This window comes from Cervus elaphus, chromosome 19 (genome assembly GCF_910594005.1).
Source record: "Cervus elaphus chromosome 19, mCerEla1.1, whole genome shotgun sequence".
Taxonomy (NCBI): Eukaryota; Metazoa; Chordata; class Mammalia; order Artiodactyla; family Cervidae; genus Cervus; species Cervus elaphus.
In genome coordinates, this window is record NC_057833.1 from 13,587,176 (window position 1) to 13,875,533 (window position 288,358).

Here is a 288,358-nt window from a genome sequence, read left to right on the forward strand (position 1 = left end):
TATACATAGGAAGCTAGAGGACTCAGCTGTGAAGTGGTAGATTCTACATAACGATGTGAAATGAGCGGATCACTGGAAGCAGGGGTTTCCTTGGTACAACTGTGACGTTTAGGCACAGATCTTTTCTGTTCTGCTAGGCTAAAAGCCCTCGCGCCCCATCTCAGGTCAAAGCATCTGTTTCATTTTGTTTTCAAATTCTCTCCCTTGCTCTGCTCCCTACACAAAGCAGGCTTTTGGCACAGTGTGGTCAGATGGGTAAATACAAGAATTAAATAATCCTATGGCACCGCATCAGATGCTCAGGTAATGTTTTAATGCATCCATGGTGATGGATGGTAGGGAACAAATGCTGGGACTCTTTTCAGAGGAAACTCCACTGCATGATATCCTCCAGCCCTGGAAGGAAGCAGTGGGTGTATCTTCTCGAGTCAGAGTTGGCAAGAGGCAAAGAGAGGAAGCTCCTGCCTGAGCTTGTCATAAGTGAGCCTGGGTGAGTCAGGGCCTATTGTGAACAACTAGCTCCTCGGTAAGGGGCTCTCTGGGGAAGAGAGCTTCAGCAGGCCACACATTCTGAATGGCTAAATAAGCATTCGCCTTATGGGAGGATGTCAACCAAAACTCCAGAAAAATGATCTTGCATAGGGAAAGCTTGTATCTGGAAAGGGACTTTGTGCTCCACTTGAGGGCAGAGTTTTGGCTATACAGGTGCATCCTTCTGCTTCTCAGCTGGATTAGAACATTCAAAGTATTAAAATTAGTAGGTCTGCCTAAGTTAAGCAGAATAAACAAACTCAGGACAAGGAGAAGCTCAAAGGGCTTCTTCTCACTAATTTTCTTTTGATTTTTAAAAAATATTTACTCACTTCTTTTTGGCTGCATCAGGTCTTGGTTGCAGCACGTGGGCTCTGCCCTGTGGCACATGGGCATAGTTGCCCTGCAGCGTGTGGGATTGTAGTTCCCTGACCAGGGATCGAACCCATGTCCCCTGCATTGGAAAGTGGATTCTTAACCACTGGGCCACCAGGGATGTCCCCTCACTAATTTTCAACATCATCAAAGTTAGATCTCAGAGCCTAAGTGTCTAGTTGTTGACATCTTGCAACTAATCGCAGATAAAAGAGCACCTTAATTGCTCTTCCACAAAACATGTTTCATTGGATTTAAGCAGCCCTGAACCGAAGAGAGAGCAGCCAGGTCAAGGGGAATGCTTCCTTTTACTGTCTAGAATTCAATCACAGGGTTGATGAAAACAGGTTGTAAACTGTATTTTTGCCATTATAAGGTGACTTTTTTTTTATGCTTTACAATTTAGTATTTCTTCAATCAGTATAGGTTGGATGTTTTATTTATACAGCTAGTATGTTTATTTTTCTCAGGAAAAAAAGAAAAAGCTGCCACTAAGCCAGTGGAATGTCAGGTTTGATGCTACCTTAGAATTAGAGAAAGAGGATGCTTCACTGTTTTTGTCTGAGAACTTTCAGCACAATGCCTTGTGCAAACCCTTGAGTCACGAGCCCCCTCCTAAACAGCTCCATCCTCCCTTGGGTCCTGGAGTAACCTAGAGATGCCTTGCACAAGGACATATTAGGACAGCATGGCCACTGCCACCCAGGAGCAGCTATATAATTTGCAGACCCAAATGCAAAATGAAAATACGGGGACTGTCATTCAGAAATTGTAAGATTTTCTACAGAGTGACGGCAGAACATTAAGCCAAGGGTGGGCCTTTCTGAGCCTAGCGCGCTATGCAATTTTCCTCATCTTATATACACAAAGCCAGCCCACTGCTGGCCAAAGGAGCAGGCCATGCTGAGCTTCAGATGCCATGAGTCCTCACGCTCCCCCAGAAGCTCCCCCCACCCCCCAACACTTCAAGCTTTCCACAATCTCATTCCCAGATCTCCATCCCACCACATCTTCTACCACAACCTATCAATTTGGTGTGTGCTTGCTGAGTCGCTTCAGTCATGTCCGACTGTTTGTGACCCTATGGATTTAGCCCGCCAGGCTCCTCTGTCCATGGGATTCTCCAGGCAAGAATACTGGAGTGGGTTGCCATTTCCTTCTCCAGGGAACTCTTCCCAACCCAGGAAAATCTCTTCCCAACCCAGGGATCAAACCCAAGTCTCCTGTGTCTCCTGCATTGCAGGCAGATTCTTTACCACTGAGCCATCAAGGAAGCCCCTTATCAATTCTACACATGCCCAGTTAACCCATTTTGTCCAGAGGAAGGGCGATAAGAGAGTTATGAGCAGTGTGAAGGCTCAGGAGACCTCCCAGCCTGGACTTGGACAGCATGGCCCCCACGCCAGGCAGTTTGGGCTTCTTCTCATTGACTTCCTTTCTGTCCCCCTTTTCCTCCTTCTTATTGTCCAGGTGTCTTCTGCTTTAGAGTTAGCATCCCTGCCCCACTCTCCCAGGCCCTTCTTTCTCTCCATCCCACATTCAAATAATTTTATTCCACAAACCACCACACAGCAGTAAACTCAATAAAGATTTTCAGCTTGATAATTGACCTATAGGTCAGAATTCTTCCTATGTGAGCCAGAGCACAGTCTGGTATGTTACCAAGTTATTAAGCCAAGTTCTGAGTCAGGCTTTGTTTATTTGCAGCGTGGTACTGATGCCTGAGCTTCCTTCCTCTAGCATTGGACTTGAATTTTCCTTCGAAATAATTACTGTTAAGTCATTGCCTGAACTCAAATTAATGAGTTCATAATCACATTTTTTTTTTTCTGGGATTGTGACTTAGAAATAGAAAACGTTTTCAAAACCCATGGCTTTTTAGGAAAGAGAGTGCTAAGAAACCAAGAGTCTGAAAAATGCAGAGAGCCAGTTTTGAGCTGATTCCATTTTCCCCAACAGGCTCCATTCACTCCCCTGGGAAGGGGTCACTGAGGGGGTGACAGGCAGTTCTACACCAAGAGAGAGCCCAGTACCAAGAAGGATGTGCAATCCTATCAACTAATTGGTTGGTTTCATGAAAACTGTTGAGAGCAATCATTTTTTTTTTGACAGCTCAAGTTTGACCAGGTACATTCCATAGTTGAAGATAATTGGAACTGCAAATGTCACTAAAATCTAATATCTTACAAGGACTCCAGAATTGAACTTTGAAAAATTATTAGTCATTGCAGAATTCTCTCATGATGCTGCCACGGCAAAATTTCGTTTTCTGAATCTACTTTGTTATATGCTGAGTGTGCAGGCATATCATTCCTTACAAGGTTCTGGAGATGATTAAATGGGCAAACATGTACAAAGTGCTTGGCACACCTCTTGGAACATAGTAAGCACTCAATAAATGTTAGCTGTTATTGTTATCGGCTCCTTTATTTCGAAACTGACATTAATTGCTGTGACAACCAAAGTACCTTGAATCATTCTGCTGCTCTGCAAGGCGGTCTCTTCACACAAATGCTGATGCTTACTTGTTAACTTAGTTTCTGGCTAAGCAAAGAGTCAGGTTTGCAGGTAGCTTTGGATTCAAAACCGAGGTTAACCAGTTATGCTATGAACAGTGATTCTTTACCATCTGAGCCACCAGGGAAGCCCCCGAACAGTGATTCTTATCCAAGGGCAATTTTACCCCCAGAGGAACACTTGGCAATGTCTGGAGACATTTTCTGTTGTCACAACCCAGGGAGGTACTATTGGCATGTAGCAGATAGAGGCCAAAATGAATGTGATAGTCATTTAATCGTGTCCAACTCTTTGTGATCCCATGGACTGTAGCCCACCAGGCTCCTCTCTCCATGGGATTCTCCAGGCAAGAATACTGGAGTGGGTTGCCATTCCCTTCTCCAGGTGATCATCCCAACCCAGGGATTGAACCCAGGTCTCCTGCATTGCAGATAGATTCTTTACCAACTGAGCCATCAAGGAAGCCCAATAGAGGCCAAGGATGCTTCTCAACAACCTGCAATGCACAGGACAGTCCCTCCTCTCTCAAGAAAAAATTATCTGGTCCCAAATTCCAGGAGTGTCACAGCTGAGGAGCTCTGCTCTGTGAGAGACCTAGGTGGGATGTTGAATCTCACCGGACCTCAGTTTTCTCATCTTCGGGAAGGAAAAGAAATAGCATCCTACTTGTAAGGTTGCGAAAGCAAAAGAAAAAAATTTAAATAGAAGTCCCTCAGTGGGATCCTGACATGTAGTCACTGACCTGTGCACCAGTGGTCATGGAAGTGGTGGTGGGTTCTGTCGGTTCCTATGCAACTGGAAAGTTCATTCCCATAAATACCTGGGGGGAGAGAGAGTGTCTCAGAAACCATTTAGGCTTTTTTATTACCAGGAGAAGGAAAATGTAACAAGAATATGCTCTTCTCCTTTTGTTTCTTCTTTGAGCTGTTTAGAAGTGTCTGTAACACTCCCTTGCACTACTGTTTCCATCCCTTCTCTCACACACACAAAGTCCAAGTTATGCAACCACAGTGGACTTGAAACAACTTTTCAGTTCTGCTAATTCACTCAGTTGTCACTGACACTGGGCTTCCCTGTTGGCTCAGTCAATAAAGACTCTGCCTGCAATGCAGGAGACCCAGGTTCCATTCCTGGGTCTGGAAGATCCTCTGGAGAAGGGAATGGCAACCCACTCTAGTATTCTTGCCTGGAGAATCCCATGGACAGAGGAGTCTGATGAGTTACAGTCCATGGGGTCGCAAAGTCTCCGCCAGCCATGTAACTGAGCCCCCATGAGTGATCTGCGTGATCCTGCCCCAACTCATGTCCCCTCAGCCCTGAACATGCTGTCTTCCTCCACCCTCACGATGAGCACACCTCCCTGTGACTTCGTTTTTTTTAAGATTTATTATTTTTGTCTGTACTGGGTCTTCATTGCTTGGCACAGGCTTTCTTGAGCTGAGCAGGGCCTACTCTGTGTTGCAGAGTGCAGGCTCTAGTATGCATGGGCCCAGCAGTTGTGGGACACTGGCTTATTTGCTCCAAGGCATGTGGAATCTTCCCAGATCAGGGATTGAACCCATGTTCCCTGCATTGGCAGGCAAATTCTTAAACACTCGACCACCAGGGAAGCCTGTTCCCTGTGACTTCTATCCTGCCATAGAGTATTTCCTAACTTGAGGGTGCAGATATCATGATTGCTTCCTCTTTTACTGACGAAATGTCTCTGAAGGACAGAGCTCAGACCTGTTTGGTGAGCATTCACCTGATTCTGGATCTCTTGTTAGTGATGTCAGGCAACTGTGGTTCCCTGCAGGGAAGACCTTCAGAAAATTCTCATGTGGGTAACTAACCAGGCCAAATGGGCAGGGTTTTCTTCAGGTAGGCAAATGATCCTCACTGGAAATCCTCCTGGGTCTCCTGAAGAAAGCAAGGTATATCATCAGAAGTGCATAAGCCAGTGGTAAGCCTTTATCAAAAGAGAATACTGAGGGGGGAAGTTATTTACCATCTAATCTGCTGCTTCCCAGGGCTTCCCAGTTGGTGCCAGTGGTAAAGAACTCGCCTGCCAGTCCAGGAGACATAAGAGATTTAGTTCGATCCCTGGATCGGGAAGATCCCCTGGAGAAGAGAATGACAACCCACTCCAGTATTCTTGCCTGGAGAATCCATGGACAGAGGAGCCTGGCAAGCTACAGTCCATAGGGTCAAAAAGAGTCGGACATGACTGAAGGGACTTAGCACCCACACACTTACTAGTTCCAACCAAGGAATGGCTTTAAGATAAGAGACACCAACCATGCTCAGGCCTTACTGAGCGTGTGCTCAGGAAAGGAGCATTGCCCGCTGTCAAGCACGCTCAGGACCGTCTGCTGGGCCCAGCAGGGGACAGTGAAGAAGCCGCGCCCCTGCTCCCTGGGCGCTAGTGCTGGGCTGACCCAGGGTCCTCCTCAAGTCCCTCCTACCCCGGGGCCTGGGGCTATGAAGTGTTTGCTGAATCCTCTCCAAGGAGCTGATCCAACCTTACCTGGAACATCCTCTTCACATATTTCTACCAAAACGCCTCTTGGGCCCTTCAAGGACCAAATCTGTCACCTCTGCCAAACCTGCCCTGGATCGTGAGTGTGCTTCACTCTCCCACAAAGTTTAACTCTCTTCATCAGCCCTTACCTTCATATACGTACTAAAGGTAACCTACAAGATTATGTAAAATTTGGCTTCTTTATGTCATAAGTTTGGCACAAGGAGTCACCATAGGCCCTTGATAAACTGGGACTGGAAGGGTGGGGAGGGGCCCTGAGCTAAGTCTCTGGCTGGCTGTGGGGGGCCCAGGAGGGCTAGCCCGGCTACAGATGGCGCCCAGAGAGGGCAGCTGGGCAGCCCAGGTAGAGCGCACACAGGCCTGCTTCCCACTGCCTGTTTTTGACATATCCAGCAGGTAAATGAGACATAACAGCTGGGGACCCAGGCCGCCTTTGAAAGTCAAGGCCAAACTTCTAGCAGCTGTCTTTGGAGAAGACCTGTCCACACAGGCAGGACCTGGTCTATTGTCCTTAGATATGGGGTCAGGATTCAAACCTCCAGAAAGAACTGGGAAAAGCTATCTCTAGAAAAGTTGATTTGAATCGAGACCAGGAGAAAGAGGAAGGAATGATGTACTCAAGCAAAATCAGGAAATGAGAACCTAGGGAAAAACTCAGTCTCAGAAGCTGTGGTGGTGGTGATTTAGTCGCTAAGCCATGTCCAACTCTTTGTGACCCTCGTGGAATATATCCTTCCAGGCTCCTCTGTCCATGGGATTCTCCAGGCAAGAATACTGGAGTGGGTTGCCATTTCCTTCTGCAGGGGATCTTCCCAATCCAGGAATTGAACCCAGGTCTCCTGCATTGCAGGCAGATTCTTTACCAACTGAGCTATGCGGGAAACCCAGGCAGGTTCCAATTAAGATATTCCACAGCAGTGCCTGGGCTCCCTGGAGCATGCCCAGGTCTCATTGGCAGTGATAACTCAGTAGGAAGTAGCAGCAGGGATCAAGGAGAGACCAGGACAAGCACACAGTGATAGCAGGGCTGTGGAGCTCAAGTCTAGAAGTGACATTTTTCCCAGCTGGAGGGAAGAAGGGGAGAGTGCTGATGCAACCCCAGATCAGACGAGGCGAGCCCAGAACAGAGCCCCCGTCAGAGACGTGGGTTCATGCTTTAGTGGATCTGTACTTCAGAGGACCTGGTTTCAGGGCTTTAAAAGGGCAGAGGTCAGGCTGGAGGATATAGCAGAGAGGCAACTGATTTGTACATCCTTAGATGTGCGGAGACAGAAATGTCGAACTTATTGTTTTGACATGCTTACACATCTCCTCTCCAAGACTGAAAGACTGTCAGGATTACAGGGCAGCATAGCTTCTCTGTGCTCTGAAAAACCCTATGTTTGTACCGGCTGGTGATAATGGTGGGGGAAATGGCATATATTAAATGGCGCAATCTGTAAGTTAAGAAGAAGCACAGCTACACATATATTCCAAAGCTTCCCTGAATTACTCGTCTATATGAAAGTAGCAATGGGTGACACCACCCCCAACTATGTATGACGAGTTTGTTAGCTTGAGGGCATGTTAGATCACAGACTTTATTCCTCACACTCTAAAAAAGTTACACAGAGTAAAAGGGACATAATGTGATCAGTGTGAAATCTTTGGGGACATCTCACCAAAGGCCAGGGAACTGCTCTGGAGCCTGCATCACCTTGGTCAGTACCATGGGTTTGGACAGCTCTGCTGAGAGCAGTTCAGGGATGCTGAAAGCCCTAAACAAATTCCCTTATGACCTAGTGCCAGCTTTACGTTCACAAAAGTCCTCCTCAGCACACTGAAGAGAAACCAGAAATCCCGCCTGCTTGGAAGTTTCAACTTATGCAGGACTTCCCTGGTGGTCCGGCGGTTGAGAATTTGCCTGCCAATGCAGGGAACACAAGTTCCTTCTCTGGTCTGGGAAGATCCCACATGCCATGGAGCAACTCAGCCTGTGCTCCACAGCTACAGAACCTGGGTGCCTAGAATCTGTGCTCCACACACAATAAAAAGCCCACGAACCACGATGAAAGAGTAGACCCTGCTCGCTGCAACTAGAGAAAGCCCGTGTGCAGCAGTGAAGACCCAACGCAGCCATAAATAAATTTTATAAAAAGAACTCATGCAAAGAGAAGTGAGGTCTGCCCTCTCTTGCCCATGAGGGAAATCTTGGAGTTGGGTCTGAGCACAGAAGGGTAACTTAATATTTACATATGAAATCTAAGTGTTTCTGTAGCTACAGAGGAGACCAAGCTCTCAAAGGCTTTACTCTTCACCATTCTTCCTCTCAAAAATAATCTTCCATAGAAACAGATATTAGTTTCTCCTATCTACATCAAAGTTCGAGAGAAGGCAATTACTCAGATTATGCTTTAGATAAACAGCTTTATTCTGTTCAGTTCTTCAAATAATCTTCTATTTAAATCATAGCTAATTACTATTTAGCAAATTAAACTCATTGAGTATTTCAGAAATGTTCTATTTCACTGTCAGAATGTATGCTTTAGAGATCCCCTATGGTGAGGAGCCTTCTTTTTTCATTATACAGAATATTATCTAGTTGGCCTGAATCCTTGACAAAGATTTTCTTTTCATATCCCTTAAAAAACAAACAATACAAATCATTTGTGAAACTTCAGCTCTTTAACTAAACATTTCTTTAGCACAAGAAATTTCTTAGGTAATGCAGAAAAACCTTGCCAGTATCTCTAGCTGTGGTTAGACCCTCAAACCACATGTCAAGAGGTTAGGAGTGAAGAAGAGATGTTTATGGGAAGGTGTGACCGGCTAGCTGGAATAAACTAGAATCAGGCATGGTGATTTAGTTGCTAAGTCATATCTGACTCTGCGATCCCATGGACAGTAGCCCACCAGGCTCCTTTGTCCATGGAATTTCCCAAGCAAGATCACTGCAGTGGGTTGCCATTTCCTTCCCCAGGGAGTCTTCCCAACCCAGGGATTGAACCTGCGGCTCCACCATTGCAGGCAGTCTTCTGCATTGCAGGTGGATTCTTTACCGACTGAGCCACCCACCAGAGCTGCTACTTGGGCTGTGTGCTCCATAATTGTTCAGCCATCCAGCCTCCCTCCAACCTGAAGGAACTCTTTTAACTGAAGATTATATAGAGTCAATAATATGGATTCCTTGAGAAGAACTAAATCCACATTACAGAATGAAATCTATTTATTAAAGAATTACTAAGTGTAATGCAAACAAGCTACGCACACAGTAGAAGCATCTACAGTGGGGTTATGCCTACCATGTCTGTTATGGTACCAAGAGCACTGGCCTTAGACCCACATGCTTCAGAGGATCCCTCTCTGGCCATCTTCTAACCACATTCCCAGCCACAGCTCCCACCTCCCATAACGAGAAGTTCATGGAACCAAAGGGCCTTTTCCACTTGGACCCCAAGTCCTCCCTTCTGTGCAGTGATTCAGGTTCTCAGGACCCTAGAATTTCCTGCTCAAGTGATTCCAAGTCTACATCCATGACCTACACAGACCTCTACTCCACGTCCTACCCCCATGGGCAGATTGAGTAACCAGTGTGTGTGCTCAGAGGCCCAAGGAGTGACCAGTGGAGGGGGGCTGTTGACTTGGAATGTGGACAAAATTTGGACATATAGTGCAGTAAGAGGGGAGGCTGAGAGAGGTATATATATATATATATATATACACACACACATAAGGCCCAGGGGAACTGGGCAGGGACAGAACTGAGTCAGGCTACAGGCTGAGAAACAGTGAGCCAGCCCTTTGTGTACTACAGAATCCTACACTTGAACCTAATCTTCCAGATAGTTACAAAGGTATATTTGTAAGATAGGAGGATGGAACATACTTATTTAACAGTTTATCAGCCTGACAACTTCTAAATATTTAGACATATGGTGAGTGGGCCTCCATCTGTACCCCTGCCCTGGGGCCCAGCAGTGTTGCAGAGTGGGAGTCCCTGGTGAAGTCTCCAGTGTTGGAAGGGATCCCCTTAGGTCTGCACAACCTGCTAATCTACTTCTTGATCACGTCTCAGTCCCTCAGTTATACTGGACACAGAGAATTCTCAGTATGTGCATCTGGGGTTGCTCAAAGTCCATCTTTGAAAGAAGGACCTTTGTCAGATATGTTCCTATAACTCTAGTTATTTCACAGACCTGTGAAAGCTCTAGGAGCAGGAACATCACCCAATAAATCGTATCTGCCTTTTATGTCTACTTCCACCTCTTTTGAACCCATAGCTTTTGTGCTCTCTCTAGCTATCCAACATCTCTGCTAGACAGCAGCATTCTCACCCAAATCTGCATCTCCATAAATTGTCCTATTCTCTACTTCACCCACAACTTTGTCATAAAGTCCCATTTCCTCATTGAAGATGATTTTATCCAAGTGAAAGAGAAAGGAGTCAGCAAACACTAATTCATACTACAGTGTGAATGATTGATAGTTTCCTTTTCACCATTTTTATTGCAATTGACTATCTAAAAAGACTCTAGTTGAACAAAGTAATTTCAGCTGTCAGCTCTTATACTTTAAGAACAACATAGATAAGAATGTTTGCTTTTTATTTGTGAAAATTTTTATCAGCAAAAATTTATTAATATTGACAAAATATATTTTAATTTTATAAATTATCTGTTTATGATTAAGACCAATACAGTAAAATATCCCATATAATAAATGTCCCAGTAAAAGAAAGTAAAGTAATTTAAACTTAATTAGTTATTGGATCAATGGCCCTGACTGGCAGAGGGGAAACTGACTTTCTCAGTAGTGAACATTGCCCAAAGGATTCTATTGATGAACTATTTCCTCTAAGCCCCAGTTTAATTCTCACAGAGTATGACTTCAGAATTCAGTAATTAAATTCAAATCATGCCTGGCTCTGCTCTTCACGTCTGCATCAAGGTGATTTCAACCCAAGAGAGTTCATTTTAAATTTAGAGAGGGCTTGTTGGCAAACATGTGTTATGAGGGAGGGAAATCCCTCTTATAGTTTTATAATATAATACCCTGTCAAGAGATTTTTTTTTTAAGTGGAATGAGGAAGAAAACACTTTTATTCTTCAAACCACAATCAGGAGAATACCCCAGATATGAAAATCAGAGCCTCTTGGCATCATGGTTTCTCCTTGGACTTGCAGAGGAAGTGATTTTTTCAGTTGGGATGTTTCTGTGAGAAAGTCTCCATCAGTCAGGAGCAGGGAGACAAATGGTTCAGCTAACCAGTTCTGAAACAAGATGGGCATCGGGAGAGCGTGTCCCTAAGGCAGACAAGGGAGTCATCATCTGCCTTATCTGAGTCACACGGGGAAGGGTGGTTCTTGGCAGTAAGCCATTTTCGGGAACACAGGAGTGGAGGGAGATCTCTTAACCGTCACTGTTTTCCAGGAGTGCAGGGCTCAGAAGTTCCACATTGTCCATCCCCTTGTAGAAGTGTGCACTTTCTTAATGCACAATGGTCTTGTTTCACACCAATCCCTCCCGACTTGCTGAGAGCAACAGTGCACTCGGCCTCACCCCTCACCTGCCTCGCTCTCCTTTCTCACACCAGGCTAACCTACTCAGCACCTCCGCCTGGAGCACTCCACCAGCAGCCTCTCTCACTCAGGTACTTGATTGAAATGCCATCTTTCCTCTGAGACCTTCCCTCTCACTTAGCCTGTCTCCCTTCTGCGCTTCATTTTTCTCCTTGTGGCATGCCTGGACTACTTCACTGATTTAACTGCTTTATTGTATGTCTTCCCATTAGATTATAAACTCCATGAGAATGGGGATGTTTTCACACTTAGTCTAAGCTTTGCCTCACCTCCTGTTATTAAAGCTGTTTGTTACAGTGATGAATATTCTTTTTTACACATGAACAGCATGACCTGGGAAGAATAGCATTCTGTTTCTCTTCTGAATGCTCAATCTAAAAATATGTATTTGAAAACTTTAAAAAGTTTTTTTTTTTTTTTTTGTAATTACAACTAAAGATCCTAAAGCCAATATACAACTACACATGTTCCAAATATCAGCTTTCAGAATTTTGGCCTTTTAACTCACATGTCTAATTGATCTGAAAGAACAGGGCAGAACACTGTGTACATTAAGAAATGGCCACTGATCCCTCACGGTCTCCTGATCTACAGGTGTGTGTTAACCATATGTCACACGGGGTCTGGGTTACTCTCTTCCTTGCAGCAAGCTGAATGAGAATTTTCTTCTTTATTTCCTATATATCATCGGTGGGAGAAGCAAGCATAACAGCATTTCCCCAAACTTCTTATAATCCTGCAGAAGTTTTGGGTTCCCAGAGAATGAGAAGGAGAAAAAAAATTCTAATGAAAAAAAAGGGGGAAATTGATTCTCAGGTGATGTTTCTTTATCTTACTTTTTATTGTAAAACTAACATCATCACAAGTAATAGAATATTCTTAAGTCTTTGGTGAGTCTATGTCCCTAATAAAGATTGATTTTATTACTTCATATTTTCTTCCAGTTCCTGATCACAAGCACATGTAATTTTTCATACAGTTGCAATCATAGTATAGATAAAACTTTATATCTTTAAGGTTTTCCCTGCTTAATGATAGTCTATAAAAGTTATCCACATTATCTTGGCATCTGCAAAATTATCATATTTTGGTGCCTGAAGAATATTTCATTAAGTCACTGACGTACCACTGTGTACTTGTTCAATGGACATTTCTCTTCTTTCTGGGTTACTTCTCTCTACTCTTCTTTTTGCTGGATGTGTTATCAGTTGGACTTTGAAAAACTCTTCCAGTTGAGTCACTTGATTTGTCATAACTTGACATTACCCAACTAGCCATGTTCCACAGAACTTCTGATGTGCTCCTAATAGGGGTTCTGTGTTGGGGCAGGGAAACGAGGTGGGGGGACTGTGAGAAGGGGAGTCTGTCCACAAATGTACTTAATAGATCTTGGAGTTTTACTATCACATTTATATATTAAAGGCTCTGAGAGGTCTTTCAAAAAAGGAACTTATTTGACTTTAATCTAGCTTTTCCAGACTTTGACCATCAAAAACTCTTCCTGGGATTTCCCTGTGGTCCAGTGGTTGAGAATCTGCTTGCCAGTGCTGAGGATGAAGGTTTGATCCCTGGGCAGGGAACTAAGATCCCACATGCTGGGAGCAGCTAAGCCTTCACGCTGCAACAGTTGAGCCCACACATGGCAACTAAGACCTAACACAGCCAAAAATACATAAATAAATATTTTTCAAAAAGAAAAAGAATTCTTGGAGCTCACAGAAACCATCCAAGGGAGCATTCAGCTTCCCTAGTATCTGGTGCAAAAGCGCTGCTCTAACTCTCTCCAACTGAAGTCTTGCTAGTTCAGGGACAAGTTCCTCATCTTTCCTGTTCAAAAGCATCTCTCCACTATCCATTGATTTCACAGCTAGACTTTCAGAGGAGCAAATGGAAGCCCATGTTGTTTTGAGTTAGCACAGGGGGTGCTCAGGAGCTAAGAGGTCTGAGTTCTGTTCCCAACCTTGCTCCTATCTTTCTCTGTGACTTTGGGCAAATCACCACCACCTCTGCCCCATTGCTACAACGATTATAGAATGAGGGTCTGGAGTAGATAGTTTCTGGAAGGGTAAGGCTGCACCCAGTCCATACAGTCTGTACACCTCCCTAGGGAAATAGTGGGAAGATTGGCTCAGTAGTAAAGAATCCACCTGCAATGCCGGAGCCACAGGAGACACGGGTTCAATCCCTGGGTCAGGAAGATCCTCTGGAGTAAGAAATGGCAACCCGCTCCTGAATTCTTGCCTGAAGAATCCCAAAGACAGAGGAGCCTGGCAGGAGACCATCCACAGGGTCGCACAGAGTCAGACATGACTGAAGCGACGGAGCACACAGGCTCAGCCAGTAGCCTGAAGCCTTCTCTGACTGTTGGCTGGAGCCTCCAGGAAGGGGATGTGGGGTTTCGCACAGAGATGCTTCCACAGGAGCCCACGCCCTCCAGCAGAGCAAACACATTATTCTCAATAGCTGGGGACATTCTCAATGGCCACCAGTGATCAAAATTTGCTCCTTTCTCTGTTCTTTCCTATTTGATTTCCTCTGTTGTCTTGCTGCAAGGAATCTTAAGTGACTTACTTCACTTCTCTCAACTGCAGTGACTTATACTTTCTGAGCCTCAGTTTCCTCATCTTTAAAGTAAAAATAATCCAACCTCTCAATGAGATAACATATGTAAGAGACCTAGTACGCAGTGAGCACTCAGTAAATATTAGTTTTCTCTCCTTCCTTTTTCTTTGCCATATTAAGTGACTGCATGCATGCGTTCCCAGTTGTGTCTGACTCTTTGTGACCCTATGGACTGTAGCCTGCCAGGCTCCTCTGTCCATGGGATTTTCCTGGCAAGAATACCTAAATGGGTTGCTATTTCCTACTCCAGGGGATCTTTCTGACCCAGGGGTGAAACCTGGGTCTCCTGCATGGGCAGGCAGATTCTTTTCCACTTAGCCACCTGGGAAACTACTGAGTTTCTAAAGAAGACACTGCTAAGGTTGAATAATTGCCAGGGTACTCAGTAGAGCATGAAATGGCTTCAGGAAAGACCTCAGCTCCAGCTCAGAAACATGAGAAAGTGGCTGGTGCACATCATCAGAATTCAGCTGCTTGGTTACTTCATGCCTATTTACATTAGGGTTATAGTGATGGCAATGAACTAATATATATATATATGTGTGTGTGTGTGTGTGTGTGTGTGTGTGTATACACACATATATATACATAAAGAGTTTAAATGAATTGTGGATGATAAGGTCAAACCAGTAGATGACTGGGGTACATACTAAATCTCTGGAAATCTAGATCTTCGAAGGAAGCTGTGTACTTCTTCTAGACAGCCTCAGAGGACGTGATCACAGAAATATGACTGAAACGGACTGACCATCTGGTGACCTAAACACACTAGACAAAGCAGGCATTCTGAACATGACCCTACTTGAGCTGGGGTCCCTTGGCAACTGGAGTTATTTCTACCAACACGTTCTTTATTAACTTCCCTTTGGGCTCAAATTTCACAACTGACATTCAAACCATTATTTTATTTGTGTATTCCACTGATGCCTTACTTTGCCAACAAAGGTCCGTCTAGTCAAAGCTGTGATTTTTCCAGTGGTCATGTATGGATGTGAGATCTGGACTATAAAGAAAGCTGAGTGCCAAAGAATTGATGCTTTTGAACTGTGGTGTTGGAGAAGACTCTTGAGAGTCCCTTGGACTATAAGGAGATCCAACCAGTCCATCCTAAAGGAAATCAGTCCTGAATATTCACTGGAAGTACTGATGCTGAAGCTGAAACTCCAATACTTTGGTCACCTGATGTGAAGACCTGACTCACTGGAAAAGACCCTGATGCTGGGAAAGATTGAAGACAGGAGGAGAAGGAGACAACAGATGATGAGATGGTTGGATGGCATCACCGACTCAATGGACATGAGTTTGAGCGAACTCTGGGAGTTGGCAAAGGACAGGGAGGCCTGGCGTGCTGCAGTCCATGGGGACGCAGAGTTGGACACAACTGAGTGACTGAACTGAACTGAACTGATGCCTTTAATTTAAGATGGTGCTAACTTAAGTCACTCCTTTCTCCTTATTCCTAATATACTTTTCAAAATTGAATTATAGTTGATTTATAATGTATTGGTTTCAGGTGTATAGCACAGTGATTCAGTTATATACATACACATATGTGTGTGTGTGTATATATATATGTATATATTCTTTTTCAGATTTTTTTCCATTATAAGTTATTGTAAGATATTGAATGTAGTTCCCTGTGCAGTGCAGTAGGCCCTTGTTGTTTATCTATTTTATATGTAATATTGAGTGCCTGTTAATCCCAAGCTCCTAATTTATCCCTACACCTCTCTTCCCCTTCGGCAATCTAAGTTTGTTTTCTGTGTCTGTGAGTCTATTTCCATTTTGTAAATACGTTCATTTGTATCATTTGTTTAGATTCCACATATATGGGATATGATATTTGTCTTTGACTTCACTTAGTTTGATAATCTCTAGGTCCCTAATATACTTTTTAAAATTAATTTTTCTTGGAATAAAGTTGATTTACAATGTGTGTCGGTTTTGGGTATACAGCAAAGTGAACCAGTTATACATATACATATATCCACTCTTGGGGATTCTTTTCCCATGTAGGTTATTCCCCATATAAGTCATTCATTTCCCATATAGATAATTACATTAAAGTTCCATGTGCTATACAGTAGGTTCTTATTAGTATCTATTTCATATGTAGTAACATGTTGTATGTGTCAATCCCAGTCTCTCACTTTATCCCTACCCCCTCTTCCCCCTTAGTAACCATAAGGTTTGTTTTCTGCATCTGTGACTCTCTTTCTGATATGTAAATAAGTCCATTTGTACCATTTTTTAGATTCTGCATATAAGCGATATAATATTTGTCTTTCTCTGTCTGATTTACTTCACTCAGCATGACAGTCTCTAGGCCCATATATATTGCTGCAAATGGCATCATTTCATTCTTTTTTATGACTCATTTCACATATAAGTGATACCATATGATATTTGTCTTTCTGACTTATTTCACTTACCATGATAATCTCTAGGTCCCTAATAAGATTTTAACTATAAAATAAACAAAGAGGAGGAAAGTAGAAGTGAGAAATATTCGGTTATAACTGTATTTCTCCAAATTTGATCTTGCATCAGAATTATCAAGAATGCTTGTTAAAATTCATATTTCTGAGCCCCATCTCAAACCTATTGATTCAGGATTTCTGGAAGTAGGAATTAGGATTTTGCATTTTAAAAAAGCTACCTAGGTATTCACATGAACACTGAAGTTCAGAGCCTCACAGCTCATACTTAGGTTACTGCAACTGTCTGTTAACTGTTGTCCTGCCCTTGTGTTTTCCTTCAATCATTTTTGGAATACTCCTAAAGATCTACATTTATGATAAATGTAGCATGGTTCCTTTGAATCACCTCATTATATTTAGATTTTCCCTGATGACGAAAGGCTTTCTTCCTGCCTTTTCAATGCCTTCCCACTGGCCTTGTCCCCAGCTCCTCCCCAGACCAAACTGTCCATTTGGGCTAAAATAAGCTGCCTTCAGACTACTCAAAGAAGCTCTCTCGCGGTTCCATTGAGAACTCTAGTGGCTGTCACTGGGGAAAACAGATTGGCTCTAGAGTTCTCCATCTCCATTCCAAGCAGAGCTTCACTTGTACTTCCTCATAAAATTTATCTGGGGATAAAACTCTTGTGGATAGAATAAAAACAACAGCAGCAGCAACACAGTCCTAGATTAAATCTCCTGCATCACTTTCCTATCTGCAAACGCTTCCACTTTCTTTGTGTGAAATCCCCGCCCGTCTCTCCCTCTTCGAGGTTTCCTTATCAACAGCCCATAGGCTGTCCATCAGATTTAAAAACCTTCCTTGAGAAGCAGCTGGGTCTCATCTAACCTTCCAACCTCAGGGTTGTTTGTATCATTCAGAGCTCAGATCAACTCACGACAAGTGGGTTTAACAATTTCTCATTGTTAAATTATACCTATCTCAGTTATTTCCTTCATACAACACACATCCCCCGCAGAGAAACTCTACGTTCTGCAATAGGAACCTGATCTTCTCCTAGTTTTATATCCTTTCAAATTTCATAGTAGAAATAATCGATTAACTCCATCATTGGAAACATGACCTAAAATTCACGACAAAGCTATTTCATGTCTTAATGTCAAAACTTCGGGTTTTTATTTTCTGGTTACTTGAAAATTAATTTTGAACAATAATTTGTCTGCTTCCTACTTATGTTCCAGATTGTGTTTAGAATCAGAGACCCAAAATTTAAGGGGAAAAATTGAAGGACAGTTATTTGCAATTCTTTAATTCTGTAATCAGCAGGTCACCATTCAATTTTTCTCATACTTTTTCCTTAAGAGGCACTATTACCCTTACCAAAAGAGCTTGTTTAAATTTCCAAAACTTACCCAATTTGCTTAATTTGCCAAAACTATAAAAAGCTTTTAAAAAGGGGAAGTTCTCCCAGTTCTCCTTATCCACTCCAGAGTCGAGAACAATTTTTTTCTTATCTCATCATAGATCTAGTGAGTATGAACTTCACACTCATATAACCCAAGCTTGACTTCTGATGTCCAGCAATGCTGAGCTAATTTATTCAGGCCAATTCTCCTATTGAAAATCACTAAAAGTACTGCATAAAATATGCTTTCATCTTCACTAAAAAGCATCAATAAGCCAAAACATTAGGAAGGCATTACCAGGCTCAGAATAGATGGCAACAAAGAAAAGTAGGCCAAGCACTTGAAGCTGCTTTTGTTCCAAGGGCATTTGCCTTTTTGGACTATGAAACTGAGCTGTGGCCTCAGTGGAATCCTGGGGTGAGAGGAATGGATATCAGATCCCAGGGCCCACCGAATGTGGAGAGTATAATAGGAGAACCCCATATTACAGTGAGACACAATGGGCTACCCCAGAGATCAGTTCATCCCCTCCCACCCCTATCAGAGAGCTATGAAAAGAGTTGTTTTAGCCCAGCACAGATCAGAGCAGGAAGAAAAGGAATCCCACCCAGACCCCAAAAGACTATAACCACAGTAATATTTGAAGCCTAAAATGTGCAGCCCCAAATTTGTATCACTGCCCAAAGTCTAGTTTAGAATGATACCAGACTGTCTACCCAAGCCCCCAAAAGAAGCAAATGCAAACCTCCTCTAGAGGAAGTGAGCGTCATGTTATCGAGCCTTTGAGAGTCCTCAACATACACTTGCTCAAGTGGTATGAACAGCAGAGAATCAAAGGTAACCAGCGCACAAAGAAAGAAGGCAGCAGGAGGAACAACTAGCAGGAAGAACATGGGACTTCCCTGGTGGAGCAATGGATAAGAATCTGCCTGCCAATGCAGGGGACATGGGTTTGATCCCTGATGGAGGAAGATCCCACATGCTGTGGAGCAACGAAGCCCGTGTGTCACAGCTACTGAGCCTGCAGTCTGGAGCCCATGAGCCACAACTACAGAGCCCCAGTGCTACAACTGCTGAGCCGACATGCCTGGAGCCTGTGCTCTGTGGCGGGAGAAGCCACCCGATGAGAAGCCCTCATACCGCAAATGAAAAGTAACCTCAGCTCACCAAAACTAGACAAAGCCTGCACACAGCAATGAAGACCCAGCACAGCCAAAAATAAATAAAAATAAAAACATAAAAGAAAAAGCAACTAGTAGGAAGAACAGACAGCAGAATCTGACACTCAGAAACTTTCAGATATTGGAATTACCATACTCAGGTTATTTTTAAAAAGTAAAAAATGCTTTGTTGTAGTTAAAGAAATTTTTAAAGCTTGAAAATATCTGAAAGAATCACGAATCTATGAAATGGTCAAAGGAGTTTTTTAAAAGGGTCAAATAGAATCTCTGGGGATTAAAAAATACAATAATTAATATAGAAAGATAAATGCCTTTTTCTCCATAATTGAACTTAACTCCTTTGCCTCTATTTCTGTTGATGTGAGAGTTTGAAATGTGTTGATTACATCTCCAGGTAATACATAGTCTCTTCCAGGTAAATATTCAGTCATCAGTACTCAGTAACTCAGAACTATGTAAGTTCCAGCGTTTTGCATATCCTGGGATGGTGGTTTGGTCTATGAGGTGTTGTATCTTATTCTGGATCCTAAGCCTGCTTTCTCCCTTTCTGAGGCATCCTTTGGCCTCTCTCCTCACTGTTGTTGTTGTTCAATTGCCCAGTCGTGTCCAACTCTTTGTGACCCCAAAGACAACAGCACGCTAGGCCTCCCTGGCCCTCACTATCTGCCAGAGTTTGCCCAAATTCTTGTCCATTGCATCATAGATGCCATCCAGTCATCTCATCCTCTGGTGCCCTCTTCTCCTTCTGCCCTCAGTCTTTCCCAGCATCAGGGACTTTTCCAATGAGTTGGCTGTTGGCATCAGGTGACCAAAATACCAGAGCTTCAGCTTCAGCAACAGTCCTTCCAATGAGTATTCAGAGTTGACTTCCCTTAAGATTGACTGGCTTGATCTCCTTGTTGTCCAAGGGACTCTCAGGGGTCTTTTCCAGCACCACTGTTCAAAGGCATTGATTCTTTTGCACTCTGCCTTCTTTATGGTCCAGCTCTCACAACTGGACGTGACTACTGGAAAACCATAGCCTTAACCATATGGACTTTTTTCAGCAAAGTAATGTCTCTGCTTTTCAACACACTATCTAGGTTTGTCATAACTTTCCTGACAAGAAGCAATCATCTTCTGATTTCATGACTGCAGTCACTATCCGCAGTGATTTTAGAACCCAATAAGAGGAAATCTGTCACTACTTCCACCTTTTCCCCTTCTATTGGCCATGAAGTAATGGGGCCAGATGCCACGATCTTATCTTCTTTTAATATTTAGTTTTAAGCCAGTTATTTCACTCTCCTCCTTTACCCTCATCAAGAGGCTCTTTAGTTCCTGTTCAGTTTCTGCCATTAGAGTGGTATCATACACATATCGGAGATTGTTGATGTTTCTCCCTCCTATCTTGATTCCAGTTTGTAACTCATCCAGCCCGGCATTTCCCATGACGTGCTCAGCATATAGGTTAAATAAACAGGGTGACAGCAGAGGGCCGGGTGGTACTCCTTTCTCAATCCTGAACCAATCAGTAGTTCTATACGGGGTTCTATCTGTTGCTTCTTGACCTGCATTCAGGTTTCTCAGGAGACAAGTAAGATGGTCTGGTATTCCCACCTCTTTAAGAGCTTTCCACAGTTTGTTATGATCCACACAGTCAAGGGCTTTAGTGTAGTTGATGAAACAGAGGTAGCTGTTTTTTTTTTTTTAATTCCCTTGCTTTCGCTATGATCCAGAGAATTTTGGAAATTTGATCTCTGGTTCCTCTGCCTTTTCTAAACCCAACTGGGACATCTAGAAGTTCTTGGTTTGCATAATGCTGAAACCTAGCATGCAAAATTTAAGCACGACCTTAGTAGCATGGGAGAATAGTGCAATTGTCCAATGGTTAGCACATTCTTTGGTACTACCCTTCTTGGGAATTGGGATGAGGATTGATCTTTTCTAGTCCTGTGGCCTATGTTTTGGTCTGTGAGGTAGTCTATCTTATTCTGGATTCTAACCCTGCTTTCTCCCCTCCTGAGGCATTCATTGGCCTCTCTCCTCACTGTTCACACTGTCAACGCACCCACACTCACTTCTGCACACTAGTCCTTCAGCTAACTCTTGTTCATCCTGACCATAAGTCCTAGCTTGTGCCTGTAGAAAACATGGAGAATTCCCAGCTGCTGGACCAGCTTCTAGGGCCATATGATCTGGGACAGCCTTGGGTCCTCTCTGCCTAAAACCTCACTTAGGGAGCTCTATTTTCCCAGACAGTAAGCCAGGCAAAAATCCCCTCTACAGTGAGATCCAAACTTTTCTGTCTATTTTGTCTTTCATGACCCCACTAGCCTCCCTACCCAGACTCAAACAGAACTGGAAAGGGAGCTCTAGTTTCTCCTCTCCCTCTCTGCAAAACTTCTCATCCATCCCAGAGTTGCTTTTGTCTCCTCTCATATTGCAGGAAAATACTCTGTGCTTATGTAAGAACTTTTTGTTTTGTGTTTATTTTATCAACTCTATGCTCTGAGACTTCCATGCTTTGTCTTGATAGTCAAAACTTTTGGAATGAAAAACACAAACAAATAATGACAATGGAAATGTTTCTCATATCAAGAATCTTGCTCTCAGAGTTGAAAGCTCTGGCTTTGAAGACTTATCTTTGAAAACTCAAAGCTAAGAGTATGACTCTGTTTTTACCAGCTTCTTTGTCTTCTCCCTTCTCTGAGATGTAGAATTTTTCTCAGGGTGAGGGTAAAAGGAAATGACTTAGAAGGAAACATATAGTCAGTAATATTTCAAAATATTTTTCTGCTGTATCAACAACTTTTCTTATCCAGTCTCTATAAAAAGGCAGTGTGTGTAACAATGAACTTGATATAACAAAATTGTGTGTGTTTAGTCGCTCAGTCATGTCTGACTCTTTGCAACCCCATGGACTGTATCCCTCCAGGCGCCTCCATCCATGGGATTTCCCAGGCAAGAATACTGGAGTGGGTTGCTATTTCCTTCTCTAGGGGATCTTCCCCACCCAGGAAATAAACCCGGGTCTCCCTCATTGCAAGCAGACTCTTTACCATCTGAGCCACCAGGAAAGGATAACAAAATTATCCTGGGACAAAAATGTGTGGACCATGGAGTTTTGTTATATAAGTGTTCAACCAGCCTATACGTTTCAAGAGCAGGTCATTGACAAGTTGTATTAATATACCATGCGTTTCTCACGTGTGTGTGTGTGTGTGTGTGTGTGTGTGTGTGTGTGTGTGCTAAGTCACTTCAGTTGTGTCCAACTCTGTGACCCTATGGACTGTAGCCTGCCAGGCTCCTCTGTCCATAACACAGGTCAAAAATGGTGTTATTGAGATAATTGAAGATTGGGGAAAAAATATATTTACTTTGGCTGGTAGCTATGAAGATAAAATCCATTTTCTTTTCTTCTTGGAAACGATTGGTTTATTTTATTTATTTATATTTGGCTGCGCTAAGTCTTCATTGCTTTGTGTGGGCTTTCTCTAGTTGCTGCGAGTGAGGGCTACTTTCATTACGGTACATGAGCTTCTCACTACGGCGGCTTTTCCTATTGTAGACAACAGGCTCTTGGTGCATGGGCTTAGTAGCTGTGTCGCAGGGGCTTATCTGCCCACAGAGTGTAAAATCTTCCCAGGCTATGGATTGAATCCATGTCCCTTGCATTGGCAGGTGGATTCTTAACTACTGCACCACCAGGGAAGTCCATCCATTTTCCTTTAATCTCAAAATTAAGAGGGATATACTGTTACCATGACTATGTCACCCCTAAATGTCAACAGGGAGGGTTTTGTTTTTAAATGAGAATGCATACCATAAATAGACAATTCAAAAATGACCCTACTCATCACCTAAAAATATCACAACATTTAATGTTATTCAAAATAATTTGGGTTTCATTGAAGCAGAAACTTTATTTTCACACAGATTCTAAGATCTTTCTTTCCTTTGAGGATAAAAATATATATAAAGAGAAAGTATGTGAAATCTGTATTTGGAAAGAAATACAGAGATGATTTTCCTGCCAGCAGTCTTGGATATGAACCAAGTAGATAAAGTCGTCAGAAAGGATTAATTGGGTCTCAACAAATGTAACTGAGCTGACACTTCTGGTATGCTGACTATTAAAGTTTTAATAGAGAACACAGTGCCTCTTTCAGCTAGGATTGAAATGTTCCCGAAGACCAAGTGGAAAACACATTAAGAATACACTGAAATGTCCATGATTTTGTTAGCCTATCTCTGATTGTGACTGTTGACATAGCCCACATCAGTCCTATGGAATCAGCGTCAGTTCTGTACACCTGCATTTAAGGGAAATAACAAAATCCTCCAATTTTCAGAGCTTTGGCTATAAGAAAAAAACTCACCTAGAGCTGAAATTTACAGAAACCAAACTACAGAATCTTCCCATTTTTAAGATTTCAGTTTAATAAGTTTTAGAGATTGTCTTCAAAAAGCACATCCATCCATCATTAAGTCGTTTACAGAGTGTTAGAGGTGAAGGGACGTGCGTGTGTCATGAAGATCAGCGCTCTGGTTTTCATGGCAACGAGAGCTGTGTCTCACTTGACTCCTCACTTTCTGCCTTTTTCAGCCTGTGCTAGTAAATTCAGGCCCGTAGTGAGTACAAATAGGTGAATGTGGGCAGGTGCACACACACACCTGTGTTTCAATAAGGTCTTTCCTGTAAAACCTAAGTTTTCCTTTTCATCATGTCATGATATATTTAACCTTTAAGGTTGAAATCAACAGAGTCTTTTGAAGGGCTTCCAGTTCCAAGGCATTCTAGTTAAACACTTTTGTAATGAGAACTGCATATTTTTTAATCCAAAAAAAGAAGGAATATAGTGTAAAAGTATAGCTGATTCACTTTGCTATACAGCAGAAAGTAATATAATATTATAAAACAACTATCCTCCAATTAAAAAATACATTAAAAATTTTTTTTAATTAAATGATCACATTTTTTAATAACCCAAGTCTGCGAAGTGTATGACTGAGCAAGAGACCTGTCACTGATTCAAGAAAGGAGTCTTCTTTTGAGCCCACTGCTAATTCCAGAGATGAGGCTGATAGAATAAGGGGATATTTCAGCTCAATTTTCCTTGAAACCAGGTATCTGGGGTTCACACAACAGCACTTCCGTCCCTTCCAACTGAGCTGTTCAATTGCTTTGTGATTCCTGATAGATTGGTTGATTGAGCTAGATGTATCTGTCACAGCAGGTCCCAAAGCTTGACTGATTGCTGTGTAGTGCAATTAACAGGCCACCAAGTTATTAGAAGACTTGTCCCCTCGGTAAAGTACACGCTCCATCCCAACAATTCTAGAACTTCTTGCTCCAGTATCCTGTGGCCTGAATTCCTCCTAAAGGAAACCACTGTTTGCACCTTTGATGTTCATTTATGAATACATCCAACAAATATTTGGAGAGTGCCTACCACATGAAAGGGGCTGTCCAGGGCACTATAGGCCCTGTGCCAAGACTGTCTTCAGTGCCTTGAATGGAGGTCTGAAAACAACCCACAGCAAAGTGAACAGTCTCAGAGAAAGGCTCACAGCTTAGGTCATTCTCAGCTACCAAACACTTACAGTGACTTCAACATAGCCACTGCCATGCTTTCCTCATCTGTTACAGGCTTTCACCTACATCCTCAGGTCCTGCCCTGCTACTGACCCTTCCTTCAGAGTCCCCACTCTTCCTTATTCCCCGGGTCCTTTCCTCTAGCCAAATAAATCACCACGTGATCCCCACTGTCACCTCAATATTACTCTGGCAGCTTCTCACACCCCTTCTCACATCTGTCAGGCCACTTCCCCCATATGTCGTTTTTGTTTTTCCTTCCTTTATTCCTCTTTTCACTGAGGATTTTGAAGTCTTCAAGAGACAAGGAAATCTAAGACATTGTGTGGTTTTTGTCTGAATAGTTGAGGACTTGATGGTGTTCAGGGAATTAGTCTGGGACTCAGAGTTGAGCCTCCTTGGCTACCTTCTATGGTATTGATATGAGAATCTAACCACTGTCTTGTTACATCTTTGACAAGTGTCTCCATATCCCATATAAGCCATTACCTTCTTTATATTCCCCTCCAACCAGTCTGAACTCTCAAAGAAGAGACACCATGCATAAATTCACCTGAACCAGAATCCTAGGAATAATCCAAGACCCTCCCTGCTCACTAACCCTTCCTTATCCCTCGATTGCCAAGTCCTGTCTCCATTGCCCCTGCCTTTGTTGTTGTTCAGTCGCCAAGTCTTGTCCAACTCTTCGTGACCCCATGGACTGCAGCAGCCAGGCTTCCTTGTCCTTCACCACCTCCCAGAGTTTGCCCAAGTTCATGTCCATTGAATCGGTGATAACATCCAACCATCTCATCCTCTGTCACCCTCTTCTCCTTCTGCCTCCAATCTTTCCCAGCATCAGGGTCTTATTTAGGTTTTTATCACCTCTGGCTTGAAGTGTTGCTCTAACCCCCGCACCAATTAGTCAAATCTAATCCACCAACACCACACACCATACCGAGTCCCCTACCTCCATCCATCAAATCCATCCCTCCAAATGCAACCATGGAGTTTTTTCCAAAATATATGTCATTTCTTGGCCTGAATCCCACAGCTTGCAGAATAACATTCAAACTCCTTGGTTTTATAACCCATAGTTTATGATCAGATCCTGCGTCCATTTGTATCTTCCTTTCCCAGCAACCTGTGCCCTTTTTTCCAACCGTGTAAAACAGTGAGTGGCTCCGTAGCCTACTCACACCTGCCTTGTTTCACATGTGCTGACTCCTCCTGGAACACCCTTCTTCTCAGCATAAGGGAGGAAAAATTAGTTTTCCCTCTATCCATCTAACTTCTCAACTGTAACAAAAGACAGACTAATAAAAGCAAACAGAAGTTTGTTAACATTTATATCTCACATATAGATGAGATATACCCAGGGAAAAATACATAACTCTGAAAGAGGTGGCTTTAGAATTCAAGCTTAAACACCATCTTAAACTTTTAAAAAATGGTGTGGGGGAGGCCAGTTATGGGCAGATAACCTTGAGCAGGAGGGTATTATGCAGATTGACCTTCTTCTAAATCGCCATTCATCTGGTGGTTTAGAGTCTTTTTTCTCTCCCTGGTAAGGAAAAGAAAGAAAGGGAGACACTAATACATGGAGATTTTCTTTATAAATATGAATTTCCCCTGTGTGTGCATGCTTAATCATGTCCGACTCTTTGTGACCCCACCAGGCTCCTCTGTCCATGGGTTTTCCAGGCAAGGATACTGGAGTGGGCTGCCATTTCCTCCTCCAGGGGATCTTCCCGACCCAAGAATCAAACTCACAGCTCCTGGGTCTCCTACATCGCAGGCAGATTCTTTTACCTGCTGAGCCATTGGGAAAGCCCAAACTTTCCTTCCAGAAGGGTAACTTCTCTGTTTTCAAAGTTTCTTCTCTGTCTGCTGTTTCTCAAAAAAATCAACTCAAAGTAACCCTTTGCCAAAGAGGCATACTTTGGGGTGGCAAAACTTGCCACCTTTCATCATGAAAGGCATATTAACTCTCACTGATCTTACTGGTCCTTCAAACTGAGTTTACCGTGTGTTGTGCACTGTGCTCAGAGCAGTATATGTGTTCATGAAACCCTAACCCCAATGTACGCGTCCTTCATTTGGGTTCTTTAGCATTCTCTGAATACCTCTATTAGGACTTCAATCATAGATAACATTTATTTTGTCGGTCTCATTCATTTACTCAACCAATATTTATTGACTATATTTCAGACAATAGTGGGCAGCTTAGACAAATTTTCTACTCTCCAGTTCTTACAGTCTAGGAAGGGAGAAATAACAAGAAAATGAGTAAGTGTCTCCATTGGAGAGAAAGTAGAAGGTTCAGTGGGTCATGGAGCTCTTAACACAAGCCAGAAGGTCAGGAAAGGTTTCTCTAGTGAGCCTTCCTTCAGTTGAGGCTGAGGCATGATCCAGAAAAAGAGTCAGTCCACAGAAGACCTAAAAATGTGAGCGCACAGGCCTTTGTAGTGAAAGGAGTTCACCACAAATGGAAACAGACTGGCAAGACAGCACATTGGAGAGATGGTAGAGGCTCCAGCTGGCAGAAGACTGCAGAAACCTTGTTTATGGAATTTGGGTTTTTACCCCCCAAACAATAGGAAGGCCATTGATCAGTTTAAGGAAAGAGTGACATGATCAGACTTGCCTTATAGAATGATCGTTGTGCAACATATGAGTGGACCGATTGGGAGGTCAGAAAGAGGTTAGATGTAGGAACACAAATGAGGACACTATTACTAATCCAAGTGAGAGATGATAGTAGGTGAAAGTAGACAGTACCAGTAGGGGTGAAGAAATGTAGACAAATTTTAAAACTGCTTATGAGGTAGAATTGACAGGATTCACTGACTTATTAGAAAAAAAGGCATGTGGGAGAGGCAGTCAGAGATAATCCTAAATTTCTAGATTAGGATCATAGGTATCATTCCAATAATTGGGAATGTTTGCATGGAGAGGCAGTTTTAAGAGAAAGAAAATAAGCTCAGTTTGGGACACATAGATTTTGAGGAAAATAAACAAGTAAAGTTGTCCAGTAGATATTTGAATATGCATGAACCTAAAACTCAGAGGAGAAGATGAAGACGTTTTGAAATAGAGATCTGAAAGTCACTAGCATATGGGTTGTGATCAATTAAAGCCAAAAGAATGAATATGATGCTATTATTTACTTCTGTATCACCAGGAGGTTAATACTGTGCCTAAAAGAGAGTAAGTACGCTGATCATTTTATTGAATGAGTGAAAGAGTGAGTGAGTGAATAAACAGTGTGCAATACAACCAAGTTTAATTGGCAGAACTGCTTGAATATAAAATACTGAAAGATAAAAATTATTATGGTATTAGTATGCACCAAAAAGTTTTTAGAAAAACAGTACTGGAATGGGTAATCTAAAAAGAGTTGGATATAGTAATAACTACTCTAAAGACAAACAGAATGCATTTCATTTGTACAAATTAAGGCACAGTTACAGTCCAAAAATTACCAAAGCAGATTGCAATTGCTATTTTATTATCATCATTTATAAGGTGCCTGTGATGGTGCAATTAAAATTTGATAATCATATTTGTCTATGCATAATAATTAGCAAGAGACAAAGAGACTGAAGGAATGGTTAAAGAGAAACGACAATGAACAACCTTTAAACCTCACGTCTGGCACCATCCAAGCCTACTTTCAGCAATGGCCTGTCATGGTGTCTTGTTTTCCATTTCCTACTTTCTAACCTCACAATTCTGTACTGCAAGGATACAACAAAACTCCTCTTGTGTATCATCATAGTAATTTTCTAATTATTTTTGGAAGGAACTCTTTGAGTCTTTTTGTTCTTTTACTGAACATAACATTTAAATGTAGGAACACGTACTCTGGAATCAAACCCTGTCTGCTGGTAAGGGGAACAGATATGGGCTCCATGACTAAAAGACTAGGTCCTCAATACTTTGTAAGCGTGTCTCTTTTTCTTCCTGTGGATTCTTCCATTTCATTGGGAAGCCTAGGAGGTACAGCTGAGAGATTTTTTATTTTCTATCTCTGTATCATAATCCCAGTTATTAGGCCAAGCCCAAAAGAGAAATCTCAAGTGCACCATTATCAAGTACACAGATAGTAGAGGAAACCATTCCAGCCAGAGGCAGACATGGATGCACATTTCAGCATGCCTGTTTGGTTGGCAGAGGAGCTCAGAGAAGGTTGTTCAACCTTTCTGGGTCTCATGGTCTCATACATAAAGTGAGGGATTGGATTTGCTTACTTTTAAGACCCCCTTCTATCTCTATCATTTTATTATTATACCCTGAGGAATATTTTATTACTTTAAACTACGTAGACTTTATTAAATTTGACTTGGCCTCGTTATTTTATTGTATCTGCTCTCTATTAAATACCATTTTTTGATATACTGACTATGTCTCCATGGCTGGTGAAAACTAAAGGGCTAGAGACGTAGGATGACCATGGGGACATGATAGCACTAACCCTAGTGCTTCCATTCTTTGGGTGTTCACTATGGGCCAGGCATTGGCCTAGGCATTTGCTCTCTCTCATTTACTCTTCATAGCAGTCCCATATAATAAATGTTAATATTCCCATTATATAGAAGATGAAACTTACACTTGAATATGTTGATAACAGGGCTTCCTTGGTAGCTCAGCTGGTAAAGAATCCACCTGCAACACCAGAGACCCCAGTTTGATTCCTGGGTCAGGAGGTTCCCCTGGAGAAGGCATAGGCGACCCACTCCAGTGTTCTGGGGCTTCCCTGGTGGCTCAGTTGGTAAAGAATCCACCTGCAAGTGGGACGACTGGGTTCGATCCCTGGGTTGGGAAGATCCCCTGGAAGGCATGGCAACCTACTCCAATATTCTTGCCTGGAGAATTCCCATGGACAGAGGAGCCTGGTGGGTTACAGTCTATGGGGTTGCAAAGAGTCTAACACGACTAAGCACAGAACATGTTGATAACTTGACATCTAGAAAGTTCTATAATTTGATTTCAGCCCCAGGTCTGCCTGCTTCCAGTGCCTGTGAGCTTAACCAGTACATTAGATCTGGATTTCTGGCTGGGTCCCACTCTGAGGGTTGGTGTGAACCCAGTAAAAGCAGGTAGCACTCAGGGAGAAAAGTTAAATGGAGCAATCAGGGGTGTTTATCACAAAAAATGCAGACTTGAGGGGTGAGCAAGGGAGTCAATTCAGTTACTCACTCGTGTCTGACTCATTGCAGCCCCATAGACTGCAGCACACCAGCCTTCCCTGTCCATCACCAACTCCCAGGGCTTACTCAAACTCATGTCCATAGAGTCAGTGATGCCATCCAACCATCTCATCTTCTGTTTTCCCCTTCTCCTCCTGCCTTCAATCTTTCCCAGCATCAGGGTCTTTTCCAATGAGTCAGTTCTTCACATCAGGTGGCCAAAGTATTGGAGTTTCAGCTTCAGCATCAGTACTTCCAGTGAATATTCAGGACTGATTTCCTTTAGGATGGACTGGTTGGATCTCCTTGCAGTCCGAGGGACTCTCAAGAGTCTTCTCCAACAGTTCAAAAGCATCAATTCTTCAGTGCTCAGCTTTCTTTATAGTCCAACTCTCACACCCATACATGACTACTGGAAAAACCATAGCTTTGACTAGTCGGATCTTTGTCAGCAAAGTAATGTCTGCTTTTTAATATGCCATCCAGGTTGGTCATAGCTTTTCTTCCAAGGAGCAAGCGTCTTTTTATTTCATGGCCGTAGTCACCATCTGCAGTGATTCTGGAGTCCAAAAAAATAAAGTATCTCACTGTTTCCATTGTTTCCCCATCTATTTGCCAGGAAGTGATGGGACCAGATGCCATATCTTAGTTTTCTGAATGTTGGGTTTTAAGCCAACTTTCTCACTCTCCTCTTTCACTTTCATCAAGTGGCTCTTTAGTTTTTCTTCGATTTCTGCCCTAACGGTGGTGTCATCTGCATATCTGAGAGTATTGATATTTCTCCCGGCAATCTTGACTCCAGCTTGTGCTTCACCCAACTCAGCATTTCACATGATGTACTCTGCATAGAAGTTAAATAAGCAGGGTGACAATATACAGCCTTGACTCCTTTCCCAATTTGGAACCAGTCTGTTTTTCCATGTCTGGCTCTAACTGTTGCTTCTTGACATGCATACAGATTTCTCAGGAGGCAGGTAGGGCGGTCTGATATTCAGGAAAACTGAAACTGTGCTGGAAGACTGTTCAAATGTGGCTGCATGATGTGTCACATCCATGGTGAGCAGCAAGAATGAACATAAGGGACTTTCCTGTTGGTACAGTGGATGAGAATCCACCTGCCAATACGGGGAGCACAGGTTCCATCCCTGGTCTGGGAAGATTCCACGTGCTGTGGAGCAACTAAGCCCGTTGCCACAACCACTGAAGGCCATCGACTAGAGCCTGTACTCCTCAACAAGAGAAGCCTCTACAATGAGAAGCCTGTGCACCGCAGCTAGAGAGAAGCCCCCACCAAAACTAGAGGAAGCCCGCACACAGCAACAAAGATCCAATGCAATCAAAAAAATTTTAAATAAAGATTTTTTTTAATGCTTTTTTAAAAAAGATTGGACACTGAACAGTGACATGGGTAGCCTGTAGAATCTTAGCAGCATTCCCTCTAAGTCTTCATCATTAAAGCTGGGTACAGCAGGACCACGTGGAAATTCTTAAAATGCTACCTAGTGGTGGCATAAGGAAATACGGTGAAAGTATCTATAAGACAATGGAAGGGGATCCCAGGAAACACATGGCAAGTTGCTTGTGCTCATGAGAAGCACATCAAAGAAGAAATGGAGACGATGCCCCAGGCAGAGATCTCACATGGCTGATGCTCACAACTAGGAGATACAGTAAATGTCCTTGAGGCTGGTGTTCTATATTGCCAGGTCATCTCAGTTCACATGGTGAAGGCCTCAGAGGCAACCACACCCACTCTTTAGAAAGGTTTGTTTCCCAGGTGGTGCAGTGGTAAAGAATCTGCCTGCCAATGAAGGAGACATTGGAGATGCAGGTTGGATCCCTGAGTCAGGAAGATCCCCTGGAGGAGGGCATGGCAACCCACTCCAATATTCTTGCCTGGAGAATCCCACTGACAGAAGAGCCTGGTGGGCTACATTCCATAGGGTCACAAAGAGTCAGATCCACCTGAAGCGACACAGCACACATGCACGCACAGGCAGTATTGGACCATATGGATGATGGATGGTATGTGATTAGAAAAACCTAGATTTTATGTAAGGCTGATTCCCACTGTTAGATGTTTGAGCAAAGCAATCTTTCCTCATCTTAAAATAAAGATAATTGTAGTTCCTATCTCATAGAGATACTATAAGAATTAAATATAATAACGTTAAGCACAAAGCTTGGCAGAGTAAACATTTGCTATATCCTTTTAGAATATACCCAAGACTTTGTAGAGTGGTCATGGCTATCTAGAGAGGAAAGTATCAATTTTTTCTCTTCTAGTTTAGACAGACTTTCAATGTCATTCAGCCCTAAAGTTTTCATCATTTTCATTGTGAGAATACATGTGTGTATCCTTTTCTAAATATTAACAAACTTTATTTCTTAGAAAACATTTAGGTTCATGGCAAAATTGAGTGGAGAGTAGAGTCTCCATGTATCCCCTGACCCTACACACATACAAAATCTCCCACTATCAACAGTGTCCTTTTTGAATGATGAATTATTTAGATCTGATTTTTAAATTTTCAAATAAATGGAAATTTTTAACTGATAAATTGATATTTAGTTGCACTATCATCAGAGAAAATGCTTTGTATGATCTTGACTTTGTAAGAATTTTATATTTAAACTTTCATTTTCCTATATAAACTAATATATGCTAAATATTTGAAAAGGAGGCACACTTTCTATATGCAAGAGTCTTCAAACTATTCCACATTTTCAATATGATCTATCATTCTTTAACATAAATTTTTAAATCCCTCATTACTAAAGTCATAGATTTCTCCATTTTTCTAATAATTTTTATTGTGTTTTAAAGGTAGTGTAGTGACCCTTTTAACCCTGATTGATCTTTTTTGCCTCCTATTCTATTTTCTTGTGTGAACTGTTTACATAAGGTAGCACAGGGCAAGGAGTAGTCAGGAGATGGGCCAGACTTCTGAAAGTGTAAGAATCAGAATGCAGAATGGCATAGTGGTTACTAGCATGTTCTTTTGATGAAGACTGATCTAGACCGAAGTCTAGGTTTATCATGTCTAAACTTCTGTTTACTCTGTACAACAGTGGCTAATGACAATAACAGTACCCACCCCAATCCAAATCCACACCTGGAGGTGCCTTATGCTCAAGGTCAGGGTGTTGCAAAATCCTGATAAATTCTCTAAAAGTCCCAGTTGGGAAATAAGTCAGTGTTGACCTGGATAATTCATGAGCTTAAGAGGGTTTGTTGTTGTTTAGTCACTAAGTCATGTCTGACTCACTCTTCTGTGATTCCATGGACTGTAGCCCTACCAGGCTCCTCTGTTCATGGAATTTTCCAGTTAAGAATACTGGAAAAAAAAAAAAAAGAATACTGGAGTGGTTTGCCTCCAAAGGATCTTCCCCATCCAAGGATCGAACCTGTGTGTCCTGCATTGGCAGACAGATTCTTTACCACTGAGCCACCAGGGAAGCCCAAACTTGGGAGGGCTTACCTACCCACTTGTAGCAATGGCAAGGGAGTTATAAAAAATCACAGCCGAAGTCACACCTGCACCTGGTCAGTTTCCTTGAGTCCTTGGTTCTTCACCTCAGTTTTCAGAGCACTAGAAGAGCTGAAGAAATCCCCTGAGTTCTTTTTCATTTTATCACGTTTTCACTTTGTGAGCAAATTCTGACTAAACCAAAGTAATTTGTTAATTCAGCCATAATATTCTTAATATCCCAACAAATTATAATAATCTAAATAATAATGGGATTTCAGCCAAGGCCTGTTCCTTTAATCTTCTTACACAAATTCTTTAAGTCCCTTTGTCTATCTTTTTCTCCAAAAGCATACATAAAGCCAAACCTAATCTTTTCTTGACAAAACATATCCATAGAAGTGAGCTTTGACGTCTGCAGATAGCTAAAAGGAATGGACATGGTTTATAATAGTTGTGAATGTTTAACTTTCCAAAGTGTCCACAAGATTTAATAGCTTTGTCCAGTTCTAAAAAAAAATAGCACCCTTCTTGAGCCCTCATTTACCTAGAGATCAATTCAGTTTATTAGCAAATATTTGTGCTCTGCTACGTGTCAGACACTAAACTCTAGGCTTTGGGAAAACCAAAACTGCTAAGACATGATCTGCGGTGAAGGGAATCCTAGTCTGTTTAGTAAACAAGCAAAGCAATGAATTAATACAGGTGTATATCAGAGTCTAAAAACAGGTAGCCTGAGGACAACTGACCCACATGCTATTTTTGTTTTTAATCCAGAGATTTCAAATCGAAATCTGAGTTTGGGGGTTCTCCAGAAATCTGAGTTTGGGGGTTCTCCAGTAGAGCTGACAAATGTGATAGACAGCATTTTGGACTCACTTTTCTGTGTGGCTGCTGTCAATACTAAGAAGCCCTGTTCTTGGAATAGAGACACAACTGTAGAGAATGAATGTGTGGAACCGATACAGTGGGAGGGATTGGTATGGACTGGTATGAACTGGGAAATTGGGATTGACATATATACACTTCCATGTTTAAGACAGATAGCTAGTGGCCACATGCTATATAGCACGGGGAGCTAGTTGATGACCTAGTTCAGTGGGATGGAGGGTGGGAGTGGAGAGAGGTCAAAGAGGGAGACGGACGATGTATGTATATGTATAGTTGATTCAGAGGAAATGAACACAACATTGTAAAGCAACTACACCCCAAGTCAAAAAACATTAATAAATACATAAAGCCCTGCTCTCTTTGGAAAGAACACGTACCTCTCAGGTGGCCAGAGTCCGCAGCCAGCCTGCCTCACACACCTGCCTGTCTGCTGGAGGAAGGGAAGCCTGTGACCGTTACCAAATAATCACAGACAAGGTGGTTTGCTTGAATACCAATGATCACTTTCACAGCACTTATAAGCGATACCTTGATACTTCTTTGTAGGAGTTTCCTGTGTGGCTCAGTAATAAAGAATCTGACTGCCAGTGCAGGAGACGCGGGTTTGATGCCTGGGTCAGGAAGATCCTCTGGAGAAGGAAATGGCAACCCACTCCAGTATTCTTGCCTTGGAAACCCCACAGACAGAGGAGCAAAAAAGTCGAACACAGCTTAGAGACTAAACAACAACGATATTTCTTTGTAGGTAAAGATATTAAATTATCTTAATAAACACAAAACCCAGCATCGCTAATAAAGCTGCTGGAATTCCACAGTCAGAAATGATCTTGAGGTTTCTTTGACTACGAGTTAAAAATGCTAAATATATAGAATTATCTACAGTGAATTGGACCAGATTACTCTGTAGAAGAGTAGTTTGGAAACTGATTTTGTTCACAATGGCAACCTACATGTTTATAATGTTTTTGAGATCTTTTCAACAAATAACATGTAAGTGTTCTACATGGATTAGGGCAAAACTATTTACTGGTAAGCAGAGAACATCTGTAAAGTAATTACCTGTGTAGTCATAGCCTAACTTTAAATGTGGGCAGAGCTCTCTACATCTGAGAGAGCCGGTCACTAACAGCAAGAAGCTAAGTTGAATTCTGGGGGAAAAAAATGCACTCTGAACATAAATTGCTCAGACTCCTCCTAACAGGAGAATTTAGAACCTGATGTTAATTTCTGATTAGTTCTTGAAATTTTCAGAAAATGAGTATAGCATTTGAAACTAAAAGTGCAATGGCATTCCTGCACTTAATTTTCTGAAGTTCAACTGCATAAACTTTATTATACATGATTTATACATTTTAAAACTTAAAAGCATTTTTTGCAGATCAATGAAAGGATTATTTTCCAAACCAAAGTATAGCCAAAGTTTGTGATGACAAGTAGACTTACCAAGCAGGCTTGTGAAGAAAGCCAGCCAACGATACAATTTTTCTTGCATTTCCATTTATAAAGATGGAAAGTTTTTCTTATATAATTGTCCGTATAGTTGACAAAGTATACACATTTATTCTGATTGCCATTCTCTGAGTGCAAAGGTGTTAAGGAGGAGCCATTTGTTTGGGACCTTGAGTTGAATTCATACCTCTGATCTTAATGCAGCCAATGATTAGAACCCAGTGTAGCACATTTCTGCCTGGACTGGAGAGGGAAAGGAGGATTATCCATAAAGAACCAAATGATTAAAGAACTTGAACAGCAGAATCAAGTAGAATTCCAGACTGCTTCTAGACTGAATGACTAAAAACCTCATTCCATTAACCATTTGCATGGAAGGAAACTTGATTTTCAAAATTTTTTCCCATAAATGTTCTCTTTCCACAGTCATTTCCCCCTTACCAACCTAAGAACACATAGTAGATACAAAGTTGACTACAATAAGTATCACAATAAGTGATGCTTGCCAACAGCCTGAAATGAATTTCACCCAAGATTTGTAGCTGACCTGGTGTAATAAAGTGAAACTGTTAGTCGCTCAGTTGTGTCCAACACTTTGCAGCCCTGTGGACTGCAGCCCGCCAGGCGCCTCGATCCATGGGATGCTCCAGGCAAGTGTCCTGGAGTGGGTTGCCATTCCCTTCTCCAGGGGACTTCCTGACCTAGGGATGGAACCCTGGTCTCCCGCATTGCAGGCAGATTCTTTACTGTCTGAATCACCAGAGAAGCCCTACCATAGAGATATGGGTGAATCATGTCTCAAAGGAACTGCAGGACTGAACTAGAGGACCCACAGCGGGACCTATCGCAGTATTTTACAAAAACAGGATCCTCAGGCAGTTTCACTATTGGTGCCAACCCCTGACACATCCCTGCTTTCCAGCGCCCTGAAACATTTTGAGGCACCAGCGTCTCCCAGTCTAATGCAGCTCACCCATACCAGCACACATTGGAATGGCATCCACTTACACAGTCAGGTTTTTATTTTTAAGAAAGAAGGAACACAGAAATTCCAAGCACTTGAGTTCTTTCTAGCACATTGAACTGTGTTTGGACAAAAGCCATTCTACTTGGTGTAAATCCAAGCAAACCATTCTCCAAACATAATTTTGCGGCTCTCTTCTCTGTGTTTTGTGCATTCTAAAATGTCCATCTTGGGACTTGCCTACTGGTCCAGTGGCTAAGATTCTGTGCTCCTAATGCAGGGGGCCCAACTTCTATCCCTGGTCAGGGAACTAGATCCCCATGCATAAAGAGTTCATATGCCTCAACTAAAATAGATCCCGCATGCTGCAGTGAAGATTGAAGATCCCACATGCCACAACTAAGACACAGTGCAACCAAATAAATAAATATTTTAAAAATAAATAAAGTCTCCGTCCCATATTTCTCACTTCTTAAGCTCCCACTCCTCTCTATAAGTAAAACCTAAGCTTCACCTCCTCTGCAAAGTCCTCCATGACTCCCTCTCCCAAGGCCTGCTTTGCATCAAATAACATTAAATAGAATGTAAAGTAATCATTGTTTTATCTGCCTATCTGTCCACTATACAGTGGGTGCAGGTGCCGTGCCTTTCCTAAATATTTAGTGCCAAAGGTTGACCTGGGGCTCAGGAAATGTGTTGGATGGATAACTGAATGAGTTAACATATGCATACTAAAAAATCTCACTAGATATTATTTCACCTGATTAGAGACTGTCTTCTTGGTTGCCAATTAGTATATTGATTCCTATGATTCCCAAACACCCCCTCTTTAAATCAGAAAAGTGGAAAAGCAAGCTTCCTATCACCTAGCAATAACTTAATAAATTTTTTTAAATGAATTAACGATTTTTTATGAGGCACTGTTGAGTTGACCAACAAGTTTTTTCCATAACGTAAGTGAGAAAAACCCGAATGAACATTTTGGCCAACCCAATATTTTTGTATTGAGCAATTCTATCAGAAATTAAAATGGAAATTTCCTTTACAGAAAATAATCTCTTTCTTTAACACCAAAAAGACCTCCATTTTAAAATATTTGAATCCTGTTCTTGAGGCCAAAAGAAACAGCACAAATACATATAGGGCTTCACAGCAATACAATTATAACAGGATAATATCTTTAAAAGTTAATTTTGTCCTTTTATTCTCCCACTTTCTTTTATTTGGCCACACTATCTCAAAGAGAGTAGAAAGATTAGATTGAGAATAAAAGAGAAGAACGGTACATGTTCAGCTTTGCAACTCTGAAGCAGGCTTTTGCAAATCAAAGGGACATCTCTTGAGAGCCCAGAGACCATGACAAAGAAACAGAGATTAGATGAAGGGCCAAGCCACCAGCCCCATCCCTCCCGAGGAGGACTAGCAGATAGAGAGATAGGACAACACTTGGGGTCAGGGAATGGAATCAAAAAGGACTTGGGGTCCCTGTGAGGTACCACAGGGAAGAGGCTTGGTGGACGTGAAGACAGGCAACATCAGAAGACTGCCCAGCAGTGCTGGGGCTCAGTACCAGGAGGGAAATAAGGGGCCCAATCACCACTTGAAAGAGCACTGCACTCAGGTGTAGGTGGAAGAGCTGCCTTGCGTCTCTATTCCTGCCCTGCAAATAGTTTTACCTCTACCATTTTCCTAAATTCCATATATATGCATTAGATATGATGTTTGTTTTTCTCTTTCTACTTATTTCACTCTGCAGGATAGGCTCTGGGTCCATCCATGTCACCACAAATGACCCAATTTCATTCCTTTTTGTGACCGAGTAATATTCCATTGCGTATTTATACCACATCTTCTGGTAAAGAATGAGCATGTGGACACAGGGGGGAAAGGGCAGGTGAGACCCACTGGGAGAGTCGCATTGACATATATACACTGCAGTGTGCAAGATAGCTAGCTAGTGGGAAGCTAGAAGGAGCTCACTCAGTGCTCTGACAACCTAGAGAGGTGGGATGGGGTGAAGGCGGGAGAGAGGTCCAAAAGAGGGGCGGTATAGGTATACTTATAGCTGATTCAATTCGTTGAACGTCAAAAACTAACACAACATTGTAAAGTAACTATACTCCAATAAAAAATAATTTTAAAGAAAAGAGCTGCTTTGCTAATCCTTCTATCAACAGGCATCTTCTCACTACCTGTGGATTGTCCAACCTAAGAACATTTACTTATACCTCAAGTCTTTTCTGAACTCCATCAATACTTCCCAATGTATTTTTTTTTTTTTTTTTTTTTTACTATCCAAGATACCTGTAAGCTTCATACCAGTCCCTTAGTAGAGGGAATGAGAATCTTTGGCCTCCAGTGATGCTGGGGAGTAAAGTGGCATGGAAGAGAAGGGCCCAGCACAGGTATTTGGGAAATGCTGGACGGTGATTAAATAATTACTTTCTTACGCATATTTTATTTTATTTATTTATTTTGTTTGGTAGCACCACAAGACTTGCAGGATCTTAGTTTCCCCACCAGGGATAGAACCCATATCCCCTGCATTGGAAGTACAGAGTCCTAACCACTAAACCACCAGGGAATTCCCTCTTACACCTGTTTTAAGTAGAAGTTGAAGATTTCTTCAAACTTCATATCAACCATAGAGGAGATAAAGTTAGAATCTTAGTATCAGTTCAGTCACTCAATCACGTACTACCCTTTGTGACCCCATGGACTGCAGCACTCCAGCCTTCCCTGTCCATCACCAACCCCCAGAGCTTGCTCAAACTCACGTCCATCGAGTTGGTGATGCCATCCAACCATCTCATCCTCTGTCATCTCCTTCTCCTCCTGCCTTCAATCTTTCCCAGCATCAGGGTCTGTTCCAATGAGTCTGTTCTTCACATCGGGTGGCCAAAGTATTGGAGCTTCAGCATCAGTCCTTCCAATGAATATTCAGGACTGGTTTCCTTTAGGATTGACTGGTTTGATCTTTTTGCAGTCCAAAAGACTCTTAAGAGTCTTCTCCAACACCACAGTTCAAAACATCTTAAATTAGAGTCTAATAAATGCGGTCAGAAAACATATAAAGTTCAGCTCTTTATCCTGAGTACTAAATATGATGTGCTTACATTCCATAGAATGTGGACAAAATGATTAGATGAGGATAGTCCCAGGCACAGTGGACATTGGCAGCTCAAAGACAAGACTGAGATGGGCTTTTCTGGGGGGTAGAAGGAAACACTGGAGTTCATTAGTCTGCTTCCCTGAACAATGGCACTAGCAGTCAGGGTGGTTCAAAAATGCTTCAAGGACAGTTGGTGGACCAGCTGGTTAGAATGATTCTACAGGACTTTTGACAGATGAATGTGGGTTAGTTAGAAGTTGTGGTGACTTCTGACTCAGAATCTGTAACTCTATGAAATAAAGTAAAAGAACCTATTAAACCAACCAATAAACATATATTGATCACTCACTATCTATCAAGAACTCTTTTCTAAATGCTGGAGATGTAATGGGGCAAAATGACCTCTCTCATGCAGCTGACAGTCTAGGAAAGAGAAAACAGACATTGACCAAATAATCACATGAACAAATATAAATTTCAGTGGTGACAGGTGCTGCAAATAAGAAATCCACAGCACTGTAAGAGCTTTCAAGAGGGCAGGAAGGTGAGGATGGCTCCCTGAGGATATGACTGTTAATCAAGGATGAGGAGGAGACATCCAGGAGAGGGGAGAAGGGTAGAACAAGCAAGGTCATTGGAAGGAGCAGCCCTGTCTTCCCATTTCCTGTTGGAAAACAGTATGACTCACTGAGAGACAAGATGCCCTAATTACTAAAAGATAGACTTGAATTCTATGTTGTGTGTCCTTGGGCAAGTTATTTAGGCTTTCTGCACCTAAGAGTTCTTACCTGTCCAATTAAGAAAATACCTATCTCACAGGATTGTTGACTAAGATAAACGAAACAACAAAAGTAAAATGCTTAATCCAAGCCTAATACATAGTGTTTATTAAACTTTGTCTATAATCAGTAAGTAAACCATAATATCACAATGACAATTTATTCATTAAAGGCAAAACCTTTTAAACTGCTAACTAGTAGCTTGGGGACACTATGTATTCCAGCATTGAGGCTGGGAGCACAAAACCATTAATGATCGGGAGTTAGAACCATGGTCCACAAACTTGTAATGAAAGAAATCCCACAATTCTTCTTTTTAATTTGAATCTAATTAAATCTTACTCTTACCCAGGTCAGGAATTTTTTTCCCCTAGATCAAAGAATTCAATCTCCTTTGTAATTGGATTCTGTTCCCCTCCCTAATCTTCAGTCCTTCAAGGTCATTAATGATAAGTTCATTGTCCAAGTACCTTCACCCTTGAAGGCAGGCACCTCGACTGGTCAAGGTCTCTGTCCATTTCCTCATCTGGGTGCTTGCTTCTCTCTGGTTCTCCCTCTTCTCCTTCCCCTCTTTTCCCATGCCTCAGGAGGGAGGGGTTGTGCACAAGGGGTAATTATTCTTAGATTTATCTTCTCCCATCCCCTCCATCTTCTGCCAGTGCCTCCAGTGACCCCAGTTGGAAACCGAAGAACAAGGGAGCCTGGGTGATGTAATCGTCAAAGGCTGGCCTTCTCGGGTACAGAGTAGGTTAGAAAAGGGCAGATGGGAGAGGGGAAAGGGTGATGTAGTGTAGAGCAGTTACCTTTGATGAACATTTATGCCCTCAAAAGAGATTAGCTCAGTATAAGATAGCATCACTGACTCAATGGACATGCATTTGAACAAACTCTAGGAGACAGTGAAGGACAGGATGTCTGATGTGCTGCAGTCCATGGGGTCACGAAGAGTCGGACTCAACTTAGTGACTGAACAACAATATATACCCAGTAGTGGGATGCTGGGTCATATGATAGCTCTATTTTTAGTTTCTTAAGGAGTCTGCACGCTATTCTCCATAGTGGCTGTATCCATTTACATTCTTTTTTTTTTAGCTAGTTTTATTTTATTTTAACCATTTATATTCTTATCAACAGTGCAAGAGGGTCCCCTTTTCTTCACACCTTCTCCAGCATTTATTGTTTGTAGATTTTTGGATGATGAACATTCTGACCAGTGTGAGGTGATACTTTATTGCAGTTTGACCTGGGTGGGTGGGATGGGGGGTGGAAGGGAGATCCAAGAGTGAGGGGATATATGTATCCATATATATATGGATATATCCCCATATATCCCCTGATTCACTTCATTGTATAGCAGAAACTAACACAATATTGTAAAGCAACTATATTCCAATTATTTTTAAAAGAGATTAGCTATTTTTGAACTGAAAACAGTGTACAAATGAAGAAAAGATTAGTAGTTGTTATGAGTGAGGTTGGAAGGGATGGGAGCATCTATAAAAGGACAACACCAGGGATTCTCATGGTGATGAAAATGTTCTGTATTTTGACTATATCAAATCCTAGAGGTGATATTGTACTGGAGTTTTGTACAATATTACCATTGGGGGAAACCAGGTAAAAGGCATAAGATCACTCACATTATTGTTAACAACAGCATGTGAATTATAATTATCTCAAAATAAAATGTTTAATTAAACAAGAAAAAAGCAGACTAGTTTAAGATAGATAAGATGCTAGATATTTTCTGGCCTTATCTCATCAAAAGAAGTGTAATTATTTCTTTCCCCCAAAGACTGCATCTTGTATTTAGTTTACACAGAAATATGTAGCTCCTGGGATTTTTATTCAGTAATAATAGCTGAACAAATTGCTTTTTGCTGAAAGGTGCCTAGGTATTCAGCTTGACCACATCTTTAGAATGTTTGTTAGATTGCAGACTCCCAAGCACACCTATGAATAGCCTTGATCCATTAAGTTTTTGGCAAAAATACATGCTTTAAGGACCTGAAGGCAGAGAGAACAGGGGCCTAGTAGACATATTACAATGAATAGAGCAGGGAAAGTGGAGGCAGTTTATTTAAATATTTATTCTCCATCATATTACAACAAGGATTTACATGGGTTTCAGAACTTCCCTGGTGGTCCAGTGGTTAGAATCCACCTGCCAATGCAGAGGACACAGGTTCAATCCCTGGTCCAGGAAGATCCCACATGTCACAGGGCAACTAGGCCCTTACACCACAACTACTGAGCCTGTGCTCTAAAGTCCAGGAGCCAAAACTACTGAGGCCCTCGCGCTCTGGAGGCCACGCACCGGAACGAGAAAGGCCACCGCAACAAGAAGCCTGAGCACCACAACTGGAGAGTAGCCTCTGCACAACAATGAAGACCCAACAGAGCCTAATATAAGTACATTAAAAAAAAATTTTTTTTAAAGGAATGCTTTAAAAAATTAAAAATACAATGGGTTTCAAACAGAATCAGTTCAGTTCAGTTCAGTCACTCAATAGTGTCCGACTCTTTGCAACCCCATGGACTGCAGCACGCCAGGCCTCCCTGTCCATCAGTAACTCCCAAAGTTTACACAAATTCATGTCCATTGAGTCAGTGATGCCATCCAACCATCTCATCCTCTGTCGTCCCCTTCTCCTCTCACTTTCAATCTTTCCCAGCATTGGGGTCTTTTCAAATGAGTCAGCTCCTCAGATCAGGTGGCCAAAGTATTGGAGTTTCAGCTTCAACATCAGTCCTTCCGATGAACACTCAGGACTGGTCTCCTTTAGGATGGACTGGTTGGATCTCCTTGCAGTCCAAGGGACTCTCAAGAGTCTTCTCCAACACCACAGTTCAAAAGCATCAATTCTTCGGCGCTCAGCTTTCTTTATAGTCCAACTCTCACATCCATTCGTGACTACTGGAAAAACCATAGCCTTGACTAGACAGACCTTTGTTGGTAAAGTAATGTCTCTGCTTTTTAATATGCTGTCTAGGTTGGTCATAGCTTTTCATCCAAAGAGTAAGCGTCTTTTAATTTCATGGCTGCAGTCACCATCTGCAGTGATTTTGGAGCCCAAAAAAATAAAGTCTCTCACTGTTGCCACTGTTTCCCCATCTATTTGCCATGAAGTGATGGGACCAGATGCCATGATCTTAGTTTTCTGAATGTTAAGCTTGAAGACAATGTTCTGACTCTCCTCTTTCACTTTCATCAAGAGGCTCTTTAGTTCTTCACTTTCTGCCATAAGGGTGGTGTCATCTGCATATCTGAGGTTATTAGTATTTCTCCCAGCAATCTTGATTCCAGCTTGTGCTTCCTCCAGCCCAGCATTTCTCATGATGTACTCTGCATAGAAGTTAAATAAGCAGTGTGACAATATACAGCCTTGACATACTCCTTTTCCTCACTGGAACCAGTCCGTTGTTCTGTGTCCAGTTCTAGCTGTTGCTTCCTGAGCTGCATACAGATTTCTTAGGAGGCAGGTCAGGTGGTCTGGTATTCCCATCTCTTTCAGAATTTTCCACAGTTTGTTATGATTCATACAGTCAAAGTCTTTGGCATAGTCAATAAAGCAGAAATAGATGTTTTTCTGGAACTCCCTTGCTTTTTCAATAATCCAACGGATGTTGGCAATTTGATCTCTGGTTCCTCTGCCTTTTCTAAAACCAGCTTGAACATCTGGAAATTCATGGTTCATGTACCACTGAAGCCTGGCCTGGAGAATTTTGAGCATTACTTTACTAGCGTGTGAGATGAGTGCAATTGTGCGGTAGTTTGAGCATTCTTTGGCATTGCCTTTCTTTGGGATTGGAATGAACACTGACCTTTTTCTGTCCTGTGGCCACTGCTGAGTTTTCCAAATTTGCTGTCATATTGAGTGCAGCACTTTCACAGAACCATCTCTTAGGATTTGAAATAGCTCAACTGGAATTCCATCACATCCACTAGTTTTGTTCATAGTAATGCTTCCTAAGGCCCACTTGACTTCACATACCAGGATGTCTGGCTCTAGGTGAGTGATCACACCATCGTAGTTATCTGGGTCATGAAGATCTTTTTTGTATAGTTCTTCTGTGTATTCTTGCCACCTCTTCTTAATATCTTCTGCTTCTGTTAGGTCCATACCATTTCTGTCCTTTGTTGTGCCCATCTTTGCATGAAATGTTCCTTGGTTATCTCTAATATTCTTGAAGAGATTTCTAGTCTTTCCCATTCTATTGTTTTCCTCTATTTCTTTGCACTGATCACTGAGGAAGGCTTTCTTATCTCTGCTTGCTATTCTTTGGAACTCTGTATTCAAATGGGTATATCTTTCCTTTTCTCCTTTGTTTTTCGCTTCTCTTCTTTTCACAGTTGTTTGTAAGGCCTCCTCAGACAGCAATCTGTCCTTTTTGCATTTATTTTTCTTGGGGATGGTCTCAATCCCTGTTTCCTGTACAATGTCACAAACCTTTGTCCATAGTTCATCAGGCTCTCTGTCTATCAGATCTAATCCCTTGAATCTGTTTCTCTCTACCACTGTATAATCGTAAGGGATTTGTATTCAAACAGAATACAGTTGGATTTTTCTTAACATGTGAAGAAAGCCAGATGAAGATAAAACCGGAGTAGTAACAATGAGACAGGGTCAGGGGTAGGGTTACTACACAGCATACGAGTGTGATTTCATGTACGCTCTGAGAAGCCACCCACTCAGGCGGCCTTTGGTCTTACCTTTCTGACAGCCAGTGCAAAGAGCGAAACCTGATCTATTACATGCTTGTAAGATAAAGTCGACTTGAAGGACACCTCTTTGCTGTGTTGTCATAGAGGTGACATTACAATTTATTCAACATTCTTAGGGTTAACAGTACAACCAGTTTCACAGTTCAATAAAAGCAATTCTCTCAGGGCCCTAAATGATGCTGTTTAGATGTACAGCATTCTGGTTCTGATTTGGGGGCATTTTGGAGTATATTCGAAATGAAAGAATTACGCCCTTTAAGAAATAAAGCGTAGTTTTCCGGCAAGCTTTAGGTAAAGATTAGTGAGGTGGCAAACTAGAATCCTGACAGGGTCCAGGAAGGTACAATAACTAAGAAAAATGAGACATCTGGTCACATGTGCTACAAATACAGTAAAAAAGACATTTTCTAAATGGCCTCCCATTGGGAGGTTCTCTAAGGCATGGTGGGATCTATGCAATCTACAGGCCACTGCTCATGGCCAGCCTTTTGTTACCATAACCAGAATCAGGGCTGGACGTGGTCAGAGCTCCTCGTATTCCTGTGTATTTGTCAGAGTTCTGTTCCAGGAAACAGAAACCACTCGAGCTATTTTAAGAACAAAGGGCAAAGGGCTTCAAACAGGGAATTAGGTGCTTAGAGAGTGTTCAAGCTGGGCCCCCAGGGCTGACCGCCAGAAGAACAATGAAGAACCCGCCCCCGAGGAGGCTGCCAACTCTGGCTCAGCTGGGAAGATGCGAATTCTGGATGTTTTCCCTGAACTGCTAGCTCTAGGAACAGCCTGGAGATTAGGTGGCTGTGAATGCTGTCACTGCCAGCTCCAGAGCCATACCTCACCTGTTAGGTCCCCGCAAAGCTGCTGACACGGGTGCTGTTACAGAAAAGCCCGAAGCATCCTTGATCGAGCCTGCCACCAGGGGCAACTGGCCTCTGCCTTTTCCATCTCCTCCGTGTGCATCTGATTGGTCTAAGCTAAACTCAGTCCCTTCCAACTTGGAAGTGTCATTTTTAGCTGCCCGGCCTCTGGGGTGGGGGGTGAGAGGGGTAGGGAAGAGGGGTGTGTGGAATGCATGCAGAGTAACTATTTTATCCCTCACATCTTATTTTGATGCAAAAATCACCTGAGCTTTTCAATGCTGGTGATTAAATCATTTTTAACGAACACCAACAGGCAGGCTGATAATGTGGGAGTTGATAAAATACATCTACGAACAGATTCAGCTTCATGACAAGCAACTGGATGGCAGTTTTTGGTCCACTTCAGTACATGGAAGAAGAGACCATTAAGCCCTCCCCTGTCGCCATAGGGGCTTCCCTGGGGGCTCAGACAGTAAAGAACCTCCTTGTAATGCAGGAGACTGGGGTTCGATCCCTGGGTCAGGAAGATCCCCTGGAGAAGGAAATGGCAGCCCACTCCAAGAATTCTCCATTCTTGCCTGGAGAATCCCATGGACAGAGGAAGTCCTGGCGGGCTACAGTCCATGGGGTCGCAAAGAGTCAGACACAACTGAGTGACTAACACTTCACTTCCTCCCCGTCAGTCCTTGTATGAATAACAATGTGTATAGTTGCTGTGCTGTATTCAAAGCAGTTAAAATGAGCTTACTGTTACAAATGTAGTAAATGCTTAAACAAACAATATTTCAACACACAGGTTCATATAGTAGAAGTTTGTTTTTCTCCTCTCACTTCCCACTGTCACTCCCCAGAGGGAATTTCAGATAACACTGTGAAATAAATCAGACTTCATCCTATTTGAAGTTGACTCTTCCAGAAGCACCTTTGTTTCAGATGATCTACCAAGAGAAAGCTAGAATCAAGTGTTTGAAGTGTTTGGACTCATGTGAGAGTCCAATTTAATTGTGCTGGTAAGTCTGCTGACTGAGAAATGGGCTTACTATCCACAGCAAAGAGCTCATATTCAGTCTGGGAACATATATAATTTCCTATAACATATTTTATAGCCAAGTGAACAAATATAATTTCCTATACCATACATGTTTTACAAGCTTTGTGGCAATCTCAGACTTTGTGGTTAATGGTCATATATATTTGACCATTAACCACAAAGTCTGAGATTGCCACAAAGCTTGTAAAACATGTACCGTATAGGAAATTGTATTTATTGTTAATATTTTTCCCTGATAGCTCAGTTGGTAAAGAATATGCCTGCGATGCAGGAGACCCCGGTTTGATTCCTGGGCAGGAAGACCCTCTGGAGAAGGGATAGGCTACCCACTCCAGTATTTTGGGACTTCCCTTGTGGCTCAGTTGGTAAAGAATCCACCTGCAATGCGTGAGACATGGTTCAGTCCCTGGGTTAAGAAGATCCCCTGGAGAAGGGAAAGGCTATCCACTCCAATATTCTGGCCTGAAGAATTCCATGGACTACACAGTCCATGGGGTCACAAAAAGTCGGATGTGACTGAGCGACTTTCACTTTCACTGCTAATATTTGAAAACCTTAGTGTGTCTTCTCAGTAAACATGAATTATCATTTATTATTTTCTGAAACACTGTAGGCAAATACTTAAATTTAAATAAGACCTTTGTTCTCCTAGGTTGTCTTCCAACAATAGTCCCTGTTTATTGTGCTCTTCTTTTCACCAGAAAGTAAATATTCTCTAACTTTCTCTTTTCTGTCTTATGGAAAAGAGTAATAAGCAACAGTTCTCAAAACATTTGGATCAACAGAACATTTCCTTCTCAAGGCATCTCATCAAGTCCACAGTGATCTGTCATTTTATTTACACTTAGTCAAGGTCAAGTCAGGGAACTAAGCTTCTGATTATTATATCCACAACTGTGTAACATATACACATAGACATTTGTAATAAACACATTTTGTGTAAAATGTGCATGTGCATATTTGTATCATATCATTTTTTTTAGCACTTTCACATATTATCTCATTCAGTTGTCACAAGAAGTATATAAGGAAAATGGATTTCCTATTATTGTCTCCAAGGAGGCTCAAGGAGGTTTAGTAGCTTCGTTAAGATAACTCAACTAGTGAGCAATCAGACTAGATCTGGGGCTTCTATTTCTGTGTCTGGTTCTCTTTTCCCTTTTACATGTCTTCATATGTAAAATCATACAGTATAACTGAAGGGTCTTAAGAGTTCACATCCATGCTCCTGGAGGAAAGTGGGGACCAGAAAGAGCAGTGGGGGTGGTCCTTTCAGTAGCATCTCTTCCTCTCACAGTTCCAGCCTTTAGGATCTGCTGTTGCTCATGAACAAAGCCTGTGTCTGTACAGTGAGCCAGCAATCAGGTACACGTTCTGCAGCTTCTCGTCTGAATCCTTGGCCTTAGCTCATCCAGAATTTAGATTCTAATTTGTTCCTTTTCAGTTCTCTTAAGAGATTGGAGAACTACCTCTAAAACTTAATGTCTTTCTTTTAAAATGCTTTTAAATGTTAACTAACTAATTTAGAAAAACCAGTTTCATAAAGATAAGAAATAATCACTGGGACATCTCTGGCAGTCCAGTGGTTAAGACTCTGTGCTTCCAATGCAGGGGGCACAGGTTCAATCCCTGGTCGGGCAACTAAGATCCCACATGCGTCAGGGTGTAGCCAAAAATTTTTTAAATAAAGATGAACTCTCTTTTAAAAAAGAAATAATCAGTCATCCCACCATCCAAATATTTCTACCATGGTAGTTTTGATATATATCATTTATGTCTTAGTTATTTCAGGTCACTCTAACAAAACACCATAGACTGACTTAAACAACAAATATTTGTTGATATTTCTCCCAGTTCTAGAGGCTGGGGAGTCCAAGACCCAGGTTCCATAGTGTCTGGTGAGAGCCCTCTTTCTGGTTTGCAAATAACTCCCTTCTTGTTGTATCCTCACATGATGAAGGAAGAGAAGACTCTAGTTTCTTCCTCTTCTTCTAAGAGAACTAATTCCATCTGGGGGCTCCACCCTCTTGACCTCATCTAAACCCAATTACCTGCCAAAGATCCCACTTCCAAATACCATCACATTGGGAGTTAGGGTTTCAATATTAGAATGAGGGGGAGGGCAGGGTAGGTGACACAGACATTCAGTGCCCTTAACATGAATTCAGCCAATGGTACTTTCTTTCTTTATAAATGTAAACATTTTAGAAAATAAGATGAGCCTGTTTATTCTCTTTGCAACATGTTCTTTCCTCTAGAAATAGAAATATATCAGAAATATATTTCTATGTCTTCTGGAATAGTCTTCTGTAAGAACAGTTTGGATGATCATCTCACTTCATGGTGTCACAGTTCACTTCATATCCTGGGCTGGGCTTTTAAGCGATTCCTCTTCTTCACCATTCTGGATAGGTTGTGCTGATTTCATTCCCTGTCTCTTATGGCGCATGGAGCACCTAGCCCTCACTCCACAAACAGCCCCTGGAAGAAGTAACTCCGTGTGTCCTATGGCACTTCTTTTCCCAGACAAATGATAGTTGATTGGATGAAGTCAGCCAATCAATCGGCACTCAGCAAGTAATCAGTCTAAATCAATCAAGAATTTTAACTAAGAGAACCAGAAAATGTAGAAGAGAATAGGCATTTCAAATGAAAGATACCTTGCAACCTAATACTTGTGACGAAAAGAACCTTGGCTAAAAAATCTGTGGTAAAGCTCAAGGCTGAATCTTTTTTCTTTTAACCTATTCATGATTATTTCTTAGAATAATGTTCAGAAATGGGATGCTAGCTCAACTTTATGTATTTTTTAAAAAGTTGTGACATGTATTGCCAAATTGCTCTCTAGACGTTATTCTCTTCCCAAACATCACTAAAGGTTAGTTTTTCCAATTGTATTTCCAAAATGGTATCTCATTGTTTTATGTTGCATATTTATGAATTCCAAGTGGGCTTTAATGTTTTCTGTGGGTATTAGGATTTTGTATTTCTTCTTTAGTGAATTGACATTTGTGATCATTTGCCCATTTTTTTCTGAAGTAATCATCATTTTCTTTTTGATTTAAAATAACTCTCTATATGTTACAGACTTTAATCTTCATCAGGATACTTTTCACTGTGAGCTAGTGGGAGTCAGAAGGAAGGGTAGAAAAGATAGACCAAGGATTTGGGTGAAGGTCAGCAGCCAAAAGAGGATCAGGTCAGGAGACACTCCACCCTTGACTCTTCTTCCTTTTTCCTAGATGTGTCTTAAATGTGAAATACAAGTGTCGCTGGACACTCATAGAGACTTTCGAAGGGGTATATAGACATAGAGATTTTTAAGGGAGTTAAGTTCTAGATGTTTACATTTTATATAACTTGTTCCTTAAATTGACTGCCTAAGAAATCCTTTCTTTCCTATTTCAATTCTCCTGTAGTGTTTCTCTCATTTTACAAAATCTCATTATGGTGATTTGTACTAAGACATGCATATAATTCAATTGGGAGACATGCTATAACTACCTCTACTTCCATCTACATGAACAAGATTTCTTGGTGTTTTTATTGAGATGCATTTTCAAAAATTAAAAATTATTTTTCTTAATAATGAACTATCAAAAGTTATAATATATCCATCTTGTTTTGATCAGTTATGGCATATGTTAATCAGGATAGTATAAGTTACCTTAGTAACCAATATACCTAAAACTTCAATGGCTTAACACACCAAAAGTGTATTGCTAATTTTTATATCACAATCCAGTTCAGACAAGGAGGCTCTTTGGGGATTCTCCTCCAAGGGGAGCCTAGATCATTATGCTTCCATCTCTCATCTTTGCCATCTCAGAGTTTTAGGATTCCAACAGGGAAACTGAAGGAGACAGAGAAAGGGAAAGAGAGAAAGAAATAGAGCTCAACTCACTGTTAACTAGAACAGGAAACAATACATCATTTCTGTTCACACTCCCAATGGGAAACTAAGAAATATAAACTTCCTGTACCTCCAAAAACAGAAAAGAGTGTGGTGAACACACATTGTCTCTGCTACAGGTATTTTCAGTAATGACTGTAATGATAACTCAATCCAGATGGTTTGTTTTAACAGACCTTGTGACTACAGATTTTTTTAAAAGCTTTAATTTTACTTTATTTTTATACAGAAGTATGGCGCTACAGTTGATAAAGAATACACCTGCCAATGCAGGAGACACAAGAGACGTGGGTTCAATCCCTGGGTCAGGAAGATCCCCTAGAGTAGGAAATGACAACCCATTCCAGTATTCTTGCCTGAAAAATCCCATGGAGAGAGAAGCCTGGCAGTCTAGAGTCCATGGGCTTACAAAGAATTGGACAAGACTGAGTACACACACACTGTCATGTGCATGAAATAGTTAAATAAATACTCTTAATCACAAAAATACATTTTATTAGGATAAAATTATGGAAATGAATAGAAATAAAAATAGAAGGAGAAAACAAAAAGATGTAAAATTGCAACTATTACTTAGTGGATGATAGTGGATATCAATTTGCTATAGTATTTACATTCTCTTGGATTTATTACAACAAGTTAAGTAAATATCACTTTAAACGGCTCCCTGGACAGCTCAGTGGTAAAGAACCTGCCCTCAGTGTCTCCGCAGGAGACACAGAAGATGCGGGTTCAATCCCAGGGTTGGAAAGATGCCCTGGAGGAGAAAATGGCAATCCACTCCAGTATTCTTGTCTGGAGAATCCCATAGACAGAGGAGCCTGGCAGGCTAGAGTCCATGGCATCGCAAAGAGTCAAACAGGACTGAGCGCGCGCACGCACACACGCGCGCACACACACACACACATATCACTTTGAAAAAGCCAGTATTGACACAGACCATAAATTATACCCTTTGCTACTATTCAAGGTTTTGATAAAATGTTTTACATTACAACATAAAACTGAAGCAGGGTGCATAGTTTTTCAAAATTTCTTTAGGAGATAGTGAACAAAAGCTTTGCAGCCCAGTATCCTATCCTATCTTTAAAGAAACACCCACCCAATTTGATTTTTTTCTTTAAAACTATCAAGAAAGAAAGAAAAATACACTGTTAATGGAACTGCTTCTGCCGTACTGGAAGTGCAGATGCCAAGGGTTGCAAACCATGGTAGTTTATGACATAAGCTTCCCAGAAAGTCTAAGGATAGAGAGTGCCAAGTAGGAAATGTATTTCTTGGCAGAGTTCATGTGTCAAGGTAGCAACCAGACCCACAGTGAGCCACGCCCTGCTTAGCTTTGCGGTCAAGCTACCTTAGGATTTCAATCTTCCCCCCTGAAATCGGTGAATTCTTATTGCCTTACTCATCAGCTGATCATATTGAACCACTCTCCCAGCTAAATAAACATCCTGCCACTTTCCAGAAGAATCTAAAGTAGCCTGTCTTTTTGACTGCCGTTTTAGACAGGGGCCTAGCTCTCCTTCCTAAAAAGGCCCATTGACCTTTATTGCAAGTGAAATAGCTTATGGGAACAGTAAATGGCTAACCTCACTGTCCCATAAAATAGAGCTTGCTATAGCCTCTCCTCGCTCAGTCCTGGCGAGAAGCCTGTAATAGCACTCCTCATAAAAGCCTCCGTGCCATTCCCCAGGTGCAACCCTTTACAGAAGTACAACTAGGGAGTTTCCAAAATGGCTTGAAGAGAAGGTCATCTAAGAATAATGCCAACTATATAGCAGATGTTTCTTGGCCAGAATTTGACTTTTTTTTTTTTTTTGCATTTACTCTTTTGTAACTAGTATAAATGACAGCTGGCAATATACCAGAAACATAGAAGAGGAAGCTTACATTAAAAGGCCATTGAGATCTTAACTCCCCGACCAGGGATCGAACCTGCACCTTCTGCATTTTAAGGTGAAGTCTTAACCACGGGGGAAAAAGCCAGGCAAGTCCCACAATACCTTTGGTAGGCTGAGGTCAGACCCAAGAATTTGCATTTCAAAGGCTTTTCCAAGAGATGCTGTTCTTGTTGACCCCAGCTGCACTTTGAGAATCATTGCTTTAAATTGTAGCATGACTAGAAGAAGCTGATGGAATTCCTTTAGAACAATCTGCTGGGAGTTGACAATGCCTTCTTTTTAAAATTAAACAAATGTTACATTTAAAAAAAAAGAAACAATACTGTAGCAAGTTTAATAAAGACTAAAAATGGTCCACATCAAAAAAAAAAATCTTAAAAAAAAGCCATTGAGAATGCCATCTGATTTGGAGATTAAAAAATAAATTCTACTCTCTGAACCAAAGAAGTTATAAAATAGAAATTTTTGTCACATTTCTAAAATAAATAAATGATTCTATAGTATTGATTGAGTACCAACCATTTGCAAGGTGGAGTGCTACAGGAACTAAGAAGAAAGATATCAGCTTCAAAGTCAAGAATTCAGAAAATCTTTTTCTAAGCAACACCGTTATCTCCTTCACATATCGTATTTTCATCAAGGAGTTTATCACTGCCTGACATTTTCTCCTTTATTTCTCTATTGGTCTCTCTCCCCCTGAGACTGTAAGCTTCATGACTGTTGAGACTTTGCCCATTCTGTCATAGCTGCATCCCCAGGGTTCAGCATTAAACCCAGGATGCTGTAGACTTACATCAAATTTTGTCAGAGTTTGAGTAGATTCCCACCTTCAGAAGGAGCATGGACTCACAAGGGGCTGAAATGTACACCCCAAATATCAATAATATTCATTTATATGTTCAGAAAAAAAAGAGCTCAAACAAACCATAAGGGACTTAGTGGGAACTTTCCTTTTTCACTTTTTACAATCAGCATCTACATATATTTTTAGAAAAACAAATATAAAACTGTAAAATAAATGTAAATTAAAAAAAAAAACATGTAACTTTGACATTCCTAAGAATAAGCTTCACCTTAAGCTTGAACATAAAGATAATGCATGAAAAATTATATTCTTTACTGATGCTTCTAACCATCATGTGCAAAGATGGATTAATACCTACTACTCAACCTGTTGTTTAGTTTATTTTGTTTGTTTGGGTTTTATTATACTTGCTTTTTCTTTTCCAAAAGGGGTAACATACTATTAATATTATGTAATATGTATTTAGCTGAAAAGAATATTAAATAAATTTGCTCAATCTACAGCTTTATGAAATTTTAGTTTACATTATTAACATTTTATTAGGAAAAAACCTTTACTTTCCTTTAGACAAGAAAATCCCATGGATGGAGGAGCCTGGTAGGCTGCAGTTCATGGGGTCGCTAAGAGTCAGACTGAACGACTTCACTGTCACTTTTCACTTTCACGCATTGGAGAAGGAAATGGCAACCCACTCCGTGTTCTTGCCTGGAGAATCCCAGGGACCGGGGAGCCTGGTGGGCTGCCGTCTATGGGGTTGCACAGAGTCGGACACGACTGAAGTGACTTAGCAGCAGCAGCAGCAGACATGTTATTAAGTTTATTAAATCTTTATTTACGCATTTATTTGGAATTTTGGAATCACATGGTCTCCTGTCCCTTTCCTTTTTTTTTTTTTTTTTAATATTTATTTATTTGGCTGCTTTGGGTCTTAGTTGTGGCATGTGCAATCTAGTACCCTAGCCAAGGATCAAACCCGGGCCACCTGCTTTGGGAGTCTTAGCCACTAGACCACCAGGGAAGTCCCTCCTCCCCCTTTCTTTTCCCTTCTCCCATGAGAGAATATCTCTGACGTAATTTTAGAAAGGGCTTGCCTGATAGCTTAGTTGGTAAAGAATCTGCCTGCAGTGCAGGAGACCCTTGGTTCGATTCCTGGGTCGGGAAGATCCCTGGAGAAGGGATAGGCTACCCACTCCAGTATTCTTGGGCTTCCCTCGTGACTCAGCTGGTAAAGAATCTGCCTGCAATGAAGGAGACCTTCGATCCCTAGGACCTTCTAGGGAAGATCCCTTGAAGAAGGGAAAGGTTACCCACTCCAGTACTCTGGCCTGAAGAATTTCATGGACTGTATAGTCCATTGGGTCACAACAAGTCAGACACGGGAGAGTTTCACTTTCAATTTTAGAAAAGAAAGTATGATTAATGGATCAAAACTATAAAAATATTAATGCCTCCTGAAGCAAGTTTTCAGTTTGTTTTTTAGACCTTAACTTGTTTGATTTTGCAGTACCTTATAAGGTATAAATATATTCATTTCATACAACCCTCAACGGCTTCAAGCAATACAAATAATGTCTTAATTGCTAGTTAATTTACTCCCATAGTTGCCCTCTTTAATCCTAGAATAAGCCCATCTTCTGAGACATATCTGTTTGTTTACTGATAAATATTATGATTTAAAATCCCTCACTGGAAGCCTTCCTACATAAGGAAAAATGTAAGTTAGACTTCTTTCCTGAAAAACACTATCACATAAAGCTTTATCCTTGTTGTCGTTTAGTTACTAGGCCGTGTCCAACTCTTTTGAGACCCCGTGAACTGTGGCCCGCCAGGTTCCTCTGTCCCTGGGATTCTCCAGGCAAGAATACTGAAGTGGGTTGCCATTTCCTTCTCCAGAGGATCTCCCCAACCAGGGATCAAACCCACGTCTCCTGCATTGGCAGGCAGATTCTTTACCATTGAGCCACCAGGGCAGGTCCACAACTCATAAGATATTAGGTGAAAATGGACACTGAAAAATATTTTGATGTACAGTCAATTCAAGGGTGACGGAACAGTAGTGTGGGGATGCGACATACAGGTCCCTTCCCCAAGTGTGGTGAATCACTCGGCTGGCAGAGAGCTCCCCTGGGATAACAATACCACCAAAAGAACCTCTTGACACTCACTAATCGAGGCTGATAGCATCATTTGAATAGGCTTAGAGCCAAAAGAATGCCAAGGTCAATGTATTTGTAACAAGTATTAATTCTTATCAATTTTAAAATGAAAACCATAAACAACATTTAAGACAGTTTTAGAGAAATCATATCATAGTCCAAAACTATTATGTAACTGTTTTCTGTTTTGCATAAGGCCTTCCATTTCTTATAGACAGTTAACAGTAGTTATAGGTATTTTATCTTCTGCTTCAGTTAACTTTATATCATAAGCATGTTTCCAAGTTTGTATAGAGCTTTCATAATTATTATTTTTAATGACTATGTGAAGGCCATTTGATTAATTTTATTACTCTGTCTATCCTCAATGCCTATTATGCTCAATGAGTCCTGATGAGAGCATAGGATGAGTGCGTGTGTTCTCTGTCACTTCAGTCGTGTCTGACTCTTTGTGATCCCATGGAGTGTAGCCCGCCAGGCTCCTCTGTCCGTGGGATTCTCCAGGCAAGAACACTGGAGTGGATTACCATGCCCTCCTTGGGCTTAGGATGATGCTACTCTACACGCTAGTGCCAAAACACCTCAATTCAGATGTCAGTTTATTAACCTCTGTGCCTTAGTTTTCTGGTCTGTAAAATGGGGTTGATGACAACTCCAACCACACGGGTCTGTCATGATTAAATGAATTAATTTTCTTAAAGTGCTTAGAACAGTGCCTGGTACATGGTAACCCATCAATAAATGTGAACTCTTATTATTGATGTATCAAGATAAATGACTTTGGAGCCTTCAGGTCATCTCTTGCTTTTGCTATTGCAGACAGCAATGTAATGAACATCCCTACTTATCAGATGTTTTGCTTCTGTGTAATTATTTCCTTAGATTAAATTTCTAAGAATAGATTGCTAGGTCAAAGAGTTTATCACAATGATTACTTTCAAAGAAATTCCTTTAACCTTTCCCCTTGAAGAAGATGTGATGGCATGGAAAACAAACACTAGTTGATATAAAAGGGATGATCAAGAAAAGGAATCATGGCTTTAGTTAACAACAATAATTTTAGTAAAAACACATTTTATTCATAAAACTAGGTAGACATTATACAAAACCCTGGGTCCTATTCAACTGATTTAATCCAACAAGTATTTCCCTGCCTGCTCTGTGCTTGTTCCATGCTAGGTATTAAGCAGAGTATGGGAGGATATGAAGTGACCTTTGTCCTTAAAGACTCAAAATCTATGTAAGAAAGTGAAATATGAAGGTAGTATGAGACTATAGAGTCAAGGGCCAAATTATATATATATATATATTTTTTTTTAATCCGAAATCTGTGATACAGATACCAAGTATTAGGCGTAGTCACCTGGCAATAAAGAAACAATATTCAGTTTCAGTGAAAAAAAAGTGTGTGTATTGGGGAGCTGGGGTATGTAAGATACAAGTGCACTTATACACAAAACGGAAGCAGACTCACAGACATAGAAAACAAATTTATGATTACCAAAGGGGAGCGGGGAGATAAATCAGGAGGATGAGATTAACATATACTCACTAATATATATAAAACCAACAAGGACTGTATAGCACAGCGAACTACGTCAGTATTTTGTAAAAACCTATAAGGAAAAAGAATATATATACACATACACATATATGAGCTTCCCAGGTGACCCAGACAGTAAAGAATCTGCTCCTTGCAATGCAAGAGACCCAGGTTCAATCCCTGGAAAAGGGCATGGCAACCCCCTCCAGTATTCTTGCCTGGAGAATTCCGTGGACAGAGAGGAGCCTGGTGGGCTGCAGTCCATGGGGTCACAAAGAGTCAGACATGACTGAGTGACTAACACACACACACATACATGCATATACATGTATCGTAGATGTTTTATACCTCAAACCAACATAATATTGTAAATCAACTATACTTCAATTAAAAATTAATAGTTAATTCATTAAATATATTAAGCAAAAAAGAAGGAAGAAGAGAAAAGTATGTGACCATCCAAGTGATAACTAAATTAAGCTCCCCTTTTTTCCTAAGAATCTAACATTTTACAATTTCTTCTAATACACCTCAAACATTTTCCGTACCAAACAGAACATGTTTGCTTTTCCAAAGACACATTCTTATCCCTGCTGGTTAAGATTAAAGTGCTCCTCAGACTTCAGCGGTGGGCTTCAGCCAAGGGGGCCTGAAAGGGATGCTCAGGAGTGGAGGTGTCCTTGGTCAAGATCTGTGTGTGTGTGTCTGTTTAGGAAGGGCTTCTGCCAGCTGAGCTGAAATAGCAAAATCATCTCCATTTCCCTCGTTTTGAGGGAAGCACTGCTAAAGCATCTTAAACGAGCAAAATCTCCAACCACAAGCCCCACTACTTTGCTGTACTCTTCTGAATGTTGAAGGAAGCAGGACCAACTGCCTCTTCTTTTTGAGATGAGCAAGATCATTGGTTTGTTTCCAGGAAGCCAAACCTGAAATAGGAGCAGAGCCCTTTCCTGCCACTGAGGCAGACTTCCCAGTCACTGTAAACCCTTTCTGTAGGGGGCAAGCCCCAGATAAAGGGTCTTCCAGTCTTTAAAATGGCCTGCCAAATACCATGCGTGTACGTTATCCAGCAGTTTTCAAGCTGCCTACTATGTGCAGATCCTCTTGAACTGACAGGCTCCAGATTTTCCCAGTCGGTTTAAGCCTCTGCAATGTCCAGAGAAGGAGCTGCTTTGCCCAAACAGGTCCCAAAGCAGACAAGTGAAACTGTCTTCCTTATATGGTGAAAAGCGCCCTGTCGCTTTAAGGCCAAGAGATTTGGCTGCAGATGGTCCCTGGGAAGTTTGCAGGCAGCCCCATCCTGTGTCTGCTCCTCTCCTTGCAGCTGTGCAGGTGAGTTTCCAAACCTTCTTTCCCCAATTTGCCCTCTACAGTCTCTCTTCTGGCCTAGCCAGTTGGTAAGGCCCTTACAGAGGGCTAGAGAAATTCAGGGTCAATAGAGATGGTGTTGTTTGAAGAAGTTTGAGCTGAAGGAAAAAAAAAAAATACCCAAGCTTACTAGGAAAATGTGCAGTAATGCAGCCAAGGAGGATGCTTTCAACTTCCAGTGGGGAGGCAGCATCAAGGTTACAGGAGGCCCTGAGGCTTTCCGGGACCAAGCAGGGGAGGAGAGACAGACTCTAGGTAAGACCCTGCAGGGGTGAGTTTGGACTTCTAAGCTATAGAACCTAGTCAGCTGCAAGTCTAAGCCAGACAGAGGTGAGAGGAAATAATACTTCTGCAAATGCTGAAGGCTTTACAGGAGATGGAGCTACAGGGTTGACTGTAGAAAGTGAACGTGAAATGTTTGCAGCGTCTGCTGGCATGGAAGGCTGCAGCCTTAACCCTTCGTTCAGCCTGGCTGATTAGCAAGTAGGATTTGACTGCACAGAAGGCGGGCGGGGGTGGGGATGTGTGTGGAGTATTGCAGTAGAGACTAAAACAAATGGGTAAGACTGTGATCTATGATCGTGGAACCGCATCTCCGGTATCCCCACAGTACCACCTGCAAAGAAAAGAGCTTTTCTAAGCTCAGAAATTCTGTGTCATCCACAGGCAAAGAGCTGCAAGAAGTCTCATTTAAGCTGCTTACTGCTCTGTCATTTACTAATTCAGTTTCCTGATTTCTTTTCTCCCATGGCCTGGAGCCCCCCAAGATATTAATTTGAAATTAATGAATAGAACTTTTTAACAGCTAGAGATGTGCTAGCAGAAGTGTGTCTGTGAGAGGCTGAGATGTATTTGGGGGTTGGGGTTGGGATTTTATGGATAGGGTGAAAAGAGACAGGATGGCATAAGAGGAGAACACTCGATGGTCATTTTACAATGTATGCAAAGTGCTTCAACTGAGCCCATTCGTCAGCTACAGCCAAAATAGAAGTCCACCCAGGAATTTAAAAAGAGTGATGCCAAATGATAGGATTGGGCTTGTCTTCCCTCCTGGTTGAGTCTGGGGCCATTCATCATTCAGAGGCCAGTGGTTTCTCTACAGTTGTTGTGTGGGGGAGTGAACCCAGAGGCTAGATTAAAATTCCTTACATACCCCATGCCTCTAAAAAATATTCATTCATCTGAGTAGTCACTGAAGAATTTGTTTTATTATTAACTAACAAGTGCTCTAGCTACTTGTTTTCTTAAGACAGAATGTTCATGAAAAAAAGGTTTGTTTTATCAACAGGGATTTGTTAGTGCAAGAGTTCCTCTTTTCTCACTTGTGATGGCTGGGCAAAGTGAGAATTATAGCTTGCTGAAATGCTGATGTTCTGAGCAGAAAGTTTAATTTTGAGTTCATAATTTGGAAGAGAGCAGGGAGTGTGAGTATAATTTTACTTCATTTGTTTCGAGTTAAATCCAGAAAGCAGTTCGAATATACTGCTTTCAAATATGAACACTGCCAAGAAAAACAAAATCTAATCCCCAAAGCTGGAAAATCTCTAAAAGTAACAGACTGTGATCTTTTATAAGCTAAATCAAAGTGTTAAAAGGAAAAAAGATGTGGCTTCCTGAACATCTCACATACTGACCCTCAATCACACATCAACTAGAGGACATCTCTTAAGTGATTTATTTTATCTGTGCCTCGGTTTCCTCACCATTAAACTGGGCATTTCTGTGAGGGACTTTCCAGTGAAATGGAAAGATCCATTGGAGCTGGAACTGAGCAGATCTGAGTTAAATTTTCCAGTCCCTTCATTTATTCCATAACCTTAAGCGAGTTACAAAGCCAGTCTGAACCTTGGTTTCCTTATTTGTAAAGAGAGTAAATAATTAACAACGTCATCAGAATTAGAGGAACCTACCAGGACAGAGGCTCAGACCTGCATGTCCTTGGACTTGAAGAGCAGGACATTGTGAAAAGAGAACAATCTAAACATGGGTAATGTTGAAAAAACAAGAAGATTTTTATTCAGAAGTGTGTCCAGTGCCATACCATGGAAAAGGCAGGCAGGCACAAGACTGAGCCAAGTCTCCATGGTCTTTCTGGGCAAAAGACAGGTCAAACCCCTGGATTTTCTTACACAGATTCCAACAGGAACAAAGGCATCTCCTGGGGAGAGGAGACACTGATGGGGTATATGGAGAATCCCAAGAAGTACATTCGTGGAACAAAAATGATCTTCACGGGCATTAAAAAGATGGCAGAAAGGGCAGACCTAATAACTTATCTCAGAAAAGCTACTAATGAGTAATAGTTGTGCATTGCCTTGTTTGTTACAAAACAGAAATGTCTCATGAGCTTTTTTATGTGTACCACATTTAAATAGACCTCATATAGCAGCGTTCCAATCATGAATAGCTGGTAGGATATTTATTTTGGATAGTCCTGATTTATATAGACTGACTCATGGTTAAATTAATACTGTCAGCTTTTTGAATTTTGATACTAATGTGAGTTCAGCAAGTACTCTCTCTGTTCTCCCCTTCTAAAGACATGACTGGACTTTAGTCATGTCTGGATGAGTAGTGTTCAGCTCTTCATAGAGATGGTGAATGCCATCTCAAAACCTATAGGAAACTGGTTTTACATTTAAATTTATATAACTGGTTACATTAATATATTTAAATATGGAGGATATCCCTTCACTGTGTCATAGAACAGCAAAATTCACCTGTGTTTCACATTGTATTCATTAGCCTGCTAAAGGCAAGGGCTGAAGATAAGCTGGTAATGTCCACTCTATCTTTTTGGTCTTAACTATTACCAATTTAATTAAAATCCCCTGTATCTAAAATGTTGCCTTTTATTCAATGAAAGGCATTTTAGTGCAGTTCATGTATAATAGCATATAAAGAATATTTAATTCTTTTCATATTTCATAGGTGATCTGTAAGGTCACATGGGCTTCCCAGGTGGCAGGTAAAGAACCCACCTGCCAATGCAGGAGGCATAAGAGATGTGGGTTCAATCTCTTAGTTTGGAATTTCCCCTGGAGGAGGGAATGGCAACATTCCAGTAATGTTTCTTGGAGAATCTCATGGACAGAGGAGGCTGGCAGGCTACAGTCCATAGGGTCGCAAGAGTCACACATGACTGAATCGACTTAGTACACACACAAGGTCACATGCTTTTAAAATTTAGCATCACAAGCTATAATGGCAAACTTTGCTTTAGAATTCTTTACTAAGTCAAACTCAAGTTATAATTCAGGATTGTCTTTTTAACTGCTATTCCAAAACACATATAACTGCAGAATTACCATATGTGATTGGCAATGGTGCTTTGGCCAACTTGTTAGAAACGTTAGAAGAGATATACAATCAACAAAAATTTATAAATTATGTGATCCTAAGGCTTCAGATAATTTAAAACAAAATCACAGATCATAAATAAATTAGAGGAATCTTGGAATCCAGTAGAGTCTCCATAAATATTATTTTTCATTATTTTCTCTATGACTTAGGAAACTATATTGTTCCTTGCAGAGGAGGAAATGAGTTTTGAGAGCAGAAACCAGCTCTGTAGCACAACTTTAGAATCTCTGTTACTTCACCCCCTTCTCCCCACCCTCCTTCAAGAAAGGATGCCCAAGTCCCTAGAAAATCCACTCCTAATTATTAACCAGGTTCATTGCTCAGAAGTTTTTCTCAAGTCAAACTCACTTCCACCTATTTTGTGTTCAGAGATATGAATATTTGGTTGTTTCCCTATGGTATAAAGATAGTCCACGGGCTTCCCAAGTGGCGCTAGTGGTAAAGAACCTGCCTGCCAACGCAGGCGACATAAGAGATGTGGGTTTGATCCCTGGGTCGGGAAGATCCCCTAGAGGAGGGCATGGCAATGCACTTCAGTATTCTTGCCTGGAGAATCCCATGGGCAGAGGAGCCTGCCAGGCTACAGTCCATAGGGTTGCAAACAGTTGAACATGACTGAAACGACTTAACCACACATGGACACACAGATAGTCCATGTGTGTGAAGAACAATGGCAACCACCTTAGAATCTCAATAAAGGTGGTCTATCCAAAAGCAAGTTTAAACAGCATTTTTAATGGATTTTTGTTGTTGTTGTTATTAGAAGCCATATCTTATAAGTGGTTCAGTAATAACCAATTACTAACTTTCAGTAAAATCTCCTAACACATTCCCACTGCTGTGTTTAAGAACATAGTTAGTGCCACTCTCAGAGTTTTAGTCATTCACTGCAGTCTGTTTTAAGATCAGGGTTACCATACCTGCAATGGGGCTGTGTGTAGGACACAATGTTAAACTGAAAACATTCCTTCCACCAGCTTAGAAAGGTGGTGATAAATAGCAGCAGCAGCAGAAACATTCCATTGGAAACACAAACCACAGCACATGCATTGGCTGGTAATTGACAGCTGCCATTTTTAACTCACATAAGGGTAGGTCACCCCTGTAGCCAGTCTTCTAGTGGTGGATTAACACCGCCTCTGTCAGGATACTGGTTTTGAGGATCTACCCTTGGCCACTTAAAGTAGCTGTGAGACTCTGGGCTAGTTCCTTTATGTATCTGAGCCTCAGGTCCCTGGTCTGCCTCATGGGAATGACAGCAATACTCATACACATGGTTGTGGGAAGAACAGGAAATTTGGAAGTGCAGATACTCAATAATTATGTTGGATCTGAATGCCTGACGTTTTCTAATAAGGTTCTTGTTCTTTAATAATAAGACATTGGCCATCAGTTCAGTTCAGTGTCCAACTCTTTGCAACCCCATGGACTGCAGCACGCCAGGTTTCCCTGTCCATCACCAACTCCCGGAGCTTATTCAAACTCATGTCCATTGAGTCGGCGATGCCATCCAACCGTCTCATCCTCTGTCATCCCCTTCTCCTCCCACCTTCAATCTTTCCCAGCATTACGGTCTTTTCAAATGAGCCAGTTCTTTGCATCGGGTGGCCAAAGTATTGGTGTTTCAGCTTCAACATCAGTCCTTCCAATGAATATTCAGGACCGATTTCCTTTAGGATGGACTGGTTGGATCTCCTTGCAGTCCAAGGGATTCTCAAGAGTCTTCTCCAACACCACAGTTCAAAAGCATAAGTTCTTTGGCGCTCACCTTTCTTTATAGTCCAACTCTCACATCCATGCATGACTACTGGAAAAACCATAGCTTTGACTAGATGGACATTTGTTGGCAAAGTAGTATCTCTGCTTTTTAGTATGCTGCCTAGGTTGGTCATAGCTTTTCTTCCAAGGAGCAAGTGTCTTTTCATTTCATGGCTGCAGTCACCATCTGCAGTGATTTTAGAGCCCCAAAAAATAGTCTCTCACTGTTTCCGTTGTTTCCCTATCTATTTGCCATAAGTGATGGGACCAGATGCCATGATCTTAGTTTTCTAAATGTTGAGTTTTAAGCCAGCTTTTTCACTCTCCTCTTTCACTTTCATCAAGAGGCTCTTTCATTCTTCTTTGCGTTCTGCCATAAGGGTGATGTTATTTGCATATCTGAGGTTATTGATATTTCTCCCAGCAATCTTGATTCCAGCTTGTGCTTCATCCAGCTCGGCATTTTGCATGATGTACTCTGCATATAAGTTAAATAAGCAGGGTGACAATATACAGCCTTGACGTACTCCTTTTCCTATTTGGAACCAGTCTGCTGTTCCATGCCCAGTTCTAACTGTTGCTTCCTGACCTGCATACAGATTTCTCAGGAGGCAGTCAGGTGGTCTGGTATTCTCATCTCTTTCAGAATTTTCCACAGTTTGCTGTGATTCACACAAAGGCTTTGGCATAGTCAATAAAGCAAAAGTAGATGTTTTCCTGGAATTCTTTTGCTTTTTCAATGATCCAACAGATGTTGGCAATTTGATCTCTGGTTCCTCGGCCTCTTCTAAATCCAGCTTGAACATCTGGAAGTTCATGATTCACGTACTAGAAGCCTAGCTTGGGGAATTTTGAGTATTGCTTTGCTAGCGTGTGAGATGAGTGCAATTGTGGTAGTATGAGCATTCTTTGGGATTGCCTTTCTTTGGGATTGGAATGAAAACTGACCTTTTCCAGTCCTGTGGCCACTGCTGAGTTTTCCAAATTTGCTGGCACATTGAGTGCAGCACTTTCACAGCATCATCTTTCAGGATTTGAAATAGCTCAACTGGAATTCCTTCACCTCCACTAGCTTTGTTTGTAGTGATGCTTCCTAAGGCCCACTTGACTTCACATTCCAGGATGTCTGGCTCTAGGTGAGTGATCACACCATCGTGGTTATCTGGGTCATGAAGATCTCTTTTGTATAGTTCTTCTGTGTATTGTTGCCACTGGCCATAGACCTTGTTTATACCCTTTAGACCAATATGCAAGTATGAGTAGTGTCCAAGAATGTGTAAATTGAACGTTAAATAAAAATTAAGGTTTCAGATTATTGGAACCAAAGAGAAGTCAGTGCTGAGGCCATCCTAGATTATGCTGCAGGGGTTAACTTTGGAAAACAGGTTTAAAATCTGCTGGATCACACAGGGCTTTGGATAGATTACATTCTCTGAAAGTATTTTATAACTTTGACCCCACTAGAGGTACTTCTGTGTCTGTATACTGGCAGAAAGAGTTGGAATGGGGGATGCAATGGTCTAGGTTGAGCAGGTGGAGCAGAGAAATCCCCTTGGAGTTGGATCTCTTGACACATCTTTGATGCCGCCTCCTTCCCGCTGCCCCCAGGCACCTTGAGCTTGTCAGATGCAATTCTGTCATGAAATTACCAAGCTGGGGGAGCCTGAGGAAGTGTCTAGATCAGCTGCTTGCCTTCAGTCAAAGCTGCACTTGAAACAACCAGGAACAAGGGCCACCTTCCTCTGCTCAGAGAAGAAGCCTTTCAGTTTCCAGTCTTTGGTCCCCCTGCATCTGGGCCGCATTTGGGAAACTATTCCTTTGCTTTGTACTACAAACCCATTCTCTCTTGGTGAGCTCCGAGTCCGTCCTTGGTTATAGCAAACTGCTATCCTGCCTGGGGAAGCGGCCGCTAGGGTGGGGCATGCTCATGGCCACATCTTCCTTGAGGGGAGGCACTTCCAGTTTCCTCTCTGATTAACCACCAGCTGAGCACACATGCTTCTTGTTTGACTCGATCACATCTATTCATCCTCTGCCTTCTGTCTCCCTATTGCAGTGCTTCCCAAACTAGAGCGAGCATGCATCAGCAAGGCTTGTTAATGCCGGGATCCATCCCGAGTTTCCGACCTGTAGATCTGAGCTGGGGCCTATGTACCATTTGTTTAGGAACCACTCATCTAGTCCAACACTCAGTCTCAATCTACTATTTCCAGTAACCTGCACCACCTTCTGCCTTCCAAGATAGTATCTCCTCTCTGTTCTTGGGGGTTAAACAAAGCCTTCTCCTCACCACAGTTCTACGCTACTATTTAGCAAATTCTAATTGTAACAAGCATGGTGATAAACACTCTACTGCCATTATTTGTAATTTTCCCCAACAACCCTACAAGTTTGGTATTATGAGGCCAACAGAAAAAGAGTGAGTAACCAAGGTCTCACACGTGACAGAGAGCAAATGTGGTATTCACACTCAGATTGATCTGGAAAGATTTACTCTTTCCAGTATTCCAGGGCTGGCAAATAGATGTTTAACATGTGTGTCAACTCTGGTTCAGTGCTAGTTGCTGCCAGAAGCCCTGGGTTGAGAGTCCCAGATGGAATGAGTGCTCAGCAAGAGGAGGTAATAAGATTGGTGAGCTGTACCTGCTGTGAGGCAGGAGTGGAGACAGAACCCATAGCCACGCGTTTGCTATGCCCCAGGTGATGCCCTGTTCGTGGATCAGTTTTGTCAGCTACTAGAATCAGATGAGAGATGGGTATTCAGACTTGTTTCCCAGAAAACAATAAAACACTTCCTTTTTCATCTCCTTCTCCAAAGGGTGAATCTAAATTTTTGAGGCTAGGTTTGAAAAGGTATAGTAGCTTGTAAAGTAAAATGAAATCCAGTCAATATACATATGGTAGTAGCCACCATGGACATTTAGCCTCAAAGTGGTGGAAACAAGAGAATTTATTCATTACGTATGTCTCTGTATGTTATAGGGGCTTCCTTAGTGGATCAGTGATAAAGAATCTGCCTGCCAATGCAGGAGACAAAGGTTCCATCCCTGGGTTGGGAAGATCCCCTGGAGAAGGAAATGGCAACTCACGCTAGTATCCTCCCCTGGGAAATCCCATGGACAGAGGAGCTAGGTGGGCTACAGTCAAGGGGTCACAGAAGAGTCCGACACGACTAAATGACTAAACAACACCAACAACTCTATGTTATATGTGTTTCGTTGTGACCTGTCTAATAGATCACCACATCCTGAATAATCCACTGTGACTTAATAAGGAGGCAATGGCATTTCTTGTTTTGTTCCTCCCTCCATCACTAATATTCAGTGTGAGATTTGTTATTTTTAGTGTCTTGGTACTTTATCTAAAAAATGAGTTTGATAGTGCTTTTCTGCTTCTTCCCAATATGTATTATGTATGTGGTTAAATGAAAAATAACCTTATGGCATCTATTATTCAACCAACAAATATTTATAAAAATTTATCCCCAGGCTCTAGGGGTATAGCAGCAAACAAAACAGACTGTTCTCATGGAACTTACATTCTAGAGAGGGGAGACAGACAATAAACAAGTAAACAAAGAAGAAAATTGTGTATCGTGGTAAGTATACATAGTGAGAGTGACTGTGTGTGTGTGTATTGCTTAGAAGAGGTGACCTAGGCATGATATTTCTGAGGAGGTGGCATTTAAGATAAGACTTGAATGTGGAAAAGGAGCCAAACATGGGTCGTCTGGGAGTGGAACAGTCCAGGCAGAGAAAAGAGCCCATGCAGAGATCCTGAGGCTGGAGGTAGGCAGGCGCCAGATCATGTAGCCTAGTGGGGATTTTCAGCTGGGGGTGATGCCACTCTCCTTCCCCTGCCTAGATGGTGTTTGAGGATGTGCAGCTGGTGATTTGGATGCAAAATACAGAGTTGAGGACAGAGCACTGTTGGCTTTTGTGGGCAGGACCAGGGATGCTAAACTTGCACTGCTGTGGATGGACGCACCCAAGAAGACCTCTCAGGCTCTTCCTGTTCTCCACATACTGTCTCTGTTGAGAAAGCCTGAGGAGTCTCTGGGGTAAGAAGCTTGAATTTTATCCTGTGTGCAGTGACAAGCTTATGGAGAACTGTAAGGTTTAAAAGATGATCTTTAAAAAATAATTTTGGTTGAGAGGCGAGTGAACTGTGAGGGTCAGAGGTGAAGCAGGTAGATTCAACAGGCAGCTATTTTAGTAATCCAGAATAGAGGCAATACAATGGTGGCCTGGGCAGGGGAGTCACAGTAATGGTTTTGAGAAGTATTGAGTTGACCAAAAGATTCATTCAGGTTTTTCAATAATATGTTATAGAAAAAGCCAAACGAACATTTTAGCTAAGCCAATATTTCTACCTTCAAGAAGACTGCTTAAGTAAGTAAATATAAAATGTTTTTCCCCATGACACCCCCATGTTATCTTTTTAAAAATTATTTATTTATTTATTTATGGCTGTGCTCAGTCTTTAAGCATATTTAAGCACATTAAAAAGCAGAGACATTCTTTGCCAACAAAGGTCTGTCTAGTCAAAGCTATGGTTTTTCCAGTGGTCATGTATGGATGTGAGAGCTGGACTATAAAGAAAGCTGAGCACTGAAGAGTTGGTGCTCTTGAACTGTGGTGTTGGAGAAGACTCTTGAGAGTCCGTTGGACTGCAAGGAGATCCAACCAGTCAATCCTGAAGGAAATCAGTACCGAATATTCATTGGAAGCACGAATGCTGAAGCTGAAACGCCAATACTTTGGCCACCTGATGCAAAGAAAAGACCGTATTGCTGGGAAAGGTTGAAGGTGGGAGGAGAAGGGGAGGACAGAGGATGAGATGGTTGGATGGCATCGCTGACACGATGGACAGGAGTTTGAGCAAGCTCCAGGAGTTGGTGATGGACAGGGACGGACAGGGAATCCTGGCGTGCTGCAGTCCATGGGGTTGCAAACAGTCAGACACGGCTGAGCGACTGAACTTAACTGTGCTGGTCTTTGTTGCTGCGCAGACTTTTCTCTAGTTGTGATGAAGAGGGGCTACTCTCTAGTTGCTGTCCACAGGCTTCTCGTGGCAGTGGCTTCTCTTGTTGTGGAGCACAGCCTCCAGGGCACATGGGCTTCAGCAGTTCAGGCTCCTGGGCTCTAGAGCACAAGCTCAATCCTGGCCCACAGGCTTAGTTGCTCCATAGCATGTGGGATCTTCCCGGATCAGGGATGGAACCCATGTCTCCGGCATCGTCAGGCAGATTCTTATCCACTGAGCCACCAGGGAAACCCTGATATCTTTTATTTCTCCTTTAAAGATTTTACAGTTTTGGAATCTGCTGGTTTCCTCTGTAGCCATTTAACAGAATCTTTGTGGCACCAAATTACAGACTTCGCTCTTTCAAATGCAAGTCCTTATCCTCTTGCTCTTTAACCTAGAAGATCTATGTGCATTTCAAATTGTTCATAGCTCAGGGAAGTAATCTATTTGATTTGGGCTTGTAAAAAGAAATAAAATTACATGTGCTTCTTGAATAACAGTATGTGATTTCTCTCTCTGAAGGGTCAATAGGAATTAGCCTACATACATCATTTTACACAACTGATGCCTAATCACATGAATAACCAAGTTCACGTTTTTTTCTGCCAGGAGAGGAACATTAAGTGAACATCACAACCTCTTGAAGAGATTCCAGGCATTTCAGTACTAATTTTACTCGGGCAGTAAAGTCTTGCAAATAGTTTTCAGGTGCATCAGCTACTCCCCAACAGAGGCAATTCAGCTTCCAGAATTCTAGAGAATTCCCCTCGCTGCTATCTTCTTTTTTCACCTCATGGCCATCTCTCCTTCCTGTCCCCTCATGGCACGTGCTCCCACACTGCCCCGCCCCCACAATGTCCCTGCAAACACAGAGATCCATAAAGCACAACACGGGAACCCGTTAGCTCACCTGCAGAAGCACACACTTCTCCAATAGCTGGGGGGAGCTGAAGGGCTGGAGGAGCAGAAGAGAAAGGCAGCTGGCTTCAGGCCATCTCGTACCAGTGAATGGTTCCACTGGGTATGAAAGTCAGGTGGTGGGTCTTCCCACCAGAATCTTGTGTCCTCAGAGCAGAAAGAGGTATCACCAAAGAAACACTTGGGACTGGAAGCAGACAGGTGAAACACCACACTGCAGGCTTCAGCTACCCAGGCTACCCGAAAGCCTCTTGCAAAACAAACCATCCACCTCACCCAATTTCTACTTCTCTCTCTCCCTGAATTAATAACTGTCCCCACCTGCCCCCACTGGCTCCTGAGAATGCTCCCGTTGGCACACCTAGAACGCTACTGCTTTTGTTTATTTCTTTATTTGTATCTCTTTCTCTATTAGCTCTTCAAACCCCCCACACTCAAAACCAATGTCAGGATTTTTCTTAGAAATTCCAGAGTTTAGCACTATACCTGACATTTACTTACTAGATGTTTTATAAATGTTTGTTGTTGAGTGAATGACTAGATAGGGTCTAAAAACAGAAGCCTGAGCCAATTCAAACCTCAAGAGCCAGCTTTTGCTAAAAGCCATATATTCTGCCCATAAGATCTTGGACTTCTTGGAATTAAAAAGAGAGAGAAGAGGGAATTTTAGATATTATAGCAATAATTTTCAGATATCACAGTTTCTAATACCCTATGTCTCCACTGAGATACACCAATTTCACAGGATTTTAGAAATACTAGAGTGTTACCTAGCCTTAATGGAATGTCTTATATTTGTAAAAACCTAGTATAAAATTGCTGAGTAGAAGTTTCCAGATCCCTTACTTCATGACTTCATGCCTCTTTAAGCTGTTCTTAGGGAGGCGGGGGAAAAAAAAAAAAAAAACCAATCAGAAAGTTTAAAACTGCCTGCATCTTGTCTTCATCAGCTTTGATCCTTTCACTTATTTAAAATTCATAATCACCCTGACCTCAATTAGAATTGCTAAAGAACATAGGAAAGGTCATATAGGATGAACCCCCTGGCCTGTTTAGCCAAGTCACTAAAAATGGTAAAACCTTGCTGATTGGTGCTGGGAGGAAGGAAGGGGGTTGGGGCTGCCAGCAGACGTGGTCCAGAGCCTGACAAACCCCCGTTGGTCTAGTTCCATGAGTTTGGATATGAGGGGACTGAGATTCGGTGCAAAGGCAAAACTTTTGGGCAGTGGCCAACTGTTTGATGAGCTTTAGTGTAATCAGGGAGGACCACGCACGGGTGATTCCAGCCTCAGGAAAGGAGTCAAAAGGAAAAGGGAAATGCAGTTCACTGTGCCACTTCCTTCCGCCAGTCCTGCTGCCTAACGGATGCTTCTGCAGGGCTGGGGCGGGAAGTCCCTGCCCCTGGAAATGTGGAATCGCCAAAGGCATTTCTGAGGGGTACTGAATGAGGGTTTCTTCCAAAATACTGTCCACAGGGAAGAATAAAGTACATCTCCAACTTCAGTGTAGTAATGCGCTACTTAAGGTTCATCCACCTACTTGTCTAAGCAACTTGAGTAGCCAATGTCATGAACTCAATTATATTTTTAGTTTTTCTGTCCTCTGTGGAAAGAATTGAGTCCGTTTGGCCTTCAGTAGTGCTGCCTGAAAGTGGGGAAGAGCCCACCATGAGACCATGATACAACCAGAGATATGATGACAGTAATAAGCCTTATTTGGAACCAAAAGGAACGGGGTTTTGGTAATGCTGGAGACCCAGGTTCAATCCCTGTGTCAGGAAGATGCCCTAGAGAAGGAAACGGCAACCCACTCTAGTACTCTTGCCTGGAAAATTCCATGGATGGAGGAACCTCATAGGCTAAATTTCATGGGGTTGCAAAGAGTTGGACACGACTGAGCGACTTCACTTTCCCTTTTTTGGTAAGCCCCTGGGGGTCTTATCTATGGGGTGCACAAAGAGAAGGCCCTGGGAGGTGAAAGACTGTGTATCACTGGCTGCTGGGGAGTTATATCAGGAGTGCACATTTGCTGTGACTCGGCAGGCTGTTATTCAGGGCATATGCTTGATGACATGAGAGGCTGGCATCAGTTTAAGCCCATACCCCCCACCCCCACCCCCACTCCGCCACACTCAGGCCTCTTAGCCAAAACATTGGATGCTGAGGCAGCAATACCTTGGAATAGTTTACTAAGCTCTGGATCATACCTTATTGTAAAATGTTAAGGAAGGGGTTAAGCTAACTTTTAGGATAATGTTGAGGAAAAGAAAGGAGAGACAGAGGGAGAAAAGTGATCAGGATGTGATACCCAGAGGGCCTCAAAGGTACTGGAAGGAGCTGACTTTAACTGGAGAGATGGGAAATGCTGGTGTTCATTTCATTATTCTTTAAACTCTACATAAATGCTTGTAGACCCTGATTTGTATTTATGATGTATTTTAAAATAAAAAAAAAATTAATTCCTGCCACAAAAATAAAGACTGAGAGTCTGAACGAAAGAAACTGATCAAGAACCAAAAAAGTTGCCAAAATAAGGTCACTGAGACCTTGAGTGAAAAGGTAAAATATTAACCAGAGAACTAATACTCTCTCTCTCTGCCTTCCCTGGTAAGACTTTTGCTGACTGGAAAAACCATCATGGGAGTGAAAAGCATTAGAATTTATCCATGAATTACATTTGAGAGAAAATACTTTTTCCTCTCCCTTCCCATGCCGCTCATCAGGGTAGGAGTGATTCAGAACACTTTCTTTCCCAAAGGTGAAAGGTTAGAAATAGTGCCCACACTCTAACCATTGGACAGAGTCCCACTTGATGTCAGAATGTGCTGTCTGTAGTCCTGGGCCTCCTGAGTGCCTCATCCTGCCCCTGGCCACTGCCTGTCCCTCTGTTCCTCTGTCCAAGTCTCTCCATGATGCCCTCTGCACCACCTCAATATTTCTTACGTAGCTTCAATCTTTACATGCCTCAGATAGCTCATTTTTTCCCTGAGCCCCCAGCTGAGCCAAGTTCCCAACATTTGGATCCTTTGATCCGTTAAAACCAGCCTCTTCCTCTAATTATTTTCTCTTCCACTCCTTTGAACCCCTTCCAGTTGCCTCTATTTCTCAAGAAGCCAGGTGTTTAATAAAGAATCTGGATGAGGTTCAGGCAGAATCAGGTACACGCAGCTTCTTGCCCTTGGGTCACTGGTTAACCTCCTCTAAGCAGCGAAGATGGTTTATTAAGGCCGGTAACATTCCAGAGATATGACAGTGTGGTGCACGAGGCAGGCGCTCAGTAATTATTGCATGAAGGAATTAATTGGGATCTCTTTTAAATGAGCTAGGCTGGATTCCAACTTACGCTTAATCTGTGTCCCTATCCCACCGTCAGCCCAGGTCTTTCTGCTTTTCCGGTTTAATAGCTTATTTCTTTGATGCTTTAGTTTACACATTTTCAAATCAATTTTCTTCTGTTTCCTGCTCATATATTTAACCTCATTAGTTTAATTCAGGTTGTAGGATTTTACTAGTAACTTTGCTTACTAGATTAGTATTATCTCTAAATTATTCTGTTTTACCCCTTTCTCTAAATAACTGATCATTGTGTTCATATTGTCTTATTATTAATTTTTCTTTACTAGAGAGTAGGCTTTGTTTCTGTATTTGTGAATTTTCAGCGTTTTTTAATTAGCCACAGCACAAAGTTCATCGTATCCTATGATTCTGACACAGGTTTGGGTTAAGGATACAGATCATTGTTTTAAAAAGGTATGATGTCTGGGATTTGCTTGAAAATAATCCAGTGGAAGGATTATAGAGGAAATATGATTACTGTGGGCTGATAATTGCTAGAGTCGGGTGATGGATACATGGGGTTCCTTGTGTTATTCAATTATGTAAACATTTGAAGTGTTTCCACAATAAAAACTTTTTAAAAAATCAGGAATATATAAATAAAATATACATGTATAAATAAAAGTTGATACAATGGGTGATCTTAGGATATACAGAGAGGGAACACCTCCCACATTCTCCAGCCTTCCCTGTCACCCTCGTCTCCTGGAGGTTCAGCCAGTCTTCGAGGTTCAGTGTGGAATTTAGCACTGGCTCCTGATCTTCCTTTCCTCACGAACTCTCCTCTCACCTGGGAGATTTCCTCCTGCCTGTGTGGGGCTCCTTCAGCACCTCACGTCCGCAGTGCTAATCATCTGCGCCCTCACACCCTTTCAGCAGCCCACAGTCCTATGTCCTGATCATACTTCAGTTTTTTACATGACACAGATCTCTGCGTGATGACTGTCTAGCACTCTGGCTGAGGCCTTCAGGTTATGTTTTAATACAGAATTTACTTTTCCTCAGCATCAGTCAACACATAACACGCACATATAATCCAGCCATTTCTGGCTTAAAATCCTTCAGATCTCTGTGTGAACTTCAAGTTCAAGTTCAGTATCCTTCACCTCCAGCTTGTGATTTCCTACCATTTCCAGCCTCTTTCTCTACCATCCTCTGATATTCACTTTCCCTTTTCCGCTTATATTAACTTCTCTCATTTGTGGGTGACAGATCATGCTTTCTTAGCAATCTGCTAAACTTTGACCACGCTGTTCCCTGAGATGGGGGTATCCTTCTGTCATTCGGCGTCTGGAGGATTTCAGCAAATTTCACTTACACCTCAAGACTCAATTCAAGCATCACTCCTTCTGGAAGACGTCCCTGGGCGGTCCACATTGAGTTAAATGCCCCGTTCCAATACTTTTTTCCATCGTACTCTTTGTCTACACCCACCCTAATACTTTGAAACCCAACTGTAATTATTGCTGTTCATTTCCTTTCTACGCTGTGAGCTGTTTGACCTCTTTCAACTCTTTCTTTCCAGAACCCAACACAGTGCCTGGCACATAGTAGATATTTCAATGAATGAACAGAGAAATGGAAAAATGAATGCTGTTGTCTCCTGAAGGTAGCACCTCTCTACTCAAGGGCCTTCTCCAGAGGTCTAGGTCCTGGACACCTCCTGCAGGCTTTCTGCCTCCTAACTGCCTTCTTCACCCTACCTGACCCACCTGGTTCTGGCTGTGACCCAACTGTCCCTGTCTCCGCTGAGTCCTTCCTACTTGGTGTTCCGTCAAGATGAGTGTTGCCCAAAGTATGATATACAGTAATTTTTAGGTGATACTCAGACAAATGTCTTTTGACAGTCTTGCATTTACATTCATATATATTTGGCAGAAGGGAATGAGTGCATATAACCTGTAATTTCACAGAGAATATTGCTTAGGATGAGACAAATGTAGCACTGTCATGGGAATCAAGCTTACCTAGACCTCATAAATCAGGGGTGCAGTGCTCAGGCATAATCATAAGTGTTCCAAGCCCTCAATAATGGAACCCTCGGCCGTGCCCATTAGAAGCATAGACAACCATGACTCACACCAAGAGGGAAGAACTCCCACATACTGAATGTTACAGGTACCTCTGTGCTTTATTAAGTGATATGTTGAAATATCACTTCCTAAAGTTACTGGGTATGTATATGTACACCTAAATATAACCGATAAAATAGTTGAATATTTTTAAGCTGTCTTAACCACATCCTTGGTCTTCCCAGGTGGTGCTAGTGGTAAAGAATCCACCTGCCAATGCAAAAGACGTAAGAGACACAGGTTCAATCCTTGAGTTGGGAAGATCCCCTGGAGAAGAGCATGGCAACCCACTCCAGTGTTCTTGCCTGGAGAATCCCATGGACGGAGAAACCTGGAAGGCTACAGTCCACAGGGTTACAAAGAGGCAGACACTACTGAAGCAACTTAGCACGCAAGCATGCACATAGCCATGTCCTAATGCAAGTTCACATTTTAGTGGGTTAATATAGAAACTAACAGGTTTGTCTCATTGATGTGGATCTCTATCTTTGTCTGAAATCCTAAATTTCTAGTTATTTTGCCAAAAGTTCCTTTATAATCAACAAGAAACTTATATTCAGCCATACATTTTATTTATTTATTTTTTAGCTGTGCTGGGTTTTAATTGTAGCACATGAGATCTTCAGTTTTCATCGTGGCATGCAGGGATCTTTAGTTGTGGCATGCAAACTCTTCATTGTGGCATGTGGGATCTAGTTCTCCAACCATGGATGGAACTCCAGGCCCCCTGCATTGGAAGTGCAGAGTTTTAGCCACTGGACCACCAGGGAAATCCCCTGCCATACAGTTTATAAGTCAGTTTGATTTATTCTGTTTTTCATTTGTCACTTTTACTTTTCATTTTTAAAAGTTCAATAACATTGTTTTTATAGAATTTACTATATTTCATCAAATCTATCACTGATAAGTAAAACACATCATTATCTTACGTGCTACTAAAATATGATGTTTCCAATTGTAATAGTAAGATGCCGTTAATTCTAAGATACATCTCAATTTCAGAGGTGTTAAAATTATTTTCAAGTTGATAAAATGTCGTATATGTATACTTCTATTTCAGCACATAATACTTATACTCCATTTATCATAGTAATATAAAGTTTCTCCTTTGAATGAATATAATTGAACAATTGATTCAGCATAAAATATTGTATAAGTAGGAGTAGAGGTGGTATGTGTGCATTCTGTCTTATTTTATTCTTTGCAACTCCATGGACTATAGCCTGCCAGGCTCCTCTGTCCGTGGGATTTTTCAGGCAAGAATACTGGAGCAGGTTGCCATTCCCTCTTTCAGGGGATTTTCCCAACCCAGGGATTGAACCTTCATCTCTTGCGTCTCCTGCATTGCAGGAGGATTCTTTACCTGCTGAATCATTGGGGAAGCCAGAGGTGGTATATAGTATGGCAGAATCCTGGAGGTGGTAGCCAAGTGCTCTGCCTTCAACGAGAGTCTAGACCCAGATTCTGTCACTTGTCCACCCCTGCCAGCTGAGACCAACCAGCCACCCTCTAGTCCTAGCCCCGTGCCCAGATCCACATGAGGGAGAGCCTGACTCTTCCACTGAGAGTGGGAGAGGAGTCTGAGCCCATACTCAGGAGTCTGAGATGCTCAGGTTGAGGAATGTGACTATCATTCATTGAAGTTATTTGATGAGAGTGAAAAGAAATTCCCAGGACTCATTATAGGCATTGGAATAACCTGGTGTGTGTGTATGTGTGTGTGTGTGTGTGTGTGTGTTAGTTTCTCAGTTGTGTCTGACTCTTTGCAACCACACGGACTGTAGCCTACCAGGCTCCTCTGTCTATGGAATTCTCCAGGCAAGAATACTGGCGTGAGTAGCCATTCCCTTCTCCAAGGGATCTTCCCAACCCAGGGATTGAACCTGGGTCTCCTGCATTGCAGGCAGATTCTTTACCATATGGGAATCCCAGGGAATCCCAGGAGCAATCTGGACTTGCCTCTATTTAAATAACAGCGTACTCAGAGGTTTCTCTTGTTTTCTTTTGAACCCAAGAAATAAGTGAGGAGGGGAAAAGAGCATTTGAGTCTCTGTTGATGAGCAATTTACCCACTGATAATGGCTGAAAAGTGAAAGTGAAAGTCACTCCGTTGTTGCCGACTCTTTGTGACCCCATGGACTATACATGGGATTCTCCAGGTCAGAATACTGGAGTGGGTAACCTTTCCCTTCTCCAGGGATCTTCCCAACCCAGGGATGGAACCAGGTCTCCCGCATTACAGGCGGATTGTTTACCAGCTGAGCCACAAGGGAAGCCCAAGAATATTGTAGTGGATAGCCTATCCCTTCTCCAGGGGATCTTCCCAACCCAGGAATCGAACCAGCGTCTCCTGCATTGCAGGCAGATTCTTTACCAACTGAGCTAATGGCTACCTGAGCACTAAACACTCAGTTTCAGTGATTATCAAACCAAAGAATGGTCGACTTTGTTCTTCATAATAGATCTGTCAGTTGAGAGTAACTATGAATAATTTGAAGCAAAATGTGTTTCATTGAGAAAGTAGAGAAGCAGCTGATTTCCTTCTTCCAGAATAAGAAAAGTGAAATCACTTTAGAGGGAAGAGTGAAAAACGGTTAAGTTTCTATTGGTGAAACTCTGTGCTTTCATATACCATCTCCCTGGATGTTGCAGGGGATTTGTGTTCCTCATGCTTCCAGCTCTCACCTTGCTCTGGATCCAGCCCTTGGATTGCAGTGCACATTTCCCTGGGAGCCATACACAGAACCCTTCCATTAATTCAGTGCTTATTCTTAAAGGTTATTGTCATCATTAACCAGATGCAATAGTGCAGGAGATCACAAGCCATATAGGCTCTATCGCTTGTCTGTTTTTGCAAACTTGATTTGGAAGGTTTTAATGTAGGTGTAATTGAGAAGATAAATTGAACACATATGCATATTCTAATAAAGGTATTCTTCCAAGTCAGCAAATAATCACATCATATTAAGGACCAAGGAAACTATTACAGTATAATAAAGTGGAAAAACCTTATAATAAAAGATTATTTATAGGCTATTGGTTATTAGTACAGTTTTTAAAATATAATCAATAACAATTAGCAAAATTGATAATATTGGAGATACAGCTGTTTCCACTCACTAGTACAAATAATATGAGCAGTAATTCTATTTAGTAATATCAATCGAAAGCTAAATCTCTCCCACGCTCTTTGTCTGTCCTTATGGGTATTTTTGTATATCGGATCATTACTGCACATTTTATAAGAACTATTTCCTGGTATTCATAAAAGTTATTGATGTCATACAGTAAATTTTGAAATTTATTCCTGGATTAGAATAAAATTATAAGAATAACCCAGTCCTGTCTCCTTTCTCCAAACAGATGTAGTGGTCAGAAAGCCAAATATATTAAGAAGCAGAATCATGGGATCTTGACGTCTTAGGTCAGGTTCCCTAGAAACAGAGTCTGAGACAGGATTTGCAAGCAGGTGATTTCAGCTCAGTTCAGTTCGGTTGCTCAGTCGTGTCCGACTCTTTGAGACCCCATGGACTGCAGAACGCCAGGCCTCCCTGTCCATCACCAACTCCCGGAGCTTGCTCAAACTCATGTCCATCGTGTCAGTGATGCCATCCAATCATCTCATCCTCTGTCGTCCCCTTCGCCTTCTGCCTTCCATCTTTCCCAGCATCAGGGTCTTTTCCAATGAGTCAGTTCTTTGCATCAGGTGGTTTATTAAGGGATAAGCCTATAAGAAAATGAGAGGAGCAGGATGGGGCAGGAGAAATGCCAAGTAGCATGTGGATCAGATGGTCTATCCCTGGCCTGAAGAAGGCAGAGGGATAAATTGCACCACAGAGGATAGCTGTGAGCCTTCATAAGCCAATATTCACAGCAGCTGGGGGGTGGGGGTGGGGGCCAGGATCACGGATCTGCATGGAGCATGAACAGCACTCTGTGTGCTATGCTTAGTCGCTCAGTTATGTTTGATTCTTTGTGACCCCATGGACTGCAGCCCACCAAGGCTCCTCTGTCCATGGGGATTCTCCAGGCAAGAATACTGGAGTGGGTTGCCCTGCCCTCCTCCAGGGGATGTTCCCAACCCAGGGATTGAACACAGGTCTCCTGCATTGCAGGCAGATTCTTTACCAGCTGAGCCACTAGAGAAGCTCAAATAATATAACCTGAGAATGAATATGTTGCAGATTCTAGGAATCAACCCGGGATCCAGGAATCAGCCCGGGGTCTCCTGCATTGCAGGCAGATTCTTTACCAGCTGAGCCACTAGAGAAGCTCAAATAATATAACCTGAGAATGAATATGTTGCAGATTCTAGGAATCAACCAGGGATCCAGGAATCAACCCGGGGTCTCCTGCATTGCAGGTGGATTCTTTACCAGCTGATCTACCAGGAAAGCGCCATCATTTGGTGACTGGAGGTGAAGCCCAGATGGGAGGGACAAGGATGGCTCCCAGGTTTATGTCTTGGACAAATGAAGAGATTCCTGGATATAACAGCAACACTCCCCTCGTGGCACCAAAAATTAAGATTATAGCATGATGAAAAGATTCATTTTAGAAGAAATTTTTCTTTAGCTTTTACTTTCTAGGTAAAACTACCAACTTCTTGATGTATTTGTATAGGTTCAGTTTTCCATTAAAAAAGATAAAGACTTTCCTTTTTAAAGTTTGCTCCAGGTGACTCCAGTGGTAAAGAATCTGCCTGCCAACGCAGGAGACGCAAGAGATGTAGGTTCAATCCCCGGGTAGGGAAGATCCCCTGGAGAAGGAAATGGCAACCCACTCCCGTATCCTTGCCTGGAGAATCCCACGGACAGTCCACGGGGTTGCAAAGAGTCAGACACGACTGAGCACACACACATCAGACACACTTGGATCTTTTCTGTTTATTCCGCTTCCTGTAGAAAATAGATCCCAACTGGTTCTAGGATCTTAATAATTGAACATTCAATCCCAATATTATGTCAGTTTTTAATGAGAAAGTAGTTATGTGTTGTTCTTTTTTTAATGTTTCGTTTTGTTTACATTTTTAAAATTTATTTATTTTTGCCTGCGCTGGTTGTGTTTTGTTGCCTGAAGGTGTCTCATCGCGGTGGTTTCTCTTGCTGCAGAACACTGGGCTCTAGGTGATGGGCTCAGCAGTTGTAACGTTCAGGCCCAGTTGTCCTTGGCGTGTGGAATCCTCCAGGACCAGGAATCAAACCTGTGTCCTGTACATTGGCAGGCAATTCCTAACCACTGGACCACCCGAGAAGTCCGTTATGTGCTGTTCTTAACGTATTCATCCTTTACTCCAGAGGTCATTAAACTATGGTGTGTGGGCCAGATCAAGCCTACAACCTGGTTTTGCATGGCCGGAAAGCTAGGAGTTTTTACATTTTTAGAGGGTTGCTTAGGAAAAAAAAAAATAAGTAACATTCAGTATGACTGTATGATTCACAGTCAGAAACATTTACTACTTAGCCATCTACTGTAAGAATTTGCCAGGCCCTGCTTCCATTCATTATGGTCTCAGACATTTGTTTCAGATGTGTGCTGATTCAATCTGTATTTTGAAAGAACATCTTATATTCAAAAATTTTATATTAATAAGCCAATTTTTTGTTGTTCAGTCACTAAGTCGTGTACGCCTCTTTACAACTCCACGGATTGCAGCACCCCAGGCCTCCCGTCCCTCACTATCTCCTGGAGTTTATTTACTTATTATTTATTAATTAGCTAAATTTATTTTTATTTGCTTATTATTTATTAAATAAGCAATTTATGAAACTATAAAATTATTTATTTTACATGAAGATTCATCACAGAATTTATATAAATAAATTCTACCTCATTGGAACAATCATTTTAATGGGATTCTTTAACAAATTTAGAGTCATTCAGTTTGAATAAAACAAATATGCATAATTTGTTTTCTAGTTTGAAAAAATGTTACAACCTATTCTGTGATGATTGTAAAGAAATTGAAAAATACAAATAGATGCAAATGTTAAAAAATCACCTGCAATTTTGCCTTCCAGAGTTAACCACCGTTAACATTTGGCTACATCTTTTTCTAGGTATATATCCATTTAATTTTTTAAAATGTGGATCACATTGTGTGTATAATAGTATACCCTTCTTTATTCATTTAATGTTATAATTTTCAGAAGCATCTTACTTGACTGCATTTATTCCACAGAATGAATATGTCACAATTTATTTAAACATCTTCCAATTTTTTGACATTTAGGTTGAAGCTAATTTTTCACTATTGTATATGCCACAATGAGCATCTTTATGTGTAAATCCAGATCCTCATTTCTGTGTCCTTAGGCTACATTTTTCAAAGAATAACTATTGTCTCCCCTCCCATTCCCTTCCTTGTCTTCCTTATAAACACGTTCTTGTTACCATAGATCTATAAATGATGGAGTTCCTCAGGGCTAGAGACTTGTCTCTTCTCACTCTCTCTGTTTGTCTCCAATGTCACATATACCAAACTTTCACATCTATATGCTGCAACTCCCATATTTACATCACCCCAGATCATTCTTCTAAGTTCCAGATCTACATATCCAAATACCTTCTTGTGATCTCCATTTGTATGTCTTATACCAACTCAAACAGAAAATGTCCAAAAAGGAGTCAATATTTTCCTTCTTTCTGCTCCCCTGCCCAAACTCCCTCCTCCTAACTTCCCACTTCAGTAAAGAGACATCACCTTTGCACTAAATTCCCTGTGATAAAAACCTGGAAACTGTCAGTGACATCTCTCTCTCCCTCACTACCTCCATCTATTCAGTCACCAGATCCAGTTGATTCTATCATGGAAATAAATGTTCAGTTATTTCTATTTCACCCTATCTCCCCAACTCTCACCTAAGCCACATCCATCTCTTTCCTGGACTGCTATATTTGTTTCCTAATGGGTCTCTCTGCATCCACTCTTGTCCTGCTCCATCCTGTCCCCATGCAATGCTTCACCATGGAGAAAGTGTCAAAAAAGTCTGTTTGTACAACCCCTAAGTAGCTGTTGGGATGAAGATCTTCATGGCAACCTTGCCTCCCCTTTCCACTTCATCTTGCCACTTCCTCTGAACTCTCCTGCTCCAACCCAGTAGTTGCCTTTCAGTTACTCAATTGTGGTGGGCTTCTTCCAGCCTCAAAACCTTGTCCAAGATGCCCCCTCTGCCTGTTAGATTCTTCTCTCCCTCTTCAGCTGACCACCCTGTTTCCTGACCCTCCCCCAACACACACACTATGTCCATGTGCTCTTGGCGTCATGGCCATTGACTTTGGGGGCACTTATTACAAACTGTAATCCAAATTGTTACATTTTTTCCCCTCTGTGATTTCTTTTTCTCTGCTACAGTGAAATTCCATTTTAGGGCAATTAGTAATTATTTCTTTTACGTCTATATCTCTCAGTGCCTGGCATGTAATAGGTGCTCAATAAACATTTGTTGATTAACAGATCATGGAGTATAAATATTGTAAAGACATTTAAAAGATATTATTATATAATATGCCAGCCGGTTTATAACACCACTAACCATATATGAGTGTTCCTTCTATCACACCCATCCTGACACTGACACTGTCATTCTAAATAATTTCGAAATATTTTTACAGGCAAAATTTTACCTCATTATGATTTAAATTGCCTTTCTTTGATTACTAGAGAAGTTGAACACTTTTCACAAATTGGTAGCCTCTCACATATTTTCTGTGATTTTAAAATTCATGTCGTAATGCTTTTACTGAACCATTTTTGTTGCACTATTTTGGAAATTTATTTAGACTAATAACCTATAAAACAGTGCCAGCCAACCTGCTTAACTTCATCTGAAGGTCTGGACAGATCTGGGAAATACTGCTCCACGAAGTTTACATTTAGTCATTGATGATTCCCCCTTAACTGGGATGATCATGTAATTTATCATGGAAACTGGGGCATTATTGAGAGTAAGGGAGGGTGCCATTAATAATTATGCGAAGACAGCAGGTATAAACCAGGACGGTCCTGTACAAGCTAAGATGTATGGCCTCTTTAACTCATTTCATATGGACTTAGAATTCTCCGGATGAGGTCTCAGAGCAGAGGTCCAAGTGGTGATCCAGGGATAAACCGAGGATGTATGCTCTGCTTGGTCGTTCAGTCATGTCCGACTCTTTGTGACCCCATGGACTGCGACTGGCCAGGCTCCTCTGTCCATGGGGATTCTTCAAGCAAGCATACTGGAGTGGGTTGCCATGCCTTCCTCCAGGGGATCTTCCCAACCCAGGGAACGAACCCAGGTCTCCTGCATTGCAGGCGGATTCCTTACCCACTGAGCTACCAGGGAAGCCCAAGCTGAGGATAAACCTGCTTTTTTGTCCTGAATTTTAATTCAGATGGCTCTGTGCTGCTCAGTGATTCAGTGGCTCAGCCTGTGACTTCCTGTTGCCCCTGCTGCCAGCCGCACTCATTCGCCTGACCCTTGGAGGCATCTGATGATTTCGTTCAAGTCTCCTTTCACGATGAGGCCAGTGGCCCAAAGAGCTGCAGGGACCACCTTGCCCCTAAATGTAGAGTTGAGCAGAGGCAGAGGCAGAGTCAAGTCTCTTGGAAGAGTTCTCTCCTATCTCACCTCACCACCTCCCTCTTCACTTTCCAATGCATTCCTCTTGCTCACATTACACTGACAATGGCAACAGCCACTTTCGAATTTTAGAATGCTTCCAATGTTATGTCAAGACGTGGCCGGAAGTTTTCACTTCCACGTATATACACACACACATATATATGGAAGTGCTGAGTCTGTGCTGAGTCTTTATTGCCATGTGGGGGATTTCTCTAGTTGCAGCGACTGGGGGCTACTCTCTAGTTGCAGGATGCGGGCTTCTCATTGTAGTGGCTTCTCTTGTTGCAGAGCACGGGCTCTACGGCGTGAAGGCTTCAGTAGTTGCAGCACATGGGCTCGGTAGATGAGGTTCCCGGGCTCCAGAGCATAGGCTCAATATTTGTGGCACACGGGCTTCCTCGCTCTGCGCATGCAGGATCTTCCCAGACCAGAAATTGAACCCATGTCTTCTGCTTTGGCAGGCAGATTCTTTACCACTGAGCCATCAGGGAAGCCTCAAGTATACACTTTCTGAGCACTTCATTCTGTATCAGGTGATGGGTAAGTGGGCTTCGGTGCCCATCACTTGTAATGCTTCCCTCAGCTCAAGCAGTGTGTCTACAAAATTTCCCAGCTTTTCCTAAACATCCTTTTATGTAATGTATACTCTTCAGTGGACTTCCCAGGTGGCAGGAGACTTAGAGACGTGGGTTCTATCCTGGGTCAGGAAGATCCCTGGAGGAGGGCATGGCAACCCACTCCAGTATTCTTGCCTGGAGAATCCCATGGACGGAGGAGCCTAGCGAGCTGCAGTCTATAAAGCCCACAAAGAATTGGACGTGATTGAAGCAACTTAGCATGTACGCATACCCTTCAATAAAGTTCAAAAAAGAAATGCAGAGTTGCTGACAGACTTGCATTTTCAAGAAGTGCTAGGAACTTTTGGAAAGTAGAACCTGATGACAGAAAATGTCTGGGGAAAGAAAGACTGGAGGGTTTCGCCGAGTTGAATTTTGTTTTCGTGTCATCCAGTCTGTGGTATGACTTGATTAGGAAAAGAATAGCAACCTTCCTCTTCTAATCGTGTCAACAGAGAAGGAATTTCCTACCAGTGGAATTCCCAACAGAGCCTATGTGTACTGTTGTGTACTGAACAACTCCAGAGGGCATCATTTACATTGTCATCTATGTGAAGGGAACCAAATGGCCCCGCCTGGAAGGCACCTGAGGTGGGGTTCACAATCCTCCTGGCACTGTTCAGGGCACAGTCTGTGTGGCCATATGCTGAGGTCCTGACTGACACATTCTACGTCAGTTTTCTCTGATAAAGATGCTGTCACTTTGCCACAGTTAGACTTGCTTTCTTCGCCAATGCCTGCAGATTTTTCTGGGTAATCTTCATCGCAAACACACGTTCACCTAGTTTCTGTAAGTGCTGTAGTATTTGTCAAGCCAAGTGTCCTGGTTTCAGGTTTAGAAAATAGGTCATTGGAGCTATCTTTTAAGGGCTGAGTTTTGCCTAGATTTTGCTATTTCATTTTTACTGAAGAAAGCACAGGAAATAAATGCAATCTCATGGTTTGCTAGAGAATCAAAATATTTCAGATAATTTTTTTTTAAAGTTGTGTTTTTTTTCATTAAAGCATAGCTCTATAAATGGAAGAAAAAAATTATGTTAGGTGTGTATAGGAACCATCTCCAAAATAGCTTCACATATAGACTAATAAGTTAAATCAATTCATTTGCCCTACAGAAATAAAAGAGACACACCATGTATTCAACCTACCTAAGGGAGATAGACCTTGGTTTTGAACTGCTGGAGGAACCAACATTGTATCTCTCAAGAAAGAAAGTGATAAAATGATGCAGAGACATTTCTAAAAGGTCCTTAAGCTAGAAGAAGCCTTTTAGTGCATTCACTTAATCAGTCAGTTAATTCTTACTATTTGCTTAACACTGGAAGCAGGCAGTCCAGCTCCTTCATGAGGAAGCTGAGGTCACAAAGGTGGTTAGAGACACTGTAGGAAAGAAAGCCCAGATGTTCTATACCCAGGACACTCCGCCCCACAGTGCTGTTAAATATTCCCATATAGTCACATTCAGGTGATGAAACAGGAGAGCATCTGTGTACTGCATGTGACTTGCATGTAAGTCGTGTAATAAAGATAAAATTCAAACCCCTTTGCCAGCCATATCTTTATTACTCTAAATGCCACAACTTAGAGAAGGTTCAGCATTAGGGCTAATAACTTCAGAATTAGTTTGGAAATTTTGCAAATAAATCTTTTCCCCACCTATTCTTACTCCTTATGATTTAAATATTTCAGTTGTGTCTTTTCACAAATGTTGCCTTTACAGATTAAAACCCTATAAATAGCACTGATCTCTAAGGAAGGTGATCTCATCCAAACCCTTTCAGTATTATTCCAGTTTCCTATCCATGTCAGAATGAAGACCTCAATCTTAGGGTGGCTGCCTTCTTAAAGGAGTTCATAATAATGTGAAATTCATTTTCTGAGATGTCTAGACTCTTCCTTTTAGACAATGAAGTGCCCCGACTTGCTGATTACTGCTGAACTTGTTGACAATTGAGGACGTTGACTGGAGCACGTATGTGCAGAGGGGAACAGCTGCTCTTGCCAGCTGCCTTGTCCTCTGTATAGACATAAACACTGCGCAAGGCGCCTCTGCAGGTCAGGAGAAGAGAACTCACGGAGGTGGCTGCAAGGAATCAGTTTTGCTTAGTCAATTCATCTATATGCATCTGGACCAAGGGATGCTGAGCTCTTGGCTCTGTGACTAAGGGCAAGGATTCTGAAGCCCAGCTACCTGGAATCAATTCCTGGCTCTGCCACCCAGCTTTCTAGCTTTTGACATTAGTTGCTTAACCTAACCGTCTTCAGCTTCCTTACCTATAGATGGAGATACTAGGTGTTGTATTTTTTTTTAATGGTTTTTGAGGATTAAATGTAATTATTAATAATTCCAGCAGCATACATCAATCAAGTTCCTATTCCATTCCAATTACCAGGAACAAGATAGAAATAGCCCCTCCCTTTATGGAATTTAGAGTCTTTTTTTCACACCCAAACTCTGATCCATTTGAGAGTTGTAAAGTCAATGGTGAAATGTGACCACATTTTGTTTTAAATGGATTAGGATAGGATTTTTACAAAACAAGAGTTTTAGGAAACTTTTTAGTATTTTTATATGTATGTATGGCCCAAGTCTTGATCTAAAATGGATTTTTTTAGTCTAGTAAAGATGATCAGCAATTAAACAGCAACTTGGGTATAGCTTATGTGATAAGTGAAGTGTCATGGGAACATGGCAAAGTCATATGATCCCCTTCCGATGGGTACACAGAATCAGAGAAACCTTCCAGGAAGAAGTGACATTGAAGCTGAGACTTAAAGGATGAGTAGAAATTAACCAAAGGAAGTTGGGGGAGGTTGGACAGAAAGCAGTTCCTTTAAGGGCCGTAAGGAGCCCTGGTTAATGAAGCCAGGAGAGAACTGCTCAGATCTGCATGGAATGGGGGGGTGGGGGTGGAGGTGGTGGTGGCATCTTCGTTGTGGCCGTGGGCTTAGTTTCCCCATGGCACGTATGATCTTAGTTCCCCTGACCAGGGATCAAACTTGAGTCCCTTGCATTGGAAGGCAGATTCATAACCACTGGGCCACCAGGAAAATCCCTCAGATTTGCATTTTAGGAAAGCACTCTGGCTGCCTGCACAGAATGGGCAGAGTTAGTAGGGACACTGTTTAGTAATTTCAGGACACAGTGGTCTAGACTAGGGTGGGAGCAGGGCACTGAGAGGGACAAAACCCTGAGGATTGATGGGGCTGAAAGCGCTGGTCTGGGATGACACCCACCTGACCCACATGTCTGACATCTAATTTACAGAGGCTGCAGGGGACAAATCTAAGTCTGTAAGCCCCAAGCCCCTGACTTGAGGAACTGTTCCTGTAAACAGGAAGACAGGGCCTTTCCATCATTTTGCAAATCATTTCTTCATCCCATTGGACATATCTGTAGACTTGCCGGGCCTAGCAGTTGGCAGGGTTTCATGTTCCAAAGTGGGACGGTTCTTGGCAGGAGATGGAAAGCTGGAAACAGAATGCAAACTGGGCGAGCCAGGCACCTTATATGAATAGAAAAGAGAAAAAAAAAGGGATGGTACTTACCCATCTGATCCAGAATATCTGGTCAGAAAATAATTTAAAAGGACAGATAATTCAAAGATGTTTCTATTTGGCTTTGAAATGCCGTGCATTTTTGGCAGGGATCTACCTTGCCAAATGTTTTGCTAAGGCATCATTTTGCATTCCCTGAACACAGACCATCTGGGCAGCAGGGGGCTGAGCCTGAACCCAGGAGGGAGTCTGGGGGGCTGGCTGAGGAGGTCCTGATGCTTGAAAATTGGACGGAGACCACAACTCTCCCGTATCGCCCCAGCTGATAAACATTTGTCTGTCTACCGGTGTCCCGCCACAGAGCACAAGCTTTTTCTGACCTTCACATGGTGACTTGAAAAGTAGCTCCCTAGTTTCCAGCACACAATGTGTTCTACTCCTATCTCTGGACACTCACAGGGCCTCCTCTGTTCCACAGGGGGGCAGCCCACAACCCAGGGCTCCGCAGCAACCTCAAAATCAAACCATATTTGGAGCAGGAAGCAGGCTGTTTACAGATGTTACCATAAAAGACATTTTAAGTTATATTCCGTCATCCTATTTTACAGAAGACCTGTAAACGGGACAGATCAGAAGGCCCCTTTCCTGTTATTCATAAATAAGATAGCTGCTTCCAGACACGTGAAAAGATTAGCTTATCTTCCCTGGCTCAAGCCTACCTAAGAGAGGAAAAGAGTCTCATTTCACAGAAATCACTTAAACAAAGGGTCTCTCCCATTTAGGACTTAGAAGAAATGTCAGGGTGGCAGCCACTCCCTACCAAAGAATTCCAAGCATTCCCCCTTTTCTCTGTCTGGAGGGTGCCAAGCCAGGGCAGTGGCTTGGTCCAGACTAGAATTCACAGGGAATAATTAGTAACAGGCCCAGATCTGGAAGTTCAAGGAAACTGGCTTTCCCCAATCTGTAGTAAAATTAAGCACTGATTTTTTTTTTCTTGTTCTTCGTTTTCTTAAAAATTTTTTTTCCCACTTTATTGAAGTACCAGTGACATACAAACTTACTAGATGTTTTAAGTGTCCATCATGGTGATTTCATATCTATAAATTAAATATATATATATGGGACCCTATATATGTATATGGGACCCCCCCCCACCCCTGCACCTAGTTACATCCCTCGCCTCGTGTATCTTTTTTTTTTTTTTGGCCTGTGGAAGAACACTTAAGTTCCAAGTACTGTTTTTCATAATCAGAAAAGAGGGCATTTCCTTCTTCCCCAGAGTTGGCTAACAGTTTGTTCACAAGAAACTCTCAATCCTTAAAAGATGTTCTGTGACCCAACTCCTTTTTCCAAGGGTCAGTTCTTTCATTTCATAAAACCTTGTTCCTAAAGAGGATGAGCTAACAAACTAAAGCCGTTGCAGTGTTTTGAAAAACCCAGCAGAGGTTTCTTTGACTCGGTTTTCCGAAAAAACTGAAGGAAGCCAAGCCAGGCGGCATGTGACCTCACACCTACCTCTTCCCCTCCTTTAACGTCTCCTAGATCGGAGGTGGCCAAGGGGGGACTTCGGAGGCATGCCCAAACCTTGAGAACAGATTCCCCACCTCCATGCCAGCTACTAGTCCCATCTGCACTCCTCTGTTCCTCATACACACACCTCTCACAGGTCATTCTCCGCGAGCAGCCAGGAAGGGAAAGAAAACGTGTGCTAAAGCAACAGGTTCCACCCACAGCCTGAACTTGGAAGGGGAGGCTGGAGCCCGGCGACTGGAGCTGGGCGGTGGAGGGAGAGGAAGCGGGGAGGAGGAAGGTGGAAGGGAAATGATGGTGCATGACCACGGAGCACACGTCACTCGGGCTCCCACATGGGATTGTGTATGTGCGCGTGTAGGGGGCGGGAGGTCCTGCAAGGGGTCACCCGGGGACTTCCGCGTGGGTTTAGGAGGCAGGGGCCTGCGCTTTGGGGTGCCGGGAGGTTTAGGCGGGGTAATGAACCCCGCAGAGAGGGCTTGAGGCGCGCGCAGAAATATGAGTGTGTCTGGGAGTTAAAATTCACCACTCTCCCCAGGGCGCCAGCCCTGCCAAGTGGCCATGTCTGCGTCCCTAAAGCCCCCGAGTCCCCTTCCTTCGGGCCTTTTCCCGGCCCCTCCAACCCCGTCCCCGCCCGGCCTCCCGCCCCAGCCTGCAGCCGAGAAAGCCGGGAGAGCGGACTCCGCCGCGCCCGGCAGCCTCTGGGCATGCTCGGTGGCGGGACCCGCTCCGCGCCGGCAGGGCGCGTCCTCCTTCCCCCAGGGCGGCGGCGGCGGCGCCTGCAGCTGCGGCCGCCGCGCCCCGGCCCCGCACACCTTTGGGGGCGGCGGGGGCCACCCTGCTCGGTGGGAGCCGAGAGCGCCCCCCACCCGGAACCTTCAAGCGAGCAGAGGCGGGGCTGGCTCGAGGGGCGCGGAGGCGGGAGTGAGACCTCCGAGCTGCCTGCCGTTCCTTAGAAAGTAAAGCTCAGCTCGCTAGCGGAGCCGGCCTCCCGGCCGCCGGCGGGGGCGGGGCGGGCCGGGTAGGGGGTGGTCTCGGCGCCTAGCGCGAGGTGCGAGTTTAGTAGCCGCCCACCCTCTTCTTGGTCCCCGCCCCCAGGGAATTAGAATTCGCTGGGAAAGTGTCTGGTTCTCGGAGAATCCCTGGAGCGGGGTGCGGGGGCGCACCCGGCACAAAATGGTTAAAAAAGTCCACGCGCGCCTAGGGGCCCCTCTTATGAAAAGTCTGCGCGCCAGCGCCTGGGCACCCCCTTTGCTGATTTGAGGGTCAGTTGCCCGGAGGAAATCCGCTCGTCGCAGGGGAAGGGATGCGATGAGGGAAGCCTCAAGCCGGTGCCGGCTCCCACCCCGACGCCTTCTCGGGGGCGCACCTCCAGCCTGGCGGGCGCGGGGCACTGCTGGGCCGGGGCGTTCGCGGCGGGCGGCGGGCGGCCGGAGCAGGCTCGGCCAGCGGCTCACTCTCTCTGCCTCCTCCCCCCAGGATTACCGAGAGGATGGGATGGATCTAGGCAGTGACGCCGGCAGCAGCAGCAGCAACAGCAGCCGCGCCAGTTCGCAGTCCAACTCCACCAAAGTGACCCCTTGCTCCGAGTGCAAATCCTCGTCGTCGCCGGGGGGCAGCCTGGACTTGGTGTCTGCCCTGGAGGACTATGAGGAGCCCTTCCCGGTCTACCAGAAGAAGGTGATTGATGAGTGGGCGCCGGAGGAGGACGGGGAGGAGAAGGAAGAGGAGGACGGGCGCCACGAGCGAGGGTGCAGGGATGACCGCTGTCCGGCCCGGGAGCCGGGGGACGTGAGCGCCGGGCCCCGCAGCGGCGGGGGCAGGAACGCCACCACCGCCATGCCGCCCCCGGTGCCCAACGGCAACCTCCACCCGCACGACCCCCAGGACCTCAGGCACAATGGCAACGTGGTGGTGGCCGGCCGGCCGAGCGGCTCCCGGGCCCCGCGCCGCGCGGTCCAGAAGCCCCAGCCTGCAGGGGGCCGGCGCGTCGGCCGGGGCCCGGCGGCCGGGGGCCTCTGCCTTCAGCCCACGGACAGCAGGACGTGCGTCCCAGAGGAGCCCCCGGCTCCCCCTATGGACTGGGAGGCGCTGGAGAAGCATCTGGCCGGGTTGCAGTTCCGGGAGCAGGAGGTGCGGAACCAAGGCCAGGCGAGGACCAACTCCACCTCCGTAAGTTGGCCGGGGTGCGTGCTCACGCGCGCACACACGTACCCACCCCGCGCACGGCCCGCACGCGCCCTCCCTGCGCTCGCGCCAGCCGCCGGCCCCATTCATTCTGCCGGGAGGGTGGGGGCCGGGCCGGGGAGGCTGCCTTCTGCTTCCCGGGGGTAGGGCTGCTCAGTCTCTGAGCTGTCTGGATTTGCAGGATGGGCGGAGAGGAGGGAGGGGCAGACAGAGGGCAGCGGAAAGTCGGGTTAGTGGAACTGGCGACTCATTTTAATGGAATTACTTATGGAGACGAGACTGTGAGTCACTTGCCTGAAAATAAATCCGGGGAGATTTTGGCACCGAAGCCGGTACCCTGCGGGTGATATTTCAAGTCGTAATACTTGTGGCTTTGTCAAGCGTGGTAGGTCTCCCTTCGCTGCCACTGATGTCTCGCCCATATATAGGCTGTCCCTGCGCAGAAGCATGCATTCGCCTGCCCACACCTCCGGTGAGGCAGCACGCGTTGTACCCTCTTGACGTGTGTGCGGATGCTCCTGAATTGGAATGGGCTGACCGCCCTCCTCAGACTTCTTTCCTTTCTGAAACCCGACTTATTGTTGACCTGCTAGGATAAGGGAGTGGTTCTTTCCTCTGTGGGCTGACTCACCCCACTGTCCAGTGAATCCCTCCTAGTTTTGATAAGAAGCCACTTGCAGTTCCTTCCCAGAGGCTGGTGCCTCGGTTCAGGAAACCCAGAGAGGAAAGGGTACTGGAGTGGGAAAGAGAGGGAGGGAAGGAGGGCTGCATCTATAATAAGAAGCTCTGGCAGGTTCACACTTGTCTCAACATCTCTTTTTGCCCCCAAGAGGAGAGCAGATAAATGACTTAAAAGAACAGCATTTTGAAAGTAGCTCCTCTATTTATCACTGTTTTGGGAGAAAGCAACAGTTGTAATTTGAAATCATTAATGACGATCGTGTATGGGGTTGAAGGGTACACAGCTTAAATGAGGGTCTCTCTGTGCGTGGCAGCTGTGTGGCGGCCTAGGAGAATGCTTGCTTGCAGGTGTAATTTTTGGCTTCCCGGCCCAGGGCTACTGGAAATTGGGTGCGTGCACTTCTGACTTCAGGGGTAAGGACGGTAACTGTGTTCCACAGAGAAATTGGCATGGTTTCTATGAGAGAGAGCCCTTGGCTGACAGAACCTATTGGTTAGTGTCCCTTGAGAAACTACCTATTAAATTAACACACTCGTTTTAATCCCAGCTGTTTACCATGGCCACTAGCAGACACGGAATCTTTCCATTAGAGCCAGTACTTGCTCTTGTATCTTGCAATTCAAAACATCCTTCTCCCACTTGGTGCTGAGAAAAAATACCTGATTAAGCTCCCTGGACTTAAACAGTGACTTGAAGATAAAGAAGTTTCCTTTACTATGGCCTGACATTTTTACATTCCAGGAAAATGTAATCATTGGGTTATACATGCAAAGTTAGGGTTTAATGATGACAATGAGCTTCATTATTTAGAATGTTCTTGAGCACCCATGTTGTTGTTGGTCAGTTACTAAGTTGTGTCTGACTCTGGGACCCCATGGACTGCAGCATGCCAGGCCTTCCTGTCCTTCACTATCTCCTGGAATTTGCTTAAACTTAAGTCCATCGAGTCGGTGATGCCATCCAACCATCTCATCCTCTGTCATCTCCTTCTCCTCCTGCCCTCAATCTTTCCCAGCCTCAGAATCTTTTCCAAGGAGTTAGCTTTTTGCATTAGATGACCAAAGTATTAGAGCTTCAACTTCAGCATCAGTCCTTCCAGTGAATATTCAGGGTTGATTTCCTTTAGGATTGACTGGTTTGATGTCCTTGCTATCCAAGGGACTCTTCTTGACTTCTGTGCTAAATTCAAAGTCTGATTCTCAGGGCTGCAGTGATACATCTGTCCACATAGGCCTGGAATTATGATGAGCAAGGTAGGGATACAGATTAGACTGACTTCCTTCTAGGAACTTAAAATCTAATGACTCACCTAACAGACTTGCTTCTACCAACACACACACACACACACACACACACACACACACACACACTCCTTTTTATCTATAGTGGAGACTGAATCTTTCCTTCTTGGGCCATCTTTGAAACCTGAGGTGTCTTGTCTTCTCCCCTAGTAAACAGTTTGCTTGTTTACTAGGAAGGGGGGGTTCCTCCCCCTTCCTTTTCTCACTGTCCTGAAGATGTCCCCACTGGGTATTTCTTTCCCAGAAATTTGGGTTCCATTGCTTTAAAGCAAGTATGTGTGCAGGGAAAACGGGAGGGGGAAATGGCCTTCGAGGTTGTTGAATATTGACTTTTTCCACAGTTTGGAAAAATTTGAACAAAATTGCTAGTCATTGTTGGGTTAGAATAGTGATTTTCAAACTAAGTTCTCCATGAAATCACCTTTTAAAAAAATAAAATTAAATAGAATGTACTACAATGGCCAATTTTCTAAAAAGTTTTATTTCAGTTGTATGTGGACACTGGGTCACAGTGTAATTAAGATTTCTCTCGCACTGTGGGTCACTGTCATAAAAGTATGGAAAACGCTGATTAAAATCCTGTTTACTCCTGCCTGGAATAGTGTGAGAATTTATAACCCTGAGGACAGAAGCTTGAGAGTCACAAAGGAGTTGGTGTGGAAGAAGTCTGTTTTGAAGGAACTGCTCAAATCAAGTGCTAGTTTTTGCACCTCCTTCAAAAGTTGTGTGTGGGTTTGACAGAAAACAATAAAATTCTGTAAAGCAATTATCCTTCGATAAAAACTAAATAAATAAAAAGTTGTGTGCGGGTTTCCCTGGTGGCTCTGGTGGAGAATCTGCCTGCCAATGCAGGAGACATGGGTTCGACACGGGTTCAATCCCTGTGTCTGGGAAGATCCCACATGCTCCAGAGCAGCTGAGCCCAAGCACTATAACTGTTGAGCCTGTGTGCTAGAGCCTGGGAATCTCAATTACTGAGCCCATGTGCTGCAACTGCTGAGGTCGGTGTACCCCAGAGCCTGTGCTTTGCAACAAGAGAAGCCACTGCAAGTGGTAAAGAACCTACCTGCCAATGCAAGAGATGTAAGAAATGAGAGTTCAATCCCTGGGTCGGGAAGATCCTCTGAAGGAGGACACGGTAACCTATTCCAGTATTCATGCCTGCAAAAATCCCATGGACAGAGGAGCCTGGTGGGCTGTGTCCGGGGGTTGCAAACAGCGGGACACTACTGAAGCGACTTAGCACGCAGGCACTGCAGTGAGAGGCCTGCACCCTGCAGCTGGAGAGTAGCCCCTGCTCTCCGCAAGTGGATCAAAGCCCGTGCAGCAGCGGAGACCCAGCGCTGCTGCTGCTGCTGCTAAGTCGAGTCAGTCGTGGCCGACCCTGTGCGACCCCAGAGACGGCAGCCCACCAGGCTTCCCTGTCCCTGGGATTCTCCAGGCAGGAGCACTGGAGCAGGTTGCCATTTCCTCCTCCAATGCATGAAAGTGAAAAGTGAAAGTGAAGTCGCTCAGTCGTGTCCGACTCTTAGCGACCCCATGGACTGCAGCCTACCAGGCTCCTCCGTCCATGGGATTTTCCAGGCAAGAGTACTGGAGTGGGGTGCCATTGCCTTCTCCAGACCCAGCACAACCGTAAATAATAAACCGTTTTTAAAAAGGGCTGTGTGCTAATATATTTAAGTGAAGTTAATATATAGTACTGAGAGGAAAGGTATAAAATGAAAAAGAAGGGCACCTCTTTTTCACGTGTAAGGAGACCCAAATAAGCTATTCCCGCCTCATGACTTTTGCCTGTGCTGTTAGCTCTGTGTGGAATCGAGTGACTGGTTCCTCGTCATCATCCCAGACTGTCCTCAACTCCCTTCCTCCGAGAGGCTGTCCCTGCGCCCCCTCCCAAGTGCAGAGTAAGGCACTCCACGCTCTACCCAGGCATGCCTTGTGTATTTTCTTAGTGCTTGTCACCGCCTGACGTGATCTTATTCAGTTCTTCATTTTTGGTCTTTTTAGAATTGAATTGGAGTACAGTGGGCTAGCCTGCATTGTTTTATTGCTATAACCTAGTATCTGTGATAGTTCTTGAATATTGAATGAATGACTGAAGTGTTTAGAAGACTCACATGCCCCAGACCTAAAAACCAGCCCCCTTATTGTACAGTTGAGAAAATTGAGGCCCAGAGAGGTTAAGTGATTTGCAGAAGACGCCAGTAAGAAAATCATGAAAGGGATTTTGTTCTTTCTTCTGATGCTAGATTGGGTTTTTTTCCTCTCGATGCTTAAAATTAATTGAAATAAAAGGAAAGAGCTTCCACCTTCCTGAAGTAACTTAAAGGGTGGACGGGTCCTCTCTTGTGTTTCCTTGTGTTAAGGACAAGTAAACTAGGAGATCATCAAAATCCCATGACTTTTGAGTCTCTTCTCACAGACAGGCTTTGGTTTGAATGGAATAATATTGAGTTCTGTCCATCAAAGCAGTGACAGCCTCCTCACCCTTGTTCATGCCCCTTTCTTCCTCTCACCTACAGCGACAGGCTCAAAACGAAGGACTGAGATCACAAAGGTATGTTGACGATCAGCTGTCTCTAATCTAGGGAAGATTTAGAGGCAAATTTAAAAACACAATGTTTGGGTAGGATGTCAAACCTAGGGCTGACCTTAACTTTGTGACAGTTTCCAGGAGCTAATCTCTTTTGCTGCCAGTGGAGGAGGAGGAGCGTGGATGCTCCTGGGAACTGTCTTTGGTGTCAGAGCAGGAGGGGCCTGGGGAGTCTTGAAGGAGCCTCTGGTGACCTGACTTCCTACTGTCGTCTCCGGGCTGCTCTGGCACAAACCTGCTTGGCCTCAGATGGCCCAGCCCCTCACCTTGATGTCAGAGCCTTGAGGGCAGCGAGGTCACTTTATTCCACTGCCTTATCCCTAGTAGCTCCCTTGGGCCCCAGAGATGCCTGGTGCTATGGAGGGGCTGGGTGGGGGGTGAGGTTCCATCCAACAATCAGAACTACTCCCCGAAGCCCCGCCTTCGGTTGGCCAGACCTCGCCCCCATCCCGTGTCTCTGTGTTTCTCACAGTCCTGCCCTGAGCCTGCAGCCATGTAAAGGCTCCTGGCAAACTCAAGCGCCGCACACAATCCAGGACTAGAGTACCGAGTCATGTGCGTCCTGCCCCGGTATGTTCATTGTGCTGTGCTGTGCTTAATCGCTCAGTCATGTTCAATTTTTGGTGACCCTATGGATTGTAGCCCGCCAGGCTCTGTCCATGGGGATTCTCCAGGCAAGCATACTGGAAAGGGTTGCCACGCCCTCCTTCAGTGGATCTTCCCAACCCAGGGATTGAACCCAGGTCTCCCGCATCGCAGGCAGATTCTTTACCATCTGAGCCACTGGGAAAGCCCATTGTCTTCCTGCCGACTCTATGGGAACTGGTATGGACAACTCTTAGGGAAACCTGAACTTCTCTTCCTGTTTCCCTCTTCTGAACACAGTCCCAAGTGCTTGGCTTTCCCTTTCTCCTGCTTCTCCAGGACCTTAATTTGTCACAGTATCATTCTTCTGTCTCCCCATCACCCCAAGTGGAGTTGGGGTGCCCACTGCCTCAACCTACTCCTCTTCCTAAATGGAGTATAACTTCACCCCTTTTTCTCAATGGTCTTTCTGTGAAATTTTCTCAGGCTTCGTAATACTTCATGTTGGGCCTGTTCTACCTCTGGAAAGTCACTCCTTTTTTCTCCCTTTGACTTCTCCTTTTGATTTTTTATTAAAAAAAGAAACAACTCCATTGAGGCAGAATTGACATACAATTAACTGTACATTTAAAGTATGCAGTCTGATGAGTGGTGACTTACGTGTACACCTGTGAAACCATGGCTAAAGTCGAGGTAATGAACCTATCTTTCACTCCCCAAAGTATACCCATGCTGCTTTGTGATCCCCCCATTCTGTCCCTTGGCAACCGCTGACTTCATTTTTATCACTGTGAGTTAGCTTGCATTTTCTAAAACTAATGTAAAAGGAATTATATAACATGCACTCATTTTTTTGTCTGACATCTTTCAGTCAGCATATAATTAGTTTGTGCTTCATCTGTGTTGTTGGGTATGTTAATAACACATTCCTTTTGATTGCTGAGTAGAGTTCCATTTTATGGATATACTCTATTGTCCAGTTGATGGACCTTTGGGTTGTTTCATTTATTTGCTTTTGTCTATTACAAATAAAAGTGTCATGAATATCCACATACAAGTCTTTCCATGGACATATTCTTTTACTTCTCTTGGGAAAATACCTAAGAGTGGAATGACCGGACCATATGAGAGGTGTGTGTTTAACTGTTTGAGAAGTTGTTTTTTTTTTTTTTCCATTTATTTTTATTAGTTGGAGGCTAATTACTTTACAATATTGTAGTGGTTTTTGCCATACACTGACATGAATCAGTCAAGGATTTACATGTGTTCCCCATCCTGATCCCCGCTCCTGTCTCCCTCCCCATCCCATCCCTCTGAGTCTTTCCAGTGCACCAGCCCCGAGCACTTGTCTCATGCATCCAACCTGGGCTGGTGATCTGTTTCACCCTTGATAGTATACTTGTTTCAATGCTATTCTCTCAGAACACCCCACCCTCACCTACTCCCACAGAGTCTAAAAGTCTGTTCTGTACATCTGTGTCTCTTTTCCTGTTTTGCATATAGGGTTATCGTTACCATCTTTCTAAATTCTATATATATGCGTTAGTATACTGTATTGGTCTTTATCTTTCTGGCTTACTTCACTCTGTATAATGGGCTCCAGTTTCATCCATCTCATTAGAACTGATTCAGATGAATTCTTTTTAATGGCTGAGTAATATTCCATAGTGTATATGTACCAGAGCTTCCTTATCCATTTGTCTGCTGATGGGCATCTAGGTTGCTTCCATGTCCTGGCTATTATAAACAGTGCTGCGATGAACATTGGGGTGCCCGTGTCTCTTTCAGATCTGGTTTCCTTGGTGTGTATACCCAGGAGTGGGATTGCTGGGTCATATGGTAGTTTTATTTCCAGTTTTTTGAGGAATCTCCACACTGTTTTCCATAGTGGCTGTACTAGTTTGCATTCCCACCAACAGTGTAAGAGGGTTCCCTTTTCTCCACACCCTCTCCAGCATTTATTGCTTGTAGACTTTTGGATAGCAGCCATCCTGACTGGCGTGTAAGGGTACCTCATTGTGGTTTTGATTTGCATTTCTCTGATAATGAGTGATGTTGAGCATCTTTTCATGTGAAGAGTTGCCTGTTTTCTAAAGAGGTTTCCCAGTTTGATGTCGGCTTCCTCTCCCACCATTTGCTGTATTCCTCCTATGTTCTTGGCGACTGGTGGGACATCTCTCTTCAGGTGATTGGGGTAACTGCTCCCCTCTGCCTTAAGAGAAAACCTCAGCAAAATACCAGGATCACATCTTATATCCAACCTGCAGTCATTGTTGTTCAGAAAAAGAAAAGGACTCGTTTTTAAATTAGAATTCTAGTTGTAGACCTGAAACATTTTAATCGCCATTTTATTATTTTTTTACTGTCTATGACAGGTGCATTTCCCTCTTTTAATGAGAAGATAAGAATAATTTTAATTGACATGTTAATTGAAAGTAGATTCTCCTGGTGAAGTTATTTCCAAAGTACTTGAAAGCAGTTTGTCTTTTTATTTGTTTGTACTATTAACAAGTAGCAAACTTTAAATTACCTACATTTCTTCCTAGAATGGTACTAATTACAGGTTGTTTTCAGTGTATTATTCTGTAAGAATTACAACCCAGTTACTCCTCCATCAACGACACCTCTAAAGTAGCTTTGAATGGCTAAGTAGTTTGTTTCCTTAGTTACTTAGGCTATGTTTAAATTACATGAATTCCTGTTTTTATAGACTAAATTAAGAGGTCTTTATTATTCCTGCAAAATATAGTAAAGTTTGTGTTTAATAAGTTACGTGATTCCTCAGCCTGGGACACCGCAGTGAAAACATTCTGAGTGGTTTGCAGTTACCATTTATCCTTCTTAGAGAGCATGACATGACAGTGTTACAATCACTTTTTAAAAATTTTAACCATAACTGGAAATGACTGGGGCTAACTGTATACTGTGTATCAACCTTACTTTGAAATATTTAGTGTCATCACTGTCTGCTTTTCTAATTTATGTTGATTCCTGTTTAAGAGCTGCAAGGCTGCTCTGTCCATTAGCATGTAACTCAAGAAAGAAATATGGTTGGCTTTTCCAAAAAAAAATAGGTTGCAGGTAAACCATAGGTTCTCAGGCTCTGTGTATTTCAGCTACCATCAGATAGTTCACCCTACTGCAGAAAAACCTTTGGAAAATATTGTAGTTGGAGTAAAGGAAATCTATGCCCACCAGTTGGTTTGCACATCATGGTCCTTTAGAACATTCTGAGGAACACTGTCATGGTGCAGATCTGAAAAACAGATGGAGATATGCTCATCACACATTCACTGAGCTGTTTGAGCATCTCACCACTGACATCGCATCACCTTCCTCCATCCATTTCTAGCTCAGCCTGCACTTTCAACTCCAGATCCTTCGCCTGGCATTCCTTGCGACTTCACTCCCAGGAAAGCCCAGCATGAGCCTTTTCCTCTGTAGCAGGACCAGACATTATTGGCCACGAAACAGTCCAGCGCTGTCTTCCCCAAGGCCTGCTCTGACTCAGGTCTTTGGGAAGCCATCCCTGATCATCTCAGCTCTGAGCAACTTCTCCTCTGAACTTCTTATTCCACTTGTGTTCCACTTTCTCATTCTCAGGCTTTCAAAGCCTCATCCCTAACAAAACTCAGACCATATCTGTCAATTTCTGCTTCCAGGCATTCTGTTTTTGTGGGATGTCTCTTGTCTGCCCCACTATTTTAAATCCCTCCTCCCCTGCAAACACATACGTATATAGTCTTGGGCATTTTCCGAGGAGTAGCCATTTGATGGATGCTTGTTATCTGTATTAATGCATTTTGTACCACCTGTTTAGTTTTTAAATTTGTTCAAAGCTGCTATACTATGAACTAATTCATAGGATTATGAATTAGTCATAGTCCTAATAATAGTAATTCCAGGTCCTTCCTTAAGAGCTTCTCTAAACTCTGTGACATTACATTTGCATTTTAAAAGAAATTTGTTTTTACTCCTGGACCTTTGCATCAAAGACATGAGTGGTTTTATTTTCTTACCTCTGAAATTCAATCCTAAGATTTGGTTTTTTTTAAACAACAAGGGCCTTTGCAAATGTTTTTCTTTAGCTGCTTTATGTTCCTTGAGCTCTTAGGACTGATGACGCTTTACACACTTACTGCTTTTATACTGTCAGTCACTAGGAGATTATTTTGCACATAGCTGTTGGAGAAATTCGAGTGTCAATTATGAAACTGAGCATTTTTAATAGAAAAGTAGTAAGATTTTAAAGATAGAAAGGATCTCAGAGATCAACTCATCAAACCCTCACCACTTTCAGAGGAGAAAACAGGCTTATGACGATTAAACATCTTCACCCACCTTCCTCAACCCAGGACTGACCCAGTCTCAGGTCACCTGATTCACAGTTTCCATTTTTAATGAACTCTGTCCCCTTCAGCTATCTTTTTTTTTTTCTTAAAGAAAGTCTTTTCACAACTTAATTGGAGGATAGATCCAGCCTCATCACTTAAGAGCTTCATGACTAGAAGTAGATTCTAATTTTTATCACCTGATAGAAAAGTTTCATTTTGTTTATTTCTCTTTTTCTTTTCAAAACCCATATTGTAATACAGTTATAAACTTGGTCTCTTCCATTTAGAGTTTAGCTCATCACTGTATTTCTACCAACAAAACAGTGCTCTTCTTGAGCTGACAGATTTTTTTTTCCTGTCCTTTTCTCATCTGTAAATACCTTTCTCTGACTGTCCACCCTCCCTTCCAGCACTGGGGGACATGCCGTCCTCTCCTCTCATGGGTTCAGGGCTCACTGGCACTTGAGAAGCCTGCAAGGACCCACCTGCGCTCCAGGAGACAGAGGAGGAAGCTGAGAGGGTGAGGGTTCGCCTTTGCCTGCATCACTTCTGTTTACAATCTGCCCATTGACTGTCAGGCCTTGAGGAGGTGCCTGGGTTCAAAAGGACAGAGGAGAGAAGACCTCTCTGTGACTCACTCAACAAGCTGATTGATTTTGTTTTGAAACTGATTTTATTTTATCTAGACAGAGTTTTGGGCTTGCCTGGTGGGTCAGATGGTAAAGAATCCGCCTGCAGTGTGGGAGGCCTGGGTTTGATCCCTGAATTGGGAAGATCCCTGGAGGAGGCAACCCACTCCAGTATTCTTGCCTGAAGAAGCCCCATGGATAGAGGAGCGTGGCAGGTTGCAGTCCATGGGGTCGCAAAGAATCGGATGCAACTGAGCGACTAAGCACAACATAGCACAGAGTTTCAAGTGCTCTTTTATTATGCGCGTCCAAAAGAGCAAAATGACAAAAACCAAGAAATCGACTAGAAAGAGAGGTATTTGTGGAGTTCAGGAGCAGCCCATGGAATAGTCTCCATTAGGACTCTGGCTTCATTAGAATATGGGTGAGAACTAGGAATAGAAAAATGGATGTCAGGGAAGGGAGATGTGTTTGGATTTTTCTGTTGCCTGTATGATGCTTCTTACTCTTCCAGTTAAATCTGTAAAACTGAGCCATCACTCTTTCCTCTTGTCAGGTCCAGAAGAGTTGTGATAATTTGCCTTCACTTGCCAAGCGTCATCAAATCCCTAAGGGTGCTCACTATTCCAGATGTTCTTGGTGTGTCTGCTTTGTTTTGGTTTGGTCTGATTGCTATTTCACTCTTGTGAATGATTCTGTTATTTTCCTATTTATTTCTTTGTTAATTATGTCCAGCATGCGCTGTCACCAATCTTTATCACTTGTTTTACTGTTTTCATTCATAAATATTTTAACCTAATTTTGTTCTCTCCACCTGACCTGTTTTTTTTTAATATTTGTGTTATTTTAAGCTATTCTCATTTTTTTCCTACTTCCGTGGTATTTACTCAGTAAAGTATATCTGATTCAAAAGGTGATGATTTAATTAGGAAATAGCCAGGTGATAGGAATGAACTTGACCAATCTTGTTCAGCCCCTTGTTCACGTTGATGGTTATTTAAGTACTTGTGAAATATTTTTTAGTTATGTTTAACTGGCATGAGGTTATTCTTAAACCAAAGCTTACTGGAAGTGAAAAAATTACCAGTTTTCTTCAGTCTAGCTTTGTATATCAGATTTCCTAATAATTACCTCTTGTATATGTCCATTTTACTGATACCCCTGTATCTCCATCCAAATATTTTATATTTGTAATTGGGCTTTCTGATATATCCACCATCAACAATATCATGTTCATCTTTCTATTTTTCAATGTCTTTCCTTAATATTTATGGCTCATCAAAGTGATTGTGAATCTTCCTTGGGGTATTAGCACAGTATACCAAAAAAAAAGCTTCAATTTTTATGGATTACAGGGAGCAATGCATTAGTCAGCAGCTGATTTCTGCAAATTCATCACTTCAAGAGTTTTATTACCCATGTCCTAATAGACATGATTGATTCTTCAGAACTCTTCCTTGTAGAAATAATGTCTTAGTTATTCATAGACTTTTTGACTTTTTCTTTTCTTTTTTTTTTTTAACAAAATGTTACAAAAAGCTTATATCAAGAAAGTGTGGGGACTTGGACTTTTCCAGGTGATGCTCCATTTGCCCAGGTGGATGGGGTTTGTTTTCAAGGTCTTTGAGGAAGAGCAGAGGCCAGAGTACCATCTCTGCAGCCTCACAGCCAAGCCTCCAGGAGGCAGAGTTTCTGCCCCTCGCTCCTGGACACCCACCAGCCAGGCTGGTAGATCATTGTCCCCACGGCGGCACATACCCACCACTTCCTCCTCCAGGACACCCCTCCCCACTGTGATCTGCAGCCTGCCTCTGTTTCCCCTCTTACACCTGTTTAGGTGACCTGTCTGAGAACCAATGCAAAGTCGGTAAGAAAGTGGTTCCTCTCTGCTGGGTACCTCTGGTGGCCAGAGTCCCTGCCAGGCTCCCTCTTGGACCACTTGGTGATGAAGAGCTGAGGACAGGCACTCTCCCCAGCCAGCTGGCTGTGGTCAGGGCCCACCTGCCCACTAGTAGGCTATAGACATGTCCCGAACAAAATAACAGGTAAGTCGTAGCAGCTGCTTGATTCTGTAACTTGATTCTGTCTCCTTCTTTGTTTGCCATACATGGGAAGAACTTTGCTGTCTAAAAAAGTTTAAAGGGAATGAGGTAATTTCCTCATAATTCCTGAGATCTCTAGCCGTGTTGTAAATTTAGATTTGAGGCTAAAGCGTTAAAAAAAATAAAAACAGAAAAGCTGCTGCGTTAGGAAAGGCTGGGGCATTTTAAATGTCAAGTGTGGCAGCATAAGAGCTTGTACCTCCTTTTCCCCATCTGTAGAAAGAGTAGTGTTCAACTTCTTTCTAAAATAAGAAGGGTCTGGACCTCTGGGAACCTAGCACAGTGTCTTCTTAGAAAAGAACGTTCAGGCCTCATCTCCACTCCTATAAAAATAACATGTTTTCAAATAGTTTCAAAACCAACATAGCCTTCTGTTTTTCTCCTCATGGTTCCGGTGGCTAAAAATTATGCCACTTATGAAAATTACAATTTTTTTTCTTTGTGCAATCTTACGTAATTTGGGTCCATTTTGACCCTGGTCTGACATTTTATTATGAGTAACAACATCTTAAGTGCTCTGTTCTTTTTATTTCCACTCTGAAATTGGTTTTGTGAGGAGTAAGAGAAGGCCACTGGGATTTTATTTTTAAATACTTAAATTACGTAAATTATGTAACCATTCATCTCCTGTTAGAGTTGTCATCTGGTCAACAGTGGCCCCACTGTCTGACCCAAATAGCCCTTAAAGTAAGAGCTCATTCTAGAAGAAGAATTTTAGGCAGCAGTAACTTTCAGTTTTCCTGAATACTGGCTCTCCTGTGGTATGGTGATTTCAACATTAGACGTATTTTTCTTGTGTTTCATATAGAAACTCAGCAAAGCAAATGTATAGTGGTTGTGCTTGTCCTGACCTGTAAGACCTCTGCAGAAATTTTAGTACTCTGGAAGCAAATTAAAACTCTCCAGTAAGCAATCATCCCTGAATCATCACATTCACTGAGAATGTGAATATCAGAGCTGGAAGGGACTCCATAGCAAAGGCGGCAAATTCTAATGCTTCCAGAGGCCACGTTGGGAACTTATGAGAGCAATGGAAGATGGGTCCCAGGGACAGAAGACAGCTGTTCTTTCGTACTCCCGGCTCGTTGCTCTGCCAGGCAGAGTCTCAAAGTTCTGATATGTCAGGAGAAACCCAGGACCCAGATTTTTAGGAAAAATATCTTGGCTACTGGGGCTTCCCAGGCGGCTCAGTGGTAAAGAATTCACCTGCCAATGCAGGAGACTCAGGAGATGCAGCTTTGATCCCAGAGTCAGGAAGATCCCCTGGAGAAGGAAATGGCAGCCTACTCCAGTATTCTAGCCTGGAGAATCCCACGGACAGAGGAGCCTGGCGGGCTACAGTTGCGAAGAGTCAGAGGGACACGACTGAGCAACCAACTGAGCATGGATGCATTTTGAATACTAAATGCCCTGCAAATAACTTTAAATAAAGTTTTGTGGAATTAAGAAGCAGATCTGCAGTTCAGAAGGTGCCCTTGGGCTACCAGTTTTCCATCCTACTCTTAACCCAACCCCTTCATTTTACAGGTAAGAAAACAGAGCCAAAGACTGATGTGGGGATGAGATGAGGGTAACTTGCTGAAAGGTTTGATAAGAGTCTAGAAATGAGGGATCTCAGGGAGGAAAACTTCTGAAGGAGTGTTGGCCTGATTTACTGACACCAGAGTAACACCTCCCCCACTTTCAGTGCTTCAAGTAATTTAAAGCAGTAACATCCAGAAGAAAAAATGATAATAAAAGATACCCTACACACCTTCCTCTATTTCACTTTATTTTTATACACATTCCATTACTTAGAATGTTCCTTTCTCTTTCATCTTCAAAGCAGTTCAGAAATCGATTTGTTATTTGGATTTGGGGTATTTCATTATTTTGAAGGATGAAAAGGGAAGGGCTCTTTAAGAACAGATTGTCTTAAGCATAAACATGTGTGTGCACACAGCCCCAGACACACTGCAGGATATGTGGTCTCAGTTCTTTTATCTTCTGGAAACTCATCTGAGACCATTTAATCCCAAGGGGTGACAGCAGGGGTGAGTTCTAATAAAATTTCTTGTTATACAGAATCTAATGAAACTTTAATACTGCTGAAGTGTTTTGAGTTTTTATTTAATTGTAGCTGTTACTACACAGTATTTAGGAGGACCTATTGAAAGTATAGTTGGGTTTTTTTTTTCCATTTATTTTTATTAGTTGGAGGCTAATTACTTTACAGTATTGTAGTGGTTTTTGCCATACATTGACACGAATCAGCCATGGATCTACATGTGTTCCCCATCCTGAACCCCCTTCCCTCCTCCCTCCCCATCCCATCCCTCTGGGTCATCCCAGTGCACCAGCCCCGAACACTTGTCTCATGCATCCAACCTGGACTGGTGATCTGTTTCACACTTGATAATATACATGTTTCGATGCTGTTCTCTCTGAACATCCCACCCTCGCCTTCTCCCATAGAGTCCAAGAGTCTGTTCTGTACATCTGTGTCTCTTTTTCTGTCTTGCATATAGCGTTATCACTACCATCTTTCTAAATTCCATGTATATGCGTTAGTATACGGTATTGGTGTTTATCTTTCTGGCTTACTTCACTCTGTATAATGGGCTCCAGTTTTATCCATCTCATTAGAACTGATTCAAATGTATTCTTTTTAATGGCTGAGTAATATTCCATTGTGTATATGTACCATAGCTTTCTTATCCATTTGTCTGCTGATGGGCATCTAGGTTGCTTCCATGTCCTGGCTATTATAAACAGTGCTGCGATGAAAGAAAAAAGAATCAAAAGGAAAAAAGAGTTGTTTTGTTTTTTTTTTTTTTTTTACTCTTTAGAACTATTGGCTTTATGTTCAAAGTCAACAGATTTCAAACAAATGAGACAAGTTTGAGGTGGTTATTCTGCTTTCCTTTGAAAAAATAGAAAATGTTCACTTAGCTTTTTTAAAACAAACTTATTACCTGGGAATAATTTAGATTTACAGAGATGTTAAAAAGATACAAAGATAGTACCAGTTTCTGACTATCCTTTACCAACTTCCCCTGATGTTAAGATTGTATATAATATATATTATATACAATAAACATATATATATATAACTATTAAGATAAATACATTTGTTTTTTAATATTTATTCAGATATAATAAATAGTTCGTGTATATGTGTGTGTGAGTCATTTATAACTGTGGTACATTTGTTGAAACTAAGAACATTGGCACAGTATTATTATCTAAACTGCAGGCTTTAATTGGATTTATATTAGCTTTACAAATTAAGATGTATGTATTAAAAGCACCCAACAAAGCTAATAAATAACATATAGGCTGTGGCTTGAGGAGAGAGGGGAGAGTCAGTGCTTCACATTGTCCCTCGGCTCCCACAAAGTCATCCCAAGCGAACTTGAAACTCAAACAAGTTCTGCTAGCGTGTTTGCTTTGTAAATGCATTTTGAAGACGGGTCTCCCAGCTTCTCTTCCAATGAGGCTGCCTTCTCTCAGTGTCTCCCCTGAAGGAGGAAGCCTGTGTCATGAAGGGACAGGAGAGCCAGTGAAGAGAGAAACGCATACACACAGACCTGGGGACGAGAGGCTCCCCCAGGCAGGAAGGCGGGAGGCAGGGGGCTGTCTGGAGCCATCACCTCGTTTCACGGGCTGTGGTCAGCCACAAGTTGTCACTGTCCTTTGGAATGTTATTTGGCTCGCCAACTTCTGAATCTTTTGTTTACTTGTTTTTTTTAATGAGGGCGCAGTGTTTTGGCTTGAGAGTCTCCTTCTTTGAAGTGAAGGGTCTGATGGAGTTGCAGAGCTCTGTGAGCCCGTAGTGTGAGCCTTCCAGCAGAAGGGAGTGAGTTAGAGTTGACTAGAAAGCGGGGTAAGTGGCCTGGCGGACACAGGCCACTCAAGGTGTGAAATGAGGGGGGTCATGGGGAACACGTTGGAGATTTCACAGGCTAAAAATGGTGAGGAAAGAGGTTTGAGACTTGTGAAAATGAAAAAGGAAAGGAAATTGGCAGATGAGAATGATCAATATTTGTGGACTGGCTGAATACTCTGAATTTTCAAAACTAAACTGGTAATGGGCTCCAGGCATAGTTTTCTCAGCCATAGAAAGATGTCCCTGTGACTCAGTAACTTCTCAGGAGGGTTTCCTGGTTACTCATTCCCTGCCTTTGGGTGGCCTGGTTTGGCTGACAAGCTCGGTGATTTCCTCTTAAGGTTTCTTCAGATTTCCCAGAATTCTTTGTTAATTACATGTTCAATGTATTGTGGATTATGCTACTACTAAGTAAACGTTCTTTTGGTAGAACCCATGTAATTAAGTTGAAAACTGTGTGTTCTCCAGACCAAAATGGTTGGGTTTTTGTTTTGTTTTGTTTTGTTTTCATTTTTTTAATTGAAGTATAGTTGATTTACAATGTTGTGCCAGTCAGTTTCTGATGTATAGCAAAGTGTCTAAGTTATACACATATAGACATTCTTTTTTATACTCTTTTCCATTATGGTTTATCACAGGATATTTCAGACCAAAATTGTTTTGACCCACTGCTTCAATTGATATACTCCTTTGAAATTCACTGGAGGCTATGCTTGAAGACAGAACATACGGACGTCACTGACATCTGTATTCTTAGGTTCTGGTGGATGTGCATGGGGTTTCTGCCTGGCATGAGTTACCCTTCCTAATAGCACCTATGTTCCATTACGGAATTAACTCTTTGCTGTTGTGTGTGATTTTAGTAGGAGGACAATTGCAAGTGGCTGATTCCTGCTCTAGAGACCTCAGCCCAGATTCTCCCTACCCTGACACTGTTGCAAGTGGAGGAGCTCCCCTGGGGCTTTGGGCCTAGTGCATTCCCTGTGAGGCCCTCAGGAGCAGTGGGAGGCCTCCTTGAGCTGGTGACAGCCGCGGAACCCCTCCCACAAGGCGACCATGGCCATGGCTTCACCTTCCCTACCTTTTCCACCTCCCTGAGTTTCTCAGTGTCCATCTCCTGTTGATTCTGTGAGCTTAAGTCAGCTAGGGTTGGTCTTATTGCTTTCCAATCAGGAACTCTAATGGATGAACCAGCTTATCAGTCCCAGAACCAGGCCCTGATATGCTGGGAAAGATTGGGTGCAAAAGGAGAAGAGAGCAACAGAGGATGAGATGGTTGGATGGCATCACCAACTCAATGGGCATAAGTTTGAGGAAACTCTGGAAGATAGTGAAGGACAAGGGAGCCCAGCATCCTGCAGTTCATGGGGTCGCAAAGAGTTGGACATGACAGAACAACAACAAACTGATAATAAAAAGCAGTCTCTAAACTTATGACTCAGATTCAAACATGACAGTTGTAGGCCCAACAGCACTAGGTACATGCCTCTAAGGTATTTTGAGTGTTTCACAGAATCAGTTCAGTCAGTTCAGTTCAGTCACTCAGTCATGTCCAACTCTTTGCGACCCCATGAATTGCAGCACGCCAGGCCTCCCTGTCCATCACCAACTCCCAGAGTTTACTCAAACTCATGCCCATTGAGTCGGTGATGCCATCCAGCCATCTCATCCTCTGTCGTCCCCTCCTCCTCCTGCCCCCAATCCCTCCAAGCATCAGGGTCTTTTCCAATGAGTCAACTCTTCACATGAAGTGGCCAAAGTACTGGAGTTTCAGCTTCAGCATCAGTCCTTCCAATGAACACCCAGGACTGATCTCCTTTAGGATGGACTGGTTGGATCTCCTTGCAGTCCAAGGGACTCTCAAGAGTCTTCTCCAACACCATAGTTCAAAAGCATCAATTTTTCGGTGCTCAGCTTTCTTCACAGTCCAACTCTCACATCCATGCATGACCACTTGAAAAACCATAGCCTTGACCAGACGGCCCTTTGTTGGCAAAGTAATGTCTCTGCTTTTTAATATGCTATCTAGGTTGGTCATAACTTTCCTTCCAAGGAGAAAGCGTCTTTTAATTTCATGGCTGCAGTCACCATCTGCAGTGATTTTGGAGCCCAAAAAAATAAAGTCTGACACTGCTTCCACTGTCTCCCCATCTATTTCCCATGAGGTGATGGGACCAGATGCCATGATCTTAGTTTTCTGAATGTTAAGCTTTAAGCCAACTTTTTCACTCTCCTCTTTCACTTTCATCAACAGGCTTTTTAGCTCCTCTTCACTCTCTGCCATAAGGGTGGTGTCATCTGCATGTCTGAGGTTATTGATATTTCTCCTGGCAATCTTGATTCCAGCTTGTGCTTCTTCCAGCCCAGCGTTTCTCATGATGTACTCTGCATATAAGTTAAATAAGCAGGGTGACAATATACAGCCTTGACGTACTCCTTTTCCTATTTGGAACCAGTCTGCTGTTCCATGCCCAGTTCTAACTGTTGCTTCCTGACCTGCATACAGGTTTCTCAAGAGGCAGGTCAACTGGTCTGGTATTCCCATCTCTTGAAGAATTTTCCACAGTTATTGTGATCCACACAGTCAAAGGCTTTGGCATAGTCAATAAAGCAGAAATAGATGTTTTTCTGGAACTCTTTTGCTTTTTCGATGATCCAGCAGATGCTGGCAATTTGATCTCTGGTTCCTCTGCCTTTTCTAAAACCAGCTTGAACATCTGGAAGTTCTCAGTTCACGTATTGCTGAAGCCTGGCTTGGAGAATTTTGAGCATTACTTTACTAGCGTGTGAGATGAGTGCAATTGTGCGGTAGTTTGAGCATTCTTTGGCATTGCCTTTCTTAGGGATTGGAATGAAAACTGACCTTTCCCAGTCCTGTGGCCACTGCTGAGTCTTCCAAATTTGCTGGCATGTTGAATGCAGCACTTTCACAGCATCATCTTTCAGGATTTGAAATAGCTCAACTGGAATTCCATCACATCCACTAGCTTTGTTCGTAGTGATGCTTTCTAAGGCCCACTTGACTTCACATTCCAGGATGTCTGGCTCTAGGTCAGTGATCACACCATTGTGATTATCTGGTTCGTGAAGATCTTTTTTGTATAGTTCTTCTGTGTATTCTTGCCACCTCTTCTTAATATCTTCTGCTTCTGTTAGGTCCATACCAGTTCTGTCCTTTATCGAACCCATCTTTGCCTGAAATGTTCCCTACTGAATATCAAAGGTGGGATGGACCGTAGAGCTCAGCTGGTCCAAGGGAAGGGTAACTCACACTGGGCTCTCAGGTCCTTCCATTTTTATAGGTAAGGAAATAACCACACAAAGTGAGAGAGACTTTCATGGTGTTACAGGTAGAACGTGCCACCCTGACATCCTACACTGAGGCCTCATGATTCATCTGCTCAGGGCATCTTGTCCTCCTGCCCACCCTCTACTTCTCTGGCCCTGGTGCCATGGTACCCATTTATCGGGTGACTGGCCCGAAGTCAAGTCAGCATCTGTAACCCTGAAGAGCATCCGTGGCCTTGGAAAGGAGCAAAGCTAACTGGACCACATAGGGCTTCAACCCATGGCTGGTGGTATTAGTATTAGAACCAGTATTCAAACACTGAGCTGACAGGTGCCCTCTGATGCCAATCCAGATATGTCCTTTGTTTTTTATCATTTTTTAAAATTAATTTTTATTGGAGTATATTTTACAATGCTGTTAGTTTCTGCTCTACAGCAAAGTGAATCAGCTATACATATACATACAGACATTCCCTCTTTTCTGGACTTCTTCCGATTTAGGTCATCGCAGAGCTCTGAAGAGTTCTCTGTGCTCTACAGTTGGTTCTCATTAGTTATATATCTTATACACAGTAGTGTATAAATGTCAATCTCATTTATCTCAGCCCCCATCCTCTCCTCCACCCTGGCATCCATACCCTAGTTCTCTACATCTCTATCTCTATCTTTGCTTTGCAAGTAAGTTCATCTATATCATTTTTCTAGATTCCACATGTAAGAGTTATTACACAATATTTGTTTTCCTCTTCCTGACTTATTTGACTCTCTGTGACAGTCTAGGTCTATCCAGCGATGTGTCCTTTTGATGCAGCTCAGACCGTGTATAAGGAAGTAGTTATCATCAGTCTCTGGAACCAGGCAGACCTGACCCAGAATAGTAATAGTAGGCTCTCTGTGATTAGGGACAAAAAAACAACTAATATTATGGTAGAAATCTCATGTTTTTCATGTGAATTTTAAAGATTGTCTTCTAGATACCTCTTATTTTATAGAATTGTGCTTTTACATTGTCTAAGTGTAGCGAGGCTCTGAGCTTTCAAAGGGTAAATTTTCTGAATTCATTTTGGAGCGAAAGCTATATTTTTAAATTGCTTATGTGAAACTTTTCGGCGAAGTGAGAAGTCTACAATATGATGTCTGCCAAGACTTTCCTTAATATATGTCATTATTTTTTTCTTCAGAGCTAAGCTTTACTCAGCCAGTGACTACATACTGCACGTCTGCTGTGTTTTGGGTGTGGGAGATAGAGACGAACAGCTCACATGCAGCTGTCCTGTCACTGGGCTTCTTGCCTTCATGGAGCTTGCAGTTGAGTTGCAGAGACCCACAGAAATCATATAAACACACAAATGTGCAGGTTTTGCTGAAGAAGGCCATGATGCTGTGAGAACTGCAGAGACGTGCCCTAAACCTGTTTTAATGAGAAAAAGCTGTTACTTATTGAGTGCCTCCTGGGCAGGCACTGAGCTTATCGTGTATTTGCCTAATGCACAATGGGGCCAGGTGAATGCTGTTACTCCCATTTTATTGACAAAAAAAAAAAAAAAAAACCCTGAAGTAGGGCCTTCCCTTGTAGTCCGGTGGTTAGAATCCACTTTGCAGGGCAGGGGGTGTGGGTTCAATCCTTGGTCAGGGAACTAATATCCCACATGCCTCAGGGCAACTAAGCCCACATGCTCCAATGGAGAGCCCACACGCTGCAGTGAAAGATCCTACATGATGCAACGAATATCCTGCGTGATGCAGCTAAGACCCAATGCAGCCAAATAAATAAACAATATTAAAAAAAAAAAAAAAAAACACCTGAAGTATATAATGGGATCACAGAGTTAGAACACATTCTTCTGGCTCCAAGGGCCATGTGCTTTCCACTTCAGCTAGAAACCACAACACCAACTGTTTGGAATGTGGCCCCTCTAACATTCCATAACACAGTAACTGCTTATTTTTTTCCTGATGGCTATGACCACATCTAAATATCTGTGATCTTGTGATACAGAATATCTTATCTACCTATGCCCACCTGTTTGAGAATTTCTCATAAGCTGAAACTTTAAGTGATTAATTAATAATCAATTAGAAATTCATTTGAACATAAATGTGTGGCCATGTTTGTTTTCTCTCTTTTAAAGGTCCCTACCACCCACCCTCTGTGCTTACATTTAATCATCAAATCTATCCAGTTGTTAAGGCTCAGTCAAAACTCACCCAGCGTATTGGCTGGAAGGGGACGTAATGACCCTCTGGTTGAGTGGAAGCTTATGGAGAGAAAACTGCATTCTCACTCACTTGACAATCTTGAGCGAGTGGCTCCTCTGAAATTGTTTTATGCATAGAATGGGATGAGGGGTCCCTGAGGTTCCAGGAAACTCAAATGGATGGGGCATGACTCAGGAGCCCTTACCATCAAGGCCATGCACCCAGAGAGCTTTCTCTCCAAAAATCCTGAGACCCCATTCAGCAGTGGCTTTATCTGTGCCAGTAGTTCTAAAAGAGATCGTCCCCTGAAGAACCAGGAAGAGGGACAAGGTTGGCTACGGTGAAGTTGAACACACCGCATTCTATGATTTTGATTTTGCCCATTCGTGCACTTATTGACGTAATAGTCATTCACTCAGTAGTTGTGCTGTGCTGAACACTGAGAAGTTGTTGTTGTTCAGTCACTAAGTCGTATCTGACTCTTTGTGACCCCGTGGCCTGCAGCACACCAGGCTTCCCTGACCTCCACTATCAGAGTTTGCTCAAACTCATGGACTTTGCTCAAGGGAGCGGTGATCCTGCCCAAATGGCATGGTTATTTTGGTGAGGGAGGGGGCATTAAACACCTTACTCAGCTAGTTATTTAATATCCAAGGTAAGTGCTATGCAGGAGAGGTCCAGGGGGCAGAGGCAGTGGGGGAGGACAATGGAATGGAGATCTGGGGAGGAGGGAGCGCTGTACAATGGGGGCTGGCAAGAGCCACCCAGGTGGAAGTGCTGTGCACAGGAGGGAGTCTGGAAAGGTACATGGGCATCAGCCAGGAGGGCCCTGACCAAAATCACTCTCTTTCTCAGCAACCGTCCCAGCCTTTTGAGTCTGTACATCACTTTTGGAACTTTCCACCACCACTCTTAAAGCCATCTTTTTCACAATAAAATCACCTTGCAAATTTCCTAGAATAAATTTTAAAACTGTTCATGCTGTAAGGAGTTTAATAAAAGAGGCAACATTTGAAATGCCATTTCCTTGGACCCAGAGAATGGCGGTACAGTGGGGAATGGAGCCTTTTAGGAAAATAAGAGGGAAGAAGCTACTTCAATTCAGAGGTGAATTAATGTTAAACTTCTCAGGCTCCAGAAACTTCTAGAGTATTTTGGTTTAAAGGAGTTGGTGTATTGGTGGGTTTTCTGCTCAGGTCTACTGGATGCTGTGGGCTGGGAATATGTTCAAAACAGGAGTCCCAGCCTTTTTCCTCATGAGCTATTTGTGCTTTAGACACACTAACCCAGGATGGGGTAGAAATGTTAACATGCCAGATGGCAGAAGGTCAGGCATTCTGATGCTGGCCATGTGAGCACTCCATCCTAGGAATTCCTTTCAGAAATCCCCACAATGCTCTGCAGGCAGGTCTGGGAAAGTCAAAGCTATGGTTTCTTTTTTCCATTAATCATCTATGGATGTAAAGCTGGACCATAAAGAAAGCTGAGGGCTGAAGAATTGATGCTTTCGAATTGTGGTGCTGAAGAAGACTCTTGAGAGTCACTTGGACAGCAAGGAGATCAAACCAATCGATCCTAAAGAAAACCAACCCTGAATATTCATTGGAAGGACTGATGCTAAAGCTGAAGCTCCAATACTTTGGCCACCTGATGCAAACAGCCAACTGACTGGAAAAGACCCTGATGCCGGGAAAGATTAAAGGCAAAATGAGAAGAGCACCAGAGGATGAGATGGTTAGAGAGCATCACAGACTCAATGGATGTGAATTTGAGCAAACTCTCGAGACCGCAAAGGACAGAGGAGCCTGGAGTGATGCAGTCCATGGGGTTGCAAAGAGTTAGACACACCTTACCAACTGAACAACAACCAGGGAGGTTAGAGAAACCCCTTCCCTCCCCCAACCATCCAACTTGAGATGATTGGATCTGGAACCTTGGTTAGGAGCTACAGAGTAATTACCTTGTCTGAGCAGGACCAGTGAATAGTATGAGCTGAGGTAAAGCTTAATCCTCTCTACCCACCCACAATGAAAAACTGTTGAACGTCAAATAGGGTTTGCAACTTTGAAGTGAAAATGTTTCCTGCCACATATCATCAAGTTGAACAAGTCGACACCTGTTCATCTGGTCCTTGGTTAGTAAAAGGAATGAAAAAGAAGAACTGTGTGCCTTTGAGCTAAGGCATTTTAAATACTTATTACTGTGATTCACTTTCCAGCATTCACCTTCATTGCCGTTTTCCTTTCATCTTGAGACTGTAAGTAATGCATGAACCTTCCCTATGGAACACTGCAGATCTCATTTAAATGGTAAAAACGTCTCCAGCTCAGGCCCATTTGCTGCGCAAGAAATAGGAGATGTTTTTGTTAGGTTACAGCCAAAGGATTTCTTGTAACATGGGTACCTCCCATTGGCTTCCATCACTGTATTCCTTTAACCTTTCTGTTCTTTCGGTTATCCTAAAAACTGATGGAAAAATAAATGGCTTCATAGCATTGTGCTGGAACTGAGAAAATTGTTTATACATCTCCATCAGAAACAAAACTTCAGGGACTTCCCTGGTGGTCCAGTGGGTAAGACTCTGCCTTCCAATGCAGGGGTACAGGTTCAGATCCCTGGTTAGGGGGCTAAGATCCCACATGCCTCTCGGCCAAAACGCCCAAAACATAAAACAGAAGCAATATTGTAACAAATTCAATAAAGACTTTTTAAAAACTGCAAATGCTTTAATACTAAGTAAAAAATCACAAAACCAATCTGAATTTTCTCCTTAGTACCTCCTTTGTTTTATAACCTAGAGATTGAACTAGAGCTAGAGGTAATGAACTAGACAAGGTTTGCATGTTTTTTGGTTTTTTTCCCCCAAACACTCTCACCCATTAAAAAAGAAAAAAGTTTTAGGGAGAACTCAAAGGTCCATATTACTTTAAAAAAAAATCACAATTATGTATTATTCAGGTTATCTATCCACCCACCAAAGGCAATACACTTAAAATGCCATATCAGAGCAGTTGTGCAACTTCTCAATTTGATAGCTTTTCTGAAAAGTGTAACCATGCATCCATAAATGTAATGAGAGCTTTTTTCATATTAAAGGCATGTTATTGGGAGATGGAATGTTTCCTTCTACCTCCATAACTGCACGGTGATTAAATATTGACTAGGAGCCAGGAGTTGACAGCCCTCGGCCCCACACTGGTAAATGCTGATGTGTGAGGCTGAATGTAAATACAGAGTCATCCCCACAGGGCCACGGTTTCCTGGTGGGAGGTGGGGAGCGGGCAAGCAGCGTGTTATGCACAAGGTGTCAAATTCCAGTGCTGAAGAGAAGGGTGTAATTTGAAACAAGTAATTCCTTAAAAAGCAACCTGACTCTGTCAAAAGAAAAATATATTTTCCTAATCAATCTGATTAATAAAGAGGATGTTAGTCAGAAGTTTTAACAAAACATCCAGGGTATCCACTGAACACTGCTTCTTGCAGAAACAAAAGAGCTGCCTGGCACTGGAACGGCTTATTCTTTCACAGACAGTGATTACTTGGTTTCTATGAAACACATTGGTTGAAATCATCAAGATTTATTTCTGTGATACTCACTTGATTAGGAAATTTCAATATACTGTCTATAGCTCTCTTGTGTGTGTATTTTTTATTGTTATTTTAAACAGTCTGACCATTGAAAACACACAATTAGCTGTTTCTGTCCTTCTGTGGGGGGAGGGGAAGGGAAATGAGATGTTTTGCTTGGTTTCTAGAAGAAAATAGTTTTCATTTCATTTTTTCTGTTAATAAGGTTCAGGTAAAGAATCTACCTGCAATGCAAGAGACCCAGGTTCAATTCCTGGGTCAGGAAGATCCCCTGGAGAAGGAAATGGCAACCCACTCCAGTATTCTTGCCTGGAGAATTCCATGGACAGAGGAGGTTGGTGGACTACAGACCGTGGGGTTGCAAAGAGTCGGACACAACTGATCAACTAACACACACACACACACACACACACGATCTAATTATTTTTATTCTAAGACGTTTAAATGATGCAGCAAATACCTGGAATTTGTTTCAAAATAGCTTCCATCCAGGCTGAAGGTAGACTATGAGCTTTTGCCTAACCTCCAGCCTGTTTTGTTTCTTTGGGTTTGGGTTGTCTTTCAAACCCTGGAAGTTGCTGAGGCACCTTCCTCTGATTTTCCAATCCTTGTTCATCCCCCACACGCTCACACACACTTGGCTCAGGGCTGTATATTCAGACCCCCGGATCTGAGTGACTGTCAGCCTGTGGAGGACCCTGCCCCAGAGTCTGTCCCTGGCTGAGAGTCTCCCGGGCTGAATGGACTCATACTGAAATGATGAATCCCTTTCCTCAAATTCTATGTTTATAAGGTGAGTGGAGAGCAAATCCCATACACTAATTCTTAGTGTTTTCTCCTCCCAAAAAACACCTTTGTGGCTTACCTGGGCTTTCAGAGACTCAACCAAGGACTGATGACTGTGTTGAAGAGGCAGCTGTTAGCCCAGAGTCCTCCTGTCTCCCTACTGCACTGGGACCAGACCTCCTCGGCCCAGTCTCAGCTGGTCAGCCAGCATGGGACCCCTGGTGTGGTTTCCATGACACTTGACTTGGGCTTCAGTAGGTGGGATGGAGAAGGTTAGCCAAGGAATGTTTACTTTTTCCGATTTCATGTGGCAGATAGAATCACCATCCCTGAGATTTCAAAATGGTATACTTTTCAAAATCTGAAATTAATCAACATCTTTGCTCTTTCTCCAGAGAAAGAAAGGTCTGTGAACACCTTAACTTCATCTACTTTCTGTCTGACTTACATAATTTTTTTAGGCACATATTATAATTTTTAATAAATGTTATTCAGTAAAAAAAAAAAAAGTTTAATGAAGGTGGCTTGACCCCTGCTCAGAACAGTCCGCTTCGCCAGGAGACCAAGCCCTGGCTTCATTCTTCATTAGCTGGCCCGCTGAGTGGCTAAGACGGAAGTAGAGGGGAAACATCCTTGTCCCTGAGTTCCAGGAAAGTACATTTTTAAAAAAAGACTTTCTAGATTGATGTATTGGGACAGAAACGCTAAAACAGACAATATTTGAGGTGAAGTTTTCAATTTTACTCTTTCCAGAAAAGCAGTGTACTGATAAGAATCTACTGAGATACAAGGCCTGGCAGAAATGACAAGATGCAGTCACCGTGCTCATGGCACTTAAACCAATGACTCCTGCGGATAGAACAGAATCTTAAGAACGGCCTGCTGAGTGCTGAGCGTGCTTTCCCTTGTAAGAAATTAAACTCAGAAACACTAAACACAATTCCTTGATGTGATTTCCTGTTGGTTCATCTATATGCTCTAGAAGATTCCTGAGGAGAGGTTTATTGCTCACCGGAATTTAGTGCAAGTGTCCTCCAGCAGTGCTGACTGTTTGCTAAGAACCCCCTCTCAGAGCCAAATTATCCACTTCCCTTTCCCAGTGAGTTTAACACAGATCATACATTTATCAAAAATATAGAAGTAGGGACATCCCCAGCAGTCCAGTGCTTAAGAATCTGCCTTCCAATGCAGGGGACTCGGGTTTGATCCCTGATTGGGGAGCAAAGATCCCACACGCCGTGGGGAGACTAAGCCCAAACACTGCTGAGCAATCCCAATATAGCCAAAAATAAATACATATTTAAAATATATATATGTTATATATGTACATAGAAAGAGCCTATTATAGGCTGGGCACTGAGCATACAGAACTAGAAGAAACAGGTAGAATCCTAGTCCTTATGCAGTGCTTAGTCATGTCTGACTCTTTGCGACCCCATGGACTGTACCCTGCCAAACTCCTCTGTCCATGGGATTTCCCAGGCAAGAATACTGGAGTGGGTTGTCATTTCCTTCTCCAAGTCCTTATGTAGACACGTACATTAAGCCTATAAACCACCCTGTATTAGTCAGGGTTCTCCAGAGAAACCAATAGGATGTGTTTGTTTTTGCCTGCCTGTCTTTTGATCTAGCTAGCTATCTCTCTATCTAGAGATTTAAGGAAATAACTTTTGTCCAGACTGCCAAGTCTGAAATCTACAGGACAGGCCACCAGGAGTTGATGTTTGAGCTTTGAGTCCAAAGGCAGTCTGGAGACAAGAGTTCCTTCCTTGTCAGGGGACCCCAGAATTTTTTCTCTTAAGGCCTTCAGCTGATTAGATGAGTCTGCCCCACATTGTGGAGGGTAATCTGCTTTACACAAAGCCCATGAAGTTAAATCTTAATCACATCTGAAAAAAAAAACAAAAAAACCTTCACAGCAACATCTAGACTGGCATTTGACCAAACAATTGGGCACCATGGCCTAGCCAAGTTGACACATAAAATTAACCATCCAGTCCCCTCCCACCACCCCCAAGTGACTATGTTATTTCAATTTAATGGCTCTCAGACTTAAGCAGCCATCAGAATCCCTGGAGTGCTTGTTAAAGCAGAGTGCTGGCTCCTGTTCCCTTGATATAGGAGGTCTGGGATGGGGACCAAGAATTTGCAGTTTTAACAAGTCCCAGGTGATGCCGGTGCTACTGATGCAGGGACCACACTTTGAGAACAAACTGCTTCGTGTAATCCAGGGGCTGCCCCTTTGCCTCATGGCTCAGAGACTGACTTTGTGATCATAAGAAAGGTTTTTATTTCTCAGGGATGGACCCAAATGAACCCAGATTACAAAGCTGCTGTGCAAAACATCAGTGCAAGGATGTATATTAACTACCATAGCAGTTAGAATAATTGTATCAGTTTGGGAGGGGTAGTCTCCCATAGGACCACTTCATGGAACAATGAGCAAGGATCAGAGGGAGCTGGAGAATCAGAGCCAGGGAATAGGAATGACTGACTGACTGCTACGGTCTCCTCACCACAAGGTCGGTCATGTTCTCAGGCTCCTGTGGCCAAGGCCTTCTCTCCCTGGACCTTGTACAAGGATTAAGACAGGGCTATTGTTTAAGGAATGGATGCCCTAAGTGGACAGCTTGTTTGTACTGGTCTGAAAGAATGCTTCTCTCTGCAAACTCTACTCAGCAGTGGGGCTCAAAATCCACAGAGATTGGAAATACTTGTAGCAAATCATTAAAAATTTACTTTTTATAGTAACTTTTCATTAGCTATAACACATACCGTTTTTATGAAAGAAGACTGGGCAGCATTAGAATTAGTTCATGTGTGTCCTTTATATGTTGGGTAGCCTTACATGATTGTACTCTGAGTGAATTTACAATCTCCCCTTCAAAGGCTATTTCCACCTTTCTTTGTACATTATGGGGATTTGAGTTTGAAAAAAAAACAGATAACACATTTCATATTTTCAGAATCTTCCATGTCCATTTAGAAGCCACTTTCCCCTGAGTTTTGGCTTTCTGCCTCCATTGTGCTATATTTAGATTTTTATTAATAGTTAAGAATGGGATTCTTTGCTTAATACAGACCTTTGAGCTAAATTGTGTTGCAAAAACGTTATGTTTATATTATTTGTTGCAGTGTTCTTTTTTTTAAAGAGTTCTGCATTTGCCTTCCTCAGTATGAAAAGTTTGGTCTTTTGTGGACAGACAGACCCTTAAAGCTGGTTCTTTGAAATCTGTGGGCTAAACCGCCATCACCCCACTCACCTAGCCAGTCTTTCTGAATAAATAGCCTTCGGATGTGAGGGTAGGTGGTGGGAGCTGCCCTGGGTTATTGTCCCCAGATCTCAGTGCAGATAAGAAGTGTATCCACGCGAATCTCAGCGACATGGCAAAGGCAGGTGCATTCTCAGGCTTTCAGTCTCTTTGTTCTATGATTCAGGGTGCCTGTGTGCATGCTAAGTCGCTTCAGTCGTGTCCAACTCGGCGATGCTTTGGACCAGAGCCTGCCAGGCCCCTCTGTCCATGGGATTCTCCAGGCATGAATATAGGAGTGGGTTGCCGTGTCCTCCTCCGGGGGATCTTTCCAACCCAGGGACCAAACCCGAGTCTCTTAAGTCTCCTGCATTAGCAGGCAGGTTCTTTACCACTAGTGCCACCTGGAAATCCCACCAGTCGAGGGTCCAGTTAGCAAACAGAAGGCAATTTAGGAATTTCAAGGAACTGACTTAACACAGGGAACTGGTTCCACGAGTGAAGGGAGGCTGACCGAGCAAAAGGTGCAGATCGAGGTAACCCAGAGACGTGTAAGTGCAAGCAGCAGCCACATCGCCCAGAACGGACACCACAAACTGTCACAGATGGTGTTCCTAGAGTCTTCCTGGGAGGTGCCTCGCGTGGTTAAGGCACAGCCCCTGGAGGACATGGCATACCTTGGGGAGCATCATGGGGCTGGGAAGCCAGCAGCCACAGGCAGATCACAGGAGACCACCCCAGCTGCGGCGCTCTGCAGCCACTGGCGGAACTGACCTCACCGAGCACATTCCTCTCACCTCCCATTGGCCAGCCTCCCACTGGGGCTTCCCGTGGACAGGATCTCGCGAGAAGACAGGTGGGGAAGGATCATGAGATGTGGTTTGCAGAGTCTCAGCCTCGGCATCAGAGAGCAGAGATCTTCCGTGGCTTGCTTTGTTTTCTTTCCTTGCTATGTTGGTCTTTACCCTTTGTTTTATTCACTTATTTTTATGAAAAAAACAATATCTCAAGTGAGAGTAATGTTAGTGCTAGAGGGATCTCCAAGAACAAGGGAGGAAATCTATCGATCCGTTTAGCTGATCTTACTGATGCTTCCCTAGTCATTATTAGGAAACACTTTTATACTAATAAGGGAAAGAAAAATCTCTATTTATTTCTTTATTTATATATTGGCCGCAGCAGGCGGCATGTAGGATCTTAGTTCCCCAACCAGGCATCAAACTGCTGCCCCTGCAGTGGGAACACAGTGTCTTAACCACTGGACCACCAGGGGAGCCTCAATCTCAATTTATTTTTAATGTTTAAGTTTCCTGGAGACTAGAATGACTGTGTATGTTATCATTTCACTTTTGAGATTTTAAGTCTTGTTCTTATTTGGCTATAAAAGTATGTTCTCATAAGAACCATTCTTGCGTGTGTGTCTATCTTGTATCTAGAAAATGAATCATTTTTCTCCTGAAGATTAGATTTCCATGGGCATCACTTTTTGCTACAATTCCTTTGTTTGTTCCTTTCAGAGATGATGGAGTTGGCAGTGATAATGCCCTCCTTGTGTTGGGTTCAGCTCAGCTGAACGACCCTTTAGCAGGGCTTGTCCAATGCCAGGCTGTATCCTGAAGGCAAGGAGGCAGAGGAGGTGGGCAGTGAGAAGAGCTTTGGGCTTAGGACAGGCTTGGCTTTGAGTTCCAGCTCAACCACCTGTTTCTCACCCTGATAAGCTCAGTTGCTTCATCTATGATAGGAGGATAAACACTAATGTCACAGGGTTGTTGAAGAATTATATGTGGCAAAGCATTTGACATTGTGTCTAGGACATAGTAAGTGTTCTATAAATGGTAACATGTTTTTACTGTTATGACTATTGTTGGTAATAATTCATAGTTTTGGTAGACTTTTCATACATTATTAAATTCAATAGCAGAGTATTCATTACTTAGTTATTTGAGTTTCATTGACACAATCAGCATTTTAGTTGTCGTTGGCCTAGAAGATTTTTCTTTTACATTTTTTAAATCTATAGACTTACTAGTTTGTTTAGGATTTAACTCTGTTTCCTACTTCCAGAAAGGATTTGAGTGGCTGGGTTATTGTTTATAAGGATTTAATAAAAGAATTAAAAAGAAATAACTCACATACTTTCATCAGTTTTTAGGTCTTTGGTTTTCAGACTCACTTAATGGTTGAGAGTTTGTTCATCAGAATGGAGATTTGATGTGGACTTGAATAGGGAGATGTATTCTATTCCAGTGACTTAAGCACTGAACTGACAGTTTAGAAGGAACTTGAGCTCTATTTTTAACTATGTCAGAGATTTGCCCATAACTGTAGGCTGACTATTTTATTCTTTCTGCTTGTTTTCATTTTTTATTTGCCGTCTACTTGATTCACAATGGTTATAAGAATTAATGAGAATGTTTATAAATAGCATATATTTATTTTGTTTGAAAAAGGCTGTGTACAAACTATATCCTACCCTACTTTTGTTGGTATGGGGCAAGATTCTTAGCTCCCCCTGAGTATCATAATCCCTTGAGAGCCTTCAATAAATTCAAACCCAAGGCATCTCCCATCCCACCCTAAGATTCTGATTCAGATGGGACTCTAGCATTAGCTTGTGTGTTGTGTCTGTCTGTGTGGTCTCTTTATCTGTCTATCTAGGAAGGTTCTGTTAAGCCACCAGCATTGAAAAACCTGGGCAGAAAGGACCGAGCCAACCTGTATGCTTGGTTCTTTCTCTTATGTTGTATTTATTGGCCATTTCATTACTTGTTACACATGGCAGATGCATTTGTTTCTTACTGCTGCTATAATAAATCACCAAAAACTTGGTGGCTTAAAACATCACATCTTTGCTATATTCTGGTTCTGGAAACCAGAAGTCTGAAATGGCCTTACAGGGCTAAAATCAATGTGTTGGCAAGGTTAATTCTTTTGGAGGCTGAAGGAGAATGTGTTTCCTTGCCTTTTCTAGCTTCTAGAGGCTGCCTGCACTCCTTGGGTCATGGTCCCACATCACTCCTACCTTTTCTTCTGTCTTTACATCTTATTCTCCGACTCTACCTGCCTCTCTCTTATGAGGATCTTGTAATTATCAATACATTGGGACCACCTGGATAATCCAGGGTAATCTCACCATCCCAGTATCTTAATCACATCTATAAAATCTCTTTGGCATGTAAGGAAATTTATATTAGGACATGGACATGTTTGGGAGACACCATTATTCTGCCTACCACAGCAAGAAAAAAATTCAGATCCTCTATTCCTATTTGAGTACAGAAACCCCAGAGTTAGCCACAGTTTCCTTCTCTACAGTTTTGATAGGCAAGAAATAAATAAATAAATAAAAACATTTTGCAAAGGCTAGAGGTGATAATACCACCTTCAAACTTTTTATTGATTTTTTTTGAAGACTACCAATTTTTAAATTTTTCAGACGCATTAGGTATTTGTTTCAGAAATAAATTGCATAACGTTTGAATTTCATCAGCTCTTAAATGGTACATTGTCCTTCAGGTAGGGTACTTTTCTGCTACTAAAACAGTGATCCTCAACTTATACTTGAATTCATTTCTCCAACACGCATTTATTAAACCCTGCATGTGTACTTGGTCCTTAGACACAAGAAAACAATATTCCTGACCTTTAAGTCAGGGTCAAAGAATTCACCCCTAGTGGTCAATGTGTTGTATTTTAATATAGTTGATTACCTTGTAATCATATGTTTTTACTACCTGCATGTGAAAAACATTGGCCTGAGGGTGGGTTCCACGGGCTTCACCCAACTGTCAAAGTGGTCCTCTTGACATAAAAATGATGAAGAACTCCTATGCGAGGCCAATAAATAGGATCCTAATAGAATGGAAGGTCTCAACCATAACATGATCCTGAGATGCCAGAAGCTGCCCAAAGGAAGGGGAAGCTCCTGGAAGTGGATTTCAACTCTAGCTGCCTATTGGGATAATGGGCAGAAGGTGGGTGGTGCTCCTGAAAAATACCAGTGCCTGGGACCCATCAACAAATTCTGACTTGATGATTCTGGGGAAGGCTCTCCCATCTGAATGCAGAAGTGGTGTTGAGTTTGGTCTTACAGAAGTGAAGCAGAATAGGAAGACCTGGAGAGTGTGGCAGCTGAGTGAAGGATTCGAAAACAGTTCAGTAGAGCTGAGGTGTGGACACAGCCAGTTAGTGCATTAGCTCATCCTACCAGCTCCACCCCAGGTCTAATGCCAAACAGTCTGCTGAAGACTCTGTGACCTCTAAGTAAGACAGAACTAAACTTGGACATTTGGCAGCACAACAAACCTCTGTTCCTCCCTTAGCCGGCTCATTTCCTTGTAGGGAAGACAGGTCTCCAGTTGGTTAAGAATGTGGGCACAAGCCAGACTGCCTGGAGGCTAATCCCAGCTCCTCTACTTAAATAGCTATGAGCTCTTTGGAAATTTACTTAATCTCTTTGCCTCAGTTTCCTCCCTAATGATAACTTACTAGGATAGTTACCAACAGCTGAGTGGGGTAGGTACTGTTCTTAGCTCTATTTACAGATGAAATTTAGAGATACTAAGTAACTCCTCCAAGATATCACAACTGCTGTTATGGCCTGAATATTTGTGTCTCCTCAAAATTCATATGTTCAAGCCCTAACTCCAGATGTGATGATATTAGGAAGTGGGGCTTTAGGGAGCTAATTAAGTTTAGACTAAGGATGAAGTGATGGAATTAGTGCCCTTATAAGAAGAGTAATAGAGACCAGAGCTCCTTTCTCTGCCACAGGAGTATATAGCAAAAACTCTCCTCTTTGAAGGCTCAGCAGTAAGAAATCCGCCTGCCCTGCAGGAGCTGCAGGAGACCTGGGTTAGATCCCTGGGTCAGAAAGACCCCCTGGAGGAGGGCATGGCAACCCACTCCAGTATTCTTGCCTAGAGTATCCCAGGGAAAGAGGAGCCTAGAGGGCTACAGTCCATAGGGTCGCAAAGAGTCAAGCATGACTGAATCAATTTAGCACAGGCACACACACTCTTTTTTGAAGAGGGCCCTTCAAAGAACCATATCTTGGACTTCCATAGCATCCCAGTGGTTAGGGGGCATGGATTTGATCACTGGTCTGGGAACTAAGGTCCCACGTGCCACTGGGTGTGGCCTAATTTCTTTTAAAAAAGTTAAAAAACAAAGTACCCAAATCTTCTGGTGCCTTGATCTTGGACTTCTGAGCCTCCAGAATTAAGAGAAATAAGTGACTGTTGTTTATCAACCATTCTATGGTATGCCTGTGTGTTAGTTGCTCTCTGTCATGTCTGACTCTTGGTGACCCCATGGATTGTAGCCCACCAGGCTCCTCTGTCCATGGAGTTCTCTAGGCAAGAATACTGGAGTGGGTAGCCAATCCCCTCTCCAGGGGATCATCCCAACCCAGGGATGAAACCCGGATCTACCACATTACAGGCAGATTCCTTACCATCTGAGCCACAACAACCCAAATGGACTGGCAGCTAATGAAGGGACAGAGCTGGGGTTGGAAACTGTATCTCTGATTTTCATGTAGAGATGCCTCACATGCATACCATCTCAGTGGAGGGTAGTCAGCGTGATGAACTAGGCACAGTGGTGGCCCAAAGGAAGGAAGGAAGGAGTACTTCATCTGAGTAGGTTAGAGGAAAAGAATCTTTAATTGGGTCTAGAAAAGTAATGAATCCTCCCGAATTGGCCAGGAGGATGAGGAGAAGGCATTCCAGGTGGAGCAAATGGCACATGGAAAATTACAAACACATGAAAGAGAGGCTGCATTGGGGAGCATTTGGCCGTGGAGTAGGATATATGGAAGGAAGCAAGAGGGAGGCTGTGGAACACTGTTTACCCGGGGTTGTGCTGCATCAGATGTATACTAGAAGCACCGGATATGCAGAATCTGGGCCTCTCACATGTGTAATGAATCAAAATTTCTGAGGTTAGAGCCTGGCCATCTGCATTTTAAATGAAGCAAACCCTATGTATCCAAGAAGACTAAGGTTTGGTGAACCACAGACAAGGCTGTAGGGGAAAGAGAAGTCACAGGGGGTCTTCTGTGTTCTCTGAGGTGTTTGGACTCAGGCAGAGCCACTGCAGGTCAGATTTGGATTTTCGGCAAGATCACTCTGAACAGTGTGGAAGAGGAAGGTGAGGGGTGTGCTGGGGGGTGGCATCTGGTGTGGTGGGAGTGATTCTTGCAGGGGGATAAGTGTCCTGAGGGAAAAAACTCCTGAACTAAGACAGAAGGTGGTAGCAGAAGAGAGAAGGGCAGACACAGAAGTGATGCTAAGCATGGAGAATCATTAGAATGTAGTGAGAGATGGGCTGTGTATAGAGGCGATGGGTTGTTGGTTGACATGAAGTGATTGATTGGAACCCACTGAGTCTCTAAAGCACTACTTCTTGCAGAGGAGACCTGCCAGGGCTGAGGATGCCTGCATCCTCCCTGGATCCCCCAGAGGAAAGCAGAGAGGGAAACAGAGCATGACTGGGTGACAGCACCTGGAGGGAACAGGGGGAACACCATTTGTTTCACTACAACCCTCCCTCTGCGTGACACTTGTAAGTAATGGTAACCATAGTAAAGGAGCTTTGCCGTTTTGAAATAGAAGTGCAAAGAGTTGACAGTCATTGTACTAAAGCAAAGTGCTTATCTAGAGCATACCTTGGTGACAAAGAAGTCTTACATTAACCATGGAAAAGCAACGTAATAATTTCTCTGAGCATACCAAGGCCATGAAATCATGAAAGGGGGATTAAAAACCCAAACCAGGCACTCTGAATGTCAGGGAGGAAAATGACTGGAACTTTCTGGACAAGCATCACTGTGTTTTGCTTTCAGATGATGTCATTCAGTTAGAACAAGGACTTATATGATCAGCGACTGAATTACCCATTTTTCCATGACTAACTGTCTTCTCTATTGTTTGGTGTTTGGATTTCTGCTGCTCAGGAGATTCACAGCTGCTAGTTCAACCCCATGCTCTTCAAAATTACTGATTTGAAGATCTATTATTTTAATTCCTCTAAATTGATGGGAGGGAATGGTTGCTCCCATGTCTGCAACATAGAATTGATAAGGTAGTAAGGTCATCGAGTGCTTTTGACCCTGGATATTTATTTTGCCCCACTGGTAACACTAACCAAAGTCATTGTAAAACTTGGTTTTATTAGATGTCTTTACATTTCTCTTAGGTTAAAATGTGAAACTCCTACAACCGCTTATTTCTTAAGACTTTCTTTGAAATTTTTCCTCCAAAGGATTTTCTCTTCCTTCCCTTAAAAGAGATTAAACATGGCATCAACTTTATGAAGTTTCTTATTGTAGACAACACATTTGTAAGATACAATTAGTATTGGAATGTTGTTAGACTAATTCTGTACTACATTTTTCTTAAAAATATAAAACTAGGTATTAGAGACTGTAATTTATATTAGTATTACCCAAACTAGAAAGTTGCTGTTGCATAGAACAGGTTTTGGAGGCAGCTGGGCTAGATCTATTCCTTTCTGTCCCATCTAGCTGTGTGACCTTGAGCAAATTACTTGACCTCCCTGGGCTTTTCAGATTTTGCAGATGCAGACATTTTACAGATGCAGGCATTGATGGTGTGTACCTTCAGAGCTGTTAGAGGATTAACTTGTGATGTGTATACCTGACCCATAATTATTGTTATATATTTTTCTTTATCATCATATTTACCTTATTTTCATAATAGCTAAACCAGACTTATGTTTTTAGGGGTCTGCTGTGATTTTTGTATACCTGCTTGGCTCTTAACAAATGAATAAATCTGAACTTTTGCATTACTGAAACAGAAAGTGACTTTAAAGTCCCTCCCTTGATTTCATGGGTTTTTGTTTTCATGAGAGTTGCAAAGCTACTAGAATTTTCCATGTAGCTATCTCCTACTTGTGGCGTCACACGTGGGATGAGAAAAGTTGGGTAACCGAGGGAGATGCTGGGCGGGGCAATCCTTTGACCTACATTCCTCGCTCTGGTGTTCAAAGCAACACTCCTGAGTAACAGCAAACATTCCGCCTGCTCCTGGTGGCCTTCTTTCTTGCTGAGGTAAGGTTAGCGTTCTTGTGAGTGCTGTGGGCAGAGATGAGGCACAAGCGAGCCGCGGGGTGGTTACCCCGGAAGAGGAGGCGCCGGTCTCCCCCTCGAGGCGCAGTGCAAAGGGTGTAGGCTCAGGCCCACGGACTTGTGCTTGGACCGGGGCCATGACCTAGCCTCTGTAGCCTCTGCTTTCTCGTCCATGAGAAGTGGAGGATTACCAAGAGCGTGGCACCAAACCCAGCGCAAAATAGAATGTATTTATCCAGTGAAAGTCTCCTCACTGCCTCTTTCATGCCAGGCCTTCCGTGAGCCAGATGCCAGGGATGCGGGTGACCGGGGTCACCAGACGACCCGACAGTGTGGCCGTCCGACAGAGAGCACAGTTAGCACAGTGGGAGAGTGAAGGGTGGTGGTGAGAACGTGTGGAAGACAGACGCTGAGAGCCGATGGATGAGATGGGAGTGTGCACCCACCCTGGTGGAGATGGGAAGGAGGGGTGTGCAAGAGGGCTCTGGGCGCGCAGAGGAACTCAGTAAGGCTGGCCAGGGCGGGAAGGATGGCTGGGGGCCTCATTTAGATACTTGGACTTTGTCCTCAGAATAATGAAAACCATATTGTAGGATTTTTTTCTTTTTATAGTTTTATTTATTTGTTTTATTTTTGGCTGTGCTGGGTCTTTGTCACTGCCTGGGCTTCTCCCTAGTTGCAGTGAGCAGGGGCTGCACTCAAGTTGTGCTTGGCGGGCCTTTCGTTGCGGTGGCTTCTCTTGTTGCAGAGCATGGGCTCTAGGGCATGCGGGCTTCAGTAGTTGTGGTCCGTGGGCTCAGTAGTTGCAGCTCCCTGGATCTAGGGCACAGGCTCAGTAGCTGTGGCGCGAGGGCCTAGTTTCTCTATAGCACACGGGATCGTCCTGGATCAGGAATCGAACCCATGTCTCCCAAATTGGCAAGCAGATTCTTTACCACTGAGCCACCAGGGAAGCCCTATAGCAGGATTTTAAGTGAAGAGATATCAGAGATTGGATTATAGAAAGATAACTCAAAGTGGAGATTGGATCTGAGGGGGAGCTATGCTGAGGTCTGGGGTCCAATTCAGTTGAATGGCAGCTGAGGTCTTCCAGGTGAGAGACAATGGAGGCATGGTCTTGGAAAGAGGAGGCTTCTAGAGAGAATAAAGTGGTGCTTTCATTCATTCACTTATCCCATACACATTAATTGAGCATCTATTATGTACCTTGTACTGCACCATTCTAATTGCCTAGGGTCCTGTAGTGAACAAAGCTCCTCCCTCATGGAGCTACATTTCAGCACATAACACAAGTGGATATAAAAGAAGCGTGTATAACTCTCTGGTTTTATGACCAAGTCGATGCCCACCTTGCCGATCTCACTTTTACAAGGAGAGGTCAGTAGAGTTGAGTGGGTGTTTCTCAGGCCAGCCTCCCACTGCACGGGATTGACAGACATCTCTGATCACGAGACCGACACACCCGCGTCCCAAGAGCCAGAGTTTTCTGACCTCCTCTAGGAGCCTCTCTTGCAGTTGCTCCTCCCCACTGACAGATATGGAAAAGGGACCAATTCAGAGCGACTCAATGCCAGGGTCACAGACTCAAACGCCTTCAGGGGCAGAGTATCATTATTGGCTTTATGTTACACAGATGGTGTCTGGTACTGGAAGGTGAACTCTGCAATGAGTCCGTTGGGTGTGAGGAATACGGACCGCCATGGTAATTGCTGCTGTGTGGCTGTGGGGCCGTGGGTCTCCACGTGTGGTCTTCAGCGACTGATGGGCCAGGAGGGTCCCAGTGACAGAAGGGGAGCTGAACCTTGCCAGGTCATTCTTCGTTACTCTCTGCCCATGACCTGCAGGTGCACGGTCTTCCGTTTTCTCAGGGCAGAGGTGTGTGTGTGTGTGTGCAAACTCAGACACCTTAAATCATTTGTGAAGATTCATACGTCTTCAATACAGGCCAGGCCAGTCTGTAACTAAGGGGAGTACCCCTCCTCACTCTGCCCCGCCACAGGTACAGAGAGAGTAGACTTCATCTAAAAGGGCCTAGACGGTGCCCTGTGTGGTCAGCTGTGGGTGACTCTGCAGAAATGCAAGTCGTGGGATTTTTTTTAATGTGAAAATTCCAGTTTTAAAATGTTGGCAACTGTGTCCATTCTTTAAAATTATCTGTGGGCTGGATTCTCCTTTGATCTTTTTCAAGGCTGCCCCGCAAAAACCTCCACTTCTGGCATCTGCTTTTCTACCCTTTCACTCCCCGCTGAATCCTACAGTCCATTATATCCAATAGGAGTGACCCCAAATCAGCCAAAATGTTCTTGCTTTTATACAAAAGTTATATACAAAAATAAATTTTTTATGCAAGGATTTTCTTGTATAAGAAAGAATTTTCAGTCGGGGATGTTAGCCAGTGCTGTTGCAATATTGTAAATGTTTCTCTAAAGGGAGAAACTTCTAAATTCTAGTCAATTTACAAACACGTTATGGAACACAAACATTTATTTGTAAATAAAACAGAGAAAGTACATGCAGACATATTAAATGTACATTAATACACACTACATATGATTACATAATACCTTTTTCCTAGGAATTGTCAGGTAGTTTTTCCTGAATCAAATGAATCAAAAGACTACTTACAGTATAAAAGAAAGAAAATCAACATATTCTGTAACCAATCAGGTAAATAGGTGCCTCTATTCTGGCATTATGTAGCTTTAGATTATTTTTTAAATTTAATACAAGTTTTATGAAGAAACAAATATCTTGCACCTCCTTTAATGAGTGAAATATTTTTCTTTCTAAAATTAAGGTATTTTCTTCTAAAAGAAGTAATTGATTTGATCAGTACTACTGCTGTATTTGTATGTTCTTTACAATTTTATGAATTTCTTTTATACACTGTATCCTTATAATCACATGCTTATTTTTACTTACATTCTTAAAAACATCTCTAGGAGGAAGAAAAAACAAGTTTCACTGAAATAATAAAAATAAAAGGTTTAGTGCAGTGCCTCACACTTGATAATCATGCAACATGCCAACAATTGTTATTGCTACGATTAATGATATCACACTTGTTATAAACCTGATTGACATTGAAGAAGCTGACTCTTAAGTCACAAGTCCAATAGAGTTATAAAACCAGTAAGTTTTAGAGACTAGAACTTCTTAAGATAACAGTTCTACTGATCTAAACTCCATAGGCTTTCTTTTTTAACAAATAAAAAACTAAAGAGCAAAGGAAAAGAAGCATTTGTTATTAGAGCACTATTTATGTGCTGGGTGCATTGAACATATTAGCTTATTTGATTTTGTGTTTTTTTTTTACAAGTATACTGAAAGAGGTTTCATTTTACAGATAACGAAACTGGAGCTAGTGAGGGGTTGTGTTACTTACCAAGGTCACATTGCAAGTAAGTGGCAAAGCCTAAAAGTGCTCCTGGATCTGAAGTCAAGGCCCCTGACCACTCTGAAGCACACTGTCTCTCACTACATTGTCTCCAGTTGATGCTTGCAAGTAACAAGTATTGTACTTTTAACTGATAGTGAGCATTTGTGTTGCTAAGAAAATAGTCTTCATTTCATAAAATTGCCAACCAAAGTAGGAGAAAGCAGTCATCTTGAATAGATAGGGTTTTCTGTAAAATAAACAAAAGGTTTTGTTCTTGGTTTAAAAAACAAAAAAAAAATCTGTATTTCTTTCCATGTCTGAGAGATGACCTTTCTGATGTTATCCCGTGGATAGAATTCGTTCTGTAGGATGTGAGTGGGATTTGGGGAGTATGATGGAAATCACTGATGAATCCACATCCCCTTTGTAAGTGGTGTGTCACATTAGACACAGTGCCATTCTGATATCCCAGATGCATGCAGGAAAACGTAAACAATCGATATACACAAGTGTCCATTCAGATTAGGTTTTGTAACGAGTGATAAAAAAAATACAACTCAATGCTGGGGCCTCAAATAAGGTAGTGTTTTATTTCTCATGCATGTAAAAACAAGTGTGAAAGTCAGGCATCTAAGGCAGTTTCAAGATGACTGTTCGTTTTCTGTTTTGCTCTTCCATCCTCCTCAGTACATGACTTTCTGCCTTGTGGTCCAGCCTGGCTGCTTAAACACCTACTATCATGTCATAGTGTGGCCGGTGGGGAGGAAGAAGGGCACACCTCCCCTCCTTTAAGGGCACTTTGCAGGGGTTACACATGACATCTTTGCTTAGACCCATTAAGCCAGAATGCAGTCACGCAGTTGTGAACACACACACCTAGGTGTAAAGGAATATGGAATATGTGGTCTTGTGGGAAAGGATAGGGGAATGGGACCTATGTTGTCAATAGGAAGAGAGAGAAAACAGATTATTGGGGGACTTCCTGCCACAGAAAGAATGGAAAAGAGGAAGATTGACTGTGATCCACCTTTTGTTCTAGAATACCTTATGTGCACTTGCACTAGGACAGGAATCTTGGAACAGATGTGCTAATGTAGGTCCTAAACTTTTGCTCTGAATAAATGATAGAAATCTTTAGGAGCCTATGTATTTAAAAAAAGTCAAAGATTACAATGATCTTATTTTTTTAGTAGCTCCTTTTCACACTGCTTTAGCACAAATACAATCTACCTAGGAATTACATCATTAGCAAATCACTAACTCCAAAACGGCAATGACTATCTGAAACGGTCAACTTCCATTTCAAAGCCTGTGCTGCCTGACATAGATATGGACTGTGTACAGGGACATGGATTTCAAAGTTCTTGGCCAACTGACCTCATCAGTAAGCATTGTTGTTGTTCAGTCGCTAAGTCGTGTCTGACTCTTTGCAACCTCATGTACTGTAGCACACAGGACAGGTTTCCCTGTCCTTCACTATCTCCCAGAGTTTGCTCAGACTCATGTACGTTGAGTCAATGATACCATCCAGCAATCTTCCTTCTCCTCCTGCCTTCAATTTTTCCCAGCATCAGGGTCTTTCCAATGAGTCAGCTCTTTGCATTAGGTAGCCAAAGTATTGGAGCTTCAGCTTTAGCATCAGTCCTTCCAATGAATATTCAGGATTGGTTTCCTTTAGGTTTGACTGGTTGGATCGCCTTGCAGTCCAAGGGACTCTCAAGAGTCTTCTCTAGCACCACAATTTGAAAGCATCAATTCTTCAGCTCTCAGTCCAACTCTCACATCCATATATGACTACTGGAAAAACCATAGCTTTGACTATCTGGACCTTTGTTGGCAAAGTCATGTCTCTGCTTTTTAATACATTGTCTAGGCTTGTCATAGCTTTTCTTCTAAGGACCAAGCGTCTTTTAATTTCTTGGCTGCAGACACCATCCACAGTGATTTTGGAGGGCAAGAAAATAAAATCAGTAAGCATACACCCAGAGAATCTCATCATGGGTGGGAAGTAAATACAGTCCTTCCTCCGTTTCTGCAGGGGATTAGTACCCAGGACCTACCACCAATACCAAAATCCTCGGTGTTCAAGTGCCATAGTCATTTACAGTGGATTGTGAACATAATACAAGATCCGAGGATGCAGACCCCTTTGATTGGGAAAGCAGACTATAAATACACTGAGAAGAATGTTTAGAGAGCTGGCTGCTTTTCTGCCAGAGTGCTCCTTCCACTCAAGGAATTTTGAAATAATAATGATAGCAGCCATTCTTTGAATGCCAAGCCCATTACATATTACTATGCTTAAACTTCAAGGCAACTCTGAAAGGTAGGGTTTATTCATTCTCACTTACAGACATGGCGGCTCAGAGTCACATAACTAGTAAGGGGAGTTCCTGAGATTTGAATTTGGGTCTGATGGACTCTAAACATCTAAACCCTTTGTCACCATAGCCTCTCATCTTTAAAAAATACAAGAAGGAACTAGGACCCCTTCAATGTTTTTGTGTGTGTGTGTGTGTGTGTGTGTGTGTGTGTGTGTGTGTGTGTGTGTAACAGTCTAAGAAAAGTAGGGAGTTGGGGTCAACTTTTCCTGATGTCCGGAGTTGTGTCAAGACCCTTCAACCCTCTCATTGGTTCTTCACTGAACCAGTTGACTAGATAAAACCTCAGTAGAGTCAACTGCAGGAAATGACACTGCTTTAATAAGCAGTGAGGGGGGAAAAATAAATAAATAAATAAAGCAGTGAGGGTATAGACTGCTTAGGGCTGCAGGTGAGGTCAGTTAACAAAGAGCTGGGGCTCTGTTCTGTCCCTGGGGTTTTTTGCTTTTCAAATGTCTGTTTTCACCACTCTACTCTTTTTTTCCCCAGTTACCTTCATCTTATAGCTGTGCCTCCACACCTGGTGATTACCACCAGGTTTGTATCTGGTGTTTATATCTCTAGGGTTTGGGATTTCTTCATCTTAACCCTGGGAGAGAGAAAAGGAGAAGGAGAGAGACTTAACAGAAGCTCTCCCAGAAGAGCAAGGAAGCTACCTGCCTGTCATCCACAGAAATTTCTTCTCTATCTCTGTTGGCCCACGTAAGGTCACCTGTTTATCCTTGAACCAGTCCTGTGGAGTTGGGGATGGGATAATGCAAATTCACTGGGGCAGAGCCACAGATCATCCTCTCAGATCCATTTCCCCCAAGCACTTGGACTTTGCAAGGGCGACTCAGCAAATAAAAGTTAAGATTGTTACTAAAAGGCTGGGAGTGGGGTTTGGGAAGGCATCCACAGTGTCTTTTAGATCCTCCCTGTTCTGAGAATCACCCCCTACCACCCCAGCAGCACCCCAGGACTGGGGCTCTTAGCCGCCTCATGACTTTTGGAAGGTTGCTGACCCCTAGTGTTTGGAGTGGAGCACTGGAGGGAGGATCCAGAGATTTGAGTTAACCTGTAAAATGAGAGGGCTTCCCAGGTGGCTTAGTGATAAAGAAGCCGCTTGTCAATGCAGAAGTAACAGACGCAGGTTAGATCCCTGGGTTGGGAAGATCTCCTAGAGGAGGGCATGACAGCTCACTCCAGTATTCTTGCCTGGAGAATCCCATGGACAGAGGAGCCTAGGAGGCTACAGTCCATGGGGTCGTAAGAATCGGACACGACTGAAGCCACTTAGCAAACTTGAACGAATATGTGATTTTAGTTAGAACCGTTCCAAAGACCCTCAAGACCCAGTATACAGGCCTTCCTGACCTTGCAGACTCGCACCCTCAGGGCACACTCTGTAACCCTTGTCACACCTGCAAACAGTCATTCAAACGAAGTCTGCTTCCCTAAATGGAGACTGTGCTCTCTTAGGGCGAACCTGGCTGCGAAGTCCGCAACGTCAAGCACCCAAGCCTGGATGCTTAGTGGAGAACCCAGATGTTGCTCAGCTGTACTTTTCCCTACCCTAGTCACTGCTTTCACTTACAAAGATCAGATAGATCAGCCTAATTGTACTCACAATAATAAAACTAACTAAGCTACCAAAATTGTGTTTGAAATATATACATACGTAAATATGAAAATATTCCAACAACCCCAAAGACACGTGGTTTGTGATGTGAAATGGTCACTATGGGGTAGGATAGCAGAGAAAACTGATTTGACTTCTATGCAGATCAGCAAGCGCAACTGCTGGGAGCTCTCCTTTGATCTGCGGACAAAGCAGATGGGCCCCTTCTTTGGTCTGTGCGTTTGGGTCACGGGGCTTTTTCTGCCTTCCACACTTTGGGATAAGGGTGGAAAGGAAAAGCGAGAAAGTGGCCATAATACAGGATGGCTCTCAAGAAAACAGAATGTGGTTCTGTTTTGTTTTGCTTTTCATTGACTTCTGAGTCAACTGTACATGCGACAGCTTGCAGGATGAGAGGTCTTTTGCACAAACCCGTGAGTAGAATGAACTGCCACTCCGCAGTGGAGGGCAGGGAAGGACAGATAGGATTTCGCAGTGGAAGCTGAGGGAGTGGGTTCTGGGAAACGGTGGCAGCCACAGCTGTGGAAGCCCTGACAGCTGTCGGGTTTTGGCAGGCCAGCTGCTGCGCGCCACGGGAAGCCGTGCCGGCTCAGGCCGGGCCCGCTCCTGACGCGCAGCCTGTGAGATCTCCTCCCCGAGAGGAGTCCCACACAGTCTCTCTCCCCCTTTTCACAGGGAAAAGCAAAATGGGAACAGGAGGGACCGGAAAAAACAGACTATATCCTTGTCTCCTAAAGTATACCAGTTCTGCTAGCCTGTTCTTGTCTCAGGCATGCGTGCATGCCGAGTCTCTTCAGTCATGTCTGACTCTTTGTGATTCTATGGACTGTAGACCGCCAGGCTCCTTTGTCCGTGGGATTCTCCAGGCAGGAATACTGGGGTGGGTTGCTGTGCCTACCTCCCCATCTTCCCGACTCAGGGATTGAACCTGTGTCTCTTACAGCTTCCTGCATTGGCAGGCAGGTTCTTTACCACTAGCGCCACGTGGGAAGCCCTCTCTTGTCTCTTAAGTAAAAGAAATGCTATTTATTGTCGAGACTATCGTTATTAATAAAATTGAATATTTTGAAGAGAAGGAAGATGGATACTAAATATTATTTTAGCATTCAGTTGGCAAATTTCACAGTTCTGCTTTGGATTTGTTCTTCTCCTTTGGGATACCTAGTGGTGTTATAGAAATACAGATTATATCCAGTCAGTGTTTAACTGACTTTTAAAAAGCCACTAAAGTTGCAAGGAGAAGGAAATGGCAACCCACTCCAATATTCTTGCCTGGGAAATCCGTGGGCCAAGGAGCATGATGGGCTACTGTCCATGGGGTCACAAAGAGTCTGTCACGACTTGGCGACTAAGCAACAACTGAAGTTGCAAACTGACCCCAGTCAGGCAGTTTGAACAGTCTCCTCTTTTAAACTGTGTTCGTGCCTCAGGGAGAAAGTGATGAAAAAGGGTCTGTGTTGGTTTTGTCAAACTGATGTATGAATAATGGACTGGTAATGGATGACCTGGGGCTCGTGCCAGCCTACCCACCCGCACACCTGCTTACCCAAGCGGCTGGCACGGGCCTCACACTTTTTTAATGTGCTAAGGAGATAAATGTAGTTGGTGTGTTTTTTCTAGGTGCTCTCTCTGATCCTGTGTGAATAACATTCCTAATTCTATTAGGAAGGTTACAGCACTTTGGGTACAAAAATGAAAGTATTTTTAAAAGTTTGTTCTCTACAGGTTAACTTTTATCTTCAGGGTGCTTTCTTTGACTTGGTTTTGTTTTCATTATTTCATCTTGGCGGCACTGGGTCTTAATTGCGGCATGTGGGCATTCTCTAGTTGCAGCACGTGGGCTCTAGAAAAAGGAACTCAGCAGTTGTGGTGCATAGATTTCATTGCCCCCCCAGCCGACATATAGAATCTTCCCACACCAGGAATCGGAGCCAGGTCCCCCTGCAGTGGCAGGCCCCCTTAACCAGGAGGCCACCAGGGAAGTCCCTGGTTTTGTTTTTTGTTTGCTTTATGTGTATTTTTTGGCTCGGCTTTTTGCTCTTCCCCTCCCCCTTCCATACCCTGCAGTTGTAATTGTGTGTGTGTGTGTGTGTTGAATAGATGATATTTAATTAGGAATTCTCTTGAGAAAAATTTTCATCCTGAGAAATACGGGGAAACCATGGCTGAAGAACTCTGAGACAGCTGTTTAATTTTGGCAGGAAAAAAAAAAAATAGGGCTTAATCTTCTTTGTTGGGTGCGTGAGGCACTGTCGTGTCCCTCGGCAGTGTGATCTGTGAAGGAGGGAGGTTAATGCATTGGCAAGTGCTTTTACACCTACAGGCTTATCACCTCTACCCAGTAGCCCCGTGAAGGAGGTATCATCATGCTACCTGTGCAGGTGAGGACACTGAGGCTTAGATAAGCTTTGGCATTTGCCTAAGGCATAGACCCTAAAAGAGGGTGGTCAAGTTTTGAATCCAGACATTCCCAAACTCAAGGATGCTGTTCTTTCTCCTGTTCCAACTGGCTCAGTTCTCAAGTTTTTGTCTTAGAAATAAAAATACGAATAACAATAGACATTTGTTCAGCTTTACTATTTCTCAACGGAGTAACAGTTTCTTTGGAACTCTTGTGTTTTCACTGAGAATTTGATTGTTTTTGTTTTCATTTGGATAAGAAACGATTAATAAGAAGCATTTGGATCATCTGGATTATCACTTTATAATTGAGTCCTCCTCTATTATGTAAACAGTGCTGATTCTATTTGTGTTTCCATTGACCCCAAGAAGTGTTTCTCCACCCCAGAGATGGCTAGCTGCTCTACTCAATATCCACTCATTCTTTCTTCCTGATTTGGCAATATTCCTAGATTTCTACATTCCAATTCCTACATTTATTAAAAAGCAGAAACATTGCTTTGCCTGCAAAGGTCCATACAGTCAAAGCTATGGTTTTTCCAGTAGATGTACGTATGTGAGAGCTGGACAGTAAAAAAGGCTGAGTGCCGAAGAATTGATGCCTTCGAAATGTGGTGCTGGAGAAGACTCTTGAAAGTCGCTTGAACTGCAAGGAGATCAAACCAGTCAGTCCTAAAGGAAATCAGCCCTGAGTATTCATTGAAACAACTGATGCTAAAGCGGAAGCTCCAAACTTTGGCCACCTGATGCAAAGAGCCAACGCATTAGAAAAGACCCTGATGCTGGGAAAGATTGAAGGCAGGAGAAGGGAATGACAGAGAATGAGATGGTTGGATGGCATCACCGACTCAATACATGATATGAATTTGAGCAAGCTCCGGGAGATGGTGAAGGACAGGGAAGCTTGGTGGGCTACAGTCGATGAGGCCACAGAGTCAGACACAACTGAGCAACTGAACAACAACTGCTACTACATTTCCCAGCCTTCCTTGAAATTAAGAATTGCCACAAGATGCTGTTCTAACCAGTATTATATAAGAGAGTTATTGGGTGGGGCTTCCCAGAAAGATCCTTAAAGATGGCCGATTTAGCAGACTAATGCCTTGTATGGTCTCTTCTTTCTCCTATTCTTCCTTGGACAGAGGTCAAGCTATAACCATGAGGACAAGAACACATGCTAGGGATGGGTGAAGATGGAAAAGGCCAGGTCTCTAGTGAGTACAAAAAGCATCATAATAGCCCTGGACTTAACTATCTACAAACATCCTATTATATGGGACCATTAGCTTCCTCATTTTTAAAGTGGAGATATAATTTACATACCATAAAATTTTACCTCTTTTGTATGTAGAATTTAATGATTTATAGTAAATTTTCAAAGTTGTGCAAACATCACCATAATCTAAATTTAGAAAATTTCCGTCACCTTTAAAATATCCTGCCTGCTCATCGACAGTCAATTTCCAATCCCACTCCTAACACCTGGTAACTATGGATCCGCTTCCTGTCCCTATAAGTTGGCTTTTTCTGGACATTTCATATAAATGTGACCATTCAATATGCAATCTTCTGCATATGGTTTCTTTCACTTGACTTATTATTTTTGAGCTCCATCCATATATCAATAGTTCATTCCTTCTTATTGCTAAGATCCCATTATATGGTTGCCGTGTGTTTCATTTATCCTTTCGCCAGTTGATGGACATGTGATTTTTTTCCACTCTTGACATAGTGAATAATACTGCTAAAAGCACATACAGGTCTTTTGTGATACGTATTTTTATCTCTCCTGGGTAGATACTAGGAATGGAATTACAGAGTCATATGGTAAATTAATGTTTAGTTTTTTTTAAAAGAAATTGCCAGGCTTTTTCATGGTGTTCGCACCATCTTACATTCCCATCAGCAATGTGTAAAAGTTCTAGTTTTTCCATATTTTCACCAATAGTTATTTTGTTTTTTTGATTCTACCATTCTAGTGGGCATGAAATGGTCTCTTGCTTATATTTGCATTTCCCTAATGACTAATGATGCTAAACCTTGTTTCATGTAATTATTAGCCCATTTTTAAACTGGTTTGTCTTCTTATTGATTTGTAAGAGGTCTTTATATATTCTGGATATGTATCCTTTTTCAAAAACAATATTTGCTTATATTTTCTCTGGGACCATGGCTTGTCCATTATTATCGGTAATTTTTTATAAAATTTTGTTTATTCATTTATTTTTGATTGTGCTGGGTCTTCACTGCTGCTCAGGCAACTAATTTCTCTAGTTTTGGAGAGCGGGGGCTAGTCTCTGGTTTTGGTGCACAGGCTTCTCGTTGTGGTGACTTCTCTTGTTGCAGAGCAAGGGTTCTAGGTGCAAAGGCTGCAGTCATTGAGGCACATGGACTCAGCAGATGTGGATCCCAGGCTCCAGAGCACAGGCTCAATAGTTGTGGCACATGGGCTTAGTTGCTCCACGACATGTGGGATCTTCCTGGATCAGGGATGGAACCTGTGTCTCCTGCATTAGCAGACAGATTCTTTACCACTGGATCACCAGGGAAGTCCCTATTGTTGGTAATTTTTTAAGCATAAAATTTTAATCTTGATGAAGTCTTTTTTTTTCCTGTTTTTATTTTATTGATCATGCTTTTGGTGTTGTCTAACCCAAGCCACAAAGAGCTATATTTTCTCTTAGAAGTTGTATAGCTTTTAGTCCCTACGTTGGTCAATTTTGAGCCCTTTTTCTGTTTATGAATGAGGGAAGTGTGTAAATTCATCTTTTTGCATGCAGATATCCAGTTGTCCCAGCAAAATTTGTTGAAAGACTATAGTTTCCCCTAATGGTTTCAGTTCAGTCAGTTCAGTAGCTCAGTCATGTCCAACTCTTTGACCCCATGGACTGTAGCACAGCAGGCTTCCCTGTCCGTCACCAACTCCTGGAGCTTACTCAAACTCATTGAGTCCATTGAGTCAGTGATGCCATCCAACCATCTCATCCTCTGTTGGGCCCTTCTCCTCTTCTCCCGTCTTCAGTCTTTCCCAGCATCAAGGTCTTTTTTAGTGAGTCAGTTCTTCCCATCAGGTGGCCAGAGTATTGGAGTTTCAGCTTCAGCATCAGTCCTTCCAATGAATATTGAGGACTGATTTCCTTTAGGATGGACTTGTTGGATCTCCTTGCAGTCCAAGGGACTCTCGAGAGTCTTTTCCAACACCATAGTTCAAAAGCATCAATTCTTCAGCAATCAGCTTTCTTTATAGTCCAACTCTCACATCCATGCATGACTACTGGAAAAACCATAGCTCTGACTAGATGGACCTTTGTTGGCAAAGTAATGTCTCTGCTTTTTAGTATGCTGTCTAGGTTGGTCATAGCTTTCCTTCCAAGGAGCAAGCATCTTTTAATTTCATGGCTGCAGTCACCATCTGCAGTGATTTTGGAGCCCAAAAATTGAAGTCTGTCACTGTTTCCATTGTTTCCCCATCTATTTGCCATGAAGTGATTGGACCGGCTGTCATGATCTTAGTTTTCTGAATGTTGAGTTTTAAGACAACTTTTTCACTTGTCGTAAATTGGTGGACTATAAATGTAAGACAAAAATCATATGATATCACTTATATATGGAATCTAAAAAATGATGCAAATGAACATATAAGCAAAACCAAAGCAGACTCACAGACATAGAAAAGAAACGGTTACCACTGGGGAGTGGGGGAAAAGGATAAATTAGGAGTTTTGAATTAAGAGATACAAACTACTATATATAAAATAGATAAACAAGGTCCTACTGTATAGCTCAGGGAACTATATTCAATATCTTGTAGTAAACTATAGTAGAAAAGAAGCCAAAAAGAACATTGTGTGTGTATAACCGAATATATGTATGACGACTGAGCACAGTGAGAGTGGTAGTCGCTCGGTTGTGTCCAGCTCTTCATGACCCCATGGACTGTGGCCCAACAGGCTCCTCTGTCCATGGGATTCTCCAGGAAAGAGTACTGGAGTGGGTAGCCATTCCCTTCTCCAGGGGTTCTTCCTGACCCAGGGATGGAGCCCCAGTCTCCAGCATTGCCGCAGATTCTTTACCGTCTGAGTCACCAGTGAAGCCCTAACTGAGCACTATATATATATGATGGACTCACTTCTCTGTTCACCAGAAGCTAACACAAAATATAAATTATTCTTCAAAATACATTAATTAAAGGGTTTATTTCTAGGTTCTCAATTCTGTTCCATTTATCTATCTACATGTCCATCCTTAGGGCTGTACCGCACTGTCTTGATTAATGTACCTTTGTAGTAAGTCTTGAAATTGGAAAGTGTAAGTCCTCCAACTTTGTTCTTTTTCCAGATTGCTTAGGTATTTCTGGGTTCTTTGCTTTCCTGTGTAAATTTTAAGATCAGCTTGTCAGTTTCTGCCAAAAGCCTATTGGAATTTTAATAGGAATTGTGTTGAATATATAGATCAGTTTGAGGAGAATTGCCATCTTAATAATATTGAGTCTTCTGAACCATGAATATAGAATGTCTCCCCATTTATTTAGGGTTCTTTAATTTGTTGCAGCAATATTTTGTAGTTTTCAGTAAATAAATCTCACACTTCTTTTGTCCCTTAATTTTAAAATTCATTGTTGTATGGACTTTGTTCAGCTAAATTGAAATCCTGATGTATGTCCTAATGGGTAAATGAAATAGAAAATTAAAGGAATAGAAGTGGACTTAACATACATAAATATTTCTATGTGAAGGTCAAATTATGTCATGGTTCACTGTATAAATGACAGGTTTCACAGTGGCTACAATGGAGGCAAGTGTTGAGAAAATGGAATTATTGCATGGCATACAGAATATAGGCATTGTTATAGCCACGCTTTCCGGGAAACAGACTCACTCAGAAGGACAATGCAGATAGTGGAGTGCAGTTTATTACACCGGCGGGCCCAAGGCAGAGTCTCCTCTTAGCCAAGGACCCCGTCCAGCATTTGTGAAAATCTTTTATACCCCATGCCTACGTGTCTAAACCCACCTCCTATCCCATGTGTACGTGTCTAAACCCACCACTTGCCCCATGTGTACGTGTCTTAACCCACCACTTGCCCCATGTGTACGTGTCTTAAACAGTCAATAGTCAATAAGCCCGCAGTTACATTCCAACCAGTTAATAATCGATAAGCCTGTGATTACATCTTGACAGATACGAAAAAAAGTTTATGACCTGTCCGGAGACAGGTGTGATTACGGTATGCTTCCTCTTAGGCAATGAGTAGCCTGGATGTGATCTTCAGGATTCCTCTGTCTGGAGGGGGTCTTATCCTTCCATTGTCGTCCTCACAGGCACTAAGCAGAGAGTTCAGAGTCCACTGGAGAGGCAGCCGAGCACGGCCAGCACGGACAGGCCTGAGATGGAGTCCAGGCCCTATGAATTCCTTCTTCATTCCCCCCTCTTGATGCTCTTAGTTTCCACAACGAGCATCACTCATTGAGATATATTGTACCTTAGCCCTCCTGTCACCCACATGAGAGAATACTATCAACCTCTGAGTTACAAAATTCACAAGACATTGTAGGAAGCAGGGCCCACAGAGCAGTATGATTAAGATTACTATAACAACAGTTACAATTGTTTTCCACCAGTCTCCTTTTACCCAGGAGAGAACTGAAGTCCAAAATGGAATATTTGCATTAGACATGGCTTTCACTTGATTTTGCATATCCTTCAAGGCAGTAGATACATTTCCAGACAGGTCAGGGATGTACACACAACATTCGACTTTAATTACGGCGCAAGTCCCTCCTTGGGCTGCTGTGAGTATGTCTAATGCCATCCTATTTTGAATTACTGCCTTCCTCATCTGAATTTGTTCTTCATTCAAAGCTTGAATGGCTTTTGTGCTGTCTAAGAGGGCCTGTTTAGTGAAATTAGTTAAGGCCTCTACCTTAACCATGATATCCGTTGTCCCTACAGAGGGTACAAACAAGGCAGCTAGATAGTCATACCATTGGAACACAGATCGTGTCCATCTTGCATGCAGATAAGGCAGGTTTACTGGAGGCTGGTGTAGGCCAGGCTTAATACTGCCATGGGCGAAAGCAAATCCTAATGTGCAACGCCCCACCCAGCCAACTGGTAACCATGGCCATAAGTTAAGCCCACAGAGCCACTGGGTCCCATTGGGGGCTACCCAGCGGATTCCAGGATTATATTTCCAGTCGGAACCGGGCCACTGAACGGACTGATTGGGGTGATAGGTAACTTCCAAGATTTGTTTACATTGTTCAGGGGGCAAATAACCCATATATTTTAATTCTTTTGGGTCTAGGGGGTGGTCTCCAAATACAAGTTTCTGTTCTTTTTGTTCCCAGCAAATAGTAGCAGGGGTAATCAACTGTCCTTTCTCAGGAGTCATCCAGAAATATTCATCCCAGACCTGGTAGTATTGCTCAAGGTACCGGGAGGCTTATCCCCCTTTTGTAAGAGAACCCTCCTCCTTCTTATTTTTCATATATGAGGTATAAGCCTTTGTTACTTCCATAAGGCTGGTGTTCATGTTAAATGTAACCCTATGTCCCTGGCCCATTGATGGCTTCTTCTTACACCAGGAGAGCAAAGAAAGGTTATGGTTGGTGAGAGAGAGAAAAGTTCCTTTCTGTTGCTCTAAGAAGGAACACAGTGGTATAAAGTCCCCATAACGGAGTGGCGATACCCACAAGGGGAGTCCGTCCATTACTGACAGGGGCATGGCCCCACATACCCAACAGTTGGAGGAGTTGTGGAAGTTCGCGTAAGAATGTGTCCACGAGATGAAGACGTTGTCCTGTGCAGGAACACTGGTCAGGTTCAGGATTGCGTTGAAGAGGCCGAGCAGCAGGAGTCGTTTACCCAGCTCCATCCTGTAGAGGGCTCGTCCGGGATCTCCTTCTCTTCTTCCTCTTCAGAATGATCTTGGTTCCCCGTGGGTCGGTGGGGTCCTTCTGGGTGGTCCACTTGGCGTCCTCCGGGTCAGCGTGGTATGCCTTCTTCGCTCTGGTGTGATGGATCAAGGGACAATACCTGCAACTTTAACTGCAGTAGGGGTAGTTAGAATAACATAAGGGCCCTTTCACCAAAGGGCTAGCAAATCATGTTTCTAATCTTTGACCCATACTTGGTCACCAAGTGTAAACTCATGAATCTGTTCCCCAAGGGGGAACGGCACCCTTTCTTGTACAAACTTAGTTACCCGATTTATTACCTTACCCAGTTCCATCTGCTGTGAAATCCTATCCCCCCTTACCTGAGGCAAATTTGTTGACACCTGTTTTATTATGGGAGGAGGCCTCCCATACACAATTTCGTGCGGAGAATAGCCTTGGGACTGTGGGGTCATCCTGAGTCTGAGCAGAGCCATTGGAAGCAAGTCCACTCAGGAGCAGTCAGTCTCTCTGATCCACTTGGAGAGTCCCTTTAAGTGTCCAGTTGGTTCATTCCACCATCTCAGAACTCTGGGCCTATATGCAGTGTGCAGTTTCCATTTGATGTTTAAAGTTTTGCTTACTTGTTGTACTAAATCAGCTGCAAAAGCCGGGCCATTGCCTGATCCAATGCTGGTAGGAAATCCAAATCTGGGAACCATTTCCCTAAGCAGGCACCGGGCTACTTCTGATGCTTTTTCAGTCCAGGTAGGAAAAGCTTTTACCTATCTCAAGAATGCACATATCATGACCAGCAGGTAATGGTAGTGTCAGTGAGGTTTCATTTCAGTGAAGTCCACTCCCAGGTGTTCAAGGGGCAGTGTGCCTTTCAGCTGAATACCCAGAGGATTTTGTCTGAATACCCGAGAGGCAGCATTAACCTGAGAGCAGGCAGCATGGCCTAGGTGGGTCGCTTGGTGTGTTTGGCTTACCAGAGTGTGTGCCAGCTCCTCCGGTACCAATAATTTGTCACTTGACAATTCCCACCATCTCTTTTCAGTCTTGATGGCCCCTTCTGCTCTGGCTAACCCAACAGCTGTTGTCCTTGTTTTATCAGGCTAGTGCCATCAGTATATAGGACCCAATTAGGGTCTGGAACCTTGAGCCCTTCTTTAAAACAAACCCCAGATACCTTACCTCCTCTTTGTAGATTGTGCCTTCTTTTTCAACACCCGGTAACCTGCTTCCATCAACAGCTGGAGCAGTGCATTTGTCCCTTTCCAGCATTTTTCCTTGGTCTCAGGCAGCCAGCAGCAGGTCATCCCCGTATTGTAGGAGCTGACATCCATACTCTTCCGGACGGAATGAGTCCAGATCAGAAGCCAAGGCTTCCCCAAAGATGGCTGTGGAGTTAGCCTTTGTTATCTGGTGCTCCCGACTGGATCTTCCCATTCAAAGGCAATGATGGCTGTGATGCTGGGGCGAGGTGTATGCAGAAGAAGGCATCCTTGAGATCTAGGCAAGTGTAAACTTTAGTCCTCGGCGGGAGGAGGCTAAGCAAGGTATAGGGGTTTGGAACAGTGGGATGTAAAGTCACAGTAGCCTGGTTGACTAGCCTGAGATCTTGTACAGGCCTATAGTCCTGTCCTCCTTCCCTTTTGACTGGCAGGATTGGCGTATTCCAAGCCGATTGGCACTCTACTAGAATGCCTGTTTGTTTCAATCTATTGATGTGGGGCAATATGCCGGTTCAGGCTCCATCCATAGCGGGTACCAGCACCCTCTAACCGGGATGGTGCCTGGTTTGAGTTCCATTATCACTGGGGCGTGATGTTCAGCCAGCCTGGGGGGAGGGGGGGTGGTCTTCCACCCAGACCTCAGGGAATAATTGAGTTAGCTCCCTCATGCTCTTCTGGCCCACCCGGTTCTGCCTTCAGAGGCTCATGCAACCTCCACTCATCTTGGGTTGGCACTGAGAGAGAGGGCAAATAAGTCATAGAGTCCATCCAGAAGGTGGGCCTCTCCTCAGGGGAGAAAGTCACCTGTGCTCCTAGTTTGGAGAGCAAGTCTCCTCCCAACAGGGGTACTGGGCACTCAGGAATGTCACTTGGTGCCCCCCCCCATCTGACATTTTCTGGGCTGGCAAAACGATTTAGTCATCTCTTCTCCCGATACCCCAGTAACAGCGGCAGTCTTTGTGGACAGTGGTGCCACAGGTTTTGTTACTACCGACAGTTCTCCTGTATCCACCATGAAGTCAATGTTTTGGTCCCCCACTTTTAAGGTCACCGTGGGCTCTCAGGGACCTAATATCTCTGAGCCCTAGCAGCCCTAGTCAATTTCCAAGTCAGCAAGCCCCACAACTGCGGGAGCTTCCTCTTCCTTCCTTGCCTTAGGGCATTCATTCTTCCAGTGGCCAAAAGCTCGGCACCGGTCACACTGGTTTGGCTGTAACTGGCCCAGGGCTTCCCTTGGGACCGGCTGAAGGACTGTCCTGTCCCTGGGGCAGATGAGGTTTTCTGGAGGGCCCGAGTTAGACTTTCCCAGAGCAGCAGCTTGCACTATAAGTCTCTTGTCTGTTCTCTTTCGTTCCCTCCAGCTCTCTGCCAGAGCGCCGTCTCTGCTTAATTCCAACGTCTCCCTCCCCTTCTTGTCAGTACTCACCGGGAGAGGCGGGTATAGCTTGGGCGATTCGGTTGGAGCGGGATCCTGGAAGTGTTGGCCAGAGGCTTCTGTCACCGGGATCGGAGCCTGCCCAAACGGCGGCTCTACGAACTCCGGGAAAGCTGGCGGAGGAGCAGCGGTGCTGCAGAAACTTCACCTCGCCCTGGATCGGGCAGTAAGGCGGCCTCCGGTCCTGGTGAAGCACTGGGAGGCAGGCGTGTCATTATCCAGCATGGGGGAGGGGTCAGGTCATCCCCGTCCAAATCCTGTAGAATTTCCTTTTTTATCATCAGTCAATTTTTGTGCCCTTAATATTTTTCCCTTTCCCTTCTGGATACAGAACCTTGTCCAAGTAGGAGGGTCTCAAGCTAACCCTAGCCATGAGTCAATAGATGGATATTGATCCAGGTGTCCTGGCTCTCCTGTGACTTTAAGTTCACGGTGTTCTCTGGTGGCCATCCTGCTCCCATAGGGGTCCATTCGACCTCACAGAGTATGTGGAGGCAGTTAGGCTTCATCTTCACCCCATAGTCTCCTCCTAATCCCTTCTTAAAATTTTTAATCATGCACTCCGATACAGTTGCCTTAGATTCACTTTCCCCCATCTTGCTTACCTTCTCAGACCTTCTTCTACTTTTTCTTTTCGTTCTGTCTACGAAGTTCTCAGTACCCTATGTACTTCTGATATTTCCACTCAGTGACACTTAAATTGCCATTCTGCCTCCTTCCTAATTGGGGTGAGAAGAGCCTTACCTGCCATATCCCAGAGGGAGAAGGGGGATCAGCGTGTCTTCACCTGCTGGTCAGCACAGCTGAACCAGAACATCACATGGTCCGAGACTGTTTCTCCCTTAAAGTCCATTCTGCCTTGGTGGGCTTGATCAGGTGCGGATGAAAACACAGATGGGTTAAATATCTCATGTTCCAGGCCATCTCCGGAAAAGCCAATTCATACTCACTTCTGTTTCCCCCTCCTTCTAGCCTAACAATTCCGGGGTGGGGGTCAAGAATTTCACAGCAGACGGGACACCTCCTGGGGGAGGGCAGAATACGAGCATACAAGGACCAGTTTCCTATCCTAAAAATCCCCTGGTGATCGCTTGGTAATAATTTTCCCTGAGAAGGCGTGGACACACCTCCTAAAGGTCCTTCACAAATTTCCTTCCTAAACCCCAGCACGCTCGTCGACCTATGTACCAAGCAATCGCTGCCTGCCTATTCCAGGCTCCTGTGGGTCCCCGCTCCTTCTAGTCCCTCCCAGGGGGGTGATCAGGCCCCCTCTTCCACCCTGCTGGGTGGGCTCCTCCTCACCTGAGCGCTCAGTTCCACTGCTGCGGTCCACTACCTGCCAAAGCGAAGAAACCGGGCTTTGAAAGGCTGAATTCTTCCAGAGGGGCGAGGCGCCTTCCCCCCTCTAGGAGATTCAAGCCACAAAGCCTCGGGGTGGCCTCAAATGAGACCTGTCTCCTCAAAGTGAAGAGTTTCCCGGCCCATGCACCAAATGTTATAGCCACGCTTTCCGGGAAACAGACTCACTCAGAAGGACAATGCAGATAGTGGAGTGCAGTTTATTACACCGGCGGGCCCAAGGCAGAGTCTCCTCTTAGCCAAGGACCCCGTCCAGCATTTGTGAAAATCTTTTATACCCCATGCCTACGTGTCTAAACCCACCTCCTATCCCATGTGTACGTGTCTAAACCCACCACTTGCCCCATGTGTACGTGTCTTAACCCACCACTTGCCCCATGTGTACGTGTCTTAAACAGTCAATAGTCAATAAGCCCGCAGTTACATTCCAACCAGTTAATAATCGATAAGCCTGTGATTACATCTTGACAGATACGAAAAAAAGTTTATGACCTGTCCGGAGACAGGTGTGATTACGGTATGCTTCCTCTTAGGCAATGAGTAGCCTGGATGTGATCTTCAGGATTCCTCTGTCTGGAGGGGGTCTTATCCTTCCATTGTCGTCCTCACAGGCACTAAGCAGAGAGTTCAGAGTCCACTGGAGAGGCAGCCGAGCACAGCCAGCACGGACAGGCCTGAGATGGAGTTCAGGCCCTATGAATTCCTTCTTCAGCATCTCCAATCCAAATGAAGCTTGCCTTAAAGTTAGTACCATATGCATAAAAGCCAATAAAGCAGCAGCATCTGTCACAATAACTCCATATTTGTTCATTGAAATTGATTGTATATCATTTTTATTTATATTTATTTATAAATTTGTTTGTATTTTATGTATGATCAACATAAGGAATTTATACTTAGTTTTACATTTATTGGCTCAATATTTTTTTCCCTTTAACGGGTGTCTAGTACACAACATTGGAAAACACTGGTTTTAGTTTATTAGTTTACAAAGCATCTTCAGTTCACCATCTTACTGTTCTCAGAGCAACCCTGGAGCTTGCATAAAATAAAGATTTCTATTTTCCCAATTATAAATGATGAAACTTAAGATTCACAAAACTATAAATGATATATGTAATTTCATACATCTGTAAGTGGCAATTCTTGGATTTAAAATTAGAATTTCAGGCTCCACATCCCTTACTCATTTCACTACATTTCACTCATTTCACTACATTATTGATCACTTTCTTAAACACTGCTAAGGATACAAGAGAAATATAAACTGTGGATGGTCTTTGCAATCTAGGTAGGGAGATAAAGCCCATGAAACATGCTAAAACTAAAGTTAGTATAACAGAGCCCACACCTCAGACACTAAGTTCTGTTGGCATCTACAGGATGCGGACAGGTGCTGGTCCTGAGTAATTGAGTAGGAAGCATGACCTGAACAAGGTGGAGGATACCTTCAGGCAGCCCAGATCCATGACACCACCCACTCCCTTCAGAAATGAAGCACTCATTCCCCACCTCCATGCTGCTGGGAAGGTTGGCAGTCAACAGTTCTCATCAGAGACCCTCTTTGAGGATTGCCCTAGGTGCCCTTGGCCAAAGAGAGCTGCCTTCCCCAAGGTCATACCTCTTTGGGGCAGCCCATATCCAATGTCTGGTTGAAGATGAGACCCGATTCTCCCAGCTTGGGTCAACTCTCCAGGGCCAGCCCGGCTCCAAGCTCTCACAGGGGCAGTGAGACCTTCCCGGCAGCTGTATCAGAATTGAACCTCCTCTTCTGTCCTGTCCTGCCACCTTTCTTCCCTCACAGGGGCTGATCCCCAGAGAGTTCCTCAATAAAGGTCCTGCTGCGATCCTCACCTCAGAGTCCGCTTCCTGGGAAACCCAATTGCATCAAATGATCCCTAAGGTTTCCAGACAGCAGAAACAACATGAACAAATGCCTAGAGGCTGCAGCTTCTCTTGAAGATGCAGCAGAGAAAATGGAATTGTTTTTAAATGCCTAGAAAAAAGGGGGCAGATGGTGAAGGACTTTTAAAGACAAAGTGAGGTATCAGCCCTGATAATATCAACAGAAAAAATATATGCAGTCTAAAAGTTGAGAGAGAAGGAGATGGACGACAGAGGATGAGATGGTTAGATGGCATCACTGACTCAATGGACATGAGTTTGAGCAAACTTCGGGAGATCCTAAAGCCTTGGGGAGACAGGGAAGCCTTGTGTGCTGCAGCCCACAGGGTTTCAAAGAGTTGGATGCAATTTAACAACTGAACAGCAACAATGTCTTATTTGGTGGAAACTCTTAGGACTTAAGCCTGCAGAGTCTCAAGTAACCCTGAGAGAACTGCTTGGAGGAGGGGGATAGGGCAGAGCCAGGTTATGTAGAAGTTTTGCAACAAAGGGCAGGTAGTCTGAAGGTCAAAAGTTTTTTTTTTTGGAAGTTAAAGAAAACAAAATATCCCAAGTTAAGGAATTTAGCCCTTTTCTTTGTATGGGAAGATGCAAGAGTCTAGGCTCACTGAAGTCATCCCTTTGATATGCACCTCAGCTATCGGACCAGTATCGTGTTTTCACACCCTGAATTCCTCAGGGCTGAGTGTAGGGAATGGCTGCTAGATGGCAGCTATTCTTTCCTTCCTGAGTTCCCTCTGGGCTCACCAGCACACCTTCTGTGGTGGCTGCCATCACTGATGTCTGTGACATTCTTTGTTTACTGATATGGCAGGAAATATTCCATTTCTCAGTAGAGAATGCTTCAGAAAACCTGGCTGACCCACCTGCTGTGGGTACTGCGCCATGAGAACACTGAAGCTCACCCGGACAGGTCCTTTATAAAGTGAATGTGTAACCCAGATAAGTCAGCCTTGGCCTTGAGAGCATAGGGCCCCAGCCATCCATCATCCTGTGACTTGCACCCTGAAGCTGGAAAGGGAAGATCTGAGTTTAAGATCTCCCTAGCCCACTCTCTGCTGGTGGGATTTTAGAGCTTTTGCTCCTCATTTGGAAAACAGATATGCTATGAGGATTGAAATATTCCTAATTTCACTTGCAGTATCTGACAGGAGGCTTCCCTGGCCAGAATAACTCTGGATGATACCAAGCTAAAATTAGTTCAGTGGATTTCTTTACTGCAGGATTTCTCTGTCTCTAATACACTGATGTGCCTTGTGATCTCAAAGAGGGGGATGAAATTCAAATCATCTTACCTGAACGGCAAGATCTTTGCCCACTCCTGACACCTCCCAGGGAGCATCTAATAGGCTTGTGACCTACTGAAATCATATCAAGAAGCACTGGCCCATCACAGAGTAGGCGGTTAATAAATGTTAAACTGAATTCTATTGATCACCATAGTCTGCACTGCCTTGGCCTTAAACTAAGTTAGGAATCTCTCAGTAATATGTTGTGTGTGTGTGTGTGTGTCTGTGAGAGAATCGCTCAATTGTGTCTGACTCTTTTCGACCCCGTGGACTGTACAGGCTCCTCTGTCCGTGGAATTCTCCAGGCAAGAATACTGGAGTGGGTTGCCGTTCCTTTCTCCAGGGGAGTCTTCTCAATTTAGGGATCGAACCTGGGTCTCCTGCATTGCAGGCAGATTCTTTACCATCTGAGCCACCGGGGAAGCCCCCAGGAATCTGTTATGACTTCTCTATGACCCTGCTACTGAAGATCAATGTGGTCTTGCATATTTAAATTTGGCAAGGGTACCTCCAAATGATGGTATGTAACTTTTAAAGAATGATACTCTCTCAAGCCTTTAGATCAGGAGGAGTCAAGGGCTTCCAATGCACGCACTCTCCGTTGGACTGCTAGTGGCCGCCACGTTGTATGAAACATATGGTGGCTGCCCTGTGGGGACAGAGCAGTGTGCTGAGAAGGATGCCTGGGCTGCGTGAACAGGGTGCTCTGATGGATCAGTGATGTTGTCCGTTAACACAGCATTTGTTACCTTTACTTTAGATCAAAGTTAAATTTAGCTTATACACTCCTTTACTTTTTTTGCAATACTTACATTTTTTTTTTTTTTTTTGGTTGCACCACAGAGCCTCTGGAATCTTAGTTCCCTGACCAGGGATTGAACCTGCACCCCCTGCATTGGAAGCACAGATTCTTAATCACTGGACCACTAGAGCTGGCCAACACTCCTTTACTCTTTGAAGACAGTGGGAGAATAAATAAAGTATACAAACTATCTCAAATGTAGCATGTTCAGACTAACTCATCATCATCTTCTCCTCTAACTTGAGTCTATGCCAGTACTCTTCATCGCAGATAATGGCAGTGGCCACCACCAACATACACATGATTCTGCCCCGCTCTTCGTTTCCTAGAATAAATCAGTCACCAAGTCTTGCCAGTTTTCCCTTCTAAATGGTCTCAAATCATTCCCCTCCCCATTGCAGCTACTGCCCCAATCCTGCAAATGCTACTAATCCTCAATCTAGCTGCTATAGCTTCTCCCACCTGGTCTCCCTGCCTCCAGCCTTGCACTCTTTAAGTTCCTCCCCTGGTCTACCTGTCTTACCTGTTCAGATGGGTCTCCTGCTCAGATCCTTCAATGACTTCCTCAGGAAAAAGTGAGAGTGTTATTCGCTCAGTCATGTCCAGCTCTTTGGGACCCCATGGACTGTAGCCCATCAGGCTCCTCTGTCCACGGAACTCCACAGTCAAGAATACTGGAGTGGGTTGCCATGCCCTTCTTCAAGGGATCTTCCCAATCTAGGGATCCAACTCACCTCTCCTGCATTGTAGGCAGTTTCTTTACTGTCTGAGCCACCGGGGAAGCCCAAGGCCTAAGCTAAATGTGGCGTCAAAGACCTCCCATATGCGTCTTTCTCATCTCTGGCCTCATTTCCTGCTACGCTCTTGTGCTCTAAGAAAGCAATCTCTCTGACCTGCCTGGTTCACACTGTTTCTAGCTTCCATGCCTTTGCTTCTGCTGTACTCTGTGCCTGAAATGTTTTCTCCATCCTGTATACTCTGTCCTTTTCTTGCCCAGTTAATTCCCACTCATCGCTGAAATTTAGCCATCACCAACTGCAGAAAACCTTTCCTGACCCCTCCTTTCTCTAGACTTGGATAGGTACCCTAACCTGTGACATAAACCATGTATAAATAGAATAAATCTGTGATGTATAGTATACTTGTCTGTTTATGTACCTGTCTGCACTTTGAGAAGGGGGTTCTGTATTATTTCATCTCTATTCCTTGCTGCTGTCAATATGACTGCTTTATCTGAAGCATTCAGTAGATTATGTGTGCCCCAAGTGAAGGAATTAAATATCTATGATGGATAAAACTAAGTTGACAGCAGCCCATGTACATGGAAAATACAACCCATACTCAAGTAAAAAAAAAAATTTCTTTGTGGATTAAGAAAGATTGCCGTGCCTGGCTGGTGAGGTTTAGAGAGAAAATCAAGCAATGGGTTTGACCAGTGAGAGTAGCAGAGTCTAATACCTTAAGGGTCACACAAAGCAACACGGACACTGAATTGCATCTTGTTTCCAGGGAAAGAAAGTCGCTCTAAGAAGCGCTTAGCCATGTTTAAAGTCATTTTTCCACTTTTGTGCAGCCATTTTGGTGTTGGCCCATATCTGTATTTCTGTGGCTGACTTTTCTTAAAAAATGCCTACAATTCAGCTCGTTTTCCTCATGGATTACTATAAAAAGAACACCTTCTTAGTACTGATTAGATCAGATTTAAGTTAACTCCTGTGACCCTAGGGGTAAGCAACTGAGTGGATTAACACATCTTTTCAAGGAAAGCTTTCTTTATGACAACAGAGGAGGAATTGAGTCTAACCTGTCACCTTCTGGTTAAATTCCTCATTGTACTTTTGTCACTGCATTTTTACTATGGGCAGGACTTCTGTCAGTCACAGCCTCTAAGCCTTGACTTTTGAATGGTCTCAGGCATACAGACTTCCAGACTCCCTCTTTACTGTCATTTGTTTTGATTTTCCTTTTTATATGCATACACCACAGCATGCCACCTTCCAGAAACTTTGAATTTAAAAATAAACATGCAGGACTTCCCTGGCAGTCTAATGGTTAAGAATCCATCAGCCAATGCAGAGCACACAGCTTCGATCCCTGGTCTAGGAGGATTCCACATGTCGTGGGGCACCTGGGCCCCATTGCATCACAACTACTAAAGCCTGTGAGCCCCAGAGCCCGTGCACCTCAATAAGAGAAGCCACTGCAATGAGAAGCCTGCGCACCACAAGTAGAGTGTAGCCCCCACTCTCCACAACTAGAGAGTAGCCCACACATAGCAATAAGGCACAGCGCAGCCAATAAATAAAGAAATAAATATTTTTTAAAAATAGTTATGTAATAAATTCTCATGATATTTTTTAAAAATAAAATAAACAGGCAACCCTATCGCACTCATCTGATGATGAGACCTTCGGCACCTGAGGTTGACTGAAGCCTCAGCAAATGTCTTAAATTCAGGCAAATCACACAGTGGTCAGCTCCAAAGGAGGGTTTGCAAAGTTGTGTATATCACACTCATTTAGGACAGGAGTGTGTAAAGGGGTAAGCTGCAGTTGGGTGGAAATGTTTATGCTGTGCTATGCTCAGTCGTGTCCATCTCTTTGCAGCCCTATGGACTGTAGCCTGCCAGGCTCCTCTGGTCCATGGGATTCTCCAGGCAAGAATACAGTCTCTCAGCATCATGAGCTGCGCCAAGCATGTGGCACTCATCATCTTGCATGGCCTCTTAACCCCTCTGCCAGGAGGCACTGAGGCTTGGAGGAGACAAGGTACCCGCCCAAGGATTGGGCATGGCTGGCCCAGAGGTCTGCTCCAGCCTATGCTTCCTCTTAGGTCTTTTCCTTTGAAGGAGTCTTTTGGGCCTAGAAAAGAGAACGGTAGTCTCAAAGGCCCCTTGCTGAATCATCTAACTTCGGAGAAAACAAAACAGAATTTTAGTTCCACCCTGATGCTCCAGGCTGGTTCCATCTATCTGGGATTTATCAACCGCTGTCAGAAACCTTGCACCCCCCTACACCTGCCCAGATTTATCACCCCCTGCCCAACTACAAATGTCATCTCAACAAAAGAATACTCAAAATATCCCACCTGATTAACGTTTCCCATATCGCTTCCACAAACCTCCCTATAAGTATGAAGCCTCCCTGATCCCTCTCTGCGCTCAGCCTGGTGGTCAGGCCGACTGTCGCCCCTCCTTGCCTGAATAAAGGTAACCTACTTCTGTTGAGGTCGTCTTTCATTTTCCGCCTCGCCAGAACTATTCCTTACATTCTTCCTCTCAGCCGAAGACATTTTACCTCGTTAACAAAATTGTATGTTATAGGTTCTTAATTTAAACACGAGAAAAGTTTGTGTGGTCTTTTCCTGTCCTTATCTGTCTTAGTTACGCATAGCTTTCAGTTTACTAAAAAACTGAATAGCTTAAAACAACAAACCTTTATTATCTCACAGCTTCTGATAGTCAGAAATCTGGGAACAGGGCTTTCCTGGCAGTCCAGGGTTAAGACTTGCGCCATCCATTGTAGGGGGTGTGGGTTTGATCCCTGGTCGGGGAGCCAAGATCCCACATGGCCTGGCAGCAAACAACCGAAGCATAAAACAGAGCAATATTATAATAAATTCAATAAGGGCGTTTTAAAAAATGGTCTGCATCCAAAAAAAAAAAAAATTCTTTAACACACACACACACACAAGAAATCTGGATGCTGCTTCGCTAAGTGGCTCTGGCTCCGGGTCTCTGGTGAGTTTTAGTCAGAATGTAGTCATCCAAAGGCTTGGCTGGGGCTGGAGCATCCTCTTTAACGTGGCTCACTCATGGAGCTGGAGGTTGGAGGCGTCCGTTCCCCACCGTGCGGCCCTCTCCATGGGCCGCTTCAGGGTTCTTGGAACTCGGTGGCTAAGTTCCCCCAGTGCAGGTGAATGAGGTGGGGGAGAGAGAGAGCAGATCTGTGCTTCTTAACCTAGTTTCTCTATTCCTTCTGCTTTTTTTTTTTCTTTTTTTTCCTATTCTATAAAAGAAAGCCACTAAGTCCAGCCCACACGCAAGGGGAAGAGAATGAGGCTCTATCTCTTCAAGGGGAGAGTATCAGAGAATTTGTGGACATATTTTAAACCACCTCACTCTCTCCAGCCCACATCCATACATCTTCTAAGGCAAAGGAGACAGAGGAGACCCACCATCACCAAAAGCTAATTGTTCTGCTCTTTCTCTGTTTGACTTTGACTTGCCTCTTCACTCCAGTTGAGAAAACATTTTTCTATCCCTAAACTGCTACCTAAGGAAATGGTTGTTCCTATAGTGGAGAAATCCTTACTTTCCCAAGGAATTTACAGAGATTGGAAAATATAGGGCTACAGCTTGTCCTCTTGCTTAAGCCCTGGTTTGGGGGGCTGTCTAGAATCTGTCTCTTGCTTTTTGTTCTGCAGGCCAGTGGTGTAAGGGGGGCTGAGCTGGTGCCTGCAGCACCCTTACCTGCAGATTCTAACACATGTGATTTTTTCTTCCTGTCTCCTAGGTGAGGCTGGGCCTCAGGGTGGGGCTTAGCCCCCAACTCCACCCTACCTGGGCTTCCTAGGTGGCTCTAGTGATAAACAATCCACCTGCCAATGCAGGAGACATAAGAGATGCGGGTTCGATCCCTGGGTCAGGAAGATCCTCTGCAGGAGGAAATGGCAACCCACTCCAGTATCCTGGCCTGGAGAACCCCATGGACAGAGGAGCCTGGTGGGCTACACTCGATGGGGTGGCAAAGAGTTGGACAAGACTGAAGCGGCTTAGCATAGCACCACCCCCACCTGGTACCCGCCCCCTCGGGGCAGATGGCTCAGGTAATCAGTTCCTGGGAACCACCTCTCTCTGGGCCAGATGGTCTTATCAATAGTCGGGATCAGTCAGTTATTTCCAGGTTTGAATGAGGTTGTGCTGGTTACCGGGGTCACACACCTGGCAACCTGCACAGCCCTGCTGTTGGTCACTCAGAACTCTCTGCCCAGACCTCAGGTGGATGCTCGATAAAAAGACTTAAGTGGCTCTAGGAGGGCAACCCCAAGGTGAATTCTATATTTGAAAGTGTTTTTCTCAGAGTAAGAGAGCAAAACCAGTTCTCGAATTGAGGTATTCTTGCCTTTCCCCCCTGCACCTACCTTAATCAGAATAAGCATTAGTGACTTCTGCCACTTAAAGGTAAATCAGACACCAAGGCTAAACACTTGAAATTATGATGTCTTCCTTTGAGAGGAAATGATTAAAACTTCTGAAAATTGTAATTACAGACAAGTTAAAGAAAAATGTATAGTATATATATTTTCAAATGAATTTATCAATAGCATATAGAATATTTCAAAAATCTTTAGCTTTTGTTCTGTCTGCAATTAAATGGATCTTAACCCAAAGGGGTACAGGTAGTTATTAGAGCAACATAATTGAAACCTGAGGAAGAGTAAGAAAGGAAGGAAAATGTGTGCCTCTGTTTGGTCATTCATTCAAGAAATGTTTGTCGAGGTGCCTGGCACATGTGAGACAGTTTTCTACAAGTTGGAGACAGCTGTAAACAAAACAGTCCCTTTAAGTCCTAAGGCTGAAATGATACCAGGAGTTAAACAATAAGCAAATAAGTACTTGTATAATATTTTATTTTATTATTTATTTATTTGGCTCTGCCAGGTCTTCCTTGCAGTATATGGGATCCTTTTTTTTTTTAGTTGTGGCATGCAGTATCTAGTTCCCTGAGTGGCACAAAGGTGAGAATACCATGACTTTAGATAGGGGGGTCAGATAAGGCCTCACCATTAAGGAAGCGTTTGAGGGGAAACCTGGAGAAAGTATGAGAGCAAGTCACAGGCTGCATGGGGCAGAGAGCTCCAAGTGTGAGAAGCAGACTGCTCAGCTTGATCGAGGACTAATAACGGGGGCTTTGTGGTGGAAACTGAGAAGGTAACGGGAAGAACATGTCCCCCAAGGGCTGAGAGGCAGAGGACAAAGGCCTCCTGGGCTCCGAGCAAGAATTTGGCTCCCGTTCCAGCTACGAGAGGATTCTGAGCAGACCTGAAAACTGATGCACTCAGATTATCCTTGAGAAGAATTAATTCTGGCTGTTTTGTTGAGGGTAGACCAAGATGGAAGAAATTGGAAGGACGGAAGCAGAAAGTCTGAGTAGATGATCTGGGTGGGAGATGGTGATGATTCCCAGCAGAATGGTAGCAATGGTGGTTGTGAGAAGTGGGAAGACAGTGGAAATATTTGAAGGTTCAGCCAAAGAGGATTTGCTGGTGGGTAGTGGGGTGGCCACCTCATGCGAAGAGTTGACTCACTAGAAAAGACCCTGATGCTGGGTGGGACTGGGGGCAGGAGGAGAAGGGGACGACAGAGGATGAGATGGCTGGATGGCATCACCGACTTGATGGGCATGAGTTTGAGTAAACTCCGGGAGTTGGTGTTGGACAGGGAGGCCTGGCGTGCTGCGATTCATGGGGTTGCAGAGTCGGACACGACTGAGCGACTGAACTGAACTGAACTGAGTGGGGTGTGAGAAGCAGGGAAAAGTCAAGGATGACCCCCAGAGTTCAGGCCTGATGAACTAGAAGCATGGAGCTGTCAGATACTGAAATGGGGAAGACCAGGTGGAAGAGTTGCAGAAGTCAGGGGTTGGAAGAGATCAGGAGTTCGCTTTAGGACTGATAAAAGTAAGATATTTATTAAACATGCAAGTGGAATTGATGAGTAGGCAGTCAGATAAAGGAATGTGGAATTCAGGAAATGGTCCAGGCTAGATGTGTAAGTATTGGGGTGCACCAGCCAAGAGACTGGCTGACAATTTGAGGAGAGGGAGTTCAGATAGAGAAGAAGCCCAAGGACTGAGCCTTGGGTGTTCTAGTGCAGAGCTGCCCAATAGAATATTCTGTGATGATGGAAACATTTTCTATCTACTCCGTCCAGTACACTAGCCACTAGATGCGGCTATTGAGCACTTAGGAACTAAGGAACTAAAATGATAATTTAATATAAATAGCCACTCAAAGCTAGTGGCTACCATATTGGACAGCACAGCTCCAGTGGGTAAAAGTTGAAGGAATGAGAAGGAATCCACAGAGGACAGACCTTTAATGTAGGAAAAGACCCAGGAGAAAATGTTGTCTAGGAAGCCTACAGTATTGACTATTACTCACTGATCTGGCATGAGAAAGACTAAGACTCGATCTTGGTATTTAGGAAGATGTAGTCATTTCAGTGGCATCGGGTACACAAAAGCCCCTTCTTTAGAGGGTATTCAAAAGAGAAGAAAGGGCAGAGAGAAACTGTAGACAGTGAATCTGGACAACTCTCTGAAGGAGTGTCGTGGTTGTCTACGAGAGTGTGGGGGTGAATGGACGGGGAAATAGAGAGGCGATCAGGCAGCAGCAAGGGCGCCCTTGGGGTTAGTGGTCATGAATTTCAAGTGAGATCAGTTGGTATGCTTGTGTATTTTTCTCCAGCCACAAATGTCAGCCTGAGACAAGCAGAGTAGCAAAGAGCTGAGTTATCCACAGTCGGAATTTAACCAAAGGAGTGCGAAGTGAGAGGGGCGAGTGAGAGTCAGGCAGAGAGATGGTGGCTGTAACGATGGGCCATGGAGTTTACGATGTTTCCAGAGAGAAGGGAGGATGTACAGGAAGAGAGGATGGTAGAAAGGTGGGCAAGAAATGGGGTGTGGGGCCCAGTGCAGTCAAAGAATTGTTGAAATTAGAATACTAGAGAGTCAGCCAGAGTGATGAGGCGAGATTGTTGGAGAATGGGAGGCTTGATCAGTGATGGCAAGGTCAGGATAAGAGCGTGGGAGTAGGTATAACAGATGGAATGGAAGAAGAGGAACTTCCCTGGCCGTCCAGTCGTTAAAAACTCCGAGCTTCCGCTGCAAGGGGTTCAGAGGGTTCCACTGCTGGTCCAGGAACTAAGATCCTGCATGCCCCGAGGTGCAGCCAAGAGGAAAAAAGAATGGAAGACAGCAGTCAAGGAATTTACAGCTCAGGATATTAGAGGGATTGTTTAGCAAACAGGGAAATTCCTAGGAATACAACAGGACTCACAGGAGAGGAACTCCATAAGGCTTGAGGCAGAGTCACCTGGGGAGGAATAATAGGTGATTATAACCTGGGGGCTATTTAAGAGTGACTGAGGACCCTGAGCAGAGTGTTAGGGAGGGCAGCAGTGGCCAGGAAGCAGGAGGTGAATAGGAAGACACCTCCCACCGAATAGACCCTTTTAGTGAGGGGGAGTGGGAAGGCAAAGAGCTGCCCCTTGAAAGAGCTATAGGGGAGACAGTGCCCTGTTAGAGCAAGACAGTGATGTGGGGCCCCCCGGGAAGGCTGTGGGGGGCTTGGGGAGGAGGAGGAGCTGGGCCTGCGATGGGGGTTAGAGAGCCATACAGAAAGGAATACAGGTGGATGAGGGATGCCCCGAGGGGTGAAGGAACATGAATAGGAGCAAAAAGACCTCTCAATAAGGTTGATGGTCTGTCTCTGAGACCGACATTGAGGGGGACGCTGCTCATGTTGGAGGCAGAGGGTGAGTTCTTGCCCAGAGCACACAGACCTCTGGAGTCTTTGGGCTGATATCTGTGGTGGGGCTGAGTGGTCTTAGGTGGAGGATGTGAGTCAGGAGAGGAATCTCCTCCAGTACAGAATAGCCCCAGCTGTCCCAGTGTCTGTATCTCTTAACCTGCTCTTTCTAAACTTAAAGCGGCTGAGCTTAAACACATCACTGACCTCAGTTAACTCTGCTTTTGTAGTGTGGGCTCAATCCTACGCTGGAACGAGAAAGAATAGCGCCAATGTCAGGGCCAGCTCGGGGCCCAGCAGCCGGCATGTGGTGGGTGCTTGGAAAAGGTCATTCTCCTCTCCTTCTCAGCAGCCTCTTAAGTTTCATTTCCTCTCCTATGGAGGGAGGTTTCATCTTGCCATTGATATTCGCCTGCCAAAATCAAAGATACTTTTTTCTTTGTATCTGAGAACCCATGGAAATCGCAAAGGAAATGTCTGTATGTCTGGTTCCCTCTCCACCCCTCCTCTGCCACCCAGGATGGGTATCATGGGTGGATAACCTCTGCAGTTCACACAGGGCCTCGGACTTCAAAGGCACCGGCTCTTGGCTTCATGCTCTGCTTCTGCCATATGGAAATTCTTAATAATTTTTGAACAAAGGGTCCCCATTTTCATTTCTCACAGGGTCCTACAGAGTATGTAGCTGGCCCTGTGACTATAAATCCAACCCCTAAAAGAACAAATAGCAGGTAAAAAATGACCATGGAAGAGTCAGGCCACTGGATTTATCTTCCCATCCACGTGTCAATGTTTCAGTGATGGGTAATTTGAAAATAATGAAAACACCTTAACCATATCATTTGTAAATCAGAACATAATTGAGTACCTCTGAAATCTTAGGCACACCCAATTTTTTTAAACTTTTTGTTTCATATTAGGGTATAGCTGATTAACAAACAGCGTTATGATAGTTTCAGGTGAATAGTGAAAGGACTCAGCCATGTATATACATGTCTCCATTCTCCTCCAAACTCCCCTTCCGTCCAGGCTGCCACATAACAGAGCAGAGTTCCATGTACTGTACATCAGGTCCTTGTTGGTGATCCATTTTAAATATAATAGTATACACTTGTCCATCCCAAACCCCTAACTATCCCTTCCCCCTTTCTTCCCTGTAGCAACCGTCAGCTCATTCATGAAGTCTGTGAGTCCCTTTTGGACTTGTCAGTTCATTTGTATCATTCCTTTTTAGATTCCACATGGAAGGGATATCAAACAACACCTCCTTCTCTGTCTGACTTATTTCATCCAGTATGGCACACTCTAGGCCCATCCATGTTGCTACAGATGGCATTATTTCATTCTTTTTAATGGATGGGAATAATACATTCCATTAATATACATACCACAACTTCTTAATCCTTCCCTCTGTTGATGGACATTTAGGTTGCTTCCATGTCTTGGCTATTGCAAACAGTGCTGCAATGAACACGGGATGAACACGCAATGTTTAATCATATATTTTTTCAACATTAAGAACCAGCGTCACTTTCAGAAGGATTCTTCATTTATTCTCATTACCCCCATGTATCAATACATTGAAGCTCTTAAAGTTACTTTAACTCCAAGTGAGGCATGACTCAATTATTATCACTCCAAATAGAGCCCTGAGTCCTTCCCTGAGAACCTTTCTCACTTGCTTGTAGGGAGTCTCTTGGCTTTACTGGAGACATCCATTCCCTGTACAGTGTACATCTTAGAGCAGCAGGCTTAGAGGAAGGAAGGTGAGAGACGCCAGGGCGGGGCGGGTGTGCATTCCAGTTATTGATCTGGGGCTAGCCAGCAAACCTGCCTCATTCTCTCACCGTCTGTGAAAAGCAAAGTCTCTACACAGATTAAGGCATCAAACCTGGATTATGGTGATTTGTGCTAAATGAAGCATCTGCTTGAGTTATCTAGATTCTGCAGTGCCAGACCTGTACTATGCGCTTCCCAGGTGGTGTTAGTGGTACAGAACTCCACCTGCCAATGCAGATGGCATAAGAGACTTGGGTTCAATCTCTGGATCGAAAATCCCCTGGAGGAGGGCACGACAACCCACTCCAGTATTCTTGCCTGGACAATCCCGTGGACGGAGGAGTCTGGTGGGATACAGTCCATGGGGTCGCAAAGAGTAGGATGTGACTGAAGCGACTTAGCATGTATGCACGACCTGTACTCTATTCATTCTTTAACTCTGATCACAATTAATTCATCACTGAGAGAGGGCAGGCCAGGGCTTGGAACCCTGAAGCTGTGTAGCACCTTTACTGTGGAGATCACGATGCTGCCGTCCTGTGGAATAGGAGGTATTTTCTACGAAGAGCACGCTTTGGGATTAGGTAGACTCAAGCCACATCCAGTTTTTCTTCTTCAAACAGTAGAATGCTCTCTGTAAAACCACAACCCAAACTGCAGGTTCTTGCTTGTTTTTAAGCTGTCATTTTTGTTTTCCTCTAAGAAAACAAAAGTCCTCATTTTTTTCTTTCTGTGCTTTTTCTCCCTCCAGCCTAAACCTCCATGGGAGGCAGGCAAATTTTTAAATGTCAGTCTTTCACAAACCCAGTTCACCTTCCTACTGGTCATTTTGCATCTTATTCTTTTGGTTAGGAAACTAGTTGGGACACTTTGTCATTCCTTAAATATTAGAATTCTGACTTTGTACACTTATCAATATCTTTTTTATTTTTAGATGCACAAGTTGCCAGGGGCAAATTGAGAAGGGAGGGAAAAAACCCACTAGGCTGTTTCCTTTTTTTTTCTTACTAATTTTGAATTCAGTTGGGGGTAGTAGTCTAGTGAATGCACTTTGGAATGTGCTAACCTTCCCTGGGGAGCTGTAAATGATTATTTTTTCTCTCAGGCCCAGCTGGCACAGTCGGTCCTGTTTCCAAGGCAGATTTACAAGGTGAGGGGCCCCTCTGAACCACTGCTCACAAGGAGGGAGATGCAGCCAGAATTCCTCACCCAGCTTAGCTCACAAGCTGGCCATGGGCCACTTAGTGTACAGGGGAGGCCTCCCCCGCTGTCTTGGGATGAAGAAATGGCTGTTTCACCAGCTTTGCCACAGTGATGAATTGAACTAAGAGCAGCTAGTTGCAGGCACTGTCCTGCCCTGGATCCCAAGGCCTGATCCAAGAGAATTTCAAGGATTTCCTTCCTTCCTTCTATTATTTGTTGATTACCTGCTGTGTGCTTGGCATTGTGCTAGATGCTGGATGGACAAGCTGGATGAAGCACGCAGTTTAGTAGAGCAAATCAACATTATACATCCCACAAGTTAACAGATAGTTACACACTTTGTGTGTGTGCTAAGTCACTTCAGTTGTGTGCAATTCTTTGCAACCCCACAGACTCTATCTAGCCTGCCAGGCTCCTCTATCCACGTGATTCTCCAGGCAAGAATACTTGAGTGGGTTGCCATAAAGTGCTAAGAAGGAAAACATGGTGTTGGATCTTCCCTAGTGGTCCAGTAGTTAAGAATCCACCCTGAAATGTAGGGGACATGAGTTCGGTCCCTGGACAGGGAACTAAGATCCAACATGCAACTGGGCTCATGCACCACAACTAGAGTGCGCGTACATGGCAACAAAAGATCCCACATGATGCAAGGAACATCTTGTGTGCAACGCAACCAAATAAATAAATAAATATTTCTTAAAAAGAAAAGAAAACATGGTGTGCTATGTGAATCTGAAAGTGAAAGTCACTTAGTCGTATCTGACTCCTTGCGACCCCAGGGACTATACAGTCCATGGAATTCTCCAGGCCAGAATACTGGAGTGAGTAGCCTTTCCCTTCTCCAGGAGATCTTCCCAACCCAGGGTTTGAACCCAGGTCTCCCACATTGCAAGTGGATTCTTTACCAGCTGGGCCACAAGCGAAGCCCAAGAATACTGGAGTGGGTAACCTGTCCCTTCTCCAGGGGATCTTTCCGACCCAGGGATCGAACCAGGGTTTCCTGCATTGCAGGTGGATTCTGACGCAGGACCTTATTTAGCCTTGGGGCTAAGGAAAGGCCTCCAACTTGAACCCAGAGGTGTTACTCCAGGTTGAGAAACAGCTCCTGAGAAGGGCCTGAGACAGAAGCAATCTTGGATTTTCTAGGAAACTGAAAGGCAGCCAGTGTGCCCAGAGCTAAGTAAGCAAGAAGGTGAGAGGCACAGAGGAAGCCTGGAGAATAGAGCAGGGCTGTGACAGGCAATGTTAGGGATTTAAGCCAAGACATGACATAATCTGATTTATGTTTTCAGAAGGATTTTTCATTCACAAACAGGAAGCCTGCAAGCGCTTAATTTTGTTTAACAATTTGGGAATGAGATCAAGAAAGTATGCAGCTATGGAGACTATGAAATCGGGGGCAGCTGGGTGAATGAGCGAGGCTAAACTTTGAGAGTGACGTTTTATAAATTTATGCCATCTAAAATTAGGGTCAAAGGTCTGATCGCCTCAGTTGTAGTGACGGCTCTGGTGAAGAAATCACTTCTGTCCTTGGGAAAGCAAATTTGATTCCTAAAACCTCAAAACAAAACACAAGTAGCTGGAACCATCAGAGTGCCAAGCAGTCTGTCTGCAAAGCAGCTGTGAGCTTTTTCAGCTGTTCCTCAAGTTACACTGGGGTCAGAGGCCATGAGAGGAGGAGAGGAAACATGGGTGTTTGGACAAAATGGATCATGTTTATTTTCCTTTCTTCCCCTCCTTTGATTGAATGGTAGCAATGTGAGCAAGTGAACTCCACCTTCCCTCAGCGTCATCTCAGATGAGGGGAGAGAGAGAGATCGGGGTGAGGCAGACAGGTGTTCTAGGAAGCACCAGATCGCGGAAGGACTGCTAATTTCTGTCTTGGCTTTCTTAGTAAATAATGAACACACGAACACAGTGGAAAAGTCCTAGCACTTAACAAGAAGTGGGCAAGACACAGATGTATAGAACAGACTTTTGGACTCTATGGGAGAAGGCGAGGGTGGGATGATCTGAGAGAACAGCATTGAAACATGTATATTATCAAGTGTGAAACAGATCGCCAGTCCAGGTTGGATGCATGAGACAAGTGCTCGGGGCTGGTGCACTGGGAAGACCCAGAGGGATCGAATAGAGAGGGAGGTGGGAGAGGGGATCGGGATGGGGAACACATGTAAATCCATGACTGATTCATGTCAATGTATGGCAAAAACCACTTCAATATTGTAAAGTAATTAGCCTCCAACTAATAAAAATAATTGGGGGAAAAAAACCCCAAGAAGTGGGCATTTTGTTGACCCTGCTTATGTGTCTGAAAGAGATGCTCTTTGCTATTCACAGAAGAAAACTGGTTAAGTTAGGGAATTGGGATTAATGTGCAGATTAAATTTATTGCTTATGAGTAATCCATGACTGAGCTTTTTTAAAAAAATGTCATTGAAGCACAGTTGATTTACAATGCTGTGTTAGTTCAAGTGTATAGTAAAGAGATTCATTTATATATATTAAATATAATATATGTTTATCTATTTCTTTTTTACACTGTCTTTCATTATAGGTTATTGTAAGATACTGAATATAGTTCTCTGAGCTATATAGTGGGACCTTGTTGGTTATCTATTTTATATATAGTAGTATGTATCTATTAATCCCGAATCCCTAATTTGTCCCTCTCCCCGACCCCTCTCCTTTGGTGACCCTGAGTTTGTTTTCTATGACTGTGATCTATTTCTGTTTTGGAAATAAGTTCATTTGTATCATTGTGTGTGTGTGTGTGTGTTTTTTTTTTTTTAGATTCCACAGTAAGTGATATCCTGTGTAATTTGTCTTTCTCTGAACCCATGACTAATCTTAGCCCTTAACAAGTTCACCCCTTGTCCACTGGTCAGAGCAGAGCAGCACAATTTCCTAACCAGTAGATTTATATTCTGAAAAAATTCATTTCTGTAAGATGAGAAAGTTTCTTCATTCCATAGATTTAAGATAAAGCAAGCTAATATAATAACTCATTGATATTCTAGCATTTTATTATCCTTCAAAACACTATTTAGACCAGCATTTTCTCTCCTACCTTTTAGCAACTAAAATCATTTGAATACCTCTCTTAAGCGGAGAGAATGAGAAAGATGATAAAAACCATTCCAGATTGCTGCTTACCTGGCCCTGGGAAAGCTTGTTAGAGAATCTACCTGAGGAAGCTCTTAAGTACTAAATCCCATTATAACTAGTAGCCTTTCTACACAACTCTTATATTGAGGAGGGGGGAAAAGATTTAAAGAGCACTAAAGAATTTTAATATTAAATAGTTCCTTTGAGATTATGTTGAGTATAATCCTAAATTATTATGCTGTGTTCTCTGTTCAGTGATGAAGAAGGAAAATATGTCAGCTGGTGAGCAAGTAGTTTTCAGAAGAGATATATACTCATAAATTATTGTTTTCCTTCTTTTTATTATTTGTACTTTATTCTATGAAACAACTTCTTTGAAAATAGTAGCTCTAACTTTCAGAATAAACTAAAATTTCATAGTAAACTCATGATCTAGTGTGTTTAGTTTTTGAAATGCTTTTTCCCACAGTCAATGTAAGAAGAAAAGTTAACCATCATTACCTTCCATAACATTTATGTTAGGAAAGATCTTAAGTTGAAAGCAAATAGTTTTTGTGGAACTACCCAGTGCTAATATGTAATGTGATATTAATTTTGTTTTGTTTTGTTTCTGATGTTGATACTGATTTGAAAGCCTCATCATAAAAAATAAACTTAATTTTAGAAGACAACAGCCTGATAGCCCGACGGGAAGAGAGAGGGTGCAAGGAGATGATAGTTTGTAAATAAACCCGTTTTATAGATTAGGAAATAGAGGCTCTTGTATATGAAGTTACCCAAGCTGCTAAGTCTGCTAAGTCGCTTCAGTCGTGTCCGACTCTCTGTGACCCCATAGATAGCAGGCTCCGTCGGCTCGCCCAAGAGAATACACCCAATCAGAGGCACAGTCAAGCCCAGAATCCAGGCCTGTGACTCCTGGTTCAAGGTTCCATCCATTCTGGAAACCATCAAAGATGGCCTAGATTGTAACTTTGGATATATTAGCATTAGTGTGACTTTTACATTCTTTTGTTAATGAAGACTTACGTATTTCTGTTTATAATTAGTATTAAAAAATCACTGAAGTTTCAGTAAGACAGTAGAGCATAATTTGAACCTTGTTTTTGCTTTCTAATCCTGTTCAGTTTGAACTGATTGCAAAACACACTTGTCCACTAGAGGTCGCCTTTCTTCAAGATGAAGGTCAGTTCCCTTCCCTAGAACCCTGAGTCTGGTTTTCAATCCACCACCACCTGAGAAAAATGAACAGCCCTTTTTGTGGTCAGGGACCTCCTGTTGCGTTAGCTAAATACACTTATATTGGTAAGTAACTCTATTAGGGGCTGAAGGGGAGGTGTGCCCCCTTCTTCCCCTACACACACACATACAAACCACACACACACACACTTTGTGTGAGTTCTGGCTTGGCCCCTCTTGGTGAACCAACTTATTTTTCTTGGGAGGTCTTGTGTTAACCCTGGCAGGTTTATACTACTTTTCACTTTTTCTGCCACTGCTCTCTCTGACTCCAAAGTCAGAGACTAAATGGAGACTAAAAGAAATGGTCCTTAAACACTGGCACAATTTGGGATGAAACCATATAGACTTCACCCAAATTTATCTAGGAGTCAGTTACTATCTTTCTTCAGTAACTGACTCCTATGCAGTGTGAATTTCAGGCAGGGTTGGCCAGAGAGTACAATAAACAAGTGCTTTGGCAGATTGTGTTGAAACATAAACCATCTCATTATTCTAGAGGGAGAGGGAGGCAGCGGCTATAGCAATACCTGATGCATCAGGTTTCAGCCCGTGTCTGCAGAAACCCCAGGGCTGCAGGAGGTATTTTTAGAGATTTGTTTGCTCCTCTTCTGTGAACTGCCAAACACCTCGGCCCCTGAAAAATCAAAGTGGAAATGAAAGAGTTCTGAGATGTGAATGTAATTCAGAATAGAGAACAAATGAAATTGTGAGGCTCTGGGCATTGGGAGAAGAGTTTTCCTGTAAAGCCATGGTAAGAAGTGTATAACAACATTTCAGCCCAAGTTGTAGGATCTCATTCCCTCCTATCTATGCAAAGAAATTCTCTCCACCCACTTTTCTGACATCAGCATATTAATTTATCCTGCCAGGGTAAGTAGTCTTTTATAGTCCTCAAAATTGAACTTGTAAATGTGTCATTGACCACAAAGGTGGTGGCTCCGTGCTATCGTCTTGCTGAAAATTCATGTCCAGGTAGGAAAAATGACCGGGGCTGTCCGAGAGGCCCAGCTGAGTTCAGTGTCAGGTTAGGTCTGCACATCTTTTTGGCACGTTCCCACATCAAGCCTAATAGGTGGATTGTGCAAAGCACAAGTGAATGCCTAGTGTATCCCATGAAGAGGTCTGTTTCCAGGTTGATGACCTATTGTCAGTCTGGGAACTCTGTCTTTTTTTTTTTTTCTCTGTCTTTTTTTATCTTGTTTATAAAAAGGAATGTGAGCAGTTGCTGTATGTTGTTAGTAAATCAGTTCTGAAATAAATTTTTTATGATGTTGCTTTCAAACTCCTGGACATGTTTAATGAAGAATATCCAGGGACTGCAGCATAAGCTATTATGAAGGACTGTTACCATTTCCAACCACTTATCTGTGTGAAACAGGATTCTCTTGGTGTGGCACAAACTAAATAAAGAAATCAGTGTAAGCATACAGTTGGAATAAGACTGTCACTGACTTTTATAAATTCTATTTTCAAATTTTTGTATATAAAAAAAAAACAGTCTCGTGTTCCCAGTTAAGGATTTAATAAGTAAATAGTATCAATTTGAATGAAAAATAATTTTATTCTGATTGAAAACACTTTGGTTTGTTTTATATATGAGTTTTCTTTTGAAAAGCAGACTTGAATACTTAAAGAAAAAGTGACAGCAATTGAGTCACGCTAACAATTTACTCAGGCAACTATTTTGTTAATATCTGAAATAATAAACACAGGTGGAACCATTGTCAGAATAGTAAAAACTTTTGAGTAAATTAATTGATGTACATTTGTAAGACTCAGGTAATTTTCTTATAAGGATGAAAAATTACAACCTATTTTTACCCTTCTCTCTCTCCCACTTTTGGGGCTCAGGGGATGTGGGAAGAAATTGTGGGCGATACAAATACCAAGCATCCTTTTCTCTGGGAAATGACCTTGGTGCAATAGTAGCCTCCAAGTCCACTACCAGGCACTCCTCCAAGAAATCTCAGACCAAATTAAGATGCTCAGATCACAGCTTATTAAATCAATTTAAAATGCATATCAAGATGCAAGGGAAAGAGATGGGATGAGCTGACATACTTAGTGTGATATTGTGATTAGGCCTTCTTCCCTCTTTCTGGCACAGAGCTCCTAAAACCCCTGGAATTTCCTAAGTGATGAGAGTGATAAAAGCGTCTCCTGCTATCTGTGTTAGTGAGGTGATTTTCAAATATATGTCAGGATGGGAACCTGGAGGGTCAACCACAGAATTAGAGGGTGGGAACTTTCAGTCCCACCTCCTGACCTGAGAGAGGCGCTTGAGGTTGAATCAGTCACCACTGACCTGTGATTTAATCAGCTACACCTATGAAATTAAGCCTTCATAAAAATCCAAACAGGACACGGGTTCGGAGAGCTTCCGGGTTGACGGACGCGTGGGAGTTTAGGGAGAGTGGAGTGCTGTGGGAGGGGGCGTGGAAGCTGAGTCTTTTCCCCACGCCTTCCCTGTGCCTTCTTTCCCATCCAGTGGCTCCTATGCGTGAGAGCCCAGTCACTGAGTCACGTCCGACTCTGTGACTTCACGATTGTAGCCCGCCAGGCTCCTCTGTCCATGGAATTCTCCAGGCAAAAATACTGGAGTGGGTTGCCATGCCCTCTTCCAGGGGATCTTCCCAACCCCGGGATCAAACCCAGGTCTCTTACATCTCCTGCATTGGGAGGCGAGTTCTTTACAACTAGCACCACCTGCTCCTGAGTTATATCCTTTTATAATTAACCAGTAATCTAGTAAACAAAATGTTTCTCAGAATTCTGTGAGCTGCTCTAGCAAATTAATTGAGCCCAAGGAAGGGTTTTCTTGAACCTCCCGCCTCTAGCCCATTGGGCAAGAGTGCAAGTTAAGAACCTGGACTTGCAATTGGCATTTGAAATGGGGAGGGGGGACAGTCATGTGGGTCGAGCCTTTAACCTGTGGGCTCTGATGCTATCTCCAGGTAGAGAGTGTCAGAACTGAATGGACTTGTAGGATACTCAGTTGGTATCCAAGAATGACACGGTGTGGGGAAACCCCCTCCCCTGCACCAGTTGGAATTGGTCCCAGAATCCTACTTAGGATATGGTACAGGAATGTGAAGGACTGCATTGCCTGAGTCTAGGATTATGCGATATTTGTGTATCCAACCTTTCTGCCACAACCACCTTCCCTGTTGATGATACAGTCACAAGCCAGGGTTGAGGTTTCAGAGAGGAGGCCCAGTTAGACAAAAGGTGTCTATCAATGACACACAGCCTGCTTGATCAGAGACACAGGGGCAAGTCCCTCCGGCTCCCTCTGGAACTTGCTCCCTCACCTGATGAGTGGCTGTTGGAACTGTATTTCTTGGGCAGAGGACAAATAGGGACAGAATGTGTGTCACCAGTGGGCAGTGTAAAATCTAATGAATATTGAGAGCCTTGGGGTTGTTTAGCATGTCATGAATATTAGGTGCTTCTCTAGTCTTTCCATCCCTTTCTGTGTTCAGCTTGATCTAAGGCATCCAGGTTACTAACTTACTCTTTAATACATCACATCTCATGAATTCTGCCTCATTGTCTAAATCCTGCACATTTCATCTATGTCTGACAACCGTTTACATACTTCATTGTCTGTACTTAACACATCTTATAGGTTTCATCTATCCCATTTGTTTTTCTTGTTTCTTATATAGCATTAGTCAGCATTTCTCGAATATTCTCAAGTAATAGAGTAACACCTTCTACAAGATATCTTGGAAGAGCTTTTCCCACACTGATCCTCCTTCTCTGTTTCCATTCTTGCCAGCCTCCCCATCCTTGAGGTCTTTCCCTCAAGGACCCAATCAAGATGCTGGTCTGTGCTCTTTCAACTTTCCCCATCTCCACTATAGGCTCCTCTTTACTCAACAGTTCTTTGTAATTTCACTCCCCATATCTTCAGTTTCAAGGCTAAATGAAGCCCTGTTATGAGCTCCTGATCTAACTCATCCAGGATCTGGTCTTTCCAATTATTTCCCACCTATCATAGTCAGTTTCTCCCTTCTTCCTGGCTCCTTCCCTGATGCCCACATAGACATTTGGATCTCCTCTATCTTACAGATCAACCACAACAACCACTTCTCTGATTCCATTATTTCCTCAAGCTATCAACCTGATGCTCTAATTTATCTACAACCTTCTTTACCAACTTCTCTCTACTTAGTCCTTCAACTTTTTAATGGCCTGTAACTTGGTTTCTACCCCTAACACACTAGTACCGAAATTATTCTCAAGGGAAACTGATGACCTCCCAGTTGTCAGATCTAACGACTTATGGTTGTGCTTCCCTGCAGTGTTTGAAGCCGTGGAGCTCTCTCCCTTTGATCCTTCACTGTGTTGGTTTTCCTCTTCTTCTCACCTTATCACCCCACCCCCTTTCCTTCCTCTTACCCTCTAAATGCTGGTTTTCACCCTAGGGGACTGTGTTCATTTTCTATTGCTGCTGTGAAAGATCACCCCAAACTTAGTGACTTAAGTGAACATGCATTTGTTGTTGTTCAGATGATAAGCTGTATCCAACTCTTCTCTACCTCATGGACTGCAGCATGCCAGGCTTCCCTGTCCTTCACCATCTCCCGGAGTTGGCTCAAACTTAAGTCCCTCGAGTCGATGATGCCATCCAACCATCTCATCCTCTGTCGTCCCCTTCTCCTCCCACCTTCAATCTTTCCCAGCATCAGGGTCTTTTCCAATGAGTCAGTTCTTCACATCAAGTGGCCAAAGTATTAGAGTTTCAGCTTCAGCATCAGTCCTTCCAGTGAATATTCAGGACTGATCTCCTTTAGGATTGACTGGTTTGATCTCCTTGCAGTCCAAGGGACTCTTAAGAGTTTTCTCCAACACCACAGTTCAAAAGCATCATTTCTTCAGCTCTCAGCCTTCTTTACAGTCCAGCACTCACATCCATATATGACTACTGGAAAGACCACAGCTTTGACTATACAGACCTTTGTCGCCAAAGTGATGTCTCTGCTTTTTAATACTCTGTCTAGGTTTGTCATACATTTATTTGTTGTAATAGATAAACATACATTTATGATATTGCAATTCTGGAGGTCAGAAGTGCCTAGGAAACCTCACTGGACTAAAATCAAGGTGCCAGCAGGCCTGTTACCTCCTGGAGGCTCTAGGGGGAAATCCACTTCCTTGCCTTTTCCATCTTCCAGAGGACTTCCGCCTTCCTGATCTGGGATCCTTCCTCTGTCTTTACAGGCAACAACATTGGACAGAGTCTTCCTCACGCTGCCATCTCTCTGGTTCTTCCTCTGTTGCCCCCTCTTTTTGCCTTATAAGGACCCTTGTGATAACACTGGGCCCTGGATGACCCACAGTAATCTCCTTGTCTCAGGGTCAGCTGATTAACAAGTCTAATCCCCACCCCCCTACCCCAGCTCTATGGGGACTGATGTGCCCAACATAGCAATGCCTCTGTTTGTTAGTCCTTTCTCTTCAATTTCTCCCTTCATCTGATCCATTTCTGCAACTATCCTGACCCTGAGGAAGACCCCCCACATACTATCTGTTGGCCTGACTTCTCCTTTGAGCCCCAATTGCCTCCTGCACCTTCAAAACTTTATGGTGGAAAATAAAAGACCACTACTGCAACCCAACCCCTCAGAATCAGTTCCTCCTCCTAACTTCTCTGGTTTCACAGCACCAAGTTTACTTCAGCAGTGGTCTCAGAACCTCAGGACTGTTCACTCTTCCAGGTCAGATCACTGGCTAGGTGCCGTCAATGTATTTTTCAGAGTCTCACGGAATGCATCCCTCTGTCTTCAACTTTCCATTGCTACTATCGCCTCCATCCGTCCAGCCTCTTTTTATTCCTTGGATTGTTGTTGTTGCTTTTAATTCGGGAAGGGGGGCTGGAAATCTATTTTCTGTTCCTTTCTAGGGCCCTTTAGAGCTGTTTTACATGTTATTCTAATTTTATCATGTCATCATGATAGCATCCTTAGTTTATAGATGAAGAAACTGAGGCTAATAGCAATGAAGTAAATTTCTGAAACTCATAATCATTCATTTGTTCATTTAAAAATATTGAAAGCCTATTATAGGCCAAGTATTATTTCAAATGTTGGGGATAATAGTACTGAATTAACTAACCATGATCTAAGTTCTAAGGAAAGTTACCTTAATCTAGAAATAGAAAAAATGGGCTCAAGAAGTAGAAAACCAAATGAACAAGATTATTGCAGTCTCCCAGCTAACCTAGCTAAGCATTTTCTTGCTTTTCTGAATTCCTAGTGAGCAAACAACAAAATCTCCTTGGTAGCACTTTACTCATTCAACACTATATATAGTCATTTGTATACTGCCTTATTTTCCTTACCAAACTCCCTGGAGGCAGAAACACTGCCTCACATGGCACATAACAGGATTTTGTTTCAGCTACAAGGTTTTAAGAGTCAAAGAAGATGTTCAGGAAAGTTCTCTGTAAACTGTAAAGCCATTTTCTAAGGTTTATTGTCATCAGTGATGCCGGCTGTGATCTTCTTTGGGCAAGTCATCCAAGGACCCAATGCCCCTTGATGTGGACAGGGTCAATTTTCCTTACAATTCCTTTTCTTCCCTTACCTGGTGAAAAGGTACAACGTAACACTGTATGTTGGGTTGGGCAAAAAGTTCATTCAGGTTTTCTGTGTCATCTTACCGAAAAACCTGAATGATTTTTTTTTGTTTGTTTTTTGGCCGATGCAATACAATGTCTACCTGCTTTCCGCAAGTTCCTAAGGAAAAGCTTAAAAGTTATTGCTTAAGACAATGACTTTCTTGTTCATCTTCCCCACCCCCCAATACCTTCATTTTTCCCATAATATTTCATTACAAAGCTTTTCAAACTGAAAAGTTTTTTAGGTGACTATCCATTTATGCACCATCCAGATTCTACCATTACTGTTTTACTAAACTTGCTTTGTCACAGTTTTCTAGTTATCTTTCCATTCATTCATCTCATTTATTTGATGCATTTCAAAGGAAGGTATTATTAAACTGCCCCCTAAATACTTCAGCTGCATATCATTAACCAGATCATTTTTATTCCTTTGAGGTATGTTTGACATACAATGAAATGCACAAATCTTAAATGTCTTATTCGATGGGTTTTGACAACATATACTCCTCTGTAAGCCAAGCCCTTTCAAGTCATTCAGCTTGTGCCAGAAAGTTCCTTTATACATTTCCCAAGTCAGTCCCTGACCCCAGTAGTTCACTCTTGAAGCTGTATGCTCAGATGACCTGCAGATATGACTTTTAACCACCATATTTACCATCCAAAACACCCCGTCATTCTGTTCCCATTGCAAAAATTTATTTTAATCTTTTTTTCAGCTTTTTTAAGGTATAATTGACAAAATTTGTACATATTTAAGGTGTACAATTGTGATGGTTTCCTATTAACGTACGTTGTGAAGTGATCACCACAGTCAAGCTAATTAGCATTCATTACTTCATATAGTTACCTTTTTTTTTCTTTCAACCCCTACCCCCTCTCTGTGGCAACCACCTGTTTATTCTCTGTATCTATGAGTCTGTTTCTCTTTAGTTCTGTTTGTTCATTTGTTTTGTTTTTTAGATTCCACATATAAATAAAATCATGCAATATTTATCTTTGTCTGTCTGACTTATTTCACTGAACATAATACCCTCTAGATCTACCCATGTTGTCACAAATGGCAAGACTGCTTTCTTTTTTATGGCTGAGTTTTATATATATATATATATGCCACAGCTTCTTTATCCATTCATCTGTCAAGGGACATAAGCTGCTTCCATATCTTGGCTATTGTAAATAACACTACAGTGAACATAAGCGTGCATATGTCTTTTCGAGTTAGTGTTTTTATTTTCTTGGGGAAAATAATTCCAGAGGTGGAATTGCTGGATCATATGGGCTTCCCAGGTGGCTCAGATAGTAAAGAACCCACCTGCAATGTGGGAGACCTAGATCCGATCCCTGGGTTGGGAAGATCCCCTGGAGAAGGGCATGGCAACCCACTCCAGTATTCTTGCCTGGAGAACCCCCACGGACAGAGGAGCCTGGCGGGCTGCAGCCCATGAGGTTGCAAAGAGTTGGACACGGCTGAGTGGCTGAGCATAGTAGAGCACATGGTAGTTCTATTTTTAATTTTTTTGAGAATTCTCCATACTCTTTTCCATACTGGCTGCTCCAATTTACATTCCAATAGTATACAAGGGTTCCCTTTTCTCCACATCCTCTCCAACACTTGTTATTTGTTGTCTTTTTGATGACAGCCATTCTGATGGATGTGAACGGATATTTCATTATGGTTTTGATTTGTATATCCCTGATGATTAGTGATGCTGACCATCTTCCCTGTGTCTGTCGGTCATCTTCATTCTGTTGCTATTACTTGCCACAAATGAAAAAGTACTTTTCAGGATTTAAAGACATAATAGTTTGCTTGGTGGAAGAAATAGAAAAAATGGCTTACTGAGTCAATAGTGTAATTTTTCTTCTTTTAAAACATACTTTGAATTCAGCTTTAGGTTGAACCACTCTGCTACCTCTCTCTTACCTTATGATAGATTTTGATTTCAAGGTCAACCTACATTAGTTCAGTCAAAAGGGGTTTATTTCTTTAAGTCCTGTGGTCCTCATTTAGCATTTTTTTTTAACACACTCACAGGAAAATCTGGAGGGTTTTTTTTTCTTCTTACTGCTGTTGCTGGAAGATTTATGTTCTTGGGCATGTCACCACTCTCTCAGGCCTCAGTGTCCATATCTGGAAAATAACAGTTTATCTCTTAAGTCCCCATCTAAATCTGAAACCCAATACTTTCTGTGGGAAGGAAAGTTGTGAAGACCTGAGAACAAAACAAAAGCATCTCCATGCCACATACAGTAGTATATTAAAGAGTTCATCAATATTTTTTAGTCCAAAAAGAATAAATGTTACTGTATCTTGGTAAGTTATTCTAGCTTATGTGTTCTTGGAACAGCTGATTTCTGTTTAAAGTTTTTTGTACTAGCAAATCATAATTTAAATTGTAACACAAAGTCCTTTCCAATGAATGACTGTAGAAGGAAGCTTGCTTGATATATTCCTTTTTTTTTTTTTTTATCTTGTTTATACTTCTTTAGAGGGCTTTTTGACAGGATTTGGGAGACAATTGTCAGAAATCTGTTCTCCCCATAGCCACCTCTGAGTCACTTCCACTATTTATGGAAGAGCAACTGTGAAGAGTGGGATCATGTTTAGGCTTTTTTTTTTTAAACAACACATGATAAATGTCTTTAGAAGTTTATGTAATACATCCTGAAGCTTTCAGTTTTCAGAAGAGAACAGAGTCCAGAAAGCAACTTTTTAGGCCTTGTATAGCTTGAAAGCATGTTCCTGAGTCTTAGGGTCCTAGATTGTCAAAGTAGTAACCTGAGTGAAGTTTTAGCAGTCTTGGGAGTAAAGCTGTTCTGTCTTGGAAAGCTGCAACTGTGCCTCCTATATCAGGCATAAGATTTCCATTTCATCTTATTTGCTACCTTGCAAAAGAACTTTTACTTTGGCTTACTTTTCCTTGCACATACTTCAGATTCCAGAGCCTTCATCTGCACGGTTGTTTAGCAAGACACTCCACAAAGCAGCCTCTGTCTCTGTCCTATATGGATTACTCAAGAGGGAGGAATGAAATTTAGGATGGGGATATGTTGCCTGTTGTTTACTTTCGCTGAAGACTTTCTGTCCTCTTTTCTGTTTAAGAAGACTCATCATCTAGCTCAGCTGTCTGCTTCGTTCTTCAGGCTCTCATTGGACCACCTGCCAATAAGCTGGCCTAAGAAGTCTTGTACATGTTAGTGGCCTCGCTATCTCCTAGATTCCAGGCCCTCGAGTTTGGCAGGGTGCGTGTCCAGAGTGCTTTTTCCTGGGAACCCAATGAGCCTGTGCGGAAATGGCAGCCTGTGAGATCACCAGCTGGGTCTTTCCTGTCGCCTTTCCACTGTCTTAACCAGGAAGCTGAAGCCAGGCTTGTGAATGTGTCTCTGGAAATGAACTCAGCCAACTTCTCTCCTGTCAGAATCTCAAGTCACGAAAATTAAGAACATACAGAAAAATAGGTTTTTCTCTTTCCAAGTAACAGAGATGTTGTCAAGTTATAAGATTAAAAATATTTCGCCAAATATCCTTAACACAGACTCTCAGCACTCCTTAAGATCGAGTTTGATATGAAAACTTGTCAAATGTGTTGATCCCACTCATCAAGCAACAGTACTTGTTTTTCTTATTAATAGCATAATGAAGACTTTGCAGTTATTAGTAAGAGTATTGAAGAAGACAGATATAGATGTAGCAAAATAGCTTAAGAATGTTTTTAAAGTTGGCTTAAATTTAGTCAAGATTTTACTGAGTTCCATTTGTTTGAGCATCATTTTGAGAACCATTTGTTTTTATTAAGAAACAACAAAATGAGTTGCCTATGGCAACTGAAAAATTATAAATAGGGAAATTTTATTGTGTTTATTTTAAAAATTTTCTATCATTAAATTAGCTTCAGGAATTTATAGGCCTAGTTGTTCCTCCTTATAAGCTAAAATCCTACAACAGCCCTGAAGAAGTGCAAAACTGGCTCCTCTTTTTACCAGAGACATGTATGGTCCAACTTGTGCGTCCTTTGATTACTATCTGAAAGTCAAGAATCCTTTCTATTATGGTCACTTACATGGAATGGTCTGTTTCTAGGATCATATTGCTGTATTGAGGATGTCTATATATTCAAGTCATAGCACTGGGTTATTTATATATATATATATATATATATATATATATATATATGGCCTTACTTTAAAAAAAACTTGCACTTTGGTTTCATTTTCATGAAATGAATTATACTGACTTTAATACTTTAATAAGCCCTCTCCCTAAAAATTATGGGAATAATTATTTCATCTTCTGTTTGACTTAAAAAGCAGGTAAGAACCAAAAATGAGTGGAAAATCCAAAGAATTCCAAAATAATATTTTTAAAAAGAATGAAGGCCCTCATTTTAGCTGTAAAGTTGACAAACACTTCAAACACTCAACACAGAGAACACCCCTTCGGTGTCAAAATTCAGAATGGATTGTTTTCCCTTTCGGCCTGTCCAAAGTTCTGAAATGATCCTTAAGGGCTCTCGTTTCGTAAGCACCAGGCAAGCAGCATCAGTGGGCAGGAAGGATGATGCCGGAGGTTAGAAATGTTCAACTGCAACATTGATTTGTGTCTGCCCCTCTCCCTCTCCCTCGCTGGCCTTTTTCCCTTTAATGAGGACTAGAATGTTTCCACATCAGTTAACTGCCTTCATAAAGCACCAGAAGGTCACACCAGCCCCAGACTGATCCTTTTCTTTGTGTCGATAATATAATTGGCTGATTGTGCCAGTGATGAGCGCGCCCCCTCCCCCAGCCGGGTCCTAGCTCCATGTTTGTGAGCCTTACTGCTGGTTTCCGAGGAGAGCAGCTCGGCTCGCTGCGCGCTTCCCAGCGCAGGCGGTGCCACTGCGCAGGTTGATCAGCGAAACAGCATCCATTTTAATCTGCGGGGAGCCCCTGCCTTCCCAGGGCGTTCTCTCCGCAAGCGGATGCTCCGCGCTCTCCCTCGGCAGCCTCGCTGAGCAGTCCTGCTTTGGGGTCTGCTCCCTAGGATGCACTGAGATGGTACACCAGGAAAACTGTTCGTATCAGGTAAGATTTAAAGCCTGATCGTGAGGCCGGCATCCTTTGGGAGAGGAGGCCTTCCTCGTCCAGAGCAGCAGGTTGCCTCTTTCCGGGTTTTCACGGGATTTTGCCATACTACACTCCTTGCCTCCATCACATTACAGTGTCTGAATTGTAATTAGATTTTCTGGGGAGTAATGGGGCAGAAAACTCTGTTTCTTGGCCTTTAAAGCATATGTGAAATCTGCTGAGGTGATCTGTGTTTTGCACATTCTGTATGTCTCTGCAAAATAAGAGAAATCGGGTTGAACTTTGAATTTAAGAGGCTTTGGAAAAGAAAAATCTGGGTGGAATTTCACATGGATAAAAGGGAAAAATGTTTTTGCTCATTGCATAGGAGGCAAATGGCTTCACATCCAGTTTTTAGGATTGTCTTGAAGGAAATTATGTAAATCGGAAGTAATAACTGATGATCTGAGAAATTTTCAAACACCAGCTGGTACGCACTTGACATTTAAAGTTGCACTTGTCTCTCCAAACTTATTTTTACTAGTATGTTGTTTTAAATGACTAGTAAATAAGAATTAAGGTACCAACATGCATTAAAAAAAAATAAAATAGGAAATTTTTAGTAACAGGTACTCATCTCTGTCCCTAATTTTCTGTCTGGAGTTTTAAAGTAAACACTTAGAGGATCTCAAAAGACCAGTTCTAGAGTGTGACTAGAACTATGGAATCAACACTGAAACTATCCTCCTTGTAAACAGACAACGAGAAGGTTCTCAGAGAAATTTCTCTGCAGCAGCAGGCAGGGCTAGTCCAAGTACTGGATAGTTAGTATCAGGGTATTACTCAACTGACCGAGTTTAGAAGCTCCAAGGGAACATTTCTCTAATTTAACAGTGCCTCTTCCTTGTGTGAGGTAAGTTACCTGAGACCAGCAGGTGTTTCTCAGAAGGTCGGATTTCACAGTAGTGAATGTATGCAGGCAGAATAGTACAGCTCACAAGACTCAAAGCAGTCGTTTCTCAGCTAAGTAGTGTATGCCTAGAAAATATGTTTATGCACTTTTTTCTCGGCTTAATAATTGGAATTTTGTAATTGTGGGCTTGTCTCATAGTATTTTCATTTTATAGTCCATTTAGGTCCATAGATCCTGGGTAACAAGATTTATGCTTCATAGGAGTTCTTACCATGCATGAGAAAAGGGTCATGATGCTGAGGAAACAACAAAACTTATACAGAATACAGTGGGGGAGTGGAGAGTGTCGACTTTTATGGAGAGCCTAACCTACTTATGGCATGGCTCCAGGTGATTAAATTACTATAATAATTAAAATCATTTTTCTGCTCGCTTTTTACAGAAGCTGTGTAATGTAATTTTTTGAAGGCAAGATGCTACGAGGTTATTCCCTGTATCTTTTCATTTGGTTGAACATGGAGTCACTGGTTTTACAAGTCACAGATTGGTCAAATGTCAGCAGTGCCATCAGGAGGGGAGGGGTTTTTTAGCCTTCTGCTTCCAGAGGAAAACAAATTGATTTTCTTTTATATGAACTACAACATATAACACTGATTGTGTGTTCAATAGTTTTTGAAGTATTTATTGCTTATTTTTACAATAAAATTATGTCCATTAGACAGGTGATAATAGGCAATAGATTCTACATCTCCATGGGATTTTATAGAACTTTATGTGCCCGTCCTTTTGAAATGCTCTCCCTCTGTTCACAACTCAGCAAATAAAGAAACATTAGCCTTGAAGCCATGTCTCAATCCTACTTGGAAACCTTAGTTTTAGAACCGCCTGACACCATGGATTCTGAAAGGGCAGTTTCTCTAAGTTCTTGATGTTATCATGGTCACTGGTAAAATCAACAATGATGTTTTTCAGAAATGTCCTCTTTTCTGATGAAGGCTTGCTTATTTATTTATCTATTCTTAAGGATGATAATAGAGTGGTTAAAACAAAGTCCCTAGACTAGCATCTTAGTGCGTAGAAGGAATTTACTTGTAGGACTGATTCCTTTCATCTGTAATGTATACCATGGTTTCTTTTTTTTAATCTGTTTTATTTGTTGTTTTAAATTGAAGGATAATTGCTTTACAGAATTTTGTTGTTTTCTGCCAAATATCAACATGAATCAGCCATAGGTATACATATGTCCCCTCCCTTTTTTTTTTTTTTTTGGCATATGGTCATTTCCTGACCAGGGATGGAACCCACACCCTCTTCAGTGGAAGCACAGAGTCTTAACCACTGGACTGTCAGGAAGTCCCCTATACCTCGGTCTCTTAATGGAGAGACCATGAATGGGGCTTTGGAGGCCATTCCCCTCAGGCTTATTTGGATAATTTGGGGCATGTGTCTGGGTGTGTGTTATTATTACCTTTGTCATCATCATCATCATCTTCTGAGCAATAACAGTCTCCTGACTACTCCTGCCCTTGCCCCTGTTCTGTGGCCCATGTTCAGTGCAGAATCCAAATGCTCTCTTAAGACCTAAATCAGAGCCTGCCACCGATCTCATAATTCTACTCTGGGGCATAAAAGCCCACGTCCCACCAGGGGCCCCCGGGGTCTTACATCCCCTCGCCCCTGATTCCTCTCAGACTCCTCTCGCACCCCCCTCCACCCTTCACCCCCTCTTCTCCTGTTTCCTGCACGTGCCGTCTCTCCTGCCAGGTATGTGCTTCCCCCCCAGGGAGCCCAGTTAGTTGCAGGGTTAGTGAGCAATCTGCCCTGTTTGGGGCATGTTTATACTAAAAAATTGTTCACTTCTACCTGAAATTCAGATTCACCCAGACATCAGGTATTGGTCCTGTTGGTGACCCCCACGGCTTACTCTCTCTCACTTTCTTCAGATCTTTGCTCACACGCCACCTTCTTGTGAAGGCCTCCTCTGGACTTTCTGTGTCAACTTCCAATTCCCCAACTCTCTCCCAGTCTTTCTATCACACGTTATTTTTATATTTGGCGTTCATCACCATCCATCCGACTACATGTGCTGTGCCGTGTTCAGTTGCTCAGTCATGTCTGACTCTTGGCGAGCCTGTGGACTATAACCTGCCGGACTCCTCTGACCATGAGATTCTCCAGGTGAGAATACTGGAATGGGTTCCCATTTCTTCCTCCAGGGGATTTTTCCGACCCAGGGTTTGAATCCACATCTCCTGCATTGGCAGATGGATTCTTTACCACTGTGCCACCTGGGAAGCCCATCAGACTACATTTTTGTCTATTTTCTGTCTTCCTTACTCCACAGAAGCTCCACGAGGACAAGGATTTTTAGGTTTGTGTCCATCTGCTGTCTCACTGCTAAGAGCAAGCTTTCAAATAATGAGGATGGATGTGACTATTGTATGTAAAATTGAGTGAGAAAAAAGACACTGTAAACACTCTCTAGCATTGTGGTTACACTTTGATGGCCATTGGGATGATTGTCAATCCTATTCCTATTCCGACTCCCTGCCATCAACATGCCCTGATTTCAGTGTCTTAGGATCAGATTATCCCTTTATTTTTGTTACTTTTCTCATCTGTGAAATGGTAGTTTTTTCTTGTTAACATCCTGGCCTGAGAGTTGGCAGGTCCCTGCCAGAGGCCACCTTTCTATATCAACAAGTCGGTTACCATGAATTAAGAGCCACTTTCTCCCAATGTTTACATAAAGGGCTCAGTGAAGATTACAAAGCAGCCCAAGGAAACCATGCATCGCTTCACTTCCCAATTATTTATTGCTAATATAGAGCGTATAACTGATCCTCGGGTATTACTTTTCCAAATAGATGATTGTTTTGAAAAAGAGAGTTTCACTGCTTCCTAGAGCTTGAGCCCCCTGTTGAAGGTGGATGGATGTGCCATGCTATGAACAACTTCATCTGAGGTGGGGGGGATGTTCAGAGAGAAGTTCTCAGGCAGAGTTTTTGGTGGTTGTTTTATTTTTGAAGTTTCTCGGGTTGTCGTCATCTTTGTGTACTTTTCCCCCTCGCAGGGTTTACGTCAGCACAGAGCTTACTGAGGCATGTCTTGTCATTTTCAGTTGTAGCCGTGTTAAAAGATAGAGCTATCCACCTCCATTTTCCAGTCTTGGAAGGAAGCCAATCTCTTCAGGAAAGAGCCTTGCCCACAGCTTCGGGCCTGGCAGCCTTTAAGAGACCAGATTCCTCTACACGATCTCTGATAGAAAGCCTCAAAATACTGTTAACTTGAAAGCACAGGCTTAGGTCAAAGGGTCCATTTTGCTTAAAAACTCCCAAAGATTTTCTCCTCTTTCCCTGCAGTCAGTTTTGGGGATGAATGTGTGTATAAAACCAGTGACACGCTTTTATCCCTTTCTTTCCGTTGCTTAAATTCCTTTATGACCACTCCAGATATAAACCACACCCTCATGTTCTCAGCTCCAGTAGAAATGAAAGAGAAAAAAAGTAAAATGGTACGTGAATGACTCTCATCTTTTTCCTCCCTTGGGAGCAGAAAGAGACTCTTCTTCAAATGCACACCTGATCTTGAAGAAGCAGAGTGGAAATTTTCATACTTCCCCATTTTCTTTAGGATAAACTTCCATGCCTTGCATTTAAGGCCTAACCATGGGGACTTCCCTGGTGGTCCAGTGGCTAAGACTCCAGTTCCCAATGCAGGGGGCCTGGGTTTGATCCCTGGGGACTAGATCCCACATGCCAAAACTAAGAATTCACATGCCGGAACTAAAGATCTTGCATGCCACGATGAAAATTGAAGATCCATTGTGTCATAGCTAAGACCCAGCACAGCCAGATAAAGAAATAAATATTAAAAATATATTTATTATTTTTTTTAAAAAAAGGCCATGATCTGAAGCCTGGACAGAAACACCCCTCCCTCCTCACCTTGTCCTGCCCCCACACAGCCGTCAATCCTTTTTCTTTGCTGTGCTGCCTCAGCCTGGAATCCCTGCCACCCGCACACCTGCTTCTGCCTGTTGCAAGCTGATGCACTCTGAGGCTCGTGTCCCCTCCATCAGGAAACTTTCTCCTTCTCAGTGCATTTTGTTTTCACCTCTATAAGAACCCATTTACAGCTAGTGACGTATAAGTCTGCCTCCCCGATTAGGCAACAGGCTCCTTGAGGACAAACGCCTAATTTTCATTTCCTGCCCTATACACAGAGTGCGTGTTCCATAAATGTGTGTTGGACTGATTGGATTTTCTGCAGGTGGTCCTGTTCTGAGTCCCCAGGATGAGGGTTTTGCATCATAATACCAGAGAGGAGCTCAGATCTGTGCATTGCAACTTGGAGTGGGTGAAGGGGATCCCCCTGCATTGGGAGATCAGAGACTTAGCCACTGGACCACCAGGGGAGTTCCCATGGTTAGGCCTTGAATGCCATGCAAAGGAGTTGGAAATTTATCCTAAAGAAAATATGGGAAGTATGAAAATTTCTACTCCTTGTATGTGGCTTATGAGCCTCTTGCCGAGTTGCCATCCCATGTGCTGAGATGAGGGACATTGGGCAGGGAACAAAATGAAAGAGACACACATCCCACCCTTCCCAGAGACAGTCATTAAGAATATACCACCACACCTACTTCTCCTTCACCTAGAGAGGTTCCCCAAGGTGAACCTCATGATCTGTCCCCAAGCACCACTTCAAAACACCTGTGGTCAGTGGAAGCTAGTAGTCATCCTCAAGGCACCTTTCTTAATATACTGAATTTTGCAAAGTTTTCATAAATCTTCTTACCATATAGAAGGATAATTTTACTGCCTCCTGAAACACCAACTATTCCTTGGGCAAAATGTCTCAGCCTAATTGAAGTATTGCACACATCACCTAGAAAGAAAGGTGTCCTATATTGGTCTCAAATGATAAAACTGGGGAGTATATCAATTTAAGTAGTACATCAAGATATCTTAAAAAGCTCTTACTGGGAGAAAGTAGTAAACAGACCTTCATGCCCAGATTCTAGTGGGTTGGTTGGTTGGTTTGTTTGCCTCCATGCATGGCATGTGGGATCTTAGTTCCTTGACCAAGGATAGAAACCTCGGCCCCTGCATTGGAAGCGTAGAGTCTTAACCACAGGACTGCCAAGGAAGTCTCTGTAGTGGGTTATTTAATGGTTAACAAAGGAAAGGAAATACAGTATGTCCCCGTTGACGCCAGGCCAAGAGAGGGCTCATTTTCCTTTTCCAATCCCCTCTTCCTGTGAATGAGAAAACAGGTATCAAATTTGACTTCATTTAAGATTCTACTCAATTTAAGCCTGGTTTCATCCACGGCAGGGAAAAAAAATATACTGACCTAATAGAAAGGGGAATTTCAAAGCATTTAGTGCACTATTTGATACAGGCTGTTTAAATATAAGTTCAGTGAAAAATAAATGAGTAAAATATAAGTTCAATGAAGTTATTTTTATGTCTTGTTCTATAGATTTTTATTTGATTGGAGAATTTTTTTCCCTGGAGTGTTGAAGAATACTTTGTCTTCATTGTTTTGCCTGGTTGGGGGTACGGTTGTATTTTGCCTTGTTGAGATACAGTGTGTTTGTCTGAGGAGGGAATAACATGTCTATCACCTTAAAAATTAAGAAAATTGTCTGGAAACAAACTCATCTGCACTTGTTTTTAGGTTGTATATCTGAAAATATAATATATATATTTTACCACAAAAGGAGCACAGTGATAAGTGCCCAGATGGGAGGGGGAAAAAATCATTTTAACAGGATTTCAGTATGGGCCTGATCTGAAATAGAAATTTAGTACAAGCACATCATTCCTATTTAGAGTAGCACTGGGAGCCTCAAACATCATGATTTAGACATCAAGTGATTTTAAGAAATAAATGTGCCATGCGTATTTTAAGCCAAATGTCTAGTATTTTCTCTTGGAAAGAGAGTGGTGGTGGGGGATTGGAGGGAAATGGGCACATTGCTGTGATACATGCCAGTGCTTGCATGCAGAGCAGAGACCTCACCTTCACACACACACACAAACACATGTGCATGCACGCACACACACACACGCACAGTCTTAGGTAACTAAGACTTCACATGCAGAAGCTCAAGATTAATAGCATCGCATTCTATTATTTATTTATGTTCTCCGTACCAAGGGAAAATGTGAAATCTCCGTGTACTTAGTATTCCCCTGAGCACTATGTAGAAGCATCAGAAATTACCAAGCTTCCTGAAATAGAAAGTACTTTGACAAAATTGCTCGAATTCAGAAGAAAACAGTCATCCAAAGGCCTAGTGACAATCAGCGTAGGAGAGCCATTAAGGGGGAAAGAATGCTAAGAGCACAGAAAAACATAATGAGGGCATTAACAATGGTCCCCCTCTGAAGCTGCGCCCATCCTCAGCCAAGTGACCACAGTTGGCGTTTCTCGTACTCAGGTCTTCAGATGGGCGGAAAGCTTGATGCCTGTGGTTCTCATTTTTCTTATATGCATAAATGATTGACACTCTTGTCTCCTTCCAATCCTTTAACCTCCTCCACTGCACACTCCCAATGCCATTAGTTTAACTTTTTAAATCTACAATGAAAAGTCCTCTGCAAAACAATAGGCAGATTTTCATGGTTTATCTGGCTATCGGAATACCTTATTTGAAAAGCAAAGCAAATTTAGATGAATACTGCACAGAAGAAAAAAAATAATTTTAAAAGAGAGTATAAATCAGTGTCAGTTTGTGTAGCACATGGAATTTGGAGGCTAAGGCTGAAGGAGAGGTGGTGGGAAGCTAAAGGGTTAATCAGGATGCAATAAGAGTTTCCATTAATAAGAATAGGAAGATCTTTTGACAGTGCATAAGTGATTTCCCAGTAATGCGGTCTGTGTTTTCAGAGTCAATAATTTCCACCAGTGGCCGATAATGATCATTTAAAAGCATTAGCTCACGTGACCAATGTGCCTCACAGTTCAAATTATGGCTTGACAGGAAACTGAAGCTCTCCATTCTGGTCCTTGAATGTCAGGGCAGGGGAGGGTGAGCGGAGGCCCTTTCAACCTCAGGGATTGTAAGTGGCTTTATGTACATTTTCTAAGAGGAAGCATTAGTATCTGGCCCCATGTTTTGCAGGCAGAGTTCATTTTAGAGAGGGCAGCAGTAGAGGAAGTGAAAGGTTTAGTCATTCAGTTGTGTCCAGACTCCTCTATTCATGGGATGCTCCAGGCAAGAATACTGGAGTGGGTAGTCATGCCCTTCTCCAGGATATCTTCCTGACCCAGGGGTTGAACCCAGGTCTCCTGCATGGCAGGCAGATTCTTTTACTGTCTGAGCCACCAGGGAAACCCAGTAAGGAAGGAACCAGGGAAAATTCTGTGCAGGAAGGACACAACTGACTGTTCTCCTCTTGTTTGTGCGGGGCTGCTCCAAAACCACCAAACGTTAAGTTCAGCTCAAGTGTTCTAAGCGGTGGTTTGTTTTTTTATTTTCCTGTATTCATCTGAACCAGTTGGAAGTGAAATTAATTACAGTATTGATCCCAAGCAATGTAAAGTCAGGGTCTTATCACCAAGCCTAGAAATATGATCGAAAATAAGATAATGGCTTATGCTGAATTTTTTCAAGGTCTGAAGCTGTGCTTCTGAAATTTAAAGTGCACTCAGAAATCTTTGAGCACTTGTAAGACTGCAGGTTTTGATTCAGTAGGTCTGGGGTGGGAGGTGAGAGTTTGCATTTCCTGTCCACTCCCAGGGGATGTGGATTCTGTGGCTGGAGGACACCGAGCAAAGAAAACACCAGAGATCAGTCCATGTGAGAGGAAGATAGTATATATTTTAAGCTGGCACAAGCCAGCCAGATAGTAATGATACAGCTCCTTCTGGAAAGGGTCTAGGCTGTGAGCATATGTCCCGAGCACTCATTTAGGGAGGGTGCAAAGTACATTCATCACCACTGGAGACCAACTTTCTAAAGAAGGTGTTTTATCGCTTGTCTCGATATAGTACTTCGTAGAGGATCACTTATGCCAAAAAAAGATATAGGGGGTAGAGGAGGAGAATGGTTTTTCTTACTTTCTTGGGACTAACCCTTGTTCCTATTGTACAGCTGGGAAATTTCCATCTTGGATTTTGAGATACCCTTCTCCAAAAGGTAATCTGTTATAAATGTATATGCATTTATATATACATATATATGTGTATGTATGTGGTCAATATATTATTGGTGCATATAAATTAATTTGAATATGTTTATACATATACATAGTTAATGCTGAGAGTTCAGTCCTTTTAACTGTATATTTAAGGCCACCCTGTTAAAACAAACCTGAAGAAGGGCATGGCAACCCACTCCAGTATTCTTGCCTGGAGAATCCTATGAAGAGAGGAGCCTAGCCAGCTACAGTCTATGGGGTCATAGAGTCGAACATGACTGAAACAACTTAGCATGTGTGCATGCATGTTAAAATTAAAGTCAAAAGATAATAATTAGACGTATAGTTTTATGTACTGTACTAAGTCTTGTAATATCTAAGTTTTTATTGGGAATTCCCTGGTGGTCCAGTGGTTAGGACTCAGAACTTTCACTGCCGTGGCCTGGGTTCAATCCCTGGTCGGGGAACTAAGATCTCACAAACTGTGTGGCAGGGCCAAATAAATAAATAAATGTATTTATTTATTTATATTTTTTATAAATATTTTATAAATATAAATAAATAAATAAATTTATTTCTTTATTTATATTTTTTATAAATATTTTATAAATATAAATATAAATAAATAAATATATTTATTTCTTTATTTATAACATAGCATGCATGTTAGCTCTTGATTATAGATAGCTAAATGGGCTAGATGCTGACCTAAGTAAGAGGCTGAAATCACTGAAATTCATGGTAGGCCCCCTCCTTCAACCTGAGCAGACCCATGTTTACTTACCTCTTAAATGTATGTGGTTTCCAAAAGAGATTTCAGTTGAAAAGCACTCATATAAACTATTAATGTTTCCTTCCATGGACAGCATTCCATGGAAACATTAAACAGCCCAAACCTTTCTCCTCTGTGCCTGTATCTATTCAACAGCTATTCATCTTCCACTTAACATGTGGGAGGTGGTGTCTAGATGCTGTGGGAAAAACAAGGTGAATAACACAAATTTCTGTGCTCTTAGAGAAAGGCTTGAAACTGTAATGGTGTTAGAGAAAAACCATTATCAGTCTAAAAGCAGCAGGGAAAACCTGAAAGGAAAGGTCACTGTACAGTGTGTTAGGTCACAACTATTGATGAAGGAGTTTTTATTTCATTCCTTGAGGTCTGATCCTCAGGAGACAGCAGTGACACGTGCTGAATGTTACAGATATGTGATTTAGAAAATAGTGTCAGCATTTGACATCATTTTTAAAAGCTACGTTTGATTATTCTGTTGGGTACAGTTGTTTCTTACAGAGGCAGCCAGTAGGAGGCAGTCTCGCACACCCATTTAGAATGTGGGCCACAGAAACAAATTCTGTGCTTCAAATTCTGGCCTGACAGTGGGCAAGCTGCCACCCTGGGGCAATTCCCTAGCCTCACCGATTGCTCACTCCACTGTGAAATGCAGCTTGATAATAATACCCACCTCAGAGGGTTCCTGTGAGGACTGAAAACAAATGTAAGAGGCACCTGTAACGTACCTGGCCCACAGGAGCCCCCAGTAGAGGGTATGCCGTGTGTGCTAAGTCGCTTCAGTCATGTCTGACTTTGCGGCTCCATGGACTGTAGCCCACCAGGCTCCTCTGTCCATGGGATTCTCCAGGCAAGAATACTAGAGTGGGTAACTATTCCCTTCCCTGGGGGATCTTCCCACCCCAGGGATTGAACCCACATCTCTTATGTCTCCTGTATTGGCAAGCGGGTTCTTTAGCACTAGCGCCATCTGGGAAGCATGTTAATATATGTCATGTAAGAAGATGTGTGCTTCCTTCATGTTAACTAGCCTCCTTTGGCAGAGTTTCGTATGCAGAGGGTCCTTCAAAGTCGAGCATCCTTTATTTTAACCCCAGAGCCTTACCTCTGAGAAATTCTCTGGCTTTGGGGACACCCACTGTATGGCAGTAATCAGTGACCAGCAGGACCTCTCAGGCCTGGAAGGTGTACTGGGCTTCTTGCATGCAGATGCTGGGACCCCCGCCCAGAGCAAGGGTCCTGGGGTCTGAAGGAGATTAAGACAGGGGAGATCTCTGCTAGGGAGAAGGCCTGCCCAAGGGGAAGTGTGGCTTGGGAGACACAACTCCATCAGACTGTCTGACAAAGGTGCAAGACAGTCTCAGGAACCGGGGTGGGGGATGAGGGTAGAGTTAAGCAGGGGTTTGGATGTGAGTTAGGGGCTGTAGAGGAAAGTATTTACTTTATGGAAGTAGTGCTCCAGAAAACCACGTTAAGACAACTTTATCCTACAAGTCTTCCACACATTGATTTTATTTTTTAATTTGTGGAGAGAAAATACTCAACAAGTGATGTGAGCACGTCAGCAGAGGTGCAGATGCCAAAAGCTGTCTTGAACAGCATTTTGCCCTAGAACTCTGTCTTAACAGCGTTGAAGCTGGTCAGGAATTCACGTTGGAAAACCTATTGCCTAGTACATTTAGTGCTTCCTGTGAGGGCCTGTCAGACTGTAAGATTATGCTGCTAAATGGAGCCTTGGCCTTTGAATTCTTCTTTGACCTGTTTCTCCTGCACGCAGTAACTTTCAAAAAAAATACCGTGTATATATTTTAGTTTATGGCCGTAGCAACCTGATAACAAGGAGCGTGTGTTTGTGTGCACACTTGTTTGTCTGCTTCTTGCATCGAAACATCCTGCAGCTGTGGGCCTTTTCCTTCTCTGTACGTAAAGCCAGTAAACAAAGCCAAAAGCCATGGGAAAAGGGTAAAAAGAGCAGCAGCAAGGAACGTCCTCTTTTGTGAAAAAGCCCGCCACCGGCTTTTAGAGAAAAGTTGATGGATCTTTTTCTCCTGCCTATATTAATAGAACAAAACAACGATTCTGGGGGCAGAGGGGTCCCTCTCTGTGTCGGAGATGAATTTCATTCTTGTGCTGGGGTTTCTCCCTGAAGGTGACACTTTCACGTTTGATTATTGGTTATAGGAAAAAGGCAAAGGGGAAAAGGCAAACCTCTATCTTACAGGTTAACTTTTAAATTATACTGTTTGGTTTTGTCATGCAATACCCGGCTTTTAACTCGCCAGTGAAGTCTGCGAGGCAGGGCTTTGCATCTATTTTTATCCTGTACACTCTACCCCTGGTTCAGAATAAGGTTGCTGGATTCCTCCAGAACTCTCATCCACACTCAGCCCTGAAGCGGGAAGTTCGGGGGTTAAATTGGCTTTTCCTGGATTGAGGGTAGAGAAGGTGCTGGGGAGAGGCATCCAGGCAGGATCGTTCAGGGGAAGAAGGTGACAGCAGATGTGGAAAGGCTGGACTCTTAACCAGCCAAGTGTCAGGACAGAGTAAGCCTTCGAGAACAGCAGCTGCCCCTGTGCCGAGCCGGGACAGGCCAGGGAGGCCGGGTGGGGCGGTGTCTTTGGGACTGAAGGGGCAAGGTCACACACAGCCGGACACAGACTCTTCGCTGGCTCTCCATGTCAGCATGAGCGGGAGCCAGGGTCCTGAGCAGCGGCACATCAGCCTCTCGGGATTCATGGGAGCTTATTTCTTAAATGAAATTGTAAAGAGTTAAAAGGATGGATTTGGACAGTGATGGAATGGATGACATCATCAGTAAAGAATCCCCATTGGATATGGAGGGGAATTATAAAAAGGTAAGGGGGGAGAGCTCTTTTGTTTGTAAACAATCGGACCATTTTTCTAACTGGGAGAAAGATAACCCTTGAGGAGTGGCCAGATTCCACACTCAGCGGCCATTGCCATAATATATTCAGGAAAGCTCAATGCACAGAATCAAACACATTGAGTTGGGAGAGTACTTCTTTCTGCTTTTTTCTGCTTGTATTCATTAATATATTATACCAGTAACCAGAATACACATGTTGTTCTCCTGAAGTTAAAGAAAATTTCTCTTATGTTTTTAGTTTCTAGTTAGGCTTTTTATGAAAGGAATACATTTTTAAATTATTGACATGTTGACAGTTCACCTGCAAGAAACAATTACTAGCATGTTTAATCCATCTTTCTAAGTTTGACCTTTTTTTTCAGTTTGATCTTTTTAAACAATGAAAACTATGAAGTTTTACTAAGAAAAGTGTGGGGTTTAAAAAAAAAAACTGGTACAGTATCTGCTAATTCTTTGCTTGCATTTTCTTTTGCAAGTCAGTAAATATATTTTTGGTATGTTTTATATGGTAATTGTTTCATAATAACAGCCCCAAGTAAAAATAGCTTTAGTTATATGGGTGAGGTCATGAAATTAAACTACCAGTATATACTTGTCTGTCCACAGAAGGCTAAACACTATGTTCTTCCCCATTATTATTTCCGGTAAGTCAAGTGTAGGTCACGACACAGCACAGTATGGAAAATGAGGGCCTGGAAAGAAAGACCTCTTTTCCCTCAAAAGCAAATGACCTAAAACAGTAGACCTTGCTCCTACATTTTTAATTTGATCAAATATGTCACTAACTTTTTTTTCCCCCCTAGATTGAGATAGAAGATCTCTCTGTCTTAATAGATCTTTATATATAATAATGTAAAATATGGCAGTTTAGATCTTATATGCATAATTGTGTGTGAGTATGGGGGCTGTTTAAGTATATCCTTTATTTCTTAGGGCAGTTCAGATAGTTTCTTTTCTTTCTCAGAAACTGAAACTTAAATGTGTAAAAGAGGTTTAAATGACCTACAGTGTTGCTCTGTGTGGGTTTTGTCCTTTGTGATCCCCAAAAGGAAGTGAGGGCCCAAGGGGATAAATGCTCAGAGTCCTGAAACCCTGACACTTCTCTGATGTCCCCTCCTGCCGGACGTGGGTGTGCAAAAGATCCCTGGGACGCTCAGCAGTCGGAGTCCCTTACCCAACCCGGCTGAACAAGCACACACTTCTCATGTTGCCTCTGTATTCAGTGCCAAGGACTGGTCGCATTTTCTCTGTCATAGCGTTTCTCAAAAAGGAAAGTGTAGGTCGGTTTTCACTTAGGAAAAATGAAAGACATGCCATTTGCTAATGCAGTAACAATAAAGTAATGACCACTGTAGTTTTATCTGCTTAGAAACAGAGAGAGCCCAGATGCCAGGAATGGCTGAGCCATGATCTGCGGGCTACGTGATAACAATGCTGACTGAAGTGTCAAACATGAAATGCTCAAGTAGCTTTGACACCTCAGCAACAACAAAACAGAGTTGCATTGTATCACCCTTTATCTCACTAAGGCAGTAGCACACCACGTGTGACTTTAGGAGGAATTATATCTGAGAGGTTAGTACAGAAGACTACTAGATGAAACTTCTAGATGTGGAAACACCCAGAGATCAGTATGTGTCATTCTGGACCCTAAACCTAAGAGTCATTCTGTAGTCATTTTAGCTTTTATCTACCTTTCTCAGGCAAAGTGCTTTCAAATGTATACATATCATGGAACTATGAAGGCTTCATTATGCTTTAAAAAAAAACAACTATTAACCATTTCATTAAGAATGCTTACTGAAACCAGGTGATATGGGCCTTCTTTAAAACACAAAAAATAAGAAAGAAGTTACCTAAAATAAAAATCACTTTTCCTAATTAGAACCTCCTTTTCTAAGTTTTTTTCCCCTCTAACTTTTTTTTCCCTTTCTTTTTCTTTTCTTTCTTTTTTTTTTTTTTTTTGCTGTTTGGTTTACTAAGTAGAAAATTAACTTAGATACTTAGATGCCATAAAACGGTGGTCTGCAGGCTTTTTTGATCTCATATTCATCAGTAAAATGTTTTTGAACCCAAGCTGTTAACATACACGTATCCCACTCATAATTACACATGCATGCTATGTCACTTCAGTTGTGTCCAACTCTTTGAGACCCTTATGGACCATAACCCTCCAGACTCCTCTGTCCATGGGATTCTCCAAACTCTAAGATTACTGGAGTGGGTTGCCACGCCCTCCTCTAGGGGATCTTCCTGACCCAGGGATTGAACCTGAGTCTCTTATGTCTTCTGCATTGGCAGGCAGATTCTTTACCACTAGCGCCACCTGAGAAGCCCCATAATTACACATATACCGCTGTAAAATTCCATCTTGTGTGTATGAAACTTATACACTAGTCCTTTGGTATCCATAGGGGATTGGTTTCAGGATCCCCACAGATTCTGAAATCCCAGGATGCTCAAGCATGACATAGTATTTGCATATAACACACACATTCTCTTCTATACTTTAAATAATCTTCAGATTACTTATAGCACCTCTCTCTAACCTCTGAGTGCTCAGTCATGCCTGACTCTGTGACCCCATGGACTGTAGCACACCAGACCACTCTGTCCGTGGGATTTCCCAGGCAGGAATACGAGAGTGGGTTGGCATTTCCTCCTTCAGGGGATCTTCCTGACCCAGAGATCGAACCCACGTCTCCTGTGTCTTCTGCTTTGCAGGTAGATTCTTTACCTACGGAGCTATCAGGGAAGCTTACTACTACCTAATACAGTGTAAATGCTATGTAAATAATTGGAAATACAATGTAAATGCTATCCAAATAGCTGCTGGATGCATGGCAAATTCACGGTTTGCTTTTTGGAACTTTCTGGAAGTATTTTTCCAAGTATTTTTGATCTGTGGTTGGTTGAATCCACAGATGCAGAATCTGTAGATGTGGAGGACTGACGTACACAAATAGGTATTTTCAAAACTAAGATGTTTAAAATATAACCAAAAGCAAAAGTTTTAGTAATTTCTTCTTTCACCTCCTTATATTCTGAGGTCAGTTGTCCAAAACAATTTTAAAATTGGTATTTCCCTGCCTGGGTACAATAGAATTTCCTGTAGCAGTTGCACTAATAAATACCATCCTGTGTATAGGGATTATTTTACAAGGTTGTTTTAAAGTCAGGCAAACAGCCTTCAGGGGAAAGGTCATTTTATAATGACTGAAATTAGATTCCACCCAGGCAGAGGAAGGAAAAGAGTACACATCTGTTTCGTTTCCTTGGGGAAGGTCCTGTTGGTAAGAAAGATGTTTCATTAAGGACCACTGGTTTATTCAGTAACAGTAGTAAGACTGTACTCAACAGAAAACACAGCTGAGTACCTAGAAAGGAAAACCTGCACCTTGGCAGAATCCGAGGTGTGAACGTTCGGTCCGTTATGGCCCTGCCTTGCTCTGAGCAGCCTCTGGCCCTTTGGTCACACAGGTCAGTGTCCTGGTCCTTCAGCTGTCACTCACCTAGAGCCCTTCTGGGTCCCTGGCGCTGTGCTCGGGGCCAGGATCACAGAAGGGAGGTTGGGGTTTCCCTCAGGGAGCTTACAGTCCACGTGGGGAGGTTCACGTACAAATAGGCTGCCCTGAAATTGATGCCACCTGGAAGGACGTTCAGATGGCTAGTGTGGACCCAGAAAAGGCACAGCCATGCCATCTCAGGGCGGGGCATAGATCCAAATTGTACCAGTGGGGGGGGTGGCGGGTAAATCAGGAAAATTTAACATAAAATACAGCAGAGGACTGGCTCCCGCTTGGTCCCAGAGCAGAGCAAATGCAGGGAAGCCGGCCTGGCTTTCTGTCCCCAGGCTACTCCTGGCGGGAGGAGCCGCAGCCGTGTGTGGCTGGAGGATGGGCAAGCCGGCTCGCCAGGCAGGCTTTGTTTCTCCGGGGTGCCGTCTCCAGTGTGGTGCATCCAATTACGGTGAAAGATTAGGGAGGAGCCCGTGAAAAAATTAAAAGGCTGGAAGGAACAATATTTAAAGTGAAGCCACAGCTGCGCCTCATGTTTTTTTAAAAAGGTGAATGGAAATGACTGCTTGAGATAAACTGCAATAAACAGGAACCCAGAATGCCAGCTGCCATTCCAGACGAGCGCTCTGCCCGCCCCACGCAATTACTGGGGAAAAGCAGCCGTCGACCTCTGAGCACCCTCACGTCTTCCTGTGAGGCTGAATGCGCTTGAGGAACTCCGTTGAGTTACTGAACCCTGGAGGACAGCCCCACCTCAGCCCCCCAGGGACAGTCTCTTCCACTCTCTGGGCCGGAGTCTCCTTTTCTTTCAAGGGAGAGATTGGCGGGGTTGGTTTTAGGTCTTGCAAATATGAAGCCTCTTGGCTCCCCGTTCCGGCTTCTTTGCATGGTATCACCTGGTTGGTGCACTGTGGGGAGCCGGCACGGTCAGGGAATGGGTTGTTTCAGAACCCATCGACTTTCCGGATATATGATAAGTGGATTTTGTCTCAATTTAAAAAAGACACACACACACAGTCTGCGGGAGGGAGAGTGCGGTTTATTTATTAACTGAGATACAATTCACATACCTTAAGATTCACGTTTCCAAGTGTACACTTTAATGGTTTTCATTATATTCATAGGGTTCTACAAACCACTGCTATCTAATTCAGAATGTTTTCATCAGCTCCCCTCCTAAAATAAGCCTGTTCCCGTTAGCAATTACTCCTAATTCCTACCCACCCACTCCCAACAATTATTAATCCACTTTCTGTCTTTATAGATCTGTCCTGGACATTTCTGGATCTCTCTCATCCCTTTCTCCACTCTTCTCAACAACTTACCCCCACCCCTCCCTTTAATATTAACAACTGGACCATTTAATGAGTTTCTCTCTGGGTCAGACACTGGGTCAAGTACTTTCTATGTAGTATTTTATTTCATCCTTAATACAACCTAAAAAATAAGGTATCTTTATCCCTTTTTTTCAGAAAAAGAAACTGGGGCTTAAAGTGTTTTCATAACTTGCACTGTTAAGTGTCATAGTGAAGAGGTTAACTGGGGTCTCCTTGGCTCTGAATGCCCTGCTCCGGGCTCCTGCACTCCTTCCTGGTCATGCACATGTGTTTAACTCCCCCAGATGGGCAGCCCACCCTGACGTGGGAGGTAGGGGACCCAGCTTCCTGTGGCTGATTGTAGTTGGGCCATTTCATCACCTTGCAGTGGGTGTTTTGAACTGTTGTGTTCTGACAGTGATACCAAATGACTGAGATGGTTTTATAGACTTGTGAGAAGTTGCCTGTTAAAAATAGAGTCCCAGATAACACTGTCCTGTTAAAAGTAGTCTCTGAAGGCAGTCATTTGAGAAAAGAAGAGAGCTGAAGGTGCACCCAGCATTTCTGTCTGCCTTCTTTTGTTGATGTCCTCTCCCAATAGCTGGAGGAAGAGGAATGCAGTCAATAGGCCAAACCATCCTCAGGATTAACCAAGATTTTAAAAAAAAGAAAAAAAATCTCCATCCTCTGGACTGGTATCCCATCACTTTTGATGTTGGCAAATTTTTAAGTAAAATAGGTGTCAGGAGGCTCCTGGGCCCTGCTTGGATACCCGTCCTGGACTTGATCCAAGGATAGCTCTCTCCTGAGTACTGATGTTGATTGAGCAAGCCAAACCCAGGCCTCAACATTGCCCAACAGCCCGGCCTGACATCTAGTGCAGAGGACTTGTTTAGGCAGATCAGTGTAGGGATGCAAAGATAAGAGATTTCAACAGCACTTCAGGAAACTTTTCCGGATTGTTTAGTATAAGCGTCTGAAATAGAAAATGTTAGAAAGACAAACTGAAAAAAAAAGCACCCAGATTTAATATCCATTTCAGTGATACAGTGGGAAGATACCTGGTTATTTAACTTACATTTCCACTAAGAATCAAAAAGCCTTTCCCAGGGGATGAAATCAGAGGCAAATAACCCGCCCAGAGCAAGTATTTCTGCCCTTGCCGTTCAAAAGCATACAATCTGTATTCTTAAGAATGCTGTGTTCATATTTTGATCTTGTGACAAATCCGTAGTTGTTTCAGTGAGAAAATAATTAGAAAGTACTATCAATATTTGGGGGGGGTTGTTTTTATTTTTTGTTTAAAAGAAAATTTTCTGAATTAACAAATAGTTTGTCCTTCTGGTTCCTAATGTTTAAAAGTCTCAGACTCCTTCGCACTTGAATGCTGCCTTTATTTTAGAGTAAAAGTTCCTTTCTTAAGGAGAGAAATAAGAGTCACTTTTATTCTCCTAAAGGAAGAGTTCTTTTCTGCAGGGAGCTCCAGAATCCCAGTTGCATTCCCTGGTAGATGCTGCTAATAGCAATGATGCCAAACATCACTAGGCAATGAAGCAACAGGCACATTAATCGCTTCAAAACAGGCATCCTGTCAAGGCCTCGGCAGAGAGCAGCCAGCTACCAATGCAATGCACCTGGATCCGGAGTCTGGACAGTCCACAGGCCACACAGTCGTGCTCAATCGAAGAAGTACCAGCTTTGTGCCCTGTGTAGCTCCTTGATTGGTTCAGGTGTTTATGCCATGGTTCTCAAGGTGTTTGAGCCAGCAGCATCTGGGAACTTGTTAGAAATGCACTTTCTCAGGCTCACCCCAGACCTTCTGAATCAGAGAAATAGTGTCTGGTTTTGCAAACCCTCTGGGTGATTCTCATGCATAATCAAATTTGAGCACTGCTGCTTTAAAGAAACGTGTGAGCAGAGAGAGAGGACCACGTTGTGCGGTCCCCACCTATGCACTTCTCCGTTTGGCATGCTGGCTTCACAGTGAGGTCCCTACAGCCCGAGTTTCTTCCTGGGCCTTGGGGGACCAGGGTTTCCATCAGCTCCTGGAATAATACAGCTGCTAGCCCTCAGGAGGTTTATCCTCAATGGCACATTGCTTTCCTTTTCCCCACTGGTGGAAAATGTTTATATCATCACTTTAACAGACATTTCCTAAGACTTATGTGGGACACCTAGGTGAAAGATGGAGAAAGAACATTTATGCCTGGAGGCTTCTTGAGCTTAGAGAGGGAGAGAGGACCTTCTGTGAGCCAACTAACTCCTCGCAACTCCTGGAGCATGTTAGATATGCAAGGTCTCAAGAAAGGGGTTGATATATATACCCTACTGTGTGTAAAAGAGATAGCTGGTAGGAAGTAGGTACATACACAGGGAGCTCACCTCTGTGACCTAGACGGGTGGGATGGGGGCGGGGTGGAAGGGAGGCTCAAGTGTGCGGGGATATATTTATACATGTAGCTGATTCACGTCATTGTTCAGCAGAAACTAGCACAACACTGGAAAGCAGCTTTGTGTGTGGGCTAAGTTGCTTCCGTTGTGTCTGACTCTTTGCAACCCTATGGGTTGTTGCCCACCAGGCTCCTCTGTCCATGGGATTCTCCAGGGAAGAATACTGGAGTGGGTTACCACTTCCTCCTCCAGGGGATCTCCCCAACCCAGGGATCGAACACGCATCTTTTACATCTCTTGTGTTGGCAGGCGGGTTCTTTACCACCTGGTAAGCCCAAAGCAACTATACCCCAATTTTAAAAAAGAAAAAGAAATGCAAGCTCTCCTGCCCACGCTAAATCAGAACATAGATCCCCAGGTGGTTGGCATACACCCTGAGGTATAAGAATCCCTGACAGAGTTAACTTAGCAACCTTAGCGAGGCAGGAAGGAGGCTGCTGGAAGTGGTATCTTACAGGATTTGTAGTGAATTGTACTGAGACAGCATGGTGAAATAAGCACATCCAATAATAACAGGCTATTTCTGTTCCCATAGTGAACAGGTAGATGTAGGAAACCATGGAGCTGGGGAGGAGGGGAAGATCAACCCAGGGAAGAGATGGAAAACAAGAAACCAGGGAGAAATGTTTTCCTTTCCCCTGCTTCCTTCCCCATAACTGAATCCCTTCCAGACTCAGGTTGTCACTGCACCTAAGCTCACATTTGCCATTGTTCCCAAAGCGCCGCTGAATCGTTTGCATCAGCTTCTCTAAGCCAAGCTTCCTTACGTGTCTTCCTGCTTTAGGGAGTTTAAGGAACCCCTTCCTCTGGGTCAGGCATTTTCCGGCTACATGGGACCAGCATCTGTGCAGGGGTCAGAAGGAAGCAGCTGCTGGCAGTGTCCTGAGCACCAGCTGGCTATAGGTTTAGGTGCAGGATGTTGTGTGTTTCTGAGAACCCTGGTGGGCCTGCCGCTGCCCTCACAAAAATACAGTGTGTCAAATAAAGTTTAGAAATGTGCAAAATACGCAATTTTCTGCTTATAGATTTATAAGATCAGCATGTGGAAGACTAGGTGGCTCCTGAATCAGCGACCAGACGCTGCGAGCAAGGTGAACAGAACTGAGAGACGAAGACAGGACCGGAGGAGGGTGTGGGTAACAGGTGTGTAAGGACTGGGTACAGCCACATCCCGAAGAAAGGATGAAAAGAACTTGGGATGGACCAGATTTGAAGATGGAAAGAATCTGCCTGCCAGTGCAGGGAGACTCAAGTTCAGTCCCTGGGTTGGGAAGATCCCTTGAAGGAGGAAATGGCAACCCACTCCAGTATTCTTGCCTGGGAAAATTAATTCCATGGACAGAAGATACTGGCAGGCTACAGTCCGTGGGGTCGCAAGAGTCGGACATGACTGGGCACTGCTTTTACCGAAGCCCATCTTGACTCTTGCCGAGTTTGGGGAATTACAACAGAACAGTGGTGCGATGGAAAAGGCTGAGCCCCGGCGTTTGGAGTATCGAAGGGCTCCGTGGTTGATGTTCTGAGATCTCGGCTCACGTGATGCCCTCAAAAGCCATTGTGAGCCTTATCTGCCCAGGCTCAGGGGGCGGCAGTAGGAAATTCGGTGACAGGCGAGGACAGAAACTGCCTGTGACTGGACAGTGGTGAGTCTGCGAGAGCATTTTCACTCTTGATGAGGGTCGTGAGAGCCATTCTGTCTCATAGTGATGAGCCACTCCTCCTCAGGTGCCCTCTTGCATTTTGCTAGCAACATCGATTTTAGATGTTTCACTTTGGTTTTATGACAGTATTTCCCAAGGCTGTCTTAGGAGTGGACGTGACTCAACTTGCCATAAACACAGTCGGAGAGTGTAGTTTTGTGTTCACACCTTCTTTTCTTATGCACTTTGCTGTTCTCCACCCTGGGGCATCTTTGGGCTTTGGTGGCTTAGAGGACATAATTGCCCTGCAGGTATAATTCCTTGGAGAACAAAAGAACTTCGGAACTATACGTGCACACACGTAGACTTAAAAAATACTTAAAACCTCGAAGTTGAGAGTTATGTTTTATATGGTGGGGATTTTTAGGACTTTAAGCCCAGTAGTCAGCATCTCAAGTAACCCTGAAAGAACTGCTCCGAGGAGGCATCGAGGGGAAGTCCAGTTCCATATGTAAAATAGATAGCCAATGGGAATTTGCTATATTACTCAGGGAACTTAAACTGGGGCTCAGTAACAACCTAGAGGGGTGGGATGGGGAGAGAGGCGGGAGGGATGTTCAAGTAGGAGGGGAAATGGGTAAACCTACGGCTGATTCATGATGATGTTTGGTAGAAACCAGTGCAATACTGTAAGGCAATTATCCTTCAATTAAAAAGAAAAGTTTTGCAATAAAGGGCGGATGATCTGAACAGCAAAAGATGACTGTTAATTAAAGAAAACCAGATATCCCAAATTAAGGGATTTAGCACTTTTCTATGTATGGGAAGATGCTAGAGTCTAGGCTTACTGAAATCATTTCTTTGATATGATTTCTGGCCTCAGCTATCTGGGGCCAGTATGCGTTTTTACTTCCCAAGTTTCCTCAGGGTTCAGTGTAGGGAGTGGCTGCAGTCTGATGGCTGCTAAATGGCAGATATTCTTTCCTTCCTGAGTTTCCTCAAGGCTTGCCAACTCACGTTAGAGGGCCGCAATTGCCAAGGACTATGGTATCCTTTGTTTACTGATATGGCAAGGAATATTCCATCTCACACACACACACACACACACACACACACACATATACTCCTACTTTACACATGTGGGCAACTGGAAGGAAATTGGGTTCCAACTGTTGAAGTTTAAGAGAAAAACTGTTTTACTAGTCAGTTGAATATAGGAATTTGAAATGTTAGGAATCACATTTTTTCCAGAAGGAAGATTGAGCAGTGATGGCAAGAGAGTGGCTCTGATGAGAAGATATTTGTGTTGTAAATATTTGTGGTTATGATTAGCCACAAACGTTTTAGTATACGTTTTGAAGTCAGGTGTGTTCTCCTTTTCTGAGAAAGCGTCACATCCATTTCAGGAAAGAAGTCGATACACATCTATCTCCAGCATGGTGTCCACCTGGACACTTGACTAATCCGTGTGGAAGAGGAGCTGGGAGATGTGGCCCCAGAAATGTGGACTTGAATCCTTGCTCTTCTAATAGTAGGGTAACCCTCCTTCAGCCTCTGTTTCCTCATCTTCAGAGCAAGAATGGTTGGAGGATTAATCATAACAGCTACTATTTATTGTTACTATTTATTGCAGATTTACATTACCATAGGGCAGGTACTACTACTAAGCAATTTATGTAAGTTTTCTCACTGAATCCTCCAACAACAAGTGAGAGCCCTTACTTCTGGACTGGGAATGGTTTTCCAAGAACAGAGCCAGCGGACACTTCAGACGGAGTGTACTATTGACTGAACTATGTAACACATAGGTTCTAAACTCAAAAGGACGACTCATATGCTTGCTATAAAATTTTCAAAACTCTCAGACCTATATAGAAAAGTAAGCAAAACTCATAGTAAGTAGTTTCCAAAAAAGCTAGTATGTTAACTGAAAAAATGTAAATATTTCATCTCACTAGTAATCAAAGAAATTAAAATAAAAAGGATAGCCCTTTTTTCCCATCAAATTAAAAACAATAGCGTTTTTTTTTAAGTGAAAATACTCAGTGTTAGCCAGGACATAGTGAACGCTGCACCCTTTCACGTTGCTGGTGGGCATGTAAATTGGAACAGATTTCCTCTCGAGCAATGTGACAAAATGTGTCAAGCGCCTCAACAAATGTTCACACTCAGCTGATCTGGTAATTCCACTTCCAGGAACTTATCCTGAGGACATAATCAGACATGTGGGCAGGGATTGATGTAAAAATGCTAACTTCTATGTCATTTTTAATTGGATACAACCCAAATGGGTAACAATAGAAGATAACTCCAGAGGATAGAATGGCACGCAGCCATTTACAATTGTATCTTTAAAGGATTTTGCATGAATGAGGGCAGTTCTCAAAGTATAATAAACAATGTGATCTCAATTTTATAAAAAAGAGAAAAATACACACATAAGATTAGAGAAAACTAAAAGGAAATATACCAGAATGTTAGCAGTGATCTGTGTCTCAGTGGTGGGATTATGGTGACTTTTATATTCTTCATATTTTTCTTTTTTAATTTATTATTTTATTTATTTGTATATTTGTGGCTGTTTGGGGTCTTCATTGCTTCATGGGCTTTTCTCTAGTTTTGGCGAGTGGGGGCTACTCTTCATTTCGGTGCCCAGGCTTCTAATTGCAGTGGCTTCTTTTGTTGCAGAGCATGGGCTCTAGGGCACACAGGCTTCAGCAGTTGCCTTTCCAGAGCTCTAGGGCACAGGCTCAGTCGTTGTGTTGCTTGGGTTAAGTTGCCCTGTGGCGTGTGGGGTCTTCCCAGATCAGGGATCAAACTCATGGCCCCTGCAGTGGCAGGTGGATTCTTTGCCCCTGAGCCACCAGGGAAACCCCTGTATTTTTCTTGATCCAGAGAGAGAAGAGGATCAGGGGGGAACATTTGTGTGTTACAAAATAGTTCTCTTTATTTTCTTAAATTTTATTTTATTTTTAATTGGTGGAAAGTTGCTTTACATTTTGTGTTGGTTTCTGCCCTACAACAACGTGAATCAGTCTCTCTCTCTCTCTCTCTCTATTCATCCCACCCTCATCTTCTCCTACTGTGTCCACAAGTCTGTTCTCTACTAGGTTTATCAATAGCATTTATCTAGATTCCATCTATATACATTAGTATACTATACTTGTTTTTCTTTTTCTGACTTACTTCACTCTGTATAAGAGGCTCTAGGTTCATCCACCTCACTGCAACTGACTCAAATTTGTCCCTTTTTATGGCTGAGTAATATTTCTTTGTATAAATGTACCACAAGTTCTTTACCCATTCATAAAACAGGCTTCTTTAAACTGTTATGAAGTATTCTGGTATTAAAATTATAATTAACATGAATAAGAATATTTTTAAGACCTTCTCTACTATCTATTGCTTTAACATACCAAGTAAATCAGGAGGGACAGACATGGAATCAAGGGTATGTTAACACCTTTACACCCGGGCTAGGTGTTTTCTTTAAAGAAAACCTCTTCCAGACCCTACGATAATGTTGGACAACATTGGTCATTAACACTCATGTTATGATCTACCGATTTTATATTTGGATATTTCGTTCCACTCAACAGTTTTCTGACTGTAGAGGACATTAAGTAATCTCTTTTGTCTGTTACATGGATTCAGAAATAAGTTCACTATGTTAAATCTGCATAGCAGATTTGGGGATTTTGAAATGAATTTAAGTAAAGATGTCAAGTGTGCTTCTGTTTTGGCAGGACCACCACCAGTAAGTACCAGCCTTGCATATTTGGAAGGGTGGGTTGCTTTAACTAAGGTTTCCAAAAATACAGTTGCAAGTGGTTAGTGAAATGAAGAGCATTCTTTACTTCCCTTTAGAACCTTGTGGTTACCTTCTCAGGGCTCAGTGCTGTGCTAGCCCGGTTATCAAATGAGATCAGCATCACGTCTGTAACTGTACAGAAACAGTCTTTCACCTTGTGGCTGTGTACACACACACACACACACACACACACACACACACTCTCTATAGCTGCTAGTATGACACAGTTCCATGGGTACATGACAAAATAGGAAGATATCTGAGTAGATGGATAGACTTAAATATAATTGCTCAAAATGAAAGTTGAAAGAATGGTTATAGTGTCCAAGAATTTTTAAATGTTAGAGAAAAGGAAAATAAAAATGAGCTTTCCTTGAACTAGAAGGAAAGCCTATTGAAACTAAATATCCGGTGCTAGAGACTAGGAGTGTGTGTTTTACACTTGATCTTAGCCAGACGGCTCGGAAGCAGTGGGAATGTGCATTTTTAAGTCTCTACAGGAAATTCTGATGCAGACTGTTGAAGCTAACGCTGTCTTAGCGGGGCTGCGCTGTCGTATATTTTATTCTGGGCTTCCAATATGGTATCTGCTAGAGCCACCTGTGGCTCTGGAGCTCTTGAAATGCAGTAGTATCACTGGAGAAACTGAATTTTTTATTTGAATTAATTTTAAATTTGAATATAAGTAGCTACATGTGACCAGTAACTACCATGTTAAACAGCCTCCTTGGCCTATAGTATATTGCCCTTCACTTGGGATGAAGTGAAGCCGTTTTTCAGCCTGCCCTTAAGCCTGCCCTTACGACAGGTTGTACATTTCATTACTGTGACACTGATGCTCCGATGGTGGATCAGAGCTTCCGCTGTAACTTGTGGGTACTGGTGGCAGCAAGTGTGGCTCCAGAACCTCCTCCTGGGAGAATCAGGGTGATGGGGAGACCACACCCCATCACCTGAGCTGTGTTGTGTAATATAATTTGGTCAGCATCGTCTTTAGCTCCTTGCTCAAAACTTAAAATGGTGCTTCTCACAGTCCCCCTCAACCCACAAGAACAGAAAACCTAAATCTCATTCTCACCCCCAGGATATCCAACTCATTATATTTGTTTTTTGTGGTTTTATTTTTAACTAAGGAAATCATGTCTAATCTCCTCTCCTGTTGTTTAAAGGGTTTAGAAGTTCAGCATGGTGAGTTTTTATGGGACTTTTATGGGAAGCCAAGTGTTGTAAACATATCCAAATTATCCCAGTAGTGTAGTTTACCAAATTCTGTTCCTATGCCCATGGACCTGACTTCCCTTCAAAATATGAAACAGATGGGTCCAGTGAGAATCCTCCAGCTATTCCAAGCACTGTGTTAGGATTTCTCACATTCTAAACCCGGTGAGATCAGGATATTGAACAAAAACAAATGTCCCCATCAAGACTGTAGGCTGGGTGGGGGCAGGGGCTCGGTCTATCCATCCTGAGCCGTGCCCCCGGCATCACAGTATGGCTCCTGCCTCTCACAGAGGCTTGGTGCCTGTCAGTTGAATGAATTAATGTTCTTGCCAAAGAGAAAGTGGACTGAAAGGGACCATGTAAAGAAGGCAAAAGACACGATCCAGGGAAAGCCCTCATTTAAGATAAAAGCGATTTGATTTAGGACAAAGTGCTTGTCCTCCATGATTTTACTCTCGTCATATCTAGCAGGTAAGAAGAAAGATGAAAGCACCAAATAATCTACAGGTGACCCTTTAACAAGGAGTTAGGGATGTCAACCCTCAGTACAGTAGAGAATCTGCCTGTAACTTATAGTCAGCCATGCCTGTGTGTGGTTCACAGATTCAACCAGTCATGGATCGTGAAGTACTATAGTATTTACTATTGAAAAAAGTCTTCTGGGTGGATCTGAGCAGTTCAAACCCATGTTGTTCAAGAGTCAGCTGTAGTTCCATCCTGATGACAACCATTTAGTACCATGAGGGTGATTTCCTAGACTAGTGATCGTAATGGGCTCTGAAGAATTGAAATTAACTCACAGACTCAGAGTCAGGAATGACAGGTTCATTTCAGCTCTTATTAATTCAAATGCTCTTGTGCTGTGGCCTGTTTTATTTTATTTTTGTCAAATATTACAGTTCTAAGAGACCTAGCAGTTAGATTGTCTCTGGTTGTGATGTATTTGCCTGCTTATCGGCATGTTTTATTTTCCTGAAATTTTAGGCACAGAAAAATGAGAGGGAATCTATCCGACAGAAGTTGGCACTGGGAAGCTTCTTTGATGATGGCCCAGGAATTTATACCAGCTGTAGCAAAAGCGGGAAGCCAAGCCTTTCCTCCCGGTGAGTGTTGTTTTGAGTTGATTTTTTGATATACCTAATGGATTTTGTCATCTGACTGTATGTTTAATGAGATATCCTTTAAATCCTTGAGTATTTTTCTCCCATAATACTACCACCTTTATTTGTGTGCTGGGCAGATCCCTCCCCACCTGTTTGTTGGGTTGGTTTTTGGGGTTTTAGTTTTGGGGACTTGGGGCCCATTTGCCCAGCCATTTGAGATCAGATTTCTATATTTCATTTTTAGACACAATACTGATTTTACTTTGTGATAGGGAAATCAAGCTACACTCTTAAGTAAGCCGACTGATATTTGGAACATTGTGGCAGACCACCAGATTTCCCATTAAGCAATCCCAAAACATCCAGACTCACCCCTCTGATGCATTTGATAACAATGAATACTGGTAACTGAGAAATACAATTCCCACTTTGATCATTGAATATTTGCTGCAAGCTTAACCTGTCTTGCAAGGTGTTTTTTGTTTTTTTTTTTTTTAATCTTGATTTCAGGGTATCATTGATTATTTGCATAGCTTCTAATTCCAATGAAAATATGTTAAAATTATAATTCTACCTAGAAAATAGGACTGTAGACCAGAGCTTCTGAAACTTTAATGTGCACGCATGTCACTTGGGGATTTTGCTAAAATGCTGATTCTGATTCAGTAGGTCTGGGTGGGGCTTAAGATTCTGTATTTCTTACAAGCTCTCAGCTGATGTTCCTCTGCCAGTCCATAGGTCACACTTTGTTTGAGGGTGTATAGACAGTTTGCAAAATTAACCGTTACAAGTACAGGTATTCCAAGTGGTGAGAGCACATAGAACACTGTATTTAAAAGATGGTAGTAACTGAAGATGCATCAGCATTCTCCGGATCCCTCCCCAGATATCTGTTTCTTGTCAAAATATCTGTCTCTTCCTTTGGACCTTCTTAAGAGCAAATATCCCCTGTATAACTACTAGGTATACTTACCATGATAAACCAAGTATGGGAGACAAATAATAGCATTCATGCATTTGTTCAACCAGTGAATTTCCGCTCTTTCCTTCATATGAGGTCCAGAATTAGACACTTTGGTATCTGTTTTCTCTGGCTTGCAGTAAGCCTCATACTTCTGTCTGATCCCTACAGATTTACCTAAATCGGCACAAATCAGAAAGCACTCATATGTGCATATCAAGGAGCTGCTGCCGGTGTGTTAGTGCCTGGAGTCAGGAGCTGAGACCTGGCCACGCAGTGTTCAGGCATGTCCTCCTTGGTGGGTGTGGAGCCAGCATAGGCTCAGAGGATTCTCTCGATCTCTTCATATATCATCCCAGAGCTGGAAGCCTTTGCCTTTGCTAGAGAAGCACCTCTTTCCCCTCCCAGTGGGATGTGGCAGGAGGATTCCGGCCTAGGAACCAGGACACCTGAGGGTTGATCCTAGTTAGCTTCTAACTCTGAGACTTGAACAATTTACTCAGTTTTACCATACCTCAGTTTCCTCATCTTTGTAAAATGAGGGGAGTAGACCCCATAGATATTCTTACAGATCTCTGCTACTGCTCTCTCTTCAAAGCCCCAAAAGTTTTCTTTTAGAAATCCCATCTCTCTGCTCAGTCATGTCATATCCATCTGGTCTAAATGGGATGTCTGGTTTTCAGAATGAAAGTGTGTGTGTGTGTTCCATAGCTTTAAAAGTAAAGTAGAATTAACTACAGAGTGTGTAATAACAACACAAAATAAAAGTAACAGTCCTTAGTCCTATCCCTCTCTATCCTATCTCACTCTCCAGAAATAATAGTGTTTAACTCCTTAGCTATCACTGCTGGTATTTATGTCTCTGAGTAAAATGATGATCTTCTTAGCTTTTACTTTTAAGCCATCTTTTGACTACCAAATAACAGAAGGCTGGGGTTTAACTCTCTTTTACAGTCCTCCCACAGACATATCTGTATATCCCCCCATCCTCCGCATGTAATTATTTCAGAATTTGGGGTAAAATAACGGTTCGATTTTACATTATTAAGATCGTATATCATTCACCGTGAACCGTGTAGTAAGCTATGATTACTTGAGAAATTTTATTGTTTATTCTGAAATTCTAATTGCCCCGTTTTCCCCTTTGCCAGTCCATGTGTGAGTGTATCCCGATTCGTGGAGCCACTCTTCTGATGAGAGAGGCATTGGTGGCTTGTTTCAAAGGTTGTTCCAAAGGTTTTGCTCTTATAAATAGTGCTGCTTCTAAACATCCTTGTACATGTCTTCTGCTGTCCATGTGCAAGAGTTTCTCTTGGTACATTCCTCGGAGTGGAATCCTTGTACATGTCTTCTGCTGTCCATGTGCAAGAGTTTCTCTTGGTACATTCCTCGGAGTGGAATTCCTAGGAAAATACATGAATGTTCCTACTTAGAAAATAATGCCAAAACTGTTCTCTGAAACAGTTGTACAAGTTACACTCCTACCAGCAATAGTTCGAAGATCTTATAGATCCACAGCCTTTCTAACACTCAGTATTGCCAGTTTCTTTTATATTTTTTAACTGAATATGTATTAAATGTATTTCATTATGCTTATTAGCTCTCTTTGTTTCCCCTTCTGTGATATATCTATTTGGGCCTTATGTTCAAATTTCTGCTGGATTCTTTATGCTTTTTTCATTGTACATAATATTGGGATGAGCTGTTTCTCACCTGTATAACCCTCTGGGCCTGGTGTCTACTTTGTATGTTTGATTTAACTGCTTCCATTTTTTTAAGTGATTTTAAGATTGTACACACTTTTTATTTCTTAAGTCAGTTCTGGTGAGTTGTATTCTTTAAGAAGTTATCCATTTTGTTTATGTTTTCAATATTTTTCACATCATACTTTCTCACTTCACTAAAGGTATTCAGTTCAGTTCAGTTGCTCAGTCGTGTCCGAATCTTTGCAACCCCGTGAACCGCAGCACACCAGGCCTCCCTGTCCATCACTAACTCCCAGAGTTTACCCAAACTCATGTCCATTGAGTCAGTGATGCCATCTAACCGTCTCATTCTCTGTCGTCCCCTTCTGCTCCTGCCTTCAATCTTTCCCAACATCAGGGTCTTTTCAAATGAGTCAGCTCTTCGCATCAGGTGGCCAAAATATTGGAGTTTCAGCTTCAACCTCAGTCCTTCCAATGAATACCCAGGACTGATTTCCTTTAAGATGGACTGGTTGGATCTCCTTGCAGCCCAAGGGACTCTCAAGAGTCTTCTCCAACACCACAGTTCAAAAGCATCAATTCTTCAGTGCTCAGCTTTCTTTATAGTCCAGCTCTCACATCCATACATGACTGTTGGAAAAACCATAGCCTTGACTAGACAGACCTTTGTAGACAAAGTAATGTCTCTGCTTTTTAATATGGTATCTAGGTTGGTCATAACTTTCCTTCCAAGGATTAAGCATCTTTTAATTTCATGGCTGCAATCACCATCTGCAGTGATTTTGGAGCCCAAAAAAATACAGTCAGCCACTGTTTCCCCATCTATTTGCCATGAAATGATGGGACCAGATGCCATGATCTTAGTTTTCTGAATGTTGAGCTTTAAGCCAACTTTTTCACTCTCTTCTTTCACTTTCACCAAGAGGCTCTTTAGTTCTTCTTCACTTTCTGCCATAAGGGTGGTGTCATATGTCAACCTACATATCTGAGGTTATTGATATTTCTCCCGGCAATCTTGATTCCAGCTTGTGCTTCATCCAGCCCAGCGTTTCTCATGATGTACTCTGCATATAAATTAAATAAGCACGATGACAATATACAGCCTTGACGTACTCCTTATTTTAGTTAAATTGTTCAAAATGTTTTCCTCTGATTTCTGTAGGTCCATGATTTTTTTTCTGAGTTTATTTTTTTGTTTGTTTTCATTTTTGTTAATAATTAGGTATAAAACTCTAAGACCTGTTAGCTCCAAGCCCTAACACTAAACTCTCTGGTTAGGCCCTGTTAGCCATACACTGATTCCTCAGAGAGACATGCCTTGATCACCCAGTTGAAAAGTCAATACCCAACCTCTTACCCTGATTCGTTTTTCTTTGTGACCCTTATCATTACTTGACATTGTATTAAATGTACTTTTAACTTGTTCTTTGTCTTTCTCTAGTACTGAAATATTAACCTCAAGAGAGCAGATCTTTGTTTTGTTCACCACCATAACTATTGCTGCTGCTGCTGCTAAGTCACTTCAGTCGTGTCTGACTCTGTGTGATCCCATAGACGGTACCATAACTATAAGATAGTGCTTAATAGTCAGTCACTGAATAGTTACTGAATTAATGAATGATGAACTTCACTTTGGGCTTCCCCGGTGTTGCTAGTGGTAAAGAACCTGCCTGCCAATGTAGGAGATGTAAGAGACACCGGTTCCATCCCTGAGTTAGGAAGATCCCCTGGAGAAGGAAATGGCAACCCACACCGGAATTCTCACCCTGGAGAATCCCATAGGAGCCTGGCGGGCTACAGTCCATAGGGTTGCAAAGACATGGACACAATTGAAGTGACCCAGCACGCACGCACAAATTTCAGTTTGGAATGATCAGGTAAAAACACAACTGTTTTGTCAGGATGAATCCAATTTAAAGTATCTAAATCTCTTTTCTCTTGGGCTGTAAGTTACCCAGAGACAACCTCTCCAACTTCGTCCTGAGAAATTTTAAGCCTGGCTGCTAGTGTAAGACTCGAGCAGGTGAATGGTTGACGATTCATCATGAAGTTAATTCCTGTGATTTCAATAAGGCCTTTCGTTGCCACCTCAGCTGTGCCTGAGGGAGCCCCAGCCTGGACCTCCTCTGATTGAGCCTCTCAAGATAGTATACTTTCTCATTCTGCCAGACCACAGGTAGACAGGGCAAGTTAGAAGGTCTAGATTTTTCTTTCAATTGCTTAAATCAGTCTTCCTCCACATACAGTCTGCCCCCTCCCAGCCTCAGATGGACCTGAGCATTTCCAGGGTCCTGCAGTGAAAACGCACGTGATTCCTCCACCAGCCACCCCTGCAGGCATCTAGCAAATTGAAATAAAGTCAGATGCTGCTCATCCATCTGTGTTTTGTTTTTTTTTCCTAACTCTCTTGTGTGCCGTTGTCTCCTTTTCCATTTTCTTCATCCCTGTAGGTTTATACTTTCTTTCTTCCTTTTATATTATTTTAGTAGGATTTCAGAAGTGAGAGTAGATAAATACCTGTGTTTCATATGCCATTTGTAACTAGATGTCTCATAAAGATTTTCATTATTTTTTTAAGATTTTTTTTTAATCTGGACCCTTTTCAAAGGTTTTATTTAATTTGTTACAATACTGTTTCTGTTTTGTGTTTTGGTTTTTTGGCCATGAGGCATGTGGGATCTCCCTGACCAGGGATCTGACTTGCCCCTTACCCATTGGAAGGTGACGTCTTAACCTACAGGGCTGCCAGGGAAGTCCCAAAAGGTTTTCATTATTTATAATAGAAGAAATGGCTTTGCAGATAAAATTGTGTGCTGAAACCATGTAGGTAAAACAAAGCTGACCTCTGGTTCAGGAGGACTGCAGGAGAGGGGTTGGGATAACCCTGCCCAGAATATGCCTCCCCCCCACTTCCGTTCAGTGCCCCCCTGTTCCACCCTCACTGCCCCTCACCACCCGTCCCCTGTGAACCCTCAGAGCCCACCTGAGACTCTTGTAGCCTAGCATCACTTGAGAATCAGTGACTCATCCACACTCTTTGGAGACACAGCTCTCTAAACACATATGTATTTCACAGGAGCTCAGAACAAGCTACCCTTGTTGACGCGCCATAAGGAAGATTATTTATATCCTGTTCTTTCAGATGTGTTTTCATCCTGGGATGAGATCATCCTCTCTGAGAACACGATGACTTTTTGGATGATGGTTAATAATGATACTTAATGTTTCTAAGAAATGTCACTTTATCCCTGTAAATTTTAAGTCTGAAAAGACTGACTGCCATTCCCTTTGCTCAGTAATAATGTAGGAGAAGAGCCTGAGATGTTCAGTTGCAATTGTGTAACCCATATTCTTCATCCCTATTAGAATTAATGTTCTAATGTATTCCAGTTCCTGCAATTCTTCGTTAAGCTGGTAATACTTTACCTCTTCCTTACAGAAGTACTTGAGGGATGTTAGAACTCTGAGTTCTCCATGTGACACTCCAAAATGTACCTAAGCACATGTGCTGAATTAGTTAAATAATCAAAACCAGGTAAATATTAGATGAATTTACTACTTTAAGGAGCTCAGTACTCAATTTTAAATGAGGCTGAGGACTTAAAATTAATTGACCAAGCAACGGGTTTTGAAGTGCTAAGCTTTCTTTTACGGCAGGGCTTACCTGGTTAAGTAGGATCCTTTGGCAAAATAATAGAGTTCTATTTATGCATTTTAAAGGATGTGTGATTACCTGTAAAAATTAACTTCATACGCATTATGTGAGAAATTGTGAAGTAGCATGAAGGTCCTTTGGGAAGACGTGCTTATTAAGCTGCTACTGAAAATGTAAGTCCTTCTCAGTTGGCCTTTGGGTTTCAGCCCCACTGAATTTTCTTAATTGGTGCTATCTCCTAAAGCACTTTTTAAAAGAATGACAAGTTATTAAATGTAAGCTAGACTTACTATAATCCCATAAAGACATTTCATGCCCAATACTGCAGCAAAAGAATTTTTGATATTGCTTCATAACTCAAGTAATTAAATTTGACTTATACTGAAATGCGGCAAGTACAGGAAGTGCCATATTTTTCTTCCAAATTTGCTAATCCACACATAATCAGCCTTTTCAAATGGAGATCGTATGACCTTTGTCAGTTTTTCTATTTAAAAATGCTTCAGCTAAAAGCTTAAAAGGAAATGAGGAAAATGAATTACCTATTTTTGAAATAAGCTTTCTAAGAAATATTACTCACGTTCTCAAAAAATATTCATTTTCTCTTATGACTAGTATAATACTTTGCTATAAAATTTTTCTCATTGACCAAATTAATCTTGAATCAGCATTGTATTTTGGATTCTGAGTTTACGTAGCTTAATGTTATTGATATCAAAGGAATGGAAACTGGCTTGGCTGCTATGAAAATACAAGACAGAGTGGTCATTAGTAATAGACAAATAGGAAATCTTTCATCTTTCAAACAGGACAACCTGTTTGGACATTGTAGAGGAAGCTATTTCTGCCTTTTCCACTCTCCTTTTCTCAGAGTAAACACAAAATAAACCTGACCCCCACTCTCTTCCTCCCTTACCCTAGATAGATTTTATTTGTTGTTGTTGTTTAGTAGCTAAGCCATCTCCAGCTCACGGGCTATAGTCCACCAGACTCCTCTGTCCATGGAATTTCTCAGGCAAAAATATTAGAGTGGATTGCCATTTCCTTCTCTCCAGGGGATCTTCCTGATCTTCTGTGGGGATCCAACCCAAGGCTCCTGTATTGGCAGGTGGATTCTTTACCACTGAGCCAAAATGGAAGCCCAGATTTTATTCACATGTATATAAATATAAATGCAACTTAATGCAGTCTATTTCATAAAATATGCAATGGGATGTTGTAACCTAGAAAAGGTTATATACCCCTCTCTTCATGCAGTATGAAGATTATGAAAACTAGAAGTTCCCCAGAGAGTTTTTGAGATGCTGGTTTGAATAATGATTACTGTTTACTTGTCTCAGCCATTTCAACATCCCCAAATCAAAACACATTTCTTTCTCATTCTTGCAGGTTTATTGGTGAATGACTGAGACAAGACCGATAAAATTAACCCACCACCTCCTTTTGTGTTTGGGCTGGGTGGAGGGGAGGGAGGGAGGCACTAAATAGCCCAGGGAGTTGTATCAGTAGGACGAATAACAGTGATCTAGAGCGCCTTTAAAGAAACTGGATTCATAGGAGCTTTGAATGTGAGGAATTGAGAATCTGAATATATAATCTGCCGTGGAATCACAGGTCAAAGCAGCATCATTTTGCCAGTAAAGTAAATCATCCTTTCGTCTCTGACAGCAATAATGTTTGCATAAATTCCTAGAAGTCAGCACAGTGGTCGTATATACCCAGGATGGATGAGAAGAGGTTGTCCTGTTCTAATGCAGTGAAATTTTCTTTCCTGAAGTAATAGGTACATACTCCAGCAACCTATTTATAACGTGTGACATATCTTTTAAACTTCATATTAATCTCAAACAAGCACACTATTAATTTGCATAGAATATCCTTCATATGAGTAATTCCAAGGTACATGCCATTGCAAATGACAGTTTACAAATTCTTTTTTTTGATATACTATTTGAAAAGTCATCGGGTACTCTGCGGAAAACTCTTACTATTTTTTATGCCGTCCTCCAAGAATTACCTCCAGTATACTAAAATATTACACAATTTTAAAAGTAAAGGAAAATTTGAAAAGGATCTTTTGAGGACTAATACTATTAAAATGGCAAAACAAATTTAATTATGTAAGCAATTCTTCTCTTTCGCAAACGTGAAAGGACAGCGAATTGATATTTGTGAGATTTTCTTTGTCTAATAAATAGCCTCACTTTACAGTAATGCCAATGACCCCAGTTTAATTAGGTGCAATTAATTTTGTGCAAGTGAAATTTGACATCTTGCTAGAGGCATAACTAGCTGTACTCTGTCTTATGAATTTTATTATTATCACCAGTGAGAATTCAATTGTCAGAGCTCCTGCAGAAGGGTGGGGGATGGGGAGAAAAAGGCCACAGGGCTGGCGTGTTATATTTAAAAACGGTTCCAGTGGACAGCCAAATGTTTAATTAAAAGAACTTCTAGAAATGATTTTTCCATTGGCGCATCATCTTTGACAAGTTATCATGACTTTATTATTGCCATTTGCACTCCCTGCAGACAGTGGTCCCTCCCGCGAGCCTGGACACACACAGCTTGTATGAGGACTGGATTCTTTGAGACTTTACATAAGCACTAGCTGCTAGGAGAAAAAAAGTCCCACTGACTGCAAGTGAGCTCTGTCATCTGGAGGTTTAACATAATCCTTTTGTTTGATTATGTTATAAAATTTTTTGTGCCCCTCAGATTATTCTCATTCAGATTGTTGTTGTTGTTCAGTTGCTAAGTCATGTCTGACTCTTTGCAGTCTCTTCTGTCTTTCACTATCTCCTGCAGTTTGCTCAGATTCATGTCCACTGAGTCAGTGATGCCACCCAACCATTTCATACTCTGCTGCCCCCTTCTCCTTTTGCCTTCAGTCTTTCCCAGCATGTCTTTTCCAATGAGTCGGCTCTTCGCATCAGGTAGCCAAGATGTTGGAGCTTCAGCTTCAGCAACAGTCCTCCCAGTGAATATTTGGGGTTGATTTCCTTTAGGATTGACTGGTTTGATCTCTCTGCTGTCCAAGGGACTCTCAAGAGTCTTCTGTAGCACCACAGTTCGAAAGCATCAGTTCTTCAGCACTCAGCCTTTTTTATGATCCAACTCTCATATCCTGGACTACTGGAAAAAACCATAGCTCAATCAGATTATCACATGCATTAAAAACCCATGCAAGATATTTCAGAAAATCACTGTCAGTTAAATGGTGACACCTGCCTCCTTAACACATAGCATTTTATTTTATTTTTTTCTTAATCAGGGCAGCACGGGGGCAGGGGGAGCTGTGCCATGTACATGTGGAATCTTAGTTTCCAAGGATCAAACCTGTGTCCCTTGCGGTGGAAGCTCAGAACCCTGACCACTGGATTTTCAGGGAATTCCAGAATTTGTGTTTTATTGAAAAGCTCTTTCAGGTTTATTTGGATATACATTTTTGTCGCATGTGTCTTTTGTGCATACAAAAAAATAAGAAAAAGGGAAATTGGTTAAGGTAGTCCTACACCCTTTTCACATGCACAATTCAATTCTCCTTTTACCAGTTTCCCTTGGAGCTGTTCATCTTTCCACACACTGTCACCCCTTGTGCCATCAGGAGGTGCTGCATGTCACCTTCCAAGCCACTGACCCCCATTCTGCATGTTTCCATCAGAAGGCATGGAGAGCCAGCTTCCAGGGCCCACCTCCTTCTCATCGGCCCTCGTATGGTTTGTTGGCTGATGGGGCTACTGCTCAGTAGAACATTTATGCCACCAGCTGTGTGGGTGACTGAGATCATGAGACATAGCCAGACTTTAAAAGATGGCCAAAGATGAATAACCACGTGTCACAGAATTAGCACAATTCAGTAAATCTACTGCATTCTCCTAATGACTGAATGGAATCAGATGACCACACATTAAATCATGAAACAGAAAGTCTCTGAGATAAAGCTTACTATGGGACCAAGCCTAAATGGTAGCCCCAATTATTTTTTAAACATAAACATGAAAAGTGGTGAAAGCAGTAATTCAGTGTTCAAGAGAATAAAAGAATTTGCAGTTAAAATTTTCACCAAATCCAACCATAACCCTCAAAAACATCCACAGACATGAGTCTTCAACTGCCCTATCTTTAACCTAACCTCACAGACCTTAGTGGAGAAGGCAATGGCACCCCACTCCAGTGTTCTTGCCTGGAGAATCCCAGGGACGGGGTAGCCTGGCAGGCCGCCGTCTATGAGGTTACACCGAGTCGGACACGACTGACACGACTTAGCAGCAGCACAGACCTTAGGGCTTCCCAGGTGGCTCAGTGAGGGTTCAATCCCTGGATCGGGAAGATCCCCTGGAGAAGAAATGGCTAACCCACTCCAGTATTCCTGCCTGGGATACCCCATGGACAGAGAAGCCTACATCCTACGGAGAAGGATGTAGAAGGGGGTCGCAAAGAGTTGGACATGACTACGCGGCTAAACTGCAGCCATGGTACAGACCTTATCGCAGGTCTGGAAGGGGTACGAGCTGAACTTCAGCTCCAGCAGCTGAAAATCATCAGCAGGTCAGGCAGATACAAGTTTAAACTCCACCTGGGCTGAGCAGAATCGACAGGCAGGCTGGTTTTAAAAATACAGTGAGGGACTTCCCTGGCAGTCCAGGGGTTAAGACTCCATGCTTCAACTCCAGGGGATATTCCACTTCAGGAGATGTGGGTTTGATCCCTGGTCAGAGAACTAAGATCCCACATGCTGTGTGGCACAGCCAAAAAAAAAATTTTTTTTTAAAGGCAAAGTTAAAAAAGAAAACAAATACAAAGGGTGAAATGTATACCCATTACTTTAGAGTCTGTCATCTGTGCAGATGCAAAAGGAAGGAGGTTAAGGCTAGGCTGGGGAGGGATGACAACAGTTGAATCAAAGAGTCCATCCACAGAAATGGCCACTTGCAAGAAAATAGGTTTTTCAGTGCCCTCAAAGAGGATCTTCCACCACCCCCACCCCAGCACCCTGCCAGGAACAAAAGCCAGCCTGACTCATGTGTGAGTCATGGTCTCTGCATAGTTACCATCTGAGTCCACAAACGCAGCGGTCCTCTTCCAGCTGTCAAATATTTAATCCTACTCACCTTTCTCCAACAAACAAGCGCTAATCAACTCGCCCATTTTCTCTCCTTTTCCTTTTTTAATTCCTGCTAAATGCCCACACATAGCAACTTAGAGGCACTCAAAAGAGAAAAGTTCAAAGTCAGCTGAATTTCTTCCGTCAAAAAATATCTAGGTGTATTTCCTGCCACTTTTTCTGTACATATATCTCCACATTTTTGTTTACAGAGTTGAAATCATACTATACCTATTGTTCTAGAGTTTGGTTTTTCTTTTTGACTTCATAATACATCAAGATCATTTGCCCGTTTCATAACTGTTCATATATTTTTACCAGCCACGTAATGGCCAATCATGTATTTCACCATAATATACTTAAATCTCTTATCGTTAGACATTGAAGTTGTTTCCAATTTTTTGTTTTTTGTTTTGCTTTTATTTTTTCATCTTCTCTTTTATTCTTCCATTCATGAATTTGTTCTAGCCTTATTAAAGTGCCTGGCTTCTCACCACACTCTCTTAGAATAAAATGCCAGCTTTGTGACCTTGTATAATTTAATCCATGAGCCTTGATTTTCTTATATATAAAGTGGAGTTCATCATACTTGTTTTATGTGTATCTGAGGATTAGAGATAATATTTATTAAGTGCCTACAACATAGTAGATGCTCAAAAGTGGTAACTTTGTATTTGAGAATGTAGATGGCTTAGAAATCATTTGGCTTTAATTAAGATGAAAGTGTACCACATTCGGCACTTAGGAGAGATGACTGTTTCATTCCGTCATTATTGCAGTATCAGAAGAGGTCTCATTCTGGTCTTCAATTCATGCAGAAAATATTTCTGGTGAAAATGCATTTTTTAACATTAAGACCCTATAATTCCAAATTTAATTACATGTAAGTGGTCATTAGTGAAGGGACTGGATGCTGACGTGGAATTGGAACCAGCAGCTGTCTGAGGAATGCAGGTATTTATGGCTCCCTGAAGAATTAGGCGAGGCTCCAGAGGCTGGCACTTCACCAGAGAAAAGCTGGTGAGTGCTAGCCCACGCCTGGCCTCTGTAGTGAGAAGACCGTGGAGTTGGATGTCCACCAGCCCTCACGTGAACACAGACAGATGGAAGGTCCAGAACTGACGAGCCTTAGGAAAGAGAGCGGACAAAAGGTCTGCCCGGAACTGGGAGAAGAAACCCCAGAGAGCGCCGTCCACACTCCCCCACCCTCAGAGCTGCTTTCCTCTGCTTTGGCTGAGGAAGCCGGGAGCCTGAGTCCTGTAAGATGTGGGGTCAGGACAGGACGTGAAGAGACATGGTGGTCCCTGTCCCCCGGTCCTGTCTCTAGCACGCAGTTTGAAACAACCCTTAGCTTCTCTGACACATAACTGCTGGAGAGTTAGCTTTCCATCCCTCTCTCCATTTACTCACCCCACTCCAGTGGCCAGACAGCCTTTCTTCTGCAGTTAGCTCCCTGCTCATTGGCTCTTTTTGGTTAACACCTTACTTGCTAACTAACGTTCAGGTTAAGTAAAAGTGTTTCTTTTCTCATATGTAGGATAAGGACTGTCTAGTAAGTGTTTGTTTGTTTTTTTCAGTTTTGTCCCAGTGCTTTATATATTCCACATTTCTGTTTGTATATTGTGATTTAATGATCCAAGCGCTTGGTACCTGTTCAAAGACCTAGTCTCTGTTCCTAGATCAACTACCTCCATGCATCCGCTTAATACAGGGGTCGTGAACTATAAAGTGCCTGCAGGGGCCAGGAAGAAGCTTGAAGGAATGAGGTAGCCCAGATAAAAGGCAATAGGAGGGACTGTAGGGAGCTAGAAGGAGTGTGTGCTGGCCTGAGGAGGTGTGGGGAGGGGAGGAATTCAGGGGTCTTAGGCTCAGCAGCGGCTGACCAGTGCTGTGGGGTTTGCAGAGATGTTCTTGCCTGACCACCGAATGAATGAATGAATGTCCCCTTTTTTTTCTAATATACTTGTAAGCATCATTTATAGTACTTTTGTGTGTGATGTTATATGTTAGGCCAGCAGTATTTGAACCTGTTATATGAATATCACTCTTTTTAAAAAGCCAGCTTAACTCAGCCATTAAGGAGGAATAAAATGTTATCATTTGCAGTAACATGGATGGACTTGGAGGGCATTAGATTCAGTGAAATTGTCAGACAGAGGAAGATGAATACTGTATGGTATCACTTATATGTGGAATCAAATACAGCAAACTAGTGAATATAACAAAAAAGAAGCAAACTCACAGTTATAGAGAACAAACTAGTGGTTACTACATTGGGCACCGAGGAGAGATGGCTGTGGGGAGACGGAAGAGGGAGAGGCATCAGAGGGGGAGGGGAGTAAGAAGTATGAACTATTAGGTGTAAAATAAACTGCAAGGATGAGGTGTACAACGGGAGATAGAGCCAGTATTTTTATGGTAACTGTAAGTGGAGTATAACCTTTAAAAATCATGAATCACTATATTGTACACCTGTAACATATAATATTATACAGCAACTATACTTCAATTTTAAATTTTTTAAAAGTTGAATGATCATCCCATGCATTACACAGTCTTTAGCAAAAGGAAGTTAACACAGCCCCACTGAAGTAAAACAAGAAATAGTATACTTTCACAATAACAAACTTTGGGAAACAGAAACTTTGCCTTTTCTTTTCTGAATAGTAATTCTGTAAATCTCATGGTAAATGTCAGTATGAAATAGTCAGTAAGGAAAAGAAGAGTGAGGAGCAAGGTTTGGGAAATAGGAAAGGTGTTTCACAATTTTTCTCTGGTTTTTTTTTTGGTCATGTTGCATGGCATGCAGAACCTTAGTTCCCAGTTCAGTTCAGTTCAGTCACTCAGTCCTGTCCGACTCTTTGCAAAACCATGGACTGCAGAAAACCAGGCTTCCCTGTCCATCACCAACTTGTGGAGCTTGCTCAAACTCATGTCCATCGAGTCGGTGATGCCATCCAACCATCTCATCCCCTGTCGTCCCCTTCTCCTCCCTCCCACCTTCAATCTTTCCCAGCATCAGGGTCTTTTCAAATGAATCAGTTCTTTGAACCAGGTGGCCAAAGTATTGGAGTTTCAGCTTCAGCATCAGTCCTTCCAATGAATATTCAGGACTGATTTCCTTTAGGATGGACTAGTTGGATCTCCTTGCTGTCCAAGGGACTCTCAAGAGTCTTCTCCAATACCACAGTTCAAAAGCATCAAGTTCCCAGACCAGAGATCAAACCCATGCCCCCTGCAGTGGAAGTTCTGAGTCTTAACCACTGGACCTCCAGGGAAGTCCCTAGCAGCGCTTCATTTTAACCCACCTCAGTGCATCCTACAGAGACACCATCATACACCCCATGTATCTAGAACTTACCCAGACCTCAGGTGTTCCCACATTCCTTCTTCATGACAGATTCTTAGAAAAATGAAATGTGTTCACAGCTATCCTTGGTTAATTACAGCATACATTTTATATTCCATCTCCTTTGAAATTCTCATAAAACAGCAAATGTAGAAAGGCTTTATGTAGAAAGCCTTTGAATAATGCATCAAAGACCCATTAAAATAAATAAAGGCAATATATTTTAACAGTCCAGCCACAGACTAGTTGGGAATACTGAGTAATGAGTAACAGCGGAGCCAGAGGCCCTCACAACCACACTGGTTTTGGACAGAAGGTGAGCAATGCATGCAGGTTTGAAATGCCTAGGCGTTTTGAAGTTCCCTTTTACTCTGTTTCTTAAGGAAACCATACAATTGCCTTGAAATTATAGGCAACTACAGGATTAATACATGGGCTTCCCTGGTGGCCCAGCCATAAAGAATCTGCATGCCAATGCAGGAGACTCGGGTTTGCTCCCTGGGTCAGGAAGATCCCCTGGAGAAGGGAATGGCAACCTGCTTCAGTATTCTTGCTTGGGAAATCTCATGGACAGAGGAGCATGGTGGGCTGCAGACAGTGGGGTCACAAAAGAGTCGGACACGATTTAGCAACTAAACAAAAACTAACAACAGGAGGTATATGCGCTTAAAATTATATTGCCATCACAGGCAAGACTTGATAAATCCACACCTGAGAATAAGTGCAGTGTGGGGGAAAGGCCACTGGAGGTACAGCCTGTAGTCTCTTGCTTTGTAACCTTTCAGCAGTTATCTGCCGCCACAGTGATGGTATATCATAAAAACCCACCCACATCAGTGGCATCAGATGATAAGCGTTGATTTCTACTGCTGGTCAGACCTGGGTTCACACGGGGCTTCCTCCTGTGTCTGTGATCAGCTATGGGTTGGCACGGTGCCTCTGCTGCTCTTCACTGAGGTCTCTCAGATGCCTGGGGCCGCAGTTGGGACAGTTGACAGTTGAGCTCTGTGCTGCAAAGCCTGTCTTCTGCCATCCGGCCGAGCTGGACCTGGGCAGTGGCAGCTTTCCCTGCAGGGGGAGACTCCACACTCTAACGCCATCACTTCCTCCGCACTCTGTTGGCCGTGGCAGATCAGGAGGGCCGCCCAGGGATCAGGAAATAGACTCTACCTCTGGATGGAGAAGCCACAATCTTATTACAGAGGGACCAGACAGAGGGAAGAGAAGAGTTGGGACATTTTAATAATCAGGCTGTCACAGATCAGGAACAAGTTATCTGAGTTCTTCAAGTAATCCCTGCCTTGCCCATCCCTAGAGAGGGAAATGGCAACCCACTGCTGTATTCTTGCCTGGAAGATCTCATGGACAGAGGAGCCTGGCGGGCTGCAGTCCATAGGGTCGCAAAGAGTCGGACACGACTGAGCGACTGAGCGTGGCTTCCCCGTAACCCACAGATGGTTGTTCAGCCCAGGGAAAGAATGTAGTGAACACACTTTTAACTCACATTCAATGCCACTGTCCAAGTGAAGTTAACCAAGGTGTGGTGTAGGGTATAGAACCAAAGAATCTTAACCATTTCTGTGTGAATGCAGGCAGTTTCAGCTGGTGCTGGGAGATTCCTGTTTCTAAAATCGAGAAACACCCCAATTTGTTCTGAGTTTTGGAGCTGGCCATCACACCAGGCCACTCCCAGTCATCGAAACCCAAGGCCAGGACAGAGGCTGGGTTTCCAATGCTGCTGCCCCCAGTTGACGTCACAGCAAACTTTAGGACCAGCCATCACTTCTCCCAGGGAGTAAACTAGTCTTTTCCTTGTCTTGTGAAGGGGAAAAAAAAAGTATTATCTTTCTACCAAATGTTATCACCAGGTAGCTAGGATTCTTAGGAGGTAAGATTTTTCCAACTCCATCATTCTCTCAATTCCGTGTTTTTTTTTTTCATAATATGCCTGGTGATAGTAATGAGAAATCAGCGCAGGCATTCTCTCAGTAACAGTTGCTTAGAGACTTCAGTCACGTCCCAAGTGTTTGCGACCCCCATGGACTATAGCCCGCCAGGCTCTTCTGTCCATGGAATTCTCAAGGCAAGAATACTGGAGTCGGTTGCCATGCCCTTCTCCAGAGGATCTTCCCAACCCAGGGATCAAACCTGAGTCTCCTGAATTACAGGCAGATTCTTTACCACTGAGCCACCCAGGAAGCCCCAAGTAACAGTTTCCCTCACTATAAATGCCAAGAGGACACCGAGGCTGAATAGCCTCTCGACTAAATGCCTTCCCAATTCTGGGTGGCAAGAACTGTCCCTCAGAAAGCCACATGAACTCACAGAGACGTCCAGAAGACACAGTCTTTTTCTCTCTGTGTTTCTGAGCCTTCTTCATCTAGGACAGCCCCTTCTCAGGGGCTTGGCTCCCTGTCAGTAACCCTGGGCAACAGTATGGCTGTTCATGGCATAAGGAGAAGCAGTTCCTGGGGTGACCAGGGCACAGACCTTCCAGAAATCAAATCCAAGGCAAGACACATGTCAAGCAGCCTTTTGCACGTCGCAGTCTGCCAAGCGCCACTCCAAACATCAAGTAACCTCGAATTGGATGCTTTCAATTTTACACTAATTAACAAGAAGAGGACGGTGTTTTGTTTTCACCGCAGACTGTGCTGGAGAGATCCAGGCAAATTAGCCCCCCAGCTGCTGGAATTTCCCAGGACTGTGTAGCCCTGTTGTGATCGAGGCCCCCGCAGTAGTGGGAAGGACAGAGGCCTGGGCTCCAGGGGGCCAGAGGAAGAGCCTCAGGGCAGCCATGCCTCCCAGGGTGGGAAGGGGCCCCGAGCAGGGGTCATGGCCCCTGACCCTGCAGCACAGAGACCCTCGGCAGCACCCGGCCGCTGCTTGGGAGCTGTGGTTGAGTCTTCCTAAAAGCTGCCTTCATCTTAAACCCACTTAAAGGCTAAAGGGAAACAAATCCTCCTTGAAACCTGAGTCTGTTTTAAGATGTCTTTACTAAAATCCCCGCTGAACTATTAGCTGCTGTGTCATATAATTTCCTTTTCCTGAGAGTAACATTCTTGGTGATTACCGCTACAAGGAATTATAAGGCTCGCCCTCTAAGAAGGTCTGCGCAGTTTCCCACGGTGATAATGTGTTACTAAGGCGATTTTCTGAATTTCTACCTGAGGTGATTTTTTTCATTTTGCTCCAACTACTAAAGCCTTCCTTTTTTTTTTTTTAAATTTGCCTTTCCTGAGTTAGAAACGCTGTGTGGGATGGTTGATTTAGGTCTAAGGGCCTTAGCACAAAGGTCAGTTTGGGGGCAACACATCAGAATTTATGATCAAGCTTTCTTCAGAATGAAATGTATTTCTTCAGATGTTTTAAACTTTATTTTGCAATGGTATTGTCAGTGATTTTGTGTGTTTATAATCTGTTTATGTAGTATCATCTTCTCTTCGAGACTTTATTCGATAAATAGGAAATACTATGTAGTTCTAGATTCAAATTAGGTTTAATTTGAAATGTCTTTAAGATATGACTTTAAAATATGTCTGTTTTTAATTTGCACTTTTATTTCCCACTATTGTCCAATCCATGGATCTTGAGTTTCATTGTTAAAAATGGTTGACTTTTTTTTTATTTTTTACCAACTACAAATAATGAATTTTAAAGCTTAATTTACATGGGATCAAAGGGTAACCTGAACATATTAGATTACTCCAGAAAAAAATATTCTATTGGAAGAAAATTAAAAGGAGACATGTTCCATCTCAATAAATTTTCAAGCTGCCTAACAGTTCAAGTCAGCTCAGGATGTCTCAGAGAGTCAGTTGTGCATCAGAAACTGCCGTGACAGGCCAGGTGTTCAAGTACGTGACTTCAAGGGTCTCTTTACAAAGTTGCGTCACCTTTAAAATCCTGTGTTCCTTTGTGTAGGCTTTCAGAAAGTAGGGAGGAGGATAATGAACACGTACAAAGCACCTGTCCTATGCCAGCTCTGAGCTAAATCCTCTCATTTTTCTTTCTTGTTATGTCACTCACTTCAGTTCAGTCACTCAGTTGTGTCTGACCCTTTGCGACCCCATGGACTGCAGTATGCCAGGCCTCCCTGTCCATCACCAACTCCCGGAGCTTGCTCAAACTCAGGTCCATCAAGTTGGTGATGCCATCGAACCATCTCATCCTCTGTCGCCCCTTCTCCTCCCACCTTCAGTCTTTCTGTTGCTCAGTCACGTCCAACCCTGTGCGATCCCATGGACGACAGCACGCCAGGATTCCCTGTGCTTCACTATCTCTCGGAGTTTGTTCATTGAGTCTGTTGAATCCATTGAGTCCACCAGTGCATGTCCATTTGAGTCGGTGATGCCATCCAACCATCTCATCCTCTGTCGTCCCCTTCTCCTCTTGCCTTCAATCTTTCCCAGCATCACGGTCTTTTCCGATGAGTCAGCCCTTTGCATCAGGTGGCCGTAGTATTGAAGCTTCCTTCTTACTGAATTATACACCCTGTTTTACAGATGAAGATACAGATTGAGTATTATGCTCAGGGAATGAAGTGAGAATTCAAACCTAAGTCCTGCTGATTCCAAGCACCCTCAGCTGATCACAGAAGAACCTGTCACCTTCTGCGACCAGCCCTGGGCCTGACTCTGCTTGCCTGCACGGGAGGGTGGGGAGCAACGGAATTGGACCTACTGAGAGAAAGGCTGCATTTCCTTCCTGGGGAAATAAGTTGGGACTCTCAGTAATCACAGAAGTTAACAACAGGTGGCAGTGCATACACGTAACAGTGGTGCCCGTGTTAAATCAGTCCTTTTTCTGACTTCTGTATTGTTTTCAATCAAACAAGTGCATTCAGTGAGTCATCTGAGCATTTTGTACAGAGCATCCCTACCCACTGGAATTTTTTAAAAATGCAAACGTCATCTATCAGACGAGTTGATCTTTGCGTCTCTCACTGTGACAGTAATGTCAGAGCAGATTCAGCGTCCACTCTTCTAAACCTGGTTTACACAAGCCTCCTTAGGACCCTTGCTGCTTAAGGGGTTTCCTTCTGCTTTTTCTTTCTCAAAGCTTACATACAGACTGGAGATACTAGGGTTGCTAAGAAAGTGCTTCTTGAAAAACTTTTTGTTGTCAAACAGTCATGAAACGTGTTCGCCCTCCAATGAGCATGAGGACACAGAGTTGGATCCTCAGCCTGGCTGTGTGTGTGGCAGATACACAGCCTGGCGGCCCTTTGTGACCACATTTCCAGAAGCATCCCTCCTGGAGCTTCCCGGATTCGCCACAAACATAATGAACTCCCAAGACATCTCTGCCTCTGAGGCTCGGCGCGCCAGGCGGTCTGCAGAGCCTTGCTGTGTTCCAGCGTTGTGCCTTTATGACTAGGTTGGAAGTTCCCTTAAGTTTCTCTAGGGTGAACCTCTGGTGTGTGGTTTTTTTTTTTTTTTTTCCTTAATGACATAAATGAGCTCCCTCAGTTGGCTTTTGGCAACTGCCTCAAATAAAATTTTCCTAACACCGAATCAGCTCTGACTTGTCACAGTGAAAGGTGCAAAGATCAACTTGTCTGATAGGTGACCTTTTTATATTTGAGGCAAAAAAAAAGGGGGGAGTCTTTTTTTCTGAGACCTCTGGCCCCGGGATGCTGGCTTTAATGAGCATCTTTGGGTTGTCCCTGTGGGGCAGGACATCAGATGACACCAGGCAGCCCTGCTTGGCTGAGGATCCATTCATCTTCATCGACAAAAATGTAAACTCAGTGTCTCAACACATTTTTATCGTGTCCCAACGATGTGTTTGGTATTGTGCCAGGTGCTATAATGGGGCTTGAAATTAGTTTTTCAACAACATGAATTTCTGTGTGGAAAAAAAGCTACTACAGTAGGAGTTAAAAGTTACCACCTTACTGTTTATCAATGTATCTTTCTTATCCTCTAGTAAAAGTTACCATTTATGAATTGGGCATAATACTGATCACTCACTGCTCCCTGGGAAGAACACATTAAACTACTTTCTCTAGCAAAACCACTGTTTTTGGATGCTACCGGGTAACAAATAGCTGAGTGGAATGAGTGTTCTGTGTGCTTCTGCCCAGCCTGCAGAGCGGGATGAACCTGCAGATCTGCTTTGTCAACGACAGCGGCAGTGACAAGGACAGCGATGCTGATGACAGCAAGACCGAAACCAGCCTGGACACCCCCTTGTCTCCCATGGTGAGTCTCCGAGCTGCCACTGAGGCTCAGAGTGTGCTTTCCTGCTCACTTAGCTTCTTTTCTGTTGTTGATCAGGAACAAACATTGCAGAGATTTAGAAAGAGATGTCTCATGAAGTGTGGAAGTCACTCAGTCGTGTCCGATTCTTTGCAACCCCATGGACTGTAGCCCACCAGGCTCGTCTGTCCATGGGATTCTCCGGGCGAGAATACAGCAGTGGGTAGCCATTCCCTTCTCCAGGGGGTCTTCCTGTCTCCTACACTGCAGGAGCTTCTTTATTGCCTGGGCCACCAGGGAAGCCCTTCTTAACGTGACATGTTCCTAAAATTTGAGTGATTGAAAACTTGAAACTGTGATCTGAGGATACATAAGTTCTGTTAAAGTTAGCAACTACTTTCATATTAAATCATCAGGAAAATCACATAGGCCCTAAAAATTATAAAAGAAAATATGCTATAAAAAGGAATGAAATGGTGGCTTTTGCAGAGACATGGATGGGCCTAGAGACTGTCATAAGCCTGAAGTAGTCAGAAAGAGAAAAACAAATATCATATATTATTTACACATATATGTGGAATCTAGAAAAATGGTGTAGATTGTCTTATTGCAACACAGAAATAGAGACACAGATGTAGGGAACATCTGGATGCTAGAGGAGAAAGGAGAAAGAGGGGGTGATGAATTGGAAGATTGGGGTTGATATATATACACTACTGGGTGTAAAGTAGATAACTGATGAGAACCTATTGTATAGCACAAGGAACTCTTCTCAGTGTCCTATGGTGACCTAAATGGAAAGGGAATCCAAAAAAGAGGGGATATATGTAAACATACAGCTGATTCACTTTGCCATAAGGCGGAAACTAACACAATATTGTAAAGCAACTATGTGCCAATAAAAATTAATTTTAAAAAAAGAATTGTATGCAGTAAATAAAAAAATAGAAAATATGCTATATACCATTCCTTCCCCATTGGTCTTAGAAATATGAGCATAGACTAGCAGTGGACACATTTTAAAAGACAGGGGATGGGGTCCTGGCAGAGGGTGGGAGGGCTAGCACTGAAAAGATACCTCTCAGAGAAACTAGCAAAATAATGTGGGTTAAGCTTTGCTTACTCTTCCTTGCGGGGTTTCCCTGGTGGGTCAGTGGTAAAGAGTCCGCTTGCCAAGCTGGAGACAAAGGTCAGATGTCTGGGCAGGGAAGATCCCCTGGAGAAAGAAATGACAACCCACTCCAGTACCCTTGCCCATGGATGGAGAAGACAGGTGGGCTACAGCCCATGGTGTCACGACGAGTGGGACTCGACTTAGCAACTAAACAACACTTTTCCTTGCACACATATATAAAAGATGGCTTGATGACCCTGAGTACTTATTCCTGAATTTCTTTCCTCTCTGGGAGGTCTATCCAGCACCTTTCTTATCGAAGACCAACTAACAGGAAACTATGTTAGTTGTTGAGTACAGTGCCACAAGAGAACTTCTTTGGATAGCTGAGATCCTGTCCACTCAGGGAGTAACGTAACACCTGAGCTCTGGGTGAAATATTTTGCTGTTGTCTGTTCATTTCAAGCAACTTTTGAGAGTAAGAATCAAAGAAAAGTCTCAAGTTTGTTATAAATATATATAATCCCTATTATTAATTATGTTACATTTTATGCTAAAATCAGCCTTTTATTGAAACTGAGGAGATAAACTACCTTTGAAAATGTTACTTACTAAAAAAGAGAAGTATGTATATGTATACACACACATATAACTGATTCACTTTGCTCTACAGCAAAAACTAACACAGCATTGTAAAGGAACTATATGCCAATAAAAATTAATTAAAAATTTTAAAAAAGAATTATATTGAAATACAGTTATTAAATATAAAGCAGCAAATAAGTAAATGCAAAAAATAATATGCAAAGAACTTAGAACAATGCTAGCACATTGTTTCCATTAAATGCTGTGTGCTAAATTGCTTCAGTCATGTCCGACTCTTTTTGAGCCCCTGCACTGTAGCCTGCCAGGCTCCTCTGTCCATGGGATTCTCCAGGCAAGAATACCTGGAGTGGGTTGCCATGCCCTCCTCCAGGGGAATGCCCTGACCCATTAAATGCTAATGGTAAATAAATAATCATTCAATAAAAGTTATCTGTGATTGGTACAGATCAAATCAAGAGTTGGGTTGTGTTGATGGAGGGGACTCTTGGCCGCTCTGAGAGAGGACTCAGGGAAGGCTGTAGTCTGTCTCCAAAGGTGGGACCCCGTGCACAAAGCTCAGATGCTGCTTTTTTTTTCCCTTTTCAGAGCAAACAGAGTTCTTCCTACTCAGATAGAGACACTACTGAAGAAGAATCCGAATCCCTGGATGACATGGATTTCCTCACAAGGCAAAAGAAACTACAGGCCGAAGCCAAAATGGCCCTTGCCATGGCCAAACCAATGGCCAAAATGCAAGTGGAAGTGGAAAAACAGAACAGGAAAAAGTCTCCCGTCGCTGATCTCGTAAGCAGCGAGCGCTGAAATGCAGCGGACTGGGGGCGGGCGTGCGGTGGTTGGCTGGCGAGGGGTGGCTGCACATGGTTGAGGCTGTCTCAGTCCTTTCCCAGAGTTACGCAAACTTGGGTTTCTAGAAGGCACTGTGTAAAACTTCATTGAGAAATATTTAAGTCTGTTTCTTTTTCCTTCCTACTGTATCACTGAAGGATGCATAAGCTACAGATTTCACAAACATAGACTTTGCTCCCCATTCACATCTACTCTGTGTCTTCAGGCCAGTCTTAGCTGTTGTGAGAATATTTTCATTCCTTTAAAGCGGTCTTAGTAAGAACCCATTGCTGTGGCAAACTCACTATTGCTTTAACTCTTTGTTCCTACCGTTCAATGAAGGCAGTGTGATAGAGTGGATAAAGGCCGTGGCCTTTGGAGCTTAAGACGAGCCCTGCCATTGATCTACTGTGGGGCTCTGGGCAAGTCTCAGTTTTCTCATCTGTAAAATGGGGATAATAATAACACCTGTGTCAGAGCATGATTGTGAGAATTCAGTGGAAAAAGTGTTCAAAGCACTTGGCACAGTGCTTGTAGCATGCTATAAATTAATAAATAGTGGGTCTTAGTAATTTAATCTATGTAACTGATAACTGCTTGAGCTCCCTGGTAATTCACTTGTGGATCTAATTATTGACTGTCAGTTGTAGACCAGTCCAAAAACTTTTGATTTGAGTATGTCCCATTATGATGCTGATAACATGTGAGAATGTGTGGTGTGTGAATGGAGGGCCTTGCATTGGAGAAATCAGACAGGAAAAGCTTTTAAACGAGGACCCTGAAGTGGGTGAATGAAGGTGGGTCTTTTAGGAGAAAACTGGGTCCTGTATTCAATGTGCTTACTATTCTGCGCTCATCGCTGTTTCTTCCTTTTGTGTCTTCAGCTGCCACACATGCCTCATATAAGTGAGTGCTTGATGAAAAGAAGTTTAAAGCCCACTGACCTGAGAGACATGACTATTGGGCAGCTACAAGTGATAGTCAATGATCTCCACTCCCAGATAGAAAGTAAGTGTAAGATACTCTGGAAGATGGGATATGAAGTGTTAAATATCATGGGATATCACGTTTCCTCGGGGTCCTCCTGTGTCCTTGCAAGGAAAGGAAGAGAATCGACCCTCTCTTTTTCCCTTTGTTTTTTCACTATAACGTGTTGAGAAACTTTAAGACTTTTTCAAGATTCACAGAGACTAAGGGTCCTTTTTATTCATCTGAAATCCCCAGCTTCTAGCACAGTGCCTGGCATATAGTTGGGTCACAACACCTGTTTGTAGAATACAATTTAGTAGTTCCAGGTCTTTTGTTGTATTTATATATATTTGTATGTGTATTATACGTATACAATTGTGTGCTCAGCTTTACTTGTATATATAATTTATTTTAGCTCATCAGATCCTATTCACCTTATGTTGTGGGACTTCAGGTGGCGAAAGTGTATAGGACCGATAGGTGAAAATTATAGGGTGAGAAGGAGTGGGCCTTTCACCCCCAGAATAAAGAAGGACCTCTACCGGAAGTGTGCAGGGAGTTGTGGTGAGTGAGTGGCATTCATTCAACTGGTTGTGCAGAGAAGGGCATGTGCTGGGCCAGTAACAGAGAGAGCTCAGTCACTGGGTCATCTTGCTGAATCCAGGTGAACTCACGAGCCCTCCAGCCTTGAAACATACGAGTCCATAAAGTCCATGGCTGATAGATTAAAACCACTTAAGAGACATGCCAACCCAATGCAAACCAACTATAAAAAAGTATTTGGGAACCAAGTAGGGAAATTCGAACATTAACTAAATGTTTTATTAAAGATGTATTGACTTATTCAGGTACAATAAAGGCATTATGGTTATGTTAATTTAAAAGAAAAAAAGAGCCCTGTCTTTGGAGATGCATACTGAAGCGTTTATGTATGAAACAATAGGATGTCTGAAATTCACTATAAAATGACCTCACTGGAGAAGGGGAGAAACGTCAGTTACGACTGGCCAGGAGTTGATTATTTTTGAAGCTGATTGGATGCATAGGGCAAGGGGATTCGTGTCTCTTTGCTTTTGTATCACTTTGAAAATGTCCATAATAAAAAATTTTAAACTTCATGTAGAAAAGACATTCCCATGCGCTATGCCAGTATAGAAAGCTGCCCTAAGAACTCACTAGAAAAAAATAAAATGCGCAGTGGCGATTTAATACCTTCAATATTTTGCGGAGTCAGGGCAACCACACCAGGCAGCATGAGGGATCTTAGTTCCCCAACGAGGGATCAAACTCACACCCACAGCAGTGTAAGCACGGAGTCTTAACTCAATACCTTCATTATTTTAAAATCAAAAGAAAGGATTTACATTTTAATTAGGAAACCATAGATTCATAGGATTTTTTTTTGAAGTTCTACTACATTTTGGGCTTCCCTGGTGGCTCGAACGGTAAAGTGTCTGTCTGCAATACTGGAGACCTGGGTTCGATCCCTGGGTCGGGAAGATCCCCTGGAGCAGGAAATGGCAACCCACTCCAGTACTCTTGCCTGGAAAACCCCCTGGACAGAGGAGCCTGGTAGGCTACAGTCTGTGGGGTCACAAACCATAGATTTATAGGATTTTTTTTTTGAAGTTCTACTATATTTTAATTTTCGTTGAGAATAAATTACTAGGAGTATTTTTCTTTCAAGGATTTAAAAGGCTTTCTGATCTCTTACCATCAAAATATCTTCCTTAGACTTGTAAATAATAGCATTGCCAGCTAGTCCTTTTCAGGAGTAGAGGAAGTTTTAGATTTCTTTGTATGATTTTTTTTCTCCTTTTTAAAATTGGAAACAAATCTGAACTAAAGGCAGGCAAATGCATCATTTCAGGTCTGAATCCAGCGTTTTCAAGGAGGACCTTGCTGAGTACCCTCTTCCTTCCTTTTGTTGCTGGGCCTAGAGCTCTTGCCAAATGAATCCTCTCCCCACGTGTCCACATGTTCAAACCTAGACGCTTTTGTTCTAAGTCAGTATGGGGGGAAAAGCAAGAAGCAGCCCCGGGCTTGTTTATATTTTCCAATGGCAGAAACCAGATTAACCCAGTGCACAGATTTCAGGAAGTCTAGCCGTGTTTCCATCTATTTTATTCCCGGTATAAATCCTAAGGAGTCTTTTCCTCAGCACCTGTTGTCTGGAGACCAGGGGTGATTTCTCCAGGTCTTTCGTATCTCATTCTCCCACATCTTTAGATTTTACTCTTTCTTTGAACAGCCTGCATGTCGGGCTGCTCCTCCTCGTGGCCCCAGGTAACCTTTGAGCATCCTCAAGCCCCTCCCTGTCCAGCTGGGCATCTGATGTGATGCCCGTCAAGTGGGGCGGCCCCTCCAGCGCTCAGCATGGCCTGGAGCCCCCTGAAGATGAACGGTGGAGAACTCAACATGCCCCAGACTTTTACACTCACGTATCTTCAAAATAAAATCCTGCTTCTTCTAACAAGCTACTTTCCTAACAGCTAACCACTTCTTTTCCCACTTTAATGCGAATGTAATTGGATTTACTTCATACGCCTTTTCTTCCAACACTTCTGTAAGTAGGCAAACTAGTGCTCTCAAATGGGTGACTTCTCCTGAGCTTCTGAGAAGCTAATGAGAACCCTAACGTTTCAGCAAAAATACTTTCCTACTGTGTTTAGCTGTTTGTTTATATGTGTGTGTCTATATGGTACACACACCATGGTCCATAGATAGTTTGACATCCTGACTTTGATGCAGCTTTATTAACGCTCTCTTTCGTTTGCCCCAGGCTTGAACGAAGAGCTGGTCCAGCTGCTCCTTATCCGAGACGAGCTGCACACGGAACAGGATGCCATGCTGGTGGACATCGAGGACTTGACCAGGTCAGCGGGGCCTCACCCTTCCCAAAGAAGGAAAGAAGCCCAGGATGATCGGAAGCTTAAGAATTAAGGCAGGAATGAGGTGGCACTAGTGATAAAGAATCTGCCTGCCAACACGGGAGATGAGGGTTCGATCCCTGGGTCAGGAAGATCCCCTGGAGAAGGAAATGGCAACCCACTCCAGTATTCTTGCCTGGAGAATCCCATGAACAGAGGAGCCTGAAGGGCTACAGTCCATGGGGTTTCAAAGAGTCAGACACGACTGAGGGATTGACACACACATGGAGCTGTCGAGAATTTCTTCCTTTACTTTCATGAGTGACTCGCCTAATTTCTGCTGGTGTCAGCTATTTAGATGGAGGGAAGCAGTCTACGGGATCTCAAAGAGTCAGACACGACTGAGTGACTGAGCATGCATGCAGGTAGCCGAAACTTTTCCCACCCAAATGCTTTGCTTCTGCACAACCGTCCTTCCCTTGTGATGGGTTGTCAGTGCATTGGAACACCCCCACCTCAATCTGGTCAGCAGTTCTGGCCTAAGAACTTTATCCTGAAGGACCATCCCCCTGGGGAGTTGTCCCTAAACCCTTCCATGCGGGCATGCTTCCGGCACCATGGTGGCTGTCCCCAAGTGGCACTTGCTGTTATCTGACCCAGCTCCTGATGACATCTGCCATGCCCAGAAGGCGAGGACCCTGGCATCTTTCCACAGCACCAGCGCCACCAGATTGCTCTCACCATGGGGAGACTCCGAGACTTGAGTTTCTAGCTGGGCCTGGCTCCAGGCCCCCTCTCTGTAAAGAGGTGAAGAATGCCTCCTTCCCTGGGCAGTAGGGAAACTAGACTAATGCTAGTCAAGATCTTGCGTTTCTTTGTCATTTTCTTTGTGGAAAAGCCTCTCATAATAAGTACGTGAAGTGCATGGAAAAACTGTGAGCATTCCTACGGTCTTATGACACCTTTTCTGAGTCAGTTTATAGGAAGTCTTTAAGCCACAAGGCAACAATTACTATTAATCCCGGAGATGGTATTCAGAGAGTAGAGGCACCCGAAGAGAGAGAGAAAACTGCTTGTCACAATAACATAAGGAATTAACCATGTGATCCAGAACCATCCAAGGGAAGCTTGACAACATATGTAGTGACAATGCTCCCAGCACTCACCACAGGGACCTGTTCTCTGTGTGAGACACTGGGTTAAATATTTTCCCAAATGCAATGTTATAAAAATAGCTCAGGTAGCAAAATAAAGGCTGCAGAACTATGTTTAAGTTTGTTTTTAAAGACCTGTGGGCAGCACTCTGTTTTGTATGCTTTGGATGTTATTGCGATTGCTCCTAACAAAAACAAAAACAAACAAAAAACCAGAAGGTCTTCTCGTACCTTCTTAGCATGTTTGCCTACATCTGAAATATGGTACCATTCAAATATTGTTACTGCCCCCTACAGATATATTCAGGCACTGCACCAGCAATTGTAAGACACCTCCCTTTTTGTTAGGCTAAGAACTTTGCACATAGGGGTTAAGATTATGGGAACTCAGGGGCTTCCCTTGTGGCCCACTGGTAAAGAAATCCACCTGCCAATTCAGGAGACAGGGGTTCAATCTCTGGTCCAGGAGCCTCGGAGCAGCTAAGCCCCTGAGCCGCAATTACTGCAGACCAGCGCCCCAGAGCCCGTGCTCCGCAATAAGAGAACCCACCATGATGAGAAGCCCACACAAGGCAACTAGAGAGTAACCCCTGCTCCCCTCAGCTAGAGAAAAGCCCGACCCAGCACAGCTGATATATAAATAAAATTATTTTTTTAAAAAAAGGTTATGGGAAATCAGTAGTGAACTATACAAGGACATGCATCTTCTGAGAAAGATGTAAACTCTTTCATCAGCTCTGTGACTCGCCAGTGGTAACAGAGGACAGTTTCTCTGTCCCTCAGAGCAGTGCTGGCAGTCCTTGGTGCAAAGAAGACATGCAGAAGCCCCTCCCTTTCCTCCAAATGTTCAGCTGTTACTTAGGTCTGCAGTGTACTATGTTTATACTGCAGATGGTATGATCGTGGGAGACGGGGCGGGCAGAACCATGGGGTTTAGAGGAGAGGAGTCACTTATTTAAAGGTGTTGGAGAGACCCTTGAACAAGAGCAGGTGGGGAGTAGTTTCTATGTCCATTTCTGGCTGCAAAAATATAATTTTTCTCATTGCCGGGGGGGGGGGGGGGATCTAAATATACTTCAACTTCCCCAAAGGTGGCCAGAATGTGGCAGCCGGATCCCAGAGACTGCGAGCACGGCTACCAGGGAGCCCTGCTCACCGGCTCGCTTTACCTGCCAGCTCCTACCATCCAGGTGTCAGTTCAGGTCCATGGTTCTCACTTTCGGTTGCACATTAGAATCACCTGGGGAGCTTTTAAAATATTGATGCCTGGGTCTCACTCCCAGAGGTTCTGATTTAACTGTTCTGTGAGACAGGGACTTCTGTGCATTAGAAGCTTTTTAAAGCTTTCCTGATGAGTCCAATACACGGCCTAATTCGAAAACCACATGTTTAGATATGTCTTAGGAGTAGTGCTCCCTGAACCCCCAAGATGGACCTAGGACCCTCTTTGTGCTTCTGGCAGCACGGCACTCCTCCCAAGTGGGGCCTGATCATATTGTGTTATATTTGTTTGCTGTCTCTCCCAGCCTGGCTGTGTTGTTCAGTTGCTACGTCATGTCCAACTCTTTGGGACTCCGTAAACCACAGTACACCAGGCTTCCCTGACCTCTACTATCTCCCAGAGCTTGCTCAGACTCATGTCCTTTGACTCTGTGATGCCATCCAACCATCTCATCCTCTGTCGCCCCCTTCTCCTCCTGCCTTCAATCTTTCCCATCATCAAGGTCTTTTCCAATGAGTCGGTTCTTCACATCAGGTGGCCAAAGTATTAAATCTTCAGCTTCAGACACAGTGCTTACTTTCATTCATTTCAGAGTCCTCAGAGCCTATGACAGGGGCTGCCAAGCACATAGGAAGTCCTCAAAAGTGATTGTTGATATAAAGGAGTTCTTGTGGGGCATGAGTGAAATTAATTCTACTAAAGACTTTCATATAAATAGTTGATGAGAACCTTTTAGTTTTATAAACGGAAACTCTTTCCCTCCTTTGTTTAAAATTTTAATAAAATTCACCCTTGTATGTGTGTTTCAAAAATAACACCCAACTTTCAGTATTTTCTGAAGCTATTGCCTATCTGTTCTATCCTTGTCTCTCAGAAAACCTCGTGTTGTAGGTTTGCACACACACTCACATACAAAGAGATACCTATTTAAAGCTGCTATAAGAACCATAATTTAATTAGCTACATGGAATCTTAGCCACTGGGTATCAAAATATTTCTTGAGCTGAATTTGTTCAAGTGAGGCCCATGAGCTACTTTATGAAAATAAGCAAGATTCTTCTACACACATTAAAAAGATGATCTGCTCAAAGGCATGATTTTCCTTGGGGATGCAGTGCTATTGTTATCTTTTTTCCCTGAGCCCCTTTAGGGTTCAGTGAATATCAGAATATTATCTGTGGGCTGCTGCGTGTGGCAAAGACACTGCTGTCCCTTTTCTGAAGATATTTGTGGTTTGTCTTCTCTGTGCCATAGATGTGAGACATTCTGCATCATTAATGCCAGTGAGTTACACTTGATGTCATCGACCACACCCAAGTCAAGGCAGCGCACAGAAATTGCCCCCGAACCTTAGATTACAGCTGGAAACCACAGCATTAGATAACTTTTCTCTTGCCCAATTTATAATTTTCTAAGATCCTCCTTCAAAATGTTTGTTTCTGGCAGCCTTCAGACCCTACCACTCTCCCAGAAGACGTTTGATTAGTGCTTATTTGAGTGACGTCGGCAGCTTGGCCATTCCCCTCTCTCCGTCTCCACTGGTCAGCTGCTGGGTTGGCCCGCCTTTGGGCTCACAGGCCATGATAGGACTTGATGAGTAGGAAGGATTACCCAGCCCTGTCCCCACCCTCACTGACCCAATCATGCCCTTAGGACTCATTGAGGGGAGGAAGAGTATCAAATATGGGAAATCTTTGCATCCACCAAAGCCTATCATTTGTTCTAAAGACATTACTACCCTTTGTAAGAATGATATTGGATTATTGTATTATTAACAGGAGCCTTGTTAATACTTAAATTTGCATCTTTGTGCATATTTAGATAAAGTAGTCATGCAGTTAACTTTCTTTCACAATAGCTTGTTCTGACTTTTTTTCTTAGCACTTATTTTCTGTCTGCTGTCTGCTTGTTTGCTATCTGTTCCTTTCTTGTCTCTTTCCATTGAAATATATGCCCCAGGAGAATAAAGAGTTCATTGTCTGCTCACCACCAAATCCCCATCACCAGAAGCAGTGTGCCTGGCACAGAGAAGGTCATATTAAACATTTGCTAAATAAATTATCCTAGTTCATTTTCCCTTTTCATTTTTAAACACAACACTTTTCTTCTCAAAGAAAAATGGCATCTACACGTCTCAGGCTAATCCAGTGACTTACTAGATAAAAGGAATCATACATAGAATATAAAAATTGAAGGGAATTCCCTGGCAGTGTAGTGGTTAGGACTCCACCCTTTCACTGTTGAGGACACAGCTTCAGTCCCTGGTTGGACAACTAAGATCCATCACCATCCATAGTTAGGGAGTTCCCTGGTGGTCCAGTGGTTAAGACCATGCTCCCAATCCAGAGGGGGCCCGGGTTCAATTCCTGGTCAGATCCTGCGTGCCAGGCAGCTTGGCCATGGGAAAAAAATCAAAAGAAGGCACCATCATTTCAATTAAGTACTGTTTTCTTTTTCTTTTTTTCTCTTTTTTTTTTTAATTAAGTACTGTTTCTTGATTCCCATGATTTAACTATGGAGGATGTTTTAGCTGCCAATGGAAAAGTGGTTTGGCTCTTCCTCCTTAGCGCTAAATAATTGTGTTATTCATTCCACAGACATGCCGAGAGTCAACAGAAGCACCTGGCCGAGAAAATGCCTGCAAAGTGAAAAGAAGCCATCCAACCAGAGGACAAGCTAGACTTTCTTTTGCTTCTGTGGTTGTAAAAATGCTGTTGCTAAAGGTGGCACAGAAACAAACAAATATCAGTGTTAGTCATTGATAATGTCTGAAGCTTAACGTCCAGTGATTGGCCTTTGCTTCTTAATTTATTTTAATTTTTTTACTGTGCCACTCAATATCAGGCATTTTAATAAAATATTGTTACAAAAAAAATGTATAGTACTTACACCACCACAAGTCATGGTTAATCAAAGAGGGTAGTTTTAACTTTATTTTTATTTGTTTAGAGATTATGAGTTGGAGCAGTATTTTACCATTGACTGCTGTCATTCTTCACTGTAGTTTTAAAGAAGAACTGTAAATGACGGTGCTATCCAAGTCAAAAAATACATGCCTGCCTCGTAGTGAAGTTGTAGCTCTCCGTAATATGTATATTTTAATCAGTTTTCAACATTTTGTGAATGTTGACTACCTGAAGTTCATTTTTAGATGTGCTATTAACATTCTGTTGGATTCAGAGGGTTCCTTAAAAGTTTTATGTATAAATATGTAAAATAAAGATTAAAACTTTGTTTCATAGGATATGTCTTTTTGCTCACTAGCAAGCCCTACGCTGGCTATATATGTCTGTCTTCACTCTTCCTCAGCTGAAATCCCCCACTGGGAAGCCTTTCTCCGTGAAAAACAAAGCGCTCCAGAGAACAGTCAATGCAGGGAATTGCCAGGAAGATTGTGGAGCGTTGGGAGCCTGTGTGTGAGTGTGTGTGTGGTCCAAAGAAGACAATATCAACAACATCAGAGCCAGCACGTTTGTTCCTGCTTAAAGTTATCAGTAGTAATTTCAACACTTGTGGCTCAACGCTAAAGAACCTGCCTGCCAGTGCAGGAGACGTAAGAGATGTGGGTGTGATCCCTGGGTCAGGAAGATCCCCTGGAGGAGGAAATGGCAACCCACTCCAGTTCTTGCCTGGAGAATCCCATGGACAGAGGAGCCTCTTGGGCTGTAGTTCATGGGGTCGCAAAGACTCAGACGCTACTGAAGCGTCTAACACATACACACGATTTAATAGCTGCTGGACTTGTCAGAGTCAGTGACTGCGTCCAAACGGCATTTGCCACATGAACAAATGACACCTGCATTTGCACTTTTCCCAAGGCTAATTGGTGCCATTTTTCACATTTCGATCACTTCTTTTGGTCATGTGAAGAAAAATGCCAAGTCTAATGCAATTACAGAGTGTTCCTCAGTAGATAGAAAGTTTCAGTGGCTCTGACAGTAAAGAATCTGCCTGCAGTGCAGGAGACCCAGGTTTGATCCCTGTGTTGAGAAGATCCCCTGGAGGAGGAGATGGCTACCCGCTCCAATATTCTTGCCTGGAGAATTTTATGGACAGAGGAGCCTGGTGGGCTACAGTCCGTAGGGTCACAAACAGTCAGACACAGCTAAGCGACTGACACACTTCAGAGAATCAATGTCATCAGTGAATGCCCATGTAGGTATTAGAGAACCATAAACTAAAGCAGAGATGAGCAGTCAGCATTCCAGAACCACCCACAGACCATCTGTTTTCACTGTAAGGTCTGTGATATAATCCAAAGATAGAAGGTTAATCCACTGTTTCCGTTTTCCTTTTTTAAAAATATGCCGATAAGTATCAAGTAATTCAGAGTTACCAGGTTTCAGAACCTTTTTATTTTTTAAAATAGGCCATCTTACATTGAAACACTCATCATTTCTTTATGGGCCTCAATCAGATTATTTTCATTTGGAATAAAAAAATAATGCAACCCATAATTTTGAACTGTGGTGTTGGAGAAGACTCTTGAAAGTCCCTTGGACTGCAAGGAGATCCAACCAGTCCATCCTAAAGGAGATCAGTCCTGGGTGTTCATTGGAAGGACTGATGCTGAAGCTGAAACTCCAATACTTTGGCCACCTCATGCAAAGAGTGACTCATTGGAAAAGACCCTGATGCTGGGAAAGACTGGGGGCAGGGGGAGAAGGGGATGACAGAGAATGAGATGGCTGGATGGCATCACTGACTCGATGGACATGAGTTTGAGTAAACTCCGGGAACTGGTGATGGACAGGGAGGCCTGGCATGCTGCGATTCATGGGGTCGCAAAGAGTCGGACATGACTGAGTGACTGAACTGAACTGAATTATATTTGGTTTTTGAGAGTTGACTGTTGGGTGGAGCAGGGTGCTCACCACGTGGCTGGCAGGTGGAGCCCCAAGTCCTCCCTCCGCCAAGGTCTCTAATGAGCCCCAAAGCCCTGCACTGGCTGTCTGCCCCCCTGAGGTGACCCCAGCCCAGAAACTCCAGGCCTAGATGCTGGAGCTTTGCTGCTCCAGCTGGGTGAGGATATTAGTCACTAAGCCAGTGGTTCTCATCTTCAGCAGCACAGTGGAGTCACTTGGGGAACTTCAGAAACCATGGGCCCCTGCATCCCACCTCCACAGACACTGATTTAATTGGCCCAGGATGTGGCGTGGGCATCAGGATTTATTCAAGTTCCCTTTGTGACACTAATGTTAAGAACCATGGCCTTGAACTTCCTTCTTTTTTAGCTTTTCTTAAATCATTTTTAATATCTATTAAAGTATATTCGTATTAATTTGGAACCCTGGGGGAAAGCCAACCAAGGATGAGTACCACAAAAATGCCTTAGCCCAAGTGAGAGAGGTGCAGTGACCAAAACCTCCTACAGTGACATCGGCAACCTGAAATCCTGACGCTAAAACTCAGCCCACCGAGAAAGACAATCTTCATTTTTTTTAAATCCTTGTCAGAATTGCCCTTTCCAATAAAAATTTAGAAGTGAGCGTTCTTTGTCTTAAGCAATGCAGTCTCTCTGGTTTGAAATACGTTCTGAAGAAATTCATGGCCTCAAAACCCTTCAGTTGTTTGAAGCCCATAATTAGAACTGAAGATCCCCTTACTCAAGAAGGAAGAGGGACTTGCCTGCTGGTCCAGTAGCTTAAACTCTGTGCTCCCAATGCTGGGGGCCCAGGTTCAATCCCTGGTCAGAGAACTAGAACCCGGCACAGCTAAATAAACAAGCAAATTTTAAAAAAAAAGAAGGAAGTGAGATTACACCCACAGGGGCCCTGCAAAACACTTCTGGGGGCAAAGCCAGCTGAAAGTCGAGCAGTTTCACCCACGACCTGAAGACTCTCCAAGGAAATTGTGCCTGTGTCCCTGTCACACCTCCCTACCCCTGGTAGGGACGTCACCAAGTCACTCACCTCCAAGAGTATTCTTTCAAAATTGAGTCTTTCCAGTCCTTTATCTTTTTCAGCAAGGACTGGGATTATTCCCAAAAGGACTCTTCTCTGCTCTAGGTTACCCCTCCATGCATTAGCTAGGACCCTTACTAGTTTACCTGGCTTAGGCAGATGCTAGAATTCCTGACCTAAAAACTGGGCTGCCTCACCTGCCAATTTTAAGAGAAAGAGGTGTAAGCAAGAATGCATGGATTCTGGGGCCAGAGAGAATGGGCACAAGGCTGACTCCACTGTCTTCCCAGTGATTAGCCCTTAAGCAAGTCAGTAAAGCTCTATGTTATCTTAGTTTACCTCCTGCACATAGGATCTCTTGGGTTTATTCTAAAGACTGAATAAAATAGTCACCATAAAATAACTGGCACCCAGTGAGTGAGTGCTTTGTCACTCAGTCAGGTCTGACTCATTGCGACCCCTTGGACTGCAGCCCGTGAGGTGCCTCTGTCTGTGGGATTCTCCGGGCAAGAATACTGGAGTGGGTTGCCATTTCCTCCTCCAGGGGATCTTCCCGACCCAGGGATCAAATCTCTACCTCCTGGGCCTCCTGCATTGGCAGGAAGATTCTTTATCACTGAGCCACCTGGGAAGCCCCTGGCACCCAGTAGATACCCAATAATTGTTGAAAGGAGAAGTAAATGATCACAACTTGGGTTTAGGAGGCATTCTGTATTTTACCAGTTTTGAGATTTAACACATCCTTGTAGGCTTTTTCTTTTTCTTGTTTATTAATCATTCATTTATAAAACAGATGCTTAAAGAAGAAATTCACTTCGATCTTCCAGCACCCCCTCCCTCCTCCAAATATTGATGTTACAACTCCAAATGTACTCTTAGACACCTTTCTCAGCACTTGTACAAATGGATGCACACATTTTGGCTTTGTTTTGATTTGTTATACAAAGGTGGGTCACATACAGCTCAGTGCTTTGCAACCTGCTTTATCCTTGGACACCCTTCCAAATCAGTACATACAGACCTAAGCTATTTTTAAAAGCTCTATGGTAATGCCCAGTATGATGGAATACACTTTACTAGTCATTCCCTTTAATGATGGGCATTAAGGATCTTTCCAGATCTCCACCACTAAAAACAGTGATGCAATAAACATGACTGTAGTTATATCTCCTGTGCTTTAATTCTGTGATTACCTCCTTTTTTCTTTAACTATTACTTGGTGTTTTGTTTCAATACTTCATACTGTGTGCTGTGTGCTCACTCAATCATGCCTGGCTCTTGCGACACCATGGACTGTATCCTGCCAGGCTCCCCTATCCATAGAGTTTTCCAGGCCAGAATACTGGAGTGGGTCACCATGCCCTCCTCCAGGGGATCTTCCTGACCCAGGGATCTCTACATCTCCTGCTTTGGGAGGCAGGTTCTTCACCACCTGGGAAGCCCACTTTAGAGTACAGAGAGCTAATTAAGGTGGGGAAGGCCAGGTGAGTCTATCGTAGAGAAGTTCAATTTCTTAAAACAAAATTGGGCCACCCCCCACCCCTTATCTGACTAACACCAATTCATTTGTAGAATGTAGGTGTCACTTCCTTGACGCAACTGTTCCTGTCTATCACACATACACACACACACATACCCACACTTAGGCTCCAAGGGTTATCAACTGCTTCCTGAATACAGACTTCTCTCCATTTTCTCTTTGAGGGTAGAGGCAAACCTCAGCCATCTTTGTAACGATAGCCCTCAGCACAGAAGCAGGCAGAATCTCTCTTGAAGGGAAATGCTGACCATTGGGACCCGCCCTTTCAACGCTTTCACTAACGGGTGTGACCCTACTCTTCCTGATGCCTGACACCCCTCCCCTTAGCTTCAGGAGGAGACCCTCGGCCTGACTTTCACTCAGGTTTAATCTCACTGCTTTCAAGCCTGAAACCCCCTATCCGGTCGACTCTTCCTTAAGTCCCTCCCTTTTCAAGTTTTGGATCTGTGATCCCAAAGACTTTCCTTCCACAGAATGTCATCTCTGCTGTCTCTGATAGACAGCCCTCTGGCAGATAATTCATCTGCTGAAATTCATCCCTCTCCACCACGTTCCTACAGAGAATTACAGATTGAACTGTGGTGTTGGAGAAGACTCTTGAGAGTCCCTTGGACTGCAAGGAGATCCAACCAGTCCATCCTAAAGGAGATCAGTCCTGGGTGTTCATTGGAAGGACTGATGCTGAAGCTGAAACTCCAATACTTTGGCCACCTAAAAGCTGACTCATTGGAAAAGATCCTGATGCTGGGAAAGATTGAGGGCAGGAGGAGAAGGGGACGACAGAGGATGAGATGGCTGGATGGCATCACCGACTCAACGGACATGAGTCTGGGTGGACTCCGGGAGTTGGTGATGGACAGGGAGGCCTGGCGTACTGCAATTCATGGGGTCACAAAGAGTCAGACACGACTAGCGACTGAACTGAACTGAACTGAACAGAGTTGTTCCTAGGAAGCAGCTAAACAGACAGAGACTGGTTTCAGACCCACCATCCCTTTGCATTTAGCTGTGACCGATGCCTGATTTTCACCGGTGGAGTGAAGTAAGTATGATGTGTCTTAATTCCAAGCAAGGCTTTAAGAAGGGACTTCCCATCCATGCTTTCTCTCTCCTTGCACCAGCCACAATCCCAAGGACCTAGAGGAAGGCAGAGCCACCACAGGAAGGTGCTGGGGTTCCTGAGTCCACTGAACGAGAAGAGCTACCTGCTGTAGAGTAGGGTTTGCCTCAGACGGTCGCAGAAACAGGAAACAAGCCCTGACTACGTTCGAGCCAATCTGCTGCGTTAAATCTCTTTGTCACCGCAACTAGCATGACCATAGCTGATGCAAGTCCTTAACGAGGACAGCCATAGTCCTTTACGAAAGATCTGGAACACAAACCAGGTCTCTGAAGACAAATTTCATTTTCTTAGTCACCACGCCACACTGCTAGAGGCTCTGCTTCTTCCCTCTAGAAAATCTCTTCTAGGTCAGTGACTCATCCTTTTTCAGTTCATGGACCTCTTCAGTTTAGCTTAAATCCTGTCTCCCAGTCTATATTTTCCTTTAGCCACCAGGGCAGAAACCAGATCAGGTCAAAATAAGATTCGTCATGAGCAAACAATCAGTTCATGCCTGAAAAAAGAAGCTGGATTTTATTATGATGTCAGAAACACAAATGTTTATCAAGTGACTACAGGAGACTACTTTGGCATCCTCTGGAAAAGCCATGGGTGTCTGCAATCCTCAGCACCACGCTTCAACCATTACCACCCCAGTTGAATCCTGATGCTTAGAAATGCAATTACCTTTTCCACTGATGTTCATTTATTTGCTTCTAAATAGGATATGACATATTCATTACGAGATGGGTTGATGGGTAATGAGTTTTCCAGGATATTTTAATTGAGGCTTATAGTCAGTTGTTGGTATAAATTAGTATTATATTTAATAATTTATGAACTAATGATCTCTCCCTCCGCTTAGTCGCTCAGTCATGTCCGACTCTTTGCAACCCCCAAGCTGCGCAGAATGAAAAGTCTCACTCCTCAGAAACAGTCCTTTCATTTTGTAGCTTTGGTAGGAAATGACTTACCAGGACTAATTAGTTAGTTTAAGTAACGCTTTGCCATAGCATCCTTCTCTCTGAACATCCCTCTGTTTGAGAACAATGCTCTGCCTACGTTCATAACGTGGCCCTTGTTTTTAAAACTACTGAATCCGCTGCTCAGCACACTGTATTAAGAGCACAAGTTAGAAAAGCAGTGCTAACGGTAAAACAGATTTTATTTTCACCCACCAGACTAGGCACTCAAACTTTCTCAGTGTTTATTTACTACCTGAGTCTTTTTTCTTTTATATTCAATCAATATCTTATTTGCTTTCTGGCTTTGCAGAAAATAGTGGCATGTATCCTGATTCTGGTAAAGCATAGACAAGGCTGCAAGTGAGTTCTTTAATTTTCTGCCTCATAAAGTTACTTCCTTCCAGATGTCTGTTAGTTCTCAGTAGAAATTACAGTCACCTAGTGAGGGGGCTTTTTAGGTCACAGAGCATCCCCCACGTATTAGAAATGACCTTTGAATGACAACTGTGGGTTCACTTCAGTAGCAATTCTGGTGTGAAAGTTAAAGGTGTGGACTGTCACAGGCAACAGAGAGAGGGCTTTGCTATTTCTCACCAAGCATCCGTTTCCTCTTTGCAGTAATGTGAAGGATGCTTGTCCCTGCTGCTTAAGAAGGCTGATTTTAAGATGTGTCATTGCCTCAGATGCAAATCAGATTGAGAGCGGGGCGCCAGGCAACTCTGTCAGGCTAAGTACTTTTTTAAGGGAAGTAATAAATGCCTCAGGAAGAATAATTCCGTGTGGGGATATTTCATACGGGAGAAATAAATCCGACTCCCTGCAGTTCTGGCTAAACTAAGAGTGGGAGGAAAACAGAACATGAGTCTTTGCGGAGTTCCCAAACAGTCTCACCACACTGCAGCGGGGGGGTGCTGGGTCTTCAGAGACTCAGCAGCTTTCACTTCCAGGGCCGGGGCCCAGAGCAGGAAAGGCGGACGTGAGGACGGACGGTGGAAACGCCTCAGTGAGCGGCCCAGGGGACGAGGCAGCGTCTGCAGACCCCGCGCCTCTGCTGCAGGCCTTCCCACGACAGAACTGTGGTGCTGGAACACGCTGGCCCTGCAGTCTCCGGGGGGTGTTTCCTCTGTGAGTCAGAGTCAGACAACTACCTGGTGTGCCTTTCAGGGGACCCACAGTGTCTCTCGAGGACATTCTTCAGTCTCCAGTGGGGCTCGGTGAAGCTCAGAGCCAGGCCCACCTGTAGGAGTTCTGAGGCCTCGAAGGGGTTTGGCAGTTTAGCAAAGGCAGTCTTGAAGGAACTGAACTGCTAAGGTTTTTCTGAGTTCTGTAGGCAATATGTATAAACAGTTAAAACCTCATCTGCATTCCCTCTACTTTCCAAGCTGATCTGCGGTCTTCTTCCCTCATAAACAATAGGCGAGCTTGTATTTGTAAGAGTCACTCAGGAAATACAAATTAATAGGCTTTAAAAGGAAGGGGTCAATCCAACAGTAAAAAATAAAACATACTAGTTTGAAATTATTCCCTTTTTGACCACACTTGTTTCTTTTTTTTTTTAAATAAATTTATTTATTTTAATTGGAGGCTAATTACTTTACAATATTGTAGTGGTTTTGCCATACATTGACATGAATCTGCCACGAGTGTACATGTGTTCCCCATCCAGAACCCCCCTCCCTCCTCCCTCCCCATCCCACCCCTCAGGGTCATCCCAGTGCACTAGCCCCAGCACCACTTTCAAGTCTTATTCTCTTATCTCTTGTTTCCATTATAATTAGCCCAGTCCCCTGATTTGCATAACTGGTGTGCCAATATCATACCAATAATGCCCTCCTCAACTCACAGAACTAAAAAGTGTCAGTGCCTACTTCCTCTTTGCAAAAGTACACATATGTGTATCACTTCCCAAATTATACTCATTGTCAAGAATTCTGGACTATAAAATCATCCAAAAGTTGTTTTTACCTGAGGCAGTTAACTGCTCTTTAAAGCATCAGAGTTGTTTTGATTTCATAACTTAAGAGCCTCTATATGTACAAGTCGGGGCCGAATATACTCACGCATCCTCAGAATTTTGAAGTTCAAAGAAAGCAGGAAGTTCTCATACAAATTACTTTCATTTCAGGTGCTTGCATGGATTTTCCTCTACCACCAATTAATTGGACAATCAGCATTGCTCTTACATCACACAAGAAAATGAAAGCCAAATCTTAGGGCCATTTCAGATTTCTGAGACAAGTACTTATGGTCATTCCAAACTCAAAGTTACTCAGGCTTCTTGGCTCAAGATGAAAGCATCTTCATTGGGAATTCCTTTGGCTTCACTTTCTAGGCCGGTCATACAAACCATCCAAAACATGGACCAGTCTCAGGACACTGCAAGTGGAGGTGCCAGGTCTTTAGGAAAACGATAGCTTTACCATTTAGTCAAATGGTCCGTATAGTCAAGGCTATGGTTTTTCCCAGTCGTCATGTACAGATGTGAGAGTTGGTCCATAAAGAAGGCTGACTGTTCAAGAATTGATGCTTTCAAACTGTGGTGCCGAGAAGACTGTTGAGAGTCCCTTGGACAGCAAGGAAATCAAACCAGTCAACCTAAAAGGAAATCAACCCTGAATATTCATTGGAAGGACTATTGCTGAAGCTCCAAGACTTTGGCCACCTGATACAAAGAGCCAACTCATTGGAAAAACCCTGATGCTGGGAAAGATTGAAGGCAAAAGGAGAAGGGGGTGGCAGAGGATGAGACAGTTGGATAGCATCATCAGCTCAATGGGCATGAATTTGAGCAAACTCTGAGAGTTAGTGGAGGACAGAGGAGCCTGTGTGCTACAGTCCATGGAGCTGCAAAGAGCTGAATTTGACTTAGCGACTGAAAAACAAAACTTTACTTTCCAAGTTCTGAAGCCCACCTATGACAGATTAGTTAAGAACTTGGGATGGTATAACTCTTAAGTTACTTTATTATCCCTGTGAAGTAAAAGTTACTCAGTTGTGTCCAACTCTTTGCAACCCCATGGACTGTACAATCCATGGAATTCTCCAGGCCAGAATACTGGAGTGGGTAGCTGTTCCCTTCTCCAGGGAATCCAATTCCTGTAAGTTGCTTCAAATTCTTTTGAGGAACCAAAAAGTATCATAACCAAATAAATATCTTTATATTTAGTTATATCTCTGTCTATATATTCTAATCTATGTATTTCCTGGTGGCTCATATACTAAAGAATCTGCCTGCAATGCAGGAGACCTAGGTTTGATCCCTGGGTTGGGATGATCTCCTGAAGAAGGGAATGGCTACCCACTCCAGTATTCTTGCCTAGAGAATTCTATGGAGAGGAACCTGGTGGGCTAGAGTCCATGGGATCGCAAAGAGTTGGACATGACTGAGCAACAAACACATATATTTATCTCTCCATATTTATTTAGCTTTCTCTGGCTACCAAAATCTGGAAACTCCTCCCAGTGGCAGAATCTCCAGGTAGCTGCCAAAGATGGAAGTCTATTTTGTTTTAGAAGATCGAGTCAGTGCTCACTTCGGCAGCACATGTACTAGAAGATCGAGTCAATAAAAACCAGTCTTGATGTCAACTTTACCTACATCCTAAATCTCTTTGGTCCCTCCTCTCGTTCATATTTCCAGTATCCTATTGTAATCAGATTCTGCTCTTTTGGTCAGCGGTATTAATAGCTACGGCCTTTGTAAACTCAGTGCCTGTTACCATTCTTCTGGCTTCTTTGGGGATCTCTTTGCCAACTCTAGGTGGTTCTGCCAAGGCTGTAAGACTTGCTGCCAGCTTCCTCTATCACCAAAGTGACCTAGGCAGTCAAACCCAAAGGAATACCCATTCTGCCACCCTCTATGTGCTCACTAATGTGCTTATGACCCCAGCAGCACCAGTCAGAAGCTTCCCTGGAACTGATATACAGATACTGAACTTTCTCAACTGAGAAAATAAGAGCCTGGCATCCCTCTTGTATACCATGTGGAGAGAGAGCTTGCATCAGAAGCTAAGGATAGAGGACTTCCCTGGTGGTCCAGTGGGTTCATGCTCCTATTGCAGGGGGCCTGGTTTTGATCCCCGGTCAGGGAACTAGATCCCACATGCTGCAACTAAAGATCCCGCATGCTGCAAATAAGACCTGGCATAGCCAAATTAATAAATTAAACTTTTTTTTAAAGAAAGAATAAGCTAAGGAGAGCAGCAGAGTCAAGCGGTGGTGGAGGAAAAAGAGAAAACCTTGATGACATCCTATGAGCTTGGATTTAGCCTGAAGCTAGATCCACCCCTGTACATTTTGTTATAGCAGCCAATAATATCCCATTTTACTTACACTAGTTGAGTCAGATTTCTGTCAAGACTGAAACAGTCCTGACTGTACTTTTGTCTCTGATCTTGTGGCCCTGTTCCTATCACCTCCACCCATCCTCCACATGGCTAAGTGAACAGGTAATGTTTCTAAGAAACGTCTGATTGTAACATGTGCTCAATGTCTTAAAATCTGTCACCCATAGTATAAAATAGAAGCTCTCTGCATGATGTTCAAGGCTTTCTATTTAGTTACCTGAATAGGTGTTAACAGCGACAACACTCATAACCCGAGTCAATGTTCTCTGAGCTAAAATACATGTAGGAAGAGAGTTTAGTCTTTTTGGCTTTCCTGTTGTGTAGTTTGTGATTTCGCATACTGACCATTAGAGTCAAACCTTGGGCTGAGCCCTGAAACAGAGTTAGGTCCCTTTTTGCTAACCCTGTGATGCAGGGATGCAGAAACTACCCCTTAATGATGTTAGATCTCTTTCGTTAAGTTCCAACCGCTGAATCTAAACCAGGGGAAATGGGAGGCCACAGTAAAGTCAAGGTAGTAATAAGGATACCTTTCATTTATGTTTTCTGGGGAACTAACAGTATCCTGTTAACCTGAAAAAGTTATTGAAACTTCCCAGAGTTGTCCAACTTGCCCTCAGGAAATAATCTGGACCTTTTTGCATTAGTTCATTATCTCATATGATCTCAGAACATTCCTGAGAATAAGGGAAAGCAAGCAGGTGTGTTTTTTATTTTGCAGAAAGAGAAATGGACATAGAGGGATTAAGAAGGGATTTCCCGAGAGTTGATAGTAACTGTGCAGACAGCATTAGAACATCACACTTATGGTATTAGCCCAGTGGTCTTCAAACTTAGTCGCTCACATAGCCCCCAGAATAATGGTTAAAACCCTGCCCTCCTCATATATTTTTAAGGTTACTTCAAAGTTTGTCCATCATATATTTAAGGAATTACCAAAAAAAAAATCATTTCCAGAACTTTCTAAATATAAACATTAAAAAGTATATCTTCTAGGGAATTCAAACAGGGGCTCCATGACAATCTAGAGATGTGGGATGGGATGGGATGTGGGAGGGAGATTCAAGAGGGAGGGGACATGTGTATACCTATGACTGATTCATGTTGGTGTATAGCAGAAAGCAACATGATATTGTAAAGCAATCAGCCTTCGATTAAAAATAAATAAATGAAAAATATATATCTGCTATACCCAATAGAATGCATCTTTTAAATGTATCCAATAGAATTTAAATACCAAGTCAATTTGACTATCATATCCATTTAAAACAAGATAAATGAGCAAGCTAGACTTTATTCTTTTAAAAAATTTTGCTACACTTGGGCTTTCTCTAGTTGTGATGAGAAGGGCCTCCTCTTCTTTGCAGTGTGTGGGCTTCTTGGCGTGGTGACCTCTCTCATTGCAGAGCACGGACACTAGGTGTTCAGGCTTCAGGAGTTGCAGCGTGTGGCCTCAGAGTTGTGACTCTGTGGGCTCTAGCATGCTGGCTCAGTAGTTGTGGTACACAGGCTTAGTTGCTCTGCCGCATGTGAAATCTTCCCAGACCAGGGATCGAACCGGTGTCCCTTGCATTGCAAGATGGATTCTTAACCACTGGACCACCAGAGAAGCCCCTTATTTATTCTCAAACTTCTATTCCATTTTAATTCCTCTCAAAATTTAGTACTAACATATTTTTAGTTTTTTTAAATGTTTTATTGACATTTAAACATTTTTAAATGTTTTCTTTATCACCCTTTCATAGTTCTTGACACATAAATATCAATTTAAATTTTTAAGTTTCCTGTGACCATAAAGTTTTAAGTAACAAAATTCTTATATATTTGTTACTATTACAATTACTATTATTAATCAACTGATTAGGGCAACAAAAGTCTATTATAGACTTTGATGAACAATTATAGACTAAAAAAAGAAATTGTACTGGAAATGGCCATTTTATTGAGAGGGTCTTTCCAATTAATTCATGTATCTACCAATAAACATTACTTATTGATAGAATGAGACAGAGTTCTCCATCATTTCTATTCCCATTATTTGTATATAAGGATGTAAACCTTGAAAAAAACCTATTCATAATTAAATAGGTAGGAGTGAAAGGAGTCTTATATGTCGCTGTCAATCAATTCTTTGAGTTCCCTTTGAATGCCAAAAACCTGCTGTTATCGATCATCAAAAATTACTTCTGGTGATCTTTCAGATGTCAACTCCATTAGTTTTTGAATTTCATTGACAGCAAAGTACTGGAAACCCCTTGGCTTGCAACTATTTACTAGCCAGTGATTAGAGCTATGTACCGTTTCATACTTGTTCCTATACCGCTCAGGTTTCTTCACAGGTGATTTTCTTACCACATGGGAGAATGCAACTCAGTGAGACTGTGAGAAAAGCCTTTCGTTTGTTAAGTAAGAGGAGAAAGATTGGAAAAAGGAAGATGGAAAATAAGCCAGCAGGACAACTTTCTCAGTGCCTTCTCAGGCAGATCAAATTTGAGAAATGACTCAAAGGGAAGTAGAGGACCTAGAAATTGGTTCCCTAAAGCTATCCATGCCCAGCCATCTCTTGGAAAGTCTTTGTAAAGTCTTTAGGCATAAGCATATTGCAATTTGAAGACCACTGTGCATGCTAAGTCACTTCATTTGTGTCCAACTCTGCGACCTTATGGACTGTGGCTCGCCAGGCTTCTCTGTCCATGGGATTCTCCAGACAAGAATGCTGGAGTGGGTTGCCACTTCCTCCTCCAGGGATCTTCCTCATCCAGGGACGGAACCCACGTCTCCTTCGGCACCTGCATTGCAGGGAGATTCTTTACTGCTGAACCACCAGGGAAGTCCTTGAAGACCACTGTATTAGCTCATTCCTCTACCACTTTTAAACATATCCTTCAAATTTGTGTCCCATCCTTACATGTTGTATGTCAATCATCAACAATATGTTGGACATTCTTCCAATTATTGGGCCTACAATAACCAAAAAAGACAAAATTCCTGCCTTCCACACTAGTGGAGGAGACAGAAAATAAATTAACAGAATTTGACTCCGTCTCACAGTGAGCATGACAAGGCATGGACATGGCAGTCAGAAATGGTAAGCCCAGGCTATTGCTGATCCTCAAACCTGGCTGTGTTGTCTCCCCTGTAACCTGCAAGGGCAGAGGGTACTGGGACCTTCATCCTAAGTTTCCCCTGCACCGGGCAGAGTACCAGGCACATAACAGGCTCTCCATACAAATTTGACTAATTAGCTGAGCGAAATTGCAAGTCAAAGAAATTGTATTTATCTTTCCAAAATGTCTGACACAATTGTCCTTCAGAGAGGAAATACTGTAGAACCATTCATAAAATCAAAGCCTTTTTAGATCCAGAAGAAAACTCAGTAATCACCTGATCCCCTCTCTTCTTTTTTTAAATAAACTCTTTATTTTCCATCGACCTTATTTACATTTTCTGTTAAAGAGTATGTGGAGGAGCCGTGTAAGCCCACTGCGGTTGTTCCTCCTGGGTCAGTGGCCTGAGCCGCGGCAGTTATGGACCAGCCTTCAGAGGCAGGTGGAGCGCTGTGGCCCTCCAGGAGGAGCTGCTGGCAGGCATCGAGGCCACATGTGCCTATAGACCCTGTCCCTGCAGGCCCGTCTGCAACTTGGGGTTGAGTAGAAATAAACTCAGGACCTGGAGTGATTCATTCACCCTGAAATTCCTCCTGAGTCTCAGCCTTTTCACAGCTGCCTTCTCTTCCTTTTCAGTCTCTTCAGGATCCCTGTAGAAGCAGAGACAGCACCTGACCTCCCACAAGTGTGCACCTGAGACGGGTCCTCACAGGCGCAGAATCCCCGGGCCAGCGTGGCCACATCAGACCCCGGGAGCTCCCCTCTTGCTGCAGGGGTGGCAGTGTCCACACAGCACCGGGGAGAGTCTGTGTGACCTGGCGCAACAGGAGGTGGGTTACCATAAGACACCTCTGTGAGACTGGTGGTCAGCCCTAGGGTCTGTAAGCACAGAAGACAGGGCAGAAGCTTTCTACTCCATCAGTTAGTGATGCTTACAGGAGTGGATGAAGTGTCCCACAGTGGGAGTCACTCCCATGGCAGCAGCAAACTTCAGCACAGCTTGGCTAAATGGCCAGCATTCCTGGAGCAGGAGACACTGGCATCAGCTGGGTTTTCAGCGTCAACAATGGCACGAGTTTTTCCCAGGTCCACTTCAGATTAATGAGGTAGTTCAGTTCAGTTCAGTTCAATCACTCAGTCATGTCAACTCTTTGCAACGCCATGGACTGCAGCACGCCAGGTAATGAGGTAACGCCATCACTTTTCCATTTGGAGATGTGCTGTTCCATTTGGAAGTCAGGGTTAGTGTCCCTAAGTGGGTTCCTCTGTGAGGGATTTGAGGACGTCCTCCTCCTTCATTTGTAGGACATCAAGGGCTCCAGATATTGTAAAATTCTCCCTTTAAGTTACAAGCAAAAAAAAAAAGTTACAAGCAGGAGCCCAGAACATGCCACCATATGGACCCCTCTCTGGCTAGTGTGGAAAGAACATTTTGCTTTTTCTTGAAGAATAAAATTAAAGCCTGGGAACGTGAAGCAGTTTGTCAAGGTCATGAATCCAGTCAGTGACAGATGTTATATTTGCGGACAGTGGAAAATCTCTGGATACCTTCAATTCAGGTAAAACCTGCATCTACTTTTCTTTAACATTGCCCCAGTTTGATAGTTGCCACTGAGAAATGTCCCTGCCCTGTACCCCTGTAAGTTCCCAACAAAGCCTTAGCATCTATATAAAAAGTGAAATAAGAAAATGTTTCTCCTGCTATTTCATGAATTCCCTTGGAATTCACAAAAAATATATATGTATCTCATAACAGAAACAATTGGTTAATTGGGTCATTTAAAGTGGCTACTTCTACAACCCAAAATGTGGTTTCTGTTTTTTAGCTTGGAGAGCATGAATGGAATTTCTAATGAATGGGAGTCTTCTACAGTTTCATTGTGAATTTAATATCTGTAAATGGAGCCCCAAGGCTAAATTTCCCATAAATGGTTAGCAGGATTATTGGTGAGGAAGATTCCTTAGACAGAGAAAGAGCAATTCAAGTGGAAATGCAATTGCTTCTGTTTTGAGGTCTCTGGGGTAAGTCCTTGGGATGGGTGCTGCCCCCACAAAAGGGAAGTCCCTGGTGGCTGAATAAAGAGGTTCCAAGTAAAAGAAAAAAAAAGAGTTGTTTTATTACCCTGGCACAAATGGAAACCAAAGAAGTAAATAAAGCAAGAGCTTCTGAGAGGAGAGTTTGATGGTTTGGTTTCTGGGTGTGTTCTCAGTGGTTTCACTCTGCGTTTCTGTGGCACTTGATTGAGGTGATGTGCCGTGAGAAGTTTCTGCTCATGGCTTTCCAATAAGAAACCCTGGAAACCACACTCAAGGGTAGGGACCGGCAAATCCCAAAAAAGAGATCATTTCACAGTTGTCATTCAGCCTCCATTGATGACACCCAGGTAATGCAATCCATTCCTGAGCTCTCTCCCACATCCCAAGTTGGATTTCTCACCCCTCTGGAAGTCTGTATTCAAAGCTTCCCAAGATATCTCAAGCCTATCCTCATTATCTTTGCCCCTGAAACTGCTCCTGCTCTGAATTTTCTCTTGTTTAGCAGACAGCCCTGCCATTTATCCAGGTACTGAACCTTGCCATTTATCCAAGCCTGAAGCTTGAAACTTCTTGACTCTTTCTCTTAAACCACTTCAAATTCAAATTCATCACCAGATCCTGTCATGTGAATGATCTGTCTCACAGGTATGTCTGACTCTTTGCTGACCCCATAGACTGTAGCCTGTCAGGCTCCTCTGTCCATAGAATTCTCCAGGCAAGAATACTGGAGTGGGTAGCCAGTCCCTTCTCCAGAGGGTCTTCCTGACCCAGGGATTGAACCCAGGTCTCCCACATTGCCGGCAGTTTCTTCTTCACCACCTTAGCCACCAGGGAAGCCCGGTCCTGTCACGGCTGCATTCTAAATCCATTTCACACCTTTTTCCTCCTCAGCAGGCCTAGAGCAAATGCCTTAGTAGAATAAGTCCCAAGTTCTCTCCAGGGCTGATATAAAAACTTTCCCAGAGTTCCAGCCTCCGCAACGTCCCCTCCAATCCATCCAGCACATCATTGCTTATGCCCTTTCAGAAAAGCAAATCCAATTACCTTTCCACTCTGCAAAGTCCTTCAGTGGCTCTGGCCACAGAGACATCAATGAAATATGATGTAACAAGGAGGAAAACTGTAAGTCTAGACACATGAGCAGGAATTTTAGCCCTGTTACTCATCTTGGGCAAGTCACATAGCCTGTATGAGCCTCTGTTTCTTTACCCACAAAATAAGGTATTTTGAACTAGGACAATAGATTTTAAAGTTTTTAGCTCAGGAACAACACTCCAGTACTCTTGCCCAGTAAATCCCATGGACGGAGGAGCCTGGTAGGCTGCAGTCCATGGGGTCGCTAAGAGTTGGACACGACTGAGTGACTTCAATTTCACTTTTCATCTTCATCCATTGGAGAAGGAAATGGCAACCCTCTCCAGTGTTCTTGCCTGGAGAATCCCAGGGACGGAGGAGCCTGGTGGGCTGCCGTCTATGGGGTCGCACAGAGTTGGACACGACTGAAGCGACTTAGCAGCAGCAGCAGTAAATAATACATTTAAACCATCACACAGACACATGTATGCATAAGCACATAGCACACACAAAAATGTACATACAAGAAACATATATGCACATGCAGGCCACACATATACACACACGAACTCACATGCTACACACAAATACACATATGTACACACAAAGCATATTGTAAAATGCAAAGCTTCCAAGTATGAAATGCAGCCTTGTATATACAATGTAGTCTGATACTTTGTTTTTTACATATTACTTAATTTTTATATTTTTAATGATTGAAATAATATTAATTGTGGCCCACAAAATTGATGGCAAGACTCATTAGGAGACTGAAATCCTGCTGTTATTAAATACTGAGCTACTATATTTCTAAGTTTCCTTCTAACTGTGAAGATGTAGGTGGGCCAAATCAGAAAAAAGAAGTGCTTCCAGAATTTAAGAAGAAAAGTTAGGAAGAATCCCTTCTAGCTAATAAAACCCTGAGCACAAAGACCTTTCCGTGTCCCTTTTCCTATTTTTAGGATAAAGGCTTCAGCCTCTTAGATCTTCCCTGATTTCCAAAGGGCAGATTCAGTTACTCATTAGGGAAGCGAGGGGATACAGAAAGAAACTCCAGTGCAGTGATGGGTCAGGGTCCTAGCTCCTCCTGGGCTAGGGTGGAAGATGAGGGGAGAACAATCTGATACATATTTCTGAGGTCTTCTACAGGAACTAAGGCCCCACCCAAGTGAAGGATGGTAACTTCATGCTGAACACAAGCACATGGACTTCCAGACAAGTAGGAACCAGCAGGCTGATGACTGAGATTCCTGGAACACCACCTTGTTAGTATACCTCACCACTAACCAAGCAGAGGAGGGTAATACATTCTGCAGCTCTCCCCCCACATTTTGCCCATAAAAACTTCTTCCCTAAAACCCAGGCCGGAGTTTGGATCTTTTGAGCATGAACCACCTATTCTTCCTTGCTGAGTTCTTCAACAAACTTTTTTCTCTGCTCTAAACGCTGACATTTCACTATGTGTTGGGCACACGAACTTGAATTCAACAACACTAACACCATAAAAACAGTCACTTTATTACAAGGCAGCCCCATATCCTAGTCGACAACTCACTACTTTGCTACTTGCAAATATGGAAACCACAGGCGCCAGTTAAAAATTAACCACAGACCTCAGTTAAATATTGTGTAATTGGCTTCATGACAGTATTCAAAATTCCCCATCTCTTTAGGCAGACAGTCCCTTTTAAACAATACACGCACACAAAAAGTGTGGGCAACAGCTTTTTTTTTTTTTAGCTTAATAATGTATCTTGCAGATAATGCTACTCAGATTCTATATTCAGATACATCTCTTTCTTAATGACTAAATAGGATTCCATTTTATAAATTGAGTCTAATTTAACTAATGTCTTATGGATGGCCTTTTCTACTATAATACAAACATCCTTGTCCAAAGACAAAGAACATATGCAGTTGTCATTTGATAGGTTATCTTCCTTGGAAAGTTATCTTCCTTGGAAAATTTACCAGTTCATACCCTTCTTAATGGTGTATGAGTACCAGTTACCCCAGATCCATGCCAACATTTGTTTGAGAATCAACCACATGGATTCAAATCTCAGCTTTGGCATGAGGTATGTGACCTTGAACAAGTTTTCTGGCCCTTTGTCAAAGCCCACAAGGTTATTATAAGGATTAAATTCAGTCGTGAGTGCAATAGGTCTTTTATAATTTATCAAGTACCATTGGTTGCATCTTTTTTCCCCAGCCCCACCCCAGTAATACTAATATAATATTTACCTTTAACATGGAATTATATGTTAAGTTACAACTGTAACAGTGTATGTTCCTTGAGGGTAGTCCAATTTAAACAGCATGACTACTAGCCTCTGTAGCAAATTCCAAGCTCAATAAATGTTGACACATTATGAGCTTACGTCTTTTTTTTTAATATACAGTTTTCAAGTGAGCCTTGTGTATTGATGATCTTAGGTATTTAAAGTCTTCTGAACTATTTGGCAGAACAGAGTGCTGAAGAATTCATTGTAGATGACCAAGATCTATTACCAAAAAAATAGTTAATTATTGCCTGACAGAAGTTGATTTTGAAGTGTTATAATATACCAAAAGAAAATAAAGCATTTCTTAGAGTTATTTATTAGAACTTGAATGTTTTTAACAGATTTATTGATGTATAATTCACATACCTTAAAATCTGTTTTGAGTATAAAATTAGTGATTTGGGATAAATTTATAGAGTTGAGCAAACATCACCACAATCCAGTTTTAGAACATTTCTATCAACCCAGTAAGATTCTCTCATGCCCATCCACATCTCTGCAAGTTCATGACATCAGTGAGCTGGGGATGGGTGAATAGCTTGTATCACCTCGGGTGCCCCACCACCCTGCCCTGCGCATGCTCAGAAGACAACCGGGGGCTGTGGGGTGATTGTTCAAGCTGCTCTGTAGTGTCTCATTTCTAGGATCTCCCTACTCAATGCCTGGATTGTCACCCATAATATTGCTTTTCCCAACCTGGACTGCAGCTTCAGGTCAACAGAGTACTGGCTTTCCTTGTTCACTTGCCACAAGGATTATTCCTTTAATGCAACCAGGAGTGGATTTTCTGCTGAAACTCAGTTGCACTCCCTCCAGCACTAATGGCCTCCCAGGTGGCTCAGTGGTAAAGAATCCACCTCCCAATGCAGGAGATGCGGATTCCATCCCTGGGTCAGGAAGATCCCCTGGATGAAGGCATGGCAACCCACTCCAGTATTCTTGCCAGCAAAATCCCATGGACAGAGGGACCAGGTGGGCTACAGGGGGGTCTCACAGAGTTGAACATGACTGTGCTAATGAGCACCAGGACGGAAGCTGCAGGCTTTTTCAGTACGTCCGATCCTGCTAGAACCTTCTCGCTGAGCGGGCAGAGGACTGGCTGGGAGCAGTCCCAGGCAAAAATGTCAAAGAACTCCACTATTCTTAATAAGATACAGCAATTCTTTATGAAGGGGAAAAAAAAAAAAACAATTCCCAGTTTGTTGTTTGCCTTAGTCAATTTCCAGAGCCCTGAAATGGGTGCTGTTCTCATTTTATCATTACTTTCTAGGGAGATGATTGCTGACTGGCTTGCTCTTCCCTATTGGAAGTCTGGAACTTGGGTTTTAAGATGAGCAGTTTTCTTCTATTTGGCTTCTCAGTGTTCCAGCAGCATTGATCCTTGGCCTCAGTGGACACTCTCCTATAAATAACAATGCCTTTGGAAGGAAGCCTGGACTTAACCTCACTGTGCCAGCCAGACCTGCCACTTAGGAGTTGACTGAACATCACTCAGCATACACAGATTTTCTTGATTCTTCAGGAGCAACTTGATGTGCAAAATGAGTCATTTCGGAAAAGAAAACAAGTGTTTAAAAAAAAATGTATTAACTACACATAGAGTAATAAAACCTTTTGTGGCTTGAAAGCTGAGAACTGAACCCTTCCCCGGTCTGGAAAGTCCAGAGATGAAGACTTTAGAACAGAAGACAGCCCCATCCAGGACTGCGCATGGCTAGAATTCTGAGAGAAGTCTGCAGGACGAAGATGCCACGATCTTCGTTTTCTGAATCAGTTAAGTTTTAAGCCAACTTTTTCACTCTTCTCTTTCACTCTCATCAAGAGGCTCTCTAGTTCTTCTTTGCTTTGGGGACTGACATATTCTGTTCTATGCAGGGAAGCCCTATGTATATGTGTGTGTATATATATATATATATATATATAAATATGTGTGTACATATATATATGCCATATTCTGGGTATGGGTCAAAATTACAATTATTCCAAAATCTGACTTCAGTTCTTGCTTAAGGCTACACGAAATACCACAGAATATTTTCAGTGATTCTTAATCTCTTAGAAACACAGGCCAATGCTATTTGGAGAGTTCAGTATTAAACATGCTAAGAGTCTTTACATTGATTTCCCACTTTCATGCCATGTAAACTCGGACCTACACCACATGGGTTTAAATGAAAAAACAAAGGTGAAGACAATCAAATCAAAACAAAATAAAGCAAAGCGCTCAGAAAGCAGTGTCTGTGATGGATTCAAGTGTGGCCGATGAGCACAGCCTGCCTGCTTTCAAAAACTTGCTCTTGCCCAGGTAACCACGTGAGCCTGGACAATCTGACTGACCTCCCAGCACCTACTCCTTCATCTAGAAAATAGGAGTCGTTGTAGTACCTGTCCCATAGGGTCGTTTTCAGAAAAAAGGACATAATGCATGTAGGACACGTTGGACAGTGCCAGACATATTGTTGCTGCTTAGAGAGGTTCAGGGCTTCCCTGGTGGGTGTCCTGGTGGCTCAGCTGGTGAAGAATCCACCCACAACGCAGGAGACCTGGGTTCAATCCCTGGGTTGGGAAGATCCCCTGGAGAAGGGAACAGCTACCCACTCCAGTATTCTGGCCTGGAGAATTCTAAGGGCTGTATAGTCCATGGGGTTGCAAAGAGTCAGACACGACTGAGCGACTTTCACTTTCACTATAGAGGTTAGCTGTTCGTTATCTATTCTAATTTTTATCCTATTATTTACTGGCCAGATAATTCAACATTTCCTAACTGGTGGTGCCAGAGACCTCAAAGAGGCCACAAAAACCTACCACTGAATGCAGTTAATTCTTAAAACCCAAAGCTCATATGACTCTTAATCAATAAGGAAAATTATATATGTCAGTGTGTTCGAGGCAACTTGTGTTTTCAATGACAAAATAAAGGAAAAATTATGATTCAAATGCTTTGCTCTTTTTACTAAAAATGTTAAGAAGAATATAGTCTATGCTTTCAAAGATTTAACAGTCTGAGGAGGAGAATTTTCATATTTTACCAATCCATGCTAAGCCAGTGTGGGGACACACTGCTAGGAGAATAAGCACTTGGAAAGAGCTTGCTACACTCTTTCATTCTGGTGTAAATTTGTAGACTTAGTAGATTAGTGACTGTCCCAGAACACACTCAGCATCACTAATAGCACTAAAAGAACTAGAAAATAGTTCTTTCAACGAGAGTGCTTCATTGTGCCAACGGTGAGGCTTACCCTGAATACTTGTCTTCCTTCTAAGAGTCTGGAATTCTGGCAGCGTGTGCCTACACGACCAACTCCCAGTAAAAACCCTGATGACTGAGTCTTAATGAGCTCCCCTGGTAGACAACATTTCATACCTGTTGTCCCAGTTTGTGGCTGGAGAAATTCAATGCGTTCAGTGACTCCAATGGAAATAAAGTCTTGAAAGCCCACACCTGGTTTCCTCTGGTCTCTGTCCCATGTACCTCTTCTCTTTGCTGATTTTGCTTTGCATCCTTTTATTATAATAAATCGTAGTTGTGAACACACACACAAAGAAAAGAGTCGTTTAAAACAGTATGCCAAATATTTTTATGACACATAAAAAAAGACATAATCACATCTTAAAACATTATACTTATCATTAGAAACAGACTAACAATTCAATTTATAAATGACAGAAGAGAACAAGCAATTTATAAAAGAAATACAAATGACTGTATAATATGGAAAGACCCTCAGCCTCACTAATAATAGACATTATGTGAACTAGATAAATTTGTTCCCAACACACTGGCAAAGAGAAAAATGAATAATTGATAACAGAAACCTGTATGCAGGTCAGGAAGCAACCGTTAGAACTGGACATGGAACAACAGGCTACTTCCAAATAGGAAAAGGAGTACATCAAGGCTGTATATTGTCACCCTGCTTATTTAACTTATATGCAGAGTACATCATGAGAAACGCTGGGCTGGAAGAAGCACAAGCTGGAATCAAGATTGCCGGGAGAAATATCAATAACCTCAGATATGCAGATGACACCACCCTTATGGCAGAGAGTGAAGAGGAGCTAAAAAGCCTGTTGATGAAAGTGAAAGAGGAGAGTGAAAAAGTTGGCTTAAAGCTTAACATTCAGAAAACTAAGATCATGGCATCCGGTCCCATCACTTCATGGGAAATACATGGAGAAACAGGGGAAACAGTGTCAGACTTTATTTTTGGGGGCTCCAAAATCACTGCAGATGGTAACTGCAGCCATGAAATTAAAAGACACTTACTCCTTGGAAGGAAAGTCATGACCAATCTACATAGAATATTAAAAAGCAGAGACATTACTTTGCCAACAAAGGTCCATCTAATCAAGGCTATGGTTTTACCAGTGGTCATGTATGGATGTGACAGTTGGACTGTGAAGAAAGCTGAGCACCGAAAAATTGATGCTTTTGAACTGTGGTGTTGGAGAAGACTCTTGAGAGTCCCATGGACTGCAAGGAGATCCAACCAGTCCATCCTAAAGGAGATGAGTCCTGGGTGTTCATTAGAAGGACTGATGCTGAAGCTGAAACTCCAGTACTTTGGCCACCTCATGCGAAGAATTGACTCACTGGAAAAGACCCTGATGCTGGGAGGGATTGAGGGCAGGGGGAGAAGGGGACGACAGAGGATGGGGTGGCTGGATAGCATCACCGACTCAATGGACATGAGTTTGAGTAAACTCCGGGAGTTGGTGATGGACAGGGAGGCCTGGCGTGCTGCGATTCAAGGGGTCGCAAAGAGTCGGACATGACTGAGCGACTGAACTGAACTGAACTGAACTGAACTGAACTGAGGACTAGGACGTCCCTGGTAACTCAGTAAAGAATCTACCAACAATGCAGGAGACCGGTGTTCAATCCCTGGGTCAGGAAGATTCCCTGGAGAAGAGAATGGCAACCCACTCCAGTAATCTTGCCGGGAGGATTCCATGGACAGAGGAGCCTGGCAGGCTATATAGTTCATCAGGTCGCAAAGAGGTGAACACAACTGAGTGACTAACACTAACTTTCAGTAGCAGTTTGGTGGCGGTGTGCACTGGTGCAGCCTATGGCAAGAATGCTCCAAGACCTTTCTTTCTCTAAGGTTCAAAGCCAGCTGGAAAAACTCCCATCAATGTTCCATAAGCTTTACTGGGCCTAATGTTGTTTTTTAGTCCCTAAGTCATGTCTGACTCTTTTGCAACCCCATGGACTGAGGCCCACCAGGCGCCTCAGTCCATGGGAGTCCTCAGGCAAGAATACTGGAGTGGGTTGCCATTTCTTTCTCCAGGGGATCTTTCCGACCCGAGGGTCGAAACCCTGTCTCTCGCTTTGACAGGTGGATTCTTTACCGCTGAACCACTAAGGAAATTCATACCAGGGACTAGTACATGTGTATTGTTCTACAATGTTTCTTCGTTTCACTTTTTTAATCCTGGAGACACTTTTGGTATCCCCAAGTTAGGAGCATCCCTGATCCATTTTTCTAAAGAATAAACTCTTGACTGTGGCCAAGAAGGAAGTGGAGGTTATCTGCTCCCCCAAATACAATATGTTTGTCCCCCTGCCACCTCTCTCTACCTTCCTGGGTACCACCATTTCCTGAGACTCTTTATGTTTTATTTTTCATTACCCTTTTCAAAAATTATTTTCATGATTTGGTCTCTTTAGGGGTAATTTTGTGCTGTCATTTCAATGAGCTTTAAGAAGGATAAGTGTGTAAACCATGTGGTCAGCCTGCTATATTGAAGAAAAGTTTCCATAATGTAATTTTAAGGGATGAAAGCAAGTTGCAGGAATATCTGTATATACATAAATAATACATATATTTACATATAATACCATTTTCAACATTAATAAACATGTGCTCTGTATGCCTAGAAATTGAGAAAGAACTTTCTATAGTACACGTTTCTCTATTTTTAAGTTTTTTGAATGGCAGAGATTATTTTCACAAGGAAAGATATTTTTTAAAAGCTCTAAACTGTTTTTTAATTTTTTAAGAGAATACATGTTCACTGCAGAAATTATTGAAGGTTCAAGAAGTGAAATGAATCATTAAAAGAAAAAAAAAACACCTTTCATAGTCTCCTTTCACTTTGGCTATAACTATTTGGCAGATAAGTATTTGGGCTTAAATTCCCTTTCTTCCTGCAAGCATGTACACACTTTTTCTCCCCAGTACAATCAGTTTTAACATGATGCTTTCTCTCAACAATATGTCATAAGCATCTTTTCCAAATCAATAAAAGAAGTATCAACTAATCTAAAAGAATAGATTTAATATCCTCTGTCCACAGAGCAATAAAATAGAGATCAATATGAAAAGACAGGGAGAAAATACACTTGGGATTTTAAAGACATCATTCTAATAATGTATGAATACAAGAAGAAATTGCAAGAAAAATTCAAAATATTGGTAAACAAAAGATAATCCAAACAATAAAAATCAAGGTGCAATGAATGTCATATTTGTATGGAAATGTGTAGTCGTAAATGCTTTTATTAATAAATAAGAAATCTTTAGTCAACAAGATTAAAAAAATCTGATTTTTAAAATCTAGGTATGATACTGTGATTTATAAAAAGAAATATATATTTGGTCTTCCTCCTCATTTCTAGCACACAGCCCCTAAAACCCACGGAGTTTCACAAGTGTTGAGAGCTATCAAGATGTCTTTTATTATGTTAATAAGGTGACTTTTGGAAAGTTCCTGGGTCACCTGAGGATGGGAGATTTCCTCACCAGAGGTAACAACAAAGGGATTAAAGGATTGGAAATTTTAGTCCCACCCCTTGACCTCCTGGAAGGGGCAGTGCCTAAAACTTGAATCAATTATCAATGGCCAATGGTTTAATCAATCATAGCTACTTAATGAAACCCCTGTAAAGACTCAAGGATGGATGGCCAAGCTGTCTAAGGCGCTGTATTCTGATCACAGTCTCCTCTGGAGGCATGGGTTCAAATCCCACTCCAGACAAGCCAGCCTTTGGGCTTCCCTCATAGCTCAGTTGGTAAATCATCTGCCTGCACTGCAGGAGACAATTGCACGGGTTCAATTCCTGGGTCAGGAAGATCCCCTAGAGAAAGAAATGGCAAACCACTCCAGTATTCTTGCCTGGAGAATCCCATGGACAGAGGAGCCTGGCAGGCTACAGTCCATGGGATCACAAGAGTCGGACAATGTCTGAGTTCTGTGAGCTGCTCTAGGAAATTAATCAAACCCAAGGAAGGTGTTGTTGAAACTCCCACCTATAGTCAGATGCACAAGCAGCATCTGAAGCAATGGGGGTGGAGAGGGCATTCTTATGAGACTGAATTTCTTAACCTGCAGAATCTGATGCACTTTCTAAGTAGAGAGTACAAGAATTGTGTTGAATTGCTGGACACTCAGTTGGCGTTGGAGAGTTGTGTTCTGGTGTGGGAAACCCTCCTCCTAGATTCCCACACACTGGAATTAGGTGCAGAATTGTTCCCAGATTTTAGTTACGTTGATGTTTATTATATATTAATGGGGAGTGCTTTTTGGCTTTCTGGGTGTTTGGGATATCTATACATTAAAACATTTTAAGAAAATAAATGAGTTAACTCAGGAAGCATTTGACTCAAAGTAAACTCAAAGAAAGGGGTTTTCCTGGTAGGTGAGCTGGTAAAGAATCCACCTACAATGCAGGAGATCCTGGCTCCTGGGTCAGGAAGATCCCCTGGAGAAGGAAATGTCAACTGGCTCCAGTATTCTTGCCTGGAGAATCTCATGGACAGAGGAGACTGGTGGGCTATAGTCCATAAGGCGGCAAAGAGTCGGACATGGCTGAGTGACTAAGTACAGAACAGCACAGCAAACTCAAAGAGAGCAGGAAAAAAGAAACAATTACAAAAGCAGAAATTAATGATGATCAGTAAAACTAAAAGCCAATCCTTCAAAGAGAATAAATAAAGCTCCTGACTACAGTGACCAAGAAAAGTGAGAGGGACTTCCCTGGCAGTCTAGTGGTTAAGACTCTGCACTTCCAATGCAGGGGACCCAGATTCTATCTCTGGTTGGGAAACTAAGATCCCACATGTTACAGCCAAAAATTAAAAATTTAAATAAAAAAGAAAGAATAACTACCATAGAATTTTTTTTAAAGGCTACCAACTTATTTTGTCAGACAAAATTGTCTTCTCCTAGGTTTGCCTGAGACAGAGCCTGAGACACAGGCTTGCATGTAAGTAGTTTATTTGGAACAAGATCCCAGGAAGCAGAAATTTGAGAGAGAAGGTTGAAACAAAGAAGAAAAGCTGAAGTAACGTTGCACCATTGACTTGGCTTGCAGGGAGGTATAGACTGAGGACTGATGGCTCAAGGATAAGTAGTATTTTTTCTGGAGTGATGAAAAATGTTCTAAAATGGATTGTGATAGTAGCTGCATGCATTGCATGCTCAGTCATGTCTGACTTTTTGTGGCCCCGTGGACTGTGGCCACCAGGCTCCTCTGTCCACGAGATTCTCCAGGCAAGAGTACTGGAGTGGGTTGCCATTTCCTTCTCCAGAGGATCTCAACCCAGGGATCAATCTCCTGTGTCTCCTGCATTAGCATGCAGATTCTTTACCACTGAACCACCTGAGATGATAGTTTCAGTTGACTTTTACAACTGAAATGGTAAACTGTATGTGAATTATGTCTCAATAAAGCTGTTACAAACACAAAAGGAAAAGAATTATTTGAAAATTACTTGAATTCTTTAAAAATAAGAAAATAAGACCAAAGTAAAATAGAAAAGAAGAATGCAAAGAAGAAGGTGCACAGAAAGTGGGAGAGAAAATGAAAAGGAAGAATAAAATTCTTTGAAGAACTTTCCTGGTTGTCCAGAGGTTAAGACTTCACCTTCCAATGAAGGGGGTGCAGGTTCAATCCCTGATCAGGGAGCTCTGATACACATGACACACGGCACAGCCAGGAGAAAAAAAATTCTTTTAATCAATAAGAAAACACGAAATGGTTAATTGCCTGTATAAGAAAAGGTGACTCTTCAGACAAACACTAAAAGTTTCTGAATCCAAGATTAACACACCAAAATCGAAACATTCTTTAGTAGGCCTAGTAATGGCCCCCAGTGATATCAGGTCCTAATCCCTGGAATTTAATAAACGTCTTACTTGGAGAAGGATTTTTGCATATATGATTAAATTAAGGGTCTTGGGGTAGGGATTTGATCCTGAACTATTCAGGTAGATCTTGAATATAATCACTTAGATCACAGAAGGGAAGTTACACACACACACAGGAGAAAGCAATATGAAGTCAAAGCAGAGGAGGATGTGAAGACTGACCCTGAAGATTAGAATGATGCAACCACAAATCAAGGAACACCAGCAACCACCAGAAACTGGAAGAGTTGAGGAACTGATCCTTCCATAGGCTGCTCTGCAGGGAGAGCAGCCCCGCACACAGCTTCATCTCCACCCAGTGGTACCAACTGTGTGCTTCTGGCCTCCAGAACCATGAGAATAGATTCCTGTTGTCTTAAGCTGTCCAGCTTTTAGAAATTGGTTACAGCAGCCTTGGGAAACTAATGCACAGTCCTATGGGACCCACCAGAAGAAACAAATTAAAAGGTATAATGAAAAATAGTTCCTCCTCACAAATCAGCAAACACTTCGAGATACTTAGGAACAAATCTCACATTATACAGCATTGACCATGGACTCCCAGGTGTGTGCACCCAGGTCTGGCTTCTCTATCAGGGGAAAGTTTCTTTGAGATGGGAGATTGCATCTTTAGGAATGATGTGGCAAATGCAGGTGTTGAGATTTAGAAATAGACATAGATCCTGTCCTCAAAGCAGGTAGACAGATAATAAGAGTAGAATTCAATAAGTATCTCAGTGGTACACCAACAGAGTTCTGTGGGAGTTTGGAAGGGAAGAGCAAAGGCATTGGAGCAACTAGCCTTGAAAACAACCTTGAAAAATTAAGAAAGTTTCAGAAAGAACATAGCTTCAGAAGTGGCTCTTCAAGGGACTTCCCTGGTGCTTCCATTGTAGGCAGGACAGGTTCGATCCCTGGCTGGGGAACTAAGATCCTCCAAGCCACAACTAAGCCCGTACCCTCAACTAGAGAAGTCTGCGTGCTGCAACGAAGACCCAGCACAGCCAAAATAATTTTTAAAAAAGAACTGGCTCTTCAAACTTCAGGCCAAGAAGAGGTAGGGGAAGGACCCTGCTGGTGGAGGGAACAGTGAATACAAAGATAATGAAACATCAGGAAAGAACCTGACATGTTTGGGGAAGGGTAAAAAGTTCACCTTGATTATTTACACCATAAGTACTAGTCCATATATATTGCATACTTCATAGGAAAAATGCTAGAGAAGTCAGAAAAAGCCAGATCAGAAAGGAAAATGTGCCTTAAGCCAAACAAAAGGGATCTTTTCCTTGGCGGAAAGGGAGATAGAGTCTTTGGCGGTAGAGTCGTTTTGATCTTTTCTAGGTCAACCTGGTGGCTAGTGGCAGCGGATTGGTATCAGGGGTCAGTTAGGAAGCCATGAAGCATCCAGGTAAGAGGTGATGAGAGCATGAGGAAAGCAGTAAGGGTGAGGGACAGGGCAATGGGGAGGGTCAGATTGAAGAGTTTTTAAGTGCCAAGGACATGGAGACCAACATGACCTGTCGGCAGGAGCAGCTTCCAAAATGGCAACCCCACGAGGACGAGGCAGTTTATACATTACTGTATCCTTGGCATGTAAACCAATTCCTGACACATAGTACGTGCTCAGAAAACAACCATCTAATGAATATATCAAGTATGACTTCAGGTTTCTAGATTGAAAGATAGATTCAGTGGTGACAAGAATAACCAAAATCATAGGAGGGAGATCAATTCATGGGCAGAAGTGCAGTCTTTGTGGTTCATATGTCTGTGAGTGGAGATGTTGGTGTTGGGCTTCTCAGGTGGCGCTAGCGGTAAAGAACCTGCTTGCCAATGCGGGAGACATAAGAGACATGGATTCATTCCCTGGATCCAGGGTATCCCCTGGAGGAGGGCATGGCAACCCACTCCAGTATTCTTGCCTGAGGACGATAGAGGAGCCTTGCAGGCTATAGTCCGTAGGGTCTCAAACAGTCCGACACAACTCAACTTCATACACACACACACACACACACACACACACACACAGAGGAATAGAGATATGGGTTTAGAGCTTAGGAAAGAGTTTGAAACCATTAGACAAAGATAAAATTTCCCAGGAAGAAAAGCATCAGAGCAAAAGGGATAAGATCAAGGATGGAACTTCCCTCTTCCTCAGTCAGCTTGGGCTGCTGAATACCCAAATTAATAAAATATCATAGATGAATGGCTTAATAACACTAATGTATTTTCTCTCAGTTCTGAAGGCTGGAAGTCCAAGGTCAGGGCGCCAGCCTGGTGCGGTCCTGGCGAGAGCTCTTTCTTGGTTTGCAGTCAGCTCTCTTCTCACCGTCTTCTCACACAGCACAGCGCTGTGCGGGGTGCGGGCAGCGGGGCTCTCAAGCATCTCTTCTTACAAACTCACCAATCTGGCGGCCCACAGTCATGACCCCACCTAAACATAATTACCTCCCAAAGGCTCCATCTCCAATATCATCACACTGAAGGTTAAGTCTTCGAAATGTGACTTTGGGTGGGTGGCTGGGGGAACAGTTCATTCCGTGGCAGAGACTGTGAATGCCCTTTGAGAGAGCTACTTCAGAAGAGTAGGAGGACCATAAGCAGATAGTAATGGTAGAAAGTGGATGGGAATGACCTATATTTTTAGCTCTTTGTACCAGGAATATAGTAAGACCTTTAAAAATATTCAGGAAATGAGTATGGTGGAGGCAGGGGGAGTCTCTCTGAACCTGTCCTTTTCCTAATTTAAAATAGTTAACACCTTATCTTGAATTTCTCCTGCATCCTTCCCCCAAACCCCTCTGGATTAACTTTTGCTGTAGATTTCACAGTTTTTCTAGCAAAAGCACCTAATAACCACACGCCAGTGCAGAGCGCCAGCTCTTGTCCTGGGAGCTGTTTTCACCCTGGGAAGACAGAGGCTGGGACATGCTGTGTGAAGGTCTACACCATCATGACCACGATAGTAGATCTCAGGGTCCAGAATTCTGTGGGAAAGCTATTCTAGGGGTTGCACACTCAAAAAAAAAAAAAAATTAACAGCTGAGCAGGTAAAATAAATGAATGAAGCCAGCTGCATGTAAGGCAACTGGGAGTGGGGGTGACTGCATTAAACGAGGGAGTGTCCCCAGGTCTGTGTGAGGTGACCTCTCCCCAGTTCCAGTCAACTACTACCAGGAAGGACCGTGGCCCAGAACTTCCGGGTATTTGTATTTTCCAGGAGAGGCCGTAATCTCAGATTATTATATAAAATAACCCAATTTTTAATCTTGACAACTAATTCAAATTAGTTGTGGGAGTTCAGCAGAGCATACCTGTGGGTCCATGAGGCACTCGAGTCATGTGAGACTGTCAAGTTGCCCACAGTGTCTCTGCCTCAGATCTTGCAAGAAGTAAATTAAAGATTCATGAAGAAAGTTGTACACCTACACTGTAAGTCACAGAGTTAGAAACCTCATTAACCCCTAGGGCATGACTTGGGTTGAGAATGAAAATAAAGTCTCATTAAATTCATGGAAATGGAACCAAATTTGTGGAGGACTCTCCAAGATGTCAGGCATCCTTAACTGCTTGAGAACAAGCAGGCTGTTGACAACACAGCCCTCCGCGTCCCTATCAGAACAGCCTCTGCGAGGAACAGACCACAGGATGATGACCTCATGCAGATCCAGGCTCTTACTAGGGGCAGGCAGAGGTGGCGATGGGGGGACAGTCAGGACAAAATGGACAAGATTTTGTTTCCTTTGCTTCTTGAGGCTTCAGTTTGCTCATTTATACAACGAAAGGGCTGAGGCCGAGCCGGGCTCTCCTATCCCTTCTACTCCGGGGTTTGCACAGAGTGATGGGCTGACTTCGTTTCTGCTCTCTTGCTCTGACTTTGTGTTGTTTTCTGACTGTCAGGGGCAGGCGACACCTCCTAGACTTGATGAAAAGCTGTCACCTTAAGGTCTCAGCAGTCAGCACATCGAAGAGTGCCTTAGGGAAAAAAATAGCATCAGAAATTCATCTTCATAACCAGTAAGTGAATTTGGCCAAAGAAAAAGAGGAGACTAGGGGGTGTTTGTAAAGCTGGTGTTTTTTGTTTTTCCACTTAGCATCACCTCCCTTATTAGAAGGAGGGAGAGAGACAAGAAAGAAGTCTTGCTCTGAAAGAGTAAATTATACTGATTTATTCATTCGGTCACTTTCTCGACGAATGCTTATTGAGTTCTCCAGTCTCCAGCCCCTGTGGGGGGCCGAGGGGCACCATGGTGAAGGACAGGCATTCTCTCAGGACAGGACAGACCTCAAATAAGTAAACATAATAAACCAAATTTAGATGGGAAAGATTATATGTTTTTAATTTTTTTTCATTAATTAATTATTTGACTATGTTGGGTCTTAGTTGCAGCACATGCGATCTCCATTGCATCACACAGGATCTCCCCTGCAGTGTGAGGCTCTCTGGTTGCAGAGCATGAGTTCAGTAGTTGCAGGCTCAGCCTCAGCTGGGGTACCTGGGCTTAGCTGCCCCGTGACATGTAGGATCATACTTAGTTCCCTGACCAGGTATGGAACCTGTGTCCCCTGCATTGAAAGACAGATTCTTAACCACTGGACCACCAGGGAAGTCTCTATTATTTTTATTTTTAATGAACTATGACAGAAAGTCACCATATGCTGTGATAAAGAATAACTTTAAGAGGTATGTGGAGGCCCCTCTAAAAATTATATTTAGGCTGGAAAGTGGACGAGAAGTAGGTGACCAGAACCACTCAGGGAAGCGTGTTCTAGCAAGAGGAAATAGAAGTCAAAATAATTAGTCAGGAAGAATCTGGCAAGTCCTAGAAACCATCAGAGGACCAGCTGGCCAAGGCCTGCAGACAAGACGGTGAGTAAGCTAAGTCTGAGATTCCTGGAGATGGGCTGGGACTCTGATGGCCACCATGAGGAATTTGGATCTTGCTCCAAGGGCAACGAGAAGCTGTTTTTTAAGGGATGTAAGGAGGGTCTGTCCTTATCCATCAGAGGGCAGACAGAATGAAAACCACAGTCACCGTAAACTAACCAACCTGATCACATGGACCACAGCCTTGTCTAGCTCAATGAAACTATGAGCCATGCTGTGTAGGACCACCCAAGATGGTCGGGTCATGGCAGAGAGTTCTGACAAAAAGTGGTCCACTTGAGAAGGGAATGGCAAACCACTTCAGTATTCTTCCCTTGAGAATCCCATGAACAGTATGAAAAGGATAAAAAGATAGGACACTGAAATATGAACTCCCCAGGTTGGTAGGTGCCCAATATGCTACCTGGGAAGAATGGAGAAATAACTCCAGAAAGAATGAAGAGGTGGAGCCAAAGCAAAAACAACACCCACCTGTGGATATGACTGGTAATGGAAGTAAAGTCTGATTTTGTAAAGAGCAATATTGCATAGGAACCTGAAATGTTAGGTCCATGAATCAAGGCAAATTGGAAGTAGTCAAACAGGTGCTGACAAGAGTAAACATCAGCATTTTAGGAATCAGTGAACTAAAATGGACTGGAATGGGTGAATTTAACTCAGATGACCATTTTATCTACTACTGTGGGCAAGAATACCTTAGAAGAAATGGAGTAGCCCTCATGGTCAACAAGAGTTTGAAATGCAGTACTTGGATGCAATCTCAAAAACAACAGAGTGATCTCCGTTCATTTCCAAGGCAAATCATTCAATATCACAGTAATCCAAGTCTATGCCCCTACCAGTAATGCTGAAGAATCCGAAGTTAAACGGTTCTATCAGGACTTACAAGACCTTCTAGAATTAACACCCAAATAAATATGTCTTCTTCATTATAGGAGACTAGAATGCAAAAGTAGGAAGTCAAGAGCTACCTGGAATAACAGGCAAATTTGGCCTTGGAGTACAGAATGAAGCAGGTCAAAGGCTAACAGAGTTTTGCCAAGAGAACGTACTGGTCATAGCAAACATCTTGTTCCAGCAACACAAGAGAAGACTCTACACATGGACATCACCAGATGGTCAACACTGAAATCAGATTGATTATATTCTTTGCAGCCAAAGATGGAGAAGCTCTATAGAGTTAGCCAAAACAAGACCGGGAGCTGACTGTGGCTCAGATCATGAACTCCTTATTGCCAAATTCAGACTTAAATTGAAGAAAGTAGGGGGAATCACTAGACCATTCAGGTATGACCTAAATCAAATCCCTTACGACTATACAGTGGAAGTGACAAATAGATTCAAGGAATCAGATCTCACAGAGTGACTGAAGAACTATGGAAGGAGGTTCGTGACATTGTACAGGAGGCAGTAATCAAGACCATCCCTAAGAAAAAGAAATGCAAAAAGGCAAAATTGTTGTCTGAGGAGGCCTTACAAATAGCTGAGAAAAGAAGAGAAACTAAAAGCAAAGGAGAAAAGGAAAAATATACCTATTTGAACGCAGGGTTTCAAGGAACAGCAAGGAGAGATAAGAAAGCCTTGCTCAATGATCAATGCAAAGAAATAGGGGAAAGCAATGGAATGGGAAAGACTAGAGATTGCTTCAAGAAAATTAGAGATACAAAGGGAACATTTCATGCAAAGATGGACACAATAAAGACAGAAATAGTATGGACCTAACAGAGGCAGAAGATATTAAGAAGAGGTGGCAAGAATACACAGAAGAACCATACAAAAAAGATCTTCATGACTGAGATAACCACGATGGTGTGATCACTCACCTAGAGCCAGACATCCTGAAATGCAAAGTCAAGAGGGCTTTAGGAAGCATCACTACAAACAAAGCAAAAGGAAGTGATGAAATTCCAATTTGAATGAGCTATTTCAAATCCTAAGAGATGATGCTGTGAAAGTGCTGCACTCAATATGCCAGCATATTTGGAAAACTCAGCAGTGGCCACAGGACTGGAAAAGTGTTCATTCCAATCCCAAAGAAAGGCAATGCCAAAGAATGTTCAAACTACTGCACAATTGCACTCATTTCATACGCTAGCAAAGTAATGCTTAAAATTCTCCAAGCCAGGCTTCAACAGTACATGAACTGTGAACTTCCACATGTTCAAGCTGGATTTAGAAAAGGCAGAGGAACCAGAGATCAAATTGCCAACATCCATTGGATCATCAAAAAAATAAGAGAGTTCCAGAAAAACATCTACTTTTGCTTTATTGACTATGCTAAAGCCTTTGACTGTGTGGATCACAATAAACTGTGGGAAATTCTGAAAGAGATGGGAATACCAGACCACCTGATCTGCCTCCTGAAAAATCTGTATGCAGGTCAAGAAGCAACAGTTAGAACTGGACATGGAACAACAGACTGGTTCCAAATAGGGAAAGGAGTACATCAAGGCTGTATACTTATTTAACTTACATTCAGAGTTGCTGCTGCTGCTGCTGCTAAAGCCACTTCAGTCATGTCCGACTCTGTGTGACCCCATAGATGGTAGCCCACCAGGCTCCGCCATCCCTGGGATTCTCCAGCAAGACAGTACATCATGCAGAACTGGAGGAAGCACAAGCTGGAATCAAGATTGTTGGGAGGATTATCAATAACCTCAGATATGCAGATGACACCACCCTTATGGCAGAAAGTGAAGAAGAACTAAAGGGCCTCTTGGTAAAAGTGAAAGAAGGGAGTGAAAAAGTTGGCTTAAAACTCAACACTCAGAAAACGAAGATCTGGTCTCATCACTTCACGGCAAATAGATGGGGAAACAATGGAAACAGTCACAGACTTTATTTTCTTGTGCTTCAAAATCACTGCAGATGGTTACTGCAGCCATGAAATTAAAAGACGCTTGCTCCTTGGAAGAAAAGCTGTGACCAACCTAGACAGCATATTAAAAAGCAGAGACATTAGTTTGCCAACAAAGGTCTGTCTAGTCAAAGCTTTGGTTTTTCCAGTAGTTGTATATGGACGTTAGAGTTGGCCTATAAAGAAAGCTGAGCACTGAAGAATTAATGCTTTTCAACTGTCCTGTTGGAGAAGACTCTTGAGAGTCCCTTGGACTGCAAGGAGATCCAACCAGTTCATCTTAAAGGAGATCAGTCCTGAATATTCATTGGAAAGACTGATGTTGAAGCCGAAACTCTAATACTTTGGCCACCTGATGCAAAGAACTGACTCATTGGAAAAGACCCTGATGCTGGGAAAGATTGAAGGCGGGAGGAGAAGGGATGACAAAGAATGAGATGGTTGGATGGCATCACCGATGCTATGGACATGAGTTTGAATAAGCTCCAGGAGTTGGTGATAGACAGGGAAGCCTGGCGTGCTGCAGTCCATGGGGTCGCAAAGAGTCAGACATGACTGAGCAACTGAATGAAAACTGACCTTTTCCAGTCCTGCGGCCACTGCTGAGTTTTCCAAATTTGCTGGCATATTGAGTGCAGCACTTTTACAGCATCATCTTTCAGGATTTGAAATAGCTCAACTGGAATTCCATCACCTCCACTAGCTTTGTTCATAGTGATGCTTCCTCAGGCCCACTTGACTTCACATTCCAGGATGTCTGGCTCTAGGTAATCACCATCGTGATTATCTGGATCGTGAAGATCTTTTTTTGTACAGTTCTTCTGTGTTTTCTTGCCACCTCTTCTTAATATCTTCTGCTTCTGTTAGGTCCATACCATTCCTGTCCTTTATTGTGCCCATCTTTGCATGAAATATTCCCTTGGTATCTCTAATTTTCTTGAAGAGATCTCTAGTCTATCCCACTCTGTTGTTTTCCTCTATTTCTTTGCATTGATCACTGAGGAAGGCTTTCTTATCTCTCCTGGCTATTCTTTGGAACTCTGCATTCAAATGGCAATATCTTTCCTTTTCTCCTTTGCTTTTTGCTTCTCTTCTTTTCACAGCTATTTGTAAGTCCTTCTCAGACAACCATTTTGCCTCTTTGCACTTCTTTTCCATGGGGATGGCCTTGATCCCTGTCTCCTGTACAATGTCACGAACCTCTGTCCATAGTTCATCAGGCACTCTGTCTATCAGATTTAGTCTCTTAAATCTATTTGTCACTTTCACTGTACAGTCATAAGGGATTTGATTTAGGTCATACCTGAAAGGTCTAGTGGTTTTCCCTACTTTCTTCAGTTTAAGTCTGAATTTGGCAATAAAGAGTTCATGATCTGAGCCACAGTCAGCTCCCGGTCTTGTTTTGGCTAACTCTATAGAGCTTCTCCATCTTTGGCTGCAAAGAATATAATCAATCTGATTTCAGTGTTGACCATCTGGTGATGTCCATGTGTAGTCTTCTCTTGTGTTGTTGGAAGAGGGTGTTTGCTATGACCAGTGCATTCTCTTGGCAAAACTCTGTTAGCCTTTGACCTGCTTCATTCTGTACTCCAAGGCCAAATTTGCCTGTTATTCCAGGTAGCTCTTGACTTCCTACTTTTTCATTCCAGTCCCCTATAATGAAAAGGACATCTTTTTTGGGTGTTAGTTCTAAAAGGTCTTGAACTTCAGCTTCTTCAACATTACTGGTTGGGGCACAGGCTTGGGCGGCCATGAAATTAAAAGACACTTACTCCTTGGAAGGAAAGTTATGACCAACCCAGGTAGCATATTAAAAAGCAGAGACATTACTTTGCCAACAAAGTCCATCTAATCAAAGCTATGGTTTTTCCCAATGGTCACGTATGGATGTGAGAGTTGGACTGTGAAGAAAGCTGAGCACCGAAGAATTGATGCTTTTGAACTGTGGTGTTGGAGAAGACTCTTGAGAGTCCCTTGGACTGCAAGGAGATCCAGCCAGTCCATCCTAAAGGAGATCAGTCCTGGGTGTTCATTGGAAGGACTGATGCTGAAGCTGAAACTCCAGTACTTTGGCACCTCATGCGAAGAGTTGACTCATTGGAAAAGACCCTGATGCTGGGAGGGATTGGGGGCAGGAGGAGAAGGGGATGGCAGAGGATGAGATGGCTGGATGGCATCACCGACTCGAGGGACATGAGTTTGAGTAAACTCCAGGAGATGGTGATGGACAGGGAGGCCTGGCGTGCTGCGATTCACGGGGTCGCAAAGAGTCGGACATGACCGAGCGACTAAACTGAACTGAACTGAGCAACTGAACTGAACTGAAGGAGGGGTTTGACAACTGATTTTTTCCAAAGATCCCTCCCTCTAGCTGCCACACAGAGACTAGATTGCAGGAAGGCAGGAACCTCATGACGAAGCAGATAGGGTCATCCAGGCCAGAGCTGACGGCTGTGGGGAACAATGAATAGACTTGGGATGCGTCTTAGAGGCAGAACAGAAAGAACTGTTGATGGGTTGGACGGGGATGGTGCAGGAAAGGAGGAATCAAGGACGACTAACAGATATTTGACCCAAGACAAAGAAATCTGTGGGTACCATTTACCATGGAGAGGAAGGCTAGAGAAAAAGTGGGTTCAAAGAAGAAAAAATGGTTACATTAGTAGGTAAACGACTGGGCTTGGGAAACATTGTCCTGGAAGATCCCCCAGTAACCCACATCACAGTGCTAATGAAGCCACCATCCTGCCTGAAACATCAACCACTGCTCAATGCCATTGAGGCACATTGCTAAGTAGCTTGGAGTCTAAAATTCTTTATGGTTTGGGCCCCACTTTATTCTCCAGCTTCATCTCCTCCCACTTCCTATGTATGTTCTACACTCCTTTCATCATTATTATTGTTACTTTTTGCCATTCCCCGTAATTTGCAGTTGCTTGAATATGCCTTTCTTTCCTTACACCTTTTCGCCTTTGAACATATTGTTTAGTTTCCCTAGAACAGGCTTCCTTCTTTGTTCACTTACTGAATTCAACTCAGCTCAAAAATAACACCTCTTCTTAGAAGCCTTTCTTGATTGCTCCAAGCTGACTCATGTATTTTCTAACTGGACAACATAGTGTTAATTTAGAACACAGAACAGGGAGTCAGAAGGCCTGGGTTCAAATCCTGATTATAGCACCCAGCAACTGGGAGTTCCTCAAGATCAGGGACTATACCTGCATCAACTTTGTAGCCCCTAAGCACCTGGGACAATGCTTGGCACAGGGTATGGAGTTGCCTGGTGAAGACTTTGTGAAGAAATGTAAAAGATCTCTCTGCTCATGCTGGGCTTCATATCCTCAAACCAAATTCTCAAATCTTCTTTCAAAACTTAAGAGGATACACTCTAGAGACACCTATGTCTGCACTGCTAGAGGCCCCAAATGAGAAGCAATTGCACAGATTCTCCTCCAGGGCCATCTCTCCTTCTTGAATTTTTTTTCTCATCCTGCAGCCCTCCAAGCTCACTTTTGTAGTCAGTCCTTACCCCAACCACCCACACCCTAACCCTCACAGAGAGTGGAGGAGATCAAGCTGTGGTCTGCAAGATTTCAAGATACACTTTGAGGATGATATAAATTTCCCAGAACCAAATTTGTGAAAATTCAGTGAGTTATACTTTGAATGATAGGTACATTTTCTATGTGCATTTTCTATTTCCATAAAATACAATTTTATAAAAGGACCCAGTTACCATATTGAGGGGCCTCCTGATGGCTGAGTGGTCAGGAAACTGCCTGCAATGCAGGACATGCAAGCTTAATTCCTGGGTCAGGAAGATCCCCTGGAGAAGGAAATGGCAACCCACTCCAGTAATCTTGCCTGGAGAATCCCATGGACAGAGGAGTCTAATGGTCTCTAGTACATGGCATCATATAAGATTTGGACATGACTTAGTGCCTAAACAACAAGCCAAATTGAAGAGGTTCTTACTGGCCAAAAAAAAAAAGGATCAAAATGTGAACATCAGTAAGTATAATAAACCACAGTGGATTTAATACCAAAAGAATAATAAATTTCCCAGAACCTATTAAGCAAAAATTGCTATTGAATGCCTACTATGTGCCCACTACTAAGCTAAATGCTTCGTGGATAAAAGTTTTGTACTGTGGAGTGTGAAACATGTACAAATGTTGGAGTCGTTTAAAAAAATAATAAAAAGTGACAAATAGAAGTTTAGGAACAGAGTCCAGAAAAGCATGGTAAAGTGAGAGACCTTGAAGCTTAAACTTGGTTAGTTTCACATGTATCTCCCTCCAGCTCAAGAATTCTTAAACTATTTTGCGTCATGTGATAGCCTGGTAAAAGTATAGATCACTTTAAGGTTTTTAAATGCATAAAATAAAATACACAGCATTACAAAAGAAACTAGATTGAGAAACATTTGGGAAATACATTCGTGAAACAAATTTGTGATATAGTTACGTTTTTCTTTATGAAGGCATTAAATATCAAGATCTTGCAACAAACTGAAGAACTAGTGCTTTCCCTCCTATAGAAGAAATTGCCTACTGTGATCTTAACATCTACCTTGTCTCCGTAGCCAGCACCCTCTTAAGTGCCTCACCCATGGGTGACCTGAACACCTTCCAGTGTTCACAGCTGTGCCAGCCAGCGCTGGGCCCTTGTGTTCTGTCTCCAGTAAACAGTAGCAGTGGTGCCAGCCTGAACGTTGGAGCCATAATCACACGCGCCCCACATATACGTTCTCCAGATTTCTTCCTTATTCAATCATCCCAAAGCTCTCATGTTAGTCTGGAGATTTGTGCACACTGGGAGGCAAAGGAGAGAGAAAAACAACAAGACTCACAGTCTGCAAATCTGAGATCAACTAGTTAGGCAGTCTTAGCAACCACTCTGAATCAAATCTCCAATACTGGCAGAAGGAAGGGTTCTGCCCTGCAGGGGTGTTCTCAGAATGGGAAGGTATGTTCAAAGCACTTCCATAACTAAACATTTCTGTGAAGAGGTTACATAATTTGACTTCCTTAGGAAGGAAGAGAGAATATATTGAGAGATGCATCTAGCCATCCCTGGGAAAGGACAGGGAAGCTCGGCATGCCACAGTCCATGGAGTCACCAAGAGTCAGATACAACTGAGCAACTGAACAACAACTAGCCATCTCTGGGCTTCCCAGGTGACTCAGAGGGTAAAGAATCCACCTGTGATGCAGAAGATGCAAGAGATGTGGGCTCGATCCCACAGCAACCCACTCTAGCACTCCTGCCTGGAGAATCCCACGGACAGAGGAGCCTGGTGGGCTACAGTTCATAGGGCTGCAAAGAGTCAGGCATAGCCTGAAGCGACTGAGCATGCACACAGCCTTCCCTTCTCTCCATATTGTGAGAAATGCTTTAACATTCGTTGACTGTTGCTGCTGCTAAGTCGCTTCAGTCGTGTCCGACTCTGTGCAGCCCCATAGACGGCAGCCCACCAGGCTCCCCCGTCCCTGGGATTCTCCAGGCAAGAACACTGGAGTGGGTTGCCATTTCCTTCTCCAATGCATGAAAGTGAAAAGTGAAAGTGAAGTCGCTCAGTCGTGTCCGACTCTTCGCGACCCCATGGACTGCAGCCTACCAGCCTTCTCCGTCCATGGGATTTTTCAGGCAAGAGTACTGGAGTGGGGTGCCATTGCCTTCTCCGTTCGTTGACTAGTTTATTAAAATTAGCTGTCGGACATAGCATGTCCTCTGCCCCAAGGCACACGATAGAGGAGAACAGGGCCGCTAGTTATACCATTTTGCTGGACAGCTGGGCTCCAGGTCAGCTGGAGCCAGTTTCCCTGTTCCAAGGCCCAGACCACAGAGTACTGTGAGTTTCCTCACAAATTTTTTTTTCTCTGGGTCCCCCGAATTCTGGTTCTCTTTTCTTCACGGCTTCAGAGCTCCTCAAGACCACAAATCCAGCTGTTAGGACAGGAGGTCTCATCCCCTTCATGGAGGGCCCTTCCTGGGCAGTTAGTCTAGCTATTAGAGCAGCACTTATGCTTCCTAACAAGTCTTCTTTTCATCTTTATTTTATTTTTTATCTTTTGGCCACATAGAGCAGTATGTGGGATCTTAGTTCCCCAACTAGGAGTCAAAACCACTCCCCTGCATTGGCAGCACAGAGTCCTAACCACTGAACCACCAGGGAAGTCCCCATAACAAGTCTTTACTCCTTTTTATAGGATCCCCACCAGACAATTCATGCACACACTCAAAATGTCCTGAGTACCTACTATGTGTCAGGCATTGTCCCAGGCCCTTTGGAGCGGACAAAGTTGACCCAGGGATAGCCAGTCCCTGATCTTGAGAAATCCCACATAGTGGAGTTAGGACTTGAACTCAAGCAGGTTGTGAGGTTTCTTTTTTTGTTTTTTTTTTTTTTGAGTGTAGTTGATTTACAACGTTAGCGGTTATAAATTTTATATCGAAAGGATTCTCAGAGTTCATTGGGTCTAGTTCTCCAATTTTACAAGTGAAAATGCTGCTTCCATATTTACTAGGTGTCAGGCAGTATTCTAAAGACTTTAAAACTGTGAAATAGGTGCTCACTTCGACAGCACACATACTAAAATTGGAGCGATATGTAACCGCAAGGTGTATGGTGTCCAGTTGCTCACTGCTCAAAAGCCAATAAACAGGCCAGGTTGGTGGAAAGGAAAGCTCGTTTTATTTCAGATGCTGGAAAGTGGGGTGAGGTAGGGGGACTACACACAGAAGCAGCACAGTAGGCTCTGATAGTCATCTTAAAACTGGTCGTTGGTGGTCTGAACAGCGTTATCTTGATTGTTTTAGGTACAGTTAATCTTCAGTTCCAGGGTCCATTTGTCCCCATTTCTTTGAGGCCAGTTCTTGGAATTGTGGCAGTTTATGTTGTGGGTACACTCTGGTCATCAGGGGGTTAACTTCTTCCACCTGGGGTTTCAGTATCTATAAGACAGCTCACAGGATATGGACCAGAATGTTATCTATAGTCTTTGAGAAGGAACTAAAGGTCCTTGACTATGCTTAATGAGTACATTATTATTATTTGATCTCCTCTGACGGTTTTCCTTTGTTTTCACATGTCCTCTGCATTGAGAAGATGCCCTGAAGAAGGGAATGGCAACCCACTCCAGTGTTCTTGCCTGGGAAATCCCATGGACAGAGGAGCCTTGTGGGCTACAGTCCATAGGGTTGCAAAGAATCAGACGTGACTGAGTGACTAACACTTCCACTTTTTCACATGTCCTCATTTCTCTGATTAAACTTACTCTTTGACTAAAGTTTTCCACCGCAAAAGGCAGGCAGAGGACATGGTGGGGTGCAAGGACCATCCGGTCCTGCTCTGTTCAGATATAGAGTAGATTATCATGGGGCCCGTGCAAGGATGACATGAAAATTCTTGAAGCATTCCATATTTTTATACATAATACAAAATAAAATGGATGTTAGGAAGAGGGAAAATAAAATGTGAAATAGGTACAAAACAAAAACTGAACTTTTAAGTAATGTACCTAAGATCACATGTTTGTGCTCAGTCGCGTCCAACTCTTGGTGACGCCTCTGTCCACGGGATTTCCCAGGCAGGAATACTAGAGTGGGCTCCCATTTCCTGCTCAGGGAATCGTCTTGACCCAGGGATCAGACCCGTGTCTCTTGTGTCTCCTACGTTGGCTGGTAGATTCTTTACCACCGAGCCACAAGGCAAGCCCTGAGATCACATAGCCAGGAAGGAATGGCAGAGCTTGGCTTCACACCCAGATAGTCTAGCTTCAGCATCCACAGTCTGAACCTGCCTTACTGAGCAGAGAGTAGGATGCTGGCCCCTCTGCCAGGCTGCAAGCCTTCTCCCCACATCGGTGAGGATGTTCCCCCAATCCTCTGGCAGGCCAGATCCGGCCCTGTCTTGAGTCAGACAGCGGAGATGCTATCAGTGACAACTCTGAGGACACACCAGAGAGGAGTTTGTCCTCTGCTATTTTTTCTAGCACTTAGTCAGGCTGGAGTGGTTGGTTTCCCAGCATCTCTGGTTATGCAGAAAAGCCCCAAGGCAATGGAGACCAAGCAAATCAGTCTCCCTCCCAGCTAAGCCCTCTCCACCCTTCTCTCTCAAATCCTTTGGCCTCCTTTGCCCTTGCCCTGACTTTGAAAGGACAAATCATCAGTATTGAATGAGGGCTGATATTTCAGAGGAAGAATATCAACAGATGTGTTGAGACAGATCTGCTGATTGGATCCAGGCGGCTTGTGAAATGTGGCACCAGAGTCCCCTGCAGCGGGCTGCCAGGCAAAGCACTCCAGCTGGCCCTGGGCAGAGCAGACCTGTGGCATCCAGATAGAGGCCTCAAGCTTGCCAGCCTCGATTCGTGGTTGCAGAGAGACTCTCTTCCCCCGCATCAGTACATTTTCGCAGCTCCTTCTGCTGCCAGAGAGGAACAGACTTTGGTTTCCTCAGTGCTGAGGTTTCCAGGTCCCAGCTGCGTCAGCATCAGCGCCTCTCATGCTGCTGCACTACAGGGAAACGGGTCTGAAAAGACTCCAGACTCTGCAGCTGCTTTCAGGGTCTCACAATGGCTTTCAAGTCATCATTGTTCCCATACTTACTGAGCCTTTACTATGTGCCAGGCATTGTGCTCAGTGTCAGAGATCAAGGAGTGAATAAGGCAAGTATGACCCCTGCCTTTAAGGAACTCACAGTCCAGTGGGGATACCGCAATCACAAGGACTAACAAGTACAGGGCTGTAGAACATAGCTTCAGCTGGGTCGTCAGGGAAGGCTTCCCGAAAGAAGAAATATCTAATCTAAGATCTGAAGAATTAGCGAAGGTTAACTAAGCAGATTCTTTACCGTCTGAGACACCAAGGAAGCGCACGATGTCCTTTTCATTATAGGGGACTGGAATGCAAAGGTAGGAAACCCAGAAACACCTGGAGTAACAAGCAAATGTGGCCTTGGCATACAGAATGAAGCACGTCAAAGCCCAACAGAGTTTTACCAAGAGAACGCTCTGGTCATAGCAAACATCCTCTTCCAACGACCAAAGAGAAGACTGTACACATGGACATCACCAGATGGTCAATACTGAAATCAGATTGATTATATTCTTTGCAGCCAAAGGTAGAGAAGCTCTATACAGCCGGAAAAAAACAAGACTGGGAGCTGACTGGCTCAGATCATGAACTCCTTATTGCCAAATTCAGACTTAAATTGAAGAAAGTAGGGAAAACCACTAGATCATTCAGGTATGACCTAAATCAAATCCCTTATGACTATACAGTGAAAGTGACAAATAGATTCAAGGGATTAGATCTGATAGACAGAGTGCCTGAAGAACTGTGGACAGAGGTTCGTGACATTGTACAGGAGGCAGGGATCAAGACCATCCCCAAGAAAAAGAAATGCAAAAAGGCAAAATGGCTGTCTGAGGAGGTCTTACAAATAGCTGTGAAAAGAAGAGAAGCAAAAAGCAAAGGAGAAAAGAAAGATATACCCATTTGAATGCAAAGTTCCAAAGAATAGCAAGGAGATAAAGAAAGCCTTCCTCAATGATCAATGCAAAAAATTGAGGAAAACAACAGAATGGGAAAGACTAGAGATCTCTTCAAGAAAATTAGAGCTACCAAGGGAATATTTCATGCAAAGATGGGCACAATAAAGGACAGAAATGGTATGGACATAACAGAAGCAAAAGATATTAAGAAGAGGTGGCAAGAATACACAGAACTATACAGAAAAGATCTTCACGACCCAGATAATCATGATAGTATGATCACTCACCTAGAGCCAGACATCCTGGAATGCAAAGGCAAGTGGGCCTTAGGAAGCATCACTACGAACAATGCTAGAAGAGGTGATGAAATTGCAGTTGAGCTATTTCAAATCCTAAAAGATGATGCTGTGAAAGTGCTGCACTCAAGATGCCAGCAAATTTGGAAACTCAGCAGTGGCCACAGGACTGGAAAAGGTCAGTTCTCATTCTAATCCCAAAGAAAGGCAGTGCCAGATAATGTTCAAACTACTGCACAATTGCACTCATTTCACACACCAGCTAAATTATGCTTAAAATTCTCCACGCCAGGCTTCAACAGTACGTGAACTGTGAACTTCCACATGTTCAAGCTGGATTTAGAAAAGGCAGAGGAACCAGAGACCAAATTGCCAACATCCGTTGGGTTATCAAAAAAGCAAGAGAGTTCCAGGAAAACATCTACTTTTGCTTTATTGACTATGCGAAAGCCTTTGACTGTGTGGATCACCACAAACT

The 288,358-nt window shown here is 43.0% G+C and overlaps 2 protein-coding genes and 1 pseudogene across 6 annotated transcripts; all 3 read left to right on the plus strand.

The window, feature by feature from the left end:
• The first annotated feature begins 49,627 nt into the window (after window positions 1-49,627).
• Window positions 49,628-61,166, plus strand: LOC122675892 (cytochrome c-like). Its single transcript, XM_043875072.1, has 3 exons — window positions 49,628-49,670; window positions 55,049-55,101; window positions 60,873-61,166. Exons 1-3 carry the CDS (start codon window positions 49,628-49,630, stop codon window positions 61,164-61,166), a joined length of 390 nt encoding a protein of 129 aa, XP_043731007.1.
• A 29,174-nt stretch (window positions 61,167-90,340) lies between these two features.
• SCHIP1 (schwannomin interacting protein 1) lies at window positions 90,341-242,086 on the plus strand. Of its 5 annotated transcripts, none has more exons than XM_043875375.1 (8): window positions 90,341-90,550; window positions 91,071-91,763; window positions 208,986-209,104; window positions 229,971-230,088; window positions 232,391-232,588; window positions 233,515-233,638; window positions 236,382-236,475; window positions 241,443-242,086. In XM_043875375.1, exons 2-8 carry the CDS (start codon window positions 91,089-91,091, stop codon window positions 241,492-241,494), a joined length of 1,380 nt encoding a protein of 459 aa, XP_043731310.1. In that variant the 5' UTR covers window positions 90,341-90,550; window positions 91,071-91,088; the 3' UTR covers window positions 241,495-242,086. The 5 variants fall into 5 exon arrangements, with proteins under 5 accessions (XP_043731310.1, XP_043731309.1, XP_043731308.1 ...); XM_043875374.1 differs by lacking the exon at window positions 90,341-90,550 and adding an exon at window positions 90,671-90,856; XM_043875373.1 differs by lacking the exon at window positions 90,341-90,550 and having other exon boundaries at window positions 90,878-91,763.
• A 43,333-nt stretch (window positions 242,087-285,419) lies between these two features.
• LOC122676241 lies at window positions 285,420-285,515 on the plus strand (annotated as a pseudogene).
• The last annotated feature ends 2,843 nt before the right edge of the window (window positions 285,516-288,358 follow it).

Bases quoted from the DNA above. Each gene is read 5' to 3' on its own strand.
- LOC122675892 (XM_043875072.1), top strand. From the start codon at position 49,628: ATGGAGCACCTAGCCCTCACTCCACAAACAGCCCCTGGAAGAA. The intron at 49,671-55,048 runs GTAACTCCGTGT...CCTGCAATGAAG, and splicing joins ACAAACAGCCCCTGGAAGAA to GAGACCTTCGATCCCTAGGA. The intron at 55,102-60,872 runs GTTACCCACTCC...TGAAAAAACAAG, and splicing joins ATCCCTTGAAGAAGGGAAAG to AAGATTTTTATTCAGAAGTG.
- SCHIP1 (XM_043875373.1), top strand. From the start codon at position 90,903: ATGAGGGAAGCCTCAAGCCGGTGCCGGCTCCCACCCCGACGCCTTCTC. The intron at 91,764-208,985 runs GTAAGTTGGCCG...CTGAAATTTTAG, and splicing joins CGAGGACCAACTCCACCTCC to GCACAGAAAAATGAGAGGGA. The intron at 209,105-229,970 runs GTGAGTGTTGTT...GCTTCTGCCCAG, and splicing joins AAGCCAAGCCTTTCCTCCCG to CCTGCAGAGCGGGATGAACC.